This window comes from Scomber japonicus, chromosome 20, assembly GCF_027409825.1.
Source record: "Scomber japonicus isolate fScoJap1 chromosome 20, fScoJap1.pri, whole genome shotgun sequence".
NCBI classification, from domain to species: Eukaryota; Metazoa; Chordata; class Actinopteri; order Scombriformes; family Scombridae; genus Scomber; species Scomber japonicus.
Genome location: NC_070597.1, coordinates 14531435 through 14747901, shown reverse-complemented (window position 1 = coordinate 14747901; position 216467 = coordinate 14531435). Strand labels below are relative to the sequence as shown.

General features: G+C 38.8%; 8 protein-coding genes across 9 annotated transcripts in view; 3 read left to right on the top strand and 5 right to left on the bottom strand.

Annotated features, from left to right (window-relative positions):
• Positions 1-49151, top strand: part of LOC128381110 (protocadherin-15-like) — a 144954-nt gene extending 95803 nt beyond the window's left edge. Inside the window, 14 exon segments of the mRNA XM_053341061.1 lie at positions 2637-2746; positions 5177-5317; positions 8345-8472; positions 13153-13383; positions 13675-13763; positions 18221-18397; positions 18834-19052; positions 20456-20464; positions 21391-21501; positions 38000-38021; positions 38484-38522; positions 38782-38855; positions 43340-43469; positions 48375-49151. Of these exon segments, the coding sequence (XP_053197036.1) occupies positions 2637-2746; positions 5177-5317; positions 8345-8472; positions 13153-13383; positions 13675-13763; positions 18221-18397; positions 18834-19052; positions 20456-20464; positions 21391-21501; positions 38000-38021; positions 38484-38522; positions 38782-38855; positions 43340-43469; positions 48375-49151 (2257 nt within the window).
• A 4248-nt stretch (positions 49152-53399) lies between these two features.
• On the bottom strand, positions 53400-133984 carry plce1 (phospholipase C, epsilon 1). 2 transcript variants are annotated; one of them, XM_053340852.1, is made up of 46 exons: positions 133903-133984; positions 127218-127311; positions 122519-122903; positions 121517-122183; positions 120873-121277; positions 120429-120638; positions 96194-96387; positions 95248-95387; positions 82784-82938; positions 82403-82570; positions 77581-77726; positions 77190-77337; positions 76964-77074; positions 76726-76835; positions 76519-76635; positions 74503-74631; positions 74283-74419; positions 73680-73786; positions 73199-73323; positions 72918-73062; positions 72533-72691; positions 72263-72377; positions 71980-72142; positions 71752-71874; positions 70802-70938; positions 70474-70712; positions 70164-70225; positions 69744-69909; positions 69541-69648; positions 69173-69289; positions 67990-68148; positions 67445-67580; positions 67126-67167; positions 64566-64684; positions 64011-64128; positions 62391-62528; positions 60523-60813; positions 59944-60107; positions 58613-58874; positions 58409-58527; positions 58148-58276; positions 57830-58027; positions 57207-57392; positions 56889-57101; positions 55972-56183; positions 53400-55160 (listed from the first exon to the last, which is right to left on the bottom strand). In XM_053340852.1, exons 4-45 carry the CDS (start codon positions 122135-122137, stop codon positions 56016-56018), a joined length of 6999 nt encoding a protein of 2332 aa, XP_053196827.1. In that variant the 5' UTR covers positions 122138-122183; positions 122519-122903; positions 127218-127311; positions 133903-133984; the 3' UTR covers positions 53400-55160; positions 55972-56015. The 2 variants fall into 2 exon arrangements, with proteins under 2 accessions (XP_053196827.1, XP_053196828.1); XM_053340853.1 differs by lacking the exon at positions 67126-67167.
• A 6372-nt stretch (positions 133985-140356) lies between these two features.
• slc35g1 (solute carrier family 35 member G1) lies at positions 140357-147894 on the bottom strand. The gene is made up of 5 exons (XM_053341346.1): positions 147464-147894; positions 145482-145662; positions 142893-143027; positions 142409-142605; positions 140357-141478 (listed from the first exon to the last, which is right to left on the bottom strand). Exons 1-5 carry the CDS (start codon positions 147771-147773, stop codon positions 141066-141068), a joined length of 1236 nt encoding a protein of 411 aa, XP_053197321.1. The 5' UTR covers positions 147774-147894; the 3' UTR covers positions 140357-141065.
• Positions 147895-150391: 2497 nt separating this feature from the next.
• On the bottom strand, positions 150392-159580 carry lgi1b (leucine-rich, glioma inactivated 1b). The gene is made up of 10 exons (XM_053341187.1): positions 159288-159580; positions 159063-159134; positions 157611-157682; positions 157011-157082; positions 154882-154953; positions 153809-153978; positions 153396-153560; positions 152914-153134; positions 151463-151709; positions 150392-150987 (listed from the first exon to the last, which is right to left on the bottom strand). Exons 1-10 carry the CDS (start codon positions 159497-159499, stop codon positions 150638-150640), a joined length of 1653 nt encoding a protein of 550 aa, XP_053197162.1. The 5' UTR covers positions 159500-159580; the 3' UTR covers positions 150392-150637.
• Positions 159581-160944: 1364 nt separating this feature from the next.
• fra10ac1 (FRA10A associated CGG repeat 1) lies at positions 160945-176390 on the top strand. The gene is made up of 14 exons (XM_053340832.1): positions 160945-161031; positions 162061-162143; positions 162905-162994; positions 163504-163549; positions 163774-163850; positions 164043-164126; positions 164239-164323; positions 165737-165782; positions 171803-171916; positions 173243-173285; positions 173540-173682; positions 173837-173887; positions 175574-175658; positions 176194-176390. The coding sequence occupies exons 1-14, from the start codon at positions 161014-161016 to the stop codon at positions 176234-176236; spliced, it is 1008 nt and encodes a 335-aa protein (XP_053196807.1). The 5' UTR covers positions 160945-161013; the 3' UTR covers positions 176237-176390.
• Positions 176391-179702: 3312 nt separating this feature from the next.
• On the bottom strand, positions 179703-189222 carry pde6c (phosphodiesterase 6C, cGMP-specific, cone, alpha prime). Its single transcript, XM_053340830.1, has 22 exons — positions 188755-189222; positions 187867-188019; positions 186672-186761; positions 186347-186487; positions 186150-186224; positions 185992-186056; positions 185554-185620; positions 185073-185120; positions 184651-184800; positions 184167-184310; positions 183707-183772; positions 183235-183390; positions 182581-182688; positions 181992-182101; positions 181801-181888; positions 181610-181710; positions 181343-181450; positions 180990-181053; positions 180622-180696; positions 180429-180512; positions 179864-180017; positions 179703-179749 (listed from the first exon to the last, which is right to left on the bottom strand). The coding sequence occupies exons 1-22, from the start codon at positions 189220-189222 to the stop codon at positions 179703-179705; spliced, it is 2562 nt and encodes an 853-aa protein (XP_053196805.1).
• A 3998-nt stretch (positions 189223-193220) lies between these two features.
• Positions 193221-195963, top strand: rbp4 (retinol binding protein 4, plasma). The gene is made up of 6 exons (XM_053340834.1): positions 193221-193319; positions 193600-193702; positions 193899-194035; positions 194169-194275; positions 194814-195026; positions 195269-195963. The coding sequence occupies exons 2-6, from the start codon at positions 193601-193603 to the stop codon at positions 195286-195288; spliced, it is 579 nt and encodes a 192-aa protein (XP_053196809.1). The 5' UTR covers positions 193221-193319; position 193600; the 3' UTR covers positions 195289-195963.
• Positions 195964-198100: 2137 nt separating this feature from the next.
• Positions 198101-207390, bottom strand: cep55l (centrosomal protein 55 like). Its single transcript, XM_053340831.1, has 12 exons — positions 207315-207390; positions 206482-206699; positions 206268-206375; positions 205170-205322; positions 200914-200967; positions 200566-200707; positions 200051-200196; positions 199605-199756; positions 199224-199347; positions 198992-199063; positions 198586-198711; positions 198101-198471 (listed from the first exon to the last, which is right to left on the bottom strand). The coding sequence occupies exons 2-12, from the start codon at positions 206668-206670 to the stop codon at positions 198259-198261; spliced, it is 1479 nt and encodes a 492-aa protein (XP_053196806.1). The 5' UTR covers positions 206671-206699; positions 207315-207390; the 3' UTR covers positions 198101-198258.
• Positions 207391-216467: the final 9077 nt, after the last annotated feature.

Below are 216467 nucleotides of genomic sequence, written 5' to 3'. Positions count from 1 at the left end.
CCTGATTTCATACTAAGTGTGTCCACAGATGACATTGTATTGACTCTATACAGGACATCCAACTCCATACCAAAAGTGTAGGAAATTATCAAATTTAACAACACAATATTTGGGTCTTGCTGATTACAAAATACAACTATTCTGGAGTGTTCTGATGGTCAAAGGGGTTTACAAAGTACAGTAGATAAAATAGTTTGTTCACTAAAGACATTTTGACATCATGCTAGTAAAAGTAGAGGTGTAATAATAAAACTTGATGTTTGCTGAATTCCATTTAGCTGCCGCAGTGTCATGGTCCTGGTATTGTGTATGCTGTCACACTGTCATGGCTTACAGGGACACTTAAATAAAATGAAGCCATCGTAAATGTTATTAGTAACACCTACACTTTGCTGCTATGACAAATGAAAATGCCTGGTGTTTAAAAGGTCTATATACTTTTTTATATTAAGTACTCACCATAATTGCTGCAATCTAAACATACTTGCATAGTTGCATTTACCAACAGGATTTATATATTCTTTCTATTTAAATCCACATTAAATCCATACACAGCTTATTACATATTTGCTTGTTGGAGTGTTTGGGTAGAGCAGGTGGTAAGAGAAGCAATCGACTGGGGTGAAAGTTAACATCTACACAAACACACTCACACACTCACTTGTGCTCCCCAACAGTCCCATTTATCACGTTGTGATTACTTGATAGCTTAGCCAGTTGGTAGCCCATGTTATAGTGTTTAGCCAGCTGTGACAGTTGGCCTAATGACCGGACTAGGTTTATTTAATGGAGTGAAATCTGCTGGAAATTTCAGAGTTGCCAGATTCTGAGAAAATCTGTCAGGGGTGTAAGCAGGGATAACTGCCCACCACATGCACCAAGAGGCAGGTGGGCGAAAAACTCAAGCTTGCCTGGGTCCTCTTTGATAGCTTTTGATGGTTCAATTTCACTGCTTGGCTAAGGCCACTAACAGATTCGGTCAGGCACCCTGTTTCCAAAGGACTGGATCAGATCAAGCAGGTTCCATATTTTTCAATCCATTTACTTAAGTCATGTATGGTTTAGTTTACTACTAAGGGCTGAGACAATTAGCCAATTCATCCACTTGCTGATCAACAGAAAATTAATTGCCAACTGTTTTTAAAATCAATTCATCTTTTTAAGTTTTCTAACCAGGCACAAACGCCAAACACTCTGGTTCCAGTTTTTTTAAATGCAAAGATTAACTGCTTTCCTCTGTTTCACATCACATTAAATTGTCATTTTTCACTGATGGTTTGGCAACATGCTGTTTGAAGATATCACATGGAGCTCTGGGAAATTGTGACAGCCTATTTATCATTTGATAATTGATCCACAGTAGTAATCCAGCTTGACAATAATTATTACTTGCAGCCTTAATTATTACCAGACTCAATTTCCACTGACTGCCTTTATTTTTGTGTCCAACTTAAGTTATCAGCACTAAATAGTAGTGAGCAGAGACTTCTTTGAACTGCTTTGACCACTTTGACTGTTGTAAGATGAAACTGACATCCAACATCCTGCGGTTGATACTAGCTGTTCATAGTATTGCATTGATGATCTATGCCATCAGAAAAACCAAAGCAGAGGACAACAAACGGGTGTTTTGAAGAAGATTAAGTCAATTTGTTAAATAAATAAATACTTTTAAAAAATACTTTTTTTGTCTTGCAGCCAGCTCTCTCTTTATCTCTGAACACACTTTTTATGAAAAACTTTCTAAGTTTGTACTAGTTACTGCTAGGGATGTGCAGAGAGCCCAGTATTTGTATTTGTATCTGTCTACTCACTGTCTACTTCAGTAGAAATACCAGTTAATGGAGTGGAGTCAATTTAATGTACTCCAGTACACCACCATCAACCACTACAACCTCAATAATAAACATAAAATCTATTAAGTTATTAATGGACAGTTCATTTTGAAGACTTAAATATATTGTTTTTAAGTAATGTATATGTAAGTTTTTTATCTAATCAGGTCAAAAAACAATCCTTTCAAACTGTGACACCTCTGCAATTTTGCTGGATGATTTACCTGAGGATCAACTCGGGGTATACTTCCAAGTTCACGAGTGTCTTGTATTCTGTAAATATTCCATATTTATATTCATGTTTTTTGTACAGATTAGCAGCGCACATGTCAGTGTTCAGTGTCACATCAGCATAAGTACAGCACTCATATAAGCAAAAAATAGCTGTTTGACATGTATTTCTTCCCAAAAACAAATAATTTTTTGAATAGTTGTACATATATATATATACTGTATATATATATATATATATATATATATATACACAAACAAAGTGGGCTGTGACAAATACCATATTCAGATTTGGCTCCACCCCTAGTTCCTACCCCTGCTTTACCCTATCAGTCGATTTTTAAGTGTATACAGTGCCTGCATCTACTTTATCTTTTGGGGTAAAGCCAAGGTACAGAAAGCTGTCAACATGAAGGAGGAAAAACATTTGAACGTCCTTCACAGGTTTAACTCTCAGTCGATTTTAAACTTTCCAAATCGCAGTTGGCCCTCAAGAGGAAGTAGGGCCAAATCTAATATGCATATTTCATTTTCTTATCAGTTGATATTGATTGACTGAACTGTTCCCAGGTTTCCACCAGTGAGCGAGGAGGCTGCCATTGGAACCCCTGTGGGAGTCATCATGGCAGCTGCTGTCAATCAAACTATTGTGTACTCCATAGTGGAAGGCAACGAGGGAGGTGAGTATGCTCAGAGCTGTTTATACGCAGAGAATTTGCCTGTTGTGGCTTTCAGATTGTTACCTGCATGTGACCACTGATAAAGTAGCTGGTGAGTTCATGACATAGACTTATGTACAGGGTTTATTAACTTGTACGTGGTTATGTGGAGACAGAGCAACAGATGACATATATGGAGCAGCCAATAAACCAATACATAAATAGTTACCAATTAACATTTAACCACTGAAGACATCTTGAATGAATCACTAACTGATTTAAAAAGCCACATTTAAAAGAAACCATGAAGCATTTAAGACAAATTGAAATTTAATGGGTCAAATCACCACACAAGATGATCAGGAGCTACTTTGAGATGCACTCTAGCCTGCTTTTAAAAAAGTGTAAATGGATCCATCTCTCTAAGACACAAAAGTTTTCTTTACTCCTCCCACGTATAACGTAAGTTACACAGTGTGTGGAAGTAGCCACTGTGATAATGGCTGTTGAAGTAACTAGTAGGCTTTTTGATTAGTGAAACCACTGAATTATCTGTATGGGTATGAGAGACAGTGAGCAAAGTTTAATATCACTTTAGTCCATCCATGTGAGTCATTCATACGTTTGTTTGAAGCCCCCCTGCAGACATCTTTTAAGACATAAAAATACTTTACTTTGAATGACTGATATGGTTTTTCCACAAGTAGAAAATCAATTACCCAGTTAGAAATTCTTGAAATGACATTCACTCCTTCTCCCTCATTGAAAAATCCAGACTATATAAATATACACATATTTTTCATTTCCAAAGTTTAACTGTTGGACACAAGATGTGTCCTACTTCCCTGTAAAGTCCATTCTGTGTATGTGTGCTGGATGCCACAAGTTTCCACATCACACTTGTGTGGATACTGGACTGGATATTAGTTGTGATATCACAAATCATGCTCAGGCAAGGACTGAGAAAGTTTTCCACTTTCAGCAGATGAATATTAAAACCATCGTTTAAGTGTCAAACTGCACAGTGAATCTCAAACATCCAAGTCAAGCAACAATAAGCACTGGAGAGGGACTGACATTTCACCACAATGTATTTATTTTGATCAATATGTGTATACAAATGTTCTTGAATTGTTATTTAATGGATGGGGATCCTTTTTTATTTTTTCTGGTTGTCCCAGTTCTTTCTTGTCGTCTCCAGTTTTTGCTCGTTCTGTTTTCTCTCTCTCTCTCTCTCTCTCTCTCTCTCTCTCTCTCTCTCTCTCTCTCTCTCTCTCTCTCTCTCTCTCTCTCTCTCTCTCATCTCTCTCTCTCTCTCTCTCTCTCTCTCTCTCTCTCTCTCTCTCTCTCCTCTCCTCTCTCTCTCTCTCGCCATGGATTTAAATGGTAAAAATTACATGAAAGAATTGTCCTCTTTTGAACACCTGTGCTGTCTACACTGCACTGGACTTATAATTTCTCAACCAATAAGAAGATCTTTGCAAAGAAAAATAGTGACTAAACTACTAAATTCAAAAGGTTATTCTTCTCCTGTTTTTAAATCAGTAACCATTTTTAGATTTGTGATCTGGCTAATGGAGGCGCATATATACAAATGGGTGGCAAATTAAAGCAAAAACCAAAATGAAATGTCTTAGTGTGGAGTCAGGCCACCACAAACCTCCAGAACAGCTTCAGTGCTCCTTGCCTAGTCTGTGGAACTCTATTGAAGGGATGAACACCATTATGAACACCATAATCTCATTGCGATCAATATGTCTTTTGCAAGAGATATCTGTGTACGACAGAGAGAGAAAAACAAACATAGCCAGACACAAATATCATCAGAGACAATCACAGACATAACTAAATAGATTTGAAGATGAAAGTTTATGTTATATTATCTTATGGACTTATGGAGACTTAAACTGGGTTGAGATCAGTGACTGTAAAGGCCCCTACATTTTATACACATTATTTTGATACTCATCAAACCATTCAGTGAGCTATGATGTACAGAAGTATCAGCATTTGATATGTTTCTCCACTCTTTCAGTCAGGTTTTTCCTTTTTTTGATGCCACGTCTTTAGGTTGCCCTATGTAACATTTGATCAAAATGTGAGACACTTGAAATGACATGTGTAAATGGGGCCAGGTGTACAAGGCTTCCATTTAGGCTGCTTGTTTTCTCTCTGTCATTTTGTAATTAAACAATGTCCAAATACCTCCTGGTTTAATTCGCTCTGTCAAGGACTCAGGACACACGACCTCCTTGTCATTACTTTACACAAGAGAACTGTTCACTCACCATCACACTGCTCTGTACAAGCGTATTAAAAAGACTATTCTCCTCTGTGCCTTTTTGACCTTTCTACACTATCTTTTGCTCTCTGTTTCTCTCATCTTACCTTCTCCACTCTCTCTCTCTGACTATTTATTCTCTATCTCTTTCTGTCTTCCGTTCTCTCCAGGTGTGTTCACATTAAATGAAACGTCAGGAGTGATTTCCAGTGCCAAGCCACTGGACTATGAGACCAATTCCAGCTATGTTCTAAAGGTAGAAGCAGACTCCATGAGAGTGGTGTCCTCCAATCTCCGAGCTCCCTCCAAAAGTAAGTGTTTGAGCAGTAAGCCACAGGGGGCTATGGCTTACAGCAATTTTAAACATTGTTAGACATGATATGGAGCAGAAGATGAAGCCTGTTTAACTTTTCCAGCTCTTCAATGTCTCTTTCATTACCTTAAGTGTGTCGTCTTACTTTTTAAAAATCTTGTCTTAGCTCGCCAAGTGAATCACAACACAGCAACAAAGTCTGACATTTTGAAACAATTTGAATAGCTGAATAATTGGCACAGTCATTTCTATTGCGTCACAGGTTGATGTTTGTACTTTATGATGGCTTTGAATTTGCCCATCATGATCTAGGATCGGAACTATCGTTTTACAGTGATGAACTCTTCTCCTTTGAGGCTGGGCTCAGATTACAGGACCGACTTTTGACATTGGATTGCATCATCATATATTTAACTGATTTTCTTCCCACTAATTATGCACACACAATCACTTCTGGATAATCTCGCTATGTGACGCTGTTAAGATAATATTGCTTCAGGCTTTAGGTTTCTCTCTTGCACCTACTCTCTCTCTCTCTCTCTCTCTCTGCAGCTCTGTCTACTTTTACATTGCACAAGTTTGTACTCTTCTCCCTGTTTATACAGTCATATGTCTTGGAGACAAGTCATATTGGGCCTTGGCTGTCGTTATTACCTTTCAAGAGCCTCCCTAACCTTGTAGCTGTCTATCAAACCCAAAGCTTTCACCAGCTTGTCGCCTACTTGTTGTGGCTGTTTTAGAAATGCTCCCTCTTCCCTTCCTGCCAGATGTGTTGCATTGCTTATTTCCTATAAGGTCTGCAGTCCACTATTTTTTTATTTTTAAACATGATGAGCAGTGTGGGTGAACCTAAAGATCTTTAAAACTAACTTTCTTAGATATTATGTCCCATATATTGCACAAAGTGATCAGTACAGTGTAAATCTGTGTTAAATTCTACTAAATGAGCTGCAAACTGAGACCAGCCTCACTGTCATTCAGCCTCCCTTCTTCATTTTTTTTCTCTCTTTGTGCTTTTTTTTATTTCTGCATTCAGCCTTAATTGTTTTTCAATATCCACCCTCATTTTAATCCTTCCAAAAATGAATTTTCTTAAATTGCTTTTGGGAGAGAGAAAAAAAACACATCCAAACAGGTTTTCACCATTTTAATTGAAATTATAAATGAAATGAACATGGCTCTGATTAGACTCTAACTCTTTCCCCTCTGTCTTTCTTTCTATGTCTCTATCTGTTGGTATTGCTCTCTCTCTATTTTCTCCTTTCAAAGCATATCTGCATACTTCTTAATGGATACTCAGCTCTCCGGGTTTCCCCTTTCTTCTTTAATCATAGTGTTTACCATATGCTGCTCTCATTTCATTCAAACCATTTGAATTTACACATTCTGCATGGATTAAAACTACAAATCATTGTGGTCATTAGCAAATCTCCTTCAATTCTTTTTTGATATGCACTTTTAATCAGTGGACAAATCAATAAGATTCTAACAATGTGCTAATCCAGTTTTCTAACCCAAGTACAGGTTGGAATTGTAAATAGACATTTTGGTGTGGTGTGCCCAGGACTGCTGTTGCAGATAAGCAGATTAATGTTTGCATCTGCCTGTTTGTTTGTTTGTGTTTTTCTCTGCCAAATGTTTCTTTATGTGATTCTTTTTTTTTCTTTTGTCTTTCTTGAAGGATAGCTCAAGCAGTTAACAATCTTGGGTTTTGTTCTTTCTTTCTGACATGATTCATCCTTTTACAAGGTTTGGTTGATGTATTGTGTTGCAGTTGTATGTGGGTATTTTTCAGAACTTCCTGTTTTTGGCCAGATAAGAAAGCTCTTTGTAGTGAGTCATTACAGTGAATGTCAGGGGCTCAATGGCAAAATGTTTTTATCTTACAGTGAATCTGAAGCTTTGTTAAATTAAAGTAATATTTAATCTAATATTAGGCCATTTAAAATATGCTTCCCCATTCATTTTCCTAGTAATTGGACATTAATGCATGAATTAATCTGAATCTTGGCACAGACATTGAAAAGCCTTGATATCCACAGAAATAGTCATGACCAGTAAGGTTTTCAATCTTTAATCAATCAATCTTTATTTATATAGCGCCAAATCACAACAGAAGTCATCTCAAGGCACTGTACACATACAGTAGAGCAGGTCTAAACCGAACTCTTTAAGTTTACTCTAAAGAGACCCAACATTCCCACATGAGCAAGAACTTGGCAACAGTGGCAAGAAAATACTCCTCAGGCAGAACCAGGCTCAAAGTGGGCGGCCATCTGCCTCGACCGGTCGGGGTAGCGAGGAGAGAGAGAAAGGATAGTAGAGAAAAGCACATTGAAAATCAACATTGACGTTTTGTGATGCATATATACAGTATCTAAAATTAAACAACACACACATGCATCTGATCAGGTGGTTCAGAGCTCAGGGTCACCTCTACTGCAGCATCCCTAGACAGTCTGCAGTCCGCTGTGTTTCTCTAAGCACATGTTCAGTCTTTGTGAGCACCTTCTGTCAGCTCTGGGACTGGAGTTATTTACTGTAACGCTCCACCTTTTGGATCACTGTTTAACCCTTTACATCTGGTCTACAAGCTGGAGGAGGAGTGTTACAGAACAGATATGCTTCTCTTTCAGTCATTACAGCTGTTTACGCAGACATCAACCCCTACACCGAATACTGTGCCTGAACACATCATGGCTTGTCTGCTGTTGTTGGCAATAGGTGACGCATGTTGAACTGTAACTGCAAGTTCAAACCTGTGTTGGATACTAATAGCTGGTCTTGGTTAGGTATTTGATAGAGTTCATTGAATTAGTGGCACTGTGGGTCCTTGTTAATTAATGTCGTTTTCACTGTTTCTTTGTTTGTTCCTTTAAAACACACTTTATGTTTCAGTTTCAGCTCATACAACTGAAATTGGAATTCTTCATGCAGTTCATCAAGCAGCTAATTGTTTTATTTTGTGTATGCAAAAGTTTATCCTAAATTTGTATATGTGTGTGTGTGTCTGTGTGTGTCTTAGCGAACACAGCCAAAGTGTTGATTGATATCCAGGATGAGAACGACCACCCGCCAGTTTTCAGCAGACCTCTTTACATTGGAGGTGTTGCAGAAGATGCCAAAACTTTCACCTCTGTCCTGCAAGTACAGGTAAGGAAACAAACACACGTAACACAAAAATAGACTTTTTGAAAAAATTGAAATTAATTTACTACATTATCAGGAAAAGCTGATGATATAATGCTGTTAATGTCCTTGCAGTTCATATTGTTGTATTGATTGTATTTGTACTGTATTTTAAGATGTTTCTCTTATTTATCTTGCTTTAGAAAATATCCCTGCTGTTTGTGTTAAACTCAAAATGTAATAACTTGGTCAGAAAAGTAGTTTAACTTTGACAGTTTCCAGCTAAATTAATTTAAGCTCAGTGTGAAGGTGCTTACAGTGCTTGTGTGTGTTTGTGTGTTTGTATGGAGATAATATTCAGTCCAAAATGATTGGCGAGATTCTTCTGTCTCTCTTTCTCTCTCTCTCTCTCGACGTCTGCTTCTATCTACAGTATCACTTAATTGATATATCGCTTTGTTTCCTTGCCTTTTTACCTACTGTAACTCTGGAGAATTTCATATCACTGTAAACAGCTTGAGTGACTCTCTTATTATTAAAATGCCTTTCAGGTCTCAAAATGGGTCATGGAGCCTATCTCTTTCAGCTTCTATCTAAAAAGTAGCTATATGTTTTAATGAGCCTGAATGCCACAAGAGACTGGGGCAGGATATCTGGCAGAAAAGTATGCGCCTTAATATTTTATTACAGTGTTCAAGATTATTCTTAGATATTCCTGCTTCATTAGATCATACACAGTGAGAGTGACAGGAAAGATTAGAGAATAAGGGTGAGTATGCAACAAAGACTTGAAAAGTATAGAAAGTGTGCTTTGCTCTTTCATAAACTTGCTGTTTTAATTCATTATTCCCCTGTTGCAAATACCATAGTGCAGTGTTTTTGCACATGGATATCATTGGCTAAGACAACTTTTATATAGTAACCTGCTCTACAGTCACCTCTTTAAATACTTTAACAGACTGATAGTAAGAGCTAATAGCCTGCTCGTAGGCTCACTCACCACAGGGAGAGGGGATGGGTCTGGTGGAAGGGAGAGGATTGATGGTAAGATAAAGATAACTTGTATCCTGCTGAGATACAAACTGAATAGACAGAGAAAGAGATAGTAGACATACATGATTCATGGGCGGATGAAGTGATGGAGTGGGGTGATGACTGGAAAGATAGACAGGGATGCTGCTGGACACACTTTCAAACATACAGATGAAAGAGTGAGTGAGAAAAGGCAGAGGAAGTTTGAGAATTGTGCATTTTCATTCTCTGTGGTTTTATTCAAGTATAACTAATTCCTTCACATCTGTCTGAAACACACACGTTGTCTTAATGAGTTGTGTGTGTGTGTGTGTTTGTGTGTGTGTGTACAGGGCAACATTTTGCAATCTGTTTGTACTATATTGTTTCATGCAGGGCCCTCAGAGTGTGTGTGCACTTGAGCACATCTGTCATTTAGTACCTCAGAGGATACTAGAGCACAGATATTGATTTGATTGCAGATGTGTATCTCGTTAGCAAGCCTGCTTGTTACTTTCTTTTATTCTTCAAAATCCATTTCAGGAATATTTTGCCACTTTTTCCATTCTCTACCGTTTCCCTCCACAGTGTGAATAATTACTAATTCCTGCTTTTTTAGTTCAGACCTAAAATAGTCCTGCATTGTTTTTAAAGTATGTTTGTGTGGGTGCGTTGCCACAACACAGCTACAAGGATGAAGCTAAGATGAAATCAGACCCAGAAGTTTGGCTTAAAACAAAGTTTACATTGCTACTACAGTGGATTTAGTCTGAAAGATAACAAGACAGCAAAAATAATTATTTTCTCTGGCAGCAATCAGCAAGTGTTCAAACTGGAAAGTGCACTTGCATGCATTTTATTGAACAGTACAGCCATTTGCAGGTATGACTGCAACAATTAATAAATTGTAGGGCTGGGTATCATTCAAATCATTTTGATACCAATACCTTGACTTTGATACATGGTTAGGGTTATATGTAATATATTTTTTGATACCAATTTTATGAAATTCATTTGAACAAAAAGAATATGACATTACAGTACAAATCATGTTGATAACATAAAGAATATAAACCACAATAACTTTCACACTGGTGACAACATCAAGCTAATCTGAGCATGACAAACTATTCAACCGCTAAATCTTGATGTGGCACCAAGTTTTAACATTGGTTAGTCTTAAATAAAAAGTGTGTTGCGTGTCTCTGTACAGCTAGTTAATATTAGCATAAATAGTTTTATCACTTTGCTTTATCACTTTTGCAGGTGTTTTATGAAAAATATTATTTATTAATGCTAAGTTAGGCAAGTTAACAGCTCGAAACATATGGGGCAGCTGCAACATCTACAGAGGTGTTGCCAATAACAGGAGGTTGGGCCAAAACACGTAACCTGCAGGTAAGATGAGACGAAGCTGTATTTAAATATCGAAGATGAAACTGTCATCATCATTGACATCAAAACAGCAGTGGTTTGGCAACTGGTGAATGGGCGGTATGTAGCGAAGCAGTGTCTGTGTGACCATACTTAACATGACAACACAGGAGTCCACAGCAAACGTTAGCCAATGTTAGACACCCTTAGCCATTCACCAGCTGCCAAATCACTGCTGTTTTGATGTAAACCCAAGGGCAGTATCATCATATTCAATATATTAATACAGATCCTTCTTGTCTTTTGGTCCAAACTTCTGTTACTCATGAAGCCGGTGTCAACACTAAAGGCACCTCTGCCATTGTTGTTTATGTTGAGAAGCTGTAGCCTGATGTTCTGGATGACCATGAAGAAAAACCCCCAGACCTACTTGCCAGATGACATTGCAGAGCATTGGAGCAAAAATTTTGGATGCTGAAGCCCTCTGGTTTCATTGAAAGTTGCTCCTTTGATTTTAGTTGTAAACAAAAGTTATGTATTCATCAGTAAAACACATTGTGTGTGTTTTTGAACTTATCTGCGTCCTTGATCGCATACATGATACAAACAAATTGGGACTCACTTGTAAAAACATTGCTTATGAGAAGGCTGCTTTTTCACACAGTGTTGTAGTCTGCCTTACTAAGTGATTCAGTCATCTTGTGAAAATGCTTTTGAATGAGGCCCAGGTGTGCTAGGGAATTTGAGTAGTCGCTTTTATTCTGGCTACACACTGCCTGATTGTTTTTTCTTCCAAAGTCATCCAAAATGCTAGATGTGAAAGGAAAATATTGTTTTTTTTCACAGCACTTGCTAACTTTATGTCAATGTACCCATTAAAGACATATTGTTTTACACTGCAATTAGAGTTATATCGCAGTCCATCACAGTTGTTCATACAGTCATTACAAACACATCCTGATAGGAAAGAAAGTTGAAATTGTCTAAAGCTGTGCTCCAAATTTGTTTACAGAATATGTTAATCATTAGGTTTCTTGCAAGTAATATACAATAAATCAACATACTTTATACATTTATACTGACAGTAAATGATGCAATATATGCAGAGGTTAAAGGATTAAAGGCAACAGAGTTTAGAATGATAATAGACAGCAAGATGTTTCTCAAAAATTTCTGTTTCTTTTTTTGTTTTTGTGTGATTTAATTTTCTGCAGCTATCAGAACATCCTTCAGTTTATGTATGAGTTCTTTGAGGCCGATTTGTAATTTTTTTAATAAAATTGACTTGACATCACCAACACATTTAAAGATCAAGGTTTTTGCAGTACGCATGCGTACAGTTTTAAGTATACCTCTAACTCTACTTCAAATATACTACACTAGATTCTCAAAACCTGTTTAAACCTGTCTGAATTAGTATGTAGCACACTGCTACACAATTTCCAGGTGCAATAGAAAACTCAGACCTGTGCTATTACAGTTTGGTTAAAGTATTGATGAAAAGTTATCCCAGCTGTACCATGTCCACAAGTAAATACACAAAAATAGATATTTATCTATTCTTCCCTCATTTCCTCCCTTATTCCCTCTACCTTTCAACATTCGTTCCTTCATATTTCCTTCATTTCATCTTCCCTGCTTTCCTTATTCCCTGGCCATAAGACAACTTTTTGTGGTACTATCATAATGTTACATTTAATGTGGTGGATGTCTGAGCTGAATCTGTAGCCTATACTTCCACTCCAGAAGTCAATATTGGAAATAAGTCAATGTCTATCTGTGTATGTGAGGTTTGCATGTATGTGTGAAGGACAGGCTTGATAGTTGGTCGTTGGAACAATGAATGGACCTGCATACAGCTAAAAGCACCACTTTACCCCCTACTGCTGATTCAGAGCACTACATCAAACACTATAAGTACTAAGCGTAGGTTTCCCCACAAGCAAAAAGAAAAATCCTGAAAATCTAACAAGCAAAAATACGATGTGTCTTTTCAGTGAGTGAAAAATACAAGATGGAATATCAGTCCTGAACTGATCAATATACAGTACGTGGCAGTGTTTGGTATTGATCAGCTGCTCAAACACCAGGAATAAAATTATAATTATTACAGATCGTACTATCTGTTACTAAAATAATGACAACGATGGCTTCATCCCAGTATTGGTTGTACAGTATAGATGGTTGTATAGATGATGATAAATGATGATGATGATCACTTTCATGATAGTAGTGATCATGATGCAGCTGTTGGCAATGTTATGATAATGATTATAATAATATTACTTTCTAATAATTCTGATTTTCCTCATCTTCCAGGCCCTGGACAGAGACACCGGTAACTACAGTTCTATGATTTACCGGCTGATCATTCCCCCTCCTGCCGGTAAAGACTCTAAAGAAAGCAAAGCTGGCTTTGTCATTGAACCATATAGCGGCGTGGTGAAGACGGCAATTATGTACCGCAACATGAGGAGGTCATATTTTAAGTTTGAGGTGGTTGCTACAGACAACTATGGCCGAGGACACAGCAGCAAGGCAGAGATAGTGGTGTGTATATTTAATTTTTGACATGTGTGGCAGGTTTATAATCCTTTCAATCTTCCATTCTACATTTTCCTTAAAACAAATTTGGTAAGATGATTTGCATATGTTCCAACTAGATTTGCCTTGCTCCTAGAATATAAAAATGTGACTGACTGTGAAAACAAACTTAGATTGTCACAAAGCAGTACTTTTTTCAGTAGTGTTTAATGTAATTATTTACGGCTGAAAATACAGTTTTAAGCTCAATTTAAATGCTGAAATTAGTCTCTTTTTGCAATTTTTTCCGCTGTGTAGGTATCGGTGGTGAATCAGCTGGACATGCAGGTGGTTGTATCAAACGTCCCTCCAACTTATGTGGAGAAGAACAAAGACAAACTGCTCAGGTAACTATTAGTATATCACTACTTTTCTATTCAGTTCTTGCACTCATTAAAATCTTTGACACAACCTTTATCTGAGGGAAATTATGTTCAATGAATCAATTTTAATCAGTCTCATAACCAAGAATTTGAATTATTTACGATACATTGACTCCTGTTTTGTGCTTCAAAGAACACAGACAACTTCTTGCTGATGTGTGAATATATTTATTTATTGCAAGACACTAGGGGAAAATGTACTTCTCACTGGTGATTATTTCTCATTCAATATCAATTCATAATTACAGAAAGGTGTGGATTGTGCTTACTTGTTAAAGCATTATGCAGAGATGAATCTGTTTAGGCTGGTTCTGAGGTTTTTGTGCAAGCTAGCACAGACTCCCAGTGAGCTGCAGGTCCGGTCTGCCTACAGGACTCCACCAGGATCCGCTACTACGCAGAATGTAGATAATTGCCAGTAGGAGTCCAGCAGTTTTGTTTGAGGGCCAGTGAAAAAACACAAGTGTTCTTGCTAAAAAAAAAAATCACACACACACACACACACACACACGCACACACAGACACACACACATATACAAAGAAGACGCAAAGACACAGTTCTTCAGTTGATAGTGAGGCACTCCGAGGCTTGTTTCAGAAAAAAAAGTAAAAAATGTGAGCTTATTCTAGGATAGGAACAAAAGAAAATAAAGGAGACGTCTAGAGGAAAAAAAGAAACAATAAAGGAGGGGAGTTGAGGGGCAGCCTGAAGCACGGGAGCCGGGCTCTTTTATCAACTTAGCCCAGACAGGCAGAATTTTGGGCATGTTTTGGGTACAGAGACAACGCTTTGCGCCACAACCTTTTAATGAATATTAATTGCCTTTGTTCCCCAGGGAAATGTGATGTGGAGCTAACATGGTAGCTTCTGTGTTCCTGAAATGGCGGTGCATGTTTCCTCTGGGATTTTCATTCAAGTTTTCACACGCTAAAAAGTCACATACTTCAACCCTGTGGTCAAATATTTCAAACATAACATTGTATCGTGATTACCATCAGAAACACGTGTAACAGTAGCTTTGGTTTCAGCATAAATCATTCACAAGAAATTCCTGACTAATGACTTGATGATCTCCAATGCTGCTCTCATAGACAACATAAGACAACAGCAAATTGATTACGCAATAAAAAGAAAAGAAAAATTGAGGTCTTACACAACATGATATTCTTAACATGAAATCTTGATCGTCTTTAGACAGGCTCACAAATCTAAACTCCATTTCAGAGTTAAGATTCTCTGTTCCCTTTGATCTAGCTGCAGCCTGCAGGGGGTCCAGGCCACTTGTATGTATAAAAGAGAGAAATAGGGGAGGAGGAGAATAGGAGTTATTTATTTCGTCTCCTTGTTTTCTGGCTAAAATAACCAAAGGAGTAATTTGATTGTCTTCACAACTAGCTGTTACTCTGTTATCTCCCCAGCCATCTGTCTTTCAGGGACGTTCTGAGGGACAGTGTTTGGTGTGTTCTGTGTAATTCTGCCACCTCTCACTTGGAAGATATTAATGCATAGTTGTCTGCACTCACCTGTCTGTTTCTTTTGTAGAAGGTTTTGTCCAGTGTAATTTAAAACTACGACTATAAGCCGCTACTTTGTTCCCACGCTTTGAACTTTGCAGCTTAAACACTGACGCGGCAATTTATGATTTTTTTTTTCAGTCAATGATTTTTATGGACTGCTAAAGTTGTAAACATTGTCAAAATGCGCCACCACACGGTATTTCAGTGATTGCGCAATATTTCGACAATGTTTACAACTTAAGCAGTAGCAGCAGAGTAAAAGCCATCAGGTAAGTATTTATTTTAATAAACTCCTGGTGTACTTATAAACTTTCCAATGTATCAATGTATGAGTAAAGACCCTATTTGTACTACTGTACAAGTTTGATAACAATCCAGGCATTATTAGTGGGGTCATTTACGAGATACATTGGTGGTCCGGTTAACGCTAAGCCATTCGGCTGATGGCTCTAACTCCATTATTTTATATTAGATAGACCTCATGGTGCATATGACGCTAGGTCGAAATTACGCCAAACAGTCGCTTTACAGTCTGTGTAATGTTCCTTTGTTTCAATGTAGGCACCTGCGGCTTATAGACATGTGCAGCATATTTATGTTCAAAATAAATATTTTTTAAAAATTCAGTGGGTACGGCTTATATTTAGGTGCGCTCAATAGTCCGGAAATTACGGTAGATTCTTCCTTTATGTAATATTTTGACAGATCTATATGACAAAAAATGCTATGAGACTCAAAGTCTGCAGGAAAAAAATGCATTTCTTATTTCAAAGACTGATGTTCCTATTAAGAGAATTAGCAGCTTCTGTTTGATGTGTACCTTCAACAGGGAACATACAGTACTTGTTAATGGACACTTTTGGCCACTCACCTGCTTAACAAACATGAAAAAGCATTAAAGATAAGTAATTACACAGAACAGTGGAGTAATATTGTACAGCTGAGGAACACATCTGGCAGTCCTTATGTGCATTGGGACTGATTTGTATTGATTTTACAAACAAGACACAAGAGGAAAAGGAGAAGCCGGTACACAAGGCTATGGCTAGTGAATGATTCAAGTGAATGATGCTTTCTATTGTGTAGTTGGTATGAGAGACATAATAAACAGATGAGAGTACCGTACAATGGCTTAGCTCTGAATTGCCATTTGAAGTTAAAAATGATGAAAAACATCAATTCTTATGCAATATGATGAAGGTTTGGTAGAAATACTTGCATGCTCCCTGGGGTGGCTTGTCACTTAAAATCTGGAGTCTGGATCTTGTAATGATGAGTCACTCATCTGGTCCGGATTTGGAAAGTTCCCATCGGATGAGAGCTCCTGTTTTAGTTTGAGTCACATTTTCAGACTAGCAAGAAGCAAGCATTGTAACAGCATGGCACAAAACAAGAGCAACAAGCTTAACCTAAAACAAACACAGCTTGGTGTCTCAGATAAGAGTCTATTTTAAAGTTTTGGTCTGCCCACCCAAAGGATGCACCCAAGGGATTGCAGTGTTCTGAGGAGCAGGGTTCACCTCCTGAATGTTGTTACTCTTTCTAATAAGAGTGGTTAGTCTTATAACAATTGCATGATTTTTTAAGTTTGCATTCTGGATGTAGCTTTAGCATTTTTAGAGTGAAACAGGCAGAATGTTACTAAACATGGTAGTATTATTGTCAAAGATGATGGAACTGTTAGTACTATGATTCCTGGCTTGTTGGCAGTGGAATAAAAGTATACTTAAAGTATTTTGTTGTCCTTGATCTGACATTGTCCATGCCATTTGTGAGAGTATTTTTGTGTCTCTATATGTCCCTGGGGCATTTCATGTTGGTGATCACTTGTAATCAGTGATCAGTTATTTGGCCAGTTATTTTAGTCAGCTGATTCTTAAAAGGTGACAGGGTCAGTTTGTGGTTTAGTGACCTTGCAGGAGACAAAGTAGTTCCTCATCCAATGTTCCCATATAGTAGATAGTAAGATGTTTAGTGTCTTAGTGGTGAGAAGTTTGGAAATGTATTCCTGGGAGTTGAAGAGAGAGCTGTTTCTGTTGTTTGCTGGTTTGTACTGTTTGCAGTGAACACATGAGGGGACTTTCCCCTACTGGGGTACACATTAACAGCCATAATGATTTGATGCAATTATGGATTATACCAGACTGTGATCCTTTATATTTATTTAGCTATGGTGCGCCTTGATAAGGAGTCAAGCTGTAATTCCCACCATGGGGAAATTGATAAAGAGCACAAACAGTTCTGTGTTTAAAAATAGTGCTTTTATCATAATGAAGTGTACTTGTACTTGCAGTGCTTTATTGAACTAGAAACCACAGTAATGATGATTCAGCACTGATAATGATGTTTTAAAGCATTTACCATCTTTTATATCTACCTAGGTATGGCTATCTTACTGAGGACATTCACTGACAAAATGCTTAATCCCTAACCTTAAATGCCTTACCCTAAACCGAACCTAATCCCAACCTAAAACCAAGTGTGAACCCTCAAACAACCCTGTGAAGGCGTGTGAGGACTGGCCAAAATGTCCTAATTTTCTTTAAGTGTCACACACAAACACACACAACTTAGTGGGACCATTCCTGCTGTGAGCAGGTGTTTCTGAGGAGACAGAATTCAATATTGCACAGCACGGAGTCTGCCTAGCTGACAGGATGAAAAAAAAACATTTGAGAGAGAGAGAGAGAGAGAGAGGTCTTTGCATGTTTGGTAAGATGTGTCTGTCCATTCATAGATTTATACATTACACAGGCCCAAAGGTGAATTTTTGTACATGTGTTAAAGTGTGTGTGTATGTGTGTGTGTGTGTGTCAACCATCTAAGTATTCTGCTGGAGTTTAAATAGCAGTGAGATTAATGCTTCTCTGTTTAATCTAATGCTATTATTTTTTCATCCTCAGCATTTTGGAACGGTATGTCCAGGAACAGATACCAGGAGCCAAGGTTGTCGTGGAAACCATTGGGCCCCATCGCCATGGCGATGGAATGGAGCAGGAGGACTACACCAAGTCGGACTTAATGATTTATGCAATTGACCCGCTGACAAACAGAGCTGTATCTAGACAGGAGCTCTACAAGTAAGAACTTTGCCAACAAATCCATGAATAGTAAAATGGCAGCACTCCAAAAAGCTTTGTTCTATAATGTAAGACAGGACCTAACCTAAATTACATCTCTATTAAATAATTCCCAATCTAATTGGCCTCAAATAGTTTTTTGGAATGCTGCCACTCACAAGTTTTCAGGTTTTTCGTTTAAGTCAATTTTGTACTTACAAATTAATAGAACTACTTAATAGTTAAGTAAGTGTGAAATTGTATGACTTAGTGATCAGTTTGCTGTGTGGGTAACTTTTTAACATTTAGCTTGCAGGGAATTGTGGCCTTCACCACCACATATAAATATACCTGTTTGATGTTAGCGTCACTTCTGCTGAGTAATAGAGGTCGATGTTTACTATTTATTGCCAAAGGCACTCAGTCTCAGTCGCACAATTGTGTTTCTCATCCCAAGGTTTCTTGATGGTAAACTCTTGGACATCAACAAAGAGTTCCAGCCACTCCTCCCTCCTGGTGGGCGGATTCTGGAGATCCGAACACCTGAAGTTGTGAACGGCGTAAAGAAAGCTGTGCAGGCCGTAGGCTATACAGAAGGGGCGCTGTTGGCTCTGGCGGTTATTATCATCATCTGCTGTGTCCCCGCCATACTGATAGTCATTATCACCTACAGGCAGTAAGTAGAAGGGGCTGATCTTTAAGCTTAGTGAAACATTGTGACAGTAGTCCAATTCAGTGAGAGTCTGAGCTGTGGAGAGCAGCTGGAGAGTGAACTGTCAATGCCCACAGACATCAAAGCTACTATGTCTTCAAATCTTATTAATGGAGCAATAACTTCCAAAATGACCACCAGCACACCTATTACAAGGCCAGAATTTTAGCAATGGAGACTATAATGACTTGTTCAAATGAAAAGAATTGGCTGTTTGAAGTATTTAAAGACAGAAGATTAGGTTTTTTTAATGGCAGTCAAATGGAGCCAGGGATTTTTTGGAGCCAGTACCTAGCGGCCATTGGTGGCATTGCCCTTTAAGGTACTTCAGCTTCAAACTAAAGCTGTGGTAATTGCTGCTTGTGTTAGATACAGTAGCAATACATTGAGACTTACAAACAGTTAAGGCCAGTCATCAGTTTTTTCATTGATTTTAGTCATACAACTCCATTTGCACATATGTGCCAGTTCTTCCCAAATTTTTTATTTCCTCTTGCACTTTGAGTAAAGTTAAATCTATCACAATCCAAAATAATCCAATAAGAAATCCTTTGAAATCTTTTGAAGCTTATAATGCTCCTTGTAATGTACCTCTGAATGTGTGAATTCTGGGTTGGCATCATAAGGCATTCCACACACTGTTGTAAATGTGCTTGAAGTGAAACCATCTACTTCAAAAAAGGGCTTTTAGGCTTTCATTTCAAATAGTGCTTGAATGCTACCAAAGATAACAAGACATCTAGAAAGTTTATGATATTTGTCCACAGACAGACAAATTGTTGAAGCTGACAGTCTCTCCCATAGGATGTTGTCCTTTAGCACTATTTATCATTTTTTTCACTTGGGCCAGTCACCTGCCTAGATGATTCAGCAGGGCAGCTCATCCCTCAGAGACAATTCTAATAGTTTGTTTAGCTAACCACCGTGAAAGGCTATTAATTTCAACCATCTCCCAAACATACATAAACAAGCACACACATTCACACACACACATTTAAACAGGATCAGTGCATTTTGGAGACAGCTTCTCATCTCCTGCTGAGATAGGGAGACAAATAACAGACTGAGAAGAGAAGAGAAGAGAGGAGAGGAGAGGAGAGGAGAGGAGAGGAGAGGAGAGGAGAGGAGAGGAGAGGAGAGGAGAGGAGATTTGAAAAGAGAAAAACAGAGTGGTAATTATCAGCATAATCATCACCGGTCTTTTATATTACTAAATGACTGTAATGAGGACCAATTGTCTGTCTCTGCTTGTAAATTACAATAAATAAACCTGGCTAACAAGAGTTACTGTGTGATTTATGGTTCAAATAATCACAATTTTTTTCTCTCTTTCTTTGCCTCTCGTCTGCCACATCTGTCGTCACCAGATTCAAAGAGTGAGTACTGCTTTCATATGCTAAAATATTAATGTAATGGCTGTCATACAACACCTTTTCACTGTGATGAATCTGTTGACTTTCACTGTACAATAAAATGGATGAGAGTGTGAAGGGCGGTGAAAGAGAAGGGACAGCAGACAATCAAACAAATGAATCCTGAATAACACGGAATCAATAAATGTCCAAGATTGATGCTTTGGACTGTGTGTGTGTGTGTGTGTGTGTGTGTGTGTGTGTGTGTGTGTGTGTGTGTGTGTGTTGGTGGTCAGTCATATTGTATGCGTGTGCCAATTATGTTGATTTCATCCATGCTAGTTGACTACCTATAGTTTGACATTTTGGGAAATACATTTCTAAGTAGGCTAATACTTTTGCACTTAAAACCCAGTAAAACAGTGATTTGTCATTTTCATACTTTCCACAAAGGAATCATAATGTGATAACAAATGAGATGCTGTTTTTAGGCTTCATGCTAAGCTAAGCTAGCTGTATGCTGCCTATAGTGATATACTTACTGTACAAATAGGAGGGTGCTATATTGATCTTTTCATCTAATTCTTGGCAACGCAAAAACTATATATCCCAAAATGACAAATTACCTGTTTAAAGCAAGACCAATAACTGTTTCCCTTTATCAAAATGAAAAGTTGAATTGGTGATTACACTCCTGTGCATAGAATTCAATGCATTCTGGGATTTTGCTGCTGTCTTAGAGGCTAATGTTAGCAAATATTAGCAATATGTATAATTCACATACAGTACAAATAAATGGGTGGATTGGAACCCTCTGTATCCTCCTCTGTATCCTCCTCACAGCTGTTTTACTACTACAACATTTTACTACTACTTTTTCTTTTTAAGGCTTTGGTTTTTACATTAACTCAAGACAACTAACTTTGTCTCTCTTTTCTGTTCGTGTCAAGACGCCAGGCAGAGTGTGCCAAAACAGCCCGTATCCAGATGGCACTGCCAACAGGCAAACCTGGGGGAGGCACTGCCAACAACCTGTATGAAGAGCTGGGTGACAACGCCATGTAAGTGAAGTGTGAAAGTGGCGTCTCCATGGATGAGCCAAAGCAGAGGCATTAGATTATATTTCTCTGGCTGTTTAACTTCAGCCTTTGGCAGTCTTCCTTTCCTGCTGTGGGGGGCTTGTGGTGTCAGCACATGCAGTCTCACAGCACCACAGTAAGTCATTTTTTCCACATATCCTCAATTCTCTACAAACCAAACATATTATTCAAAAAGGTAGAATGCCATATTTCCCCAAATTATCTTGTTTTGATGCTTTAAAAAACAGAAAACAATGGTCAATCTTACATTAAGTAACTGTAAACAACGGAGGAACACACTTAAATAGTAAATACATACATATGACATAATATAAGAACAAATCTTTAAATACCAGCTATTTTAAAAGAGTGACCAAATTGATGGCTGATGCTTTAGAACTGAATGAGTAGAATGCGACTGGGTGTGCAATTTAGTATGAAAATGATAAACAGTGACCTCGTAGTAGTTTATGGGTACCATGAAAATTTCTTACATAATTATCATAAAAGTTTGTATTGTATATGCAGGGACCAGACAGTTTAATACTTTAATACTTTAACATAACAATGTTGACTCAAGAGAAGGTCACTGCGTTCATGAGCAAGATTTAAAAAGACCAAAGACCAAATGAAGTGCTCAAGTACAAGGAAATGCTGTTCAACATGATTGTAGTCCCCAAGTTCTAAATGTATTGGGAACCCTTCAGATACAGCAATCAAAACTGTTGAGAAAGTCATTACAGAAAGCTATGAGGGAATAAAATATCTATAAGAAAAATCTATATCATAAATATTAATTATAAGATAGAAAAGAGTTCACAGACCTCAATAAAACCATGATTAAGTGCTGTACCTGCAAGCATCAAACCACCTTAAATGACCACAGTATCCTAATCACACAAACAATAAGAGCTTTTTCATTTATTTCCTTTCTGGATGTGTGCAACTTGTAAGTAAACAAAACAACATTAACAGGTAGGGCAGACTCCTGTGGTGTCCTTTAGGTCACTGATGGAAACACGCATTCACATCATCAACAGACTTGAGCCACTTTCATGTCAAACTGATCAACACACTTCTGTACTCACACAAAAAGGCACCCACCTGTTCTTAAACACTATTCAATATTTTGAGTTTTAAATTTTAGATATGATAATCTGAGTATGAACATTCTGATTGAAATATGCTGAGATTCAGTCAAACACTTCACACTTCACTGAAATAAAATTTTTATTTATCACACTGAGCTTCTTTGGAGAAGTTGCCAAAATCGCTCCTAAGCTGAGAGCCCTTTCTGGGGTTTGAAGGCTGAGCCAAAAATGTCTCTCGAAGTAGCCCAAGACTGTTTGTGAGAAAGGCCTCAGAGCTTTTTTGTAGTCTAGAGACATTCCCTTCCCTGCATTTGACATTTTGCAGTGGCCAAAGAGACCGACATGAAAAGACGACACTCAACCTTGGAGTAATCAAGTAGAGCCTTGTAGTTCCACATCACACTCCAAACACCAAACAAAGCTTTGATTTTTGAATGCATTAATAGTCATAGATAAACACTGCAATTACATCTTTGCAAAGTTCAGCAACATTCAGCTTGTTCTTTTTCAGTTTTCTGACTGTAATGCATACCAATGTCCTCACTATACAAAACGTAAAATGAAGGTGAGAGATTGGGTCATGGAACAGTATTCACTTCACTACTAGATTTTCATTGATTTAGTGTACAGTACTATATAATCACTGCATTCATGAAAAAGTAAAACACACACAGTACTTTAATAAAAACCTAGCTTTCTAGCTTTTGTAGAAGTTCTCAAAATGTGTCCTTAAAGAGTGACCTTTTTCTTAGGTATCCTTTGCAGCAGATTAAATGGGAATTTGCAGTGTTTTTGTTTTTTTAAATTCTAGTGTTGGTAATCCCCATATGTGCAGTCCAACTCAATAACCGTGGCCAATAAATATGCTTTTTGGTAATTATGGCAAAATGACTTATTCATATTAATTGTGTTTCACACTTCAACTCCTATCAGTGCTGATAAGCATTACTTCCCATAGATGGATGAATACTCTATGTCTTGCAATAAGTTGCTTTATTATTGTGCAATTTTGTTATAATCTGTTTGAAACTTACTGTAGATCCCCTGACTCTCTAGCAAATTGTGTTTCATTTATCTTCTTGGCAATTTCCGCTGATTTGATACATGATGGTTGGGTTAAACAAGTGTAATTGTGACTGCATGTAGAGATACTGTATTAAGTTTTATCTAAAAGTTTTAACAACCGCACATACATGCAAAAACACACACACACACACACACACACACACACACACACATTCACTAACTCAAGGCAATACAAAGATAGTATAATTCCTTACTGAAGCGTTAAGTAGAAGTTGAGAGGAACTCTTATCAGTATTACATGCATCACTGGTTTCCAGTCTGTCCTTGATATGCTTCCCTACTCCCATTAACATGAGAGCAGTGCATGTGCATGATGGCGGGAACTATCTCCAAATGACAACAAGGGATTTCTGTGTGTGTGTGTGTGTGTGTGTGTGTGTGTGTGTGTGTGTGAGAGAGAGAGATACTAACCAGTCCAAACAATCCTCTGAAAAATGTGTGCGGAAATGAACTTGGATATGAGATAATTGAAATAAATGCAGCCCGTAATTTATGAAGACCACCCTGGGCGATAATTAATTCTATTGATAAGCTGCAGAGCATATTTAATTGTGGTGGGAAAGGGCTTGTGTGTGTGTGTGTGTGTGTGTGTGTGTGTGTGTGTGTGTGTGTGTGTGTGTGTGTGTGTTTGCACAGTAGGCAGTCTGGGAATTTTATCTAATTACTGTGTGTGTGTGTGTGTGTATGTGTGTGTGTTGCATATCTGCATATCATTGCCATCTTGTAGGGACTAAATATTCCCCAAAGAGTTTAAAACCAAGCAAAGGGCAAAAGTTTGCACATTCATAATTAAGGTCCATTATCAAACTGCTCGGTGGCAGTTTGATCATTTTTGAGGCACATATTTCCCCATTTAATTACCTTTGGCTGTTCTCTAGACAGGCTTTGGTTTAAATGTCTATTTTCAATTACCTATGAAAAATTAAGTGCTCCTCAACTTATTATTAGCGGCATATTAAATGAGGCATGTTTTTTTCTAGATTAAGAATCATGCTATTTTTCAACACAGCACATTATCAGTTATCATAGTTACAGTTATTGTCATTTGTGCTGCAATCGATCAAGAACCAGATTTGTTTTAATATATTAAGCCTGTCCACACAGTGAAAATGTAGTTTTTGTTACAATATGGGCTGAAATATTTACTGTTTCCCCACTCATATGGCTGATGTAAGCCCCCACCCACCCCACCCCCACTGTAATTATCATGGTTAATAACTCCAATTCCATTCCAAATAGCAGAAAACTACTTAAGACAAAGTTAGACCTTAATTATATAATATGCATGAAATAAAGAGTCATTTTTCACAATCATATTGAAAATTACAATTATCATTCTAAGACTAATAGCTTACATATGCTAATTTGATTAAATACTGATCTGATGCGATGAACACTTCTAAACAAAATGAAATCCATCCTTCAAATTCAAAGGGGTTTCCAAAATTGATACATAATTTATGGGTTATTGTTTTTGTTTTTTTAAACATATCAATTTATATGCTGAACTGTATGTGATACAATCTCACACAGTAGCATAATGGCAACAATTGTGGTAAAGAAATAAGTAAGAATGGTTGGCAGTTTTATTTCTCAGACAGGCACTGAAAAATCTCTCTGTAACTGCCACCAGGGTTAATGTGTAATTAATGTGTAATGTGTAAGGTACTTATCCCCTTTGGACAATAGTAGATGGTTTTCATTGTATAATATGAAGTACCTGCCAGGTCTAGGAATGCATACATGAATCATAAAAATACAGCGCAATTAAGCAAGACTGGATTTTTGCTCATCTAGATAGAAGATAAATGGATCATTTATTTGTGCTCAAGGACTCAAACACAAACAAGTAAGACATACACAATCCAGGATTACAGAGACACTGTATTACTGCAGTCACACTACAGACACAAAGTCATGGATTGACACTCGATACAGCACATTTCTTATCTAACCCTTCCAGAACAAGTAACCACTTGAAACAATGAAAGCAAAACTAACAAATTGTATACCATTGCCCCCATATTTATTAACTCTAACTTCTTACAGTGTATATAACTTCTCTGCAAGTACTTTTCTGTCTTTTTCTTTCACAACTTTGAACATTTTAACATCATTCTTTGTTATCATTTCATCACTCCACTTTTCCTGTTATGGTGTTTACTGGTCCATTCATCTGTCCATCTTCTTCTGTTCTCATCTATCCACCTTTCTCCATGAATGACAGACAAAAGTGAGTAGGATGTTAAAAAATGTTTCACATCTGTGACTAGTTTGACACTGCTGTGACAGTTCTGTGTTTGTGTCCGTGCTCGTTCTGTGGTTCCTGTTGTTTTATGTGCAGGGTAAATTGTACTTTGGTAGATCAGAGAGCAAAAATTGCATAGCTGAAGGTTGGTTGTGCTTTTGGCGGATCAGTGATGAATTATATATTCTGGTAAAGTCGATTTGTTTTGCCTTTGCAAAGAAATAAACGACCATATGCCTCGGAGTACCAAGAGTCTGCAGAGTTTCATCACAGTCGCAAACTATTACATTGATTTAAGAGATTAGCACACCTTCAACTAGCGGGGTGGATTTAATCAGTCTTTTGTTGAAAGGAAATCTGCATACTCTCAGAACTCCACAGACAGACTTTTTTTATGCCCGGCCCAGCAGATCTGGCATTGTTTATAGCTGTGATGCAGTAGTGTCTTTGTAGTGCAACACGTTTAGCAACCGTACCATTTATTTGCATTTCTTTTTCCCTTTGTGTTTGAACAATATTTTTTAGCACTCCATCTCTTGCCCCCGTGGCTAAAAAGAAAAAGCTCTTAAATAAAATACTGATACCTCTTTCAAGATCACTCATCCATTTCCTCTCATTCCTTTCCTCATTCATCTTCTAGAGTGAAGTCTCCTTTCATGTCATTTATGCTACAGCAGCTCTAGCAGATGTTCTGTTGTTTTATCTGACTTTTCTACCACTCTTTATTTATTTTTTCTGTTGTTACCCTCCTTTAGAAAATTCAACCGTTCTGTGCATTGCTGCTCTTTACTTTAAACTCGTTTAGTCCCTGTCTCTCTCTTCCATTTCATTTAGCACTCCCTAATTACATCTTCCCTGTTCATTATACCCTTTTCTCCTTCATATTTTATCTGTAATTATTTTATTATTTCTCCCTTCATGCCATATTTCTTTCTCATTTGTTCCCTCCATCCATGCACCAGCCGGTTAAACCACAGTGGCGGGGGTAGTGGCGGCAGTTCGGATGAAAACGATCGCCAACGTCTTATCTCAGATTTTGCAACCCGGGCGATCGCTGCCCATCGGCAGTGTGTCGCTAATGGAGGGGTGCTCCACAACATGCCCAAGTCTGAGTCCAACATAACCTTTCTCTCCGATGAAAACCCCTTGACAATCAAAAATCCCATTTACCATGAGGATGGGACTCTGAGTAGTCCAGAAACTCATGGAAGAAGCCAGAGAAGAAGAGACCTTCTAGGGAATTTTTCCCCTTCCAGGAAAGGCATTCGAGAGGCCTGGATGAGGTTTAGCTCCCCTGGAGGTGATGTGGGATTCGGTGGTTACAGCGGCAATGACAGCGGATGGGGGTCCGGGGGTGGACACAGCTGGACTCTCCCATCAAGACTGCATCGCAGAGAGATGTATGATGCATTGAGAAGGCAAGTGGTCATGGATCCTGTTCAATGGGAGCTGGAGCTTCTGAAGGCTGAATTCAAAGAGAGCAAGGATGCCGGTTTAGACTCAGGATTTGACCGTGGTTTGGATTCAGACCTGATGGGGAGCCCAGGCCTTGAACCCAAGCTGACAGTCAAAGAACAAGCCAGACAGTTTGAGCAGCAGGCACTCCAGGAAATGAGACAAAGAAACAGAGATTCACGAGGGTCTTTGTCACCTGATCTTCTTCTTGCAGTTTTCCCGGATTCTCCTCAGCAATACAGGCCCAGCCCTACACACAGTGTCCAAACTGCTCAGTTTAAAGAGGGTCCCCCAAGTATTATCGTCACCCACAGTGATGCAGGGACCCCTCCACCGAGTCACAAGCCAACTCCTCCTGTGTTGCGGCGCTTTGGGGCAAATTTAACAGGAAACCAGAATGCAGATGACAGACTTCAGGTCCATTTAGAGGTTATACCTGATCCTCCCTCAACTCCACCACCACCGCCACCACCTTCAACTCCCCCACCACCACCACCACCACCACCTCCGCCACCGCCACCACTGCCTCCAATTTCCCCACCTCCACATGAGCCTACCTGCACTCCTCCTCCTGCCTCACCTTATTCTAGTCACACAGAAAAACGGTCACCACCTCCTCCTCCTCCTCCACCTCCTCTGCCTCCCCCGCCCCCACCTCTCCCTCCCCCTTTGTCGCCCTCAATCCTACGACCATCCACCTTTGTCCTACCGTCACTGTCAGAGGTGCCAGCCCTGCGGCCCGTGTCCCTCCGGCGACCTCCGCCACCCCTGCCCGTGGAACCTGAACCTCCTCGAAAAGAGCTGAAAGGGATTTTAAAAAACATCCAAAACATTGCCCAAATTGAGAAGTCAGTGGCCAACATGTTCAGCCAGATAGATCAGAAACAGATCCCACTCAAAAAAGTAATGAAAAGCCGTGCTTCCATTGATTCTCTTGATTCAGTCGACTCCTTGGATGTATTGACAACAGTAGCAGCAGCAGCAATAGCAGAAGCAGAAGCAGAAGGAGGAGGAGGAGGAGGAGGAGAAGGAGAAGGGGAGGGAGAAGATGGCGGTACAGAAGAAGTTGGAGGAGAAGGAGAGGGAAGAGAAGATCCTTCACCTCCACAGATTCAGCCCAACCCAAACATGAGCTCCATTGTGGAAGAGCTTGAGAAACGATTCCCCTCTCAGTCTACAATGCTTTAGCCTTTGCCTTTCTGATACGGAAAGCACACATGAAGGGAATTTTCCAAACATTGTTACGTAGTTGCAACAGAGTTGTCAAGGGGACTGATGCTCAAAATAGCTCAGTGGGATGCACTGATTTGGTGATTTTATTTTATTTTTACTGTGCTGCATCTGTGCTCTTCCAACAAGACTTCCTCTTTTCTACATAAAGAAAGAAAGAGAATGAACTAGGCCGAATAAAAACCCCACAAGTATAAGAACAATGTTTCTCCTCTTAAATGGTATTTGTTGCTAACAGAAAAAGAGCAGGTAAGGGAGAGAGTGAGACAGCAAGAAAGGTCACATCCTGCAGAGCCCCAATAAATTCAGTCATGTACATGAATAGCTGGATATTCCTACAAGAGATTAAAGGGTGAAGGATGAGGAAGAAAGGATAATCAGGTTAAGACCCCCTGTTGTTTTTGTGTCCCCATTTAAGTGAACCTGAACTGCTAAGAGGAACTCAAAGGCCTGGTTCTCAACACAATGCCAAAGTAGTTGTTTGGAGGGTTACTCTTTATCTGCTTAGGCCATTATTTATATAGTGTCTGTGGAGGCAACATTTCTGGGGCCTGTTTTTTTAATTCATGTTAGGGGGGAAATTGTCTTAAGTAGCTGCAGATGGGAGCTGTGAAATCAAATGATGAGAAGTGGCAAAATGTCTCCTGGTTAACTTTCAGTCTGACTACTATCATTAACATTTTATATTTGCGCCAAGTAATGACGTTTTTGTCAACAACAAATTATAATCAGTCAGCTACAGGCGGTATCTTTTCTCAAAGAAGGTTGACAAGACACATGATTGTTTGTTGATGGATGGGCCCACTTTCTGTTGTGAGTAGCTGATTGCAAGTTGACTTCTAAACTGGCTGATTATAGATGTGCAGGATGTGAGAAGGAAAATCAAACAGAGAGAACATTGTTAAACCTTCACACTTGGACATTACTGTGTTTGACAGCACGTCATCTTATTTTCTCAGCAAGGACACTTTTACAGGGCTGCATGATTGCTGTCACGTTTTTCTTTTGCTCTCTGTCACATCAGTGTATAAGGTTAAGTAGTAACAGTGCTATAACACTTACTATAAGATCACAGGTTCATTTCTCTGGCTCACTATCTGTATTCATCTTTGCACTACTGTTGAGATATACACAACTATTGATAATTAATTCAAAGCTGTGTTGTTATGAATTGCAAACACAGACATGGTAAAGGCTAAACAATCAATTATCTCACCCATTTTTGTGCTTTTTGTTTTTGTCTTTAATCTGTCAAATTCTCACATTCTCAAATTAATAGTTCATATTCATATTTTCATAAACACTTATTTGTCTCTATAGTTACCCATATTCATTCTTAGCTCTTAGATGTTTGCATACAGTCTTTATGTTGTTCTCAGTTTGTTTTTTCTATTTTCTCATTTTCATCGATGTCTTTAATTCATTTCATGTTTCCATTTTCCTCTTGTCCCACATTGTGTGCATTTATTTTCTGCATTGTCATTTCAGGTTCCACAGTTGTTGTGTTAATTTTTGGTTTTCAAAGATTTTCAAAGACAAATGTGGATATATTTGTGGGTTTGTAGCTACCTTGAACATGTTTTTAAATATGTAGAGTCGTATTTTTCTTAACAATATGTGCTAAATTTTTATGAACATTTTCTAGAGGGTTGTATTGTTTGTTTTTCCTCAAGGTTCCTCTTGTGGAAATCCTTATGCAGGTACTTTTGGAGATAATTAATAATGAAAATACAAAAAGGCCATGAACATGAGTTGTTTTGCTCAATAAAATATGTGGTGCTAACTAGAGTATTCAAGACAATTTTTATTTGACAGAAAAAGTTGAAAACTAATTTAGAATAGGGAACGGATTAAATGGTGTATATTTAAGTATATAGTAGTGGCTCGCCTCTTATCTTACTGCTATATTCATAAACATGGTACTGTTTGCCATCTCACTTTAGCCTGTGTTGCTATCAATATGTACCCCGAGTCCTGTATCACTTTGATATTACTACATTTAGCACACAAACCAAGACAGAAACTGTAAATTGATTCTTTACAGCACCTTTTTCTCCAGAAAATGCCTCAGGGAGGAGCAGAAGTGAAGTAGCACTGCCATGGGCATGTACAAAGTGGAGCATAGACTGACTGACAATGATGGCATCTGTGCAGTTTGATGGAATTGTGCCCGAAAAGTCCAAAGAGGTGGCCATGATCACAGGCTGATATATTTGTAGCATATTAATGAGTAAATGCAATGTTTTATCCAGCTTGCATACAAGATACTGTGTTTTATGAAGGTCACACAGCCACATGATGTCAAAATGAATTCACTGACAGGTAGTTTAGACCTTTCACGGCTTATCTTACATATGTCTACTTACAAAGTTACATAGCTTTGAATATGCTGAAGTTGCAATATTGTCCCATTTAAAGGCTTTCTATCTCCAGGTCAATGAGTACAATCTGGTTCTCAGAGCTGTAGAGATCTGCTTTCATGTGGGCAGATTCGTTATATGGTGTAGTTGGACAATTGCTTTGAGCCTCATGCACAAGGGTGTCTGATAAAAACGGAATTAGTTCAAACTAAATGTTATTGCAATGATATGGTGGGAATGTGCAATTTTGCATGCATGTTTTTTATGGTTTTGCATTTTTTGATACTTTAAAGTGCATAGAAATAGGAAATGTGTAAATAACTACCACAGCCGGAATCAAACTGCAAACGCTGCAGTTATGCGGTGTATGTCTTAACCATTGGGCTATCGGGGCACACCTTGCATACATGTTTTGGTGTATATATGAAAGTCCACTTAAATTTCTGCCTGCTCAGTCCTACTCTTATCGCAAATGCACACACAGAGCTCTGAAAATCATACAAGTTACTTTCATGTATGCTGCATTTTGCTTCTTCCTCTTTGATATATGTTTCTTCCTTATCTTATACACGTTTAAATGACAAAAAAACTGTGATAAAGTCAGAGTCACAGGGGGATGAGATTAACAGGAACGTCATCTGTAACCATTTGCAAGATACATCCTTCTTCCTTCCTTTGGTGAAATACCTGTAGCTGTTCTTCAGCATAAGGAATGACAGGTCTGTCTCATCTGCGGTCTCTACTTTGGCCTCTGCTGTTCACAGCTGGACTAATTCTGATGTGGAAAGCAGTGGCAGTCTTTGAAGCACTGATCTTAACTTATCTTAAATGTCTACAAGTTACTGGTAAGCAAAGTGTTGTTTCACTTATGATGTGGGACTTGTGAGTGTAGTTCAATGTCACAAAAATTGCCTACAGATGCCAAGTCAAGTGTCAAATCACACCTTTTTCCTCCAAGATCTGCATGTGACTGATGAACATCACGTATGGGCAGTTGGATCAAATTATGATGCACAGTCAAATAAAACAAAGCCTGATGGTCATGTCTTTGGTTATTAAGTGATTATGCTGTGAAACATTCTCTGTTGTCGGATAAGGAGTACACACATACAGCACTTTGATCAGTCTTATGGAATATCTTCATAACGTTGAAGTGCTTTGGTTGTTTCTCTTTGTTTCTTTCACACAAACAACATCAGGATCAAGCTGTAAACTTAATGTTGACAAGCTATAATTTTATAAAGGGTTCATTCTATAAACCTAAAGCCAGAATACTGACACTGACACTGACACATTCACACACAGAGCTACATACACTCTGTGGCAAGAGCTCGGGCGTGAACAGAAGTGTACACATCCACACTTACACAAACACATAACAGCTTTTAAACAGGTTGCAGGTAGTGCTACTGTTTCAGCTGACTTGGTTGTTTCATGCCAAGATTAGCTTTCAACCTCAGTGTGCTGCGTGTCATTACACACACACACTCACAAACACACAAACACAGTGCATCTTTATTGTCTCACAGACTGCTGCTTTCATTCTTTCAGTTTGTATTGTGCATCTCTGCTATAGAACAAGCGTCTTTTGGCATCTTGGGGAATATGTGTCGTTTTCAACATTCAGCAGAGGAGAGTGCGTTTAATTGAGACTGAATTGAGACGCAGAGATAGGCACTGTGAGAGAGGGGCTATTGTGTAACTGTAAAATCACAAGTTTGATCCTCAATACAGCAGAAACCAAGGGTCTGCTCGAAACCGCATACTTTCCTACTACTCGTACTAACTCTGATGTCATCTGAAGTATGTAGTGTGTTTCAACTGTGTAGTATGCGATTTAGTTCCCAGATGGTTTACTAGATTCACCAGAAATGCGGAGTATGCATCAAGAGCTGACTACTCACACTCAAATTACCCAAGATGCAACGTAACTTCTGAAAAAACCCCAAAATACAAACGTCACAGATCACCACCTCGGTGATATTTGGACAAATTAGCGTCACATTGTGGATCTAAAGGATTACTTTCTCGCCTAAAAAGGTTAGAAGGGTCGATAAAGTGGTATATTTACAAAGTTAGAACTAAAGTGAAATCAGCTTCAGCCTGTTGATTTCAGCTCAGGTAGGAACGAAATGCATTGTGGGTTGTCGTGTAGTTTACTACAGTGTAAACGGTCTGCTTACTATCTGGTCGTTAAGTGTGTAGTATGTAGGATGGAAGTATGTAGTATGCGGTTTCGAACACAGCCCATGTCACCCAAGCAGCAATTAGCCATGTGATACAGCAAAATGTTTATTATTTCAACACAATGCCTGATCCAGCAAAACAGCACTTAAGCAAGCATCTAAACCTTTTAATAATTCATTTTTATCACAGCTTGTGTCTTATATTCATAGCTTTGGCCACCATTCCTATCAGTAATAATAATATTGTACTTTGCGAAGTTGGCATACGAGATGTGAGAACATGGCAACATCTAATAAATAAGTTGGGCGGGATAGTTCAACTTCCATGTTTAGTTTTGAAAAAAACAATGCTTGCCGTAGTGCTGCAGACTTATTTACAGCATGAGTAATCATCCTCATTGCTCCTTTCTTGCTCCGTCTGACTTCATTGCAGTGATATCACCATTTTGCCAGGTCTCATGTGGTTCATTGTTGTATAGTGTTGCTAACTGTTTAGCAATTCAAATGGGTCTGGTGTTGTGCCCATTTCAGCCAGTTGGAGAAACAGTCAACCCATCAAATCTCTTTGTATGGAGGATTTAGACTGAGTTTATCTTCCCACATATTGTAACTAGGTTGCTATGTCCAAAAACATGGCGACAAAAAAATGGAGCTGCCAGCAAGGTTGTTTTGAGCCAACTTACACCAATAACATAACGTAAATCAGGAAGTTTCTTCAATTGTCAGAAAATCGCGCCACAGCTCACTTGTTCAGAAATGACATCAGCGTGATTAATATGTCATTGCCACTGATGGTCAGTTAAGGCAACAAAAAAAAAGGCTCCCTATTCCAAAAAATTGGCTAACATCAGAATGAGCTTTGGAAACGCCAAATTAAGCTTATACTATACGTGCTGAATAAATGTTTTATAAAGAGGAAAATTGTTTTGTGGAGATGATGTTTGAAGTTTGAACATGGCATTTTGTCTGCAACAGTCCTTTATTCTAACATTTATAATAAAAAAGGAGCACCTTCTTGACTTACTGATGTTACTGATGGTTAACTTTACTTCAAAGGGGGGTTTATTCTTGAAATTATAAGGAGACCTGCTAGTTATTTTCTGGATAACATGGAGTCATGATGAGAAAGGAAAAATAAAATGAGAAAAAAAGGATTACACGGAAAGAAGAGGCTGAGAGGCAGAGAGTGAAGCAGGTAGGGGAAACAAGGAAGTGACAAATGAGCAGAGATGTGACAGTGCAAAGGGCGACGGAGCTACTGTAGCTCTATGAGAGAAGAGAGAGAGAGAGAGAGAGACAGAGACAAAATGTGGAAAGAAAATAGAGATGAGAAGAAGGGAGTGTCATTGGGTGTCATAGTCTGACTCTGTTCTTTAAGAGCTAATAATATTTCTCTCCTATCTTTCTGTTTCTCAGACACTGCGAGACAAGGTGGAGAGGACACAAAGAGTGGGAGTCAATCATGTCAGATGTGTGTGTGGTTGTGTCTGTGTGTGTGTGTGTGTATGTCTGTGTGTGTATGACAGAGATCAGATAGCTCTCTCCGTGTGTTTTTGTCTCGAGAGGACCTAATAACGTGTCTGTCAAAGCAACAAGGGTGCAGAGATAGAGTTTATCTCCACACACCGGCACACAAACACAGATTACACTGTACACAACGCAAGGCACAGACTATAATCTGGAGAGTATACACACATTTACACACATGGTGACAGTGAAAAGAGCCATTTCGTCCCTTTTCATCCATGCATCCTTCCATTCATGTGTCCATTCAGTGCCTGCAATATTTTTTCTTTCCATCCCAAAGATGTCCATAAATCTATCTACAGAGCCATCTTGCCTTTCACACCTTTATTTGAACAGATTTTGGAATCCCATTCATTCATTCAAAGCACTGAAAATGTTCCTTTCAAGTGTGTGTCTTCATGTGTTTAAGAGGCACGATTATTATTATTCTAATATGAATTAATTTAATGAAATGCTCAAGCGGGTTTAACAATTTTCCATTTATGCCCGTGCATGTTTGCGTACGTGCGTTTGCAGTCTAATAACAGAAAGGAGAATCTGATGTGTCCTCTAAAAGTCACCATTTGTTGTTCTGTGATACATCTTCATTTTGCCAGCTCATTACCTTGGTTTCACATGACAATACATCCTGCTGGCACATAGTTAAGACGCATGAACAGAGAGGGTTTTGGGCTGTTTTTCTTAGTTTGTAATTCATTTATGTATTTCCTTCATTTTCTTTCCTTTGGTTTTTTTTCTCCTCACCTATTAAAGAAAGCAGGCCAGCATTTTATTTCTTAGTTTTTTGAAGTTTCTCTTTTGTCTCTTACTCCACCTCGATGCCTCTCTCTCCATTCTTGTTTCTCTCTTTGTCTTTACTGTCTTTGTTTGAAGTTTCCTCACAACACTAAATCTTAATTTCACAGTCTTGTAAACAATATTAAGCTATTTGTTTGTATTGTCATCAACTTTGCTAGCTGGGTGGACCCAATCTGATATTTGCTGAAATGAATTGTCGGTATCTTGACATTGATTTTATTTTGTTTTGTTTTATGTCAGGCTACAAGAAAGAATCTTTCATGGAATACTTCAACATTTTGAGGAATGGGAAAAATACTTAATTGCTTTCTTGGCAAGAGTTAGATGAGCAGATCAAGACAACACTGTCTGTATGCCAAATATTTGATTAAAGCCAGCAGATAACTGGTTTAGTTTAACATAAGAGTGGAAGCAGGAGGAAAACAATTAACTAGCTAGTTAGTGTGGTAATAATTATCTCATCTAAATCTTAAACTTTAATTCCTATTTAAAAGGGACTTTTTTAGGACATTGTAAAATTGTACTAATAAGTACTAATATACAGGACATCTGCACGCTTAATTGCTAATTGTTGCAACTGTTGTGTAACATACATATAATAATTGAAATGTAACAGAAAGGAGATCATAATGAAGCTATAAGCAAAAGCCTAATAATAATAATTGTGCTCTGTTGAAAAGTACTTGAAGGTATCTTCTTTGGACTTCTTTGATTTTCTGCCTCACTCGATGTCAAGCTAAGCCAAGAGTGATTACGGGCTGAACAGAAGATAAGCAAAGGCTCTCTCAATCAATGGTTATGAATTTTTTTTTTTTTTTAGATTTTATCTAAAATCACAGGCAACATTTAGAAAGAATTTCAGTTTAATCAGGACTGCTGTGATGTTTGATTATTTTATCGTTATTCAAATCATACTGGAATCCTCCATGGTGCAGAGGCGCACACAGTTCATAAAAATTACTGCTGTATCTGAATCGAATAAGAATGCAATTTTGGAGATGCTCTGATAATAAGCTCTGCCTGTGAAACCTATCATGCCTCCATTGTGGACAAACGGTCATTGAAAACCATTATAATGAATCTTTTTTTTTTTTAGACTGATCGGCTTCACAAATACAGATGCACTTAGCTCAGTGGTAGAGAAATCCTGATTACTATAACGGGCCTAAAAACTGGTTCCATTAGACAAACTTAGCCTGGTCACAACCTAAATTTTACTAAGTGGAGATTTACTTATCTCTGAATTAAAACCAGTTGCACCACACAAACTAGTTATGAAAAGTTGTTACTACATGTTTACACCTTCTCAACAAATCTAATGTTAACTGAAGAGTAAATGAGGTAATATGCACTATGGTCACATATCAGAACTGATAATTTAAAATAAAATCTCAAATGTTATGCTAATAACTTTAGATTAAATGAACAAATAAAGTTGGTTAGCTTAGCATAATTGGATATTTCTGCATGAATAGGGTACTTCTAATTTTAAAACATACATATTTATCCAGCTATTCAGATACTTGATCTGATAAAACTATATATGGTCTTTATTCAGTTTTTTGAGCAAATCCTCCAAATCAATGCACAAATAGTCATTTTTATGCACCTAACACTAAAATCTCTCTTTCTAAACCTAAAAGAAAGATTAGCCCAGAGACCAAACTATTAAGCGAGGTGGACCGTTATCGCCTGGGGACAAGCTGCCCCCCTAAGTCATTTCACTTGCAACCCCTACTGACAAGAAAGATAAAGAAGATTGGTCAGCTGTTATCAGGAAATATCTGGGATATGTTTAGGTGTGGTCCCCACATTGTTCAGAGTTCTATAGCAAAATACTGTTTAACTTGAATGGTGCTGGAGTTATGCTAGACAGTGTATTTACATGCACAAATTTACATGTATGTATTTTGTGCATCTTAATGTAGCCGGAACATAAATATCCCTCTACGCATGAATAAAACATTCCACATAGCAGCAGAAATTACAAAATCAGTTAAATGTGGTTTTATTATTGTTATGGTTAATACTGATATATCCTATCTAGGTTTTTTCATTAAGAGGATGAAGGTTTTTGTGTTGTAAATTATATGTATTAGCCTATGTATTTATAAAGCTATAATCAGAAAAGGAATGCACACAATGGCATGCAGCAGTGTCTCTGTTTCTGTCTCTTTCTCTTATGTAGGCCTCTCTCCATTGCACTCAAAATACACACAGTCTATGACGCACACATACATGCACTCAGACGCATCTCATCATCTTGCTTTCTTCTTGGAAACTGGGTTAAGTTCGGCAAAGTGTGGAATATTTGAAGCGGCCACTTCCATTTGGGTTTTGATATTTAAACATCCGACATTTCCTCTTCTAGGACAGAGAATGCAGTGGAAATAAATTGCTGACATGCATTAAACACATATCAGTGGGATCATGTGTTGTGACAGGGTTCCTTGGTCATATTGGTTAGTTATCTTTCTGTTTCTCTCTTTAATCTCCCAGGCGAGGATATGGACAACATGAGGTAAGTGTTATTTATACTTGCATACTATTGTTGCATGTGTTACTTCTTTGTGTACCTCCTCTCCTGAGTTTTACTCTACTTTAAATTCTGCTCTACTTTCTTTTCTTCTGTTTAGTGTTATCAAGAATTAATTTCTATTTCTATCATTTGTTCTATAATTTCTACATATGCAGTGCCTTAATTTCACAATTTCATGTATATGCATAATTGACTGCTGACTGTTTCCATGTCTAAAAGCATTTCATGACCTCAGGACAGCTGCAGTCATTTATGGTTAATACTAAAATTAAAGGAGCATAAATGAACAAAAATTAACATCACCTAATGAAAACAAAATGCACTCGTTCGCCTGCATTCCAGAGGTATTGATTTTCCAAAATAGATGTTTATCACTCTGGGGGAGAGCTTCTAACTTTTCTTCCATTTGTCTCTTCCTTCATCATTTTTCTTTCCCTCTGGCAGACGCAACAACTTCTCCGACCTTCTCTGCTCAGGCCAGAGGTACTCTGTTTTCTGAGCACTTCTTTAGTGCAGAGTGTGTTTTCTTGCTTGAGTGTGTGAATCGGTGTAAGTGCAGCCAGTGTCTACAACTGCACAAGCGATGTGCTTTAAATATGTATACTATATATGAGTGCATGCGTGCGTGCTTCTACAGATAGATTTGTGTGTGTGTGTGTGTGTGTGTATTAATCCACGTGTGTCTTTGTGTATGTGTTTATATGTATGCTTCAGTGTCAATAATGGTTCATCAATCCAACAGGAATTATCCATGGAATCTGGCATCGACCCTGGCCAGGACTACTACACACAAGATTATTACAACTACGACCATGGGTTAGTATTTTTCCTTCACTTCCTTCATATTAAGATATATATATATATATTAAAGGGAAAGTTATTATCATATAAATGATTAAACAAATGTTGGTATATCTTCATATTGCACAACCTTATTAGAGTGTGAATGTTTGCTGGTTTGTAATCTTACAGCCCTCCTGAACTCAAAAATGTGTTGTTCTTCTTGTTCCTTCAGTTGGATGCTTGAGCTTCACTGTGCAGGATGATTTATGTGCAGAGTTTGATACTAGAAAGCAGATCATGAAAACATACATACATGTGCTGAAGGGAGAAAGTTTCTCAGTGCTAAAACTAAATTTGACTTTGAGTGCATACCTGCAAGTGTGATTTGTGACATCACAACTAGCTTGGAAGTCAATCATGGTCCAGTAGGAGACTTTCACAAGTGTGATGTGGAAACTTAAAGCGTGACTGAGAGCTGACTTTGCAGTGAGGCAGGCAACAGATCATGTCTTCTAGTAAACTTTGAAATGATCTTTAACATCTACTTTGGTTGTTTAAATGTCACTGTTTTAACTGTCATACTTCAAGACTATTTTTTTTTCTAATATTACATAAACAGAATAGTATTAATCTGGTAAAATTACATATATATTACTTCATTCAGATGCCTAACAATAGCCGCCACCCACCCTTCGCTATAGTCAGTATGGCTTACTTATGCTCATATGAATTCATTAATTACCAGTTCAAGTTCAAGTCATTTAAGTATATTTCTTCAGCCCCAGTTGGGTGCCATGTAATGCATTATAATGAACTGTTAAGACTATATTAATTATTATCATTATAAAAATAGTTTAGCAGGTTTTACATCACTACAATGGTGGATGAAAGGTGATATTTTCCCCTTTTTTCCCCTCCAGCAGTGTAGTAATCTAGAATAAGATCAAATATAACATGAAATTCTATTGGCATTATTTCCCAACAGAAACATGGCAGAAAAATACTGAGGTCATAATGTTTTATGACCTTTAACCTCTAGCAGTGACCAGCAGGGATCATGACAACACTGATAAAACATATTTCTTCCTACACAAGCTGGACTTCACTGTGTGCGCTTGCATCCAGCTGAGCTTCATGTCAGCCCTGTGGCACCTGCTTTAATATTAAACTGACCGTGTCAGTCGCACAGCATGGTGGCTACTGTGAAGTGTTGACACTGGCGACCTGCCTCGTCCCACAGCCTTCCCGCTCATGTATGGTTCATATGTTATTGAGCTAGAGGAAAGCAAGAGGCAGGAGAAGTTCTTACAGTGTTGTTTTTTTTTCTTTGCTTTGTTTTTTCAAAAAGTGTGTGTTCATGCGCTAAACATGTTTCTGCATTCCCTCGATGTCTGATGTTGGGAAAACAAGAAATATACAATGTACAAAAAACAGCAATATGTTAAACACACACATATATGCACGCTGGATCAAACGTTTATGAGCAAGAACTCTAAAGACTCATTTCATCCCTCCTGTGTGTGTGTTTGTGTGTGTATGTGTGTGTGTCTGTGTGTGTGTGTTATTCTGCACCCAGCATGCCATCTGCGATACATTGTGTAATTTTTATAATTTTAGCTGCAGACTCCCGGGAACTTGATTTTATACACCCACCCACACTCACACATAAATACACATTTAATAAACGCACACTCGCGCACACACACACACAAATTCCCTCTCACGACACATTCACTCACTCACTCACTCACTCACTCACTCATACACACAGAAACACACTCTTTCTTTCTTTCCTTCACACACACACACACACACACACACACACACACACACAGCTAATACTGTACAATACAATACTGTTGCAGCTAATCAGGCAGTGAGCCGTGGAAGCAGACAATGGGCCAGATGCTGTTGGCTTAGAGCAACATCCACAAACTCATGTCTAGCTGTACGTACACGGGAGCAGGAAATCAGACTTTATGACCCTGTAGGGCTCCGATGTAATCACTTTATTTGTTGTAAATGAGTTTGTTGGGTGTTTTAAGGGTGTGCTAACAAATTATTAGCTGCCTCTCAGGACATACACAGTAATGCAAAAGTTTTGTCTCTGAGGAACATTGGAAAATGTTCTTCTTTAGCTACAGTAAGTGATTAAAACATTTGAGAGAATGGCTCATAACCTTTTGACCTTTTATCTGTGTTCAAAAAATTAGATCAGAATGGGATTTTCTCTGCATGTGGGAACATGGCCATCTGCCGTTGGCATTATTGTGATTGGATTTATACAGATGCAGAAAATAACTTAAACCACTTGTTGCACGGGTCGGATGTTCTGATTTCTGTCTGAAAAAAACAAAAATGACAAAACAAGCCAAATTCACATTGCCCTCTAGTCAAGAGTGAAATACGCAAAGCGTAAACGCAAACGGAGCAGTAAGGGATTAAAGCTTGCTTCTCTAAAATCGTTACTGGCGTGGGTGATGAGCGTGACTGTCACAAAACTGATAGGTGCTGAGTTAGGGTACCCAGTTTGAAAAAGAAATATGATGAAACAAGAACTCTCACATTATCAACTGAAGGTAGAACAGACAGGACAAATGTGAGGAGAAGAAGCTTGTTTTGCATCCAAGATATTAAACAGGCACTCCATTTGCATGAGGTTGGGTAATTTGCAAGAGATGGATCAAGAAAAGAACTGATCAAAATTGACACCGCAGATCATGAAAACACTGGATTGGACTCTACCCATGATGTAACTTGATAGCACATCTGCATAGACTCTCTGGTAAATGCCCACATCTTGTCCATGCCCCCAGTTTTAACATGAAGTACATGAGAAATCAGTGGAATACCCCTTTATAATTAAAAAGAATTGAAACTTGACTCATCACATACTTAATATGTTCTGAGAAATTTCAGAAAATTGCAGTTTTTTGTTTTTTTTACCATTTTGTTGTTGTTGTTTGGTAATATGTCATAACTAATTACTGGATTAACTGCTAATTATGAAACCAAATGCAGCATATTTTGTTTTAATTGAGCACCCGAATTGAGTTAAGCTTCTTACTCTGTGACCCAAACTAGTAAAACACACAGTACTCTTGTCATCTGTTGGATGCTTACTGTGTGACTGTCCTGACACTGCTCATTAAACCATCATTTAGCATTTGGAGACCCACCAGAAACAGGCCGGTGACCCATTTTGGTCCACAGACACACACACACACACACACACACACACACAGAGGGAGAGAGAGAGAGACAGAGAGAGAGAGAGAGAGAGAATGAGAGTGAGAGAGAGAGAGCTTACAAAAACACACTATCATGTCTTGGCTGTGATGCCAGGGATTCTGGCAACTTTGGACTGTGTCTACTGATTCTCAGTTTATCAATGCCCCCTAGTGGAGACATGGAGCTGGGGGTGGTAGAGGGAGTGAGAAAGAGAGGGTGACGGGGGGGGGGGGGGAAATGTGAGCAAAGATATGCTGTGGCATTCAAGTAGGACTGTGTGCATGTGTGCTCTCCAGTGTGAGCCTGGGGGTTAATGACTGTGAAATCCCATAAGCAGGTTTTAGTGGAAGGTTAAGACTCATTACATTAGCTTGCACAGTCCGTACTGCATGGATTATAGCTATGTAGCCTTTATGACCATCCTAGTCTTTCTCTTTTTGTTCTCCCTTATCTCCCTTGCCTCTTCTTTTCCTCCCCAACACACGTCCTATGTTTCCCCCTGCACATCCTTCGTCCACTTGCGCCTTCCATTTGTTTATTACTTGGATGCTTAATGTAATAAAAAGGCAACTTCTTCCACCAGTTGACTGTAAGCAGAGTGATTACATGAGGCAACTTTTATATACAACACAGTTCGGAAACCAAGCCAAAGGACTTCCAGCAAATTTGTTACTTTAATCACACAGGGACATATTGTTTTATTTGAAAATATGTGTTTTTTGACCCAGTGGCTCCTCCGAGTTGCTCGCTGCAGGGCACAGAGCCCAACTGGTGATACACAACACAGTTTTTTGGCCGGTGGAGGCAGGCAGTGCTCCCAGCAACAGGCAACAAAGGGAGACAAAAGGGAGGAAAATCGATTCCAGTGTTTTCTGCTAACAAAATGTCTCCTGGCAACAAAATGCTCCTTTTGTGATTGATGCAGCTTTGCTTAGGCGAGTCATTAGACGCTGCTTGTCATTGGAGTGAACCATAGTGCTGCCCTGCGTGTTGTTACTGTAAGTGGCTCTGGATAAGCATTAGCCAAGCACAACACTTTTGGTGGTAAAGCGTTTTTTTTTTTTTTTTGTCTTCACTCCTGATTGGTTGAAGCTGTTTTAAAATACCAAACCGTCTTTTTGTACTGACTGAACCAGTCCATACTGGAATGACTAGTGTGTTACTAGCTAAGAAAATCCAACTAAATCATTAAGTGCACTAATTTTCTTTGTTTTTTTCCTCTTTTTGCTCTTACTGATTATCGCTTTTATGTAATGTCTCTTTTTTATCCGTCTGTCTCTTTCCAGGTATGACCTTCCTCAGTACGGCAGTCGCAGGAAGCTGATCTCACCCTCTGGCCTCTACGATGAATATGGAGAGGTTGTTGTCGATGACGATGGCAGCTACTACTACAGCCCACAGGAGTCTGAAGGAGAGGTAACAGAACAGACAATGCAGTAATTGGCATTTACCACATAATATTCTGCTGGAGACGTAACAGAAAGTGTTATTAAAGTATTGAATCTAATTGTTTTTTTTAATTTTTTTAATAAACAAATGAAAAGACAGTGAATTGATCCTACAGTACTTGTAAAGTCTGATATAGCTTATTCCTGTATGGCATAGAGCTCCATCCTTTAGTTGTCAAAAAACTATTAAAAACACATCAATGGGCCACAGTGGTGACAGATTCCTTCTTTACCAAGAGCCTTTGTCCTGTAGTTTAGTTTGAGTCCATGCTGCGTCCAACAGTCTGGTCCTGTAAATACACATATTAATCCACAGCAGAAAATCGTCCCCTTCAGATTGACTATTTTCTCCTGCGTGAGTGTTGTTTGCTCAAAACTACAGAGCCCTGCTGTTTACAGAAATCATTCAGTTGCTACATTTATTTATTTATTTTTTTAAATCTAAGCAATATATATTTGGGATTCATTACATCAGTAAGAAGAAATGTGCTTCACAAAGAGCGTATAGGGAAGCCATACTGAGAGAAGGACCAATGCAGCGTTGGTTTTAGTGGTTTACTGTATACTGTTGAGAATAAGAAAATATAGACTAGTGCTAACCTGGTCCTCTCTAACTATCCCCACTCTTTTGGGGGGGGGGGGTGGACATGCCATGAAGGTGCAGAGACACTATATTTCAACCCTTACATACTGTTCAGGGTCATATTTGACCCATTTTTAAATTTTAGAGCTGTAAAAAACTCCCATACACATTTATTTTAAGTGGACTTTTCCTAATATGACCCCAAATATACAAAAATGGAAAAAAAATTAAACTGATACATACAGTATTTATGTATATGCTAATGTCCAAATTTGACCTGTGTTTATTACAAAATTCAGTTGTATTCTTCATATTCTATCAAATATTCTCCTGGACCATAATCAGGTCATTGTGAATGTTAAATAAATAGAATACACTCTATTTGCTCTCTGACAGCTTCATTAAGTATTAATCCACCATTTTTTAATGATGAATGTAAATTGGTGTAGAGAATTATGAGTCAGAATATGGACAGTATGCAATGGTTAAAGGTTGTTGGGTACTCTGCTGTGAATTGTACCTACTGTATATTATTTGTAACAATGACCACACTGACCCAAAACCTGAGAGTCCAATCTATCAATACAAAAGTTTTAGCTAGACTCAGAAATTAGCCAATCTCTGTTTACTGGAAACACATTGGTATTAGTGCACATGTCGATAGTTGTAACAAGAAATTGCAGCATCTCCATTACATAAACGTTTGTCCACTAGAGAGCGCTGAAAAGTTTGTTTTTCAACTGCATACTGTAGCTTGCTCATTACATAACTATTGTCCAATGTGTCATAATTGCTTTTTTAACTTTTAAATATTGGTATCTGCCTCAAAAATACCATTTCCATTGGGTTCTAGCTAGCCCGCTCCTTATTATACTGTACATCTTACATTGAGAGTGATGATATTCATAGACATGTTTGTTCCTTTCCCAAATTATCTGCTTTGGTTTTGAAATAATATCATCATGACAACAGGTGAGGAGACAGTTTCAAGGAGGCAGATTAGCCCCTCATCATGCACACCTCCAGCCCCATCCTCTATCTCCTCATGGCTCCTCAAGAAAGACCCCTGGACCCCGAACAACCGAGAGCGACATAAAACAAACATCAGAGGGCGCAGCAACCATGAACACGAAGCCTAAGAGTTCAAGTGTAGCTGCCAGGCTGAAGGCTGTGATGAGAATGAGCACACTGTTATCCTCTGGGAGCAAACCAGCTGGACAGCCTCCCGCCGTCCACCCGCCGTGGAACAAAGCCAGAATCGGGCCGATGCAGGAGGGAGATGGAGATAGAAACAGGTTGGAAGACAGAAAGGAGGAAGAAGACAGAAGGGCTTTTGGGAGAGTGGAAGCAGGGAAAAGAGAAAATGAAGGGGAAGGAAGATGGGTAGGAAGAGATGAAGGAATAGAAAGAGGGAGGGAAGGGGGAGGAAGAGGAGACATGGAAACATGGGAAAGAAGCAACAGAGGTGGTATGACGAACAATGGGATGAGAAATGGTGTGAGAGGAAGAGAAGGCGTCAGGCCAGAGCACAGAGGAAAGCTCCCTGGTTTGTCATCATCTGGCAGGGCTGCCAGCCTGGACGGAGGCGTGGTCATCGATGGGAGTTATTTCCAGACGTCCGTTGTAGCCAGCAAACCCCCGCCAGTAAAACAAAAGCCGAGCGGGGCCCTCAGTCTTATCTCCCTCGCCAGAAAGCTCCAGGGCCCCGCCAGGGTGGGAGATGAACAGTGGAGTGATGGAAGAGGCTGGGATAGAGGAGAAGAGAACAGTAGGAAGATGTATGGCTCTATAGGAGATATGAGCATTTCTGCAGCCGTGTCGGAGCGAGACACAGGAGAGGAGAGGAGGAGGTGGGGGAGAGAGTTTGGAGAGGAGGATAGGTTCTCCGGGGGATGGTGGAAAAGAGAGAAAAGATTCCATGACAGTGTTGAACAAAGTGATTCAGAAACTGGAAGTCACAGTAAGGAGTCTCCGTCTGAATTTAGTCTCTCCAACGCAGGCAGCCCCACCTCATCTGTCACAGCGGAGCACAACAAGACAGAATCTGATACAGAAGCAGAAAAAACTGAGTCCGACTCAGGCACAGAAAAAGAAAATCCTGACACTGACGGAGACGGAGACTACGAGAGCGAGAGTCAGAGTGAGGAGGGGTCAGAATCTGAGAAGGAGTCAGGCTTGGAGAGTGAGGATGAAGAGAAAGAGTCGAGCAGGAAAAGCTCAAATAATCAAAGTGTTAAATCTGCAGGTAGCAGCAGTATTAGTAGTAAAAGTAGAAGTGGTAGTGCCAAGAGAGGAAGTAGCACAAGCCGGCACGAGACAAGCAACAGAACCACAAACAGCTCAAGACATTCAGACTCTAGTTCTAGACCCACAACTTCTAGACACTCCCGTTCTTCACATGAAACAATAGAGGAAGAGAGCGAGGAGGAGGAGGAGGCGAAAAGTGCCGCAGGACGATCCAGACGGGTCTCCAACCACATCCAATCAGACGTGATCGACACCTCTGAGGACTTGTCACCCATCATTGAGGACACCGAGGAGGAAGAGGAGAAAAGCCACGCCGACATCGCAGAGGAAGGAAATGAGGAAGAAGAGAGGGATTTGGAAAATGAGTCAACTGATTGAAATGCAGATGAACCTTAGCCCCCCTCCCACACACATCCCAAAGATTAAATTCTTTGCCCACTCAGTAAGATCTCGATGAAAATGCCTGGATTGGGTGTGCAGTTATTACCTGAGTGGAATTTATTGCTTTAATCTCTCTCTTTCTTTGTTTGGTGTGATTTACATTTCAGGAGTTTAAATTGCACGCATGTCATCCGCTGCCCTCTCAGAATATCTATTTGTGTGGTTTTTCCCCTTCTTTCCTCTGCTCCAGTCTTTAATCCCTTTTTTCCCAATCAACCTCTCTCTCTTTCTTGCTTCCCATCTGCCTTTACACTTCTGATACTTTTAAAGCAGTCACCTTGCTTTCCTCCTGAGCCTCCTTTTTGTCAAAGCTTTTCTTCCAGCTGCTCATTTCTCTGTTGCTGCTGCAGCTGAAATATTGTGACCTCTCTGTAATGCACTTTAAGGTTCGCTCAAGCTTTTTTTTTTTATTTATTATTTATTAGTCATTTCTTTTGTGGTGTATATCACTATTTTCTGTATCAGTCAGCTTTTCCAGTACCTGTTATCTGCAGGGGGGAGAAAAGTTGTTTTCTTCGTAATGGCAAACATTTTCTTTCTTCTACACTATCATGGTTAAATGGAAAAACTGTGAGGGTTATGGTCTGTGGTAGGAGGTCAGAATTATTTTCACAACCTTTTTCTTCTTCCAAGGAGTGTGTGTGTGTGTGTGTGTGCTCAGCAGTGTCAGGTCCAACCTGACAAAGAGGAGGTTTTACTGTCACATAAGTTATAAAGAGTTACATCCACTGTGGATTCTCATACAGTATATAATACATACTGCTTCAAAGCATCATTATAAGGCTTTCTGTGTTGTGGAAAGAAAGGAAAACTGGTGCACTGACGTGTCTTTGCTGTGTAGTGTGTTTGCAGTGTGAGTGAAAGTGATCTACTGAAAACTTGACAGTGTAACAAGTTCTACATGATCACAAATTACATCTAATTTTTCATATGAAAATGTTGTTTCTGCTGACCTCTGGTGGTTAAAGTTCTCACCTTGCTGCAATCCTCAGGGTGTGGTCAATACATCCTGACATCACTGTTCAGTACAGGTACCAGACTTTAAAGGAAAGACCCACTTTTTAAAAATGTCTGCATAAAACAAAACTCACTATTGGCTATTTCTGCAGACCAACCCTAACCCTAACCCTAACCAAATCAAGTCGGTATTTTCAGAACTACTGAAGTCTCATATTAGCTAAACTTCCAATACATACACAAAGTATATATTCTGAGTAACGTTTTAATGTAGATTTTGATCACGAGTTAAAATTCAAGAGACAGCTAAGAAAACCAGTCAAGATTTTGCCTAGCATCTTCAGAGCACCCTGTGTTTTTCCATCTGCACAGGGCTTTGTAAGATCAACCAGTGAATCTTGACAAAAGAGTAACTGAACACCTGAATGAAAAGAAGTGTTTCATGACTAAGTGGTCAGGAGTTTGCTCCAATGTGATTGTGACCACACCACAGTAACAGTGATGATACAATGCATTGACCCAACCTCCAGTACACTCCAACATCACCACAGCATAGTGAGATGTTATCGGCTTCTCAACGCATTTTATTAATTTTTCACATTTCTGTCAGTATTTTATTGACATGTTATTTGTTTGTTTTTCCAGCACGGCAGTAAAAAACGTCGGATCAAGTTGGTGGTGGACCGTGAGTACGAGACTAGCTCCACCGGCGAGGACAGCATGCCGGAAACCCAACGCACCCGCTTATCCTCCACCCTCAACAGCCACGCCAACATTAACGGCAGCATCTACGTGGCTCAGAACGGCTCCATCATCCGCACCCGACGTTCAGTGGCGGCCACAGGTCCCACACACACTCACACCACCACAAACAACAACCTCAAACTGAACTCCCCCGTCTTCAGCTCGCGGCTGGCAAAGCACTTTAAAAAACTCGACAAAATGGCTGCCACGCTGGAGGAAAGAATACCCCTCAACAACCCCAGAACAACAGCAGACGGTGGGTGCAACACCCTGCGCACCTTCCAAAGCTCGGGAATGGCCACCTCTGTGACAGTCACTTCCTCTTTATCTAACACTGACAACAATAAAACGCTTAACGTGTTTAACACTAGACAATCCAGCGTTTCGTTAGGGTCGACGAGCACCAGCAACACGGGCCCTGAAAGCGTAGCGTCCAAATCAAACCTGCTCAAAGCGGCGCAGGACGGCACAGAGCAGCCTGAGAGCACAGCGGAGATAGATGAACTGAAAGAAGGTGAGGGAGAGTCCAAGGTAGACGACAGTAACAACGACGACGACGATGATGGACTCGTTATGAGGGAGCCGCTGGAGTGCCCGAGTGACAAAACGCAGTCTGACGAGGAGGAGTTATGGATGGGCCCGTGGAACAGCCTTCACATACCCATGACCAAACTCTGACTGATCCTGATTCCACTGTGCTCGCTCCTTAATGCCAAGATCATTAAAGCGTTCAGACATCATTTCTGTTCATTAGTTGTGGAACTAATGGGGATGCTCCAATCCAATTAAAATAAATCTAATTAACAGATTGGTACTCAGCTAAATGGTGAATTACCATATTCCGGTATTCAAAGAGAATTTCATTGAAGATGTAAGATTTCTCACGTCAACGAAGAAAACAGCATTTATTTTTATTCATATAATGCAAAAATAGATTCACAGAAAATAAAAAAAGTAACTTGACATCTATTTGGTTGTTTACCAATTAATTCATTTCTGTGTGGCTATTTCACAACCGCTGGATATTTCAACCAGAGCATCCCTTAAGCCCAACTGATCTCAGAGTTCCAACACCTTCAGAAGACTGTGCCCAGAGAGAGACAACTTGTTATATTTCTACTTTGCTAAGAGATAATGAAGCGAACTTGAGGAAAGTCTGTGAACTTTTTATAGCCCTTTAAGCGACTGGTGTCTCTGTATGGAACCGCACTCGTTTCATTCAGTATTACAGCTCCTGGTGCGACTCATCTTGAATTTGCCTGACACTCTTTGCATTGACACATGAAGTCTTGTATTATTCAAACTTGCCTTTTTATCCTTGTCAAGTTGCTTGGCAAACTTTATCCAAATAAAAGATTTCATCCATTGAACCGTGGACCTTAAGTACATTTTGCACTTGTGTTAATGTTTCCGCTCTGGTACTAAAAAAGACAAAAACAACTTTCTGAGGGTAAGATGTGGTGCAGAGAACACTGAGCTGTGTTATTCATAGGCTGATTCAAATGTTTCAGAATCAACCGCTCTATTCTTTATATACATTTATGGCAGTTAGAAATAGATGAGGTGATTGATACTCCTTGTTGTAGGTTAGGTGGAGCCAGAAGCCTGTTAGCTTAGCTTAGCATAAAGACATAATTAACAAGTGTGTTTAATCAAAACATGCAAAAAGAGAAAAGTGTAATTAAGTTTATTTACTGGGCTATTTCTTGGCCAGGAGCAGTGACTTCCTGGATTGTGGAATAAACAAACAAGGTTTAACATGGTAATTGGTGAGTTTTCCAGGTGCTGGTAGATGGATTTTGTTACTTTTGGATAGACAGGCTAGCTAGCTAGCTAGCTGTTTCCCCCTTTCTCCAGTCTTTATGCTATGCTAACGTAACAGTCTGCTAACTCCAGCTACGTACTGTACAGATGTGAAGGTGTTATCAGTCATCTCTGTATTTTAAACAACTAAATCTATAATCACACTGTTTCTGCTAGCTAGTGTTTTCTCTCTTGCACAAAACATGTAAATTATTACTGCATCACTCATCAAAGAGGTTTTGGCTTCATAAATGAAAACTTGCAGTGAGATTTTAAATGTTGGATATCCTGAACTTGAGACTCTTGATCTCATGAATAGGATGAGATCAAATAAGTTTCTTAGAAAAAGTCAGGTCAATACCAAGAGCAAGATTTTACTCATCAGTTACTGTTGGTGGGATATACAGCCTTGATGTTTTTAATGTGACATTAAATGCACATCAGTCATGAAAGAGAAATGCAGATTAAAGGAAGGAAGCAGATTAAAGCTTTAAATCGATTAAAGGCTGGAGGGAAAAAAGTTGTCCACATAGTCTTTGGTTTTAAAAGATGTTTGCATTTTGTTTTTCATTGAGTTTAGGGATCCAATAGAGACTGTTTGCAGGAAGAGGTTATACGTAGCTACACCACCAGATCCCAGGAGATCCATTTAACAAAGCACCTTCTGTCTTGTCAAAGTTCATCAACATAAAGATGGGAGAACTTTTTCATTGTGAACCACATTACAGTGAGTTGTTTTATTAGATGTGTGAAAGAAGCTGGACCATTAAACTGTAAAATTGCCGGGTTTTAAAACTCTCATTTAATTTGATGACAGCATAATTCTGCATTGAGGAATTCAACTGAGGATGCCGCCCCGGTGGTGATATTTGAAACTCAGTGGTCCTTATTTCCCGGAATTAGCGGACTGTACCAGACAGTAATATCTTAAAGAGTTTCTGGAAGGAAGGGCACGTCTGAGCCGCTGTTATTGATACAACTAAATGAGCTAATGAGCTGATTATGTCACCGATTCCTGAGCCGACTGTGCTTCAGTGGAGTAGAAGGCAGGCTGAACAAGGCTCATTAATCTACAACACAGGCACAAGAGATTTGATTAGTGGCTAAAACTGATGAAAGGTACATTTCACCCAAAAACAAAGCTTATTCATTGTATGTGCTTCATCCTAGATGTTTTTTTTCTTTCTTTTTACACATTTTTTTGATTTAGGATTACTAACAGGCTGCATCAAGACTTTAAATGTTTAAAATAGCATTTAATATGGTGAAGAACGTATAATGACTTATTTTGCACTCAAGACAACAAAAAAACTCATGCAGTGACATTTAAACTGTTGGTATGCAACAGAGTTTAGTATTTATATTTTTATTGTGATTCTGCTATATGACAAATCCACAAATTCTCATCCATTTAAAAATTCAAGTAAATAGAGAACTGTTCGCTTGACAGCCACATCTTACATGAGTAGTGGATTTTAAAGGGCATACTGCACATTTTATGAAAATGACAGAGCTAAAGATTAAACATACAGTAGCCCACAGTCAACACACATATGTCATATTCAGTGGATATAATGAATACATCAAAATATTTTATTAAAATGTTAAATTGTCCACATTCATGAAAACTCACAAAAGGCATTAAAAGTTGCTGCTGTGTACTGCAGAATTGCATGCCAGAAATATGAATACGATACTGAATATTTTACACATAAAGTAAAATATTTTTTTACTAAATAAGTTTGAGTTAGGGTAGTAGAGAGTTTACCCTCTCATTTATTGAAATAAATAAAAAACAAAAAACACTTAAAACTACTTACAGGAAATAACACATACACAGTTAAATGCCAACCAGGGCTTCACATTAAAATAAATAACATCCAAACACACATTTGTCTCAGGTTCAACATGTTAAGAAATGTTACATTCAGAAATGAGGTCTACAGGTTAGATAGGAGGAAAATAAGGAAAACGGCTCCGCCTGAAGGATGACGCACTCACTGATTCACAATTTCACAGAAAATGTCCCTTCCTGTCTAGAGTCAGAGTGGATTTCATGCTGTTATCTTAGCAGATATCCAGGGTGGTAGTTATATCTAGTCATCTGTTTATGAATTGTTATATGTTTGTTTTGCATAATTACATAATTATATATGTCTAATTTATAAAAACAGAAGCCTGAATAGATAAAAAGATTATAGTTACTGCTATCAGCCTAATTACCATCGACACAGAGTTGTGGTTTCTGGGATCACACCCTAATTCACCTTACTGTAATTTCCATCAGCTTTAGATATCATTCTACTGCTTTACCCTGGCAAAAGATAATTATTGTGCATGACTGATATTAATTTTGACAAATTTAAACAACTCAAGGTCGGGGTTTAAAACAAGAGTAGGCAGAACACATAAAGAAAAAGGGTTGAAGTGATAGAATTTAACTATTGCACTAAATCTTAAACATTACTTGGCACTAGAACAGTTGGCACAGCTATAACACACTATTTTAGCATGCATGTTGTAATATTGGTTAGCATTTGTTTGAGCAGGAGTAGCTTCAGAACACAAACCTGATTTGATGATAAAACAAACGTATTTTCATCGCGTTATACACAGGCAGCTGTGTGCTCTGTAAATGTGTTGGGAGGCATTCTAATCCTGTCTTTGACCAACGGAATTTAACAACAATGGATTATTAATAGTGGGCTCCTCAGTGTAACTTCAACAGGGATGAAGTTTATGTATTACTGAAAAAAATCATATAAATGTGGAAATGGTACACATTGGTACACATCAAGTTAACATTCTGAAAGAAAACTGAAATCAGAGGAAAAGTCTAAAGTCTACTATCATTATCAATGACAATCAATACTACTAAATCTATACAGATACTGCATTCAAAGTCAATGACAGAAAGTCTACGCCAATAAACTAAAATGAAATACAAATTATGCTATTAAGAAACATTTGGGGAATTTCAAGTTTGGGCTCGGAATATATTTCCATTAAACTTTTAACAAACAGTTATAAACTCGATCCAAACAATGTTTGTGTGCTTTCCTCAAATCTAAATTCCCAACTAGGCTGAAATGTAAAGAAATAAATATGATGATCATTTAAAAAAAAAAAACATTTTTGACCATCTTGTTGCAATCAAGTTGTCTGTCATTAAACAGATATTAGTACAAAAACACTGAAGATAACAGCAAAAGGGGAGAAATGTGCAAAATGCTGTTTGAAGAAGATCAGGCCTTGTTTCTCTGAAGGATCTTAGTGCTTCAATCATAATAAATCCATTAAAAACTAAAGGGAAATACCAAGTAACATGTAATCAAATACCATGTCTAGTAATTTATCTTTATCTGGTCCTTGTAACATTTAATTTCATTCATTTTTTTTCCTAACAACCTCATAAATGATTTATGGACAATGATGACAGAACTAAAATCCTTAATGAAAGAAGCCACAAAACATCCTCAGAGATTCAGCTACAAAATTACCTACATTTAAAAGGCAGTGTTGCAACATTGGAAGGGCAACTTTACCAACATCTGTGATAAGACGTTTCTCCACAGTTGCCCCTACACAACTTAAAATGCTGTTTATGTATTGTCACCTTAAGGGCAGAGACAATAGTTTCCAAGAAGTAGCCTAAAGCGCTGATGCTTCCTTTACAGAATATGCCTCACTTAGTCGCTTCTTCCTGGTGAGTGATGCCCAGCTGCACTGCCCAAAATGTGCCCTTACAGTACTTTGAAAATGGAACAGTAAACACCAAACAAGCCAGCTTGTCAGCCTCCTTCACAATGTCCTCAGCCAAAAGAACCCATACCCGAGAAAGAGAAGAAATACTGTTTAGCCCCCCCAATCTTCGTACTCTTCTACAAATCTCTCCTTTAGTTTTTTGCTAGTAGATCTCCCGCCATCTGCTGTGTGCTTTCTCTGTGTGACACCAGAAAGGGGGAGTTGTTTGCTTTGAATCAAATATATGCTACACGCTTGTAATGTCAATCTGTAGCTTATGAAAGGATGCAGGCCATCTAATCTTTTGTGCAGCCTTTTTTGAATTATCCTTGATTTAAAAAAAGGCATATTCAACTCAAAATAGTTCCACTAAACCAATCCAATCCAGCGGCCATAGCGCAGCCCTCCCACTTATATTTTGATGCATTTTTGGGAGATAAAAAAACAGACAATTTGACTCGTTATTGTGTTTTCTTGGTTATGGGACAATTAAACTTACTCTGCTTTTGAGTCCCTGATCACAACTCTAATGGCTTCAACTAAATCAGCTGCTCCTAGTAATATGGACTCTCTACGGAGCCATACTACAACAAAGAGGAACCACAGTTACCTGCCCACATGAACATCACTGCTCTAAAAGTGAGGCCCGGTGGGATTTCCTGTCAGAAAATTTGACTGGGTGAACCTCCCGTCCATCATTCAACCAAGCAAAGGGTCACCAAACACCTGTCACCTAACCCATGAATGAGGTTCGGGCCTGTCCACCACCTTCTCAACTAACACAAGACAGGATGAGACTCCTTTCAGACTTGGAGAAGAGCATATCCCAGAATTCCACAATGTGCAGGACCCTCGCTGAAACACCTCGTCTCTCTTGGAAAGGGGAATCCGAGTTTAGATGTAGTCGACACAAATGCCCTCTCTCCACATTTCATTTGTGGATCTTCCAGTTCCTGAGGAGGTGAAGAGTCCAGGCTGGTGGGGTGAGAGCAGAGGTGGGGAGGTGATGAGGTCGGAGGGGCCCTCTAGAGCAGGACGAGGAGGAGGAGGAGTGGGATGAGGAGGCTTGTAAGAGCCTTCCTGCCTCCACCCTGCCCTCTGCCACCCACGCCTTCAGACCTGCGGCCGCAGACAGATACCCTGCGGGGGAGATAACATTTTCATTTTTCCGTTATAGATACTTTTTCATTTAAATTTGTAAGCTGTATACAAAGAAAAATAAACAGGGGTTCTACACTGATGCAACACACCACTGAATAACTGCATAACCATGATTAACTGTTTGCACACTGCACACTTAAGATTGTTGTATAATACATATTATACAACAGATGAAATGTTGCTGGAAATAACATGTTAGGATCATTGGACAGACAAACACTGATGTACATTTCTACAAACACAGCTCATCCTGGGTTACATGCTACCTGTTTTTACCTGAATTGCTCCAGATTCGTTTTGTGAGAGATAATTTTGTCTCTTTGAAGCTCTGTTATACGTTGCCTGTTGCTTGAAATTGAAAGTCACATATCAAAGGGCTGATTGCCTGATCTGTTTTATACAGTAGCCAACAGCCATTCAACCTAAAATGACCCTTCTTTGTAGCATAGTCTATAATTGTGATTAATTTACTTCAAAGTCCTCTCAATGAGGTGTGAAAAGGGGGGTACTCCTAGTTTTATGAACATTATATCTACTGATTTTGTTAAATGCTGCTGCTTTGGCCAGCGCTATTTCTGACTTAACACCTCGCCCCTGATTCAGACTGCAAATTGGATAAATTGAATTCTGAGGGGTTTTTTTTTTCAAAGAAGGAAAGTGACTTTCATGTTTCATCAGCAGGCAATGTTCACTAAATTCCACCACAATTCAACACAATTCTAGTTTTGTTCCTTGTATTTTCTGCTCCTTTTCTAGTGTTAGATGTTAGGGACAACATGCAGTACGGTACCTCTGTTGCCTTTCCATGCACAGACAGCAGGCAGAGTGTGAGCCTCACTCCTGGAGCTCTGTCAGAGCCACACAGCATGCAGCTCTATCATCCTTACTCTGGGCAGGACCGTCCACGTTACCGCCGCCAGCTGTCATGCTACGGCTGCGGCTGGTCAGCTTCTTGAACTCGCTGGCAAATGAAATTACTTTCTTTTTGTCCTCCCGCACCACCTGGAAGCAGAGAGAGATTCTTGTTACAGAAATGTATAAAAACCATGTAGGTGTTGAGTATTTTTTATTCTTTTTCATAATTTAGAAAGATAGAAAGATATCCAACTATACATTTATTTTTATTTTTCGTACATATAAAAGTAATCTGCTTCAATGTTTGTTGTCTTTCCTGTTTTTTCATTATCCTATTCCACAACTATTCTGATACACATACACACACACATACAAAAACACAACTTAAAATTGATTTAACCTTTATTCAGCGAGGCAGGTCATTTTACAAAGCAGTCCTATTTACAATGTGTCATCACAAAAAGCCTCGGGTGTAAAAGGATGATGAATATATAAAATAGTATGACAGACATACAACATATAAAAAACATTAATAAGATACAAGTACTAAGACACGATTAAGTTAATTGCAAAAACATACATAGCAGCAAAGCACACATACAATCTTACAAACAAGGGTAGCAGCAATGAGTTGAGAGCACATACAAGCCATCATGCAGACGTTAAAATACAATAACATGCACATAAGATGATTAATGAGACGTGAAGGAACAGCATATACAAACACGTACAAAGGTCACAAGTGTTAGAATATGTGCAGACATACACATATATAAACGTTAACACTATCTGACACAATTAAAAAAAGTCTCTGCCTTTGAAAATCAGATGCCATGTTTTGCGTCACAGTACCTGCTCTTTGAGTTTAAGAATAAACTTTCCCGCGCCCCGCCAGCGGCTCTGTGCTTGATAGACACACTCATGATCCAACAGTACCCGCTGAAGGGGTTTAGCGGTGGAGGACTTCTTAGAGCCGGCTTCCTTGGTCACTTCCTCCATCAAGACGTAGTCGCATGGATTAGGATTAGATAAAATGGTGTAGGAATACTTGGCCTTTGATAGAGTCTGGCAAGTGAGAGAAAATGACAAGATTGGCAACTAGTTTTAAATCCTCAAACCAACTTCAATCACTTTATCTTGTAAAGACTGAACTTCCTTGAATCTCCTCACCTGCTGTATGATGTCCTGTGCGGTGCTGTAGCGCGGGGCCTTGATCACAGTGTGAGGCTGTTCTGGTGAAACTTCATGAATCTGGACGAAGAACATGTCCTCCTCTACTCCTCCTCCTACACCTTCTCTTCCTCCCACAGTCACCTCCTCCTCCCCCTCCAGCACTGTGTTCTTCTCATTTAAGTTCTGCAACAATAAAACAACACAGTAACATTAAACAGCACCAAAGCTAGAAAAATAAGTTCATGACAGGACTGTGTAATAGAGTTATGTTATGGGTTGCAATAAAGACAAAAAAATATTTAAAATGTGTGGTGTATGGAACTAGTTTGTCCACATTGTTCACCAACTTGATATGGTAGGTAAGAGCGTTTCTAGCACAATTACAACAGAAGTGTGTATTTTGTGTAAGACAACCACATGGGGGAGACAGAGTTCACATTATATGCTACACAAGATTGTATTGTGTTTTTGTGGGAGTAATGAGTTCCATGATGGATTTAATTAGTTATATTAGGGTTAACAGACAATATTCACACAACTATAAACAGTCCTAAACAAGATAAGAGGTCAGTATAAATGTGAATAAATCTGCCAAATTTGCCAGAGGGCTCTGTCAGTACCTCCTCTCTTGTTTTGAGGCAGATCCTTCCCACATATCCCTCCTCAGTGTTCCAGCTGTTGACCAGTCTGACCACCTCCTCTTCTGGTGCTAGGGGGCGATGTTGAGCACAGCGCTTCACCTCGCTTCGCTCCTTCAACAGAGAGATCTTCTCCTCGCACAGGAAGTACTCAGATGGATTTCCTTCAGATGGTACAATCTGCGGGAAGGAGAAAAAAAAAGTACATATGGCAGAAGGCACACGCTGACAGATTAAATATTGTACATATAGGCTGTCTTCTGCTTGGGCTGGAAATCCCTTTATTTTTAAACTACTAACAATGTCCAGTAGCTGTTTGGCGGTGGTTTGTGCTGTAATGCAGAACACTGTGAAGGGCTCAGGACCAGGAGCTCCATGCACTGTCACCCTGTGCTGCTGGGATGCATGTTTCTCCTCTGAACTGAACAGCTATGTAGATAAAAGAAGGGATGCAAGACAGCAGGTTATTATAAACGTTTTCATTATTATATTATAATTTCTGCTTAATTAACAGTCCTTAACATTAACTTAACTCATTAACAATCCTGAACTAAATCTTACCAGGGAAGATTGAGTAACACCCCCTGTTGGACCTTCCTCTGTTCTACGGCTGTAGATAAATAAACTGGAGACTTCAAGTGACTCATTATGCTGCGTCCTCAACTGGACATGTCGGTAACCTGAAACACACACAATATATCTACAGTATTTGGACTATACATAATCCAATACTATCCTTAAAACATACTGGATTAAGGCTCTTACCTGGTTTCAGGGCCTTCAGGGGCAAAGTTCTCTGAGCAGTAGTCTGGGAACTGTTGTTCTCCACCACAGCGACGCGCAGGAAGCACATCTCTTCAAAGTGCACAGTGAACTGAAAGTGCTCGCTCCACATGGGATTGAGGGTATTGCGGTGGATGGGCTTGGTACGGAAGTGGCAGCTGTCGATGGGCATGCCCAGAACATCCACCTCGATGCAGGGGCTGCCGGCGCTGTTGCCAGGACAAACGTTCTGACCAGACACAATCTGAGAAAAAAAGGAAAAGAGGTGTGAAATAATTAATGAGCTGCGATAATTACACCGCAGGCATAGAGTACAACAATTGCAGCTCAGACTCTTTAAGACCATAGTATCTAAGCTTATTTTCAGTTCATTCGATGAAACCCTGAGCAGGTCTGAGATGCCAAACAACAGTCAGTGAAGTCACTCTGACCTGCCAACAGGGACTCTATTTCACCTTGTCAGTCTCCTTCTGTGTTTCTCTCTCACACAGACACACAATGTTTTATGAGTGTTAGATCATCCCTCTGTTTATACTGCTGGCTTTACCAGATGAGTGTTTATGATGCCTGTGACGGCATGTATGCACAATATCTACGCCTAAACAGTTCAGACCACTAATCTGTAATCTTTACAGCAATAAAAGGCAACAAAACTAAGACCTGCAGCTCATCAGCCTAATTTTTGTGTCTTTTCTGACATTAATTCATGCTGTTGTTTACTTAAATTATTACATGGTCATACCTTCATGACAAACCTACACTGGCAATAAGTACTTTATGTCAACAAAATGTAGACTGGCACTAAATTTGGTAGACACATTCAGGATTTTAATGTGACTGGAATTCCACAAGCAATGTGCAATGAGTGATGCAAAGTGATGAAAAGGACTGACAGAAAAAATAAAAAACAGTCACTGGAGACAAGGCAGGATTTTCAGACTAAATGTGGACATATTGCAATGCAGAGCTTTTATGAGGTCCTGTTCTCATTCACTGGTATATGTAATTAACTGGGCAGCCTTTATGACTGTCAAATAGTGGAAAGCACGTACAGATCATTTTACAATAAAACTGTCCAAACACACCCCTAATGGACCTAATATGAGTACTTTGGGGCATGTATGTGCTTGAGTCATAACAGTAATTGTAGGTATGTAGGTGATGGATAGCAAACAGGTCAAAGAGGTAAGTAACAAAATACCTAAATAGACAGAAATCTAAAGAGGTGGATCAGACCGAGTGAGGATGAAAGTGCAGAGTGAAAACTATTGTGGATTCTGACTGAGAATTCCCTCTGCTCCCATTTAACTCACAGTGAGGGAATAGACGGCGGGACTCATTTTCTCCACATCCCTCTCCATCGGACAGAACTGTCGATAAAGCGGACAGCTACGGTCCCACAAAACCACTGGCTTCAGCACATAACCACAGCCGCCGTTGGCCTCAAACAATGCTGTGTTCAACTGCATGGGCAGATCTAAGGAGGAAAGAAGAGAATGAGGTAATAATATTAACAAGAGTCAATTTTTACTGTATCCAAAGGGTAATTAAAGATTACCCAGGTTGTGTAATGTCACTACAGTGATTTTCCCTGTTTGACCCATTTCAATTGTTTTGAGCTGTTTGCTCTGATGCAGATCAACCAGCCTAGAAGAGTGTCCAGTAAACAAAACTTGAATATCTGTGTGCATGTGGGCATCTTCTTGAAAACAACTGGGTGATCATGTTTAGTAAACTTTGATTTCAAATGAAGGAAGAAATTGACACCAAGATAAAACATGAGGGTAAGTGAACTAAAGAAGAGAAGAAAAGGAAGACGGTAACACAAGGAAAGAGAATAATAGATAAGTTAGAAGTGTAGAGAACACAACACTTCTCCCTGTCGTCCTCACCATCAGTCTGATAGTTGAGGGCCACCAGCTGAATTCCGTGGAGCCAGAAAAGCAGAGGATTTGGGTTTGTTGAGTCTATCCTGGTGGCTGCTGGGTATGTCCTGAGCAGCTGGCACACCGTGTGCTGGATCAGCTTCTGAGAGTAGCGTCGGCACAGGCGCTTGGCAGCGTTCTCGTTGACGGAGGAGATGTGGTAGCACTTAGGTGTGCGGATGATGGCGCTGAGTGAGGTGGGGGGATTGAGGACAGGAGATGTCTGCTGCTCCTCCCAGCTCAGTCGCTCACTGCCACCTAGAATGAAGACAGGAACATTTTAAAGGCTCTGAAATTCCTTAACCTCTTAAACTCCCTAAGGCTGCTGGCATCCTCAGCTGACATTACTATCTTTAAGAGGCTGTAGCAGGTTCAGTTTGAAAGATTATGTTTTAAAGTGAAACTTGAAGATCTAAGGTCTAACCCTAACCACTGGTACAAACCATGCCATGATAGTTTGTTGGGAAGGGGGATAAATAATGCTCCAAAATCTGGCTACATTTTGGAAAGGGAAAAACTGGTAAAGACATTTTGAAAGGACCTCTTAAGATATCTGAATGAATCAAGTTCTATGGGTATCGACGAGTCTCCCCTTTACAGACATGCCCACTTCATGCTAATCCCATGCAGTTTTAGGCAAAACACCATGTAGTTATTTGCATGCAGCCTAGTGTTAAAATGCTGTATTTGAATATTTAAACAGTCTTGGAATTGCATACATTTTGTATGGCTGGAAAACTGAGGCTCTTGTGGATTCAATTAACCCAATTGTATCATGTGTGATTTTTGAAACTTGACCTCACTGTATAAATTGACCTATTGTGAACTCAAGGATAATCACAATCTCATGAATTTACAACCACAAACTACAGATCTTAAGCATTCATATGATATATGGCTTTCCCAGGCAAATTACCCAAAAGGGGGTCTCTGAGCAATTACCAGAACAAAGGTGATTGCTATCCAGTCGCCAAAAAATGCTATTCTTACAGAAATCTCAGAATGTCAAACGTTTTTGGTACCAAATCCAAACCAAATTTTTCTATTGTGTTCCTCAGTGTCTTTATGTGGTATTTTGGAAGGATTTTTGACCACATGTATCAACTCTTGACTGATCAAAAATGGTTACATGTTGCACTAAATATGTGTAACAAATGTTATCAACCCCAAAAATTGCTCCAACAAGTTATGACATATACTAGAGAATGGATGATTATCATATACTTTGATCATGATGCTCTAAGCCTTAATACACTCTAAATTGTCAACATTTAAATAGGCACCTAACCAAAGCACAATGTTTATAACAGATTTATGACTAAAACTGACTCACAGTTTTAAACGGCATCTCAGATTCATTTTTGGTTTTCCAGCTTTCAGATTAAATAAACCACTACTATATAGTGGTGACCTCCCAAAGCTCCCCTGTCCCCCATAAAAAAGACAAAAATGGGTCCATGGCAGGAGTGAGGGAGTGGAAGAGGTTATAAACAACATGCGCTCCTGGCATCTAAAGGAAGAACTAAGTCTATATTCAGTTCATGACAGCATTAAATTCTGCGTAACAAACCACAGCGACTATTTTATCTATGTAATAAACAGGTTTGAATTATTTGGTTCACATGCAGCTATAAAAATACTTGTAATACTGTGATTCATTCTGTTCAGAGGAAATAGATCCTGTCTTCAAGTGTTTTAGCTTCTTGTCCAATCAGATTCTCCACATCAATCTGTACCCATCAGTTTACTTTGATGCTTTTTTTCATACATTTTTATGGTTTCCTTTTATACATGTTCATGCTCATACTAACAATCAGTCTCTTGACTTTGCATACCTTTCCCAGGGGCGCGGTTCTGGGTCGTGACCTCCCCTGTTGTGCTGCAGCGAGCAGGAGCTGTGCCAAATATGGACTTCCTGCTCTTTCCCCGGTCCTTGCCTCTGCCAGAGCCTGCCGGAGACAGTGTGGACAGGCCTGGGTTCCCACACACAAGAGGCAGACAGAAGAAAATGGTCAATACGCAATACAGACAGACTGGAGACACCACAATGACATTAGTATCTCTCCATCCCAATTCTCAATTTGCCCCTCAAAATCCAGAAATCATTTCCTTTAAATGCTGTCACTTTTTTTCTTTTTAAAGAGGATGTTGCTCTGCTAACTTTCAGGCGTCGCTCCAAAAACGTTTGTTACAAAGAGAAAAACAGTCTTAGCAGTTGCTGGAAGTCTGAGTGGATACATTTTTGAATAATATTACTGGATTTAAGTGATATATTATTTGTAGAGTTTGCAAGAAAGTGTCAAATCTCTTTTTGGCTCTTTTTTGTTCAGTGATAGAGACAACAAATAGTCTTGGACACTACCTGTTTGTTTGTATTTAAATGGTAATTAAACTAAAAATGAATGTAACTTTTACAAATGTAAAAATGCTGCATGTAGCAGCTAATCTTGAGCTATTTAGTGTCAAGCCTGTCTCTTTTTTGATTAAAATACATGTCATGCAGTGACCATGAATGAGTCTCTTGAATGAGTTTCTTTAAAAGATACAATTTAGTGTTTGTACACAAGTTCAAGAAGTATCATATCTGTGTGAAATCACTCCAGACAGCACAGAGAGAGGGACTAGTCTGCTGTCTGTCTGACTCGGGCCATGTGCCCTTCTTTCTCTTTCTCAGATCTCAGGTCCCTGGAAACAGTAAACAAATAAAATACCAGTGGAAACACAAGCCGGTTTATAAGGGCAAATGTCATGTAAAAGAAAAGAGGAGACAAGCAGAGAAGAGGACACTAGAGGGAGGAAAAAAGAGATAAGAGGTTGATATTTAAGGGACAAAAAGAAATATTTTAGATAAATGGTAACATGGAATGAAGATGGATAGGAGAACTTTTATGAGGGTGCATGTAGAAAAGTCAAACATGATGAACTGCTTAAAACTAAATCTAACCCTGATTCTGAGCTACTTTTCTTCAAAACTGACAGAAAGGATGAGAAATTTAAACATGAGACATTGTAATTACACACGAAGGCTTCATCAATTCAGTTACCAGGATGTTCTAAAAAAATCTTCCTGCTGTATATTTGTGCTGTTTTGGGACTGAAGGCACAATAAAGTAACCATATCTTTCCCATGGGGAAAAAGGGATTCATCATCTTAGTGGGTGTCCTCTGTGGGAGAGGAATGGAGTGTAACACAGGGATATTAAATGTCTTGCGATGAAAAAATATTCAGAAACATGAGGGGGTGGTTTGACCTCTTGAATATAACACAACAGTGGATTACAGTGGGACAAGACAAAATAGACAATGAAAATGAAAGCATTGCAGAATAAAACAGGAGAAGGGTGTCAGTGTCAGCAGGAGTGAAGGAAAACAGGAGAAATCACTCAGAAGTATCTTAAACCGAGAAGTGAAAAGAGATGTTTGACAAAGAGACAGAATGATAAAATATTCCTTACCAGGGAATTTCACAGCCTGGCAGTAGATGACAAGGTCAGACAGCTCCTGGGCGATCTGTCGGCTTTCCTTCTTATTCTGAGGAAGGTAAAACTCCTCACCCAGCTCCATGTCAAACACCTACAGGAGCAGGCAGACACCGGACATGAAGGTCACCAGTAACACTTTACTTGAAGAGATGGTGATGTACTGCTAGATCAGAGGCTGAACTGAACAGAAGCAATGGCTCACCATCTCTCTTCTATCCAAATTACATACTTTAACATCACGAGCAAATGTAATTAAACATATCTTTTTTTTCATAGCTTGTTTATCTGACAAAAATAGTTAAGTAAATAAAACCAAAAAATGGCTAAAAAGCTTTGGCTTGACCTCAAACAGTTAAAGTACCCATAAGCACCTATTAGCAATGAAGGGGGATTCCCACTGATCTTTCCAGAGGCTTTTTTTTTTTTATTCTATGAAGGCTTTTCTTGGGAATTTTGTACATTGTGATTCACTATGAACACTAAAACATATATTTGCTGCTACACTTATGTCAATACGCATGTTCCTACCTTTCCTTTGCTCTGAGTAGCACTGTCAGACTTCTTCATCCGCTTGGGAATTTCATCAACGGGTTGCTCTTCTTTGTCCGCTGAGCTCTTCCCTTCTGGCTTGTCCTCCAGGATGTTATCTATGTACGGGGGACAATGTATTGAACTTTATTAAAGCAGCATCAACTAAAGCATTTGTTAACTTCTAATTGTTAGGGTTGTACTTAGCAGCACCCTGCAGAAAATGCTTAGTGAACAGGCTGGTTGATGGGTGATGAATACAGTAAGATCTTAGTTTTTTAGTGCATATCTTGTTATTTAGTTATGTTTAGAATATTTTTTGTAAATCTTAAATGGTCTGTATCATATTAGTCTCAAGTAGGAGGAAATGATGAAACAAGTGGGAACAATCACTGCTTAATTCTGAAACTATCAGCAGTTATCTATAATTAGTGGAATCCACATCCCTGACTACTTGCAGATCTCATTTTCCCAAGCAAAAGGCTATGATGACCCCTCCTCACTGACACTCAAAGCAATATCTATCCACTGTAAACAGGAGCTGCAGTGGGGAGTTCTTGCCTTTTCCTCTCATTCCTCCTACACATTCATTGCAGCCAAAACCAGTAAAAAAAAAAGAAGAAACATATCGGTTTGAAAATGCTGACCCTTTTTTATCACAGGAAACTTGTTTAATTCCTGACTTTTGGAATCTCTACCTTTGAATGGGGTTTAGCAGCAGATTTGATCCTGAATGTCATCTTGTAGACAGTAGCCAGAGAAGGGAGTTAGACTACACTGTGATGAGAAGGGAGTCACTGTTAAACTGTGGATGGTGGCATCTTGGCTGCTCAAGTGTTTGTATTTACTGGGCCAGCTGATGTTGAGTACTAAACATGTACTGTAAGGTAAAATGAAAAACAGTCAAGGGTGGAAGGTGGTTGATTAAGTAGGGATGTAGCTGACTTGTAGGTTAATATTTTACTGCAACAGGGTTTGCAAAAGGTATCCAAACTGAACCACTCTATGAGGTTTAGATTAGAGGAATGTTTTTTGAAAGGTCCGTGACTGGTAGGTTTTTTCCGACAAGGGACAAGCAGAGGGCAAGGATTAGGAGAGAGTAGTGCTGGGAGTGGGACTGGGACAGGGTAGTTTCCCCTGGTCTGTTGTTTGGTGTGGGGGCAGTGTAGGGCCTGAGAAACCAGATGGCTTTGTTTTGCTTCCCTGATGAGCCTGCCCAGCCGCTGGTGAGGTCACAGACAAATACAGTACAGACGGAAGATGGGAGAAGCAGGGAGGTGATGTGTTTGTGGGAGAAAAAGAAAGTATTCAGACAACGTACAGTTAGAACAATAACTGAAATGAATAAAATGTTATTTTTTTCCCCATTCATAATTACATATTTTTGAAACACAAGCAACACAGAGCTAGACCGTGTAGTCCAACCCTGCTCTGCACTGCCTTTACACATCAGGGCAATTGCTCTGTTACTGTAAGTAGATCAGTAGTGTGCTTGCATCGTAAATCAGGCCAAACAAAGCGAGGCACGCACAAACACAACACAAGCTCACACCACAAGTACTACAAAAACTATATCCACATTACTCTGAACAAAGTGTTTATAGTGGGTGAATTTAATTAGGAGATAAGTCATTTCGGATAATGGATGTTCAGACTGCATTTTAAAAAAGTCACTTCCATTGGCACACAGTACATCAGAAATTATGGCAGCAAGCTGGCAGTTAAGGTCCACATATTATTGCTACTAAACAACAGAGATAAAACAATTGTACATCATAACAAACACTCCTGATGTTGCCAACCATTTGCTGTTAGATTCAGTAGTGCTAAACGTATGCTTGGAAGACATCTTATGCAGATTCTAAGTGTATTATGAATGAGTATTATTACAAAGAATAGTAAAACTTCTTAACTAAAATTCTGAAAATGACAGCAGTGTCCTTTCAAAAATGATTTCTTATGTTATTAGCTACACTGGGGAGTGAGGGAGGATGGATAGCCAAACAAGCCCTCAGTGTTAGCCCATAATTTGTTCTCAGTCTTGTGAAAGCACAAATCATCCTGTATCATTTTTACTATAAAACAGACTATTACATTTTTACTGTGTTCTGGATATTTAACAATAACTGTAATGGTTGAAATTTGAAGTGCTGGTTACCATGCAAGGTAGCTGCAGCGTAGCAAAACATGATCTGAGTTTGTCCACACAGAAAGCAGAAAGCTGGCAGCTTTTACAATATGTGGGCACAGACAAGAATCAGTTTACAGCAATGATGCAGGGTCACTTCTGCAATTCTGCACACCAGTGTTTCCTCAGTAATTGATCTGCAGTGATAGGCAACCACAGCAAGTTCATTTATATCAATGAACCATTATTTCCCCAACACACGAAATATTGCAGGGTCAATATCTAAATGTAACACTTGAAGCAGCCATATAAAGATATTAATAAGAATACTACAAAGAATTAAATGTGGTAATCCACTCCAGCTACCATTGCATAATAAATTTAGAGGCAAACACTGGTGCATAGAGAGGTGCAAAAGAGCTGTGAATTTACCTTCCAGGCCATATGAGGCAGTAGAGGCTGTGAGGACATCAGCTAAGTGGAAAACAGGCAAAATAAAATAGGAAAGGAAGGCAGTGAGAATAGAGCTTCATCTTAAAGAGAGTCTTAAAGTGTTAAAAAGGAGATAGATAGGATAAAGGTGTGAATAGAAACCGATTCAAAGATTACAACAGGAAAATGAACAAGTAATTTATGTGATGTTTTAACCAGTGTATCCATAGAAATCTTGTAGGTTTTTGATTTGGTTTGTTTTGTGCTTTCAAGGTGTTTTCCTTTTCCCAAACACAAACTCCACTAAAAACCTCCTTACCATCTGATAAAGACTCATAGTCATAGTCGTATTCATCTTCTTCCTCCTCCTCATCCTCATTGGCATGGTGTCCAGGCAGAGTTACCCCCGGCGACCCGTTGCTAGCCTGGGCCTGCAGGTGGGCCAGCTGGTGAGCCTATGAGAGAGTAAAAATACGGTAAAAGACAGAAGAATTGAAAGATACAGAGAGACTGAGCGTATGTTAGAAAGTGACAGTGAGTGCAGATGTAGAGGTAGACTAATATTTACACCTATATCCATTTTTATAAATATATAGCCTCTTATCTGGAGAGAATCTACATTGTATAGACTAAGGCACAATATGTTATGTTTGCTATGTAAACAGAGAGAGAATGGTGTAATGGGGGGGGCACATTTGAGCATTTTAGCGTTTATTATTTACGAGTGTGACGGACAACAGCACTCTAATGATCAACAGTGCTAAATATTCAATATGCTCATGCCTCCTAAAATGCCCTTTAAAAGGAATACTTATAATATAAATTATGTACATGTTTCTGTGTGTTTGTGTATCTTTTCTCAACCTTCTGTTTGAGGATGTCCACTGGTGCCTGGTGAGCTTTGAGCTTCTTGTTCTTGAGGAGGATCCTCCCTTGCAGCTGCAGCGGCGACGGCAAGTGAGGGTCGTCACTGAAGTCGCTTTCGAAGAGGAAGCGTGTCACAAGACGTTCCCCAATCACCGTCTGTGAAATAAATATTTGTACATGATAGACAGACATCCATAAATGATATCCACTAATGTGAGACGCAAACCGGAATGTAATGCCATGTGTGAGGATGAGAGGAAAAGCTCAGAAGTTGCAGAGGAATCCTCAACTTGAGAAAATGAAAGTGCTTTTATCAACACAAAACAACACTACAAATAAACAAACCCATGGTGATGTAAGCTGGCCAGGGGCAAAGAATTGTCTGAACATGAAAGATTTGTCTTTATCTTTATCAAGTCAGTCTCTGGGGAGGGTAGAATGCTGGGAAGTACAGTTTGATGAAAGCACAGCGATATATCTGTGATACCCAGAAATGTGTGGCCTTGAGTATATACTTTAAAAAAAAAACAAAAACAAAAGGGACAGTCATAGCTGGAAGATTAGAAAAGCAAGTCTCTGACTGGGAGACTGTCAAATTGAAATACCCAGTGCAACTGAGAAATATTCTGGGCAAGGAAAACAAATGCTTACTCAAAGAGTGCTGTCACAAGTACCACTGAGGAAAACACTCCCACCTGTTAAGCAGTTAAGTGGAGAAGTGGAGGCTGTAGGAGACTACTTGAAGGAGTAAATGCATGTAATCTCCTCAATATTCAGCAGGGTATTGCTGAAATATGAGCATGCACGCTTAGCTAAACCCTTTTTATAACCACACAAAAGGTTTAGTGCTACATGCTTAAAAAGGTGGTGTTATGGGATTTGTAATATGATTGAAAAGGAGTTCCATATTTTCATCTAATATGTGGCATTCATTCTAAACATAAATGGGAAAAGACCTGGTGTCTCATTTTTAATTACAAATTCTAAACACTAATCATAAAGTTTAAGACCAGTAACATTAGAAACAAATTAACCACACAGGAATACAGATACTGATAATGAAAGTTAGATCTTGTAATGTGAAATTGACATAATGTGTTGCTACTGTCCTACCTGTGAACTTCTGCTATGTGTGTTATATAACTGGATTTAGGAGAGTCTCATTTATCCGCTTACATACCTTGAAAATCTCAGCCATCTTGCGTTGCTGTGGAAGGGAGCAGTGGTTCTCTATGGACAGGATGACTGGCATGTCAGAATTGACAAATGCAGACCGGTTGATCGCTTCCACCACATCCTGGAGGATCATGGGAGAGATTAAATTGTTGGACGCAGCCAAACCAATACTAATGAGATTTACTGAATCAGACTATTAAACAAAATGAAGGTGTCTGAGGGTTCTGTTTCATCTAACTTTGATTATATAAAAGTACAATTGATGAGGCATGGGAGCAGAAGGTAAGGTGAGCCACTAATTTATTGTTTGTTTTTCTTTTCAATCGATGGAAATGTCTGTTCTGAGTTAAATGATTCATCAACATTTCTAACTTTAAAGGGTATTTTGGTGGTGAGTGTGTGTCCATGGTAGATAACTGGCATGCCATCATCTCCATCCCAACAGTCCAGTTCAACGCTCCTACATCCTTGCAGCAACACCTAAATAACCATCAAACAACATTAAAAAATGATCAGAAACACACACAAAAATCTAAAAACACTGAGAAGGAATAACTACTTATTGCCTTACTTACCTGACTGTAAAGCTCTACAGAAGACTCTCCTTTGAGCTGGTGTCCAGTCAGATAGGTGTTATGAGAAGACTCGATGTAGTAGTAGGATAGGGGGTACTGAAGCTCCTCCTGGTTGATCTGGGATTCCTCATTACGAGATACAAAGTTCTCCTTGTCCATCAGGTACCTGGTAAAAAAAACAGAAATGATTACACCCTCTTTTTCTATTGAAAATACTATAAACTTGCCTTAATTTGTGTGGATATGTTTTGTTCTTATACAGTATGAACATCATTTAATTTCTTTTTAATATACTGATTCAGTCTGTTCTGTATTCTGTTTGTAATATGCCGTTTATATTGAAGTATTTATTTTGTTCTTTTTATCTCGACAAAAGCTTATTGTAAAGTCTTACATGACGACGATGATATATTTCTATACCTTGCAAAGCCTTCAAATGACATCCAACCCATTTGTCTCATGCTTGATGAGGGCTCAAATTTCTGCAAGAGAAAACAAGAAACTATTCATTAACATTATTGATCAACGGCCCTTTTTCCTTCCTTGTGTCTCAGGTTTCTTTCATCCTTATTCTATCCATTTATTTGTTTAATCAACACATCTATGTCAAGCATTTCCTCAACCTTCTATCCATGTCCAAATACAGTATATGGCCACCATCTCCACCATCTCCACCATCTGTCCATATAGTTGAGATTAAATGCAATTCATTCATTCTCATATCCCTCACCTGTATAATACTGAGAATTTCATCATAACTCAGGTGTTCTCTCTGAGAGTTGATTAGGAAGTCATTGAGCTGAGGGATAGCCAGTCCCAAGACGCCTAGTGATGCGTTCTCAACTCCTGTCCCATTGGTCACAATGCTAGCTGCTGCAATGGCGTCAGAGATCTGCTTCTGGTTGTCGGACATCTGTTGCCTCGTACGGATAAACAGGCCGAGATCGGAACCATTCCGGGTTAGTAGGTCTGGAGAGGAGAGAGAGAGATGAGGTGAGGGTGAGGGAGAAAGGAATAATGTTGATGCATGTGTATAAGTTTTTGTTTGCTTCTTGTACCAAGGTCTGGTTGTAGCCCTGTGACCTTGTCATCTATCCGGAGGTTGGTGTAGAGAGGAGCTGACTCTGGACTTGAACGACTGCAGGGGACAGCAAAGGTGTCAAACAACTCCTTCAGGTCCTTTCTGCTCCGAATACTGTGGAGGAAACAAAAAGCAGAATACAGGCGTTCATTTTAGAATTTTGCAGAACCAGTTTAAACGTTACGAAAGCCTTATTCAACAGCACACTTAAACTTTGAATCAGTTTTTTCATTTTCAAATACATTAATCTGCCTCTATGACACATTTTAGCTACCGCCTTTTTGAAAAGAAAAAAAAAGACTAATCTGCTTAAATAGTTGCTGTAAATTTACTTTGCATGGCTGTAGCTACAGTAAACAAGTGTGAAGATCAAAGGGTGCTACTAGGCAGCACACAAGAGGATAAAGTACAATCAAAGAAATGTAGGTATTAAAATAATCCATTGCTTATCAAAGTAAAAACACTGTCCCCTTTTATATGACTGGGAAAATATTACAGAAGCTAAATATTATGTAGAGAAGAATCCTTGGAAAATGTCCTAGGCATGATAACCTCGAGAAGCATTTGTTGAATTTGTTTTATCATACAGTCTTTAGCTGCTGCACAAACACGATGGTTACATAACAAGAGGGAGTGATATGACAGGAATGCTGAACAGAATCCATACTTGATACTTATACTTCTTTATACTTTATATATGAATGATTTTCAAGCCAATATATCTGTTACTGAATGTCAGATGATAACGTATAACCAGAAAAATGTTATTTGATGTAGGTTTTCATTTGGCTAGATAACACAGATACATAATTGTAAAAAGTTTAAAGCTTTGAATGAAAGCTGACAAGCTAAAATGCAAATTTCTGCCTACACACAGCATCTTAAAGTGCAGTCCAATTTCGAAAACAGGGGAACACTGATATCTACCTGAATGACTTGAAGAGCTCAACGAACTCAATGAAGTTCATCGTGCTGTCGGAAATCATGAGATTCTGAAAGCCCTTGAAGCAGCCTTTACCTCGACCGTGCCACGACCTGCTGCTCCATGCCCTACAACCAACAAAGAAAAGAAGAATAAAAACCTTTCTTAAACCCAACCTAACTGTAAAAATGAACAATATAGGTGTCGGACACCTAAAGCATTAGTACACATACCCCGGCTGTGATTTAGAAGTTCCTGAAAGGATTGGAGAGGATTGAGGCCGGGACTGGTTGGATCCTACCATGCTGGAGGAAGAGGAGGAGGAGGAAGAGGAAGAGGCCAGCAATCCTGGGCTCTTGTTAGATGAAAGAGAGAATGGTCCAGGGAAGCTGTCTTCTATTGAGGCAAAGAGGATTACGGGTAAATAAACACTACACAGGCATAATGCAGTATCCTAAGAAAGGATCAGTATAGACATTAATTAATTAATTAGTACTGTTAAGATTAAAAAGTCACCTGGATCTTCTTGGTCTATGCTGTCCGACTCTGGCCCGTTACGATACAGTCCCTCCTTACAGCTACGCGTCTTCCTGGAAACCATCTCATCATCCGTGGCATCCCCACTATCTCCCTGTGATGGGTGGGTTTAATATAATTTAATATACACATTTAATTATTTTACTCAAGATAAGAACCACAGCTAAAGTAAATGTTCTGTGAATTGAATTATTTAACTTTCATTCTTAAAAAAACAATATTTATAACTTCAATTTCCTATATACTGACCCTCACAAGAACCTTCTTCTTCTTCTTGGTCTTATCATTCAGAGGACTGTTTTTCTGGGCAGCTGATTTCTCCACTCCACCTGTACCCATATTCCACCTCCGCCCACCAAACAGCTCAATGGCCTGAGCTAGTGTTGGGCCTTCGTACCTGCCTTCCTCCTAACAGAGATAAACACAGACACACAGGATTAGATGAACAGGAAGGGCACAAATACACAAAGGCAATGTTTAATGGTGAAGGTCACAAACAATGCAAATATTTGACCATATATGTGAATATGAAAGTCTTTGACCCTAAAACAAACATAACAGACAAAAATAGCAGATTGATTAAAGAAGTGCAAGCACTGTCAAGGAAACATCATTTACTTCACACTATACGTACCTGATACAGACTGACATACTGCCTCCTCAGCCACTGCAGCCTTTGGTCAGGAAACTTCTTCAATTTCCTGGTTGCAGTCACCAACTCTGACAGGCCCTTCTGAAGCATTTGTGCTGTGTGGTTGGGGGCCACAAAGTGCAGCAGTCTGTTGGCAGTGGTCAAGATATCAGTAACAATATGTTAGAAAAAACTAATGAAACTGCAAGCGTCTTCCCAGTTACTAGTGTAGTGATTAAGTGTCTAAAGACTGTATTATAAAGCAGGTGGAGGCTGGTGTTAACCTGTTGTCTGTGGTACTGAGACCATAGAGGAGGGTGAGACCATTCTCCTCCACTGTCATCTGGCTCAGTTTGTTCTGCAAACACACAGCATGGACATCCACTCCCTGGTGACCCAGGAACACTGCCTGCACATTCAAATAAACACAGCATTATGGTTGCAGTCTAATGATCGCTAATCTCACTATAATAACACTGAACTGATTACCAAACTTGCAAGATAAATAAATTTTCTTCCAATGAGTTTTGAGCAGTAAATTACCATATTTGAAATATGACGACTCATTTGTCTGGCATCAACATAACATCACATAAAGAAAAACATAAAGACTAAAAACATCAAACAGCTACACTCACCACTTACATGCAAATGTTACGTAAAAACATAAACATTTTACTCTCTACTTCTTAATAGTAGATTAACCCTACATTAAAAGACTAACACTCTAGATTTTTGCACATAAATGTTGATTTTGAGACAAACCTTCACCACTCCGAGGTCCAGCAGGCCTTCTGCTAGTCCTGCCACCACAGTCTGTCCCAATCCCAGTGGTTGCTCTGTGGGGGAGGAACCTCCGTTCTGAGGCTTACCTGCCATAAATCAACACATTTACAATGTTTGAAATGTAACCGAGAAACAGGAAATTAAGCAACCTGCCTCAAATACACACATTTACAAGTTACAGAAGACACAACATTTACCTATGAACACATTTATGATATGTTTAAAGAATAATGGCACAGGAAATATGATTTTTGTAATCACATGTGCGTGTTTTTCATTTGTTTAAGGAGTAATAATGAGAGAGGAGATGGGGCTTGTCTGGCTGAGATATAAACATCTTCAAATGTCTTGATAACAAAGGAAATGTTTCCTGCGATTCCTCAAGTTAATCTTAACATATTCACCTGAACACAATCTCACACTCTTAGTAAATAATCCTTTAGAAAGAACAATGGGTGTGTAAACTGACTCCCTGCTGGAAATGATATATATTCCGAATGTACAAGCAACTGTCTGAATAATACAAACTCAAGACAAAAAACTTGAAGGTACAACTGGATAATTCTTTGAGTCATCATTTACCCCAGGTGAGTGTTGTGTTGTCAGGCTGTAGTCGCAGCAGACAGCGAGCTGTGAGGTGGCTATCCTGGTCATAGTGGATGACTGTGGCTCCCTGCAGCAGAAACTGGTGAACATCTGGTTGTAGTGACAACACATACCTAAAAAAAACACAACAAAATGAGCATGGAGTGTCTGTCAAGTTAGCTGTGCATGTTTGGGTGGGTGCGTGATTGTTTCTTACCAGGGAATGAGCTCAGTACCATGGCTGAAAGCTCTGTGAGTCTCCTCGGTCCCCTGGAACTCCATCTCCTTCACCACTGGCTCAGACGATAGGTCACCTTCTGAATCGGACAGGTCCCCAACCGTGAACCTGTTGATAGATAGATGAAGGTTTAGGAAAATGGTTTGAATTCCTGAGGAAATGGTGAATGCATCAGTCTCTACGTTGACTCTCAACTACTGCAGCAAGTGAGGTAAAAGCACTGTTAGTTATAAAATGCACTGAAGTCCAGTCAAAATTATGAAATGACCTCTATCTACAGTAAGATAAACAGCACGAAAATGTAATGTAGTGCAGCGGTTGAACAAGCAAAAAAGCATCATGCATTTGTCATTGCAAATTCTTTGACTACTTAACAGTCTTCTACTCAAAGTGCACATAAAAATATATCGACATTAGCCGGTAACATTCAAACTCCTGAAATGCGCATAACCACTTACAAGACACGGTTTGATTCTTGCGATGTCCTAAATGAATGGGAACTAAAATGGGAGAAGTGAAAAAACAAGGAGAGGAAGAGTGAGAAGAAGAAGAAAGAGTGGAGAAGTTTTGACACAAGTCCCAAGAGGTGAAAAGATAAGAATAAGCAAGAATCTCAGTGGGAAAGAGATCAAGAACGCAGTAAAAGAACAACGTATCCTTTTTGAGTAAGAAAGATGGTATTTATCTGCATCCCAGTACAAACAGATGAACGCCATACCTCTAAAAGCCAAAATGAAGTACAGTTATTATCCTGAGCTCTAACATAAAATAATAACTCAGTCAAAGAAAACTGTCTAGAACCACAGAGAAGATAATCCAGGTTTCCTTTATAAAAACACACATGCCAAGCCTTCAATGAAATGGGATTTCTAACAACATTGTATGATAGTGTCTAAATTCCAGCTCGTGTCATTAGCTACCGGCCACCAGTGTCCTGAAAAGTACCAGAGCTCGGTTCCTTCCTGTTCTGACAGGAAACTGAACTTCAATATATTTTCTCTTTGGCACAGGTGTTTATTTGAACATCATCTTATCTCAATAACAATCTGCAAATGTGTTCCAAAACCCATTACCGCATGTGGGTGTTTATGGAAGACAACTGCATTATCACGGAAAACTGGAAAGACCCGGATGAAGAACTGAGCATCCAGTTTATCTGGCCTCAGATATTCCACTGCAAATGCAAACTATCTATATACACAGAATTGGGAGGTAATAGATATTCTGTATCTGTATCATATGGTTTAAAGGATTTCATTTGCCTGTTTTTTTTTCCACTACAACTTTAAATCTCTTTTAAATGATGACCTAGCATAGGTCTTACTTGTTCCAAAGAGGAGATTGCTGTAGCAGTATGACCACAGGTTCTTTGGTCTATAAAATAATGATGCAGTACTGTAATGTCCTTTTATTCACAAATGGGATGCCAGCCATGCCACTCATTCACAGCATGACAGTATTCATTGTTCTGATACTGTAAATCTGTATCTACAAACCTTTTTCTTTAACTTTGTCTATGTGTCACTGTCTGTGAATGAATGAGGAAAATAAAGGTCTCTTGAAAACAGACCTGTTTTAAACCAAAAAATGTAAATAGGCTGAAGATGCTTAAACTTGGACGTAGCGGCAGCTAAAATGAAGAACATCAGTTACATGCCAGTAAACAAAATGTGACAACAAGCAGTTGCAAACACCTCATACACTATGTCCCGGTGTCATGATGGACTGGGTCAAATGCTATTTATGTGTCATTTGATGCCGTATGTTTTATAAGCTTGGTCACATTTCTACATTCTACTTTATGCTGACGTTACACTAATGCATGGTAAGGAGACTCTGTCACTAGAAACATTCACCTTCAAGTATCCATTAACGGGAAAACATTTTTTATGAGTTCCTGCTGTTCGGTACCTGACGTTGCAAACTGACAGAACTCGTGAGGTTTATTTATACTTTGTTTACCCACACAGTAAAAGGAGGAATATGGGTACTGACTGATTGCGGCAGCGGTCCCTGAAGGAGTTATTTCTGGACGCTGGGGATGGACCAGTAGAAGAGGGACTGGTGGAGGCATCATCAGGATCCTCTGCCTCCAAACTACGATTACAAGATCTGAGGGAGCAGGAAGAGAGGAGTCAAATGCAAGAAAATTTGAATATTTTAGATTTTTTTTGAAAGCAAGTTTTCAAGGATGCAGTGTACCTGATAATCTGGAGGATGTTGCTGACAGTGGCTTCTTTCTCTGGAACATGTAGACCATCTGGACCAGACCGTGACATAAAGTTGTGCTGACCGCTGTAGTCAGAAACAAACTGAAGAAAGGAGGACAGACAAAAACAAGAACTAGCAATGAAACCAACATAAAGTCTGATTCTTATTGCTTGTGTCAGTTATATGAGATGTGTGTGTGTTTGTGCACATTTGTGGGTGTTTACAGTACCTCTATTGAGTCCTCTGTGTTATCAAGAGGTGGTTTAAGGCTAATGATGCTTGCTGTCCCATCCAACGCATCACTCAGCTCCTTCAGAAAAACCCCACAGAATGGCACCACCTATGATGTTGGGACAAGAGAGAGAAAGGAATAATTTGAATGTGAACAAATGCATACTGATTTAATGAGGTAATTCAGGACTGACCCACGCAACAAAAAGTAAACAGAAACGCACCTTGCATCCTGGGATATTGAGAGCTCTGGTGACAACCTTCTTGTACTCAGAAGAAGACTCATGCTGAGCCATGGCATCCTTTAGGCTTCTCATGGTCTCGATGTCTGACTGGTCCATAAACTGCCACATCTTCAGGACCTTGCGGGACCTGGAGGATAAAGCAATCATTATTTGTCATTGGGTTTAACATGATAATTTAGTTTGAATGTAGTTTTCTTTTTAATAATTGCCAAACAAAAGGAAAAGATACACACATACTATACTAGTCAAAAATTTGAATGAACCTTCCCATTCACTTAAATGAGAAAGTGTGTCCAAACCTTTGACTGGTACTGCATGTGTATGCAGAATTTGAGCAAATGTGAGTTAGTGTCTCTGTGTTTCTTAAAACCTTAGTCCGGCCAGAAACTCCATGACACCGTTGTAGTTTCCCATGTTCCAACAGCATTTAGCAACGTGGACCAAATAGGAGAAAACTTCTCTCTTCTCCTCCATGGATCCTGCTGTTAGGACCAGCCATGTCACCCATGAACTCACCTGTAGGTAGAGAATAGTACATATACATTATTACTGACAGTTACAACCACAGTATAGGCGAAACCCTTGAAGTCCTTCCTATTCTTCTAGTTTCATATCCTCATTAAATTGACAAACACTGCAAGAAAATCTCACATAGAGTTAGCAGATACTGTTTTTTAAATTAAAATATCTCACAGGCCACATAAAAATGTTCTAGGCTGACTTCATGTGCAACACCACAGGACGACTGCTTGGCATTGTCAGAGTATTATTACAAGCCTATCTGACAAGGCGAGTTAAATCCCAGTGAAAAGGAAATATGGTCCACGGCCAAACGATGGGCAGCTGAAACTCTTTATTGTGTGGTCTTACTTGTGCGCACGTCGTCTCTTTTAAATTCTGGTATGGCCCTCATACACCCCACACACACACGCACACAAACACCCCCCCACACAGACACACACCAGAGAGAATAAGATCAGATATCTATCAGCTACATTCTGCCTCTGAGCTTCAAGCTGACTGCCCAAATGCACACGCAAAAGACACGATGGCAGAACCAGATATGTATCAGGGTCAGCTTCCTTTCACATTCTCTGCACTGGACACACATGCGCACACACAATCTCAAAAAGATCAGATTTCAATCTGGCTGCATCTTGCTCTCTAGTGTCTGTCTCTATGCATTAGAATCTCATGAATGTATTGAAATACATGCACACACACACACTAACACAAACACACGCACAGCTGAAGCTCTATAACCCCCTTGCAGGCGGTAAAAACATCCCCTGGCCCAGAGATCTATTACTGGGTTATGTAAGGATCTGTAAAGCCCACCACAGTCTGACTTCACAGGGACTAAATAAAGCCACAAAGACACACACACGCACACGCACACACATGCACACACGCACGCACGCACACACGCACACACACACACTAAAGTACACTGTTTCACATGAGTTTTAGTTTGAGGTTGTGTAAAATGTGACCCTTTCATCTCTTGTGTCACATATCCTCACATATCAACCTCAGATCCACATGTATGCACTGTATATAACATACAGTATAACATACAGTATATACAGACATTTCAGATATGAGTCTGTACATACACAGAAATGTAGTGACTTCAATAGAGTTAATTTGTCAGACTCTGAATAGTTTGTTGACATAATTTCAAATCCATATTTATGTTACTGGTCTTATGGTTTGTTAGGTTTCACATTTTCTGTCCGACCAATATCAGAGCACACCAGCTTAAGCATTGCTGTGTGATAGAAGCATAAGCATAAGGAGTGCTGAAGGTTGGGAGGATTACTGTGGAAATGTAATTAATCTCAAACTGTCTCTTCTAACCAGTACTCACTAATGAAATGAGAAACATGGAAAGATTGTGCTTCAGTTCAAATTGCATCGATCAAGCATTCAAAGTTTAAAACTTATGATGAGATTGTTCTTAAGAATGAAATATCCCAACATAGGAATATATCAACATATAGTTAAGTGTTAACTCATGTTAAAAGCTCTAATCTGTCACTTTTTACCTGGTTTACACTCAGACTACAGCAAATTTATGTGTGGCATCATCACACCCCACTGTTGTTGGTAGCCAAAATCTCTCTAACACAATAACTGACTCACTAGGGGACTGGATTATTTAATATTGCACTAATAACCATTTCTCAATAGTGATGTTTGCAGAATGAATTATTTTACCATTTGTTTTACTATATGAGCATTAAAGTATTTTACCATGTTTATATATTCATTTTAAAATCCAACCATCAACTATGTCTATAATTAAGCATTCTTAACACATTAATACATTAAAATAGAAAAAAAACCTCTTGATAAACATGTCCTGTAAGCACTTCAGTAGCCTTGTGGTAACGAGGTTATAATCTTTTTAATCACAGTTGGGAATTCTTTGCTCACTTGTCGCCCTTGTCACAGAGCTCAGAGTCATCTGCAGAAAATCACCCTTGGAGCTGGTGACGATGCAGCGTCCTGCCCTACAAATATTCAGCTCTACTGAAGTGTGTTCTAAAAAGTACTGTACATGGCTTCCTGTCAAACAACCCTGTTGCCCTATAGTCTCTTATCTGTAACTCCCCTGCCCAGTGCGTGCCAGGATGTGTATGTCTTGTGTGAAACTCTGCTATCAGTCACTTCTAGCGTTATGACATCATGCAAACCCATGTCAGCAGCTGGGTTAAATTACAGTCACCATCTAAACCCTTCTCACTGTCTGCAAAGCTCCTTTTTGAGCCGCCACAGATCACGGCATCAGAGTTGGCATCTCTTCTGATATTCCTGATAGAGAATGTGTGTACTCAGTGTTGTGAATGAGAGATAACAGACAGGATGTGAAGAGGTAAAGAGAGAGCATGTAGTGCAGAGAGGAAGAAAGAAGAGACAACAGTTCAATAAAAAAAAGACTAAAATTGTGCAAAACGTTTCCTCAGACACCATTCTCCCTCACATACATAGCATACTGTAGGTGTCATCAATATCAGCACACACACACACACATAACTGGAGCTGGGTACAAGCTGATCCCCTTTGATGTTTGTGTATGTGTCCATCTGTCTGTCCGTCTGTCTGTCTCCATCTGTGCGTGTGTTATTAGTTGAACTATGAGGGTCAGTTTCTCCTTGATACATGAATTACATAACCAAGGTTGACAAAGAACTATTACAAACTCAAAGCATGAGCACATACTGTGCCTATGAAAACTAAACCCTGCAGACAGAAACAAATGGCCCCGAACTGCTCAACCTTCCCTGTCTCCCAATTTTCTTGCTGTGCTTTTCTGCATAATCTTTACTCCCATACACTGCTTGAAAATGAACAAGATCAGAACCCTTAGATATTTTTGGCAAAATTAGATTTAAATTTACAAAATGATGTCCATCAGACATCAAAGACTTCAATCAGTTTCATCTAAATGACTGAGTCAATTGTTCCCCTAATGGCAGTATCTTTTTTAAACGGCTCATTTAGAATAAAATCTACATTCAAAAATGCATTTGTGCATAGTTCCACTTTCATTACATGGAACATTTCTATTCAGACCAAACCCAGCTCAAAATAAGTAACTGTAACCATGCCAATAATTGTTTGTTGGAGAAACCAATTTCTTCCATAATGACAGGTGCCTAGTGAAGAGAATTAAAAATGCATTTTAGAAACTGGAAGATCATTTATCAAACATTTCCAATATAACCAAGCAGCAGCCCCTGGGGCTGCAAAATGCAGCCAATGCAGAAGTGCCAAAAACTGCAGTTCATCAAATGACCACTTGAGGCAGGATCCAAGAGCAACACAATCCCCATAGGCACCCAAATTAAAAATGTGTTACCATGGTGTAACCCCAGGTTGGAGTGTGGAAGTTAATTGTAACATTTTGGTGGCCTAAAAAAAATGTGTGTTCAGCATTTGGTTGTATTAAGGAGTGAGACATTTTTTTTCAGTAAGTACATTTTGTTTTAATGGTTTTAAGCCTGCTTTTGGCTAGCGAGAATTGGCATTAGTATTAGCACTAATACTAAGCAGTTAACCATAGTCTGGAAATGCACCGAGCTAAGCAAACTAGCAAGTAGCAGCTGGTGTTAGGGTCAGCTCAACCTGTCCATCTTCCACCATCAGTGAAAAAAACTGCATCCTGGGAAAACTTATCCAAACCATTTACAGCCAGAGCTAAGAAAGAATACTCCGACAGTATGTCATCTTCCTCAGAACGCCACTTTTTCTTTTTTTTCTTTTTTTTTTTAACTTCAGGGCTTCATCATGTCTTCTCAGGAAGAATCACTGTTGTCATTTGACTCTTGTTCCATTGTGCCCATATATGGCTAAAATGCACATTTGGGAACATATTTTTTCATGTGTCTCTCCTTTTACTGACTTAAATGAAAACCAGCTGATGTGAAAGGCATGCAACTTAAAGATTACATCATTTCCAATCAATCTCTCTCTCTCACTTTCTCTTTCTCACCAGTAAAGTGTTCAGATTGTTTATTCTCAAAGTCACTCACCAGAAAAGACACAAGGCATGGGAGTGCAACTTCAGCCAACTTACACCACTGTGAGTGTGTGCGCTTGTGTACATACAGTGTGTGCTTCAATCATGAGTTGATAAGTTGGTATGACTTGCGCAGCAAATACGAAGCGGGGCAAATCTAGCTGTAGATAAATACAATTATTGGTCTGCTATGCTTTTCAAACTTTCACACTAGTGTCAAATCGCTAAACACACTTCACTGCCTCTGATGATGTCATATAGGCGGGTCACAAAAGGACACGAAAGGCCCCAGTCATCAAGTTTCCCGATAGTTCAGTAGAGAAGTGCTCTCTTTCAATGAGACATCAACATTTAATGCCTTCTTTAAAAGGTTTTTCAAGACATTCAGAAGGTCGGGGCACAATCGATTTTCACTGGCTCTTTTCCAGGCTTAAAAATCATGAAGTAACAACTCAGCTTGTGAGATATAGACTGCGTGAGGCTACTATGCTAGATCACAGTCCTCACAGAGAAGCTGTATTGGGTCGACTGACTTCAAAAGATAACATAAACAAAGCAGAAAATGTGTGTGTTCGATTTAAAGAAACAGCTACGTCTCTGATAATATATCAAACTGAACACCAAGAAAGAGGTTTTTATATTCTTTCTGTTAAAGCAGACTCCTTACCTCGTTGAACCGTGCCACCAGGTCCTCCACAGCGTTACTTCGCTGAGCACTCTGGGTAGGCATGTTGGGCGCTGACAGTGAGGCCTTAAGGTTTGGGTGGCGTTTGGTTTGACACTCAGGACTGCCCAAGTCTCGAGTGAGGAAACAGAGGTAGTCCAAGGGAAAGACCTATAGATAGATGCATAGTGCAAAGGAGAAAAGGGCATGGACTGGGATTACTGCCATGTTAAAGACAAAACCTACTTATCGCTATATTCATCCTTCAAATTGTCAATCAACCTTTGTCATTCTGATAACCACTTTCCTGTCCACAACATCTACACAGGATATTCATCATTTTTGCCCATTATATAATGTTATTTTAGTTTAAGTTCCTCCTACCCGTTGGTAGAGCTGCTGCTCTTGCTCAGTGAGGATACAGGCAATTTCCTCAGGGAATTGAACAAGGTGTCGCAGCTCTGCCAGCTCCTTACTGATCCCACTGACACTGGGAGGAAGAGAGCTGCTGCTGGTCATGCTGTTGGCCAGCTGACGCTCTGGATGGACAGATAAAGGGGAGAGACAAGAAAATAGACGTCATTCATTTTACATTTCTTTTTCACTTTCCATATCTAGCTTGACATCTAGCCAAGCTTCTAGCATCTAGCTTGAGTGACACGGGTGAGTGACAGGGGTGAAGAGAGAGAAGAATTACTGGACAGAAGGAGGGAAGAAGGAAAGGATTGGAGTAAAGAAATGGAAAGACAACAGGAATGAGAAGACAAGGGATAAAAAGGGAAACATCTACTCTGATGTGACGCTGATCCATAAATGTTTTAAGCCTTAATGAAATGTGCATCTCTTTTTCCGGATGATCCTGAATGACTAAAGTCTCCTGATCATTCAGTCCTTGCATGCCATACTCTTTATATCAATCTACCAGCCAAGGAAGGCCTGCACAATTCACCCTCTAGAGGTAAACAACACTGATCACCTGCCAGTTCCTGTGTTTGGATTTCAGTAAGGTCCATTAGTCTGTCTGTTTACAGACATATGCACACACACACACTGCATGCAAACCCCATCTCATCTCTGCTAACAAAGGACTAATGGACAGTTTCTAGACTGGTGCTGGAGCTGCCAGGTAGACATACTGTACATCGTCGGGATGAATGCCACATAAACTAACAGTCCTTTTCCACCACAGGAACTTTTCCATTTGAGGCGCACTTGGAGGACTTTCACCTGCATTCAACTGCACATATTTAAATCACTGGGACATAGTTCCTGCCCCTCGACACCCCCTCCTCCACAGGCAGCGACTGCCGGGGGTTTACAGTACTGAATACTGCTGACATGGCATTTTAGCATGTTTTAGCTATTAGCTATGAAGTTTCATGTGGGTGAAAGCTGATTTTTCTTCAGATTCAGACAATTTTGTCTGCACTATATGATGATGCGGTCAGTTAAGCAATTTGTTATAATTGTGAGCTATATAATGCCATAAAGAAAGGAGATGTACACCAAATAGACTGAACACCAATAATTAGACCGACTGTGTCTGGTCACTGTCAACTGTCATGCACACTGAAACCTGCCTAACCCCCCCCCCCCCCCCCCCAACACACACACAAAATTGTGCATGCATACACATATGCAGACACACACTTAAAGGTTGTCCTTGGTAACCCTTGAGATGTGCCACAAGTAGTCATGGTAACAGCAGTGACTGCTTGCAGGAACAAAACTTGCTTATTTACACAGTTTGATTTGTGGATCCGGCTTCAACGCTTCTGTAATGAACTGCGTGTGTGTGTGTGTGTGTGTGTGTGTGTGTGTTTGTGTGTGTGTGTGTGTGTGTGTGTGTATGTGTGTAGGACAACAACAGAAACAGACTGAGCTTAGAGAAAGCTGAGAGCATAGAAAAAGAGAGAAAAGGGAAGGAAAAAAATGAAGCAAAGCCAGGATGAAAGAAATAAACTTAGGAAACTGAAGTTGAGGACAAAGCAGGACAAGGTTGTTTGAACAAAGAAAAGCTCAGTGAATAATTCTTTACACAAGCAATAAAACTAATATAAAACAGAGAAAGGTAGAGAGAAAATGAGAGCAGAAGAGAGATGGGAGGCGAGGACAGAGATAAGACAGAGAGGAAGGAAGGGATGAGTAGAATAAGTGGAAATGTTGTAGTTTACACTACTCTGCAGGTGTGAGCAATCTATCACAGTTACACAGACAGCATAATCCACTAAATACTTGAAATGTCCAACAGAGAGACTTACTACAGATTGTGAATGATGGTTCATTTTACACTGTAGCCATTCACATTATTCATACAAGTCTTTACATTAAAAGAAATATGATGAAAACAATTTGACTGCTGAAAAGGGCAATGCATTTCAGAGACCCTGATGCCCTGAAACTAATGTGTGGCTTCATGTAAAATGCACCGAGCAAATCAAAAGCATAACTACCGTCTATCCTTGACACGCTGATTTACACAAGCACTATGATAGAAACCTTGTAGAAACAGCTGCATCTTGTATAACCACAGAAAAAAATGAAGAAAAATGAGGTAGCCAACATATCATATCATATCATATCGTCAACATGTGAATTTTCATCTGGTTCACAACCTTAATCATCTGTCGGCTTCTCTACTCCTATTGCAAAGTACAGATATAAAGAAATTCCATAAAATAAATTCCTTAGATTTCCATAAAACATATTTTTTACAAGAAGATCTATCTGCCTGAACTTACTTGAACCATTACTCTCATTTGATCTGAAAATCATAAATTGGCTTATAGAGGAAAAAAGTAGAATATAACACATAACTCATTGTTTTTTAATGTGTATGATTTAAAACTAGATGGCCTTTCATTTCAAGCATATGGGCAACATTTCCTCGTCCCTACCTCAGAACTGTTTTTTTTACATGTGACCCTTTTGAAGTGGAAATGGGAGACACTCTCAAACTAGTGATATGAAATTCATGACCATTCAGTGGTCTCAATCATTCATTTATTCATCCTTTAAACCAGGAAACACACAGGCACACAAAGATGTAAGACAAGGCGTGACAAGAAGCTCACAAGTGATTCTGAGGAATTAATTATAAGCAAGTGTGCAGCAGAGAAACTCTCACTATATAAAACCATGATGATGAGAAACAAGAACGGTGCTACGTACAGCTCGAAGATAAAGTTTTATAAATGTTTATTCCTTAAAAAAATAAAATCACTGTTTATGGGTTCTAAATTATAATCAATGAATAAAAAAATGATCAGAAAAAGGTATAAAGAATTCATTGTTCGTTTCCTGTGTTTTTCATGATACTCTCAGCTTCTGCCTGCAAAGCTTCACATAAACTATATGATATCAACGGTGACAACAGAAAAGTCTGATAAACACTAAGATTGATTCCTGGATGAAGACTTGAATTCCAATGACAGTGATAAGTGCATCTAATATAATGTGCTGTGGAGCCAGGAGAAAAAGGCCCATGACCCGTTACGGATTCTGAACACGACTTTGACAAACACTGATGAGTAATACCGAACATGCAGTGCTCCTGCTGTGAGACTGACAGAATATGAACCTGGGACTAAATGACCATGATTTCTCTGTGATTTTTATGCATGGGTTTACTCAACTGTAATGCTTGCTGAATACAAATATCCTGTGTGCGTGTATGCATGTGTGAAAATTGATTTTTTTTTTTTTTTTTTTTATCTGGTAATGGACAAAGAACATTGGCTGAACATCCTTTTTAACCATTTTCATGACATTTCTATTATAACAAATAACATACCATTTAGAGAGACAGAAAATGTGTGTGTGCATGTTTCAGACTTTAGGTTTAGATTGCAGCAGGTTTACTGTTCTGAAAGTCTGCTGTTTCCTACTATATGAAGCTGAACTAACTTTAGCCTTGGAGCGGATATTTGCATCCACACATTTCATAAAATCAGACATGTTTCTATCTGAAAATGAAAAATAACATGTCAGTGTCATAATTACATTCTTTTGCCACACTTCTGATAAGAGCTAGAGTAACCTTACCTCAGTATTCATCCCCACTTCCACCACACCCATCATTACCAGCCATCATCATGATTTGCATATTACAGGTATAACAAAATCAAACTTTCTAGGAGTTCTTCTGATGCCAAACCAAATCAATATGAGAGTCTCACTGCGTCAAATATCTGTGGAAGTCAACCAGTAACTGACTCATGGTCAAGTACGGCGTGGGGACTGAAAAATCAAAATGAAACAAAATGGCCGAACGTTTTTCAATACTGGGCATGGTATTTGAATCACAAGTTATTTATACCAACCAAAGTCGAGAAAGACCAGGCTGTCTTTCTTTGCCAGCCAAGTGCATGCATACGTGCGTACACTGTTCTTACAAAGTGCAGACACGTTTAGAGCTGATGACAACTTCCCCCTGGAGTATGTAGGGCACTCAAACAGGTGCAGCAAACAGCTAGAGTCAAAGGACTTTTAAAAATGTGTCTTTTGAACCTATAAATATACTTGTATACAACATCCTAAACATTATACTTTGCCATAGAGAGATTATAAAGAGAGCAACAAATGGATTACTTAGCTTCCCCAGGGATGTCAAACACAATTAAAAGATAAGAAAGACACTTGCCTGCTCATATTTTTCTTATCCTACGACACAAATGTGTCAAAACTGTCCTAAACAACATTATCATCATGTCGGATGATTATAATCATATCATCTCAATGTTGATACACTTTAATCCATTTCTAAATATCACTGTTGGTCTGTCTTGGCACTAGCTAATGTTAAAAACATATACAAATGCACATCAAAGTACAACCATGTATATTCACATTAATTCTCTTGTAAATAAAAAAAATAACTATGTGTAAACAAGACTTAAGTGAAGACACTGTGTACCCACGCACAGCAGCAGCAAACATGAACTCATAACACACAGACACAGCCAAACACACAGCAGCAGCAGAAGCAATAAACATTGATCTGTCTGACTGCTGAGTTATCACAGGGAGTTTCCCTCTTGGATAAGACATGCACACTCTTGAACACACATTAAACCACGTGCAGACATAAATATAACATTTCGGCTCCTTTGACCTTTCTTATAGAAGGGGAGGACTAAGACAACAAACCAGGATAAAGATAAGAATTTTCAGACTGATCAAACAAAAACACAGACCGTATTCAATTCATCAAATTCTGAAAATGGAACAAATTTAAGTAAAATAAAAGTACTTTTGGAGAATGAAAAAGTAAAAGAACTGTATGCAGTCAAAGAATTTTGCCAGATACTTCTGTTTTCATGTGAGAAGCAACTATACTTGAAATGTGGCCCAATTAATTTACACTGGCACACACACACTATGCAGAAGAGAGAGAGAGCCTTTACCAAGTGAGTTCACTGTCTCTGGGTAACTTCACAATGACTTGATGCAAATTAGGTGCAACACATGGGTATTTTCAGTGGTTTTGCTTTTAATTGTGAAGTGTGTTACTGTATCCTCAGAGTCAAAACATATCCATAGCCTTGTGGCATTCTTTTTTTGGGGGGTGAATTAAATGTGAAGTTATCCAGACACTGAAATTCTTGACTGTCATGCAGTCAGGTTTCTGGTATGAAAGGGTCACAGTGCGCACACAGTGCTGCATCATGTATTTTGTATTTATAAATCCACAACTTATTCAATTGAATTCCAATGTTGGCTGCTGCCCCCTGCAGTTTTATTTTATTTTGTTTGGAGGTGATCGGAGTGGGGTTGGGGGGTAATGTGTTTTAAATGTACCAGTTATGAGATCTTGCAACTCATCAGACACAATATGAAGGAAAGTAAAATAAAAAATAAAATAAATCTTAAAAGAGCACCATAACAACCTAACATAAAAAATCTGAGTCATGCTCTATGAGGTATGGGTTTATTTGCCAGTAAGAAAAACAATATTAAAACCTTCCCCACTACAAAAAATAGGTGCAGGTATCAATAAAGTCACATAAAATCTGTATTAAATGACATTAATAAAACAGAATTGAAGAAGTTACAATAGAACTTTAAAGTACAAATCAAACACAAAGACAACTGAGAGTTAAGACACATGCTGGAATCTACAACCCTGCATTTGGCAACAATTAGACAGTAAAAACACAGCTGGCAACACACACAGCTAGATATTGTAGGTAAACAGGATTGTGCAGTTTTCAAGACAACTTACTGTATCATGAAACTTTAATAATTAATCACTACTTAAGTATTTTTTTAATGAGTTTCCTTGAAGTCTTGACAACAATGAGGAAAACACTTGCTATTAATGTATACATTAAGTACCGAGTGCCTCAAAGGTCTTTTTTCCCCTTTTTTGCATTACCTTGCAATATGTTGTGTTACCTTGCAAAATGCTTTGCATTCCCTCACAATGTTTTTCACCCTTTCACAATACATTACTTTTCTTGTTCCATTCCTTCTGAGCCATATGTCTATTATAGATGCCTCCTTTTCCTCACTGAAACCCCTCTGAGATCCGTTTCTTTCATAATCAAACCCTCTTCTCTTCTGTATTTGTAGCTGTCCTGAGTACAGTAACTAGTCATGAATGAAATCAACAGCATCCTGCAGAGTGCTATTTGTTTAAGTTTACTTTCACTAATTACTTAGCAAAGCCTATTGATCAGTAGTACTATATCAGCATACTTAATGCCCAGGTTGAAGTCAAATTCAATGAGCTGATCCATACTGTGGCGTTGCACTGAGATCAGCTGAGTGAAAATAGACAAACGGCTCAGAAGGAAAGGAAGAAGAAAAGTATTGCAAGGTAATGCAAAAGTATCACAAGAGAACGCAAAATGTATTGCAAGGGAATGAAAAAACCCAAAAAACAACAACAAAAAAAAACTAATCTTAACATGACCCTATGGTTTCCATATTAAAGAGGTAACAATAAAGTTGAATTTTCTTACATGCACATGTAAATGTGCAGTAACAAAAACTGTTGCTGCTGTGTGAAGAGACCTGCAGTCACGCTGTACAGTAACTCACATTTCCTCTACTCACTGATCAGCTTGAAGTCCATTCTGTGAGAGTGCTTCATGCTTGCTAGATACAGCTGGCCACTCTGCCTCCCACACTGACAGTTCAGTGCCGAGGTGAACGAGGTACACTTGTCCACATTTGAGCCGCCGGTCTCGTGTCTCCTGCAGCTGCTCTCTCTCTCTCTGCCTCCCTTTCTTTCTTTATGCTCTATTTCTCTCTCCCTTACTCCATTTCCAATTTGAACTCTCTCCAACTTGCACCGTGTCTCTGTCTTTTGCTCTCTTTCGTTCACCTGGCTGTCTTTCTCTTCTCTCTCTCCCTCTTCAGCAAACACTCTTTACACGTTCTTTCTCTTGACTACATTCACTATTCCTCTCTCTCTCTCTCCCCCTCTACCTCCCGCCCACTCTTCCCTGACACCATACATAGTTCACAGCCATGTGCTAGAGATAGACCAACCAGACCATCCCACCCCACAAACACACATATACAAAGAGTCTGAATTCATTCACTCATGCAGACTGTAGAACCAACTAAAAAATGATTTATTTTTCTGTCTCTCGCTCTTGATCACTTAACAATTTCCATCCTTTTTAAGTAATTTAACAGGATAATATGTCAATATTTTCCAGTTACACTTTGTCAGAAATCAGATTTGCTGCTTCTGTTTCATAATATTTTAAATTGAATGATTTAATACTGGTTTTGGACTGTTAAATCTGACAAAAGAAGCAATTTCAGGATGTCACTTTGGGCTCTGGAGAATTGGGCGTGTAAAATAACAAATAACTAAAACATTACTGACAGATTAACAGCGGGGGCAATTAAATGTGAGCTACTGTAAATCAACTATACGAGCAAGCTCACTTAAACTGTTTATAAATATGTGAAAGGTTTATACTGTACACTGTTACTTTCAGTACTGTTAGGTGTGTCGAAAAACATTTTAATTTCTCACCAGCAACAAAAATGCTGCAATTCAGTCTAAGAACTTTCACATGTCTATGTTTAGCAATTCTATGGCCATCTAAACAATATGTAATCCTTGAGACTTCCCTTCACTATGATTCCCCACCATCTCTTCTGTCAATGGGTCTAAAATGCTGGCAGGCAACACAATGTACAATGATGACTGAAAGGAAGACAGAAAAAGAAAGAAGGAAGAAAAAGAAAAGAAAAGCCAATATTGAGCTGGAAGGATGGCAGCGTGCTTCCTTTTCAGTAGTACTGTAAATTGTGCTATAAAGGAAATGAGCTCAAGAAAGAAGCACTCAAACCACTACCATTTATATTTCACAGGAATATGGCTCAATCCCAGTGGTTTTCAGCTGAGTGTTTCTTTGTACTTAAATGACCACAAATGTGTATCATTTCAAAGAGATGGATTTAATGCCAAAAAACGTTTTGCATACAGTTTCTTCGATTTTGATTTCTTGCTTTTAGCTTTATTAATACATTTCTTTTTTTATATATAAATGGTCTGCTTGTGTCTTGTCATTTTGTCAGGTTTTTTTTTTTTTGTCTTTGTCACTTTGCAACTTTGACATCTTCAGCATCAGATAAAACTACACAGAACAATATGTAAGATAATCTAATAAAGGAGAGAATAAATAAATATGACATTTTCTTCTTAGGTTGGAACAGCTGCTCACTGTGGTGAATTACATTTTTGGAAATGAAACATTATTATATAGTTATTAATAAGATTTAGTCCCAATATACATAGTATTGGTATGACTCAAATGAAAGCAAGATAAAATCAATGCATGTACAATTCAATGAAAATACACACAAAAACAAGAAGGTCACACAATCACATAATAGCCACACACACACACACACACACACACACACACACACACACACACACACACACACACACACACACACACACAGGACAAACTACTCCTTGGACATCAACAGTGCTTGAGCTGACATTGACAAGGCAGCCATCTGGCTTTGCACGTTTCTTTAAGTCAAGCTCCATGAAACAAAAACAACTGCTTCTAATTACCGACACATTAGGTAATGATTTATGGTCTCTAAATTTCTCAGTGTCTGTACTCCTATGTTTAAGCAGCACACACACATACACCTTGACCTTACCCTTGTCTTACCCACTTGACATTTTTTCCCAACACCAGTATTTGTGTTTATAGGTCTCAGTAGTTTACCCTCACAACAAAAGCTTGTCATACTGACCCAGTCATGTGGCAACTGAACCTGTAACATATAATTTATCATCTCCCAAACGCTCCTCCTGACCTGCCACTAAAACCCAATGACTGCCAGGCTACAGCACCATGATAAATCATTTACACACTTCACAGGATGCAAAAATGCTTTCAAATCATTACAGTAGATGAGGCACGTTGAGAAGGTCTAGAAAAACATTCCACCTTTCACCACTCACATTAGAACTCTAAGAATACACCAAGGCTGGCCGGGCGATTATCCGGGTAATCCTTGAAAGCATTTGGGCCAGAGCCACTGATGGAGTTTGCTCAGTTATACTTCAAGCCTTCATATCACCACTCCACATCTAAAATCAATAGGCAATAGGGAATATTGATACATTTCATATACTTTTATCCTTTATATCTTATCTGATACATATGAGAAAACTCCCATAATTATGTGATGTTTGCCTGTGAATTAAATGTTCTGTACCTCACAAATGTACTTCCTTGCACTGCTCCATTAAATATATACAGTGTAAAGATACTGACAATTAAAATTACAAAATTATTAAATATAACTATTTTGCCTTATTTCATTCAGAAATAAGATATATTGTCTCAAATGTACCACCTGCTCGTAGATATGCTAGCTGTCATCAGCAGACCTTTACACATAAATCAATTAGAGCTTTTACAAGTGACATTTAACTGCCATCAGGACACAAAAATACTTTAATGTGGTTAAAAAATGATCTGTTACATGTAAGGCTAGTGGTGACCCTAGGTGGATCTTTCATAAAATTAAATATATATTATTAATAGTAATGTCATTAAGAATATTGTAATAAAAATTAGCTTTGAGATTAAAAGGTACAAAAGCAAGAGGAAAAGGATCAATTTCATTCGTTTTTCTTTCATGCAATAGGTTCAAATTGAATTTCACGATGTAGATGAAGGAAAAAAGAAAGGAGGAGAGGAAACATATAGACAGAGAACTGACAAGCCTTTCTATAGAGGTGACAAGATGACCCTCAGCACAGAGGATAAAAACCAAAATCCTTTGATGTCCTGGAGAGGTGGATCACTTCAACTCCATTTCAAATCAAGTCAGCATTGTGCATTTAAATACCTACCTATCTCCTGTATGAAAAACACAAAACCAGTACAAACTGGTAAAAACTGAAAAAGAATGGCCTGAAAAGGAACATCCTGGATTCAAATGCAAAATGCACACTTACTGCATACATTAAAATCAAAAGTGCTGGCAAATGTTCAAATTTACTACATTTAAAAGCATCCTTATTTTAACCAAATTAAACCACTTTGATTCATATGCCTGTTATTCAATTGAAACTTGAGAGAATAAGGGTAGATTATCATGCTGAAACACTGAACAGTGAAACAAGCCCATAAATGGTAAGAAAGAAATAATCACAGTAACACTATCCAAACTTAGGTAAGACCTGCCCCAAGTTTCAGGATAATTAAATGTCTTTTATGACACCATTGCAAACGTATTACACAATTAAAAATCTAATTTGGAGTCAGTTGAAGAAGCTAGTGCCTTGCTCCAAAGCTACTTTATTTTTCTGAATTCGCTACTTAGTTTGACTCTTTTCAGCTCAACATGGTATTCTTCTGTAACAATCTGTTGGTTTGCAGCTCAACATTAGTTGATCGTTCCTTCTAGTTCATGAAGTGAATCAAAAAGTAAAGAAGAGCAAAAGTTCAGTGTGCCTACCTGTTACAGCGACATCATCCTCTCTTGAGACTGACACCGCTTTCTGATACACTAAATGTCAAGTTATTCAAATGAAATAAGCCACATGTCAGTGCTATTCTGGCAGATTAGAAACAGAGAACAACTTGGATATGGATCTTAAAGGGTAATTTCATGCTTTCATGTTTCAATATCTAGAAAGCTGCTGTACAGTACAAGGTAAGAGAAACAAAGTCAGACAGAGAGTCTCCAAGTGTGTGTGTGTGTGTGTGTGTGTGTGTGTGTGTGTGTGTGTGTGTGTGTGTGTGTGTGTGTGTGTGTGTGTGTGTGTGTGTGTGTGTGTGTGTATTAAATCATATTCCTGCCAAGACCTCTAAACTGCAATGTGTGCACGTGTCTGGCTCAATTCTGTTTCCTGCAACAACTATTAGAACAGAACATGGTGTCATGTTGAAGATATGCACTAAATGTGTGTGTGTGTGTGTGTGTGTGTGTGTGTGTGTGTGTGTGTGTGTGTGTGTGTGTGTGTGTGTCTGTAACTGTGAGTCGATGGTTTTGCATCTAGCTTGTCTGACCAAAATTCAACTTTTGTTATTACAGTACTACGATAATTAATGAAGTAAGTCACAGAGAGAGACAGAGTTTGTGTGTGTGTGTGTGTGTGTGTGTGTGTGTGTGTGTGTGTGTGTGTGTGTTTCTCCTTGATCTTGCCAGAGACAGGCTGTCCCTTGGCCTAGCGCCAGTGGAAATTAATGTCAGGATCATCTTACATTTAAGTCATACGTAACATCATTGTAGAGAAGGCGGACAGACAGTTACCAGCTGAGCAACTGACCGACAACCCAACTGGTTGCATGATGAAGTCATGTGGGGAGTAACAGACAGCCAGAAAAAGCGAGTGAAAGTGAGAGAAAAAAAAAGAGGTGACATACTAAGTGCGTGATGATCATTTGTTCATTTTCTTGTCCCATTAAGGAAATAAGTTGCACAAGTTATCTTTTAATGCCAAAAATGTAATTCTCAATACTTCAAAGGGACAGAGTTAGCAGCAATTGTGCAAAGAGCTATACCCTGTGGCATATTAGGTACCTGTCTTTTAACTAAATTCATAATATTAAGCTAGAAGTGCTGAGCTTTTCAAAGGAGCATTGCAAGGATGTTTGAAGTGCACATAACCTCTGGCCAGATGTTGAGGCATAATCTGGTGTGGGCATGAGTGCTGCGTGCTATGATGCAAGGAGGCTTTTTCTTCATTTTTTGTGTTACACCCCTTCAGCATTGTGTGTCTAAATTAGAAAATTCAGTGCAGAGAGAGAGGGAGGGGAAGGTATGAGGAGAGCGAGAAAGGACAGCAGGGGAAATAAGGGGAAAAGAAAGGAGGAAAGGGCAACCACTGAGATCAACTACAGACGTGCTACTACCGAACCAAAAGCGGCTGCGGATAAGGAACCATGTGGGAAAAGAACAGAGAGGAAGAGAAAAGACTTCAGCAGTGGACCACAGGGGAATAGTGTGACCCTTTCTTCTCAGAATCAAACAGATACAGGCCCTCTGCCCAGAGTCCCTCCTTCACTGGTCATCCATAGTTTGAAGTTTGAACTCTTTAGTGTAATGGTTGTGCAAAGAGAAATCACTAATGATACTGGGTAGTAAGAGACAAGAGGAGACACGGCTATAGTTAACATTACCATGTAGTCACATCACGTTTTGCCACTTTGACTCAGATATATTTGCTCTTAAATGATATAGTGGTTCAACAGCCTAATGGATGAGTAAAATCATCCAACATGCTGGTACTTAGGTAAAGCTGTCAAATTAATGCAATATCAATGCAAAACTGTGTTGCACACTCACATATGCAAAAAACAAAACTTTTCCTGCACACACCCACTCAACAGTATAATACCTACCTTTCAGCACGCCGTGGCAGTTGGGGCTCTGGGGAAACAGGAAGGGTATAGATAAACGGGCACCGAGAGCGGCTGTGGCCTCTAGCAGAGCTCCGGTCAGCAGGGAACAAACTGTTCGTTGGCCGCAAGCGCGATAAAACCTAGAAACGAATAAAGACGTAGAAGTGAGAGAGAGAAATAAAGCTTACGTTTGCCTGCGATACTAATCAACCAATCTAATGTCATGCCCTGTGTTTACATCAAGTATTTGTCTGCCGTTGCTGTCATCAGATAACCAGAATTGATCACTTAATTATCTTAACAGGCAGAAACACAGACGAGCCAGTTTTCTGTATCTCCAGCTACCATCTACCTTCTATAATACTCTATGCCAAAGCTTTAAACAGGTTTTTGGCTAAATCTGCATCAAGATGATCTTTGCATCTTCATACTGTTTTCTTGTAGACAGCATTTGCATTAGATGACTTGCAGGTATCAAGATTATCTAGGAACTGATTGTATTTATGTAGTGGCCTCCCCTCAAGTAAAGAAAACAAACCTTCATCTTTATGATTACTATCACACATTAAGAAAGACAAAACTTGTGAACCTATGCTATCAGATGGCTAGTCTTGAAATGGGCTTTAACAATTATTTTCACTGTAGATTAAGCTGCTAGATATTAAATGGCAGAAAATAGTGAACAATACCCATCACTATTCCCTAAAGCCCAATGTGATACCATCATTATTTTCCTCTGCCATTAAATATTGTTGCAAAAGAATGAATCTGTGTTTTATGTAACGCTGCCATTCACAGCATCTCCAGGATTCACAGCAATTATTTTGGTGCCAATTTTCACATGATGGACAAGGACCAACATCTTTACTAAAAACTACTGTTGTTTTGTTTTTTTAACATCACATGATAAAACACAAATATGTCAGTCAAAAAAAGAGAGCCAAACCTAGGTGGATAAGAAGGATGACTACACCGGGGGTTGATGGAGGGGTTCAGCTCCAGTCTGGGTGGGCTGGCACCGACGGTGTGTAATGGCCAGTGAGAATCCTTGAGGCAGACACATCCAGGCCAAGACAGCAGGAGCTTTTTGGCAGGATGAATCAGGTCAAGTTCCTCTCTGTTCTGCACATAGCTGGTAACCTGTTGAGAGAGTTATTAAGAAATGTGTCACTTAGTGAAAACAAAAATGGGAATGCTACAGTTTGAGAAGTCCTCAGTGTTGTGTTGGCAACCTTACAACTGTCAATAAAATATTTACTTCATTTAGATCTCTAGTGGAATAGAAAAAAACTTGACAGTGTCCTTGTATTGGCTAAGCTGTACACATGCAGTAAAATGAGAAGGAATGAAAGAAACAAGCTGTAATACAAGTCACATTTGTATAAAATAAAAAAGGTTCTGTTTTTAAAAAGTTTCTGCAGTAATTACTAGCAGCTTACATACAGTGGGTAATTACCATAAAACCAAGTTTATGCAGTATAAAGTTAATAAGCTGATAGTGCTTTAGCAACCTTAAAGTATCCAACAGTATACTGTAAGCCAGATGAAAGAGTGACACAACAGCTTTCTCGAAACTTCCCTTCATCCGGTGCTGTTTTTCATCTCTTAGGCTGTTATATAACATTTGAATTAGAGGTCATCGTCATCAGCTTTTCAACTGTGGTCATTCTCAGAAGCAATTTCCTCTTGACAGAAGAGAAATCAAAGAGTGAAAAGAAAGAATTGATAGAGAGAAATACCAGTGAGACACTCCACTAATAGGAGGAAAGACAATTAGGGGATCCAGACAAAAAGCATCAGAGTTAGACAGACAGATACGTGGGTATACAGAAAAGAAGATAATAGAGAGATGGAGAGAAAAAGAAGGTGGGTGGAAGCAGACAGGAAAGAAGTTAAAGAGAGAAAGAAGAAGAAGTGTATATGGACAAAGAAAAAGCAAGAGACGTCACTGTCTGAAGAGTGAAAATTTTGACCTTAAAGAAAAACTTCCTTTACAGTTCACACTCTTCTTGGAACAAAAATGTATCTGACATAAAAAAAAGGAAACACACAAAAACACTGACTTGTTCTTGTCCTTGAGTGAACCTTCAGACAGGCTCCTCTGGCACAAATTTCAGATAAAAGCCATTAAAGCAACATTTGAGCACTTTACTGTAAGTAGGCATTAATGTCTTCAGCGAGGATGGATATTACAAAATCAGACATAATCAATACTGCTGACAGAGTGGGGGATGAATACAATACAAGTTTAATGACAAAATGCTGCTCGGGGTGTAATCCTCTGCAACACCTACACTGCTTCAAAATACTGCCAAGAAGAGGATGATCCACCAGGTGTAAGGTGTAAATTATCATTAAGTACATGTGGATCTATGTTTGCTCTTTTAAAAAATGCCCTGTTGGTTGGCTGTCAGTGGTATGGCACAATGTCCACACACACACAAACACGCATAACATGACCAAATAGTTGTCTCAGTGGGATGGGTTTCCTGCATGGGGTGTAGGCTTCGCTGTTGTCAGATCTGAGCTATCCCGAGGGGAAGGAGACATACCAGCCAGCACGTTGAGAGCGGGAAAAAGCGACCACCGAGGACAATCAGGCACACACGAAAACACACACATAACCTACTTTTCAGTAACAAGCCTCTTTCCAGCCACACACTCTTTTCAATAAAAGTTCAAGCTTTTAAAAATATGATTCAGAAAGAAAACTGTATTTAAATATATTTAGATGAATAGCTTCTAAGATTTTTTCTTATCAAGAACATTCTTCTAATCCTCAGACTCACATTTCTGGTAAAAGAGCTCACTTTCTCTATCAGCATCTAAACTCTGTGCATGTCCACTGAACAGACATTAAGTCTACATCAATGTATTTTTCCACATTCAGCTGTATACAGAGCACGAAGTAGAAAAGTGGACTTGGCTTTACTCATACATAGCAATAGCACTCATGCCTTTATTATTTACCCTGCATTTAGATAGGCAGGTTTCTCGTTGATTAAGGCTGGGCTTTCTGTTGTTACATAGACTAAATATTTCAGCAATGAATGTCCATGCTTCAGAAATATCAACAGAATAAGTAGCTGCAAACAGTCGTAAATGTTGTTTATCTTAACCACTTCTGACCTCAGTGACAGGTCTGTCTTCCTCTAACTCAGACAGTTTTGGTTTAGCACTGCAAAGACATAGACACTGATATTTATTCATGTAATGAACAACAGTGTGAAGGCCATTAACAAACAACAAAATGATTAATCCTGGATTAATTAATTCTCTTTAGGGTTTGCAGCTCTTTCAGGCAGAAAAACACATCCCATTCAGTATGCTTGCTGGAAAATGCACCTTTGTTAAATGTTAGTGAATTTACAAACTGATTACCGGTAGTTTGTTTGTTGATTAGTCTGTTAAAAAAGTCCACATTGACCCATCAATACTAAAAGTTAAGAGTTGTATTTTTATGCAGCTTCCTTACTTACTTAGAGTCAGTTTCTCTTCCTCAATATAAAAAGATTTTATTTAAGTTTGAAAGAGACGACCATTGGAGCAGAAGAAGCTGAGTGTGTGTATGGCAGTATACAATAGGGAGGCTGACCACAAAGGACACCGCAGGGAATGTGGTGCTGCTTCTGATGGACATGGAGCAGCTGGCTTCACACATACACACACAAAAACAAACTTATCTTCAGACTCCAGGCGAACACGTGGACACACACAACAACTTTGCCTCAAAACCACAACAGCACACACATTGTTCACACAAGTAGTATGTCTATGAATGCATATAAGAGTTAAAACATCAACTGAGCAACTGTTTACGTAAAGAAAAGTCTGATCTTCTGATTCTCATGTTTCACAGATGCCTCATGACAAAGTGAATCCATAAATAAAAAAGAGGGAATGGAAATGTACTCTTGTTGGTTAGAGAATAAAAAAGTCATAATAGAGCCAGTGAGTGAGTGAAAGTGTTGAATAAGAGAGTGAGAAAGCAATTGACAGGCTTCAACATCTTTCAAAAGGAAATAATCCAATAAATAACAGGAATTGTCCCACTTATCCCTGTTATGAGGGCAAGTAGGCAGAAGGACAGAACGTCCTCTTTGTTCAACACACTCACATCAGGAATGGGGGCAATAATTGCATTTAAGCTTCTCCCAGCATCCGTCAGGTTATCCAATACCAACATGTCCACTGTGTCCCTAGTAAGTTACACTACTACTGATCTAACCATTCAGCCAGTTAGCAGAACTATATATAAGTCATCTGCCCCTAACACAGCTCTGTATCTCATGTTACAGTGTCTACAGGAAACGCTAATGTCTTAAGCTTATTGAGGGTAAATTATGGCTGCTAGAGGCAGCTGCTCTGATTGAGATTCCTGTTTTCAACTTACACTAAGTTACAGTAACCTCAATGCCTTCTCTTTCAAAATGATATAAAGTAGAAAGTCAGTTTTGCTAATCAATGTACACATAGTGTAGTGTTACATGCAAGTTTACGTTTGTGATCCAAGCCACATGTCTGTACTGTAAATAAGGTACAGTTCACATTCAAAAGGGATTTATTTTTCCCCTTCAGAGTGACATATTTTAGTACATAATCCTAATTATGTGATCATTGTTTTGCGTCACTCTGGACAAATTCAACTGGGCTCCCATCGGAATGTTTACCCAACTTTTGGCATATTAACTGTGTATTGATAACTAAAAATAATACATTTGTGCTACCTAGTGTAAATGCTGTGTACATATTAAGTTAATAGTTGTAATAAGCCACATAACCCACTCTTTTTTCCCTACAGTTGAATACTTATAAAATGTTGAGGCAACTGTTTGGGATTAAGGATTTGAGGTCATTTTCTTGTGCCGCTGGCTGTGTGGTGCTCTTTCCTGATTAAAAATGTCAGCCAGAGAGATATCCCACTCAGCAAATTACCTGCAGTAGCCCATGGGGGACAGCAATTGCATCTAAGCATAAATATTTCACAACTCTGTAGGAGATGATGACCAAGGTTAGCTACTGACAACTAATGTTCCTCCATAACACTTAGTCTAACCTAAGGGAGACTGTAAAAACAAGGACTGCTTTTTCATACTTTTCTACCTTTCAATTTGAAAGACGGCTTCCTTCCTCACTTTCAGTTTCAGCCATTGTGAAATGGCATCAGTGATTTAACTGTTCACTGTGATCAAATGACATTTGGGACAATCATTTGAACTATTAGTCCATACTTCCACTGGAGCCAAAGTACATTCATGAATTGAAAGACAATAAAATACTGTAGTCATTAATACACACAAGCGGTCACATTCACGTTACTGACAATCAGTCCACGTGGCCTACGGTTATGAATGAGGTGGCCATTAAGTCCCATTAGCGCCCCGTTGGGTAATTTCTCTGCCTGGCAACAGCCATTCTGGGAAAGGATTAGCAAGGTGCACTCTGGGGCACCGCACAGATCTACTGAACTTTGAGCTGGAATGCACGCACACAAAGACAGACGTATACATAACGCATGCTAAAATGCAGACATGCAAACACACTCTGACTCATGTTCGTGTTATTAAGTATTTCATACCAGACACATTCAGTATGCATGACCACGCAGGACACTGGAGAGGCTGTAACCATCCCCCTGAAATCCAACCACCCACATCTTGACCTCTTTACTTTGATGTGTCTGACCCACCGCACACAATCACATACTCCCACAATGACATCCTCTCCCCACACTAATGTTTTCTGTCTCTCAATCACACATGCAAACATACACACACACACTCTTCCTCAATTACTCTGAATATTCTCCAGTATTTCAAGGCACACGTCCCATGATACAATATAGACCATCTGTCTGGGACATGCTGCGATGTTGTGTGTGAGTCTGTATTTTTTACAGTGTGTGTGCACATGCTCTCTCCTTACTGTCACCACCCAATCCACACAAACACAAACACACACTGGACCACAAAATTTAATTTTAATCTGGTAATGATTTTATGCAATTAAACACACAAGTACTCACATGGGAGTGGACAAATAAGTGTAATAGTATGCTGCCACCCCCCACAAACTCTCCCACGAAGCTGACATTCAAGGAATAGAAATGAAGTTTTGACTGAAATCTACTTTTAGACGCATCATGGAGGGTCGAGGTTAGCTGAGGTCAGCGAGGGGTCACTGTTCAAAGAACTCTGTTATTCTGGTATGTGGACTCTGAGCTGAGGTCACTGTGAGATACGTCAGTCTTAACCCTTCCTTCACTGAGCAAGTCCGCTTATGGCTTTAACACAAAAGCAGCCTAGTTTCATAATAAAAATGGGTTCGGACGAGCATGAACAGGCTGCAGGATATGGCACAATTTTTTTGTACTTTTATATTTCCATAAAATGTTTTTATGGCCAACACCATTTTCAACCAACTAAATATCAAATATGAATGAATTATTTGTCAGAGTATGGGCCTTTCAGAGGGAAGTAAAAGTGTTTTAATCATTTCCTGCACAAACAAGAGCTAAAAGGAAAGCACAGAAATAAGGCAGTTATTTAAATTCGATATCTGTTTTATTGCAAGATCCACATGAAAGAGGGGTCAGTGTGTTACCAATACCTATATATGCTATTTCCAATGTCAAGAATAAATGCTGAAATGCTTGAGATGACTAAAAAAAACTAAAGAAAATTAATCAGCAGTCATTTTTTCATTGTCTGAAATGTAACAATTTGCTGTATTTCTTTGTCATTTATGACAGGAAATTAATTATGTTATGGTTCTGAACTAGTAGACAAAACAAGCACATTAAAAGACATCACAACCCTTGATGCCATTTTTTCATTATTTATTAATTTTTCATTGACAAAACGATCAACTGATTTATCAAGAAAATAAGCGGTTAGAACAAACATCTATTACGTTATCACCTCTTCTGCTCATGACTTTCTATGCATTCTGCCTAGGTAAAAAATGATTCTGGCAGAGCAATATTGCACCACTAAATTGCAGTACTGTAAATCACTGGGTCTGAGAAATTCCCATATTCCTAAAATCCTTTAAACCACTTGGACAGAGTGTTTGCTTTAATGCAGTGAAAGTGGAGCCGGCAAAGCTGTGCGAGGGAAATGAAGAAAATGTTCACCCTGCCCACCCAACGCGACAAGCAAGTTTAAATCAGCTGCACCTAGTCTATTTGAAAACTCGGTGAAGAGCCAGGTATGTTCAGCAGCTCTGGTATCTCAGGACCCAGACACACTCTTAACCCCACCCATCCTGGACGGTGTAAACCAAATCAGAAGACATAAACCAAGCACACCTAAACATGCCAAGCAGACATCCCGCCTCTCAGAGTGAACACATGAAAAAAAAAGAGCTTCAGATTTGTGGTTTCCTCTGCAATCACTGGTGCCTTTTTCCTCTGTGACCACGTACAGTATGCATGTGTTGTTTTTACTACACATACGGCACAGCGCCAGGTTATTCCTAATGCTGGTTTGCATCATCAAGAAACAGACAACCTCGCTACACTGTCCTGCTCTGCTCTGACCTTTTTCTGCTATTTCTCTGTCTCCACAAGGTAATGTTTGCCTTCCCGCAGCCTGAGCCTGGACTATCTCACTGCAGATGAAGTTCTGCGGTTATTTGTGTGTGTATGAGCTTAAAGCAAAAAAAAAAAAAAAAAAAAGTTGTATGAACAGTTGTGTGTACACAGAGGAAAGAACGGCTGTGTGCAATTGGTTTTCATACAGCATTCGTATGGATATGTGTACTAGTCTAGATAAGGGTTTATGCTGTGTGTATACTGAGGGCCTGATTTACTAAGATCCCAGATAAAGGGTGCTAAATTGCGTGCACAGTGCAATAGATTGCGCGTTTCGTTTGTGTGTGTTTTGCAGGTGATCTACTAAGAATAACTGCATAAATGAAAACAGGTGCAACAGGGTGGAGACAGCAGTATTTAAATGAGGGTTTTGCGTGTCTGAATGGAGAGTTTTGACGAGCGGAAAGCTGAAAGCCCAAAATTAAATTAGATCAGGTTCTAGTGAAAGAGGTTAACAAATATATTGAGTTATAACCCAATTCCCAAGCAGAGGTTAATGTACTTCTGCAATAACAGGATGTGCATGGAAGGATTCTGGTGTAGCTAAGATAAAATGTTAATATAAAAATAAGGATTTAGTTACAAAAACAAACAACTATCCACATATTTGTGTTTAAGAGGAAAATAAAGGAAAGTTAATTCAAAGTATGGTTATAAACGTACATTTATTGTCCTAATAACCAATTAACCAATTAACCAATGAAGACACACCTTCCACCAGCGTGAGTCAGTTATAACATCTTAATAACACAGGTTGCAATTCTAGTCTGAGTACACTGAGAAGACAATACAAAAAAAAGTGATGAATAAATAGTTCAAAATGCAAACTTGAGTAAAACTATTGCAAAAAAAGAAAAATATATAAGACCAGAGTTTTACTACATTGATAAGTTGAGTACAAAGTGAGGACTGGCAGCTAAGTGAAGCACCTACACAACATGTAGAGATAAACACAAAGCTTACAATGCACAAACACACATCTCTAAAGCAAACACCTTAATACATGAGCTCATATTCTTATTCATATTCATTTTCTAAGAAGTAAAAAAAAAAAAACAGGACATTTTCCTTCCTGATGATATTTCATAGCTGGCTTTCATTGCATTGTGTTGCCCCGGGGGTTTTGAAACATTGTCTGCATGATAGATTCAATGTTGTCAGCCACATTAAAAAGATGAAACTGGAGACAAGAGGTGTTTGCAGTACATCAACATGAACAGTGAGTAAACTGACAGCAGCATCCGGTCCGATGGACACAGATGAATTGATTTGATGGAGAGAAAAGAGACAATCAAGAAAGAAACTATGCATACAAAAAAAAGGAAGGAAAGAAAAAAAGATGTTTTAGTTATCACACAACAAGCACAGCAGAAATGTCACCTTGCTTTGATAATCCACACACTGCGGCAGTCTTGCAGATGTACAGTGGGGCGTTGTTTTTTTCTACAGCTTGAAAGAAAACCCCTGTTGTGTGACTCGCGTCTCACTCAGGTCCTTTGTGGCTCAGTGGGTGGATTATGATGCTAACATTTCTCAGGGTTAGACTCATGAAATACTGTTCTGGATACGTGAGTGTTGTAGATGTGTGGGTGTTTGGGAACCCCCAAATGTTTTTAGCAGAGACTTTTCCCTGGATTTCCCAATAGTTGGAATACTGAACTATTATTAAACTGACGTGACCTTAATTCATACATGGTTATAAAAAAAAAGGCCACGGGGGTTCAAATCAGGAGATCTCTAGGCTGTGTATGCTCATTGGAGTAAATATTTGTCTTTATTTCATAACATATGATCTTTTGGCTCGGAGTATCAGTTACCTCAGTCACAGTTTGTAATCAGGTTGAAGACTTCCATGCAGCATCTGACTAGCTGGTTCCGGAAAATGAGTAAATGCACAGTAGTATCAATAACATGGTGGCCTGTCTAAAACTATACACCTAAGCCAGCTACTTTCTGGGATTAAGCCCATTTCCAATCACAGAAAATCAAAACAGATCTTCAATTTACTGTTTAAACTGGTGAAAACTGAGATGTGAAGGAAGGAAACAGAAGAAAGAATGAGGGGGGGGGGGGGGCTGTGATGAAAGGTAGAAAAAAAACAATCATAAAAGAGATCAACTAGGTTGGAGGAAGGTTTGTGAAAAGAGGTTCAACATAAAGCGAGAGAATAATTAGGAAGGAGAGATGAAGGGGTATAACAGTGAAGGATGAGGGAGAAGAAGCGTGTGAGAGGAGGACAGAGGTGAAAAGAGGAAAAACACAGGGGAGTGCAACAGAGGAAATGGTGAGGGGGCCAAAGGGTGACTTGAATCATAATTCCCTGTTGAATTTCACAAGTAGTTGTTTCACCAAAGATCCAAAAGCGAGGCCAACCTCCCGAGCACCGCCTCACACCTTTAACAAGCTTAGTGCATTACTGCATGGACTTTATGTGTATGTGTGGGCGACACACACACACACACACACACACACACACACACACACACACACACACACACAAGTCATGAGCAGTGAAAAAAAACCCAGAGCAACTACAAACTATTTAGTTTACTTTTACGAACTCAAACAAACAAAGACGCTCGACTGAAATGCTACACAAAACAACATGCACTGTTGTACATGAGATTAGCAGGATTAGAAAGACCAAAACAAGAAAATAAATATGCAGATTATCAGCCTTGTAGCTGCGTTTGCTTGGTCCTCAACCCACTTTTAGAGGCAGCGAGACGAAACGGCAGAGGACAAAGCCAAAGTGCAGCAGAAAAGACACATTTACAGGAAAGGACTGAATAATCAAATTTGTACGGAGTGAATGGGGAGCAGAAAGGGAATGACATGAAGCTGTGCACTTGGTAACACTTGTAAGATGCCAGCTCACCATTTCAGCAGGCGATGTTGACATGTGGACTCTGGACACGTTTGAGATGATTTTGATATTACTACTTTACTCCTATTATCATTCTTCTATCCTATTCTATATTCTTCTTATTAGATCATAGAGGGTCATTCCTTATATAATTATTGTAAATACAGAGAAGATAAAATCAAGCTTAGAGGAAACTTGAGTCTTTTCTGAGCTTTCGGTTTTGATAACATGTTGCATCCCTTCATCACAGTGATTTAGAAAAAGAGGGAAAGAAACATGAGCCTCATATTGTTATGAATTAACAATGTCTAAGAACTCCACTACAATCATCCACTTAACTGCAGATCTGCTTCCTGATCATGCATGATTATTTATCCATAATGACAACAATAATAATAATAATAATGAGTACCCTGTTTTTGTTTACAGTGCAGACGAAACAAAACAAAATAAGAGAAGGCGGGAGCAGACAGGAAACATGCACAGCATCCTACAAGAATTGGGAATTTAGCAAGACTGAGGCTCTTCCTGCAGCCGCAGCTTGAGAGTCAAAGAGAATGAGAGGTGTTAAAACCAACTATAATAACTAACCTCCCTTTTAAGAAGACTGTCATACACATATCTCTTTCACCTCACGCACTTTTTCTACCTCACATATACCTCCCCACACTCACTTTCCTCTCAGTTTAAAAAGCTCTGCAGAAGAAGCTTCATTGATTGATTGAATCTCTGTCTCCAAAATCATAGGATGAGTTACAAAAAGTATAAAAAGAATGGAAAAGCAAGAGGATAGCTAAAGAAGTGGAACAGAAAATAAATGTGGGAGAGGACTGGAGGAGAGAGTCAGAGAAAGAGAAAAAAAAAGCAGGGTCATAGTGAGGGCCAAACAACCTGGAACCCATTACCCAGAGCACCCAGTGGGACCCCTCCACACCACCACACTCCCCCATTTACAGTTCTCATGATGTCATACTACAGCGAGCCGCTACACTGCATAACAGCACACAGCTCTGCTCCGACAGACTGAGATAAGCCTGATGAATGTTTTTCACTTCTCAAAGTTCGACATGTAAAAATACTTAACGCAGAGAAATACAATCTAAAAGATTTGGATGGGGTTGTTTTGCCTTGATTGTTCTTGAAGAGTCACAATACACAAGGTGATATTAGTTGCTAATATTGCACATGCGTTATTATAGTAGATTGTACAAATTATCAGAGCTACTAATCTCAACATTTAACACTTAAAAAGCCAAACTGCATTTAACTTCCTGCTTGATTTGTAAATTCAAAACAACTGGTTCATGAATCGATTTTCTGTTCAACAAATGTTCTTATTTCATTATTAAAGCAGCACAACAATTTACACATCTGGGTATAAATGATTTCCAAACTATTTTGTTAGCTTTTTTAACACTTGTCGCATTTCTGTAATAACGTCCACAGCAGTTCACATGTTCAACTTTGCAATATAAGAAGAAATGAAGCTTAATGAATTACAGAAAATCCCTTTCTTGTAATACTGGCAAGACTTCAATGTGAGTCTTGTTTTTTTCTTACAGCCACTGAAAACAATGAATGAAAAGATGCATGAAACTCAAAGCTCCTCTTTAAGTACAGCAAGAACTTGTAGTAAACAGTTTACTTACTGAAGCACAGAAAAGGTTGATATATTGAAGAGAAAGGAAGAAAACCCCGCCAAGCTCCAATCCCTCTAAGTCTGTGTACACTTATAAAAGTGAGAAAGGAGGCTTGAGCGAAAGAGGGCATGAGACAGAGAGACGGAGGAAGAGAGGGAGTGAGGGAGTGAGAGAGTGAGAGAGAGATGTCGACATCTGTAAGGCAGGCAAACTGAGAAGAAAGGGGGAGAGAGAGAGAGAGAGATGAGGAGTAAAGAGAGAGAAGACATAGACAAAGAGAGGAGGGAAGAAGGAAAATGACAGAGACTGGGAGATCTCTGTCTAGTAGAGGGTACCCCCATATTAGGTTATGAGGCAAATCGCCCATCACAACTCAGCAGCAAGAAAGGAGATTTTATCTGAGAGCGCACTCTAAACACACAAAGACGGAGGAGACACTAGTATACAAGGTTTCAATCGATCCTCCTCTAGGAGCCTGTTCAATGTGTAAACAATGTCCGACAAAACTCAAATAAGGCCTCTGTGTTTTGATTAGGAGCTATAACACAGAACCTGAGAGACAACCTGAAGCTACTTTTTTTCTTTTAAAGCCAGCATTAGTCACACTGGCCCGATCCCAAAGTGATGCAGATTTCTACACAAGACAACGAATCTACTCTGTGTTAAGTCAATCAATGTTAGAAAGAGGTAATGTTGCCAAGTAAGAGTTATGTTTGTATCGAGAGAAAGTGCTCTATAAATCTTACCAATACACAGAGACAGCTTGTGTTCCCTCGGTTGAGTCAGGAAATGGTGCAAAACGTCTCTCCCTAGTGACCTTATTAAACTGCATTGAATGACTGGAAATTGAACTAAGTCGAGAATAAAAGCGTATATACAATTTACAAAAGTAAATCTTGCAAACTAAGCATCAAAAAAGAACATTGACTGTGAATGCTGAATGCCATTTCCTACATTTTTATTAAACTATTGGAAAACATCTTCCCATGCAAGGTTGGTTCCTCAGTTATCCTAATATGTAAGAGTGAAAATAAAACATTTAGACAAAGGTATAACAATGTATCACCTGACATAAAGTATGCCCTTATTGATCTGTGAGACATGAATAAAATAATGGAGAATCGATAATTAAGCATTGAGGGGAAAAAACAATAAGTGGACCTTGAGTTGTTTTGCTAAGAATGAACGGTCATGTTTAACTATGAAACCAAAACGGACAAGAGGTTCTGAAAGAGCTGAAGATAAAATTATAGCATTCATTTTAAACATATCTCCAACACAACTGAGGAATATTCATCCACCACTGAAGAAAATGTAATACAGCTGAAACTCAGTAGCACTTGTGATTAGACCTTGACCTGGCATACAGACAACTTCACTCCAACTTGCAACATTTATATCTACTGCCACATTCACATGCTGAACAAAACTACCAATATGATTTCAATGTGTTGTGATGAGATGTAAATTACAGGTTGGAACATTCAAACGCTAACTAATTATACGTGTGACAGGACGCTCCACATCGTCCCCTCCTGGCGAGAGCTTAATAAGCCTAATTGGCCAAAATCACCTTCATGGTGTCATAACAGCTTGGATTTTCATGAGGACAGGTGATATTGTGGGACCATTAAACCAGCAGAGACCAAGGTGCAGCCACTTCATCTGTGTTATTAGCTTTGCTCTGGTGAACGTTTCCATGCCAACCCCTAATTAAAGAGCAGTGTTGCAGCTTTACTGTCTTAGCCAGCCCACTCAATGGTCGCCCACAGCCCTTGTGGTTTATTGTAATAAACTCTGATAGCATTATATGTATTAGCAAAATGTCCTCTGACACATGAAACACTGCTCATTTGCGTGTAGAAATGCTTTATAAGAGTCAACTATTGATTACAGTTACAGGAGTAAGCAAGTCTTAAAAAAAACAAGACCACCAATGTTTTTTTAAATTATCAATACTCATGAAATATTTCCGGTTATAAAATTATGATTTGTTTTTATTTTACAGTTATAATTTTTTACTAAAGGGTGTACAAGTGATATATTTTCTAGAAATGTTCTGAAGGGTTCAGGAGCAAGATGCTGAATCCCTTTCACCTCCCCAGCATGCTGAAGTGAATCAGACCCCAACATCTGACCAACTGAAATCCATAATCACAAACATATGAAGGATAACCTCAAGAGGGAATCACCACTAAATACATAAGATATGTAGTTGTCATGTACCAGTAGTCACACCTCCACAGGATGAAACCCAATTTGTCCTTTTAGCAAAAATTCAAGTTGTGTTGAAATCAAAGGTCTAGTCAGTTTCTTCTCTCATCAGTAATTGCAGTGCTACCTCATATGCAGGCAAATGGATAATCACAACAGTCACAGGTCATAATGAATACAGCAAACCCTATTGAATCTGCCTAATCAAGTGGAAAAATTAATCTGTTTCATGCACAGCTGACATCAAAGTGGTCCTCAGAACAAAGCAAACAGCTGGCCTGCCCTCATGCATTTGCTTTGCATGTCTTTGATCAATACTCAGCTAATGAGACTGGCCGCTTTAGCCAGTAATGAGGGGTCAGATTAATGTATTATACTACATTTATTACATTAATTGCTTTTAGAAGGCACAAAGTCCCCCGATCAATATGAACTAAGACAATGATATAGCAAGATGTGCTGTTGTCTGCTTCTGTGATGACGCATTCACTGAACACACACACCATCCTGCTATCTATATGTTTGTCGGAACCTCCTGCAGTGGTTTTTTACAAAGTAGAACTTATATGACCTTCTAATATTTGCATGGGTAATTCTTGAAAACAGAAGATGTGCAGTTTATTCCAAAAAGACTGCTGCCCTCTGGTGGAGAGGGATGAAAACTGACACTGAAATATTCTAGCATTTTGAGTTAAGTCAAGGAATATGATTCTACCATAGAGGTTGGAATATGATAGAAGTCAGATGAAGATAACGTTTTGTGTATTTATTTCATTTTCTGAAACAGAAGCTAATAAAAGATGATAAAAGGGATATAAAAAATACCTAAGACTGCAGCTAATGATCTTTTATGACCATGTCATTTCTGTGATTGTTTTGATTAATTGAGTGATGCTTTAGTCTACAAAATTGTCTATTATAATTTCTAGGAGCCCTACAGTAAGTGACAACTTCAATTTGGTCATTTTGTCCAACAAAAAGTCGAAATTCCAAAGATGCTCAAATTACAATGATACAAACCTGAGAAAAGAAACTATTTCTAATATTCAAAAAAACAATGAAGTGTACATAAAAAGACAACACAGAATTGTTTAGTCACACAAAATTTGTGATAAAGTGACATTTTGAAACTTCCCTTACTCATGTACGCACCTCATACACAAACACACACACACCACAAACATGCAGGTCAAAGATAGGCAGGAAATACCTTGAGTATGCCAGGAATGTCTGATCAATCATGACTCAAGCTCCAGCATTCATACTTTAAAGTGTCCACAGAGCAAAAATATTCAGCTCAACTCAAGTTCATTTGCAGGATAAAATATAGTATTCTCCACTAGATGGCACCAAAGGCTGACTTACATATTACACAGCTCACATACAGAGGAGTGTTCACATTCAAAATCAGCTCTCTCAACTTTATCTTTGCCATTTCTGTTATATTTTAGATGGAAAAAACGGAAGGCAGAAAAGTAAATAGAAAGCATAGTTTAAGTTCGTCTGATTGATATGCTTATTAGTACAGATGACAGTTTAAGGAATACAAGCAGACTGTTGTTTAATTGTGAGCTGACAGAAATCCAGCATCATCAAGACATTTCAGTAGTGCAGATGCTGGTCAGCTGGGTTGAAAGATAATCTTGGCTGTGCTCCATCTATGAGAACCCTGTTATATAAAGCTACACAGCTGAGCTTTAGAAGTGGGTTAAGAAGTTTCTCTGAAATGCTGCTTTGACATTGATGCATTTCAATACTGCAAAACTGCTACTAAATTGATTACATAATGTACATCCCCATGCACGCTTCAGAGTTGTTGGTTTTTTCTAAATCCCTTCTGGTTGACCGGCCCATTATGAGTCAAAGTGTGAAAAGGAGGTTGCAGGCTATTTTTAAATCAATTGTGCTATTCTTCGAGGGCGACAATAATAAGCATGACGCACAATTGTTTAATTTAATCAGTTCTGGGGGATATTGTTGGTCTATTTCCATCTAAATGCTCCTTAACACATCAAACCAGCAGTTGTTGGCACTATTAACAGGTTATCGTCAATACATCAGTGGAGAAACGCACAAACCGTATGACACATGGAGCAGCCATGTAGTCATGAGTGTTGTGAGAAAAGATGCTATGTCACATGAGGGTGACGAAACTGGGAGAGGTAAAAAGAAAAACGAGTTACAGAGTTAGTCAGTTAGTCATTATGACAGGAAGTTCAAGTGTGTGGGTTTGTTTACATTTCCAATATTGGATGTGAACCAAGTTATGTTGTGAACCAGAGTTAGGCCACATAAAGGTTATGATGCAAAAAGTGGCTTTTTAATACTGATCAAGAGTGTGTATGTGTATGTATGCGTGTTTGTGTGTGTGGATGCCAAATTCACCTCAGCAGGTCAACATTTTCCACATTGTTTGTTTGTGTGTTAGGTCCTGACCCACTGTTTAACAACCTTGGCTCTGAAGCAAAGCCCTTTACTCACACTGTCACGGAGATGCGAGAAGCTTGAGCTAACAGCACACACACACACACACACAAACACACACACACTTTAACCCCGTGAAGTGAAAACACACCCAGTTGCAGTTCTGACACCCTTCTGACACCCCACAATAACAAACAGATGGAATGTGTTTCAACAAAAACAAGTGTAGCCGCATTCACCCCTGTACGCCAGATTCAAATAAACGTATTAACAGTAGCTGAGAATGAAGCCTGGCTACAGTTAAAGAGTGGGGAGGCCAGATTGTTCAAGATACTGTCATTGTAAAAAAAAAAACAGAACTCCTTACAAAAGCATGCTAGATATTTACTGTCCTACCCTTTTCTGTGTAAGCAGACATCTGACTACACAAGAGTGTGTCTCAACGCGCGCACACACGCAAACTAATCTCTGGCTAAGCCGCAACACCCAGCTGAGTGAGAAAGTGGCCTGCTCGGCACATTCCTTTGTAGTGGCACAGCACATAGAGAGAGAACATAAGAGTGATAGACACAAGGTTAAACGATATACATGGAGGTAAGCTTGGGAGCATGTGTGTGAGTGTGTGTCGGATTGGGGTTTGACAGCAATTTTTCATATTATGATTTAGTATTGAAACTACTCACAGAATATAAATTTTGTGTTTTAGGTCATTCAAAAAATTCTTCAAAACTGTATATTCTTCCAATAGTTGTTGAAAATGATATATTTGTTACTTAGCTAAACACCTACCTCAATGTTTTGCACACTGCTCTGTGATAATGCAAGAGAGAAAATATACTATTTAATTAGAGATTTGTCAGACTGTGAGATTAACAAAGGCAGGTTGGCTTTAAAAATTCCTCAAACAAACTCTGAACTAAGGACAACTGGTTTCCAGTACTATGCACTTCACTACTGGAATAAACTGCTAAACAAGTTAAAGCTCAATAGTTAGGAATTGTAGGAGGTGATCAAAGATTGAAACAGTTAACTGAGATCCACATTTCTTTCCCAATCCTGTGCCCTCGTACCAATCACTCAGAAGAGGGGAATCATAATGGTCATTTCCTAGTAATGAACAATAAAGCTCTCCACCTGTATCATACTGTGAAGCTTTAATGTGCACCATTCAGTCTTGCCAGAGCCTCTCATCACAATCAGTCACCGATTTGTTTGACATGATCGGCATGTGCAGTATGTCAGAGTTGCCAATCAAATCTCTCACGAATACCTTCAGTAGAAAATGAAAGTAGATCACGAGTCTGGTACATTATGTACGACTACGACGAAACACCGACAAACCCAAAAAACATGATTCACTCCACAGATTTTCATTTATATGTCTCGCAAAACACGCACACAAAAAATACAATAACAACAGGTGTTCAGCACCAGACTGGCAAACTGCAATGTTGCTCAACTCCAGTTCACCTTACAAAAATGTACAAGCCAGGCTCAGCCAATTTCGACAGCCTCGAGACCACTCTTCTCATACACGCTGTTTTTTACTGAGTGTGCCATGGTGTATCTGATGACCCCAACAAAAGCCATGAACCAGCCTATTTACTGAAGCAATTACCTGGAAAGCAAATCAATGCAGCCTCGCCTCATGACAATGTCTGGCATGGAATGGATGTCTGAAACCGGATATTTGTTGGACGTTTTATCTTAAATGCTACCTTTCAAAGAAGCACTAACCTGTAACCGAGACACAGATTTGTTTGCCAGAGTTATTACCTGACCTCATAAATAACCCGTCTTTGTACATATCATTTCTTTTTACAGGCACGGATATTTAACCAGCAAAGAGTTGACACGAAGATTAAATACAACAAAATAAATAAGACTGAGTTTAACAAGAACTTCCATATGTCAAAGCCTGTATTATCTTCTTTTTGTTTGGAACAGCTCAGTCAATATTCACAAAGCAAACTATAAAAGGTAAACAACATCAGCCAGCACTGCAATGTAGCACAAGTCACACTGACATAAGCCACAGCCATGAAGAATTTGTTCCAGAGAATAAACCTTTTCTTTTTTTTTTTAACGTAATGTTTTCATGGTCAGGTCATTTCTGTATGGTGCACTCATCACAGACTTGGTTTGGGACAAAATTCAATTTTATCTAGGACTACACACACACGCACACACACACACACACACACACACACACACACACAAAAGAAAGCTGAAAATTTGCTTACTTCGATATTTCAGTAGCCAACATTTCCATTTCAACAACTGCAACCACTAACTGAAGAGGCACTGTGAGATTTAACTTTTGGTGTAACTCTTTCAATAGAGTTTAGGGCTGTTTACTACTTGAGCATGAACAATAATCTAATATTTGTATTAAACCTCTAAAAATCTAAATTAAAGAGGAATAAAAAATATTCTGTGTGTACGTGTGTGTGTCTGTTGTTATAACCAACAACAAAGAAACTTCAAGGGAGACTGAGTGACTGTGTGTGTGTGTATCTGTGTGTCACTGTAACAATACTGATAACCTCCCTTTCTTTTCCACTAGCATCCATGCAGACAGGAAATGATGCAAACAGTCAGGACTGCTGTTTTTGTGAATAAAACCCACCTTCTGGTGAACAAACTTTTTTCCCCTATTAATTATTTTATTTTTTTTAAACACTTAATCTCCTTTAAACAAAGTAATGGCATGATGCCTAAAGGGCAGTTTATAAAACCTGCCAAAATAATAAACAACCCAAATGAAAGTTTGGTTTCATTCTTTCTGGTTCTTTTTTATAAAGTCAAAGATCACCTAGTCTAAACATCTCATGAGAAAAGTGAACTCCTAATGAGTTGATATCTGACTTTTCTCACACAGAGCATTTCAGTAAGAAACATCCAATCACTAAGCTTAAAATTCTGTTGGGTGCACTGCTAATACAAAATTGAAACTAAAGGCTATGCTTAATAAAACTTTATAAAACATTAAGCACTTAAAATCAATTCAGTTTTGGATTTTGAGTCAATGAAGCAAATACAGTTCTATGTTTTGGCCCCAATTTAAAATGTAAAAGCAATTTAATTTGCTACATTTATGATTCCCCTCTGACTGGCTTCTTTTTTTCATAGCAGTGGCTGCTGAAGCTTTTCAGAAACGATCAAAACATTAACCTATGTATTAAATTATCCTAGAGTCTTGCATATTTTCTATGTTGAGCAATGCCGTAAATTAAAAAAACCAAACAAAACATTCATATGGCAATTTTGTAGTGGTAAAAAGTAGCTCCTTTTGGTGGCTCATCTCACTGTGTAGCTCTATACTGATTAGTAGCAAGCTGGAGCGGTAACTGATTGCCCTGTTCTATTGTTGCATTTGGTGTCAACAGGGAGTATAACCTGGGTGTATTTGTACTTTTAATAATTTTGGTCATTTTGCTCTTTAGGCAAAGAAAGACTTAGCTTGGTGTGAAATAGATATATCTAATGATGTGGTGAGTGTACTGACAGTTGGAGGTTGACTAGCTCTTTTTCAATTTAAGATACTTTACTCGAGAACATGGTGACACCAGTGCATGAGGGAGAAATAATGGTATATTTTTATGCACTTTCCCACCACATATACTCCTGAATTTAAACTGACAAAATTCCGAACCTAAGTTTACTCGTGACACGACATACTACGGGAAACAGGAAAGCACAGAGCATCCCTAGAGGAGAGAATGTATTGCTGTCCCTGAAGACTACTTGCATCCTCAGTAATGGAAAGAGGATATATTTACGAGCATATATCTCTCAGCCTCACTCCCACTGAGACCAAACTGCTAGTGGTAAAAAATAGTTCAAGTGTTCATGTCCGTGCACGCCTGCGTGTGTGTGTGTGTGGGTGTGTGTGTGTGTATGGTCACTTACCACTTAGCCTGATACCACTTTGAGTTAAAATGAAAGGACTCAGCAGGGGTCTAATTGGTAGACTCCACAAAGGCAAACAATAAAATGCTTCTGGTTTTAGAGAGTGTTTCATCCCTTCGCCAGGTGTGTGTGTGTGTGTGTGTGTGTGTGTGTGTGTGTGTGTGTGTGTGTGTGTGTGTGTGTGCAGTTCACTGTTAAACCTGTACAAAGTAGTGGAACACTTCCTTATTCAGCATTAAATTTCCCTGACACTTAGCAGTACAAGAATATATATAAAAAGGACTGTAGTTACATTGATTAGTGCAAAGCAGGAATTAACAAGGTTTAATTCAGTTTGTTTGAACTTAAACTTCTTCTCTGGGTACCAATAATAAAATATTAACAAAGAAGGCAGTAACACAAGCTTCATAGGCAGGCATCCAAATGTATGACTCTTCTACAAAGCCCCACAAGACACAAGGAGCAAAACAGTCTCTGCTCTTTTTTCTTCTATGTTACTTTTTCTCAGATTTGTGAAGTTTATATTTGGAAGGATTTGAGCAGAGGTGTTTTTTGTGGTTTCTACTTTCCACCATAAACATATGTAAAAACATAAGTTCACTTGAGTAAAACATAAGTTCGTGGCTTCTTTTTCCTTCTTCTCTTTCACTCTCCCTATTCTCTCTCCAATAGTCCATGTCTGATTCCCCCCACCTTGTTTCTCACTTTTCTTCCATGGTAGATTTTCTTCTTTTTCCACTGTTAAAATCTCATTTTCTCCTTCTTTCTCTCCCAGAGTGTTACCCCTCCCTCCCTCCCTCTCTCTCACTCCCTGTCTCTCTGCCGCTGTTGCCCTGCTCCAATCCCTCCTTCATATAATCCTGTGTTCTTTGGCTCGCTTCATTAGTTGTAGCAATAAACACACAGGGCCACAGGATACCTCCAGAAAACTACTCAATGTGATTACTGCAGAGTCAGGCTAACATGCCTTCATATAGGGGGCCTGTGTACTATAAACTGTGCTTGTGTGTGTAGAAAAAACAGAGAGAGAGGATTTCAGATAGAAGACATTACTATGGTTAAGGTTAAGAGAATACATTATGTCCATAAAGGAACACAGTGGTCTGCTCTTCTGTGGCCATCTCACAGTATGTCTGCATGAATTCATTCACACACACATGCAAGCACACAGAACTATATTTGTTGCATATTTACATCTAGATGTGACTATGAATTGTGCAATCTTTTATAATATGTGTGCGCTCTTTAATATTACATACATAGCATTGCAAAGACAAACACCAGTCTGACCAGATGGTTTGCCAAGACACAGAGCATCCCATGTGTTTGTGGTTTTAGGGCATCTTGTTAAAGGTTTTAACTCTCTAAACTCCTGTCATCATGCCTCTATCTCCTGTATGTGAGCTACTAAAATAGAACAGTACAATAAAGTTTCTTTGCAACACTCTTGGACTTGTTTGTGACAAAGTGTGTTTTTTCATCCTTTTTTGTGATCTTGATGACATCTCTGCTACAGCTCTACTTATTTGCTGCTGCTCAGTGTTCTCAGAGTGTCTGTGGTGACTCCTTACAGGAGTAGCTCATATGGTGTTTTGACAAGGGAAGTGCTGGCGACTCTCCGGCTTTCAATAGGCTCATTATTAAAGCAGCTCTGCCTGGACCCAACTCAGACCGTATTTCTACAACCACAAAGGACTCATAAAAACACTTTGCCAAAGTCAGAAACCACACTGCAGCGTGTGTGTGTGTGTGTGTGTGTGTGTGTGTGTCTTTGTGTGGCATGATTGTACGAGCCCCCCTCCACATGTGAGAAACTTTAGACAGTGCCAGGCTCTGTTGATGGCGGTCCCATGTATGTATGCATGAACTCATAAAAAATACGAATACATATACATGTCGGAATTGCATCATAAAAATGTAATAGATAAATAATGCACCCCTGTTTTAATACCCTTGGAGGCCTGATTTGAAAGAGAAGCACTTTTGAGACTTGATTTTGGAGAGATTTGTTGTGGGGGGGATTTTTAAATCAAAGTTTGGGTAAATTCATGATCATTTTAAAAAAAAACTCTCTTTTATATTAACATTAACATTATCACAACATTATTTACAATTCTACACAGTCAAAAGTCAGTAGGTGTTTGACACTGACACTCTGGTAAAGGCACTATGCAGCAGTAAACATAGTGATGCCTGTAAAAGCACACATTAAAATAAAAAAAAACTGCTTGGCTATCAAATCATGACCTTGCTATTATAGCTAATAAATATTTTAGCTTACTATAGCATTGGAACTAAAACTCGTGTCATAAAGCAATAGTTACACATAGTAAAAAAGGATTTTAAAACAATAAGTAAGCTGCTATAGTACACTATTCCATGATTGAATGTGTCTTTAACACACAGATGTGTTCTGTCTCCATGTGTTTAGAATTCTACAGGAAGAGGAGAGATAAGATAACAAAGAACAACTAGAAAGTATTCTGTTGAAATTTGCTAACATGTGATGCAGTGTGATTCGTAGTCTCCACAGATTCTCAAGATGTTTGCACCTCCAAGACTGAAAAGCATGAGTTACGACAAACAGTTGTTAAATGTGAGAGTCAGACAAAACGCCTTCTAATAAATAGGTAGGAATATGCAGTATATTCCCTGAATTGTGCTGCCAGGATTGCTCAAGTTGAACAGCCCCTGAGAGATGTGTTGATGTGTGTATACACTCCCTCTCTTGCTTGGAAACTGGATAATAACACAGTGATGTCCTGGGTCCCATCTCTGTCTCTTTCCTTCCATCTCTCTCTCTCTTTTTCTCTCTCTCTCTAACTGTTTCTCCTTCTCTCTCTCTCTCTCGCTCTCTCTCGCTCTCTCTCGCTCGCTCTCGCTCATTCATCCTCTCTCCAATTTTCAGGGCTTTAACTTTAATGCAGATGCCAACTCTGCTCAGTCCATTTACACACACACACGCACACACACACACACACACACACACACACACACACACACACACACACACACACGCACACGCACACGCACACACATGCGCACACACACACACACACGCACACAAACACACACACACACACACTCTCACACACACACAGAAGGCTCAGTCATTCACTCTGTCAGTAATACGGGGAGCAGAACTAACAGAGAATAAATCATTTTTCCGCAGTAGGGGCCTACCTGAACAAAGAGCCTGTGTGTATGTGTTTTTGCGCTGTGTGGATGTGTGTGTGTATGTGCGTGCGTGTTGGTCTATTAACATATTTCTTGAACAAATTATTCATCTGTCAGGCATAACGGGCAGAACATTTCAATCCAAACAGAGGCAGGCAAAAGCCAAGAACAATTCTTCTCCATTGAACCAAGAATCAATCAAATCATAAATACTCCAATACCACTGCAGCCATCAAGTACTGCGCTGTTGCTTGTGGCAGAGAGAGGAGAATATGAGAAGCCAACCACACAAAACTCAACGTCTTATCATCTGTGGAAATTTCACATCATCTTAAAGCGCTTCAAGAATAAGTACATTATATTGCTTGAGGCAAAACGTCAGTGATGTAAGGCCGTGAACACTGTAAAGACTGAATAGTTCCCACTGCAACATACTTCCTAAACTCATAAAAAAGGCTACTTTAATGACCCTTGGCTTCGAATTATCATGGAAAACCTTTTTAATTGTGCTGGAAAAACTTCATGTGTCTGTTTTGTCTTATGTTTTGGACTCACTTTCATTTTTTTTAATCAAGTCTCAAAAGTTGTAGAGGTCCCAATTTTCCAATTTTTTTTGTTGCACATAGCTCTTTTGCTCCGTCAGGGTTTGTGTACCCTGAAGAGGAGCAGAGCTGTCACTTAACCAACTGCACGGTAACTCTACAAGTGATCTAATTGGCTGTATGAGCTGCTTTTGAACTTATTCTAAACTAATCGTCTTTACAGATGGATCTATAACTGTACATTTTCACAGAGTCTTCCTGGCTCTGACTCCTTTTTTCTTCTCATTTGCTATTCATTCGAAGCTCTTCTTTCAGTGTTACTCTTTCATCTCACCTTCAAAAATGTCAGATTTCTCATCTGTCCCCTCTTTGTGACACAGTGTAACACAATCTTGCCATTTGTTGCAGCAGCTTATGGAGAAATTAGGAATGTTTGCTTTGAAGCAGCAAATCACCCTGTAAATACAACTACAGCCAATTCGCTGTAATGTAACAAATTGCATAGAAGCTTGAATTGAATTTTTTATTTTAGTACAATTTATCCTGCACATGAGGTCCTTTTGAGATAACTAATAAAGTTCTCCCTTAACGTGAGCATGTTAACAGTTGCCTCAGTGTGAAAGACAAACTCTCCAAGAGCTGAGAAGTTCACTGCCCTGCTTTCCTAAACCTGTTTTCTAAGACCTTTATAGCACAGCTGAGTCTTTGCAGTGTGGAATGCCTACATTATGCATTTGTATTTAAAACTTGCTCTTATGACACACCTGTGTAGTCATGCATACTAACATAGTAATTTTATATTCAATCCTTACCTGCTGCAGGTTAACCCGGACAAAGCGAAGCACCCCTCTGCACACTCTGGAGTCTTCTCTTGCACCACGAGTTAAGATCGGCCGCAAATCATTCCCACTAGGTCGCCATGTCCTATGACAAACAACCTTCTCCCAGGCCTCGTCTGAGATGTGTCCTGATGGCAGAGTCCTGACAATCGCTCTGGTTCCAGTACATACTGACTTGGTCACCTTATGGAGAGAAGGACAGTATTTCAGTATTTCTTGTTGTTTTGAAAAAGTTAATGTGAAGATTGTTGTAAAGATTGAGTGAAAAAGGGTACAATTAACATAAAAAATAAGAAATATTTTCTAAATATCAAATGCACATGTTTGTTCAAGATCCAAATTCTACATAAAAACAAAAACTCAACCAATCAACTAAAAGAGCAACAGAGAAGAACCAGAATTTTTGCATCTATGTACCTTCTGATTATTCTTGTAGAACCGTCTGACCAGGACAGTGGAGCGCTCTTTACGATTCCTAACAAACTCTGGGTTGTCCAAGAAACAATCTTCCTCATCGCTGCTGCTGCCCCCGCTACAGGTCCTCGTCACGTCAGAGGACAACCTCTCATCGTGTCTCAGGTTTGCTGTCACGGTTTCCAGAGATGCCCGACGTAAGAACAGCTTGTCCAAGGAGGATTTTTTAACCCGGGGCCTTCTGTTGAGCCTCTCTAAACTTGAGTAGCCATCTTTGAGGTGGTGGCGTCGCACGTGACCGTTCTGGTGATGTTGCCTGTGGTTGGAAACGGGAGAGCAACTGGGAGATGACACAGAAGAGCTCGGTTCGCTGGAGGGACTGCACTGGGATGAGAAGTAGGGTGATGTCTAAAAGTAGAAACACAGAAAAGTAAATTGGTCAGAATGATGTTTATGTACATCTCAATCAGCAGTGGCTTGAACAGGATACAGCAATCTATAATGTAAACACTGTGACGTTTGTTTTGCTGCTTGAGCGGTAAAACAAGCACTTCAGAGCACATAGAAAATACAATAAAAGGTGTTGATGGAGCTTAAATGTAGAGAATTAGCAGGTAAGCAGTGCTAGTACCTCCCTCCTTTATTACCTTGTAGAAAGCCAGCATGGACACAGGCATGCTGCTGCGGCGGATGTGGCGGTGGTTTGGCTGAGAGGGGCTCGGGCTGAAGTGAGGACTGTTAACAGGGCTGGATCTGGGGCTTGGACTGGATCTGGGGCTGTGGCAACAGTTCATGTTTGGATTTGTGTAAGGGCTAGTGGCACAGGAGCATTCAGTGCTGCCAGTTCTGTTTCTGCCTGCATCCACACCCTCACCGGGGATGTCCAGCTGGCACGGAGATGCTTCTGAACTTTTCCCAGGTATCGCAGTAACTGTGTTAGTTATTCCTTCAATTCTTTTGCCAGCGGACCACCGCTCTGGATAAAGTTTTTCTCCCGTGCTCAGGAGTTTTGAGCTGTAATCCAAACACTCATATTCCCCGTCCAAAATTGTGCCTTCCCCGCTGTTATACGACAACTTTCTATATAAGAGGAGAGAAGGGCTACTTTGCTGTTTTGACTGCCACAACTGGTCAGAGTATGGGCGTACTTCATGGCTGTCGTTTGAGAGTCTGGCTTCTCTGCCGGGCCTGCTGCGAGTAGATGGAGGTGAAGAACGCTGAGCCAAGACTACAGACCCAACCTGTGTCAGATTTTTTTCAGTAGCCATGGTCTCCCTGATTAGTCCAGCTTGGTCCCTTGTTTTTGCTGCAGCTCTGAAAAGAAGTAAAAACTTCTGTTAGTGAAATTTAATAAAAAAGCACTTTTTGGAATTTGGTCATCTATTTATCTGAAAAGCATCAGTCAAATATGTTCCATCGATCCTCTCTCTATTCCTAACACTGGAGAGGCAACTTTTCCATCTCAATTAGTGGCTCCATAGAGCAGCAAGGAAATGAAATTTGCAGAGAAAATGAAATTTGCAGATTAAAAAAACCCATATGGTGCGTAAACTGACAGCATAAACTCGACTGGTCTAGATGAGTAATGTTAGATTGTCCCTGCTTTCTCATAATTCTCATAGGAAAAAAAATCACTTTAAAATACTTACTTAGATAATTAGAAAGGTTCACATCAGGTCATGCCGCACAAAGGTCCTGAGCCTCTTTTCCAGCTTCAACGTGCTTTCTTGGGCTTTTTCTGGAGCAAATAATAACTTGAGGGTCCAATGACCTCTTCAGTGACTAAGAAAGCACATCCATATAGAGTGTGCTGTGTGTGTTTGTGTGTGTACGTGTGTGTGTTGTGGAAACAGAAGCTTATGCAGCTGTACAAACCGCCTGATAGAGAATCACTGACTTGACCCTGGAGGACTGAGGAATTTCCTTGATAGTACGGTTCACAGTCACAGCTTACAAGGCCATGTGTGTGCCTGTGTGCACTAGCACTGATTGGTCCTGACATGTATCTGTGGCAAAGTCATCCACATGCAGATCCTGAGAGAGAGAGAGAGAGAGAGAGAGGCAGAAGGAATACAGACACATCAGTCATCATTTCTGGTATTAAAAGTTCATTTTCATTGTTCTTTTTAAATTCACTTGTTAATGTACATTCTAAGAGGACAATAAGGTGAAACAGCTCGTCAGCCAGTTATACACATGCTTAAAGGAACATGGAGTGAAAAACAAAACACAAGGAACACATAAAACTAAACACTACCTCTAAAAGATGCCAATTTCCTGTCATTTCCTTCCGTGCCCACTTCTTTCATCACATCTGCTTTCTTATCTATCGCTATTCAACTCAATCACCGCGCAGTGTGTGAGCCATTGTGCCTGAAACAACTGAATCAACAAATGCTGAATTTAAGCAAGTAGGGAAATGCTCCTACCAACTTTCTGCAGCAATATGAATAAAACTATAAGTAGTGTGTTTATTGTCATTTCCTGAGATGAAGTATGAGTGAAGTTTTATGTGTTTGGGTGTGGATCAGGGGTTTTGAAAGTTCGACACTGTGAGCCCCCTCCCAGACAAAATTGAGAGAACTGCGGCCCCTAACAAACAAACCTCTGGTATCAGTAATTGAGTTTGTTTGGACTATCACCTCTCTGAGGTACTTTTTTTTATTCTTTACTGATGTTGTGTCTTGGAGAAACTCCAGGGGTAAACGGGAAACAGAGGAAATGCTTTGAATAAGTCTTATCATCACCTCAACACCACCATATCAACATTTCACAGTATGCTGCTAGGTCTAAAAAGTGGATACTGACTTTATTTACACCCCAGTTATCTAACATCATCATGAGTTTACATATGGCAGATTTGGAGAAAAACTGTTTTACAGTCAGCTCTCAATTATATGATTTCAATTTAAAAAGGCTCAAATTACATTAAAAAAAAACATATCATGGGAGTGGAGAGTATATCCACCTGTATTCCTGAAAGTGTGAGCAAAGAAAACTGCTGACTCGCTGTTGAATGGAGGTAAATGGAACAACACACTTTCAGTTTGTATTGTTAGTAAATGCATACCAAGATAAATCTTACAGTATCTGATACACTCCCCCAGACTTCCCTCAACACCCACACCCACACACACAAACACACACACAAACACACACACACTTGTAATCATTATCAGAGTTTGCCATTACCGTAATTGGCTCTTATTTGTGATACTGGCAAGCAGTTTTGAATTACAACCCTGCTGTCTTTAAATGGAAGAACGTACTACTTAAAAGAAGCCAGTTATGCATAAACTGATCTACATCCATGACTCTGACAGGCCTCCTAATGAAACTCATCAGTCAACTTTATGTGGCTGGCATTCATCACACCAAGTTTAGCAATAAATAGGAATGATGTCTCTCATCCAATATCACAGAAAATGTCTTTTTTACATTTCCTCTTACTCTGTCCCTATCAATCTAGCACACTAGCAGGGTGTCATTATGCAACATGCTTGCAAGGAACACATCCATAAAAGACACAATCACCCGCAACATGCACGCATACTAATTGTGTGGTTCTGGAATCGTCATGGTGGCCAACGAATGAAGAAATCCAACAAAACCTAGCGCCCCAAACCTCATAATTAGAGTGGTCACAGCCCTCAGTTCCCTGCCAAAGTGCGTGGGCCACAGTCGGAATGTGGGACAGATCCTGAGAGGGAGGACCAGCTTACGGGTTAGACATTTAGTGTGTGTGTGTGTGTGTGTGTGTATGTGCGTGTGTGTGTGTGTGCGAAGGAAAGAGAGAGAGAGAGAGAAATACAGACTGGCGGAGAAAAAGGTAGCTTAGCACATTCAGTTTTGGTAAATTCAAGCGGTCAAAGCACTCAAGTCTTGCCCACACACACACGCGTATCTCCAGGTGTCTGTGTCGGATGTCTACAGCCTCTTTTCAAGGCTCGATGCTACATTCATACGAGACAAGTGCTCCATTCATGAGCTTGGCCGTGACATCTAACCTTCCTACAACTTCCTCTACTTTGCAGCTGTGCTGTTGACTTTTTGAAGCAACCGATTTGAAAGCTTCAAAAAGATGACCTGTCATGGTGGGACATTCGGTGACAGTGCTACTTGATTTATGATCTTTTTTAGTTCAAAGCCAGAATGCTACAACACCATTTTGAATTGACTGTATCCAGCACTTTATCAAGTATATTTTACAAACCAAACCCACCTGCATCAAGCATTACACATCATTATTGTTTTACTGGTGTTGCTGAGGGTTTTTAAAAGAATAAGCCACTACTGTAATAATAAATAGGAGACATGACCTCATTTTTGAATGGAAAACATGTAAAACTACTTGACATTAATAATTTGCCAATTATTTTACCAGATCTTGCCTTTCAGATGTTATTCTGAAAATCTGCATTAATATTACACATAAGTTTTTCACAGCACATAAAAGCTGCAGTTTGGTGCCTGTGGAAACTGTATATATGACCTTTCAAAAAACAAAACAAAAAAACGTCATGGAAGACAGGTTTGGTGACCACAGGGATTTGCATAGTATTTACCTTTAATAAACCCTTGATCTCTCTTATGGAAATAAACTAGAAGAATAAAGTTAATCATTAACAAAAAATGTTTTAAACCAAACATAAAATACTACACAATCATGCAGTATGCTAGCTCTAATATTTTAACTAAGTAAGTTCTGGGATAATAGATTTCAATGTGTCAGTTGCACAATCTACCTGTTGACCGAAACCGAGCATCTTGCCTGAAGAGACACTGTTGATGAAGAGCAAACACCTTACTGAAAGACTGAAAGACTTTACTGAAACACCTTTAACAAAATATGATGAGGAACCTTTTCATCTCCTTTTTTTTTTTTTTTTTTTAAATGTTTGCAGGGAAGGCCCTCTATCGCTGGTTCAGCTACTCCACATGAAGTATTAAGAGGCCTTTGTCATTATCAGCAAGCTCCCAGCAATCATGTCAGATCACATTTTTGGAGTACTGTGCCACTGTCACAGTGGTGAGAGCCCACCCCGGTCCGTAACAGGAAGAATCTCACCGGTGTGTCACAGTGAACAAACAGGTCCGACCAGATATATCAAATGTTGGCAAAGCATAGATGCAAAACGTTTGGCCGCTACATTTGACAGTGTATCTGTGTTATTGTTGTTGCCCGTGCTGGATATAAAACTAATCATAAATATGCAATGTGTCATTTTTTATTGCTTTCTTTTAGATTGAAGATAATCAAGAACAAATGATAATCTGTGTTCATCTGTCTGTGAACCTGTGTTTACATGACTATATTTTTGCCTGAAATTGCAAATCCAGTTTGGTATGCACGATATGATTTCTTCTGGGCAGATCCTGCACTGAGATGAGGTGTGGTTATTAAGGTGAGAAAAACAACCACAGCTCGGGCAAGTCATAGCAAATACAACAATCGGAAAGGGGAGCGATAAGACGCCGAAGTGCAACCAAGCTTAAATGTGTGGCAGAGAAGTCCTGATTAAAAACACACTGACATCAATCTTTTACTTTTCAGAGCTGAAAGTTGTGACTGTGCAGATGTTTTGGCCGTCACATCCAGGCTGATGTCATTTCAGGACACAAAGTGACACTCAATACTTGTAAGGGCATGAACCCTACCAAGTGTGGGTCGGGAGGGCGGTACTAGAGAGAGTTGCATACTGTAGCTTTAAATCATGGATCCATGTGTCTGGAGGCATGATAAGACAGCTGTGCATGCCATCAAGCTCATTTAAGAACACTGAAATTAGCAACAGGATAGCGCTTCCACACTGTCTTTACTAAATTAAGCTTTGATATAGTGTTACAGCGGCTCATGTAGTCTCTTTCCTACATGGCTCTGCACTGGAAATGTCAATAATTAATTCAGCACGACACGCTAGCAGGCTTGTAGGCAATAAAAAATTATGATTAGATCTCTGCAGTTAGTAAACCTGGAAAAACAATTCACACGAACACAGCCACACACACACACAATAACAAGTTCAAAGTAGCTTGTTATCAGCTGAACTGTGACCCTGTCCGGGAACAGCAAACGGCTCTTCCAGTCTGAATCTCAGCCGTGGGCCAAAAACACAGACAGGCAGACGCACACACCCACACACACACACGCACACACACGCACACACACACAGGAAATCAGGTCACACTGACTGGCAAGTTCAATGACCAAGAAAACCCCCTCAATGACTTCTACTTCACTTGATGTATTATATACACAATACTCTCCAGCACATGTCAGGCATCCTGTCAAACATTAAATACCTCAAAGCTCAAAGTATCTGGATAGAATTTTATGCCAATACTCACATTAAATGTAGGTAAAAAAGTTAAGTAAATAGAATGCTTCAGCTTTTCCTTTTCCTCTTCCTGCTCATTCAAGATTCTGCTCAATCCAAGACAACTGTGTGAGAGACAGAGAGAGAGAGAGAGAGGGAGAAAATGACATGAAGGGATGGGCTTTCCACAGTCAGCAGCCAATCAGATTGTGTTTCTGAACTTAAGACATAATTTATTTCCATCTTTTATTTTTAACAGAAAATGACAAACTCTAAATCTTTGTTGGTATACATGATGAGATACCAGTTGGTGATAATAAGATACATAACCTGAACTGTGATTTTGTAAGAATGTGTAAATGAAGGCATCTTATTTTGAAATTGAATTACTGAAAGATTAGGAAATATCTGCAAGCACTAGGTCAATCAACTGTGAACACTCTTGCTCCACAAATGTTACTAAAAGAATAAAAGCTCTGATTCATGAGAACATTATTCTGTTTTCTTATTTGTGTCTAGCAATATCAAGCAGAGTAGACTAAATCTGCAGTGATAGAGCTGGAATTAAATAACCCGAAGCATGTTGATGATGTAAACACAGCACGCCATCCCAAACATAAACAAAGGCGCACTAACTTCTAAAAAAAAGGATTATGAATTGATTTTCTTAATCCATGTCTAATTCCCTTGCTCCTTTTATCTCGCTAATTTGTGGCTGTGCTCCATTTCGCTCACAGATGTTCTGTATATTCTCCCGTGGCGGTGTGAGAAATTGATGTTCCTGCAACAAAAATTTGAAATTTTACTTCAAACCAAGAATCCAATTTGTCTGTGTAAATAGGAACAATGATTGTAAGTGATGCTGGTTTTTATAAAGCGCGGAAGACACAACACCACCTCAGCTGTAGTTCAGACTATCAAAGATAGGCTCGATCCTATAAATCGCAGAATACTGAAAGACACTAGAGGCAAATGTCTGACAAATGCTTCAAAAATGAGCTTGTATACTGCTTTACGGGGCCTGAATACTTCAATAAAAGGCCGGGAACACTCATAACTGAAAGGCAAAATAAGGACAGACAGTTGTGTGCTCATCTTGTTTTAAAAGAAAACTGTTAGGTACGCTGTGCATTGAGATCCAACATTTCCCATGCTGCAGTAAAGTGTAACACATGTCCATGAATGCAAAAAGGAGGTGATCTCAGCACCTCTGACAGTTCTGAAGGAACTGGATATAATCAGGATCAGATGGTTGAAGCGCTGTGAATAACTTTTTGTACTTGCGTATGTGTGTGTGTGTGTGTGTGTGTGTGTGTATGTGTCAGTTATTCCCACATAACATACAGAGCATTTAGTGTCTTGATGCGTCTCACACAGAGATTTTTACCTGTCATAAGGACACCTGTCACGTCTCACCTGTCACACACACCCAATCTCACCTGACAAGTCTCACCTGTGTTTTAGTGCATTCGCTGGTGTCTCATAGACATGAATTGAAAATCTCACACATTGCACAACTGCAACAATCTGCAATAATTTTGATAATCAGTTATTGTTTTAGTGATTTTTCAAGCAAATAATAGCAAAACAAAACAAAATCAATGTGTTCCAGCTTCTTGAATTTTGGTAGATCAACCAATGATGAAAATAATTGTTACTTGCAGTTATTCCTGGCTCCAGTCCAGTGGTAGAAAGGATACAATATCTGTGAATACTGGACTGGATAATGGAGAGGGGGGATGAGGACTGCAATGGGATGTCAATACTGCTTTGTTTTTCCTTGATGAGTAATGTTCCTTTCATCATAACATTTTACACAACTCCAAGTCCATCTTCTTTTGTGACTTTCCACCAGTAACTGAAATGATTTCTCATGTGAGTAATGCCGTTTTTAACCTGATGGCTCATCAATCAAAGTGAGTAACCATTTTTTTAATGAGTTCAGGTCCCAGGAGTAGAATAGTTTTTTAAACCGCGTCCTTAATCAGTGTTTATCCCTTCAACGGGGGCTGGGGAGGGACCTACACTTTCACATAAAAGCCTTTTTCTAATGTTCATTCATGAGGGATTATTTCACAACTCATCCAAATGATGACTCACAGCCTGGTATGTGATTAGGTCTTACTTCAAATGCAGCACAGCGTTTACTGGTAATAACCTTTACACTTCACACTTAAGCTTTCTTTTACACTGTGGTCAAATGGATGAAGGAAAGTAGGAGAGGTGGAAAATGTAAAATGAGAGCAGGATTCAAACTGAGCTGAAATGCCACTTATCCTCCTGAGCCTCCATAACACTACGAAATACTTCACACTCAGCTTCAGCGCTGGATCTTTAGCATTCCTCCGGCATAATAATAAGCAGGTCAGGGAGAGAAGGAATCCCCCTTTTTTCTGTTGTAAAGGGGTCACAGAGAAAAAAAGCTTTTTGTGTGACTACAATAGAGTGACGCTCCAATTGATGTCACACATCTCCGAGCTAAGGAACAGTTTGCTGTTGCCAAAAAGTTGACTATTAGTACTTCTTTCTTTACTAGTATAGTCTTCTCTGTTTATTTAGTTCAGGTTGGGCTTCCATGCAAAATCCTTTTGCTTTAAGTTATTTAACTAGCAGAATTTATTGCATTGATATTGACAAATATATCCTGGAACATCATGCAAATATTTGTAAAGCCACACTTAAAGCCAGCTGCCATCAAGTAAATTTGCATCCAACAATTTATGCATCATGTTCTTAGATGGCTCCAAACCACAGTGCACGCTGGTGGCTCATTAAGAGCTTAGCAGACATTAAAAAAAGGAATAAAAGCGATTTTTATTGTATCAGTAAACGTCCCATCAGGCTTTAAATGCATTTAGAGAAAATCCTGCACAGTTCCCTTTAAAAGTACAGTAGAATAAGCCACCATACGTGCAAAGGAACCCCACCTAAACCCTCCACCACCACCTCTTTCTTTAACACTGGGGGTGAGAAAAGAAAAGGCGCATCATATGACTACAACACAATCACATTCCTTAAACTGTTACCATGCAGCAAAAAGAGCTGGATGAAGGGAGGGAGATGTGATGCTATGCGCTGTGGAGTGGAAGGGGAAATCCACCGATAGAAACAAAAGTCTAATCAAAAAACTCAAGTGGTTTGTGTTTCGACCCTGCCCAACACTGAAATGCTGCAGCATGCAATGAGCCAAAACTCTGCTGATGTCTGATGTTTATGAAAAAATAATCCAAAAATAACCAATTGTTAAATGGAGTAACAGCCAGCAGACAGCTTTCTTCTTCTTTTACACAAAAAGATAAAAAGGTAAAAAACATGAAATTACACTCTTTACACTTCTGTTATTATACATTTTTACAACAGGAACAATTAAACTGTGCCTCGACTGTGGAAAGCGATTGGACAAACTTTTGAATCCCGACCTGATTCAAGCGTGAGCGAATTCAAAGAGCTCGAATTGGCCCCCGAAAACTGTGGAGTGTCGAGCCGAGCCAGCTTTGGGCAGAGAATCACAGTGAGTGGGTAAGAGAACTGATGGAAAAAACACTTTCCATCTGCCAGCCCGTAAATTTCACAGAAGAAAGATTAGCTGAACAGAATGTGAACTTCATCCATAACCAGATAAACGGGATGGCATCATCATCATCATCCTCGCCCAGAGAGAGAGAAATCAGGCTGCGTATGTTACTCTTCATTTCGAGGCGAGTGCTTCTAAACTTTTGGGGTCAGGACCCAAAATGAGTCACACGTCTGACAAGGGGTGCTGGTTATGTTAATATTAGTCATGGTCAGATAATGAGGCCAAACTGGCAAAGGGTTATGCTAATAAGTTGAAGCAGCCACATTACGCCCCCCCCCCCCCACACCCCCCCACCCCTTGGAGCAAGAGACGACACACTGGAAATCTTTAACAATGTGATCTGTAAAGAAATAGAAAGTCTGAGGAGTGAAAAAATTTCAATTCATGAGGATTTTTTTTTTTTAAATCAAACCAGCCAGGAATACTGACACACACAATAGAAACACACCCAAGCATGTAGGAGTAAAATAAATGAAAATCATCTATCTTTACAAGAGGAGAGGAAAAAAAAAAAAAGAGGATGAAACAACAACCTGCGACCCTCTGCAGGTTACCTTTCATTTCCAACACAGACTCCTATTGTCAATAACAAAGCGAGAGGCCGGTTGCGCTGCGAGGAAGCTAGGAGCGCTGCAAACAGAACAGACTTTTCATGCGAGGGACCTGGAGAACATATGGCTTTGATTAGAGGGCAGGGCAGCGAGAGACGCCAGTGGAAACTACAGAAAGAGAGAGAGAGAGAGAGTGAGAGTGAGAGAAAGAGGCTCGGTGTCAGTGTAACAACAGAGCGAGAGGGGGCTGACTCAAGAAGGGGGGTGACTGTATTTTCACGGTGAATGGGTGCACGAATAATGCTAGTATGTGTGCGTGCATGTTAACAAAGACAGAATAAAAAGATGACTCAAAAAAGGGGGCGAGGGGAGAGGGGAGAGGTTGGGGGCTGCTGGGCTTGAACAAAAAAAAAAGAAATCGGTACCTGTTTTTTTGTGAGCGTGTGCATTTGTGTGTACTGTAATAACAGACAGAGGTGGGTGGGGGGGGGGTAACAAAGGTGAAACGTGCCAGTATAAATGATGTGATAATGCAGAACCTCCTCTGTGACCTTGTGGCCATCAGTTAAAGGCTTTTCACCAACAACATTCCTGCTGCTGCTGCTGCTGATGGACGTTAAATGAAGTCGTTTATAGTCTGTTTGTTTTGTCTCAAGAGCAGATTAAGTAGTTGGGAACGAAGTCAATGTTATATAAAAAGTACAGCAATCACACAACATATGACTGAGACTGACTACCATCAAGTTTTTAATCAAGTGTTCATTCTGTGCAGCCAATTAATTAAAGTCTGACTCTCAATAATTGGTTGGATTTGGATAATATATCTAGATTATTTTATATTATTAATTGATCATAGGTTGATTATTTTCACTCTGAAAATTGTAAAAATCAAGATGTCGTCAAATGTCTTTTTTTGCCATGATAAGCAATCTACAATCTACAGAAAACAGAAAAATGTCCATATTAAAGTAGCTGAAAAAAAGATTACTAAATTCAATATCGAAATTCAATTCCACTAATCAGTTAAAAGACTGATATGACTGACTACATGCAGTAATTGCTACATTCAGTATGTTACGCTCCTTGGCTACGACTTGTTTATGACGACGCATCTATCTAAAAGGACTTGTGACAGAGGATGATATTGGCAACAGCTGAAGAGGAAAAACCCACATGAATTTCTAAACCAGTGATACAGCAGGTATTATCGAGGAGATTTCTGTTTCAGAGCAATTTCACAGTCAGATGAGCAGCTCCAGGCTCCTCCTTTAATAAAGCAAACAATTTGGAATAATAATGAGGGAAAGATAACAGAAAGTTAAGTGCCTTCAAGTGGCAGAGCAAACATGTACTCTGATAAGCAAAGAATGAATCCCATAAATGCTGCATGTTTAACTTTATCAACAGTTTTTCAGGGTCAGGGGTCAATAATGGCAGCAAATACAACATGTTCATACAAAGACACCAGAAAAACTGTTATGTCAACTATGGGAAGCACCTAAAGGGGTTTCTGGAGGAGCGGAATACACATAACAACAAGACTGGACACAACAAGTCCAACCAGTCTCCCATCCCTGTTTGTTACAGCTGTCTTTGTTGAGACACACCTTCAGTCCAACTGCCGCCACAGTAGCCATGATTCTGGAGCAAATATAACAACTGGATGCTGCATGAATATACACAATGTAAACAATCCCTTAGGTAGAAGTGAACTTTCTCATTTGACAAGTCAAACATGGACATGACCTAGAGCAAACTGTCATTTGCTAGTTTATTTTTGTTTTTGTTTTTAGGGCTGCTCTAGAGTCACATTCAGAAATATATTTTCTACTGTTTTTTCTTTATGTTGCTTCTCATTTTGCACTTCAAACAAGGGCCTGCTACCCTGTCAGTGTGTGTCAGACTGTCATATGGACTTTATTTCTTCCTAAGCTGCCTTTGTGTCTCTGTCTCTGTCTCTGCACCACAGACACCAGCAGGCACTGCTTTTTCTTGATAAGAATGTTTCTGATCTGGATTGAATTCATCTGAGAAGGGATTCCACTTTCATTTTCATTAGGAAGCAGTTCATCTCCAGTTTAAAGCAACCATCTCTGTCACATCACTAACGAAAATGGGGTTAAAGGTCACAGTCCCCCCAAGGGATGTCTCTAGAGGAATACATAAACATTGGTCTAACAAGTGTTGACAAATACCAACAAGTTTGGCAGTGTTCCAGCCCTTACAAAACCCTCAAAGGCAAATGGCAGCAATAGTAGAGACCCCCAATATAACGGTAGAGAAGTTTGGAAGAAATGTGCTTCTCCTGACAGTTTCTAAGCTAATGTCAGTTCATTGTCCCGCTAGCATTTCACTTACATTCCGTGCAACTTCAAGTACAAGCAGTAACTTTAATATTAAGCACATTTAGGACGACTTGGGGAGTCCTGTAGAGCAGTTTGGGAAACACTGTCACTGTGAGCAACCTCACAAACAAACCGCACACCCGAAACAAGCGACTCATGCACCGCGAAGCACCGAGGGGGAAGAAAAGGGTGTCTAAACTTGTGCTGAGTTGACAGTTTGAGGATGTCGTAGTACAAACTTACCGACCAGTGAAGTCATATCCAGTCAATACCCGTCAAAAATCCGCATACCGGCTATTTGGACACATGTCCTGCAGAGTTTTCGTTGACTGACTCGCTTCATACAAGTCAGCAGCAGCTCGTGGTGCGATGTGAAACCGCTCTTCTTTGATGCTTTCAGGTGCTCCTCGGAATTTTTACTATCTACCGTGAAGTTTATCTCAAAACGAACTCAGTAATACGAATTTCTGGCTCTTTTTTTTTGTAGACTAGTTTTACAATTTACGTGGGTTTCGGTGGCCACTAGTACTATGATAACCGTTATGTTTATGTTATTTACACATGAATTAACATACTTGTGCTACAGATATATCGATACAGGCTAATTTTCATCTGCAGCATCTGGCAGGTTGATGGCAAACAGGTGCTTGAGTAATTCTATTTTATGCTCATTTATACTTTATACTAGAAAAGAATGCATTTTTTTACTTAATGCTTCACACCAGATTCATGATGGATTGTGATTTTGGGTAATTGTACTTTCTTAAGAAGCCAATGTTTTTGCTGATAGCACTAATGCAAACTTTTTTTCTTCTTCTTTTTCTTAATTTCATGAATTAGATAGTGTAAACTACTGGTACTCTTACAGCTGATATATGTAATAGTCTCAGGAATTAACCTGTCAGTCCAGAATTGGTTATACATTATAAAATCCTTTAAAAAATAATTAAACATAAACATTATAACAGAATATAGGGGTCCCATGTCAATAGTGGTCACTTTGTGCATATCCCTAAATAAAGTTGTATTGAAAGTAATAAATGTCACAAAACAGATATACAATACTTCATAGGATCTTCATGGGAAAACCTTTTTAATTGTTACTATTAGGCTATATGTATTGAACCTTGCCGTGGCTGCTTTATAACGTCTTATTACAAAATAGCAATATATCCAACAGAACCCGAAGGCAACACCTTTTCAATAGCCACTGAGCTGCGGACAGGAGGACAATAAGTGGGAGAGAGACAGAGAGAGAAAGAGAGAGAGAGAGAGAGAGAGAGAGTGTGTGTGTGTGTGTGTGTGTGTGTGTGTGTGTGTGTGTGTGTGTGTGTGTGTGTGTGTGTGTGTGTGTGTGTCACTACATTGGAATGTCTGGCAACAATTTCTCACCATAGCCAGACGTCCACATGCAGCGTGTCCTATAGGCTACATCGTTACCTTTAGACCCAAGTAATTAGTTTTACAGAGATAATGTTAGCCTGCAACAGAGACACCTCGTTGCGTCCTGGGCGTCCAAAATCGGTTGTCAATTTTGAGCCCGCATGTGATTGGGTCTGAAGCTAGAACAGGTTAATTTGAGCAGATTACATTTTAGTAGATCATGTGTTCTTGAAGTTACGTGCACAGCAACAACTACATAGCATATGGTTTCGTTTCTATCTTGATTGCCTGATTGCTTAATAATTCTGGAGGTGGAAGAGAGACTTGGTTGCAGTTATTCCGCCCGTGAACGCACCGTCACACGCCCCCCGAGACAACGGGAGCACGCTCTTGAAAGTGATGCCCCTTCCACTTCATGGCCCATAACTGCATTTATTTCAACTTGGAAAATGAGGGATTATTTTCCAATTCCCTGCAGCTCCACTGATGGGAAGTCTTATGCCATCCAGCAGGAATGTGCAATCCCTCCTTTCTTCCAGCCCGCCTCCACCCAGGAGCGCTCAAACCTTTGGGAATCCCCAGTTTCTGATTAAAAAAAAGGGCGGGTTGCTTTTCAAGGATAATTTATCTGTATTAGATATTGCAATGTGCTCTGACACACTTTTATCTGACTTTGTCCCAAGTCCCATCTAGTAGGAGTCCTGCAACGTCATGGTCGGTTGTATAATTGTATTGCTTATACTAGGCTATATGATTTAAATATAGGCTATAGACGTGTATTGACAGTGTCCACATATCTTCATGTTTACCCAGTGTGGGGCTATGGAAAGAGGAAGTCCAGCTAAGAAGAGGAAGCAAAAGAAGAAAAAAAGGAGACTTTGATCAAGAATTTAACCTGCGTCTACCTTTTTATAACTTGATGATGAGCACAGTTTTGAAGCTTGATGACAGGAGATATATCTGTATCTGGAACGTTCACACACACACAGACACACACTCTCTCTCTCTCACACACACCCACACAAAAGCAAACACAGATATATATCAGAGAAATCCAAAGATTGCGTGTATGTCTGTCTGTCTGTGTGAGTGGTGAGTGTGTGCGTGTGGGCATATAACAATGCCAATCTTTTTAGGTTATCTTGAGCACACACCTCTGACCTTATTATCTGAAACTGTAAGTGTCCATTTTTTTTCTCCTCTGAATAAGCTTCTCAGAGTGAACCTGAACTCTACCATTTGTTGGTCTGTAATGGCTTGTTTTTGTTTTCTAATTGCATTTTCTGAAAAGCCCACATTGTTCCACTTATATTAAAATGTACATTAGATTTAAATGAAACAACTATCCTCTTAAATAGAATGTGAAATGTGCTTAGTACATTTCACATAGTGAGGTGTGGATGTCTTATAAAAGACTTTCTGACATGTCAGAGCAGGAGAAGCACAAATGCATTGGACCCTGATATATGGTTCAGGATGGTTTATCAATGTGGTTTCATTTGAGTCACTTGAGTGAAACTGAGTCACGGCTATTGTCATTAGTCCTACCTGTGCTTCCCCTACTATGACATGCCAACTGTGAAAAATAGATCATACAGCGTGTTCACTCAGTAAATGACACTAACAGAACCACATGTATTTGAAGTACGACAACTTTTAACCACCCACCATAACTTTTAACAGATTTAAGTGAGAACACTGATGAGAAGAAACAGCAGGAGCCAACTGGTATTTTTGTGGATCCTGCCCCCTAATGTCAGGAAAGGTTCATTACATGTTAAGTAGTCATTTATTATGATTATACAGCTGTTACTGATGATAATGTTAACAGTACTGATCACTGTTAGTTCTAAGTCTTATGATATATAACATCAGTAAAATAAATCCTGTTATTTGTATATAATGGCTCTCTAGCGTATATTGTACAGATGTTAGTACTTTATAGAAATGAGTGCTTGAACTGAATGTAGAGTTTTATAAAAGTGGTACAAAAAAGCCAGAAATCCTTGACAGATTTTTTTTTTTCAGTCTTAATTCTACTCTGCAACAAAGATCTACTGTGTTCGCGTTCAGCCTTTTCACACTTCACTTAGCTTAGTGCTCAACTGAAGAATTACTAACTGCAAGACAGAGTGGGGTTTATAACACAATCTGCATGCAGTTAGGCCACTACAGCAGGCACAAGCCTTTGTTGTGCAAGACGTTTTCTATTGTGACACAGGGCAAAACAGCTGTTCTGCATGAATGCACAATACCTCACAAATGTGTGTTGTTTACAAATAAAGGGGAAGTAAACAAAGACCCTGTGTCCAATGCTCACAGAGACAAATAACCTACACACATGTACATACACACATGCATAAACAGCACAATGACAACAATCCACTCAGCCAGGTACTATTCTGAGCACTACTGTCAACAGCTACCTGACTCAGTGGTTCTTTGGCAATAGTCTAGTTTTTACCATTGTCATCTTTTGAGTCATTAGTGGAGCCGGGTTACACCATGGGCTTTAGGTACAATGATAATGGTAAGTACAGACAACGCCCCTACATAGTTTGCGTCTGTTCCACAAGTTTCACTCATATTTGAAACATAAATCAGTTTCTGAGAGAGGAACTGGTTTACAGAAGCCTGAAAGCACCAAAAATGTCTTCTTTTCCCCAGAAGAAACACAACCATTACATGTTATTTAGTCAAGACAACAGACAAAAGTCTATGAATTCATAAAGAATTTATTACTGAATAATAATATACTAAATAGAATCCCTCACTATGCAGAAATATATACATCTTGTAGAATATGTTGATGTAACACATAACAGAAATAGTAAAATAAATACCATTAAAGCATAGTTATAAAACTCTAAAAACAGCTTTAGTAGGTTTGTAAGGCTTATAGGTCCTGCAACAAATGAATAGAACATTTATTTAACCATCTGATGGAAATACAACACATTGTGCTTACACTACCAGTGTTCAAGTAAATTAAACTAATATAGTGAGAAATACAATTCAGTGTCAAAGCAAATCAAACAATAGGAGCACAAAATGAAGCACAGTGCTTTTAATCAGAATACCCCTCACTACAGTATGACGCAGGGATCACATATCATATATAGAAATTAAAACATAGTGGGCATATTCTGGTTTTATTTCTTATGTTAAACTTTTGTACATTAACCCCAAATCAATCATCCAATATTGTATTCTTAAAAAACAATGGATAGGTGTATAATTATGTCTTTTTTAAATAAAATAATTAATTGATATTGACATCATGAAGTAATACAAGTGCAACCCAATCAGAATAATCCCTTCACTTTAAAATATGCTCTTGTTGAATAAGGCTGGTGCAATTAAGTGCAATTTCCAAATAGAGCAAATCACATGGACATAATGATAAATTAAACTGAGGTCAATCTATGAGAGAGCTTTCTCTAGCATAAAAGGAGAGCTTTGCTTTTTGAAGTTTTACATATGAAACTATGTGTCATGCCATATAGGGCTGTTGTACATCTAAATATTCCCCTTGGAATCAATTTGACTTCTTAAAGAAGATAATAAAGGAAGCACAAATATTTCACTGTCAAATAAGTGTCACATCAGACCCCCATTAACAAAATATTGATGTGTAAACTCAGAGTTCAGTTATTAGTGATATACAGTATACTGTATTAACGGAAGAACTATAATTGGAGGCAAGTCTGATTATGCAGCTGTGCTGACAAGAGAACAGAAACAGCGGTGTGTGAGAAATAGTACGAATTAATTTTAGGATGTCAAGTAGTAGTCTAGCACCTCTAATTGCCTTCTATTTCCAGTTGTATTGCACCCAATTAAACATGCAACTGTAGTTGCGACAGTGAGAAATTCCTCGCTAAAAGCTACCAATACAGAACTGTAAGCACAACACAGAACACAATGATGGACTAGAAGCCCCATCCCTTGATATAAGGAAGGTTTGGGGGTTCCTACACACAACATATCAAGATTACCTCTTATTCAAACTGCAACTAAGTACAGCGACACACAACAAGGCAACCTTTTAGTGTCAAAGGACAAAAGACAACATTGCTTTTAGCACAAGATCAATTCTATTTTTGCTTTGAAATTCTTTAAAAATTATATTTTAAGACTATTTTCAAGTCTCATTTATCTTTTTTTTTACTCAGTTTTACTCATCCACGTGGCCCAAAAATCTATTTCTGGACAAACTGGACTTAGACAGGTGCAACTGGTCCTTATAGGATAGTCATAAGGTGAGTACAGACTTCTCAACTTGGCACAAGAATGACAGATATCTGTTTGTCTAGTCAATGAAGCTATCACAAAAACAATGATACTATGTAAAACTGAGGGATGTATGGTATATGATGTGTCTGTCCATATTAAATAAACCAACACTGTTATGATGTAGTTTCACCTCCTCTCATCTTTCCTTTCTGGGTCCTTGAGTTAATTGAAGTTCTTGAAGAAATCCTTGTGTGCAGCTGTTTAGGGGAATCATTTCATGTGTTGAATGTTTGTGGCAGCAGGCTACTGATACTTTCTCGATCCTCCAGTAAAGACGAAGTGCAATACTTAGAGCATCATAAAAAAGATATTTTTAGATTCTTGTGAACACTAATTAGATGCTTTAGCTCTAAAATGACCAGTGTTAGGTTAGCCGACATGAGAGAGTCGACTCCTCCTGAGATGGTAAATGAATCAGTGTAGTCATCAGAGGATAAGATTCCTGTCTTATGTGCTTCATTTTTTTAGACTTTTAAAGCATTTTAAAGGTAATTTCTTATTGAGTAGACTTTCAGAAGCACAGAGCTTCACATTTATGCTGATATGCACAATCACACCTTACAGCTGCCCAGTAGCTACAAGCTGCTGGTTTCTGAGCAGCTCTACTAAGGGAAGCTGGAGGTTCCTTCTTTAAGGCACTTCAAGTTATAGTTGAGAAATGATAAAGCTTACAGCATATATCAGATCCATGTATTGGATAATAAAATACATGAGCTTATCATAGATTGATATATCAAGGGAAAAATGCAATTATGAAAGAAAAATCAGTGTGGAATAAATTCTTTATGGATAAGTTAAAAATTTAAATTTGGGCATTAGAAGTAGTTAGGCGGGTAATCCCTGAGAGAATCCTACAGCACAACCCTGTTTTTGAATGAATTTCAGAAGTTTGATTTCTAGTTTTGTTAATATGTTAACTGACAATATCTTAATAATATATGCTTTATATTTGCTAAAACAAATTCAATGAATCTGATGTCTGAAGTGCTAATACTTGTTATTTGGTTTGCATCGTATATATCTTGAGTTAATGCAGATGACAAAATGACTGTAGCTGTATTCTAAGCACCACAGCTAATAGGAAATATTTTTTGCAGATACTGATGACTTTGATAGTGCCTATTACATACAATGAAACATACTGTCACAACAAAGTACACGCAAGCCATATACTTTTATAGTATATTATGATTGCTGAGTTATTTGACACCGTCTGAATGGTCCCAACGCAATATAACTCTTTCTTTGGCTATTTCATTCAAGGTTAAAGTAGAGGGAAAATGGATCTGAGGATATCTTTTATTAAACTGCTTTGTTATAGTGAAATTATGCTTTCACCCCATTTAGGCAGTGTACATTTTTATCAAAGGGTAAACAGGATATGTTAGCTAGTTAGAATTAGCTACACAGGCTCCAGGGGAGCAGCAAAAGATTTGGGGCAGCAAGGTTCAACTGCTGTTCTCATAACAATTGCATAACAATAAATTATGCATGTTGATTCTCAAGAATCAATATGTATATAACGACTGCACTTAAAAACTATCACAAGCTCATAACTGGCCCCTATTAGATTATCCCTCTATTTCTGTTTTACCTCACCAAAGAATGTAAACCTCCTCACAGGTTTGCATGTAAATTACGAGTAAAATACAGAATGAATCAAGCACATATGAGAGTGAAAAAAGAATAAATAGTAATACTAAAGTATTCTATGTTGCTCCTCCTGCTCAGCCCTTGCGATTGTTGGTGTACCACTTCCTAAGTGCTACTCCACTGGTGCTCACCACCACGCACAGCGCCCCTCCAAGGCTCCACCAGGTCGGTGCACGGTTAAAGAAAACAAACTGGTAGAAGAAAGCCAGCACCACATCCACAGTCCTCATCAGGGCCACGAGTCCAGCTTTCTCAATCTGCAGGGCCTTCGTGAGGAAGGTCTGGCCAGCGATACCTAGGACTGCGATCAGCATCAGCTTCCAGCGATCGCAGCCGCAGTCTGGGATTTTCCATTCCCCAAGGACGGAAACAGTGATGACGCACTCGATGAAACCGATGACAGCATAGTACCAGACTGAGAGGTAGTAATGGACACTTTTTCCCATCTTGCGAAGGACAACAAATGTAAAAGCTGCCGCAAGTGCTCCTAAGAATAAAAAAAAAGGAGATCATATTAATGCACCAATCAGCAGAATAATCAACAAATAGAAAGCACGAGTACAACATATTTTCAAATCTACTGTTTCATAGAAATGATAGAATTATTTGAGTTAATTAACAACAAATTGACTGAAACTTGTTAGAATTCAGACACTTCTTTTTCTACTCTACTACTTTTCTACTACTAAGTCTCAGCAAGGTCAGAGAGTAGAGGAATATATCTTCCAAAATTAAGAGATACACGGAATTATCTTTTCTCCATTTTTCTCTTTAGTGAAAATGGCGTCACATCCTGTGAATGCCACTTGTTGTGTGTTGTAGAGGTCAACACATTAGGGGTCAAAGTTAAATTTTGATGAACCTGGTGAACATATTGTCCTTTTAATTTCCTTTCACTGTGCAATGTTGCTCTTGCACATTTGTTGTGAAAACAGGGTTATTCACAAATGAGTGGTGGAAGGATTACAACGCTAATCACCAGTGAGATCCATGAGTTGTGGTAATGTGATTTAAAATCTAATGAATAAAACTGCAGGTGTCAAGAGAAGTTAGCTGCAATACAAAGCTCATAATTTACTCATCTATGTTCAGTTAAGATTTAGGGACAAGGGTTCAATTCAGTTGGGTGACTGAATTAAAAAAATTAACTTTGTCTGCAGATGGGAAGCCAGTGAGGGATCATGACTATTCCATTGAACTAGCAACTCCAGCTGACTGGAAAATACAATCTGCAAATGCAAGTGGCTAAAATAAGACTCCTAGCAGAATGGCTAATTTGATATTGTTAAGAGCCCACATGGGGAGTAGCTAATGGAGGCAGGCTAGAACAAGACTTGTAAACTTCCTGTAATAATTTCACTGAAACATTATGGTCTAAAAAATACAACATATATCATCTTCAGATTAATCCTCTGACCTGCAAAGGCAGCAATAGTCCCCTTGATGTGATTAGTGTAGTTGCCCTCAATGCCACCGACATGCTCGCCAAAGAGGAATGGTGGTCGGGCGATGAGGATGACTCCAGAGAGGGTAAAAACAGTGAAGACACAGTCCCAGATTGTACATCTCTCCTTCAGGAAAATCCAGGCCAGAAGCGAGGTAAAGACGGGGTTACTGAGGGGTCAATGGACAATGAAAGAACAGGTTTAAAAGAAAGACATCAATATAGGTACAATGAAATAAATAAAGAATAGAGGGAGGTCGAGAGAAAACGGTGAGGAATGATGATTGTTGTCTTAAAGGGTTACTGACAAAGAACATGGGCGAGAGATAATCAAAGGTAACGAGAAAAATGTTGGAGGAGGGAGATGAAAGAATGAGCATGAGAGGCAGATTAATGGCTTGCAGTGTTAGTGTAATCTGTATGGATCCACAATCGATTAAATTCCTACTACTCTCACCTGAACATGATGACAGTGGCATCTGCTAGCGGCATCTGCTGAACGGCATAGTAGAGCAGGATCATGGCATTGGAACCAATGAAACCCCGCAGCACCAGATATATACGTTTGTCTCTGGGACCAAGGAAACCTGTCCTGGAGGAGCAGAGATATGAGGATGTTGGATGAATGGATGGATGGATGGATGGATGATTAGACTGACAATGTGCTTTCTAGAAAGAGAGATGACAAATGCATGTGTAGATGGATGGATGCATGCATGCATGCATGGGTGGGGCTGAAAAAGGAGGAGCGGAGACACATTTGTTGGTGGAGGAAGGTAAATGATGATGGACAAATGGACAGATGGATGGACAGGTTGGTGAATGGATAGAAGTACAGGTGGTAGTCTTCTGGTATAATCTCAATCTGAATCTGCCACTCAGAATCAGTCCTCTATTCAAAACCAATTCTCGATCCAGTAATTAAACTATAACCTTATCAACAGACAAGACTGGGCTTTTTTGAGGAAATTTGTCAACTCATAATAAAAGAGTTTTAGAAGAATATTGATTGAGGATCCTATTTTCCATCCACCCTCCATGCTTAGATTGACGCTTTCACGTTGACATTTTCTCTGCACTTTAAGATAAGTTTGATCTCCCTATACTTAGAGAATCACAACAAGGTGGTGAAATAAATGGTGAGAGAAAAAGTAATTATTGTCTTTCTCTTCCTTACATTATTATACTCTCTCTTAGTACATCAGTTATTTGGATTGTTTGTGTTTTAATTTTGTTGGTTGGGGGGAAAGTTAGTGTCCTATGGTGATGTAATAGATTAACATGGCTAATTTGATTTTGAACTGGGTCATACTGTTTTCTGAATAAAGATCATGAGGAAATACTAGACGTCATTTTCAAACTTCACATTACATCTTTTACGGTATTCCATTGAAAAAGTGATTTATTTAAGGAATTTAGTTTCATTGCACTTGAGTAAGGATTTTAACAGCATTGTCATGTAATATGTCTATTGCTCATTTGTAGATCCATTTGGATATGTTCCTAAATGTAATTTGTGAGCATATAAAAAATATAAACCCTTTTGGAAAATAAAAAACAGAATTAAAGACAGCTTCCCATCAATATAGAAAGTTAATGAGGACAGAGGATGATAATACATTTCTCTCACAATATTTTGACAACCTAAACCTACAGAGGGAATCTTTTGTCTCCCCTGTCTGGCTGCGAGAGTAATTACAAAAACATTGACGACATGTGCTTCATGACGTATGCCGCCTGGCTGGTCTCATCCACCTAATGGCTCCTCACATCTTCGAAAACGTCGGAGCAAATTTCGAAATTGGCATTATTTAAAGTCCGTGTAAAGTAAGAATAAATATGTGTTCTGAGTTTGACATACCACAGAAAAGTGTGTTGTTAACCACCCTGCCAAATTTGAATGATTAAAAAAATCCCCAAATATATGAAATTAGGCTTCAAAGTTGTGTAAAACTCTTTCTCTGTGTAAAAGTATCTTTCTCTGCTGTCAAACGCTGTGGGAGTGCCCAGCGAGTTCGCTGAAACCCCGCCCCCTACCAAGTGTCACCTGTCAATCAAAGTCACCACCTCTACCCGAAACATGGATGCTAGGTCTGAGAGCTTTCTGCTGCTAACTCAAATGCTAGCTCGGCAGCTAGCTCAGCTGGTAGCTCGGCGGCTAACTCTGCGGCTAGCTAAGCCGCTATCTGGCTAACTGTAGACTGTAGTAGTAGTAGTGTGTGCTGAATGTATTTATACCTCTACAGCAGCAGGGGCAGGTTTATGCTAATCACCGGCGGTGATTTTCAGACCCGCCCACTAAATCCTGAAATGGTCGAAATGGTTGAAATGCTTTTTACACCTTTTTTAGAAATACATTTATGACCTATTTAATGTGTTTAGAAGAAAATGTCTGAATTCACTTTTCACGGTCTTTAAATAAACTGACCACATATTGGATTTCTAAATGGTTATTTTTGAAAAAAATGTTAAACTTAAAAAAGTGACAAATTAACAGACCTTCAGCAAAAATAACAACAGCTTTTAGCCATGGATGCCAGGAAAACCAATCTTTGCTGATTGACATGGAATGCATCACTACTGGTGTCCCTGCGTGGGAATGTCACACCAGACACTACATTTAAGAACTCTGTTTATTGTGAAATACAGAGAGCTTTATCTGGTGGTTAAAGGCTTATTCAGCATTGTGTGGAGTCATTTACCAGGGCTTGAATGTAACAGAAGTTAATTTATATGTAAAAGTCCTGCACTCCAGCTTTAAACTTGTTTATATCAACGTGTGTGTTAAGCCAGAGTACCTGCCCGTGAAGTGGGTGGTAAGGCATGAGCACAAATACAGGAATCCACTAAGGTAAATTACTGGATAGGATATGCACCTAATCACCTCAAAACATGTAAATTGCTGGTTTGACATATATACTGCTTGGGAGTGTTAACATAGCTCTCATTATTGCATATACAGTATTTGTAAATCTTACTGTTGGTATTCAAGTGAAACTGTCTAAGTGTGGGAAATGACATGCTTGAGTTTCTAAATCATGCTTACTTGTGGTAGATGAGTAACGGCATAGTAAAGAGCATCTGGAAGAAGCAGCGTATGGCGCTGATCTCTATGGCATGGATTCCCTCGATGGTTTTTACCAAGAGAGCAATGATGGAGAAGAAAACTGTGGCCAAGAAAGCATAGAACAAACCGAGACCTGGACATTTCTTTGGTTTCTCTGGGCCTGTGGAGAGAAAAAACAAAGAACAAACAAAGGCAGAGAGTGAACAAAGACACACGATTGAGTGTGGAGAAATAAAAAAGGTAGATATGAGAGAAGAAAAAGAGAGAAAGGGGCCCTACAGGAGGGGCACCATATTTACTATAGTCCATATTTCATTTAAGTCATGTTGATACAGAAACTGCCGAGTGCAGTGAAACCAAGAGTATGTTATTGAACTCCATGCGGCCTGGGTAAAAATTCAGTTGCAAAAAACCACAAACAAAAGATAGAGGTGTAGTGTTTGCAAACCCTGCCTGCAGAGCAATAAACTGATATGCCTGCTGAGATTACATTTCAACCTAAGGTGACCCAGACATCTTTCTTTTGCCTACCATGTAGTGTCTGCCTGCCTTACCATATTTCTCACTTTAACCTTGCACCCAGAAGAAGACATCCTCTAGTTATCATATTGGAGTAGTGCTATCAGTTCTGTTTGTGTTTTCTTCTGTTCTGTTTTTTTTTTTTCCATGTAGGGGGTAAGATTATTATAGTGTACATTCATGTATTAGAGTTTCAGCACATTCACTTCTAGTAATTTGTAATTACAATTTGTTGCAATCACTGACTTGGACAATAGGATTTTGTGTAACATTATATATCACCACCATATAATTCCACTGAAATAAATAATAATGAATTACTGTCAATTTAGGGTTATAATAATAAACTGAAGTGGTGAAATATAACATTATGATTATATATACAAGAGAGAGAGAGATCAAAACAGAACTTAACATGATTTTTTGGAGTGAGACTACTTATACAGTCAAGATGTGTGTAGACATGTTAACTAAATAAGGGATCTACAATACAATACTCATTTTCATTCTATACCTGGTATAACGAGTAAATCATGTTATCATCATTATCTCAGTCACTTCCTTGTAAGATTTCAAAATGAAACCTCATCTTATCTCTTCCTCGTGGCAGAAGGTGAGGCCAATTCCACACCTTGTTTTTGTTAACAGACACTAATATTAAGCTAGAGAATATCCAACACATAATAAGCACATCAACACGGTAGGCTTATCAATAGAAATGTTTTGATTAAGCCTCATAACGCTCTTATTTATAGATGATAGTGGCCTTATTAATGTAGTGTAAAAGTGCACAGTCATTAAGTCTCTCAAGGGTTAAGCTGGCTTATCAAACACTAAGCTATAGGCCTACGTTTAGCAAAAGAGATGTTGATATGTCATTACATTACAGGTGTATTATACATAAAGATTAAAAGGAGGAGATATCATATGAACTATTATTGGTAATTAAGGTAAAAAAAGAGATGTGGACTCTTGACAAGGCCAACCATAAGAAATACAAACATTGCCTTCTTTGAACAACAATAATCAAGGATCTTTACTACAAAGACAAAGGTTATTTTATAATGATGATGTAGAGATGATGTGGTCATTTGGGACCAATAGTGACGTAAGGCATATTCTGATATTATGTAAGTCTAATTAAAACCAGGAAGCGCGTGTAAACCTTATAAAATGTGTAATTTAAAGTGACTGTAACTGTGATTTCCCTCCTTATAGGCTATTACCTTACACGTGACATCAGCATTATTACTGATACATGACGTTACACAGTTGTATAACGTGAGCAGGAAGTCATTGATCTGATTCACCGGCTGCTGCTTATCACTTTACTTTTTTTTGCATCTTCTTCTCATCACAAACTTCATTAATAAACGACACTGATGTGAAGATAAGGCAGCTTTAATTACATGCCGTTTAACTAAGTGCGTGCTCTCTTCTACCTTCACGGTTTGCCGGTTCGTTTCTGATGCAAAACGCCGGCGGGCACAGCGTTTTCTTCTCGCTGCCTTCCGGTGAATTTTCAATGCCTGTCGCTTCCTCTTGCCCCTCGGCATCATCCTCACAGTCACTGGTGGACACACGGCGAGGGTTACTTCGCAAGTGAATCCTCTCCGATGTGTGCTCATCCTCGACACACTCGTCGAGGTCGCCGCTGTTCTCGCCATGGCTGTCAACTTTATGAAACACAACCGTCACGTCGTCCGGTACGGTTAAAGCCCGCTCGTGTGTCCAGTGGTTACAGTCACCCATGGTAAGATGTGGCGGCTGGGTGGTAGCATGCCTTGGACACAGTACTGTCCGCCTCTGGTGCCCTGAGTGACTGAGAAGACAAGGTTAATGACTAACCTTGGCAGCAGCATACAAACTCCTATGCGTTGGTTTCTTTACCCACAGGGGGGCAGAACTGAACCCGCAGCGACTCTGCTGGACAACCAAAACATTACCCCACGTTTATGTCTATTGGTTGCACACTGAGGTATCTTAGTGGAAACACAACTCAGTTTAAAAGCTGAAAAAAACATTTCGATGAAATGTGTTTATGTAGGCTGGATGACTATACCTCCTTAAATTTGTATTTCATGACCATGACCAAGTCAAAATGACAATTTATGACCGTCACACATCTTCAAGTAAATTAAAGACATAAACTCACTGGCCTCTTTATTAGATGACACACCTGTGCAATCTAATGCAATCCAATACAACAGCTCTGCTATAAATTTATGATGTTTATACATTTTCAGTTTTTGTCAAGAACGTGATCATTTTACTTTATGATTATTATTGAGAATTCTGTCATAGTGGGTGATGGTGGTGTATCAGGGTGCATTATATTGAATGTTCCTAATATTTTGTCCACACCATTAACATACATGAGGGGGGCAAAATATTAGGAATACTAGTCAATATAATGTACCCCAGTACGCCACCACCACTTAACACGATCGCAGTAATAAACATAACGTAGAATTAACACCTCTTTGACAATAACACAAACTGAAAATGTATAAACTTTAAGTTCCCCTTTACAGTTTTTATAAACTATAGGTTATATAAACAATAAACAAATGGTTTGTAACACACTATGAAGTAGTTATAAGCAGATGTAAGTGTTTATGAATGCATTGGTACTAAGTATTGTAAATAACTGAGTGCCTTAAATGGTAATTGACACCTGAAATGAAAAAAAACCCATCATTTTACAAGTGAGTCAACAGCAACAACAATAAAAGAAGTGCATCTTTGAGTTTGCATTTTAGTATTTTATTACTACTGTACATAAAATACATTAAGCAAGATGACAAAGGAATGGCTAATATCCTCTCTCCTTCCCTATCTAAATAAGACTAACACAAGTAAGCCTATACTGTTTTGCAGAAGCAGCATGTTACACAGCGTTTAAGGAGGTGATCCTTGTTTTTTCTATACTAAATTCTATATCTATGAAAAATAAAGCATTGAGTGTGGTCCCCTCTACATACAAAAAGCAATATCATATAAATTACTTTACACAGTATTGTAAAAACGTAAACATTATATTTGGCAAGTTGTTGTCAGTGAAGTTGTTAATTGTTATCAGAATTCTGTCTCCTTTGTGTCAGAATAAGAGGACCGTGTGAAAGCACAGGTACTAGGTGTTGCACAGTGGTTGGCTTTTAGTTCGCAAAGTAAAGACAACAATAGTTTTTGTCAATGAGGGAGAAAAGGGGCAAGAGTGCAGTGAAAGAGAGAGGGCTGGGTGACACAGTGGGACGCTTCCAGTAAGTCATTCATTAGGAAGCAACACTAGGAGTGTCTACGTCATGCGTACAGTCTTGCTTAACTGATGGGCATAGAGTAGACAGGACAGTACAGTTGCGTGGATTCTTCATTTCACGTTAGGGTCACTTCTATAAGTGTAATGTGACTACAAGAGACTGACGGAGCACAGGTTGACTAGCTGCCAAACTGCACTAATAGAATTGCTGGAAGGTAGTATTATTTCCAAGATCTTGTCATATAGCCACAAACTACATACTGTATGACAGTGCTAACTATAATTTTGCTGCTGTTACGTTATCATGAAACTTTTACTAGATTTCAATTTGAAAAGCATTTCTGAGACATTCTGTGGACCCATCTTCTACAAGGAATGTATCAACTAAGTCTCAAGAACTCTAATGTGAGTCTAAGGTGATAAAGTGAAATTTGAATGTCTGTGACTGTATTGAGAAAACCGAGTTAAATGTTATTTCATTCTACAGCCTTAGTATGGTAGATAGTAGATGAAATTAACCTACACACAGACAGCCTCATGGTTTGTGCACAACATCCACATAATTTATAGTAGCTTACAGTCCAGTGCAGAATTATGTATGTTATGACACTGAAGTCATGAAGTAAATTACCCTGAAATACCTTGTTAGAATTAAAGAAAACTTTCCTGTCTTGTATGTCTATATTGTTTATACGTAAAACTGTATATCACCTGAACACATTTTTGCCCCTTTTTCTCACAAAAACAAACAAAAAAAACCCTGTTATTGTACGATCATTAGCACTACCACATTTTAGATCCTTCCTACTAAATTCCTACAAGAGAAATAAAAACAAAGTATGAGGTTGAATAGGAAAAGTGTGTATGTCTGTTGTTTAAACACTGCAAGGGTTCAATAACAGACATGTTTTGTTTTTTTTAAACCTGAAAGATAGTCAGTTTGCACCGTAAGTGGAATTGAGTTTTTTTAATGGAGAATAAGGCATTCCCAAAAAGGAGGAAAATAATGTTTTTTTAGTTTTTTATCACAATGAATTGCAGCAGGTTGCCTGAAATAGGCATCAGGGAATGTAGAATATGTTTTTACTGTCATGGAATCTGTATAGTGTATAGTGTCAGATGTCTCAAAATAAACTCAATTAAACAATTTCAAACACTTAACTTCAATTTAACCTAACCCAAAAGTTACTGAATTGTATTAAAGTATATTTTTAGATCATTTGAGCTTCCGTTTGAAACTTCCTTTCATTTTAATCTATGTGGAAACTGCTGGTGGATTCTAATGGGTTCAAAAGTTTAACAAAATCAAAGAAACAAAGGTATAAGTGGATATAGCTTATCCAAAATGAAAGGTGGTTTAATTACTCAGATCTATCATGAGGTGCTCATATATCTGAGTTTTTCCCTTGAAGCTGGATGCAAGCAGGAACACCCGGTCGTCAATAGATACCAGAGAAAATGCCCGAGGCGACTGGATATTCAGCTCCTGAGATGGGACAAACTGGCCCCTCTTGGTGTCCCATTGGTAGACCTGCGTCAGTGAATAATCGCTACCCAGGATGGCATACTGCCAGTTGCCGATGGAGACGGGCTGGAACACCATAGAGCCACGGGAAGGAAATGTCTGGACCTCTTTGAACATGGCACCGTCCCAGCGCATCACCTTGGAGTCCCCGATGAATCTTGTCAGGCATATAAACAGGTCACCTTTGAAAAGGACAAAGATTCAAGGGACTGTCTCGTGATTATTTGCACTCAGGCCTAAATCTGGAAAAAACTGTTTATGTAATTTTAAAATTATTTATAAAATATAATATCTGAGAGAATATTACACAGTGATGATTCATGAGCAGTAGACCGTGACATTGCCTCCCACTACCTTAAAATTAGACATGTATGACATGCTGAGCAGTGAGAGCCAAAATGTAATTACAGCTAAGAGTTTGAGTCATAAATACTTTTAATAAATTAAGTACTTCAAAGAAAATGTTGACCCCAGACCAAAGTTCACTGTCGATCATATTGCACACCCCTGACCATCTGTATAATGTCATCTACAGTCCATGCTCTGAATATGTACCAAAGACAAACAAAGTTACACTGGCAGACACTGTGATATGGTTAGAGATGGATTGCAGTGTACACAATGTCCTTTTAGTCTGTGCAAAAATAAACCTCTCACCTTTGACCCGAAAGTGTTTGACGGAGAAGACGTCCTCCATCTCTGGTATGTCAGTCCTGCGGTCAAACTGTTTCTGGCTCCTGTTCCACTGGTACACAACTGGCCTCTGGGAGCTGCTGGACAAGATCAGGTGGGCTTTGCCGGAAATCTCCAAATATTCAACATCGGTGTCTCGGAACCACGGGTGAAGTGACTGATGGGAGTAGAACCCATTGCCGTTCCATTTGTACACCGTTGTGGAGCCGGCCTGCAAGAGAAACAACTGTCAGTTCAGTTTAGTACCTAATAGTGATCCATACAAACTAACATAGCAAAAATGAACAGGCTGATTTCAAATTTTAGAATTCCGGGGCGAAGATGTATGTTGTAGTGTATGTTTTTGTGTTAGTGTCCCCAAACATATGTGAGAGCATATGCGAACATTTGGCAACGCCAGGGTAATCAGCAAGAGCAGACACAAAACGACATACTGCAGAGAAAAACACCAGGGGGAAGGAAGGAATGGCTGACGTGGTGAGAAGTAGATTAGGAGTGCAGTATGCATACATGGGTGGACACAATAACAAAAACATCTACATAACATAAGGGAATCAAATACTACAGCACTACAAAAAAGCATCATTGAAAATCTTTGAACCAAGCAGGTAGCTACAGGACTGAAACATAAAGCCAGTGCAGAACTAACTTGTCTTTCATGGTCTCAATTGCTAGTTTCAAGTCTTCTTCAATTCAGCATGATGTTCATTTTGTAAATTATGGTCCCACTTAGAGTAAAATAGACAATAATGCATTGTATACTTTAGGGCGTAGTGTTATCTTGTATTTGACAAGTTGCTACTGTGGTGACAACATTGGTTAGGTAACGCAACTACAAAGAGACCCTCTAAGGAGTTGTATGTACAGTTTTTCCGGCAAGTACATTTAGTTTTAATGGTTTTAAGCCTGTTATCTACCAGCAAATGTAGCATTAGCATTATCTCAGTTAACTGCATCGTGCTAACCAAGCTATCAGCTAGTGTTAGGGTTAGCTCAACCTTCTTGTCCAAATATTCTCATCACTTCCGGCTCAAAGATGGCAACTTTTTTTTTTTTTTTTTTTTTTTTTTTACAGTATATGCTTTTAACACACATTTTTGTTGCAAGTACATTTAGTTTTAATGGTTTTAAGCCTGTTATCTACTAGCAAAAGTAGCATTAGCATTATCTCAGTTAACTGCATCATGCTAACCAAGCTATCAGCTAGTGTTAGGGTTAGCTCAACCTTCTTGTCCAAATATTCTCATCACTTCCGGCTCAAAGATGGCAACTTTTTTTTTTTTTTTACAGTATATGCTTTTAACACACATTTTTGTTGCAAGTGTGTGAGAGAGGAATTCCAACATTGTGGGTGTTACTTGGAGTAAAAGTAAACATCAAAAATTTTGAAAATTGGACAAGGAAAAACAGCCAACCTTAGAGCTGTCAGCAATGACAAAGAACGACTCTCCGTCGACCATGAAGGTCTCTATGTCGTTGGGTTTGCGAATCTTCAGGATGTCAATGTCCTGGATTTTGATGAATTTGTTGGCGGAGGTGTCACGTTTGTAAATGTGAGAGCCACCAAACAATTGGGCCACGATGACAAAGAGGTGGTTGTCAATCACCATGGGCTTGCAGACCACAGTGGAAGTGCCTGAATGAGAGGAACACAAAAATTAAAAAACATTGATAGCTGAGTTTATTATGAATACTAGAATAACAGACAGTGAACTAGCATCTGTTTTGAAAACTTTAAAGGCTACCTAACCACAGTAATACAATTAATATACTTAATAGCTCTCATTACAGAGTCCATTAACATTGAATCATGCTTGTGCTGCTTAAAATGGCAACATTTACACCTGATTCACCCATTACATGATATTGCTCTTTACTTGTTTGTTTTTGAACTCACTTTCAATGGTGTCATAGGTTCTGAAGGTCATCTCAACATGATCCCATTCCAGGAAACTGCATGTCCCAGCAAATGGTTGGGCAAACACAACATACTGATCTTTGCCAAAGGTGAAGGCCTCCACCGAAATAGACTCAAACTTCAGCGACTGATAGGAGGCAAACTCTGAAAAGCATGAATTATTGTAATTCAAAATCAGTTCAGATTTACATGTTTATGAAACACCACAGATTAGATTTCCTAATTCTTGAAGTATAAACATGTAGCAAGAGCTTTATTCTCAGAAATGAAAGTTTAAAAAAAGACAGGGATACGGAGACAAGAGAGACAGGGTGAGGCAGTCAACTGGGGACCATAAAGCTATTGTTGGTGTAATACTTCTATTAAGGGAGACAGACAGAGGAAGATGATACCTGCTGTGATGCAGTCAAAAGAGTGTGGCAGCAGGTCATTGATCTTCTTCCCTTGGTGAATGGGTGGACCGCTGCAGTAGATCTGGTCCAGGGTGGCGTTGGTATGGTGCATCCACTCCACCAGCCACTTGAGCTTGCAGTCACATACCAGGTTGTTTCCTCGCAGATCCCTATTTATCAGATATATTATGACATCGTAGCATAACAGTTTTAGTGTGCACGATATATTGAATCATAATTTTAAAATATTTGACAAAAACATAGTTACACTCAAAGGTAGTCTATCAGTATATTAGACGTACTACCTCTGAAACATTTCGTATGGAATATATATTTTGTGTATAAGCTTTTCATTTGCAATCACTATTCTTTCAGCTCACTGTCTCCCCTACTTGGCTGCACTTTGCCTTTATTCCAGGAAAGCCACAACATCAAGTGTCCTATCTTCCGAGTAGTCTCCACTCGTCGCCCACTCTTAGTCTAAATTGCTCTTGACCTTGGATGTGTGTATCAAAGCCACACACATCATACACACACTGGAGCCTACATTATTCCAGCTGATTGCAGCAGTCAGACCAAAGCCAGCATCCAATTCTTTTTTTTGGGTAATTGACTTGTTTTTCCATTAAACCTGACATGCTGGCATCCAAACTCAAGCTTTCCTTGTCTGCCTTTCATATATTTTATCTTCTTTTTTTCTTTCCCCTGCAGCAGGGAATAGCTTCTTCTACAGTCTGTTACTTCTTTCTTTTTACTGCTTCATCGTTCTTCATTGAACAAGAATTTCTTCCCTTTTTAGCTCAATTACCTCATATTATTACTGTATTTAGTCCAATTGTTTTACTCAAATGTGGCAATCAATCCTTTCTCTGAATCTATGTATTTATTTTAGACTGAACAACAAACAAGTCAACTATATTGTGTATTTCCAATCATAGTTCATATAACCCTAACTTTATTATTTGACATAAACACACAGGCATCAGAAAGCTAGTTAAAAGACTAAACATATAAAGTATAAACACATACAAAATGATTAGCAATTATTAATTGTCAGAATAAATCACACTCACACTTTGGTCAAAGCGTCCATGCCCTTGAAAACATCTTTGGGCAGCATCTCAAGGTTGTTGTATGCCAGACTCCTATTGAACAAAGACCAAAAAAAAGTGTGATTGAATTAGAGGTAGACTGTCTCCTGCCTCTGTACAGACAATAGTCATTGATTCATTATACTGTATTGCAGGCTTTCCATTGGTTGTTTTTCCCAGATGACAGGAGAATGAGGCGAATAAATAACTTAATGTCCCAATAAAATTAAAAGCAAGGAGTACACAGGTCTAGCACTGAATGCTTGACAAAACTCTGCTGACAAAGCATGATTGTATAACAGGTGTTAAGAAGGTTTAACTGTGAAATGGAAGGGAATAAATTCATTAGTGATTAAGGGAAGTGCAATACATTTGGGTAGAGGGCAGGAATAAGATATACTGGGAAATGGTAACCTGATGTTCTTTAAACACCCAACTTATCCATTAGGTGGAGATGTAGTAGATAGTATATGATGCCCTTTATATAGGTCATACTTTTTAACTGAATAGCAGTAGCATTGTTGCATGTTTTATGTCCCTGCTCTAAGACTGTCAAGTAGATAATATCTTTGCCAGCCGGTTAAAACCAACCAAGAAGAACAAGCTCGGAAGACACATCCCTTCTGAGTGAGAGACTGAACTCAAAACCAGAAGGAGATGTGAATGAAATGGAATGTCAGTGTAATTCGTGAATGATGCATTATTTATTTGAGAGTCGGCTATCCAGGGTGGGAGGCCATTTTACTTATTTTGTGCAAGGCTGCACTCTCTAAACAGATGGGGATAGAGCAGAGTGGATAGGATTAAAGCAGGACCCATGTCTGTGCAGCTTGTGTTTGTTTTTACTGTATAAAATGTAATCAAAATACAAATTATAATATTTTTTTTGGTATGAAAGTGTATTTACTCTTCTGTAACACAAAGGAAGGTAAATATTGAACAGAAAATTGCACTTTATCCCATCATAATAACTGCTGAAATCTATGTAATCCTTGGTCAATGAGATCAATGGTTAGATTTACCACCTATTATTATTATGCCAAAGTCATACAGAACCCTTTTGATACTCCTTGGGCTATCAATAATACATTTATGTAACATTGTCACCCATCAAGATTTCATTGGGAGACTTTCTTGCCAAGAGTTAGATGAGAGGATTGATCAATCTTGATGTTTGTATGCTACATATGTAGAAAATATCTCTAGTGATCGCAAATGTTTGACGAGTTGTGTGTTTATGCTATGCTAAGCTAGCCATCTCCTGGCTTCAGCTTGTTATTGAATTATTCCAGTCATACATAATGAGATGCACATGCATGCAAATATTTGGCTGCACTGCACTGTCTATGCTCAAACTGTGTTAGGAACGGCCTGTCAGAAACTCAGGAACAGATTATAGGTCACTCGGTTAAGGTTACAATACAGCTATATTTAGTCTCGACCTGCAGGTCACTCACGTTCTCAACTATCTTTAGTTTTGGCAGACTTTGCAGCTCAGGACAGTGAAATAATTTTACAAAGTTTTACAAAAACATTGTTAAGAAATGATCATCATCATTTGCTTTAAATTGAGTGCTATTCTAACCCTAACCCTACATTACTTACCTCATACACAAACTATTTTTTTCCTATAGTACATTTGTTAATCACATTTAAACATTTATTTTTGTATCTATCCCAACCACATATAATGACAGTTAAAGTCACAAAGTCATTCAACCCTAGTATTTTACTACATCTAAAGACCCTGAATCTGCCCTTCAGCAGCTAGATCCAGTTATAACACCTTCAGCCAGTAACCTTGGACATCACCACTGGCTGTAGCACTTCTGCCTGCTTTGCACTTCTGACAGTGACAGAGTGATTCACAGTGAGAGAAAACAGGAAATTGATACACAAGTACTGAGATACCCATGGGGTGTAATATCCCATTACCTTTTTCTCGTGGTGATCATATGGTGAATGGAGATTATAAAAGTGGCTGCTGCAAAGTATTGGTGATTTGGGATTATTTAGACGCAAAAAAAATAAAACAACAAGGGAGATGGAGTAGAATGAGTTCCTTTTTAATAAATATAGTAACATGGCCATCACAGAAACAGAATACTTACAGATGTATCAGTGCTTTAAGGCCCCGAAACGCATACGGGGATATTGACGCAATCCTGTTATTTTCAATGAATCTGCAAATGAGAAATTTCTCATTAGCATTTTGATAGATTATCAAGAGGCATCCCAGACTAATATGAAGGCAACACAAAAAGCTGAAATCTGTAACTTCCTGCACATCACCTCACTGTGCAAATACTGCAGTTTTGGACTTTTATATAGGCCTAATATAACAGTATAATATATAATACCGTATAAGTACATATTATACTGTTTCCTAATAGTGTTCTGCAGTTCATTCACTTTGAAAGAAAAAAGTCAAAATTAAATAGACTTTAAAGTACCAGTGTCATGCCAACATTTCTTTATTTTTGAGTCTGGTGTTGATGGACACTGTTGTTCCTCAATGCAATGGCCAACAGATTAAACCAAAAATAAAATAAAAATAATGAATATTTAGGGAACCATTTTTGCTGAAGTATTTTAACATGGTCATATCTTGATCGATGTTCATTAGTGTAACTTTTGTCAGCTTAGAAAAATACAGTAATTTGTAGACATTACAGTCTAGTACATTCTAGAGAGTAGGTCCTAATACTTACAGATATTCAAGATGTGGTAAACCTTGGAACGCATCCTCATCTATTAGATCAAATGAATTTGCTGTGAACAATCTGCGGGAAAAAAACATAATAGGAGACTAATTTAAAGCTTCAGATTTACTTCCTATTTCAATACACCAAAACTGAGTTGTGATTGCAAACCACCAAAGACAGCAACTCTGAGTCCAAAACAGGGACAAAGACAGGATATGAGATCTACTGTTACAGTAACAGACAACAGACTCATTCAGCATTTCTACCCACATTATGTGGTTCAAGAATGAATGAAATGAATAAAACAGAGACATGGCAGCTCACTCCTACATGTTTTTCATTAAATGAATGAAAGAGACAAATGGTTGCCACCTCCTACATGTTTCTGAGTCACCCTTTAAACAGTAATGTAAGAATACTATTTAAAAAAAAACATATTGTACACATATCAGTGTCATCTGCTCGTAAATTGGTATTATGAGAATTTGAAAGGTTCAATTCCGGATACTGTCTATTCTAAAAATAACATATATGTCATCAATATTACAAAACATTGAGCGATTTAACCACAAAAGTCCTTCAAAAAGAGGCTTTAAGGGTTGGAAATCTCATTTTGAAATGGTGGATTTTTACACCCACAGTCTGCTCACGTTGGCCATTGATTAGGTAGAACTCTAATGGGGGTTAAGATACTCCGGGTCACCTTGGCAGTAAATAAAGACAAAAGGGGCTTTGACAGTCATTCACCATGCAGCCCCAATTACATTTACACTCCTTCTGGTCACAGCTGCATGCTCTGGCATCAGCAACCTCCCACATTTTAAAGTTCATGCACGTTCAGACTGATTTAGTGTCATGTGAGCATACAGAGGAACTGATGCCAAGAATAATGTTTTGCATTGAGAAAATGATGCTCAGTTGACAGCATGCTATTACTTGCAATAAAGCAAATCAAGTGTGATTAGAGAGCACAGTTAAGCCTGACCTTGCTGTTAATTTGTAAGTCTGCAGTAATAAATTGCTCAATAGTCTCTAGTCCTAACAAGTCAATAGATGCATGGCTATTTGTGTGGCTGTAATTTTTGTGGATTGAATTCTGTCTCCCTGAGTGCTATCTTGTTCATTATTTATCTCTCTCTATATACACACACACAGCTCCTCTCTCCCCTATCCCCCAGCCCCTGCTGTTAGTTGCTGTAGCCATGTGGTCTATTGCATAATCCTGACACAATTACAGAGAATCCCCCTTTAAATCTGCATATCAGCCTCCATACAAGCCATCTGGGGAGACCCTGCCTCATTGTTTAAATCTGTAAAGCACTGAAAATGGATTTACACACCAGATAGATAAATGAATGGAGGGAGGGAGGGATAGATAGATAGATAGATAGATAGATAGATAGATAGATAGATAGATAGATAGATAGATAGATAGATAGATTGATTGATTTTACTCACAGCAGTTGCAGGGCAGGTGTATGAACAAAGCTCCCTCCAGAGATTTCATTAAATCCAGACTTGACAAAAGATCTGAATGGATAGAAAATATATTGAAAGGTGATTGTGTTAGAAAATATAATGGGACAGAAGACATATTAAACTATTCAGCCTTTTGACAATTCACCTCATGACCGTGATATTGCACAATAAACCAATTGTCTATTGAGGTGCAGGGCCACTTACAGTGAAACAACGTCGGAGGGGAAAGTGTGAGGCACAGATCGGACACTCTCACACAGGGCATTATCTTTGGTGCAGGTACATCCAGTGGGACATCTGGGCTGCCTTACTCTCCGTCCGTCCGCTAAGACCAAACAGACAGCGGCCACCCAAACCAGGAGCGTCCATCCTTTCCATCCTCTCCATCCCCTCACTGTTCTGCCCGGGTATCCCATTTCCTTCTGTCACTGTCACTCCTGCACATGCAACTTCTCGGCAAAAATCCACGAGGTGTAACTCCGGAATCACAGGATCTAAAAAGACACAAAATGAAATAAAAAAATATATATATTTTTAAAAAAAGTATTTATCTGTCTTGTTTGTTTTAATGATTAAAGCCTGGCGTTGTTGCGCTCGGATGCAGGCTTGTGTCTATGCTTCTAGCGTCTCAATAGGAAGGCATCAGTCCAGCGGATTCGTTCTGCAAAGCGCAGGATTACAAATGCGGGACAGACAGTGCATGAGACGAGAGAACAGGCTCAGATGCATGTCATGAAAGGGAATTATTTCAAGAATCTAAATAAAAACTCACTGGAAAAAAAAATCCGGTCTATTTATCTAGTTATCTGCTTACAAATAAGTTGTCTTGTAGACTAAATGCTGAAGCCATGAAAGGAAAAAAAAGCCCGTCAGAGAGAAGAAAGAGAGAGAGAAAGAGATGGAGGAAAGAGAGGGGGGGTAGAGGCCCCAAGGTGCGCTTTTTTATCAGCAGTGCCAGCTATTATTTATGCGCGCTTCAGAGCCGCGCATGGCTAATGGGAAGCGGCTATTCATGAGGCTCTGTGCAAATGCACCTGCCTCACTCATTCAAATGCTGCCTCTTTTCTTCCCTGCTTCGGCATAATAATGACATTAACCGTGACAAGAAGATGATAATTTACCGGGTGGTTAAAAATAAACATGAAATATGTCATTTCAGGGATATTGTGACATAATAAAAGTATAACCTGCGGCATATTATGATTAGACAAGCCCCCCAGGAATGAATAGCATTAATTTAACTGTTTTTTAATTCATTTAGTATATCATTTTACAATTGCAGATTCTCACCCAGATAATGAATTTAGATAAAGCTATAGTTCATGTCACTTTTGTTGAACAAATGATGTCAGGCATTCATGGTAGGAGTTGTTTCTCACATCCTGTCCTTTTTTTTCAATCTAACATTGACTGCTTTGTTGAGTGCAGTGGGTTGTAGAAACGCCATAAAACACTCGACTTTTGTTCTCGGACTGTCACCCTGTCACCCTGTCACCTCTAATAAACCCAAAAAACTCAGTTATACTGTAACATTTTTCAAAAGGCATAATACTCTCTTTATTTTCCATCTAGTAACCCATTCAAACGCCTACATCCATCGTCTTCATCTGCATTGGGAATGAAAGATATCACCTGAATCATTCATGCTGTGTTTGCTGTATTCTTCATGTTTTTCGACAGAAGACGAACGTCCACTTCATATGAACAGTCTTTTAAGTCACGACCTGTTTCTTCTCCTCCTATAAATCTGTATTCATTCTCATTTTAAAGCATTTGAGGAATTATTTCATCTTGTCCCAGCAAAGTAATGTATGAAGTTAGGCTAAACGTCATCAGCCCGCGACTCACCCTGAAACGTCATCACTTGGCGACGCTATTTTGTAAACACTAGCCACTGTTTTTTTTGTAAACCTCCTGCGTTTGTAATGTGATGGATAATCTTGTGAAGGTGTGTATCTATTAAAGTCGAAACCGTGTTTTTCATGCAGTCGATTTCGTAGGGCAATTTCACAAGTTATGGTTTGGTTTTGGCGCTACTTTTTATCAGCCTGTTAACATTAAACATTAGCCTGGTGCTACAACGTAAACGGGGCTTCAGTACTAAATGCTATGCTGGTTATAGTTAGGCTTTCACATATTAAAAAAAGCACAATTCTTGTTCTATATTTATTAAATGTTTTGATGCAAGGTTTCTTACATTTTATTTCAATTAATAAGGCGCAACTTTCCAGGTGATGAACCTTTTTATAGTCATGTGCAGCAGAATACTGATGATTTTGATGCCAGTTCTTTAGAAAGTAATAGTATTTTACTCTAACGTAGAGTCATATTTACCTTAAAATCTGATTATAGTGCAATTGCTTATGCTTATATTGTATACTGTTTCTGTGAAGTGTAAATCACTATAAGTAAAGTGGGGATGCTTTCAAAATAAATGAAATCAATGCTTGGTGTGAGCATTTTTGCCTATAAAACAGCACCAGTTCTCCTCTGTACACCTGCATGCATTTTTTAAAGGTACTTGGTAGGCTGGTTGTGCCTGCATCTTGGAAAACTTGCCAGTTTTTTACTGTGCATGTAGGTGTCTCCGTTGCTTTTTTCTCTTCATGTAGTACCAGACTCCATGATCTTGAGATCAGGGCTCTGGGGGACCATCCCATCTGATGCAGAACTCCTAGCTCTTCTTCTTATTGAATATAATTATTTATGACTGTCTGTATGTTAGGGGTTATTTTTATGCTGCAGAATAAATATGAGATGCCTTTCTTATGGTATTGCATAATGGATAAGAAGTTAAACATATGATGTCTTTAAAACTTTGCACAACACTGTACATGTTATTATATTATTCTATTCATTCATTAATCTAATCTACAGAATATGCTTTATTCTGTGAGTTAGTGTCTGTGAGTGCAGTTTTTTGTATGCTTGACAACAAACGTGTGGTCAGCTCTACCAACACAACTTGTATTTTCAGGTGCACGGAAGTGGTGGCGGCTATGATTCCGATTTCAGTGATGAGGACGGACAAGGAGAGTCCTCAGAGAGAGGACTTAAAAGGTAAAATTAGAGATTGTAGAATTCCATATTTGAATTGGGTTCAGTAATATTGATCAGTTTTGTAGAGTCTTTCAATCAAGACTACATTTGGCCTCTGAGTGGTGAACGGGGAGAACTTGTTCCGACGCGTGTTCTGGGCAACAAATAAAAAACCATGTCCAATACGGTGTCTATCTTTGAGTGCGATGACCCATTTATTTTCATTCAATTATTTTTCTCACCTATAACTTTTGAGTCCATGACATCACAGGTAAGTTTTCCATTCATCAGTTTCCTTCATCATTCATTCATTCAACAAGGAAAAGAGAAGTCATGCTGCCACACTGACACAGTCAAAAACTGTTTGCCCTCCCCTTCACACAACTTGTTCATTACCTGGGGTTACCTATATGCATTTTCAGTGCTGTACCAACCACTCAAATACAAAAAACGTCAGATATGGTCCTCAGTATAATAAAGAAACAAAAAATAGAAACAAAAATAAAAGAAGAAACAAAAAATGATATTATGGCTCCAACAAGTTTATTCAAATTTAGCATAGGGATTCTGTGCAGACCAAACACTGAAATGGGTGCAACTGTGTAGAAGGTCATACAAAGGCTACTATATTTTTAATAATATTTCCCCCATTTAATTTTGCCTCCAGTAGCTTATATATATATATATATATATATATATACTGATTATGAGTAACCTTTTTCCACTAACACAAGCTCTGTGTGTTTATTTGTATTTATTTATTTTTGTATGTTTGTTGACAGGAAACATGAGGAAATCTTACAAAAGCCATTCAAGAAAGGACGGTACTCCCAGGCGGCTCACAGGAGTTTCCACTCCAGTGAACTGGACAGGTACTGTACTATCAATCATAATAAAATATAAGAGTCGTAATGTTTTTTTTGCATTATGTTTTGTACTACAGCAATGTGGTAATGTCAGTTCTAAATATCTATGGGACGGGACTAATAATATTAAAATGAAATCAGTCAAATTCAAATCTTACTTACTGTGCAATTACTGTGAAGATGATGTACGACACAATTAAAGTGAGAAAAATTTAGTTTTTATTTTCATGTCTGAAAACTCATCATTACTGTCAACATTAAATTAGTTTAATGGTCCTTGCATTACCATTCAGAGTAGATTTGTGTTTTTAAATTAATTACTACTTTAAATAAAACCAAATGGGAGCATAATTCTTTTGTGTTATGATAGTTTTCCTCTCACTCCCGTTGTTCTACACTTTTTTATACAGAAAGTGTTTAAGAATCTGATCAAAATGAATAAAATATGCTGTCAACATGAGCTAACTCTTTGTTATTCTTTTAGATAAATATGTGTTTGTTCTTTTGTTTTGCAGAGAGGAAGCAAGGAACAGAAGAGCCCACTTGATATCACTGAATGCCGTATCCTGTCTTTATTAAATTGTCTCAGTGTTTTTATGATATCAATATGAAAGGAGGAGGAGACAGGCTCATAAATCCACCAAAAAAGACTAAAATCCTATATGTGTATTACATGTTGGCCCAAGTGCTATGTTTCTCTTCATTTAGAGGCTCAAATATTCAGCTGTTTTTGCAGTTTGCTATGAAAAAGTAAGTAGAGAAGGACCTTAAACAGATGTCTCCAGTTTGAACGACATAAGAAGTTTGTCGGTGACTACATACTTTATTATGGAGGACAGATGGCCGACTTCAAACGCTCTGTGTAAGTGTTCTGTCTCACTGTCTAGCTTGAGGATCAGTCATCTGCTGCTAAAACTAATGAGAATGTGTTAACAATATCAGACAACTGCTTATGCATTGTTGTAATTTGATAATTTCTCATTCATAAATCGACCTCTTTATTCATGTACTTGTGCTTATAAGCTTGTCTCATTTAACCTTTTCTTTCCTTCAGATCCAAAGACAAAACAGATCTGGATGTGGTACGCGAGAATCATCGCTTCCTCTGGAGGGATGAGGATGAGGATGACATGACATGGTAATAACAACTAGTCATACAAGCTGCTTCAATATTCACTTTGTTTTCAGGCATTACTTCCAATTGAGTTTGCACTGTTGTCTAACTTACTTCTTTCCTTGTCGTGTCCCAGGGAGAAAGAATTGGCCAAGAAGTATTACGACAAACTGTTTAAAGAGTACTGCATAGCTGACCTCAGCAGGTACAAGGAAAACAAGGTAGGATAAATGTGTGAAAAGGATTAATTGATTGATTTATTACCCAGTTAAAAACAGAATGCAGTAGCAGAAGGTGTTTAGTTAATGTCAGACAGTGTGACAGCACACAGCAGGTGGCTCAAGTCGCCTAATGATTAGTGAATATATTGAATGCAGCTGTTTTGAACGAGTTGAACACCAGTGAAGGAAGTAAAGGATGGTGTAGTTTTTGTGTATCTGTGCTGTGTTGTCATGCGGTTGAGCCAATGTTGTAGGAATATTCAGATACACTAACAACAGTATGATTGATTTATTTTAATTATTTGTGCATATGAATATTCTCTGGAAGGCTGCTGTTAAAGGGTTAGAACAGAATGTACTCTAAGAACATTGCCAGGACATTACAGGATGATTCATTGTTCTCCTGTGTTAAAAGACATTACATTAATTGTCTCAGGGGTGGTGCCATGAGCAAAGGTTAAAATTTCATAACTCAGAATGGATAGAGAACTTATCTATGAGAAATGTGCCCTCAGATAACTTCTGTTATGATTTGGGGCTATATCAATAAAATTGATTCAACTTGACAGTAATTTCCACCACATATGAAAGTTGTGTGCATGATGCGTTTTGGCACTGTGCTCTGCCTCTAGTGTCCACGAAGCCATTCTGGGCTCAATCCAGACTTTATGACTGACAATATGATAAAACCCAAGGGCAGTGTGCATATGGCTCAGGTCCATAACTGAACTGTTTGCTCCACTGAGTTCACGATATTCAAAATATATTTTAAACACATGTGCTATCTCAGACTGTTGTGAGGTTGATGGGCCTCACAGATGACATATATACGTGTTACACTACGCAGATTAATATATATATAATAATAATAATATATAATAATAATAATTAGGACTATGTAAAATAGTCAAAATTGAAAACTGCGCTCTGACACCATGATTCGAGTTATTGCAGAACTTGAACATGAATCACTTGAATTCATGAATCCAATTTTGCCCTCAAATTATTCTGATTTGTCTAACAGTTGCAAATTTAGTGGTGCTTCATTCCCAAAATGAAAGTCAAGTTTTGACTTGTGGTTTTGGACAAATGAGGTGTGACAGCACACAGATGATTCCACAGACAGTGGAGTGTGTGCTTTACAGGATCCAACTAATTTACAAACCACATGTTCACTGATCTTTCTTTCCCATTACTTGAGCTTAAATGTGCATGCATCCATTAAACAGCATTCATTCATTAAAAAACAGAGCTGGACATTTTAAACTATGTGTACATGAAGATAATGCATGGTAGTTTATTACATCTGCAGAATGCTTTTTCATTTGGCCCATGGTTCAGATACTGGAAACACATTAAATGCTGCCACAATTTATTCATTTAAATTAGTCTCTTTCAATTTGTGCCCAACAGTTTGGATTTCGTTGGCGGATTGAAAATGAAGTTGTCTCCGGCAAAGGTACGACAAACTCCATTGTCTTAAATATCATACATTCTATTGTCATTGTATTTCTAATCAGACAAATGCTGAATTCTTGTTAGCGAGAGAGTTATCTTTCCCTAACAAAGACATTTGTTCAGACAGGGTTCCTCATAACGCAGCTGCAAAGAAGTTGACAACTTTCTCCACTAGGTGGCAACATAGACAAGATGATTTACACAGTAGCACAATACATACATGTAGATTACTTCTCTATACAATTGTGTCCTCATCTAAAATGTGCTTTTTTTAACTTCACTTTGACTTCCTGGCTTAACAGGAGACCAAACAAAACCTTTCAAATATTTTAACCTTCAGTTGAGCTTTCTTTTTGTTTTCCTTTGTGCTCGTGCTTCTCAACCCTGTGTGACTATTTGTGCCACTCAATAATCAAACGATCTGTTGTTGTTCACCGAAACACCCCTCCCTCTTCTTAACATTTAACATTCCTGTTTATGTCTCACTTAAACTAATTCAAGGAGCTTACCGTGACAGTTCGGCAGTACTTTGATGGTTACTGTCTATTAATTGTTCAGGATTAGTACAACACCTCCTCCCTGTCTACACTTCCTTTGTGTGACAACAACAGATATTTATAGGTTTACCTGGAAGGACAATATCAGCCCCTTGATGAAAGTAAATCTGTCTTCACAGGTCATTGATACGCTTTGAGCTCACAGACGCACACACATTTCACATTTTGAATAATTTGCATATGTTTACATCAATGCAGCCTTAGAAAATACTAAAAATATTTTTAAAAACACAGTTTGTCTGAGAAAGCTGATTAAGCCAATATATTGTTCCAGATTAAGCCTGTTTAATCCTGCTCTCTGACAGTTCATTCCCTGTGGCAGTACTCTACAGGAAGTGGAATTAGATCAGGTCAGAGGTGTTTCACTTCAGCTGTCACGTCTGTGACTTGTGTACATTAATGATTCCCAGAGAGATACTTCTTAAGCACTATTTACAGCATGGTACACAAAACTCTCCAATAAAATGAATACTAATCTTATTCTGTAAGGTGGATCCAACATCCTTATTTAGGAAGGAGGAAATCTTTGCTTGATTTGATATTCAGATATGAGCTTATCACAGTTTTTGTGTCTTTTTTTCAATGCAAAATGTGTACAAACCTTAGACTTATATTTGTAAGAGTTAACTGTTAAATGAGTTATATCTGGATTGAATGTTGTCAGTCCATGCTCAGTAGTTGTGTTTGTCAGATCAAATGGGCAGATTATATGGGAATGTAAAGAATAGTAATATATACTGTAGGAATATGTTTGCATTTTTTCACTTGTAGATCCTTATAAGAGGCATTGCATGTCTGCCCTGCCATAGACACCTTTGTGACATTGTCCTCTTATCACTTCCTGTGCACCTCAGGCCATGTTAGTATTAGGTAATGCTGACTACCGCTCATTTAATCAGGTGGATTACAAAGAGCACTGTTGTTTCTTTTGATGGCCACAGTGTGATATGGGAGTTTGATGTCGTTAAGTACCAAATGGTTTGCTTCTCTTTTCTTTTGTAGGTTGAGATATTTTTCCATTTAAAACAAAATTGGTGAGGAGCACGTTTCATTTCCTGCAAATTCCTCACAATACAAGTCTCCTGTTATTTAGTCATTTAAATGCTTATAAAATAAGAATCCTTGTGTTTTCGTTGTCTTGTCATGAGCCCTTTATATCAACATAAGGAGCTGGTCTTCTTCCACGGAGCCTACAGTAGCCCAGAATGGACAAACCAAATACTGAGAGCCTTTTTTTTGCTGTTGTTTTCCGCAAGTTTTGTGGCCACTGTAGATTTTCCTACATCCTTGGAAGTGAAGGGGGAGAAGAGTGGTATTAACACTTTGCAACCTCACTGCTAGATGCCACTAAATCCTACACACGGGTCCTTCTAGAGAAAGTATAGGAGTCCTGGAACTTGGGGAATGGGATTTTCACTTACTCCTTCTTTTTTGTCCTGTCTAAAACATTCATACCTTTTTGAAGATTCACATGAATATACTGCTATACTTCTTTGCATGATACTCCCACCAACCCCTCAGTGAAGTAGCCTGAAACCAGCAGCAGGAATCTGTATCACCTCACCTATGCAAAATTGCGGACCACCTCATAAAAACATTGCTCCGTAGCACTACTAATGGCCTTTAAGTAATTTAACTGTAGTACTAGTGCTTACAGTACACATCAGTGTGTGAAGCTACGATGGAAGTATTTTGCCAAAAATGATCTTTGCTTCCAATAAAATGTCAATATAGGAGTAATATGTGAGTCCTGAGAGTCTTTTACTCTGGAGCAGATGTACATGTGTGGTGTAAGGTATGCAGCTGCTTCCATTAAGACTCTTGTTTTTCTGTGTTGTTTTCCTTCTGGCACAAATTGACCGTGTGTCTTGCTGTCAGGAGGAGGTCAAAGGCCAAAGGTAGTTGAGGCCAGGCTTATTTTTGGTGGGCCTCCTGTCAGGGTAACTGGAGTATTAGCTTATGCAATGTTAAAAAAAAGGTTTTTTAACACTCTCACCTACAGTGCTGACCAGGTTTCGAACAATCTCTGTTCCCTCTGTATAACTGACAATATTAGTTGAATTGTGTGGCCCTCTGATATTTGTTTTTTGCATTTGAATATTGTCATCCTGTATATTACATCCAGGCAGTTTGGATTCATTTGTGGTGTATTTTAGTAAAAATGAAAGTGTGCTTTCATTTCAGGCCAATTTAAAGGTGTGATCGTTTCAGTTGGTTTTAATGACTGATGTAGCCTGGCCTGATTTCCAGCGTAGGCAGGGTTTATACTTTATAAGGATATCCTGCTGGGCTCTGTTGTGCCAGACAAAATAAATCAGCTCCAGGGAAGTAACTGAATGTATTTGAAGTGGTAGAAGTGATATCTAATAAGCCCAGAGCACCCTAAGCTTTCCCAATTTAGTATGGTTTTCATGTGGTTATCTGTGAGTGAATAGCAGGGTGTTGTACATTAAAATTAATATGTGTATTTTTCAGTAGTATATAGTGTGAAAGACAGATGCAATGCTCTCCTTGGGACTTACTCAGTATAAAACATAATCCTAGTGGCATGTAATGCCCTTCAGTCTACTTAGTTAACTGGATACTGTGGAGAAAATAAATGTTGCAAAATAGGGTGGTGACTGTGGCACTTTGGGTCAGCAGTCTGGACTTCTTGTCAATGTGAAAAACATACATTAAGAGGCAGAATCTCATCCAGAGTCAGAGGCGGGACTGTGTGTCATTTTGTAAAATACACTTGGGCTACTTGCTTTCCTGGAGTCTTGCTGTTATTATGAGGTTGCCAGGTTTACAAATGGAGATTCCACGACACCACTGCATCCAGTCAAGAAATAGTCCTAGAACCCCCTGCAACACCTGTAATATTATATTAGTGAAGTTTAGAGATGCTGATAAGCAGATTTTATTATTTTCAGACAGATCCAGGCTAGCTGTTTTCTCCTGTTTCTTTCTGCTTAGTTAAACTAACACCTGGTGGTAACTTTATATTCACTGTGCAAACACGAGAGTGGAATCAATCTTCTCATCAAACTGTCAGTATGAAAACTTCTTGTCCAAAATTTCAAATTATTCCTTTCAATTAAATGTATTTTTTGTATGTAATAGACCTATATCTCCTTAACCAGCTTTATCTCTGAAATTCTACTATGTGTTCAATCTGAATATTTTATGAACATATTGGTCCATTTCATGATGTTCTTTGTGAACTTTTAACTATTATCCAAGGGTACATAAAAAAGTGAAAGAGGCCTGGCCCAGGTCACAACCCCGCAACTTCAGCCAGTGAATGTTAATCACGCAGCCATCTGTCTCGCAGTGTATCCGTCTTGATCTTCGACCGCTGGCTGGTGGAATTAGGATCCATTGACGTAGAACGACAGGAGTTTCCCTCTCTTTAACGGGTTTACTCAGCCAACCTTTTGCCAGGTCTTTTCATGGAGCATGTGAGGCTCACCTGATGTGTGAGGATAACCAAATACGCGTCAGCAAAATACACTGTACATCCTTTTATCTCTATCAACAGATACCCATACAAGAGCTTATGTGCAGTACCTTTTTTGTAAAGCAGGCGTGCTCAATGTGGCACTATTTAAAAAAATCTGTCTCCTGAGCCCAACACCATTGAATAAAGCTGTGCTCATTAGCTTTCATGAGTGGAAAATAATATTTTTGAGTAGAAAAAGGGGCCTGAAAGCTGTTAGAGAAGAGAAGAATTGTTGACCTTGATTATATTTAGTTTTTGACATTTATTTTGTCAAAAGAGTTGCCTGGTAACAGTTTTCCATTGACGTTACTCTACCAGGGTTGTGGTCATACATAGCTGGAGGGTCAGAAACATAATCTATATCTCATTGTTTTTTATTTGAGACTGAGCAGCTTCATTGTAACACCGAGGTATTCGATACCCTGTTCAAATAAAGCAGAGGCGTTAAACCTTTTTTTAATACCCATACAGTAATTGCCTGGTTTGTGTGTAAACAGAGTAGATGTAACTGTTGATTAGTGCGTGCGTGATAGAGAGAGTAAGATGTCACGAGACAACTCTAGTGTGATTGTGATTGACGTCACTGATGATGGTGAAGACAGCACAGCACATCCTTTTTGGTCTGCAGCACTGGTCACTGTTTGTAGCATCACGTTGGCACCAAGGTGAGAAGATGGCCCTGTCCCAAGACACACCCATGTAGTGTCAGAAAGGGCCAGTCACCAGAGATTTAAATGGATATTTTGGTATTTTTATTTTCAGTTAGTTTTATAGTTAGTTATCCGTTAAGATTGATAGATTTTCTTATTGTTTTATATTTATAAGAAATTGGTTGATTCACGAGTGAATATTATTTTTGTGGTTGGATATGACAGATTGCACTCCCCTGCAAAAAAATGACTGGCAAACTATAAATAAATAAATAAAATTTCCAATTTGAAGTTGGTTTCACCATAGTTACTTTTAAGTTTGATAATGAACCTTTTGCAAATGTTTTAAACATTTTTAGATTTGTTCTTGAGATGTCATCAAGCTGTATAATATAACGTTATTATTGTAGGTTAATTTAGGGAAAAGCCGTAGAATTTGATATACGGTCAGAAAAATGATAATACATTTTTTATGGCTAACAAAATCACTTGTTAGGTGTTGAAAAATAGAAAACAAAAATTATTGATGGGCTTACATTCAGTTGTAAACTCATATTTTTACTTTCTTATTAACCCATTCTGCCTCATCACAACCCAGGACGGGAGCCAGAGGTGTTTCTGTCCTGACGTCAGAGCTCTTTAATCCTGTACAACACATGAAGGCAAAGTCTGCCTTATGACCCATGTGGCCCAAAGCCACAACAGCCACAATGTATATATAATCTCAATCTAAAGTAGGTGAGACAGACATCACTTGCCTCTTGCAGAATAAGGAGAGTCCTCGTGCCTGGAATCGACTGCTCTGACGCATTCGTTCCCTCTGTTACAGTCTGGAGGATTCCCAGAGACCAGATCAATGCCACCTTAAGCTCCTCTAGGGATAATAGGCATGCTGTGCAGCAGCTTGAGGGAGACCTGAGGGGATGAGGCAGGTGAAAAAAGGGAGATCAGAAGGAGCAGGGGCATATGGAGAAAGGGGGGGTACTGATAGATTGAGGGGGACGAGGGAGTGCTGAAAAAATCTGAGAAGTGTGAGATTTTTAGCCTTGATTTCACACTCATAAAATACATCTTTTTTATATACAATCCTCTTCCTACTGGTTGTTTTTTCAATATTATGCATAATTATTCTTGACACATAAATATCTGTACATTTATCATCAGGTCACTGTTGCTCAGTTCATCTTTAGCCCTTACTAATAGATTATCAATAAATAAGGAATTGAGGTTGCTTCTTTGCATTCATCCTAAGTTGTTGTGGACGGTACGTGGATGAAATATATGTAAACATTATTTATGTATTCAGGTTACGTGTTCTCTTGTCTTCCAGGTCAGTTCCAGTGTGGAAATAAACGCTGTGAGAAGCAGGAAGGTCTAAAAAGCTGGGAAGTTAATTTCGCCTATGTGGAACAGGGCGAGAAGAGGAATGCCTTGGTCAAACTCAGTAAGCCCAAAGAAAAATAATTTTCTCATTTTCTCTGATCATTTATAGTAAAAGGTGTGTGTGTGTGTGCGTGTGTGTGTGCGTGCGTGTGTGCGTGTGCGTGTGTGCGTGCATGTGTGTGAGTCCTACTGGGGGTTCCCGTCTAAGACCCGGCTCATAATAATCCTCCTTCAGGTATCATACTGCAGAAAATCCTGTTAAAATAATTACTGTAATTGGAAGACCCACCACTCATAGTGAACTTAGTCAGGCAGGAAATGACAAGCTAGTGCAACAGGTCAAATCCAGACGTGTTGCTTCTTCTCATCAACAAAAAAATTGTTTTTATTGTAATTCTAGATCCAATGTTTTGACAATCCTAAATGGTTTGACAGTAATGAAACTCAATTCGGTGACCCTGGAGCATGAAGTCGGTAAGGAGAGATGTAATGGACCGTGATGATGTTGCAGTGAATTAATGAAGGAAAAGGAATAATTAATTATATTTGTCAAAACACTAGTAACAGCTGACAAAGGTTCAAATTTGACTTACACATCTATAAATAGTGTTAATATAGACGATGGAATTCATCTTTCCCGTAGAGTAAAAAAAGATTACCACAGGGTTCAGTCCTGAGCCCACTTCTCTTTATAAGTTTATATAAATCATATACTACATTTATGGAGCAGGTTTCCAGATGATACTGTCATATATATTGCTGATAGAAAGATTTTCTCAGTTTACACACAGTTTTGGCAACATTTAGATAGAAATTGTTGAACAAGTTTCTGAAGTAAAATCTCTTAATAAACCAACATACATGTAGAAATACCCTGGGACCCCCTAAAAGAGATGGAGAACATGGCTTTTATTACTTTTATCACAATCATGTTGCCATAAGAAGTGCAAGAATTACAGGAAATGTTCAGAACTTTTTAAAGCAAAAATATATTTAGAAGTTTATAGGAAGATAACATGAGTCTGAATAGATATCTTCCACAGTTACAGTCTTTGTGTCTCTATGGACAGTGGTTTCCTGTTCAGCTGCAATAAAAGGATTGTAACAAAAAGAGGGAATTTGGCACCAAGAAAGTGCAACTCATATTAGCTTCAACTTTTTAATGCAATTTTCCCTTCCATTGCTTCCATTGCTTCCATTGAAAGTGCATTATGGAGGGATCTCTTAATAGCAGTATGAAAAGAAGGAATGATTGTAGCAAGAGAAACCTGTCAATGATCATTTTGGAACAGCCATCCTAATAATGGTTGTAACAATAATACACTAATACCAATTAAATAATGTCAGCTGCACTATTAATGATGATACCTTGTTGGTTATGTTCTAGGAATATGCCCTGAATGTTCGTTCAAACTCAACTACCATCACAAGTAAGCAGCATACTTTTCACCCTTGAGTCTTTTTTTATATTCAATTTTTTTGGTCACAGTAGGAGGTGGTTTTAATAAGTTTTAAATTCCAAGCAGACTTCATTCCAAGATGTATCAGAAGTATTTGCTCATTCAAGGCTTAAGCCAAGAATTGTAAAGGACGCCTTTAAGGATTTCAAGCTTTTGAGCAGTGTCAGAGTTGGCTTCTTTTATATTGTGAATTCAGTTTGGTCAACCTGTGTTTCTGTCTCCAGGAGGAAAGAGGTGAAGGCAAAGACAAGGACTAAAGGGGTTTCAGAGGAGGAGGAGGAGGGGAAGAAGAAGAAGAAGAAAAAGAAGAGGAGGAAATCATCTTCACATTCCAAGAAGCATAAAGACAAACATAAGAAACACAGAGGTCTGACTCCTCTCCTCTTGCTTGCTGATACAATTCTTGAAATTATATGTGTCATTTTTCATTTTTTCTTCTTTTTCTTACCATTTTTATTTTATAACAACACCCAACAACAACCTTAAAACACATTTTGCTTTATAACTCTATTACTCTACAGGTCAATCCACCTCTTCCAGCAGCTCAGAGGAGTCGCAGGACTCGGACAAAGGTAGCGTTCATAACTCCCTGACACACATAAACACACACACACACACACACATAAGAGCACCTCCCCCATTTTAAAAAACACACACATTGGGCAGTTTATGATCTACACCCCGAGGCCTCTAGGCCGTGTCACTCCTCCATATTTTTGGAGTGAAAACAACCTTACAGTCCCTCTTGGAAACACCATCCATTAGTCCTGTGCATAATAGTAGAAAATGGACAGCAGATCTGCTTTTTCTCAACTGTTTTTCTCCTCGTTCCTTTTGACTTTTTTTTCTTTCTCTTTCTCCTCCCTCCTTGTCATCTTTTCCTTCTCAGTGAGCAGTGTAAAAATGAATTATGTCTTTGCCCTTGTTTCCCTGTTCTTTTCATTTCACAGCCTGGATGGATGGATGGGTGGGTGGGTAGGTTGGTGGAGGTGTACACAAACACCAACTTACTTTAACCAGAGGTTGTGGCATTGAGTTCAACAAGCACTCTCACACTTTGTCCCAGTCACATGTATTTAAAGCAGTTGTTTCAATGATAACCTTTAATGATTTTAATGACTTTAAGATTCCTAGAATATGGATGGGTTCAGGAAGGCTTAAGGAAAGGATAACCAACCCATGATTTTTGTTTCAAACATGGTGAACTGGTGTGAGCATGAAACTTTTAGGGTGGCCCAGAGTAAACACATGTAGCTAGGCAACTAGTGACCCCCGCAAACTAAAATAATGTATTCCCTGAAAGTAGATTTTGACACAGAGCCACAGAGGTAAAACTGGCTTAAGTGTAGTATCACATGATTAACTAGTAAGCTAGTAGATAGTAATTATTAAGTACTTAGGTGTTATTTTAATTATGCCCCCCCCCCCCTGCCCAAGATACAGGTACATTATATTTGTGTTGTTTTGTTTTTAAAAGATTTTGTTGGCATAAACGCCTTTATTTAGCAGTAGACTGACAGGAAACATGGGAGAGAGAGGGGGGTGTGACATGCAGCAAAGGACCTCCGATTGGGATTTGAACCGGGGTCGACGGCATATATGGCATGCGCTCTAACCACTCGACCACCTGCGCGCCAATAATATTTATGTTTAATACAGCACATGGTTCTTACAAATAAAATAAATAAATAATGATGCAGGGTCCACATAGTTTATACTGTACTGTGGAGGAGCAAAAACAGTAAACAGGCTTCTTGTCTGTGGCCTCATGTCAGTTTCCTGCTTTTTCCAGTTGGTAATTCAGGCCATGCATGAATCAGGTTGAACAAAAATCATTAGTTTTCGCCTTAACAAAACATCAAATAGGACTCTAAGTGAATGAATGCACCCAAACTGAAACAAAGCATGGCTGCTGTTCTGGAAGCATCAGTTCTTTGCACTTTAAACTACCCACAAAAACTTGTTTCCAATTACATTACAGGAGAGAAATAAGCCATACAGTTGCTGCAGTCATTCACAGATATTCTCCAAACTTTAATCAGCTTTAACACAACAACACAGTGACATTTACTAATTGATCTGATACATATCTGATCAAGATTTAGCTGTCAATTCCCTTTCTCAGACTTAAAACTGTAAGCAAAGAAGGAGCTAAGGTAATTAAATCATGTTTAGGCTTACACAAAAAGGGTTAATTGTTGACATGGATTTTCCTTCTTGTGAATGTGACTGACTGCTTTCTGAAACTCTCCCACTAGACTCCGAGGCTGGGGATGAGCCAGAGGGCCAATCAGATGCTGACCACTGGCGAGGGCCCGCCCCTGCGGTGGAGGAAAAGTCAAGGTGAGGCAGACAGCTAAGGTTTACATTAAATGAGACCCAGTAAGCTGCTGTAAAACCATCACAGTCAGTCTTTACCACTTAGCCTACATAGGTTATTGATCTTTATATAGCGCAGGATGGAGACCACTTAGGTAGCCCACACAAAGCTGCCCTGGACTGTCACAAAACTCACTAAACCTTTAACCTACTCTTGACGTACTTTTTGTGACATTTGAAATTTGGTTCTCAGAAAGATATAATATTGCTGAAAAGATCAATAATAGGAGTCTGGTTGTTTATCAGCTTTCATTCAAATGCAATGTACATGATGCATCTCTCTGCCTTGAGTAATGTATATTATTTCAGATTGTCTAGAGTTCCAATTAAATATAAAAGCATAGTAATAGCACTGTTAGAATTTGGGGAGGGGGAGGGGGGGAAGGGGAAGGGGAGGGGGGTGACTTTACAGAAGTATTTAATAATGTATGTCAGTATGTGTACACTGTGCATGACAGTAACTAACATTTCTATATTTCTGTGTATTGTATCTGCTCAGGGAGGAGGAGTTTGATGAGTACTTTGAAGACATGTTTCTTTGACTGCGGGAATCAGAGGCAACCCTGCTGTGATTACACAACCCTCTGGGCTCTGTTGACATTAAACAAGTTTTTTTTCTTGAGTCTTGTGTGCATGAAGATGTATCTGACTGTATGTTCCAGGAGTGCTGCAGAAATAAACTGCATAATGTTTACTCTGTAATTGAGTCTTTGATTTACATGATTATCACCATCTCTGTTTCAGTCCCACCAATGTTATGTAGGAAAATAACTGTTACTGCCATGCTAACAGCCATAAAATTTGGTACAAGCATTTATGATGAATTATTATGACTTAGGTGATGCTTTAGCTTTCCATCTACTGCTGTACTTTGTGTTTAGTAAAAATTCATTACTGTAGTAATAGTAGTGAGTTGCAACACAAAAGAATGAATGTGTGGGGCAGCATCTGCTCTCAAAGACAACAAGGATTAGCTCCATGTTCCTGTTGCCAGGGACAGATTGCAGTGCTCGCCTTGACTTCAGCTTGCAGAGAAGGAAACTGCGTGAGGTTGCTGGGAGATTGTAGACCTTGGCTTAGATGGAGACAATCACTTTACCCTTTACTGCTCTTTCTGTGTCATTCTAACTTTCTCCTCTATATTTTTCTGTGTGATTCATGACAAAGTTAGATAACAGGTGGTTAAGTGCATTTAATAGTACACTCAGTAATAACAACCTGTTGCTTTTAAGTGGATGTGGGATGTGATTAGGCCCCTGGCTACACTTGTACACCTGGATGTATTTACAGTTGATCATTTGTGTTGTCAACACTACCAGTTGTCTTGGTTGAAAATCAATTTCCTGGACTTGTGCACACATTGAGGACCCTTACGAAGGTGGGAAGGAACATAGGAATTTTCACAAACAAAAACTTTTGTAATTTTACATTCAAATTTCAAGCCGGGGCCTGTAAAGAAGTGAGAGGGTCAACTTATATAAGGGGCCACCAATCACAAGTGAGGGAAATGAAAGGTCATGTTGATTTTGAGGTTGTCTAGCTCAACTTGGATTAAAAAAAGAGATTTTAAAGCTTGTCTTATGTTACTATGTGTCAAATATCCCATCTCGTCAGGGGATGCACTCAAACTACTCTCTTACGCTACTATTTTAAATGACTGCACACATTTATTTTAAAATGATGACATGCCACCCCCAGCTTTCTGCATGCATCTGTGGACAGTAGAACACAGGATGTTGGACAACATGGCCAGACAACATTGTATTGGGCAGGGATCAGAACCAATCCACTGATCCTCTTTCCCCGGAGGCTCATCCAGCTTTGGAGCCTCTAAGATCCCTGCACGATATATGACTAAGAACGAGCACTGTCACTGCTAAGCCCAAGGTTTCAAAAGTTGATTCTCTATCTCCGTCTACCCATTGTGTACGTGAATCAAGTGTGAATAAGAAAGTGTATCACCTTTGTGTGTTTGCTATAGTATTTTGATATAGAGATAAATCACTATTTTTACACCTTCATAAATTCCTTTATTTGCTTACACATAATTACATGTCATGACACATACATATAGAACAGGTCATTTCATACATCAAACAATAGGTTTCTAATGTCTGAATGACAGTTGATGGGATAAGTAGAAAGCATACAGTGCAGTATTTCTCCATCAACATCAACATATATCAGTCATGGGTGGATTGAGTGACTGTTTTTGCACAGTTCTGGTTCTAGTGATCACTCCTTCACCTGCTCATCAAGAAGCAGAGAAGGAGTAGAGAGGTAGTCCCAAAGCCATTCTGATGGGATTATGTGCTTTTGATTGATGCACCACTGATGAGAAGAGATGACATTGTGTAACAGGAAGTTGAGACGTTAACCCCAGGGAGGGGCCATATCTTAAAGTGTGTCAGAAAGTGCAGGGGGTGAACTGACAACTCAGATGCCTGATCAGATCAAGTTCAGCTCAGGTGTACATAGAGATGCATCGTGGCGGATATTCAGACTGAGTTTAAATCATACAGTCAGCAGTTGTTGCTTGATTGATCTTAGTGTTGCATGTAGAAGACTTTGGCCTGCACAGTCACATGGTTCAATGATACAGCTGCATCTGCCACATAACAAACACAAGTCGTCTGCACATTTGTATAATAAGGCTTTGGTAGCCTGCTTTACCTCCTCTGTAAGAAGGGTATTTAAAGTCTTAAGCTGCGTGGATCTCAAACGCTGGCTGACAATCAAATCTTCTTACAGGAGAGGTAGATCTACTGTACCCTGTCTGATTGACTGTGACTCCTGCCTCCTCAGAAGAAGTAACGCTTGCTTTTACATCCTTCATATCCATTTTATGCTTTAGTTATTCTTACAATAAGTTTACACAATTTACATTTTACAATTTCTATGTCATTAACTATATACATGGGAAATTGTGCACATAATTAAAAGAAATACATTTTTGTGAATTGATATGGAATTGTAAGTTTGCTCTAAACATTTGTGTAAATATTATATATATTATACAATTAGTTTTTTCTTTCAGGTTACACAACATTCAACATATTTTCTTCATTTCAGCATACATTTGTTCCCAGATTCAAAATGCTCTGTCTCAAAGCTTATTCTCCATCCCTAAAGCCAACTGAAGTACAAAATTCTCAAAGAATCCAAAAAATATATATATGTATATAGGTAGATTGCATATTAATATAAACATACCCTCACAAAACTCATCAATGCCTTTTGAGGTAAAAACATCAGCCCTTGTTGGTTGAACATTCACAATCACTTGTATATCTAAGCTTCAAATGTTCTTTTTTTACATTAACATACCCTTCAGATCCAAGAAATTAATTAATTGTTACCTGCACTACTTTAGCATCATTTTTACCTCTTGATCTCATTAAGTATAAAGTTACATTGTTATTGTTCCTGCCTGCCTTCTCGCTCTCCATTCATGCACTGCCACTGCTAAATAACAGCAGCTAAGTGTATTGTGCAACCTACAGTACAATATAATGTTTGTTAATTGACTGCCAATAGAAACACTGTCTGAAAACTGCTTTGGCATGTGTAAACCTCACCTGCAGCACATGCGACACCCTATTTCAGCTATGTTAGTATGTGTATTTCAACTTTATACGTTTATCCAACCATTCTCCCTTCCAACCATATGCATCATGAATATTTCTATTCTTGCTATGCTGATAGGAAATATTGTTGTTCGTGTTTGTATTGCTTTTCAAATGTTCATGGCTGTGTGTTGTGAGAAGCAGAGGAAGTTTCAAAAGAGTCGGCTTCTCTTGCAGTCAAACAGGCCTGGGCTGGGCTTGGGTGCACCAGAGTGGACAGCACCTAACCAGAAAGAACTACGCTGGTGTAGATCAGACCAGACTAGACCAAGCTAACCTAGTCATGATCCAACTAGATGATTTGTCTAACTGGAAAAGGCTAGCGTATCCTAGATTTGTCCAAACTAGATTGCACCAGCCCAGATTCAAGCAACAAAGGGACTTAGCAGACGGTGCAGGTTTTTGACTTCCCTGCTTCACCTCCGCCAGCTGGAGAAACACAAATGAGAGAAGGATATGTTCATGTAAGATGATTCAACACTGAACAATTCATCATCTGGAATATACACAGATGTATAGATCCATTGAGTGACGTTTTTCTACCTTTCCTGGCTTCCTCCTCTTCCAGTTTCTTCTTCTCGTCCTCAATGGCCTTCATCTTTGCATTGTACACCTCAGCCTGCGCGTTCCAGTGTGACCTGTTGTTGTTCAGACCATCAAACATGGGTTGGATCTCTTTGTGGAACCTGGAGAACTCCTGACAAATGAAGAAAAACACAATTGATTTATGAGTATATTCATTTATGTGGGGCACTTAAAGATGAAAAACTAAGAAGAAAGATGGTTTCTGTCATTGCAATGTCATGTAATTGTTATGGATGTGGCCTATGTGTGCATTCTTGTCCAAATACCATCCTGACTGACAAACAGCCTGCTGATTCCTGCTGGGGCCAGCTAGGTTCAACAGGTTTCATTTCACCTACATACTAGTATATCGCCGAAGGTAGTTGAAGTTACAACAACAACTCTGCTGCTTCAAATAGAAGATGGATTCAATCCCTTTGCAAAACTTCCTCTAACTATTACCTTCCTTTCATTGTTTTTATGATCCATGCTTGTCTTTTTTCCTAGGATGAAATATAAATGGTGCAACAGCACGGTGACTTACCTTGTATACAAATGCGCACACAAAGTCAATGAAACCACACTGCATCTTGGGCAGCTGTTCAGCACAGTTTCTGTCCATCATGGGCTGAGAAAGATAGAGAGAGGGGAGAGTTTAATGTTGAGAAAAACAAACAGTTGTCCAAATCCCTGAGAAAAATGACGTGAAGTGAAGAGAAGAGAAAAAGAAGCCTTACAATTGGTTGTTGGTCCAAAACACTTCTCTCCAAATCTCCCTGTTCCCAGAATTCAGCAGCCACCATCAGAGCCACCTAGAGACACAGACACATAAGTGGTATAAAGAATAAGACAAGGCAATTAAAGATTAATAAAGGGCAAAGATTACTGCTGATAAGAGGCAAAAAATGGGTTTCGACTCATGGTACTCTCTCAATGTAAGTTATGCAGTAAATTTGCTAAAAATTATTATTATTATTGCAGATCATAAGGAAGACTTAAAGTATTAGTCACTGCCTGTTCTCATAAACTCATAATATGAACTATAAACACATTCCTGTGAAATTTTTTTAAATCACCCCATGTGAAAGAAATGAAGGCCACCCACCTTACTCTGTACCTCCCAGGGTTTGGTGATAGCTGACAGGTCACAACCTGTCATCATCATGGCCCTGCAGGGGAGAGAGACGGACAGTCAGGAAAGGGAAGATCCCCCCCTGTTGACCCATGCTGAAGATTTGCAGTATAACACTACTTGCTGTATGATAACTGAAATAGTTATTTGGTGATAGAATATCAACTATGTAAGCCCTGTATGTTATTTATCAGCACCAATACATACAGCGAAGTACGGTGTATATACAGTAATTTGTTAATTACTAAAATGTTAGGTTAATCTGTTTCAATAGTCTCTTCACAAATATGTTTTTTAAAACCGGACAGTGTTGTTGAGATACATACATGATAATTTCCTTCCTGACGGGGTTGTTGGAAACAAATGCAATGGCCTCCTTCTCATCTGGCATCGGCTCTGTGGCATTCACAATGTTTTGGAACATGGTTCTCTTTCTGTGTGGGAACAAACAGGCACACATTGAGTCAAAGTCAGCCAGTTGCAATAACTGATAAGCAAATACGCAAATTGATTCCATGAGACCTTCTGAATCAGTCCGAAACAAGAGATAGACAGACAAACATTGACTATTTATTATATTTCAGATAACACACTTGAAGTAAAGGGCCAGATCAGTGGCGATGATGCAGACATCAAAAATGTGCTGCACAGTCTCAAACTGACGCTTCTGAAGGTTGCAGTAGATGTTCAGGCTCTGCGAAAGACAATGAAGACTGGTCAAAATATGTTTTCCTTGTGTCAAATAAGACTAACATTTTACTTCTCGACCAATAATGTGTCATACCTCTTGAGCCATGAGCGTCTTACTGTACTCCAAGTGGTGTCTCTCCATGATGGAAGAGCCGTGAAGTTTGGCCAGAGGATGTTGGCTCCTACACACAAATGAGGAGAGTGAGGAAGATCACTTTACACACAGGTCACGCACACTTGCACACACCTCGAAAGCAAACACAGGATGAAATATCTTTGACTTGCTTTGTCTGGTAGAGATTGTTGGTTCCTCTGTGGTCGATATCATGGCAGAAAGCAGCAGACACCATGGCAAAGGCATCTAGATCAGAGAAGTACTTCCTCAGCCTCCCTGTCTATAGGGGGATGAGAGAAATCATAGCACTAGTAAGGTATAGCTTGTGACCTATAATAATAAAAATGTACAATAAAATTTGATTTGATTGTTAAAAGCCTCGTCAAAGGGCTTTTAAATTCAGAAACAGCTAAATATGGAACACCATCAATCCTCATATAAAGGACATTAAAGCTTTGTTATGCTGTAGTTGTAAATTCTTAATCTGGACTATATTCCACTGTATTGATGCAATTCTCAATTAGCTTTGTGAAGGAATAAAACATGTTATAGGCCTATGTGAGTGGATTGCAGACACACACATTCTTATAAGAGTCGATGGTCTATTAAACTGCCACCACTCTGAAAAAAGATATTGTATTGGAAGACCGATATTAAGACAGCACAGCTAGGAAGATTCATTTTGTAAGCTTTAGGTCAGAGTGGTGTAGTGAGCTGTTAGGTGTCATGTGTTGGACTGTACAGCAGAAAGAGCCTTACCTGCAGCAGGCAGAACATGGTGTGGCCGACGTTGAAGCCGTGCCTCCAGTTGTGGTAGGTGATGTCACGGTAACCCTTCCTCACTGTGTACATCCACCTGGTCAGTGTCTGAGTGAAAGAGTGGGAGAGGAGAGACCAAAAGGGAGAATGGGTGAGGAGACGATAAAGTGGAAAGAATAGACTAATTTATCATAAAGAGAGTTCGGATGATACCATGATGCACCATGTTTTTAAAAAGTGCATTTTTGTTCCAGGACTCAGGGAAACGCCCATGTTTGCACAAACAGCGTGTTATTCTTCAAGACACCAATTGGGGAAAACATCTACTTCTCTCCCACGCAAAATAGACCCAGGGCAGTTTACCCAGCACCCTAAATGATTCACACTTCTCCTCACTTATCTTAAAAAAGACCCACATTTGACAAAATTGGTTCCAAAAACAGTTTTTGCAAATAATTCACTGCAGCTTCATCTCATGGCGAGGACATAATGTGGAGAACATGAAAAAGAGCTCCAGACTAATTAAAAATGTGTTTTTAATTGTGATTTTTGAATTACTGGAATACTGATACACTGTTTTTTATAATTAAAATAAACACTGAATGAAATCATACCAGGCTCACTGAAGCCTGTCTGTCTGCTTGTTAGACTCACCTCTGCAGGAACTTTGAACTTTTCCACAACTCCGAGCTCAAAGAACATGCGAATGCCGGCCTTGATGAGACCATGCTCCGTAACAGGGAAGTCACTGAAAGAGAACAGGTACAGGCTCTCTCCGTTGACGTTATCAGCTACTGGGCATGTTGCTTTCTGAAGAAACACACAAAACACACAAGACATCCATGAACAAGGCAATATAAAAAAAAAACAGATGACTGCATGATTAGCATGTCCATAAATGAAGTGACAGGCTTAAGAATAAAAGAAGTATTATTTCAGGGCAATTTAATTACATTTGGGAGTTAGACTTGCTATAATAATTTCCCAATATTCTAGACAGTACAGAATACACACATTTGTAATCTCATTCATACATTTATTTGGTTTGCCAGTGATTGAGTAATATAATAATCCTGTGTATCATTTCATTGGAAGTTTTTTCCCTGAAGGTTCAAACAAATCTTACCAATAGTTTGTACATCTCTTTTTGGTCACAGTCCTCAGGCTCTGCGTCAAACTTCTCCTGGGTGTTCTGGTTAGAAAAGAGAGAACAAGCATTTGTAATGACATTTAAATTCCTCCCATGAAGGTGCTGCCATCGTCTAGAGCAATTCACTGCAACGGGGTCATCTTAAATTCCTTTGGATAAGCAGAGAATACAAATATATGTTCATGATTATACATCAATCGTGTTTTGATACTTCACTTCCAATAAGTTGTCCAAGCAGCAACTTTGTAAATTGTTAGTTGTCAAGCCCTTAAATGATCCACCAGACCTTCTATAAGTCCTTTAATAGCTTTTAGAGCACTGCTACTCAATATGCTATTCACAGTCCATTAACATTTGATTGCCTTTAATTCCTGCTTGAGTGGCCTCTTGATGAAAAGTCAAAGGTATGATAAATAAATGTGGTGGAAATACTGACCAGAATGGACTGCAGCTCAGTATTTGTGCATCTGGTCTGGTACATGAGCATTTCCTGAGCGATGTCTTTCCTCCATTCCATACGGTTCAGCCTGTCGTAGGTGTCGCAGTTTAGCACCGACCACCCCAGGAACTGTGTCATGGCCTGAATCATACACAGTGAGTGAATGAGTGAGAGAGAGAGAGAGAGAGAGAGAGAGAGAGAGATAATAATGATGATGATGATGAAGGACACAAAAGAACAAACAATGATTTTATTTCCCGTTGGACATTTTTTATGATTATTTATAGATTCTCGTCACTATATAACTACAACTACAGTATTTATTAAGTCTAAATGACTTTTTCTTCATTAATATGCAAATTTGTGCTCCAAAATGCTCCAAAATCTGAACAAATATTTGTCTTTGCAGGGGGAACCTGTGGTGCAGAGCGTCGACAAGAGTGTGTCCACAACAGAGAGACACAGAATACACGGTGCTAACCTCAGTAATCTGTTCATCATGTTCATCAAACGGCTTCCCATCTTTTCTGTTGAAGAACGTTGCAACACCTACAATTTCTTCCTTTTTGTTGACGATGGGCAGCGACAAGCAATTCTTGATGACAAAACCTGTGTCATCCACAGCCTCTTTCTGAAAGACAGTGAAATTGAATGCTTCAAACCAGTAATAAATACATGCATGAAGATGGCATAACATAAAATCTACAGAATGTACAGGGGAGACTGAAATGCATCTCTAGGTTGAAATCTGTATAACAGCTTGTGTGATTTGTATTCTATTCAGTGCACATGTGGAATCGGCTATATAGTGCATGCCAAGGTGGCCACGCACAACATGTACATTGAATTGTGTGTGTCTGATGTGTGCACAGAAAATGAAAAGGCTTATAGAAGTCTGCTCACCTGGAAAGTAAAGAAGTCATCTGCAGCCACGTTCATCATGTTGCAGATCTGCAGACAGTTGCAGGAAGAAAAATGTAGGTTGACTCTTCATCATTAAAAAAGATTATTTTGTATTACTGCTATATCTAATTAATCTTTGTGCTATTAATCTAAATAATGTTTTCTCCCTTTAATTGTTGTGACTTGCATTTTAAATGACTTTGCATTGCAATATGTATACCATCCTGTTACCTACATATAGATACAGTTGGATTATGTTTTGGACAAAAACCTATCGTAGTGTAATATATGTCGAGCTCTATCACACTGTACTGAATGGGTCCCTTCACCCTGTATTTAATTACATTTTTACTGTTCTGCATTTATTCAGTCAATACACCTTTGTGGCTATTCCACAAGTCAGTTCCCCTTTACTGTCATTGCTTTATAGCTTTAATGCTTCCGATAATGAATTGTCGTGTAGCAGGTTTGAGAAACTTACAAAGCCATTCTCTGCAACGTAGGTTGGTAGTCCGCTAACTAGAGCCCAGTGATCTGCAGGTGGACCACTGAAAGAGTGTGAAAGAGAGAAACATACAGAGCTGTGTGAGCAGGTTGTTCCCTGACAGGCATGTTAAACAGATGTTGCCTCTACAGAAACTCCACTGTAATGCAAAGCCAGTGCTTTGCCAAATAACATTCTGCAGACTGTGATGCAAATGGCCGATTGATGCAGAGTTAATGCATGAAGGTGGACATGTATGAATATATTTGTATTTTAAAATATATAGGATGTCTGCGCTTTCTTAACTATGATAAATGGACTTTAAATGAAAATTGTATGACAGAGACTGAGATCAAAAACTAAGTTTGGACACCTATTCAGAAATAAGTCATTTCTTTTACAGTATGCTGTATTTTAATGTATGAAGCTGCTCACGGTATGACTTTGATTTCTTCTTTGCCTTCCAGGAGGTAGTCAATGATCTTGTAGAAGATGACTTCCTGAATACAAGCAGAGGATCGTTAGAAATGACAAACTTCCACATGTGCCATATGTAACCAAATTTGGTTTCATGAGAAGTATAGTTTTGTTACCCTGCCGTCTGGTGTTTTTGGTCCTTTATAGGGTTCCACATCTCCCAGTTTCACTGGCCATTCATCATAGAATTCCTAGTTGAAAAAAATAACACAGATGGTCAAAGTTTTAGGTTAGTTACATCTACAGTCATACATGTATAAATGTAACTGATTCAATCCTGTTTCTAAAATGTAATATATTCTATAAGGCCAACCTTCTCTTTGGTCATGTCCAGCAGGCCCACTGAGTATCTTTCGCATTGTAGATAGGTCCTAACAGTGTAGAGGGCTTTGTGAAACTGTCTCTCAATGTCAGTCAACTCTTCAAACACTTTGCTGGCTGACCAAAGCAGCACCTAGCCAAAGAAACAGGAGGGGAGGCAAAGAAATATTTGATGAGGTATGGTGTACAGTATGAACTCTGTTGGTAACCTGACAGAAGGTTACCAACACCCATCCCACTCTCACTTGACTTTCTGAATGATAGTTAGAGCTTTTATTTGTATTTATTTATTTTTAAACAGCAGCAGTTCAGTTTACCTGACTCCTCCTGGACTCCACATTGAACATGTAGGCTGTGAAGTACTGCAGAGTGATGACTTGGGCAAAGGTCATGTACTTGTGGAAGAGCTAAGGACCAAATAAGATTAGAGGTTTCATCAATACACATCAATTCTAAGACATAAAGATCATTTACATTTCCCTCAGGAAAGATGTGAGTTGTCAAGTGAATTCTACAAGAATAATGTAGTGGGTGTATGTAGTCATATGGAGTATGTAACCTCAGAGTGTTGCTCAGATATAACACACTGGTAAGAATAGACTTATTTTAAGATGTATGAGGTGAGGTCTTTTAAATCCAAGTTTGGTTCATCTTTACATAGATTACATAATTTTTGTACATATATTCATACATCTCGTATGATAAGTCTTTAAAGGATGATACAATTTCGCTATTATCTGATTACCAAATCAGATAAGGTAAATTGAAAAATATGTGATCGAGCTGAAAAATATGTAAATATGAAGTCTGTTATTCTTAGATCCTGAACTGTTTGCATCCCAGAGATGTAAGATGTTCACCTGATAAAGATAATAATGTAAAGAAAAAGAAAAGGAAACAATCTGCTCAGTCACTATCAAGCTTTCAGAGAGTAGAGTGATAATTATTAGACATTATAATGCATCTTTAGCAGGTAAAGCTTTTACTCTGTGTCTCATTTCCACCTATCATCTCCTTAGATCTCGTTACACTCCACTCTGCACTACACTGTAAATAAGATAAGCCTCAATAAGCATGTATAAGCATGACTTTCACCGGCACAAGCTCATTCTTTATGTGCTTCTGTGTTAATTTATAGCTTCTGATAATAGTGCATTTTCTCTGATATCGACTTAAGAGTTAAATAATTAGACTTCTTTTCAAGCCAAATCAAGGTCTGATTGGCTCCCACTGACATAATAGGGGTGTTTTGCACCCTACTGGTGAGATGTACATACAGTAATAATCTTTAATTACATTCCATTTTAAAAAGTGGTAGAAAATTAACTGTGGATCTGATGAGGTGATACAGACTGCTGTTACTTTTTGACATAATAAATAGACTTAAATTAGCAATTTATGATAGGGTCAAAATCAAGTTCCATTTATGACAGTCAGTGTGGTCTCCATCAGAGTGTTCATCCTGTTCTCCAGCTCACATAGTAAATCAAATATATGTGCGTGTATTCTTACCGCTTCATCTTCTGGAGTGAAACTAGGTTGTCCTATTTTGTTTAGTGCCATGACTACTCCAATGCATTCTTTTTCAGCGATCATGGGAAATGTGAGCAGGCATTTGGTCTGGTATCCGGTCTGTTTGTCCACAAAGTCACAGAACTTTTTATTCTGAAAGAGAACATCATATCAGTTATAGTTAAAGGTGGATTTACAACAACACATATATACAATTACACACTCATACTAACTCATCAATTGCCTGTCTCCTTTAAAGATTACAGTGGATAATGTCTAATGTCTAATGTCTACCACTGGCTTTCTTCTCAAATAGATTGTTTGTTTTTTTAATACAGAAACTATAATTAGGCCTAGTCGGTTGTTTGGTGACATTCAACCAGCATTAGTATTTGTCACTAGACAAGATGGGCCAATAAATCATTCTTTTCTTCAATGACAGTTTTGAGCAACTGCTGCAAAAACTTGGAGAACGTGGATTTCATTTCTAAGGTAGATTTGGACAAATATCAAACTGATGTCCATCTAATCAGTGGCTATGTAGAGGAATATTAAACTATTTTGTCCTACTTCTTTTTATGAAGTCAAGTGAAATTATCAAGTGAATATATTTCTTAATCTGGCTCAATTAAAACATCTAAGGCTGCACATTTAGGGGCGGGGGGGACTGAGTCAACTATCAGTGATACTGAAATGAGTACAGACTTGCCAATTACCTTCAAAAAACGTGTCAAAGTATGAATTTAAGTACGTTTAAAAAAACCAAAACGAACAACTACATCAATTTGCACCGATTAAGTGTGCAGAGAAAGGGAACCTCTCTATATCACTTTTTTTTTTAACTGGCACACAACTTTCCAGGCTTGCGCGAACATTTCTACTTCTCACCTGTGTGACGTCAGGGACACTTTGGGCCTTTTTGGAAGTCGCGGTGAAACCCACAATACCCATGTCTAGAGGGAACACAATTTCAGTCTGGGGGTCGACCAAGTTCGCCTCGTATTTGGATGTCGGGGTCACGTCAAAGAGACAAGTGGCGAGCTCAGGTATTCCATTTCTCGACCGGTTGATGTAATAACTGAGCCTATCTGCCTGTATGATCATGGCAACTCTTTGCAACACTTTATGAAGGGTCTTCTCCATGCAATCCGGCTTCTCCATCTCCTGGACCAGCTCGAAGATGATTGCGGCCTCTTGCACCGAGTTAATATCCTTGAAGGAAGCAGTGTCTTTAACATCGACAGGTGCAGAAAAAGCGGCGGACAAGGCTTCAGCGCGCATCTTCTTATCAAAATACTCTTTGGCGAACTGTGGATTGTTCTCCAGGTATTTCTCCACACTATCCTTGTCTGCCATGATGAACTCTTACTTTTGTATTCCAGTCGTCTTCTTTACAAAAGCATCACCTGTGTGTGGGGGAAATTGTATAAAGACCGGAGAGGGGAGCTGGGAGCTGCGATCTGGCCTACAGGGTCGGCTGGATCAGTAGCATCCGTTTGTGCAGACTTGCATTCTCCTCCAACGGTACCCGACGGAGTCACTAACGCATCTAGTGTCCACAGTCAGACAGAAGATAGGACGGAGTGCGGCTTAGAGGCTTGAAAGGATCAAAGTGGCCGCTAATTAATGTGACGTCATGACATTAAAACCCCTGCTCTAAGCGTCCTTAAATCGCAAATCCCAACGCTGATCATTTTATATCGGGCAATCCTCCCCATCCGAGGGAGGGCGCAGGAGAGACTATTGTCAGGTCAAATGCCAGGTGTTATACCTGCCTGGGCTCAAATCAGCAGAAGGATGTGATCAGGGCAGTGATCCAGTGATGGACAGGTGTACAATTGAGTGATATTGAAAGATAAAATCTCTTAGGAAATAACAGAAAATGCAGAAATAGCCCCCTTCCCCATCCATGGGGAAAAGGGACAGTACAAACACTGGCTGATAAGTAGGCAAGCCCTGGAGCTGAGGAGGTCAAAGTGCTCTGGTAAAGGGTAACTCGGCAGCCTCTGAATAGAGCTGCACCCTGATTAAGTCTTTTCCAAACCAGTTAAATGGCCTCACATCAGTAGCCTAATCTTAGAACCTAACATTGTCAGTGTCATCCCTGATTTTGACTCATGACATCAACCTTCCTTGCCTCAAATAACCTAAGTGTCCTGCATTAGGCAATAGACTACCGCTGTTCTAGCCTTGTTGTTGCTACAGCAAAGGAAGTACCTAAATAGTGTCAGCCTCAGAGATCATAACAGTAGCCTATCTAATGCTGTAAATGAGCTGGCAAGCCTTACCTGCACACTCTAATGAAATCACCATCATTATAGAGGTATCATTACCAGAACTGGAAATTGGCCTATTAGTGGAGCTCGGATATCTGAGTACAAGGCCCTTAATAAAGGTGGCTGGCTATTATTAACTGAGTGTCCTGTTTGGTTAGTAGTTCCCCACTATGTTCTGCTGTGGGGATTAAGAGAAGCTTGTGAAGGGAAGGATGTGAGGCATTGTGGTAAAAAAATGAGAGCAGCCTGTATTTCATAGTGGAAGAAACTGGTAAGGTGTGAAAGGGAAAAGATAGGCAGGAGGACAGACAGGAGAAGTCAGCCAAATGTTATATAACAATGTAATTTATAAGAGATTCAAATGATTGTTATTTTTTTTAGGGCATGTACAAAAATAAAGAGATTTTTGTCCATTATGCATGTTTTCAGGTAGTTCCTTTAAACCTTCATTAACAGATTTTTTTGGGGCCACTTGGGGAAACAATTTGCAAACACAACACAGTCACATTTGCTTATTTCCACATCTATTCAGTTACAGAGCAACATTATCATTCATTTAGTATTGTTTTTGATCTTTGTCAACTCCTGAGGGAAATCTCTGGCTTTTCAGTTGCTAAATACTTCACTTTGTTTACCTGCTAGTCACTAATTGTGTGTGTTTGCCATTTTGGTGCTGAGCAGGTAGTGTACAGTGGGGTTTTTTTTCTCTTTTTTTAATAGCTGCTTGCTGTGAAACCAAACAGTGAAGTTGAGGGTTGGACTAAGATTAGCTCCATGAAGCTGAGCAGAGCTGTAGAGTTGAGTGAACATTTTCTATAGGTTCATCACTATGAACAACAATACAAATATTGATTATAGCTGCTTTAAAGACACCATCATTAGTTGACCCACCTGACTGAGAGTGACGGAATTCAGCAAACAGCTCCAGTAATGTCAGTTACACAGCAAAATGGATAAAGTTTACTATCATTAATTAATAGCAGCACCATAAAATAGGCTAGTGCAAAGCTGCATGACCAAAACCCTTTGGTGCTTTCTTTGAACTGAGCTTATTGCTTATGAATACAACATTCATAAGAGGAACAATGTTATATTTTGTCTTGTATAGTTGCACAGTCTCGCTTTAACATCTGGGCAGAGAAAAACTTCCCAAAATTGACCTTGTTTAAAGTTTAACTGCTTTTTAGTAGTAATTTAAGACTTAATTAGCAAGTTAAAGGTTTTATGTGATGTAATTCACTTGGTAAATGCTCCACATTGTGTAACCTTAATCAAGTAATGGATTAGTCTATTGCCCTCACAAAATACTATCTTTGTGAGGCTTGTTGACTCAGCCTTTTGGTTCTTTAGGCTCATGGTGGTGGTGTTGGATTGGACTGCATTATATTCATGTGGGCAGATGAAATACTCAGTTTACCCAAAATGCAGCTAAATACACATATTTCCATGTTGTGCCCCTCTTATCCTCCTCAAAACTCCTAAGCTCAGATGGAAGCAGTGTATTTAACTAGAAGGCCTTTTGCCCAATCCCCAATTTTACAGGGGATCATTTGGGATTTTGATTTACTTAAGTGTCAGTATCTTACAATATGAAACTTCCTCTTGCTTTAAGCATGACATTACCATCTACCAATATACTGCCCAAAATGTTGCATAGGAAAAAAACCTGAAAGTGTAACTTATATCACCACTTGGCCAATCCTGATGATTATGAAATGTTGCGCAGCCTCTGGCCAAATTCCAACCACTATTATTCCTGCTGAAAATGAGTGATTGCACTGTTTTTAACTGGCCAGGCCTTCGGTTATGTAAGCTGCAGATGTTTGGCAGTGCTCTTTAATTCAGCAAAAGCCTCAAAGGACTTGTTACATGATCTCAGTGCAAAACAACTGCATTGATTTATAAAAATCTGCCACAGTAAATTGAAGTTAGATGAAATACAGACCTGTGTCAGGGAGTAGTGTGTAGGTATTTCTTTTGACTTGCTTACACAGTGAGTGGTGTTCATTTTAATTGTGCCTCCAACAGCAAGATGAAACAGATCATAAAAACTGACCAAAAACAGTCTTCTTTTTTAATAGTAAATAAAAAAAATCTGTTTAATATAATTGAAGTTACATCAATATGGGAGTTATTGGCTTTAACTTAATAGTTCAGTCACAGATTTAGAATATAAAAGTCTCTCTCTATGCAAGATAAACATGTCTCTGTTGATTCATGTTCTGATTTAAAAGATGTGTGTGGTTTACATGCAACATTATTTCATGTTCTCAGCCTGAATGCTTTCTCTGTCTCACTCCCTGAACCTCTCATTGGCTGGACTCTGGTCAACACACATACAAAACTGCATCGACAAGCACACACAAGCATTTTATGCTAACTCGAGAATTATCTTGTCATCATTGACTGCCGTTTGAAACTCAACACTTTGCAGAGAAGAGATTTGATTACCTCTCTTTCACATTGATTGTTTTCTGTTGAGAGCGGACTTTAGCACTCTGACCACTGTTTATACAGATCCAGTATTTGGGGAGTCTCTCGACAGCATAATCAGGTGAAGTAATATGCTGCAAGGAAAACACACTCAGCTTTATGTGTTGTGTTTGTGGCTAAAACATGCATTTAGTGAAACCCAGCCACTTGGAAAAGGGGCTTCAGTCCTTGAAGGCAAAAACATTTCACATGAATTTATGATCTTAAAGTGTAGCTTTGCTCCTGTGTGTGCACACTAAGTAAAAACAGTTTGAGTTATAACTTTTGGCACTCAGGCTGTAACTGTACAACTCAATAACTCTGTTTTTGTGTTTATACCTTGTAGTGTGTGTGTGTTTATATCTACACATTAATTGTATGGCTTATTCCAGATGGTCCACTTGGCAGTGCTAGTGGTTTCTTTCATAAGACCAAGAAAAACTGAAGAACTTCCAATGTGAAAACACTTTTTTTTGTTAGTGGGGGCGGTATGGAGGGGTGGTCGGCCAAATGTGCAGAACACACAATCAATAGGACTGGGGCCTGCAGTTATGTAAATGTTTGTCCAATGGAAAGGCTAGCTTTGGGGAGAGCAGGGGAGGTTCAGGTCTCCAGAAGTCATTATGCAACAGCAGCCAACTGTATATAAAGCCAAACCTGACAGAAAGGATCTCTGTGAGCTGCCCACTACTTTTTGGTAACAAGGTACGCATTGACAACGGGACTTTGTTTTTGTATTTTTATTTCGAAACTGAACATTTGAAGTGGATGACTGGTGCTTTTGTAAAAGATAACTTTTTATTCAAACTGTTTTGATTCCTTTAATCAACTTGTTTTTGGTACCACTGATTACTTTTTTATATTGAGTAATTAGTTTGCAAATATTTGAAGGAACTTTAATGCACTCTGCCTCAGTTGACTAGAGTGGAAATTAACTCGCAGTACGACTTTTCCCTCCTTTAATTTCTTCTTTCCTCTGAGGCAGAATGCTGCGGTACGTTGTAGCCCTCTGTCTCCTGGCTCTGGCCTGGGCACAGGATTGCCAGGTGGCCAACATCCAGGTCATGCAAAACTTTGACAGGTCCAGGGTGAGTCTGAAGCAATTGTATTACGTTATATGATCATATCTATATTTATTGTGTGCTGTAATACTAATTAGACTGTCAGTCAGTCTAGAATTTAGTTTCAACAGAAAACTGTATTCCTTTGAATATTTTGTGCTTTCACTTATGATGAAAAACAGTGACAGTGTTAAGTGGACTGATGTGGACTTCCCTTTCACAGTATTCAGGAGTATGGTATGCTGTAGCAAAGAAGGACCCAGAGGGTTTGTTCTTAATTGACAACATCGTGGCCCAGTTTATTGTTGGAGAAGATGGCAAAATGACCGCTACAGCCAAGGGCAGAGTCATTATTCTCAAGTGAGTTCAGTCCTGTGCTGTGAAGCCTCATCTTTCCTTCTCTTGCACAGTTTTAATTGATGTTTCATGCTTTCTCTCTCTCTCATTTTGTACCATATCTTTCATAATGTCCTCTCCACTCTTTGACCTCTAGCAACTGGGAAATGTGTGCCGACATGCTTGCCACCTTTGAAGAGACCCCTGACCCTGCCAAGTTCAGGATGAAATATTGGGGAGTTGCATCCTACCTGCAGAGTGGAAGTAAGCTGGGGAACATTTACACCCAAACACCATCTATCAAACCATTTAAATTGACTAGACAAGAAAGCCAATACAATCTTACTGTGTGAGCAGGCTCCTTATATAGCAGAGTCACTGCTATTAAATTATCTACTGATACGGTCATTACCATATATTATATACCAAAGACAGCCTGTTAGACCCCTGTTTTGTCTGCCAATCCGTTTCCTCAGTTTATAAAGCTGTGCACATGGATTTCCAAGTTAGTGTTTTTTTCCTAACACACATTCATAGTTGACCCTCAGATGTCTCTTGATTTAATTAAATGCAAATTCAACTGCAGCACTCAGTCCTCGGTGACCCTGATCCTGGAAAATGACTGCACACAAATGCTCACTAGGAGAGGGTCAAAGTGTCCTTTTAAGCAAATACATTTATGTTAACTTGGATACAATATCAAGGTTAAATGTGGTGGTAAGTCATTGCAGTTTTATCAAATTTGAGGGCAAAGTCTAAACTTTCTCCCACCTCCTCTTCTTTCCTCTCTCTCTGCTCCAAGATGATGACCACTGGGTGATTGACACCGACTACGACAATTATGCCATCCACTACTCCTGCAGACTAATAGATGCTGATGGCACTTGCCTGGACAGCTACTCCTTTATCTTCTCCCGTCACCCGACCGGTCTGAGGGCAGAGGACCAGCGCATCGTCACCCAGAAAAAGATGGACCTCTGCATGCTGGGCAAATACAGACGCGTCGCACACAATGGTGAGTTGAATTCAGCTGAGAGTTCATGATGTATTGATCCACTCCTTTTGTGGGTTCATGTCATTCAATAAGAGTGAATGATTAACTGAATTAAAGTCCTTGTGATCTCTGTGTGACTGATTAGATTAGAAATCACTGTTGCAACCTTAATATAATCAATATAAGCTGTTTACATTTGATTTTGTATCAATAAAACAGTAAAATACATCAAGGTCATCACATTTATCCTCTTTTCATTGCAGGCTTCTGTGAGAGCAGCTGATCTGTTTACACTCAGGAATTTTCTTTGTGAAGTACCCACCAATGGGACTGTGTGCCCCTCTGCTGGTCTCGGTCCAGAGCTCCTTCTCCTTTGTCTCTCCTTCTGTCTCTGACTGCCTAAACAGAGAAAACAGCCCATTCCTCTTTAGAAATCAACTAAAAATGGCAAACTGTATACTTTTACATCTATATGAATATACTGTAAATAGAAAGGAAAGTGGATTAGCATGTTAGTCTTAGCTAAACATCTGTCACATCTGTTCTGTGTTCTAATAGGAACTTCAGTGTTGCGTAAAACAACTTCTCACCTTTTTACAATTCCTGATGGAAACCAGTGGAACTTGCTCTCTGGTTTCAGTGAGGAAACAAGACATATCAGATCAGGCCAACGTGACAAGTAATCAGTTGTAAAGATGAAGCTGAACTCTCAGCAGTGCTGCAGCTCTGGAGTATAACCACCATGTTTACTAAAACAAGTAAAACAAAAACAGGTTCACATGTCACTGGCTTTACTTTTACATTGAAGTACATACAGTATCTTGTGGCACAAAAGTAAATATTGTTAATTAACCTTAATACTTACATATTAAGCTATACATACATAGCAGTTTGGTTGTTTCTTGATTTTATGATGCATACTTGATCAAGTTTTTTCAAATAAAACATTCATACCATATTGGCTCATTTACTTTTTGACTGTCTTTAAATATTCATCTGTATTCCTGGATTGCAAATAGTGAATTCTTGCTGTTGCTTTTGGATTCAGTCCCTCAAAATACATGAGGTACAGGGTACATTTTGAGTTTGTTTTATTATTGTGCAAATAAAACAAAAAAGTCTCAGTTTAGCCCTTTAACCTTACATCAACAGCTGGTTTGGATTCAATGTTCTCCCAATAGGCGAAACTTCAGCATCACAACACTGGATGGGTCACTGGGAATCTCAGACACTGATGAAATGTTAACCTCAAGACTGTAGATTAAGCAGAGAAAGTGATTATAGAGTGGAAGATCAGCATGTATTACATATACATAGATATTAAAAAGACAATGATTATGTACAGTTAAGTAAACATAAGAACAAGACACATTTTAACAGCCTCAATTTATCTCAGCCATCACTTTCCCACTATAGATCATCTACTGCAGAAATGCCATGAAAAGTACATTTCAGAAAGCCAACTGATTTTCCATCACTTCAAAACTTAGATGAGTCAAAAAGGCACACAAAAGACTGCATTGGAAGGAAGTTTCATATCTTTATTGCACATTATTGTACAGTACAGTGTATGGCAAGAAATACTTTGGAGCAGATGATTAGAACAAAACAAAGATGACTTAAAAACAGCAAAATAGACAAAAGTTTTAATGTGATTCTGTGACATTCCTTTAAAAGACAAACAGCCTCAATTGAAACAAACACCCTCTATCTAACAGATGACAGTACTGCAGTGTCTGTATGTCTGCTGTAAGCCTATCTAGTCACAGTGCCAAGGCTGCAGGAATAAAGAGACATTAACCCCTTTCCCCTACCAAGAGGACCTTCACTAATCCCTTGCCTTAAATAGTTTAGAACAAGGAATTAACTCATGCAATCTCATTCCAGCCTTACAGGACTGCAGGCTTGAAAAGTCAAGGTGGAGATGGAAGTGATTTTCAGTTGAACAGGAAAGAATACACGAACAACCAGGCACCATGTGACCTCTTAAGCAGTATGTTTAAAAGGTATGGTTAGGTGAGGCAAATCAAACTATATGGTTGAGGCTAGGGGAAGATCTTGGTCATGTTTACACATGGTTCAGCAAGGTTTACCCAATGTTCCCTTTGTTAGGACACTACACAGAAACACAGTAACACATTGTACTAGAACACATCCACTAGGGACATAATAGATTACACTTGGCAGGAGAATTAGATAGTTTTCACAATTATTACTGACCATGAATGTAGTCAAGAATACAAAAATAAAAAAAAGCTAATATTTTCCATCCCTCTCTTGTTTACCTCAAATACTGTCAAAATAGAAAATTACTTAGGGGTAATTTATCTTTCTTCAGAATAATACAAATATGCCATCACCAATATTACATAAGCAGAGTAAAATGTTACGCAAAATCAGCCATGGTATTGATTACTGAAGGTAGGAGTGCAGGAACACTGTATTACCAGTAGGTTTATCAATGGAGTATATCAGCAGGTTTGTAAACTTTTATACAAAATACAATAAAAGGTATAACCCATGATGATCCACAAAGGCTAAATAAATCATCATTGCTCACGTTACCTGGAGGAAAATAAAAGCTTTTATTATCTGAAAAGACAGTAGCTCGACTGTAAAACATCCCACGAATAAATACATTTATCAATATACACACAAATAAAACACAAGAATTGATTAAGAGCTTCATGAAAAACAACAACTGCAAAAATTACTGCACTCAAAAAATTAAGCAGGAAGACCATCAAAATAAGTATTAAGTATTATTTTTTCAATAAATGATTTGATCAATCTTTGGCCAACTGATATGTTAAAGACAAAAAGAACTGGACATATAAGGCATGAAAGTGTAAACTCATGAATCATGCCAGTTTAGAGAAAAAAGATTGTATGCATGGAGTCACAGGTTCATGGTGATTCCTTTTCCAAACTATAATATACAAATAGTCTAAAAACGCAATATGATGGCTTTCAGGCTTTCCCTTTGTCACAGACAGGCATTTAAAATACATTGTGAGGCTTATATTTCCTTACTGGATCTCATAATCTAGTCTTATTGTTCCCAACCCTTTTGATTTGTGAGCCTACGTGTTGCCAATTGTCACCAGTTACATTTATATAGAGCCAGATTTTCTTTTTCAATTTTAGAGGCCTGAGATAAAAATATCCAATAACAGACAAGAAAAATATCAGAGATTAAAAAATATGTCTGAAAAAGAAGCACTCCGGTTGGGAACCACTGTTTTACACCAACTCAGGCAAAGCAGTAGTCAATGTGTGCCAGGAGCTCCCTGTGGCGGCTTGTGGGATAGTGGGCCCGACAGTTGGGGCACTCAAGAAAACTTTCATCCAGGAGGTTGGCGACTTTAGAGGGGGATGTGGGGCCAAGGGGGTCATCAATAGTAAGACGCTCAAACTCAAGCTGATTGTAGGAGCTGGGCTCTGAGAAACGGGTGTTTGGCTGTCGCTGAAATACACGAGCACAGAAAAGTTGAAACTTACTTGACTTGAAGTTGCATTTTTTTTGAAAGACTTAGGAATGAATATAGAACGTGCAGTTGTGATGTTCAGTAAGACTTACAGAGGACTCCAGTTTAGTAATCTGATCACGGGCCTTGCGAAGCTCTTTCAACACTTTATGTAATTGGTGCTGCATGCTTTGACGATCAATCCTTTCATTCTCAGAGTCCTTGGCAGAGAGTTTGATCTTTGAAATAGGCAGAAAAATATGAGGGGGAGGGAGACAAGAACTTACTGTACTTAACTCCCAATCCAGTGGGATCATTCACTATGTTTAAGAAATGATAGTCACTTTAATGACCAGTGTGTAAGATTTAGTGGCATCTAGCAGTGAGGCAGCAGATTACAACCAACTGAATATCCACAGCACCTTTAATAACAACTACATAACCGATCTTGCAAAATATTCCAAAATTTACACCATTTGATGAATTTTACTCGTGTTTTCTGCACACGTAATGTGTTACCTGTTGCTCCAGCGCTGCGACCCTTCGCTGTTCGTCATTTTGGCTCAGAAGAGTCTTCTGCAGCATGTTAACCTGCGAACCCCAAAGTAATCAATACAACAGAATATGCCCATGTAATTAAACCTGGGACGTGGTTTTACTTAAATATATGTCAATTTATTATACAGATAAGAATTTCATTCATGAACAAACATTAGTGACTAAATGTAACGTGAGAGAATAAATGAGTCACCTGCAACATAAGTTCAGCAGATTTCTTCCTCTCCTCCTCCAGTCTGATATCCATATTCTCCAGATCAACTTTCATCCTGTCTGCTTGCTCAGATGACACCTTTCTCTCCTCACTCACTGCATATCTGGATGCAATATTTATGTAATTCATATCAATTTTGGAAACCGTGCAAAGTATCCAATTGTTTGCCACTTTTGAGTACAATTCAAAACGTAGGAAAACCAAGGGTTGACATTTTAAAGTAAACTTCCTAATGAACATTATATTAACAGTTTTCTATGCGTCTATAATTTTTTTGCACCGCTAAAAGTGTTTTCAGACAGTGAGTAATTTAAAAGCTATTTGTATTTGACGTCCTCAAAAAGGGCATACTGTCTTTACCTTTTGCTGAGTTGCTCTGCTTGCAGGTGCATCTTGGCCTCCTCCAAGTCTCTGTTCTTCCTCTCGTACTTCCTCTGCAGTGCTGACATCTCCTCCTGGAGCCTGCTGACCTGCTCCTTCTGAGACTGCAGCTCGGAGTGTGCTTTCAAGGTCTGCAGAGCCAAAGAAAAGTTGTTCGCATAAATGTCAACTCTGTATACCTCATTTCTCCAACAGAGTTCTACAGAGAAATTACAAAGATGTCAGAATATAAGAAAAGTCTAGATGTATGAATACAGTGTTAACCCAAACCTTTTAACACAGTGAATGTCAATTAATTTGTACATAGAGCAGGACAAAAACTTTCTTATGGGGATGAATAACAAGGTAAATCTGTACTAGAAACAAGAATGGGCTTTGGAAAAGAAAACATAACTCAGGAGTTACATAGTACTTATTGTATTTACCAGCTCTTTCTGCAAAATGAGCTCCTGTTGGGATCTGGTAAACTGATTTTTTTGCTTCTCCAAGTCTTTCTGTACCCCCGACAGCAACTCATCATAGTGGCTCTTTGCTTGAGCATCCTTTCCTGGACCTGCAGAGCTGGAGGAGGCTGTGATAAGTGTTAGTGTTAGTAAGGAAATTAAGAAGCTTGCAATAAAAATGTACAATTTTTGACTCAAGTGCTCAGTGCTGTTGTTACAAATACATTATATTGAGGGATTATACAAGACATGGTATCTTTTCTCAGTCTAAGCTTGTCGCCTTTTTAATATGTAATGTTATGGCTAAAAACCTAATAGCTGAATCAAAATTATTACCCTAATTTCACCTTTTCCCATTAAATATGAATCAGACCACATGCTTCCTGTAAGCTGAAATCAGACAATAATAATATAACAGATGCCAGTTATGTTTTTCCTTTGTTTATTCTAATTACGAATATATGCTAATTCAATTCCTCCAACATTCCTTTTCTCACCGTCTGAACTGGCCTCTTGTTTCGTTTGCTGCTTGGCCTCGGTCAGCTGTTGCTCCAGATCGTGTATGCGGGCGAGGACGGACTGGACGTAGGCCTCTCTCTGCTGATCGTACATCAGCCATTGCTGGTTCTTCTCAAGAGCCTGGGGGGAGACATAAACAATCCATACACTGACTATTGACTGCTATATTTGGTGGATTTGGACACTGGAACCATCTGATATTTTTCTGTATTTGTACCAAAGCTATAGCAAAGCTAAAACACATTGTTCAATAGTAAGAAGGTAGGTAATTACATTGGCACACAGAAACACACACAAACAGAAAGTAAATAATTGACTGGACTCACATCTTTCAGCTGATCCTGCACCAAAGCCAAGTCTGCGGTAGGTACCTGTGCAGTCTGATGAGAGAAGAACATATTTTTGTGTTATACTGCATGTGCTGTAGGTCTGACATACATTGGTGTCAATAATAATTGTCACAAAACAGAAGTTATTCCTAAATTCTAGGCTAATGACCAAATGTGAAGGCCTTAGCTGTTCGAGCCCTCAGATGGCTGACATCTTAAGTATCTTTTAAATCTCTACTTAAAAATATATTCTACAGAAAAGCATGTTATGAATATTTAATATGTTGTTGTGTTTTATCATCCCATTCTTTCTTGCCATTTTATATTTTTATTTTATTTTTATCTCTGGTATTTTATGATATCTGTGTCTTTTTTTACTAGGTGGTCTTCTTTTAAATCTGTGTAATGCCCTAAAAAACAGTGTGCACTGCTAGCATTATAGTTATTCAACACAAAGTAGCTTTAAAAATCATTTTTAGATCAAGCTTAGTTTCGGTCCAATATTCCCCTACACAATTCAGCACCTGTTTGACATCAATCAAACAAAGTTCTTATGAAAGTATTGTCCTCATCCTTGTGCAGTACTTGAAATACTTTTTGTGTCCATCACTTTTCTCGACTAAATCTGAACACACTTTGAAGCTGGCCCGTTTAAATTATTTATCCTTTCAATTTTTAATAATGCAAGGAAAAACACTCTAGCAAGTGTAGGAAGTTTTCATGACCTAGGGCATACATCCCCAGCGCTGATTCTTCGACACCCATCCCTCGAAGACAGTCAGTCATCTCATAAGTATGTCACTTTGACCCTTAGGTCTTCATGTCTGATCCCACCCAATGAGTAAGCCTAGGCAAACCCCCGGGAGCACTGTTGCAACAGTAATCATATACATGATCTCTGTGTTAAGGCTCTGTGAGCTCTTTCACTACCAGACAAGCATCATGAGCGTGTCAACTTCTCCCAGATGGATTTCAGCGTATATCCCATATGCTAAGCCCACTATTAGCTTTGGTGACTACAGGAAGGATGACGGAAGGGTCTATTGGTCAGATTATTTTCTAGTAATGCGCCTGCAGCTAAGCCAAGGGCCTTCGAGGTGGTGAGCTTTCCTGGAGAATTACCATGAAGACTAAATACATACTCTGTTTTAATGTTTTCTAACCATGAGTCCACAGGTAGAATTAAAAACCAAAGCAAGAGTTAGGGAAACAATCTAACATTTAGATTCAGAGACAAATTTTCCAGCATTATAACAATTAACAGAACAAGATAAATTAAAAGTACAGAACCTTTTATACTTTGAAAAAAATCCCCACTTTACTTTCTTCAAAACTTTCCAATTATCTTTAATTTAATGAAGTTTGATAAAGATAGAAGAAAACCAGGCAAACTTATATGGAAGCTTTCGGGAAACTAAAGTGTTTTTTCCCTCTTCTTGGCTCTAAATTTCAATTTTCTTTCAATTGAGATTAACTATGAGCCTGAAAAGAGATTTTTTCTATAAAATGGCAGACATGGGATCTCTTAGTCTTCAGCTATCGCATTCCTGAAGTTACTCGTGATTTTGCCACCTGAGCCTCTCCAGAAGCCAATGGAAATCCTGCTGACCACTCTCTCACAGGAGCAGTGTGGTGAGTGCCTGCTGTGCTCAAAGAATCAAAGTGCTGGCCGGGAATCACAGTTGCTTTTTGATAAGGAATATCAGCCTACAGATGTGAGGAACCTGAGAGGCAACCACCTTTGTCAAAGACTCCTGTGCTGATTACATACAATATAAAACTATGGGAAAAGTGTTATTTTGAATTCAGCATAAATTGTTATTACTTTTTATTTAAATTGAGGTGATTGAGTAAATAATGGCATGCAGCTATGTATTACATTTTATCACTAGAGATTTGACAGGCAGCTCTACAGTGAAGATAATGTTAAACTGAGGAAAACAATCAGAGGTCACACAGTGCCACCTAGTGGACAAAGGAACAACTTCTGCTTTTCCCAACAGTTTTCTTTTCATGCACTACGGTCACTGAAATGAGCATTATGTAAATGTTAAGGTGCAGCAGCTCCGGATCCAAACAGGCTGCCATGACATATTCATCTGCAGAGGGAAAACCAGACTGTGGCAAATATCATACCAATTCTGATTAAGATTTACATTTCCTTTTTTTTTAACACCTGTGCTAGAGCTCAAGTAAATTACTCACCAAAATTCCACTTGATTTAGTCAAATTATGATTTAACAAAAAAATGTCTTTTTCATCAGTTCTGCAGATAGATACTGCGATGGAGGATATTAAAATGGGAGGCAGAGGACAGAAAACTGTGGCAGGATTTAATCCTACGCCAGGGGGATAAAGAAACTGCTGTCAGAGGAGAACTCTGTTCATCTGTGATTTCTGACCACAAAAATCATAACTTTTCTCAGGAATTCTAATAATGATCTACACTCCATTCCATTTACCAACAGTATGAAGCAAAATCATTTATGATATACTAGGGCTAGTCATCAATAGCTTAAAACAAGTTACAAAATAAGCACTTAAATTATCAGTGTACCAGCAAAAATATTGGGACAAAAGGCTTTTAAGACCTGGTACTGATCCCTATGACCAGGTATAGCAAGCATAAACCAATTTCTAAGCTTCCATCTTTACCAAAAAATTGTTGAGAAAATTGTCTTTATCAGTAAGCCATAAGAAATTTCATTCACGTTTCTGACAGCACGGCACATAGACTGCCCTTGTAAGAGGTATCAATGATATGCTGATGAAGGCTGATGCAGGTGAATGCTCGGTTCTTGTTCTGCTTGGTCTTAGCACCACTTTTTACACGATGGATTTTAGCATTATTATTGAAAGGGTGAGAACATGGGTTGGTATCTCCATGACTGCCCTCCAGTGGTTTCCTCATACTTTTCTAACAGAAAAACATATTGTTACTGTTGATGGCTTTACCTGCTCTCAAGCTTTGTTCATGTATGGGGTGCCACAGGGGTCCATTCTAGGACCAATTGTATTTTCTCTGTATTTACTCCCTATGGGCCACATTATAAAAACAGTATATTTCATTTTATTGCTACACAGATGATTTTCAGCTGTGCTTGTTCTACAAACCATTTGAATTATGTTATCTTCCTGTTTAATTGCCTAGCTCCGGTTGAAGCTTGGATGGCAGAACATTTTCTTCAGCTTATCTCCTTCAAAATAGAAAATCCTTATTATAGCCCCTGAGCACACATATTTCCATTTCTGCCTGCTCTTAGCACTGTAGCTCCACATGTGGTACCCACTGTTAAGGACCATGGAGTTATTTAAGATCAGAACCTCACCCCAAATCCCATTTGAAAAGACTAGCTCAGTCGTGTTTTTTTCCACTTGAGAAATATCTCTAGAATTAGATCTTCTACTACTTTTAATGATCTTCAAAGGGTTATTCACAATTTTATCACTTCTCATCTGGATCACTGTAATGCTATGTTTACATCCCTTGGCTAAAACATGATTGCGTGGCTCCAGGGTGGTGCTGCCGCCAGACTTTAATCCAAATCACAAAAGCATGATCATACCTCCACTTTTTTTTAGCTGCCCTTAGTGGCTGCTTGTCCATTTTATAATTGATTTAGAATTTTTATCTTAACTTTTCAGGCCCTACATGGTATGGTACAGAGATACTTGGTTGAGTTTCTAAATCATTACTTACCAGACCGTAGCTTGAGATCTTCTGTTAAGGCCCTGTTAGCCATTCCCCGGTCAAGGATGAAGACAGGGGGTGACAGGGATTTTGCTGCAATTCCCTTTGGAATAACTTAGAGAAAATTCACTGCCCTCTTTTGAAGCGTCTCTCAAGGCTTACTTTAATCATATGTCTTTTTCTTAATTATTTTATCTGTTACTTTTATACATTATTTTATCTTTACTTTTGTTTGTTGGTTTATTTATTTTATTTGTTGACTGTGATATTGTATTTGATTGTTTTTCTGCCTTATTTTATTTGTTCTTGTTTGTGAGGCACTGTGTAACACTAGTTTTGAAAAGGGCTCAAAAAATAGTTATTATTGTTGTTATTATTATTATTATTATTATTTATGTTTATGTTATTATTATTATTATTATTATTATTATCATCATCATAAGTACAAGGGTAAGGATATATTGGTTATGTAGAAGAGAAAAGAAGAAAAACTCTAATGCCAGTGCCACCTTCCCATGAAGTCATCTAGACAATGATAGGAACTGTAAAGTAGTCAACCCACCACCTGTGTTTCCAGAGACTGACACCGGGCAGAAACAGTCACCAGCTGGTTTTTCAGGTTCTCTGTCTCCTGTGACAAGCTCTGGAACAATGTGTCTCTCTGCTCTGAATCCTTCTTTCGCTGCTCCAGCTGGGCCTGCAGTGATGCCACCACCTGAAATACACAATGATACGAAATGAACGATAACACGACTACCTTGTCAACCTGATGGTTTAACCATTATTGAAGTAGAGTCTGCTTGCTAAATATATTTGCTCCTTTCCACGCAATTATCTGCTTCACAAAAATGACATTACATGGCTGACTGGCTTTGCCCACTGAACAGCCCTGGTTTTAGCACGTCTGTTGATAAAAGCTAATGAGGAGGAGGCAAGTGTGATTAAATCTCTCTCACACACTCACACAGACTCTCGAAAAACAAATAGCTGATATTCCATTTACCAGCATGCCTTCTCCAAGTTTTAGCCTGATGCCATTCTGACTAGCCTAAATAGGAAAACAATTTTTGCAACAACAGAAAGGCGATTTCAGCAGAATAAACAGCAACTTCAAAACACATAGCATCAAATGTCTACAGCAGTGTCAAAAACACTCGCAAGTCATGAATGCTAATATGCACACAGACCCAGCACCATGAAAACATTGTTGGTTTATAAATATCAAGTGAACCGCATACAGACCACGTGTTGTTATGCAGTTTTTACAGGCTGTCTAAACTTCACTTAGTTGAGCTGCTGTCAAAACAGGATAGAAGCTATTTCCCCCCAACTGTTTCTGTGGCAGCTCAGAGGATTTCTAGTGTGATTTTTTTCTCTCCTTTCTGACAGTTGTCTGCTGCCAGCAATACATATGCCACCAATACAATGCCCAAAGTGCAACAAATCTAAACAAGTTCAGGAGTACTCACAAAGACACAGCTGTAGGTACAGTATATTGCTTCACCCTGGGCAGAAAGCTACTACCTCAGGGTGTCCAAATATGTGTATCTGTTTTCATGTTACCACACGGCTTCCTGGTGGATGTATCTGTATCAGTCCACTGCAAATAATGTTTATGTGTGTACTCCTGCAGAGATGTCTCAAATATGTGCACACATACCTCTCCTCCTTTAGCTGACAGCTGCTGTCTCACAGTTTCCAGTTCTTGCTCTTTGACCAGCAACTGTTGACTGTTTCTTTCTCGCAACGTCTCCAGGGAAAGAATCCTCTAAAATCACCAACATAAGATACAGATAACAGACAGAAAGTCAGGACATTTTGAGGTGAACCCTAAACTTGTAAAGCAAAACTGATAAACAAACATTTTCCTTTACCTCCAGCAGCTTGCTTTTGTCCGAGTCAGGTGGTTTGGGGTGTCGTTTGGCCTGTTCATCGATCTTCTTCCTGAGGTGACCGTTCTCCTTCCTGAGTTTCTCCAGCTCCGCCTCGGCCCTGGAGGCAGAGCTGCTAGATTTGAAACCCAGTTTAGCTACGATGGTCTCTTTTGCACCTTTAGATGTCATGGCTGCTTTGTAGGTGCAGGGGTGGTTATCTGGACAGCAACAGGGGGACAAGAAATTTCACAGATTGACTGACTGCTTTCATGTTAAATCCACCAGAAAGCATTTAATAGTGATTCAGTCTGAAATGATTTGTTGAGAAAAAAGGAAGAAGAAGAAGAAAAAAATCTCTAACTGAAGGGAACCTCAAAACACATCCTTAGCTTTGATAAAAGAAACTGAGAGACACATTAAAAAACGTTGTCACATAACACAGAAGTGCATGTGGATATTCACATCACATTATTCAATAGGTTTAACAGTTTATTGGTGCAATTTAATAGAAAATAAACTGATTTGCCTGTACATTACACCTTAAATCTTTCCAGTCTGTGTAAATGTAACCATTAATGTGGGATACATGTCTAATTTCAGCACCAGACAACCCTCACATACATTACCATGATGGGTTATTTCAATATAAACATATATTAAAGGGATAATATACGAAATAAAGTTCACAAACGTTTCACTGGGGCTTTCTTCGCACCTGTCATTTAGTTGCTAGCGAACATTAACGTAACATTGTCTAAATTGCCTTCTGGCCCCTTTTAAACCTTACTAAGAAAACAACGAGCATTAAAAGACAAAAACATTTGAACACTCACAGAAGCAGAAAACTCGAGATATCCTCTGAAAAACACACAGTTTGTGAGGAGGAGACCGTTTACAAACCAAATCAAACGCTTTCGTTTCCTGAAGTTTGAATTACGGCGCGTTGACGTCATGTCCGTACTGTTCGGCGGGGTGTGTGTGTTACATATACCGGGGTGTCTCAGATGGTGAAATGATTAGGCGGTGCTTTGCAGAAAAAAACGATTTTTAAAGGTTATATTGCGTATCAATTTAAACCACGATGCTTATATAGCATTTAGTTTAATGTATTTTACAATCAAAGTTAAGAAGTTGCATTTTTCATCAGTTTGTGGTGTTAAACGGTGCGCTAATCCTTTGCTCCGGGCTGCCCGTTGCACCAGATGAAGCGAACTGGCAGAGGAGAGCTAGATTACTCACCCAAACAGTTTCGTTGTGTGCTTGCTGGCTGTCTTTAACAGCAGTGGCTATTAGTTTCATAGTCACGGTGTCAGTGAGTCTCTCTCCTGTAACCTTTTCAGACACCTCATTCTTTTATGGAGATTTTATGGAAACAGGTTGAATGCAAGTATTTCCTGGTGTTTAATACCTGGTGTGGTATTTGATAATAGCAAACCCTGCATCTATCAAAACGCATCATAACAGACTGCAGAGTGGTGGCTACAACAGGAAATAAGCCAGCGTGGACCCATTTATTTGACTATATGTCTGCAACTGTGACATGCATATTAAGGATATGTTTAAATGTGAGGGGAATAAATGCACCAATCAGGTTTCTGGGTCAGAGTCAGACAGTCTGCATTTCTAACCTCATTTTATAACAGTTCCACAAAACGTTTAAGTGTACACTAAGCATCAACAATAATTTTGCATAAGGCATAAGTGAGAGAGACTGATTGACTGCCTGTGTGTGTGTGCGTTGCCTACAAATACTCCAGGTGTACATCCAGGTATGTATAAAGCTAAAAAAAAATGCAAAGGTGCAGAGTCTTACTGCAAGGAGCTGTGTGGCTGCAGTGTGATATCACCCCCTTTTATTTAGTAGTCTAATTATGATGAATTTTGTATAAATAGCATCCATGAACTACGTTTGGCTCACATTTGAATAATGCTGAATATAGAACTGGACTGCAGGCTTGGGAATTTCATTATTTCTTACAATTGAAAAGCAATGACCAATCTCTCCCTAAATGAATCTTTGTGTGAGTAATGCCAGGCAGACATGACCTTGCGGAAAAATTGAGGCTATTTGGGCCTTTTTTTCCTATCAAGCATAATAATTGCACGTTATGTAATTCTTACGTTTTGTAAGTCAGGTCCTACACACCAGCTGTCACTAGTATTATATTTCATACAGAAGCATGGTCTTGCACGTATGTTTGAGAAACATGTTTACACAGACTGTAAAATGAAGTTGCAGTTCAACCCCAGTATAAACCTTTTTTACTCAGACGGCAGCATGATACTGAATTAAAACTCAATGGACTCATGGCCTCATCAAGGAAAACAGAAAATAAACCAGACTCAATGTGGGATAGATTCATCATTAATTTCTCAGGTGTAGTAAAAACCAAGATAATATGTCCAATAAATCATATTATGGGTTAGCCTAATTATCTATGTTGTACTGTTGAATTCCTTAACTGTATTACATCTAACCAGTAATTAATCAGAATTAATCATGAGTTTTATAAAAATCAAGAGTCATTGTGAGGAATATTATTCATCCTAAATCATGTTCTTTTCAAAAGCAGTAAATCCAGATTGCCATCTCACCTCTACAATTTACTTTCTGCCTTAAAAAATCTAGGCTACTGATAGTGTGTTGTTTGTTCAGACAGTGTTTCACGACAGGGGAAAGCAAGAGCTCTTCTTTTCTGCACTTTTGTGCTCTGGGATCCATATTCTTTAGTTGTCGCCTTGTTTTTCCCACATTCACCACACTCCAGCCACAGGGGTATTTAAGCATAAATAACTCCAACAGGGGCACAAATAATGCAATTTTTACACAAAATGCCTGTCCTGAATTTATTACTTCAGTTTCTTTATATTGAAAACCTTATTTCAGTGGACACATGAGCAATAAAGTGAATTGAAGATGTTATGGAGTGTGAAAAAGTGTTGCAATAAAACTCAAAAGCCCTTTAAGGTTTTGTTTGTGTGCAAAGAAATGATAGTGTTGAAAATGTCGTTCTCTTTTCCACCACAGGCCAAAATGTGCCAGTGTTTAATATTTGATTTGATTTGACAAAAGGTGAAAAAATTGAAATGATTACATATGAATGACTCTTGTTTGACTCACTCACTGGCTGCATTAGATATTCTTTAGATCTCTCTCAGGCTTTGCTGTATATAGCACAATCAGTCTGTTGTACCATAGTAACCCCTTGATAGAAACCAAAGTTTATTTTCTTCTGGTTCAAAATCTTAAGCAGATGAATACATTCTTTTCAACCTGTAAAGCCAGCTGCAAAGGTAGACCTTGTGTAATTTGTCAATATGTTCCATAATTGCACTATTAAACCCTCACCAGTTAACTATTCAAATAATTAGACTTTACCTTTGTTATTTTTTCTCTTTCTACTGGAAAAACATTTAAATTGATAAAATGATCATTATACAGTAATTATAGTCATTGTGGTTGGCCATGTTCTCTGAAACAACAGCAACATGGATCAGTGTGAGGCCTTTTCATGGCTGAGCCAATAATGGCCTGCTTGGATCCCAAGATGCATTTTGTTCTTGTACCATCAAAGCCAGGTATCTCTAGCTATGCTCCCTGGAGAGAAGAAGAGAGATGGAGAATTCTTCAATATGTGGAGCGCCAAAGCTGCAGAGTCAGCTTTGACATGATATACTGTAGCTGGAAAAGTCTTCCCCACAGGATTGTCCAGCTAGCTAATTAAAGTTTGCAGCTATAGACAACAGAATGACAAGTAACATGTCACCAATCTGAATTAGGGTGAACCCTGTCAACAGACTATAATTCATCTGGACAGTATGACATCAAAAATGTTTCTTTGTTGTCACCATCCATCTCTTCATTAAATCACCAAGCTGCCAGACTCTCAGCCTGGCTCCAGGTTTCCTCACCTGAGCTAGGAGGGAACTTGGCTCATGGATCGCTCTCCTGCTGAGCTATGTCTGCATCATCAGCAGCTCTTTGTCTGCATCATCATCCAACACTTTGCGAGAGACTACATGCTGACTGGCATCAGTGACTGGCCTTGCTCCTATCACCTGGGGGTTAGGTGAGTGACCTATGAGAGACACACTTATGTCCCGGTTTACACCACTGTGCCAGAAAAGCAGACAGTCTGTCATTACAAGAGATTTTGTGCCCTGCAGAGAGCTATAATGTATGAGTGAAATCACCTTGATTAGATTAGATCATATAAAACTTTAATTGAAACTGGGCTGCTGCTGCATTGAGCGAGCAGTTTGGAGTTCACATGTTCATGTGTTTATAAGGGTTTTATGTGGATGCTCTAGTTTTCTCCTGCATTCCTAACACAAGGAGGTCAGCAGGGTTGGAGACTCTAAATTGCTCCTGGTTATGAATGTGAGTATCTGTCTAGACATATAGTCTGAGCACAGCCTCCCAGTCTCCCAGGTATTGTATGATGGGAGAGGGGGATGCATGACCCTTGAAAGGACTAGGATAAGTATGAAAGGTATTCTTACAACTTCAACTTGGAAATTTTAAATCATGTGCAAAACAGTTAGATTTCAGCATTAACAGCATGTGCATACCAACAGTAGCAGTATTCATAGCAGAAAACATACATACTGTAAAACCATTCATATTTAGTAATGATTAAGTGATTCATTCTTTCATTCATTTGTTGAGGTAGCACAGAATACACACAGACAACACATCATGTTCAAGTGTGGCTGAACAAAAACCTTTTTTTTCACTTAAAAGAAGGAGATGACAGACAGCAGGCCAGTGTTCTAGAAATAAAGACCTCACTCACGATATTGACTGTGGCATTGGCACAACTGTGAAAGAGTATGACACATTTCAGGTTCATTTTGCCACTGAAAAATCCACCTGAAGATCAACAATCTGCCTTCCCAGACTGAAAATGAAAGGGCATGTAACATTTCGCAGCAGCACAATTCTATTAAATGGCTGACATTTCCTGTCTATCTAGCATGACTGAGAATCCCAAACATCTCCCAGTTTTTAATTGATTTCATTTATTAAACAACCAGGCATCTCCTTTATAATTCTTTCTAATGGGGAAGGCACCCAACATACAGGATGAATATGACTGCATGAGTAAGTTACAGGAAAGAGAGATGATAATAGTGATGGTGACTGTTGGTGGATGCTTGGATTCACACTGTTTGTGTTAATAGCAAACTTTAAATGAGCTAAAGGCAATTAAAAAAAAGGCTTCTTACTAAAAGTGACAAGATGAAAGTCTTATGCAAAAAACTATAACATTACTTAAAATTACATGGTCTAATCTACACTACATACAATTGCACACCTACTTACAACTACTTATTTCACACTAATTTGTTTCAGCTGCACACTTCAAAGGCATAAGGCCAAGCATGAACACCCTAGCAAACATACAGTATATTTATGTAATATCAATATTTCCTCTGTGATATGAATGATCTCGCTGCTGTTATGTCATTGACAGCTTTTTGACTGACAGAAGCATTTAAATTTTTAACTAGAGTATAAGATATTGACAACTGTATTCTTTCATCCAAGTCAATGATCATACACACTTCAGCGCAGTGTCAAATCTACCATTTAAAATCTGTTGGACTTTGAACTACGCTGTGTTTTAATTATGTATTTGATTTCTACATTTTGCATGCAGCTGGTATCAGTCTCGTAGTATCAGTAATAAAGAATACTGTTATCACTAAAGCTTGACTTTACTCAGTGCTCTTAGATTAGCATCCTAAAAAATGACTGTGGGCCATGTGAAAAGCATCACTTGTAGTGATAAACCCACCCACAGAGAATTGTTGCCTGACTCTGCAACCCCCCCAGTTTTCACGTCTGTCAGCTCATTGTTTTGGTTCCGTCTCAACACACTCATCATCCCCATTTCCATCAGGTGTTTTCAGCTAAAAAAGCTCTGATGAACCCACTGCACTCCCTGTCTGGCACCAGATGGCAGACAGACAGCCTAGCTGGTGAACAGTTAAAAAGCCTCATATTTCTCCCCCAGGAGTCGGTTGTGAGCAAAATCAGAGGTGGACAGAAACATAAATTAAGCATAATAAAAGCTACAAATCCAGGTCTAAATAGAATGTTTTCTTCATCTTCCTCACTCACTTTCTGACATCATCATCTCACACTCCCTCCCTCTCTTTGTTCTCACTTTCAACCAGTTTGATCTCACATCTCACACTTTCCTCCATCTTTCTCTCCAATCCTGCCTGAATGATTTTTTACTGACTAATCAGGTCATTGCTGCTCCCTGCTGGGCAATATCGACTGAAAAACGCCACAAGGATTGAAGCTGTTTTCATGCAATATAGATATTATTAAGTCTTTTATCAGCACTGAGTTAAACACCATTTGTGTCAGTACTAGGAAATACTGAACTTTCTTTCTTTCTGTGAATAGCTGTATGACATTAGTTTATCCTTGCCTAAGAAACGCGTGCATCCACACCTCCTCCTTGTTTTGTGTGTGCCCTTGTGAATCAAACTGGTCTTATTTCAAACCTTCTTGGTCTAATGATTGAATTATTGCTCTTCACCCTCCATGAAACCAACCACAGCCATGCATGTTATGACCCACTGTACACGCCAACGAGCCGGATTGGAAGTGAGCAGCGAGAGCGTAAGCAGGAAAGATTGAGATGTGACTCCGACCGTGAGTTTGCAATCAATTAAAGGCCTAATAGATATTCCCTGAGCCTCTGCGTTTCAAGGAGAAAGAAAAACTTATTTTCAAGACCCTGAAAGCTTGATTAAATGTTCCACCCGATGACATTAGGAAAGGACTGGGATGGAGATTTTAGTGTTGCCATAAAATAAACAACCATTATCCCACCAGTGTAATAATAATGTTCAACAGAAAATACTCATTACAAAATCTAATTAATGAACAACCAAATCCTGCCAAGCCCAACTCAGACTGATTGCAGGCTTGATCTCCCCATGCTGTTCCATGGTGGGCAAATTTAACAGAGATAAGGCTAATGAACTACTTTGTTTTTCTACCAGAGGAGAAAAACAAAAAAACACTTGCACACTGTTTGAGAGTTTATTACATTTTCGACAACTGAAGAATGAATTTAAGTAAGTTATATTGTGTCTCTGTGTGTGTGTGTGTGTGTGTGTGTGTGTGTGTGTGGGTTTTCCCTGTTGTAGCTGAGCCAAGTCCAAATCTGAATTACCAGGAAATCAGTCTGAGACTGAGACTCATGTATTCAAGTCCACATTTGAGTCTGAGTAACCAGTGTTAAACTAATCCATGATGGAACAAATAAACAAAAGGTGTGGAAAAGGCTCCCTAACCTTTAAGATCTCCTCCAGACATGTTTTAAGACCTATAAAAATGATCTTTTTTGAATAATTATTTGTGTTTAAAATGTTTTCTCCACCAAAAAATTACTTTATTTATTACTGACACATCCAAAATCTCTGATAATGTAAATATTTCCCATTTAAAATGCTGCCTGATACAAGATGTCTCCTACTTCATTGTAAAGTCCATTCAGTGTATATGCATTGCAGGATTTAAGTTTCCACATCACTCATCACAAGTTTCATACTGGACCACAACTGGCTCCAAACCAGTTGTGATGTCACAAATCATGCTTGTAAGTACATGCCTGAATTTCAGTGAGCACAGAGAAACTTTGACTCTTCAGCAGGTGGATGTGAAATGAGTTTTCTAGTGTCAAACTCTGCACATACATCATTTGGCACAGTGAAGCTCAAACATCCGACTGAAGTAATAATAAGAAAAACATAATTTTCAGTGGAGGTCTTTAACAAAGTAGCAATTAAAATGCAAACATAATATTTCTCTAACCAAGTTGTTATTGGGACTAAACCTAACCAGACCTTAACCATACCAAGTCAAGATGAGATACAGCAATTTCATCCTGTCAGTATGTGTCACTGTCAGGTGCAGTCAACAACAATTGTTGTTTATTTGATGGAAACCAAATGCTTTAACAAGTAAAAATTGAACTGTCAAGAAAACCTGTGAACAAGAAGATCTGTGGGTGGCAGACAGTGTTGATATTTTTAAAAATGAAAGCATTTTTATTTATTTGTTCATTGTTGTCCGATTTATAACAACTTTTTATGGAAGTTTTAACTTCAAAACATTTACTTTATTTTTCATAGTTTTATTATTTGATTTTCTTATTAAGTTTATCTTTGTTTTCCTTTGAATACCATACCTTACACTTCTGGTTTTACTCACTTTATTTTATCTATTTATTATATTTTATTTATCTTATTATTTATCTTATTTTATTTTATTTGGCTATTCTGAATTTTATACTACCTCTGGTGTTTCCTCATTGCAGATTCATGAGAGTTATGATAGTGTTTCCTCAGTCCCTCTTTTCATTGAGTCCATATTTATAACATGGTCATATATTGTTTGTGTGTGGATGGGGTGGTGGTGGGTGCGGAGCTGGGCATCATGTATTTTTACACACATATATATAGTATATCACAATCTTGGAATCCACTGTCCAACCACACAGATGCTACAACATATCAAAGACATTGTTCAAAGTTAATTGAGCTGTTACATATTTACAATATAGAAATATATAAAATTATGTGTTGGTTTGTCTAAAAGTAAATTAACATGCATACATTCTTAAAATTCAAAACTAATTTGTATTCTGACTCTGCAAATCAAACTTGCCCTGTGTCCAGTGCCGGTCTGGTTGCTGTATGGTTTTTATTACTCCTCAAGAGTTCTTCTGATTGTCTGGAAAATGTGAAGCAGAGAATCAAGTGAGTGGCATCTGTGATCAGTAGTCTTGTCAGCAATCAGAGAAGAGGGGCTTGCATTGGCACAATTGGCTCACCCTTAGTACTGAGGAGTGTATTCCTACTTCTGTAGCTTTACAAAGACAATCACACTCCTCACTCACACAAATTGGAGTTAAATAGCTTGAAATATGACAAAGGACCAAAGATCAAATATTAAAGGGAATAGAGTTTTTGCTGCGCAGATTATAATTGTATGGTTTTCCTTCACCACAATCTTTTACTTCTTTTAATTTTACAGTCTGAGGTGAGTCAATATACATCCTGTAAAAGGAGAAACAAAGCAGCTTTTAATTTCTCCTTTTCTTCCATTTTCTTTGTAGGAGCTTGGTTTGAAATTTTCTAGTTTCTTCTCTGCAAAGTTCGAGTGGATAATCTTACATCATACGAATGGGGATCTATCCGAGGAAGTCACTGATGCAAAGTTTTTCCTCTCTTAAGAGGACGAAAGATTATTCCATAGTCAAGAGAGAACTTAAAGCGAGAAACATCATTAGTGAAAAGAATGAGCATAATCTTTGTCAGAATGTCACTTTTTTTGATTCTTTGCCTCCATCCACAATCACTTAAGTCTGAGCACTCCCTCCTCTGCCAAACCTCTCGCACTCAGCTACAAAAACCTTGGTCTACCATTTATCTACCAGGAACTGAACTAGCTTTAAATGAACTGAGACAAACCACTACGAAGAGGCAATTACCAACACCTGTCATGTAAATGAGGTTGTTGCAATTTTGATGCTCCCTGAGGCCTGGATTGTGCCCACAACACCTCATTAAATGAGAGAACAAAGACAGGATCATCATGCAAGGCATAAAAACAACCAAAGAAGAGTTCAGCCCATTATGTCAGGACTGGTCGACTTCATGTTAAATTGTTGATTGTGATGTTTTCTCCTTTTAAATGTTTTATTGCCTAGTGTCTATCCTACCCTCTGAAATCGAAAAAAGCCAATTCATTTAACTTTACCAGCTTTCTACTCTTAAGCACTGACATGACTATACAGAGGCTACATCAAACAAAGAAAGTGTATTCACTGCAGCCTCTGCAGCCATTATAATGTTTACTTCAGTACCTCGAATCTGATTTAACCTGAGGGGCAGGTTGTAAATTACCTGATGTCTCATCGACTCACGGAAATCAGTACGTAGTTATAACTGCACCA

Coding starts and splice junctions, on each gene's coding strand:
- plce1 (XM_053340852.1), bottom strand. CDS start 122,137: ATGGCTACTGAAAAAAATCTGACACAGGTTGGGTCTGTAGTCTTGGCT. Junction 82,939..95,247: donor CTGCCACGGCGTGCTGAAAG/GTAGGTATTATA, acceptor CTGTCCATCCAG/AGCGTCAGCTGGCCAACAGC. Junction 72,692..72,917: donor AGTATGTCAGTCTGTATCAG/GTACGTATAGTG, acceptor TATCTCTGTTAG/GAGGAAGGCAGGTACGAAGG.
- slc35g1 (XM_053341346.1), bottom strand. CDS start 147,773: ATGGGTGACTGTAACCACTGGACACACGAGCGGGCTTTAACCGTACCG. Junction 143,028..145,481: donor CCGTTACTCATCTACCACAA/GTAAGCATGATT, acceptor CTGCTCCTCCAG/GACAGGTTTCCTTGGTCCCA. Junction 141,479..142,408: donor GACTATTGCTGCCTTTGCAG/GTCAGAGGATTA, acceptor TTTTATTCTTAG/GAGCACTTGCGGCAGCTTTT.
- lgi1b (XM_053341187.1), bottom strand. CDS start 159,499: ATGGGATACCCGGGCAGAACAGTGAGGGGATGGAGAGGATGGAAAGGA. Junction 154,954..157,010: donor CTTAAAGCACTGATACATCT/GTAAGTATTCTG, acceptor TTTGTTCAATAG/GAGTCTGGCATACAACAACC. Junction 153,561..153,808: donor TTTTGACTGCATCACAGCAG/GTATCATCTTCC, acceptor CATGCTTTTCAG/AGTTTGCCTCCTATCAGTCG.
- fra10ac1 (XM_053340832.1), top strand. Junction 162,995..163,503: donor CACTCCAGTGAACTGGACAG/GTACTGTACTAT, acceptor TTTGTTTTGCAG/AGAGGAAGCAAGGAACAGAA. Junction 165,783..171,802: donor TGAAGTTGTCTCCGGCAAAG/GTACGACAAACT, acceptor CTTGTCTTCCAG/GTCAGTTCCAGTGTGGAAAT.
- pde6c (XM_053340830.1), bottom strand. CDS start 189,222: ATGGCAGACAAGGATAGTGTGGAGAAATACCTGGAGAACAATCCACAG. Junction 181,451..181,609: donor GATCTGGCCCTTTACTTCAA/GTGTGTTATCTG, acceptor GTTCCCACACAG/AAAGAGAACCATGTTCCAAA. Junction 180,697..180,989: donor CCTGGGAGGTACAGAGTAAG/GTGGGTGGCCTT, acceptor CTGTGTCTCTAG/GTGGCTCTGATGGTGGCTGC.
- rbp4 (XM_053340834.1), top strand. CDS start 193,601: ATGCTGCGGTACGTTGTAGCCCTCTGTCTCCTGGCTCTGGCCTGGGCA. Junction 193,703..193,898: donor AAAACTTTGACAGGTCCAGG/GTGAGTCTGAAG, acceptor TCCCTTTCACAG/TATTCAGGAGTATGGTATGC. Junction 194,036..194,168: donor GGCAGAGTCATTATTCTCAA/GTGAGTTCAGTC, acceptor TTTGACCTCTAG/CAACTGGGAAATGTGTGCCG.
- cep55l (XM_053340831.1), bottom strand. CDS start 206,670: ATGACATCTAAAGGTGCAAAAGAGACCATCGTAGCTAAACTGGGTTTC. Junction 200,968..205,169: donor AGTCTCTGGAAACACAGGTG/GTGGGTTGACTA, acceptor TTCTCTCATCAG/ACTGCACAGGTACCTACCGC. Junction 199,757..200,050: donor TCATTTTGCAGAAAGAGCTG/GTAAATACAATA, acceptor TTGGCTCTGCAG/ACCTTGAAAGCACACTCCGA.